Consider the following 221,826-nt stretch of genomic DNA (forward strand, 5'->3'; position numbering starts at 1 on the left):
TTCTTTTCCAGTGAAATTCACATGCTTGAAGGGGAGCTTCACATGCTTTTTACAGCTTTAATGCACTTCTTCATATAAAAAAAGTCTGCTAATTGCACAAATGTAAATACCCTTAGAGAAACTGTAAGGTTACTCACCCAGGGTGAGTAAATTGTGAGACAATTTGCATTATTGGATGGATTATCATATAAAGTTCACATGAACCAAAAGCTGTATAGACATTTATTTCTGTATGTTGATGTATTTTGTGTTATGAAGCAGACACTGACAACAGACTTGCGGATCCACATGCAGTTTATTGAAGGCAAGGTGGTGCAGGCAATGGTCAAAAACAAGAGCAAAACAGTATCATAAGAGTAATCCAATAAACATGGTCAAAATACAGACAAGAGGTCAGGCTAGGTGGCAAAGAATCAAACAAGAAAACAAACAGAGAAAAGACCCTTTGAAGAAACAAGACTCGGACCTATGAATGTGAAAGTAAAGTGGCTTTATAGTCCTACTAATCAGTCTATAATGAGCTACTGCTGTTGCAGGAGTTGGTGAGTGCAAAGAGTTCTGGGAGTTAAAGTTCGGTAGGAATACTGGAAGTAATCTCCAGCGAACATTACACTGCTGGTGATCACAACAACTTCCAACTGAAGCCTGAATATTGAGTAGAGGGCAGGGCTTTGTCTTTGCATATAATTATCTCTCATAGTGATCTACTGATAAGAAGGACGTGGTTAACAATGTTGTGGCAGAAGCTGTCAAACTGACATCAACAGAAAAAGATCACTACTCCAAGCACAGAAGCAAATGCTTAGACTTTGATTGAAGATTACCAACACTTTTTTTCCAGTTAATTACTCTGCATGCATTATTAATTGTTCACCTAAAGAGTAACAATGTGTACTCACAAAAAAATCACTACATTTTTATTTCACACGGACTTTAAAGAGCCCATATTATGGGTTTTTGAAAATTCCCCTCCATGTAGTGTGTAACACAGCTCTAAGTGAAGTGAAGTATCCAGCTAAGGCTTAAATCTGTTAGTGTACAGTGTTTAAAACTGTTGATTCATCTATAAAAGAGTCGACTCATAGTGCTTCAAACGAGTCGCCTTGATCACGATTCATTAGGTGTTTCGCCATGACGTACGAACGAAACCAAGTTATTCACGTGCACGCGCAAACCCGGGAGATTTCAAACCTGAGGCCCCGCCCTCTGACGCAGAAACCCAGACACACACATACACACACCCACAAACACACACACACAAACATGCCGGTTGATTGAAGTCACACTGCAGATGGATATATTGAGTCTCTACCCAAAGATGAAACCTCAGCATTATAACCAAGCAGTTGGAAACTTCTGGAAGCTACATGCTACAAAGAATACTTCATCTGAGTTTGTTAAAGGAAGGATCAGTAAAGAGTAACTGATGGACGTCAGGATGGGTTTCTTCCATTTCTCAAGTGTAAGGACGTGCGGTTAAAGTTGTTGCCTCGTTTACTCTAGCTTGCAAATGTATTTAGTTGTGATTTGTTACTTGTAACCGCGTGTACTGTATCAGGTTAACTGGATATATTATCTTATCGCGTGCAAAGTCACGTTAAAAACGCGACGCGTGCTGTTTGTTTATGGAGCTCCGTGCTAGAGTTCTGCTCCCGCGATTTATTCGGAAATTTATTCCCGCGCCGCAGAAATCTGGCGCGGGGACAGCCGCGGGAATAAATTTCCGAATAAATCGCTGGAGCGGTCGGTAACGGGTTTAATTTGGGATGGGAGCGGGCTGTCTAGCAATATCACGGATATTGCTATGTGAATTAGAAAGAGAGAGTCTGCTTGGTATGAGAGAGCGTATGAGAGAGAGCGAGAGAGAGCGAGAGAGAGAGAGAGAGAGCGAACGAACGAACGAGCTGTGTGTATGTGTTTATACAGACAGCTTGGCTGTCTGGACTGTATACTGGGTGATTTTTGGTTGTGTTCTCCGCTCTAGCGGGACCGGGCGCGGCGGGCAGAAAACGGAGCGGGTTCTCAGGCTAAAACCTGGCGGGTGCGGGCGGAAGCGGGAGCGTTGTCATCCGGAGGTGTGTGTGTGTTTTTGTGTGTGTGTGTGGTATGGCGAGTACACGACTGTCTCCTTCGTTCGGTTATCCGTAGCACTATCCACTCGCCATAGTGTGGCAGCTAAAATCCACGCATACACTATCGAGCGTGTATGAACTGTGATTACTTTTTAAATTGCTGATTAGCTATTGGCCATTTCCCTCTCTGACTGAAGGCAGTCGACCAATCGCGACAGACTGTCATCGGTCCAATCAGCGCAGATTAGCTCCGCGCTAAGGAGGGGTTTGGGAACAAATGAATCACTGGACGATTCATACAGGAGTCGCTGGGATAATTAGGTAAAAATAAATGCAGATTATAAGACCATGAAAGTGTTTTTTGACCTTGCATGCATATTAGACTGTTGTTGGAGACTCTTACAACCAAGATATGACCCTATTTCATGTATAATATGGGCTCTTTAAGCTGTTACATAACGTTTGGAAATTAATACTTTTTCTCAATCCACGGTCAACAGCATAATCTTTTCTATTAAAAAAAAAACAAAATTAAAATCCTAAAACCTATAAATGAAACAAAGTCTCAGCGGCTCCTTTTTACCCAAAGAATTTTGAGAGATTTACAGAAAAGTTACATTTCAGAGATTGACATTATTCAGCTGAAAAGGTAATGCACGTTTAAGAAATGTTTAATATTTAAAACCTTACCTCACATCTTAAAAAGAAGAATTAACTCCTCACCCTGTTTTGCTGGAAGATTTGTTTTCAGCAAAATGTCAGAGGTACTTAAGGCTTTAGTGGGTCATTTCTCCAACTTACCTCACCTCAAAACTGCAAGAAATACAACCCCTTGACATTTGAAATTTCAGCAAGAGCGGCAATGTCATGTTGCATCTTGGGTCTGGGAATTTTATAATAACATACCCTGGGATTTTCAAATGAAAAGAGCAATCAAGGATTCAGTTCTACACTCATGGATAAAAAATGGATTGCATTTGACAGGCTAAAAATATTAAGAGATTCAGAAATCTGAAATTCAAGAGCAAAAGCACTTTGTAGTGCAAATGTATGTCCCATTTTTTTATAAGGAGTGTTTTATGCTTTTTGATGTTTTTCACATATTATTCAAAACCAACTGTAGTAAAACTGCAGTTCTTAAATACCAGTCTCTATAAACAGTGTGTTGCTAGAAAATATCAGCATTCATATTTATTACATTTCCATACAGTATAGACCTCTAAACTATACTTTTGCATTTCTGACAGAAAAAATATCTCATTTTTATTTACTGTATATAAACCTGTTGAATTGTAAATTCTTCAGAAATGGATGATAGTGGTAATTGTTTTTTTTTTTAAATGTGTCCCTTAATTGCTTCAATCTTCTAGCTCAGCAAAAATATTTTAGGTGTCAGTCTCCAAATACTGCATGTTTTCATACTTTCTAAATCAAAGATGCTGCACAAGTAGGTCTTTTCCATATCCAGGATCATGAAAGACATCCAGATTTCACCTTTTACTAAACTGTGCTTATCCTATTTTTTTTTAATTATCCTGGATGCCCTGCTTTAGCAAAGAAGAATGTAAAGTTTTTCTGACATTTATATTAAGATGTGTAATGTGTGATGTTGTTCAATCATTAATACAACATCTGCTCTAAAAAATAATAATAATAAATTGAAATAAAAAAATGTACTGTATATGCTCTACTAATGTCTACCAACTATATACATTTGCTTATTTATGTTTTTTTTTTCATTAAAATACAGCGCACACTATAGACTAAATGCAATTTATTATTCATGGATTTGCATTGTGTCTGTATAAATGATGCTGTCTTTACATGCTTTCAGGATTATTATTGTTATTAAAAGATTCCAAGATGGAAATTAGACACAAAGAGCATCTACTGGAAAACCCGGTCTAACTGAAATCAAATGTCACAGTAGGCAACACTGTGTTTTATATATAGTATGAGTGGATAATATGAACAAAGTTTGATGTAGGCCTACAATATGGCATATGCCATGTTAATATTATGATGAGGGTTCTCCCTGTGTTCGCGTGGGTTTCCTCCGGGTGCTCTGGTTTTCCACACATTCCAAAAACATGCGGTACAGGTGAATTGGGTTAGCTAAATTATCCGTAGTGTGTGTGTGTGTGTGTGTGTGTAAGTTTCCCAGAGATGGGTTGTGGCTGAAAGGGCATCTGCTGCGTAAAAATGTGCTGGATAAGTTGGCGGTTCATTCCTCTGTGACGACCCCGGATTAATAAAGGGACTAAACTGACAAGAAAATGAATGAATAAATGAATGAATGATCAGTAGACCCATGCGGAATCTGCATGCACAGAGATTGGCAGATTTCCACAATTGTTTTTTTTTTTTTTTAATAATTGAGTATATTTATTTGCTTGTGTAAATGTGTGCTTTATTTATTAAGTTATGACTTATTTATTCACTTTTTAAATTAATGTCAGTTAGATTTTTAACTGATATGAAAATGCTCATGTGATTTATATACAACACAATTTGTAAAGTTTTATTTTCTGTCTTTTAGTTGATGTATTATGTGTGACAGTTGCTTTGTTTGCCAAATAAGTGGATCTAATTGGATTTGCATTGTAAACATTAAGCAAAAGTTTAACAGCTATTACTATTTTTATTTCATATATTAAGTTTGTTACGGTATACTCTCAAAATCATTCAACATAAATTCAAAGATTTTTTTTTTATTTTTTAACAAAATTGCGCGCAGATATAGCAATAAATGCCTGCAGATACTGTCTGCCCCTAATATCAGTCAGTTCATAAATCCTCTGTCTTGGTGTAATAGTATAGTAAAGTGTCCATCAAATTCACATTTGAATCATTTGTTATATTTGTAGTGAATGTGTGTGAATGCAAAAGTGGATGGGTGTTTCCCCAATAGTATCTCGATGCAGCCCTGATGATGAAAGCTGAGATTGCTTCACTCAGCGATGCAATGTCAGACACAATCCCAGTACTGAGTTGTGGTTAGAAGGGCATCTGCTGCGTAAAACATATGCTGAATAAGTTGGCGGTTCATTCCGCTGTGGTGCTCCCTGATAAAAAAAGGGACTAACTCGAAGGAAATTGAATAAATGAATGAAATTAGAAGTTCTGACCGTAATTTTAAAATCAAAGTGACTACATGGTGAATGTTCATGGTTTTCATTTACAGGGCAGCTTTAGTTCCACCTTTAATTGTTCCTTATAGAGCTGTAATTCGTGGTGCGCTCCTTGCACAGGTGCTAAGCATTAAATCGCGCATTGACAGAGGCTGAGGACGCTGCAAACTTACAAAATATGGGCTACATAATCTTAAAACTCAGCGTCACGTTATTAAAAATGTTTTTAAATCCATCCATGCCTAAAGCCACAGCTTAATATAACCAATCTGATTTGTTGCTGGTGGTTTTCAAAACATGTACAAAATAGCTTCTGGGGCACGTGGATGAATTTCTATAGCACGCCCCAAAATTCATATTTTTACTGTAAATAGCACTTTCACAGCAGATCTGACGTTTTATCTGTGAGTATAATTTGTTTTGAGTGAGTTTCTGACCTTGTCCACTTTATGATGTGCTGCAAAATGCTTTCTTTTTGGAAAATTATAAAAGCCCTTTTAAAATGGGAATGGGCTTTCATAATGCAAATACTTAAATAAGTCAGAGAACTGAGCTAAATTTGCAAGACGGACTGATTATATGAGTGGATAATATATCCATTTCACATATAGATAGATAGATAGATAGATAGATAGATAGATAGATAGATAGATAGATAGATAGATAGATAGATTCATTGATAGATTCATTGATAGGTTCATAGATAAATATTATATCAGCAATCCATCGAATGTTTTATTAAAATTAGTTAGTCATATGGATGACAGCAGCACACTCTCAGGACTGTCACGTGTGTTTCAAGACTCCACGGCGTCGATCCGAGGAGTAGCTTTTATTTGAATGAGAGTGAAAGAGCTCTGTATTATTCAGTACAGCGCTGAACCTTCCTTCTGCTGCACAGCTATAGCACAACATTAATGGACCTCTCCGTTGCTTTATTGTGTTATGATCTAAGCGCACAGTGTACTGTAGCGAGTGCGCACGGATAACTGGAGTCACATTGGCAATCGTTCGCAAAAGGAGAAGTGATCCAAAGAAGACAGAACAAGGTAAGCCGATATATATATTTTTAATTCTTTGCAGTGAAATAAAGCAGAGAAGTGCTGCTCATGAAGAGCGTGTTGTTCGTTTCACGCGTTATCATGATAAAGCTGCTGTACATAGTTTTGTTCGCGTGGCTTTGTTTAAGAATATAATAAGCTGCTTTTCTAGACGGTGTATCTTTAGTTATGTTTTAATTAGGGTGGGTTAACTGATTTGGGAACCAAACATGCTGCACGCACGCGTGAATGTGCGCACTCAAACATGCTGTTTATTATTAATATAGTACTCACTTGGTTCTTGCAACAGTCTAAATCGAAGTGCGTAGACTGTTTTGGATTGTTGCATATGTTTAATGAAAGCGCGTGACTATCTATGAAGGATACAAATGAATGAATATAAGGTTATAGTATTATTGTCTCATTTCAATCTCAAGGTTGAACGCCACCATGGTGTTTTTGAAGCACACTATAGTAAAGAGCTTGTGGTAATTTAGTTTATGGTACAAAACTACAGCAATATAAATAAATTACCCTAAGCTGTACTCATTTTTCTTTAAGTACTGTACAGGAAGGTTATATCATACTACAATTCACTACAATACTAATCTATAGTACATAATTTGTTCACAGTTCATCAGTCTGCTATAATTAATACAACAGTATGCTGTAGCATCTATTAACAAAGTTTTGTTAATAATATAATATATACAATATACATTTTACTATATAATTAATAAACATTATAGTATTTTACTATAGTATGTTTTTATTTTGGGCATGACATAAACACTGAGTTTCAAATGTGTGTGTCATTTAATTTGTGCAGTAGCATACTACTATATTTTCTCCAACAACTTGCATTTTGCTTTTGTGTGCTGTATTAGACTAAATTAACTAACCATGCCCCAAGACCTGAACCTCGTAAGAACACAATATGCAGCTAGACTGGACCTGACAACATTTTTTGTAAAATTTTTGACATTTCAGAATAGAGAGGACTTGTTTTTGAACATACAGTTGAAGTTAGAATTGTTAGCCCCTCATTTGAATTTTTCAATATTTCCCAAATGATGTTTAACAGAGCAAGGAAATTTTCCACAGTATGTCTGATAATATTTTTTCTTCTGGAGAAAGTCGTGTTTGTTTTATTTTGGCTTGAATAAAAGCAGTTTTAATTTTTTTTAAACACACGTTTTAAGATCAAAATTATTAGCCCCTTTAAGCAATTTTTCTTCGATATTCTAGAGAACAAACCATCGTTATACAATAACTTGTCTAATTACCCTAAATTACATTAAATGTCACTTTAAGCCGAACAGAAATGTCTTGAAAAATATCTAGTCAAATATTATTTATTGTCATCATGGCAAAGATAAAATAAATCAGTTATTATAGAGTTATTTTAACAACTATGTTTAGAAATGTGTTAAAAAAATCGTCTCTCTGTTAAACAGAAATTAGGGGGAAAAAACAGGGGGCGAGTGGCCATTAATTCAGGGGGGCAAATAATTCTAACTACGACTGTATATTTATTTAATGTTAATCAGCACAGCAGTGCAATAGCTCTTCACACTTTATTGCAATCAATGATATTATTGTAGTTATAAGTTTAAACACAGTATTTCTGTTAACCTAAAGTTTGCTGATTTTTAAAGAGTCCTGGGCTTTTCATGGAGAGATTGAGAATCTGGTGAGTGTTCGGTCCGTTCAGAGCTATTCTAATTGATGCTGTAATATCCTCATCCCAGTCACTAACATAGAGCAGACATGTCCCTTTGGTTGTACTGTCAGCGGTATTTCTTTGGAAAAAACCTTGCAAGCTCTTATATGTCTTTTTTCCATTCAAAAAACCATCCCAGCTAAAGGAATGAGGGAAAATTAGAGGGTCTGTGGGTTGCTTTCCATTTGCATGAACGTCAGAATGCATCCTAGTATATCAGTGGTCCTGCGTCTGTTGTTTTCATCAATACATACAGTTTTCCTTGTCTAATTAGTGGTTAGATATACTGACTTTTAGTGTGATTTAATTATAGTCAAATAAATAAATCAACAGCTGTGGTCACAAGGACACAAACTCTCTCTTTGATTGCTAAAGTAAAGCTTGCAAGATGCAGAATATTAGCAAACCAGCAGCCCTTGGAGATGTTACTTTGCGGTTGCTGGTTCTGTGCAGTACATTGGGAGTCTGTATGCAAATAGTGTTAAGATGAGGATACACAGACCAAGCTGTTGTGTGCAGCAGAGGATGTTTGATTGGAGGCTGTGGATTGAGGACAATGTCCTGCTCTCTTGCTCCGATGCTCCAGCTTTAGCCTTGAGGTTTTCTGGTCTTACGAAAGTCACACGAAAACAGCTGAGCAATGTGAGAGTGGCTATGCGGAGAGGAAAAATACTGTTTAAAGGAAGTGGTCACCAAAAGGTGCAAATCTATTGGATCTGTGTGTATCTAAATTAACAATCATTCATTAAATATGAATGTTTATATATAAAATCATATTTAATATTAGAATATAGTTGTCTTATTTCTTCTGCTGCTTCTTGTAATTATAATAATAAGGATATTAATAATAATAATAATAATTATTATTATCATTCATTCATTTTCTTTTCGGCGTAGTCCCTGTATTAATCCGGGGTTGCAACAGCGGAATAAATCGCCAACTTAGGCCGGGTTTATACTTCTGCGTCAAGTGATCGGCGTGACCCACGGCACACACAATGCGCGTAGCTCTGGATTTATACTTCTGCACGCTGTTTCTTCTGTTCTGCAATAACACTTTCGAAACTATAGTTGGCAGTGAGATGTTGATGTTCCTCTGTGTCGAGTTTCTTCACTGGTGTTTTGTTTTTTCTGAACGCTTCCTTAATGTACAAGTGGCTCAAACTCGCTCATTTTGAGGCAGGAACCAGCGGACGTGCTACAACTTTAATCATAAGGTAAACAACACAAAACAAAACTTTCCATCCGGAGCTCCTTCACGGGACTCCACACTTGTAAACAATCGCTCCATTGGGCTTGTGCAGCTCTTGGTCCCGGCGTAGGGCTATGCGCCAACGTGTTGGCTGTGCCGTAGCATACGAGTGCACTTGACGCAGAAGTATAAATCAGCCTTTATCCAGCTCATGTTTTTACACAGCAGGCCCTTCCAGCTGCAACCCATCTCTGGGAAACATCCATACACACTCATTAACACTCATACACTACGGACAATTTAGCCTATCCAATTCACCTGTACTGCATGTCTTTGGACTGTGGGGGGAAAAAAGAAAATGTATAAATGAACATGGAAACATTCCATATGAAAGAATATTCCATATGTATGCTTAAAAATGTACATGCCCAACATGATTTATTGCTAAATAAAATGCCATATGTTAATGTTGTACTTTCAACACAATTTGCAGCTTTCTCACCATGCTGTTGTTTATGTATCTCAGTGGAATGTTAGATTGCGCTCATTGAAATGATAAAAATTATTACTGTAAAGCATAGGTCTCAAACTCGATTCCTGGAGGGCTGCAGCTCTGCACAGTTTTGCTCCAACCCTAATCAAACACAGCCAATCCAACTAACCAAGGTGTTCAAGACTACTAGTGTCTTGTAGTCTTGAACACCTTGATTAAACATCTTGATTAGTTGAATCAGCTGTGTTTAATTAGGGTTAGAGCAAAACTGCGCAGAGCTGCGGCTCTCCAGGAATAGAGTTTGAAACCCATGCTTTAAATGGTGTATGAAATCATGAAATAAACTAGTATGATTTAAAACTATATATTTTTTATTTCACCATACAATAAATATAGTCATTGCTTTGTCCTATTTAGAATTGCATACTGTCCCTTAAACTTAGATCTTTTTTAGCCTAGTTCATATGGAGAAGAAAAGACTAGTAGTCTACTACTACTGTTACTACTACTTTGTAGTTTTACTACTAGGGATGTCCTGATCAGGTTTTTTGTCCTCAAGTCGGAGTCTGAGTCATTTGATTTTGAGTATCTACCGAAACCCGATCCAGTACTTCTATAATACATGAATAAAGAAGAGCGAAGAAACAGATCTAGGATGTTCCTTATTTTTTTTTTTTAAATCACCTTATTTTTAACATTCAACAACTCTTTTACAAGCAGAGCATTTGTGGTGTGGTAGCTTGAACATCAAGTAATTAGTAACATCAATTCTTCACTTTTGGGCCTTTGGCACAACAGTAAATATAAAAGAAATCTAAAATAAAAACAAGTAGTGCCTCAACTTAAAATAACTGGCAGGCAATCCCAAGTTTACATCTCTCAGAGTTTGCTATGCTAATTTTGTCGTCATCAACTTTTAGAATACCTCCAGACCACAGACCTACTCGCGCTTTCCACTTCAAGCTGCCTCCGTGTTCTACTTTGCCAGCATTTAACTAATAACGTCTCTGCAACAAAATGATGTATTGCCGCACACGTCGCTGTTTTTGTGTAAAGTCAAGAAGAGGTCTAACTCTGTGCCACAGAATAACTATAGATGTGTTAAAAAATAATGACAATATATATATTCCAATATATATATCCTGATCGTGAGGTAACGTCCGATTCCGATCAAGTCTGAAACCGCGTGATTGGGCCAGATTTCCAATCACGTGATCGGATCTGGACATCCCTAACTACTACTGCTACTAATAAAAAAAAGGCAGTTCATTCCACTGTGGTGACCTCCACAATGGAGACTAAGCTTAAGGAAAATTAATGAATGAATAATAGCAATAATAATTATTATAATAAGGTATATATTACATATAACTGAAATATATAAGGTATTTAAATATTTTGTGTGGAGTTTGCATTCAAAATTCTCTTTGTATTTGCAGATGATTTAAATATATCTTCCAGTAAAATGAAATTTAAAGTATGACTGCCTTGAATATGGCCATGCTGCAATCATCTCTTGCATTATTTATATTACTAAGCATAATTCGTTAGACTCTTGATTTAAATAGTCTCTTCTTCCCCCCCCCCCCCCCCCCCCCCCCCCCCCCCCCCCATGTCTGGCAGTTCAGAAATAACCACATATTTAATCAGCCAACTTTTAGAGAACCCCTAATTAGCTTCATTTATTCCACAATTCAATTTCACCCTGCAGGTCAGTGTAGCTTGGATCCTTCAGAAACTCACACAGCACACAATTATTGGCTTAGCATTCAGACATCCGTGTTTTTGGTTTATTCATCTCGTCTCTCAGTTATTAGAATGTCTATAGACCCTGTGATGGCTGGATTTGGACAAATGAATGAGCTGCTACTTTACAGGATAGTGTGATTCAGCGCAATGGACTGTCAGGCACACATTGAGAGGTTCACACTCTTTGTACACAAGATTAAAAATGGAGGCTGCGTCTTCAGTGACTATTTCTGTGAGAGTGGATATCACATGTTGTAGCACATCTGCTTCTCTGCCTGTTGCGTGCACAGCTTGGATTGTGAACAACAGTGTGGCTCATCAGCAGATAGTCTGATGTTTGACCTCATGCCAGCTTGGGTTTTCATGACACTCGCTCAAGAAAAAGAACTGAAACAATTATTTATTTATTTATTCCTTTGCTGCCTCTTTGATCTCTTTGGTTATGAAACTGCGGCTGTGAAATTCATTTGACTTGCATAACTGATATTACAGATTATTGTTTGCACTGTTGGGAAAAAAGTAATTTATTACAATCTCAAGTCACTTTTTAAAAAATAAAGTAACTAAATGTCTTACTTGGTTACTTTTTAAGGGAAATAATTGGAAATGTGTTTTGCTATTTATGTGTGTGTTTTTTAAAGATTAAGATTGGCTTAAAATCGTAATATATTAATTTTTTAAAGCCAACACTCGTTGATTATTTATTTAATAAAGGATTGAAGGAAATCTGAAATCATGAGAGCACAGTACTATTAAATAAGGCTGATGTTTAATTTTTTTTGCGATTTAAATTGTGGTTTTTTTCAAGACAGCTTAATGATATAGATTGACTGGGGTGATTAGAGGAGTGCATAAAATGTAATCAGCAAGTTACAAGCGGAGATAAATAGAGCATATATACAAATGATACAGAAATAAAACAATCCAATGTACAATATATTCTTCATTGTGTAATAAATCAATACAATTCATCTTTGTTAAAGCTACACGCAAATTTTTCCATGTGCCAAATGCTTTAAACTTACTTAATGTTTACACAGCGCTTAAAAACACAAGAAATTGATACACTTTCACTTCATATAATATGGTTAAACTAGAAATGACAAAATTCTCAAGTATTCTAGAATGTTTTACCTGCTCAACAATAATCTTGACTCCACATTGCACGTCCTGCGATGTGACTATTGCATATTCACACATTGTGACATCAATGCTGAAACGATTTATTGTGCAGCCTTACTATTAAATGAGTGTTTTAAAGTAGTTCTGCGCTATTTTTCAGTTTATCCAAAATTGTAAGTTGTTTAAATTGGTACTGGGTTGGCATGGTGGCTCAGTGGTTAGCACTGTGGCCTCACAGCAAGAAGTTTGCTCGAGTTCCGGCTGGGCCAGTTGACGTTTCTGTGTGGAGTTTGCCTCCCTGTGTTGGGGAGGGTTTCCTCCGGGTGCTCCGGTGGAAAGGGCATCCTCTGTGTAAAACATGCCAGAATAGTTGGTGGTTCATTCCGCTGTGGCGACCTCTGATAAATAAGGGACTAAAGGTTATTGCACACTGAATCTGAAATTTTCATCCATAATTTTTGCACGTTAATAAATAAATTCGACCTCACGTTGTGTCAGTCCTATTGACACACTGTTTCCAAAACTTTCGTCTGTCATAAAAAAAAAAGTAGAACCGGGTTCGCATCCGCATCACATTGCTCCAATATGCCATCTATTATAATGCCTGAATATTTTCCAGATTTGTTCACGTAGGTGAATGTGTGAAGTATCAAAAGCAATGTATCTAAATTCCACTGATTTCCTGAAATAAACTTTGCATTTGGGGATAATCCAGTGCAGCTCTTTGAAAAGGAGAACTCTTCTTTCTCTCGATGAACACAATATGCAAACAATTTTTCTTTCTTTTTCAACGTTGTAAGAGTGAGAACAACAATTAATCACTCCTTGGATTGACTCACAAATGTTTTGCGTTTTTTTTCAGAAATGATTAATTAATGCGCATTGGACTCAGTGTGCAAGGTTTGTTTACATGACAAATTTTTCGCATATGAATATGAAAAATATGCATATGAATATTTCGAGCTTCAATGTGCAAAGACCTTAAGCCGAAGGACAATGAACAAAATTTTTTAATTGGTATTGGCTATTATTGTTTTATAAAGTATTGTATAACTATTTTAAATTATATAAACAAATTATAATATGCAGTTTTAATCTAAATTTCAATATCTTTATTACATAGACGACAACATTATTGTCAAAAAAATAACCACTTTTACAGATCTACGAGAATCACTAAACACTGTATATTGTGCATGACGCAAAATGCATGTGCATGATGCCACTGTTTTCAGAAAAACATACATTGTTTTAGTTTACAGAAAAATTAAATCGCAGTAATTTTCAAAAACTTGCACAGTGAAACCTATATCCCAGTATTTGCACCCTTTTCAGGTGCAAATACTAGAAATGTCCTAAATGGTCTCAGGAGAGACCACTTGGGAAAGCTACAGTAGGTTGCTGCCAGAAGTGGTGTCAGTGAGACCTGCAGGGGGCGCTCAAACTGTGGTCTATGTATGTCTTAATACCCCAATATATTGATGGGGACTCTATACTGTCAGTGAGCGCTGTCTTTCAGATGAGACATAAAATCAAGGTCCTGACTCTCTGTGGTTGTTTAAAATCCCAGGATGTCCTTCGAAAAAGAGTAGAAGTTTATTCATTCATTCATTTTCTTGTCGGCTTAGTGCCTTTATTAATCCGGGGTCGCCACAGCGGAATGAACCACCAACTTATCCAGCAAGTTTTTACGTAGCGGATGCCCTTACAGCCGCAACCTATCTCTGGGAAACATCCACACACACATTTACACACACTCATAAACTACGGACAATTTAGCCTTCTCAATTCACCTGTACCGCATGTCTTTGGACTGTGGGGGAAACTGGAGCACCTGGAGGAAACCCACGCAATCGCAGGGAGAACATGCAAACTCCACACAGAAACGCCAACTGAGCCGAGGCTTGAACCAGCGACCTTCTTGCTGTGAGGCGACAGCACTACCTATTGCGCCACTGCTTTGCCCAGTAGGAGTTTAATCCTGGCCAAATTTGCCCACTGGCTTCTGTCCATCATGGCCTCTTAACCATCCCTATATCATAACTGGTTCATCACTCTGTCTCCTCTCCACCAATCAGCTGGCATGTGGGTGTGGTCTGGCATAATATGGCTGCTGTCACGTTATTCAGGTGGATGCTGCACACTGGTGGTGGATGACGAGATTCCCCCCAAAAATTGTAAAGCGCTATATAAATGCAAGGAATTATTATTATTATTATTATAATTGTTATTTTATTTGAAACGCAGTAAAAATTATACTGTAGCTGAGTTTTCAGCATCTTAACTCAAGTCTGTAGTGTCATTTGATGCCATTTTGGTCTTGGAAACATTTAAAACATTAGTTTAAACACTATAGTGACTTGAATCATCATTATTAGCTATCTTTTGTTGTTTAGTTTGAAGTAGGTGTCAGATGGCAAGAAAACAGTGTGCTGTTTTGGTGGGACAGTGTACTGTTGATGTGGGTATCCGTGTGAGGACACAGAGTGTGGACTAATCTGTTCTTATTATGCTTTACACCACTTTTATCCCTATTTCTCATGGTCCCAGAGGGAGAAGAAGATACCTCTTGGAAGCTGCTTGTGTTGTGTCTGCTTGTTTGCTGGATCATTGTGTTCATGCTGTGTTTTTCACCAGCAGTGGGGTTCTGATATGGATTACAGACTTAAAAGACAAGTTGGCGGTGGCTTTAATTGAATGTTGGAAAACAATTTTATGTAGTCTTTTTCTTTCTCCGTCTTCACACTGTGACTGCATTCATGCTGGGGTTAATGCAATATGGATCAAGGTACTGCCAGTGTCCTTAAAGAGATAGTTCACCCAAAACTGAAAATTCTGTCATCATTTACTCATCCTCCACTTGTTCCAAATCTGGCAGTTTCTTTCTCCTGTTGAACAAATAAGATGATATACTGACGAATGCTAGAAAAAGAGCCGTTCTTATGGATGTCAATGGCTGCTTTCCATCCAACAATTTTCTTGTGTCAGAATATCTTGTTCTGTGCTCGATAAATGAATGAAATGCAAAGACGTTTAAAGACTTTTTTTTTTTAAAGACCTTCAATGCAGTGTGCAACACAGCTCTAAGTGAATGAAAACATCCAATTGAGGTTTAAATCTAAAAATGCACCTTGTTTAAAACTATCAAGTTATTTAAATGATTCATCATTTGTTTGGGTCTTTTTCCTGTTGGTATCGACCTCGACACGTAACAATACCAAATATGAACTACCATATCCGGTAAAACGTGATTGTGCCTTTCCCTTCAGAAACTAGCGGAGTGCAAGGGATCACAAAATAGATCATGATATGAAGATTACTATAACTGAGAGATGGCCAGACATGTGACTGTGGGGAATAAAAGGTTGAATTTAATTTTGACAACAGCACCACAGTGTAGCCAACCATGTGCTGTGTTCCTGTCATTTTTTTTATGATTGATACAAAAACCTACCCTGCAATGCAGGATTCGCAGGCAATTTGTTATTAAAGGAAGGATCTGCAAAGACTACAAATGTGTGGGACTTGGTAAGTAACTGTTACACAGTTTGTATGGACCAGTTTCTTCTTCTACCAGATCCTGTAAGTGTTTCTCCTTCCTTTACAACATGCAGTGTGATTAAAATGGTTGCATTGTTTTCTGTAGTTTGCAAAATATGTATTTAATTGTGTGTTGTGTAACATGTAATTGCTCAGAGCGACTTGTAATTATGTATCTGTTATAGATCAGTGCTCGTAATGTATCTTTCAGATTAAATTTGTATGGGCTATTCGCATATCATGTCCAAAACCATGTTGAAAACACGTGTGCTACTTTTTTACCGGGTTAAATGAACGCAGTCAACCAATCACAACAGTCTGGGTCATTGGACTAATCATTGCAGATTAGCTACACGCAGAGGAGAGGGTTTGGAAACAAATGAATCACTAAACAAATCATACGGGAGTCATTAGGATAATTAGGGAAAAATAAATGCATATTATAAGACAATGAAAGTGTTTTTGACTTTACATGTATATCAGCCTGTTGTTGGAGACCCCAAAACCAAAATATGACCTTGTATAATGCATAGTAGGGGCTCTTTAAAGCTTAAGTGTGAGTAAATGGTGAAGAAATCCTGAGGACTATCTCTGATGCTTAAAAGAATGCAATTATCACACTGTACTGGGAGCAAGTATTTTTGTTCATTGTTGATGCAGGATTTGTAGCTTTCATTATTTTATTATCTGGCACCTTGTAGTGAAAATCCAAAGCTTTAGTTGAAGGAGCTGTTAGCCTGATCTAAAAATAATTGTAAAAAATCCTTTATAGTTAATATAAATGAATACAGAGTTGAAGAGTTTTTTTTTTTTTTTTTTTTGTCATTGAGGGATTGAGATTTTAGTGTTTTATTGATAAAAAATTAAAATGTTTCCTGATGATTTGGGAATGATTTGTCAATACCGAGCACACTCAGCCTCCACAGATTCCCAGATTGATATTTGCTCATGAAATATGCATGCACAATAGACTAGGTGTCCTTGTATATCTGCTCATAATTGCAAACCTGGTCAACCGAGAGTCATTTTTTTCCCGTCATAAAAAATCTATAGTTAAACTCTTCCTCAAAAAGCCATTAACAAGTCAGCGATTTACTACTAGATACCAAAACCATATACATCAATTATTTGTTTACTGTATTTTACAGTTCATAAAATTGCTGGTTTGGGTTGTATCATGGTTTTTAGTTTGATTTGGTATACTGATTCCCCTATTGTAACGAAATAGCATTAAGAAATACCATACATAAGCATAAAACACATAGCCGTGTATTCTGCCGTTAAAAAAAAAAGTTATTCTTAAGGTCAGTGTAATCAATAGGGGTGTCACGATTTCGTTTTTTAATCGAAATCGATCGAAATTTATGCTCAAATTCGATTATCGAATCAAAAAATAGAATTGTCGATGCTGCCACGCCCCCATGTCACGTCAGCTTGGCTTGCCAAGCAGGAAAATAACAGGCTTGTTGAAGTGCTTGTTAAACTGCAGAAGCAGGAGACCCGTCGACAGAACTTAAACCTTTTCCTCTTTCAATGAAGTCGCCAGTGTGTAAGCATTTTGGATTTCCAGTGAGTTATGTTGACAACGTTTGTGTTGTCGACAAAAAAAACACAGTTTTGCAAGCTCTGCTATGTACGTATTACGTACGGTTCGTCCGATAGACAACACCGGCATAGCGATCCTCCGCCCGCCCCCGTTACAAATCCGCTCGCGAAAAGTACACACTCAGGCCCTGTTTACACTGTCTTTGTTTTTAAATGGCATTTTAGAACAACAAGGATTTGACATCCACAGTGGCGTGTAGCATTTCTGAGCAGCCCTCCTTCCTCTCTACCTCTGAAAATGCACATCACGTGACCACACAGACACAGACGCACTCACAGCCATGCGCTCGTGACAGCAGGTCCAGGCAGTCAGAGGACTGCTTCAATCTTTCACTCACTTGTACTTAGTCATTTTAGCGAACACCTCAGATACTGTTGGCTGGTTCCTGTTGGTTGTGCGTCTTTTTTACCGACGCCATTATAACGACACAGATCACTGCCTATTTACGAGTCCCGCAGAAAAAGTGATTGACAGGTGGTAATTATTTGTGTATCTTGCCTTTATTAATTTACTGTATGATTTGTTTATAGGTAAAACAAAGACCATCCAGGTCAGGTAGTTTAAAAGGTAGGCTACAAATAATTAATTGGTCATTAATTAATTAATTATTCATAATCGAAAATCGAATTGAATCGTGCCTTTAGAATCGAAAATGTAATCGAATCGAGGATATGGAGGATCGTGACACCCTTAGTAATCAAAAGCTGAAAGAGTGAAGTAGCTTGATCTTAATAATAGATATTATTGTGATAAATGAAATCTGTTCGATTCTTCAAGAGGGGAGATATTATTAATTTTATTAGATTTCATTTCTTTATTAAATGTTATAACTGTTAGTCTGAAACAGATTGTAACTGAGAACAAAAAGCCTTATTGTCAAATATAAAATAAGCATAAGGCTGCATATCTCTTGCTATGAAAACAGACAATGTTCTTGTTACAGCTTTAGCCCGGGGCTCCGGGCTCATTCGTATATGATCACATTGCTGCCGCCAACTTTCTCAGTTGGTCGCACTAACAATTAAGTCACAATCTTTTATATAGTAATCATAATGATATTGAAGAATCAGTGAAGGAGTAAAATAAAGTAAACATATTTGTACAGTGTAACATTCTAATAAATTATGCATGTTCATTTAGGTTGCTGTCATGAAAAGAAAACTCGCTTTAACTTAAGACTCCGGTTTTTGTTGATGAGTTTAACAATGTTTGCATGCATTCAGCTGAAAAAAATGTATTGAGTTTTTGTCATCATAAATACTTTCAATTCTGCTTAGAAAGTTCTAAAAATATGTAATACAGGGCTTCTTTCCTTTCTTCTAATACTGTTTGTTGAAAATTATATGATAATCGATTAATCTATTACGTCACAAGTTTGTCATCAGTATGACTTCCAGGGTCAATCGTCTTTCAATAGGATCATTTTTCATTTGTTATTTTGTAACGGATAGAAGTAATTGCTTAAATAGTTTAAAAAGTTTTGTTTATATATATATTTTGTCTCTTCAATTTTATTACTTGTTTTTTATTGTGTTTTTTGTTTTTTTAATGTGTAAACAAATCCACTCTGTAAAGTTCTGATGATTCTTTAAATTTACTTTTATTTAAACCAAATTAAAGTTAGAAGTCTAGTTTTTTTTTGTAAGTTCATTCATTAATTTGAGTGAACATTTTTTCTTTAATTAACGATATTGTGGATAAATAAGTCTCTTCTGCTTTTTAAGTCTGTTAGGTGATCCAAAATGCATACATTTTGCTAACTGTTTTACAATAAATGTAAAATTAATGTAAAAACAGAGCTTTTTAAATATATTTTGAAATGCCATTTATTCCTTTGTTGACAGTTCTGCATTTTCAGCATCATTACTCCAGTATTTAGTGAAACATGGATCATGATGATGATCGTAATCAATGTTAAAAGTTGTACAGTTGAGCGCTATTTTTAAGGTATTTTTTTGATTAACAGAAAAATCAAGAGCAGTATTATCTCATATAGAATGTTTTTGTAACATTGTAAATATCTTTATTGTATAATTATTCCAGTTTGTATTAATAAATAGATAAATAAAAATTGCATTATTGTTGATAAAAGTATTAGATTTACAATACTTTATTAGTATTACATATACAATAATTTGAATAAAATATTACATTATAAATTGATGTATTATATTTATAATATTTTATTTTATAGAAAATCATGCTGACTTCAAACTTTTGTTTTGTAGCTTATAATGATCTTCGAATCCTGGTGAAAAAATAAAACTCTAAACCATTGTTTTCAGCATTGAGAACAATGATACATTTTAACATTGTAAATCTTTTATTTAACAAATATATCACTGCCACCATTCTTCTGTGGAATATGCCACATTTCCCAGAAAAGAGAGCTTACCCATGCCCCTGTCGACTGCTCTGCATGTCATCAGATAAAGGCCTGTCTGCCATCCAGTGCACTCAGCACTCTCTGCCATGTCTGCACACTCATCCAGAAGACAAGGGCTCCGTTTCGACAGCTGGATGAATAGTGCTGCTTTCGGTGAGCTATGAGTTCGCAGTCGCTTGCTCTTCATCAGAGTGGAGCTGTAAGTAGAAGCAGATCTGTCAGCCTGGATCCAGTCAGGACGCCTCAGGGCTCCAGTATAATTGGCTGCTGGCTCTCTCCTATGGGACCTGTAGTGGTAGTGTGGATCCTGGAAGAACTACTTTAGAACCGCGCACACATTACTTTAGCCTTAACTGACTCTTATTTATTATTTAAGGATGGGGAAGTTAATTCAAAACAACATCCCTGGCAATTTATATTGTAAAAAAAAATCTTCTTCTTTTTAAACTTTGAAAAGTTGAGTACACTGTCCAGTAGGATAATGGTTAAAAGCACAATATACAGGTGTAAGATTTTCTTTCAATAAACTATTCAAAACACATTTATGTATATATTATGACAATTATTATCTAAAATGATGTGTATAATTTTTAAATTTAGAGAAATAAGCAATTAATGAGATGGATCATGTCCATGCTATATTCAATTAAACTCAATTCATCTTTATTTCTATAACACTTTTACAATGTAGATTGTGTCAAAGCAGCTTAACATAGAAGTTCCAGTAAATTGAATCTGTGTCAGTCCAGTTTTCAGAGTTTAAGTTCAGTTTAGTTCAATTCAGTGTGGTTAAATTTTCACTGCTGAAAGTCCAAACACTTAAGGGCAAATCCATCGATGCTCAGCTCCACAAGTCTTAATCAAACAAGCCAGTGGTGACAGTGGTGAGGGACAAACTTGAGAAATAAAACCTTGAGAAAAACCAGGCTCAGTTGGGCATGACCGTGCTATTGACATTATACCGTCTCGATTTTTAGTTTGGCTTTATAGGAAAAAGTAAAACATCAAAGGCGCTTTAATTGTCACTTTTATAAAAACTGCACAGGGGTGTGTTTCCCAAACAACGGCATAACTCATGGTTGAAATATCATAGTAAGATGCATCGTTTGGTAAAAGAGCGGCAAAGTAAGGAGTGTTTCCTAAAACCGTAGATGCGTTATCGCAGATACATCATTTGAACTACATTAGTTCTGACGTAAAACATCCATAATGACACTCTAAGCGGGGTGGAGTAACAACTTCTTTAGAGAAAAAAAACATATATTTTTTTGTGCAATTTATATTGTTTTACAAGCACACGCATTAAAAAAATACAATATTAGTTTTGATAAAAACATGCACTCGTTTCCCATATTAATTGAAATATATGTAAACGTCACAAACAGGGCCAATGTTTCCTTTGAAAATATTATTGAGAATATGCCATATTCTATTCTAAAACATAAAACCACTCAGCTAACACGTATCATAATTTCATATAAATCATATAAATCGATAGGTTAACGGTTGTAATTTACAGTAGGCCATTATTATTATTATTATTATTATTATTATTATTATTATTAATATTATTATTAATAAGTAAAATACTGTTTATTTATTTTTTTAAAGTCTACTCTTTAACAACTTCGACACATTTAAACCACTGTATAAATGTTCTAACCAACAGGCCCAATACAGTATAAACCCATTTCTTAATAAATAACCTACTATTAATTAAAAGCCTTAATGTATGCTATATATATATATATATATATATATATATATATATATATATATATATATATATTAGGGTTGGGCATCTAAGCTATAATGCCGATCCGATACGCATCTCGATACAAAGAATACGATCCGATATATTAGCGATACATTTGTGACATATTGCGATGCAACACGATACGATTCACACCAATATCACGATACGATGCGATATTTCAGCACTAACTAATTAGATCAAGTTTATGAGATGATGTGAAAGAGGATGCTGTGCCATTGAATGAGTTTGATTATTTATAAACCAAGCAAAACCAAGACTTTTTTACATACTGGCTCTTCTCTCAGAGCCAGAGTGTCAGTTTACAGTAGAGGGCCATTTTAGATAATATAGCACATATTATTTAAGTATTTTCAAGATAAACAGAATGTATAAGTGCAATATATATTAAAAAAATATATATATATTTGCACTCTTTCAACATAAATAAATTTAGCATTGCACAACAAGAATTGTGATTTAACTTTTCAACTATGAAAACAAGTTTTACAAAGATATATTTTGCCACTGATTATTCAAAACTTAAGGTTGTGAACTAGCAGTGTTATGCTGCTTTGAAACATCACTGTCACTGTAAACAACAGGCTGATAAAAATATAACAAACCAGCAATCTTCTTGCTGTGAGGTGGTCAAACTACCCACTGTGCCACCGTGACACCCAATTATTTTTATCATTATTATTAATAATATTATTATTATTATTATTAAATAAAAATTAACAGGAGGCGGTGTTTAAAACCTTCGTTCTCCGTGACACTAGGCTGAATATCTTTGCAGATGAACAATGCAATAGCATTCGTTATTGGCGTAGAGCGAGCAGAACTGTTGCGCATGGAAAAAAAAACTTTCAATGCTTTTCTCACCACTTTTGGAGCTGGTTGAAGCAGTGCGAAAGCCGGGGATGCAGAAACACTGGAAGATGCTTTCACAACAACACCGTGGCGCCGCTTCAAGTGAGATATCAGATTAGTCGTACTGCCCGCGTATTTTACAGATGCGCGGCACATTTTGCAAATTGCATCTGTCCTGTCATGTCATCCATCCTTAAATCCATAATGTTGCCATACTTTAGATTTAAAACTCAGTGGGGAATAAAATGTTTGTTTTGCTTCTCGCGCTTTCTGAGGGCGCACCACTAGCTTCATCCGCACACCTGATACACTGAGTTGTAGTGTGTGCACATCCGCAAATCCGTTGCTGAGGCTTACTTTATGTAGGTCGATTAAATTATGCGCCAAAAACAGGTTGACAACACTTGTTAATAAATAAAAAATACATTCTATATTAAAAATATAAGCTGTATCTCGGAAAAATCGATGCATCTCGCAAAAACCGATGCATCTCGATTTGCTTCCAAAATTTCATTCATCCTCTGCTGCTCAACCGATGCACTCGCATCGTGCACGCGCATGACCGCGTATCGATACATATCGGTTAATCTTCCCATCCCTAATATATATATATATATATATATATATATATATATATTTTTTTTTTTTCGTAAATATACATTTTTTAGCTTTTCTGTGTTTTTCTTTTTTGTGTTGCAGTGATTGATTGTGCTTTCTAAGAACGCTGGGTCTCTTTTTGATAAATGTTGTGTTTGTGGTCATGGCAACTTGCCAGCACTCACTCAGTGCTTAACATCTGGAATGAGCTCCATAACTCAGTTTCTGATAAGACTTGCTGTTGTTATAGACGAGTATTTTTTGCAGTTTTTGTTATAAAAGACTATTTAAATCCATTCACAAATGACTTATTGTTTATTCTGATTTTAAATTGACATGTCTTTATGTTTTCTTCTGATTATCAGTGCGTTTCCATTTTAAAGGGAAGAACAGTTGATTTGTTATGAATTGGCAATATGAGCTGTGATGCAACAATCAGGGTTATTTTTTAGCACTTAAGAGTTTTCAACTATAAATCAGGGGTGCCCAAACTTGGTCCTGGAGTGCCGGTGTCCTGCAAAGTTTAGTTTCATCCCTAATCAGACACACCTGGGCTAGCTAATCAAGCTCGTTTTAGGCTTTCTAGAAACATCATGCAGGTGTGTTGAGGCAAGCTGGACCTAAACTCAGCAGGACAACGGCCCTCCAGGATCAAGTTTGGACACCCCTATTATAAATGCTAGGCAAGGCAAGTTTATTTATTTTGCACATTTCAAACACCATGGTAATTTAAAGTGCGTTACATAATGTTTGAAAGGAGTGGATGTAGTCATTCAGTAAAGTCACAGCTAATGATCCCAATGATCTGAGTGATCTGTTGGTTGGTATTCAGTGAGCATGTGTATGAATTGAGGCCTAAGGCCATTTAGTGATAGATAAGTATATAATAACCAATAATAATAGTGCTAAACTGTTCTTGTTAGAGTTTGGTAGTGTTATAAATGTTAAATGCTGTAAGTGTTACAAATATAAGTGTTACAAATACCATTGACAAATTTTTATATATATACAATATCAAATGTAGTGTATTTTTTTCTTTAACAGTCCAAAACAAGTCTACAATCAATAAAATACAACCATACAAAATAAAATAAGCCTCACACAGATGTGGGGATAAATAAAGGTCACCTGTAGCAAATTTATGTGCTTCTGTAGCAAAACAGATTTGCGCTTAAATTTTATAAACCATTTCATTTAACTTCCGCTAATTGTTTTAACTGTCTTTCCGGCAGATGAAGTAGTAGGAGATATTGAATATATAACATGTGCCATTGAGTACAAACAACAGGGATATAGTACAGTAAAAGGAAAAATTCAACATAAAGTTTGCCTTTTGCCCATGAGCACTAAGCATGTATGAGTCTGCAGAGCGAACAGGAAGTGGCTCAACAGCAAGATTAACTCGCTGTTGGTTGATAGAGAATTGATTTTGTGGAAGTGTTTGTAATAGATGTTTTAAAGCTCACCAGCTCATTCAAGCTCGGAATGTAATACTGCAGCCCAATCATCTTTGAACAGGCTGTCATTTTGATCGATGTTAGTAATTCTGATCCTTCTGTATACTGTATATATGCTACAATTCAAAGGTTTAGGGTCTGTAAGAAATGTTCCCTAAACTCCAAATCAGTAAACTGGAATTATTTTGTAAAGGATCATGTAACACTACAGACTAGGGCTGCAAGATATTGGAAAAAACTGACATTGCAATATTTTTGTTCACTGCAATATACAGTTGAGGTCAGAATTATTGGCCCCCTATTAATTTTTTTTTTCTCTTTTAAATATTTCCTAAATTATGTTTAACAGAGCAAGGGAATTTTCACAGTATGTCCGATAATACCTTTTCTTCTGGAGAAAGTCTTGTTTTATTTCAGCTAGAATAAAAGCATTTTTTAACAAAAAAAAAAAAATGTTTTAAGGTCAAAATTATTAGCCTCTTTAAGATATATTTTTATTTAATGGTCTACAGAACAAACCATCAGTATACAAAATCCACATCACATTACAATAACTTGCCTAACTGACCTGCCTAGTTACCCTAATTAACCTAGTTGAGCCTTTAAATTTTACTTTAAGCTGTATTGAAAAATATCTAGTAAAGTATTATTTACTGTCATCATGGCAAAGATAAAATAAATCAGTTATTAGAGATGAGTTATCTAAAGTATTATGTTTAGAAATGTGTTGAAAAAAAATCTTCTCTCCGTAAAACAGAAATTGGGGTAAAAAATAAACAGGTGGGCTAATAATTCTAAATCAGCTGTATGTTGAAATATAAATGCAATTTCAGCAGATGACTTGAATAGCTTATAAAAAAATGCATCATTTTAGATGAACTGGAATGAATTTGTAAGGGAGTGTTTCTGCATTAAAATTTTAAAAATGACAAGTAAAGTTAAATGCAACAGAAAAGATGCAAATAAAAATGGTTTAGGATTTTCTGGCGAGTCAAACAGTATTCAGAAGCAGAAATTAAATAATCACCATATAATTATAATAATAACATTGTATTGATTTAATTGAGTAAATAATTATATAATGTTAATTATATAATCTTTTATTGTACCCAAATGGCTTAAATTTGCTTCAAATTCTTACAGCCAGGTCTTAAAAACACATACAAATAAAACATTTATATTTAAAATATAAAATTACTGTACTGTGTTGTTAACTGTAGTGTCTGATCAAGTACAGTATAATCTCAACTACATTGCGGATGCCTGCGATGTGATTATTGCAGAATCGCACATTGCGATATCGCTGAAACGATATATTGTGCAGCCCTACTCTAGACTAAAGTTGTGATGCTGAAATTCAGCTTAATTATTTTACTTTAAACCAATTTTATCCAATATAAATGAAATTATAAAATATAAATGAAGTTCTGGACGCATCTAGTTTGCAACACGTTTTTATAGCCTCATAATAATAACTAAATAGTGTCCGGATTCATCACATTTCCCCCACAGATAAATGTAATATGATATGCAGTGTATTTTATTACATTTATCTGTTTCAGAAAGATGCCCACAAAGATTGTTTTGTGAACATTAAGAATAGTAATAATCTGAAAATTTTTCACATTTTAGAAAGGTTTCTAAAGTTTTTTTTTAATCAATAATTCATTCCTGTGATTTAAAGCTATCATTGAGAAGTCTTTAAAAAATGAGCCAGAGTCATTTACTGTGTTGATTTGCATACCGACACAATCCATCAGAGCATGTTTATTATGTTTTTGATTATGAAGTGTGGGGTCTTCATCTGTATTCAGTGACATGCTGCCAATCTCAGTTAGCAGCTCGGCTCATTGCGGATCCCCACCGTAATGTCATTAGTGTAAGCTCTGCCATTTGCTCTTCATTTCTTCAGCTCTTTCGGAGTTGGCATTAGTATCGTCTCCGTCTGCCGCATCATTTGAGATTGGGGTCTATTATCACGGGTAGTGTTTAATTTTCAATATTTAGTTTGCAGAGCACATGTGCTCTACATTCTGATTTAAGTCTGGTTTTATCCAGCTGCATAAATGACTTGGCTGTTGTGATTTTTAAATGAGGCAAGGAGGTTTGAATCAGACTCACAGGAGCAAAGGTCTTTGTCCTTCACCCTCAGAGATGTTCACTTTTGCTTAAGTGGAAGATTTAGGTTTTTTTTTAACTCTGCAGGCTGGCATACAGACAGGCGGCTTTATGTAGTGTTGGCATTTTAAAAAATTAAATCGGCAATCTAATTGCCAGCAAAGCACTTTACTGTTTGGGATGTGCTGCTGTTCTAGTGGTTAAAAATGCCAAGGGCTTCATTAATGGAATGGGTTTGTTGGCTGCTGAAAGCCTGTTGACATATGCTCAATCCAAAGAATTGTGGGAAAAGCTTATTCTGTTTATTCGCTGAAGTGACTGTTGGAACTACTTGTTCAGCACTGATGTCATCCTCGCTTTTGTGCATGATGGGACAATCTGCTTGTCCATTGTGAGGAATATTCACACATTTTGTTTTCACTGCTTGCCTGCTGTCTTCTGTTATATTTAAAGCCAGCAGGAAACTATTTCACTTGAATTATTTGCTGTTTTTTTCTCAGAGAAGCAGGTGTTGGAGAGGATGAAAAGATGTGAAACATATGCTAAACTAATAACTTTAAACATATGCACCATATTTATGAGGAATAACAAAAGATTTACCTGCATGTAATCTTCACCTACTACAGGGGCAGATGTATGACTAATAGAAACATGAATATCAGCAGGTTTTTTTTACTGTTTCACTGATGTCATTAAAAGTTAAAAACACCATAAAATATAGCTTTGAAACCAGATTTATGTGCAATATCCAGTGTTTTTCTGGGTGAAAATGAAATGGAATTATTGTGCACCAGAGAACCTATAACCACTAAGACCCAAAACAAAAATGTGTAACACATACATCATATTCATGATAGGTAACCAAATTTGTGCACTTTTTGAAGATTATTTCCCAGCAATAAAGTCACTCTGTTTATCTCCACAGTTAGTTTATACAGTTTCCAAAGAAAAAGTCAAACTTATTTCACTGAGTTGGCAAAAAGTTAAGTACTTGATGAATTCCTAACGAAATATTGTTAGATCAGTGTGTTTAATGATTGATGTGTCCTTTGCAGCAGCTTAGACATGAAATGTCAAGCAGTATGATCTTTGTTTGCTAACCATCTGAATTGTATTGACAAATTATAATTCATCAATAAAAAAAAAATAAAGAAAGCAGTATTTGCATATTTTATGCTTTATGCTTTCTGTTATCTGATGTGAATTAAAAATAAAATTAATAAACAGCATTGCAACCCATTTAATTTGTGTTATTTGGTGTTGTTTTGGATGCTTAAATGGGGAAATAGGGTATATGGATGAGTTAAGTATGCCTTAACTCATGAAAAATTAAAGGACTTTTAATTTTTCAGTAACCTGGGCCGACACTTAGGTGACCTGTATGCTGTTACAAAATCTGCATGTTTAAGGTCTGTTTTCTTAAAAAATCAGCGATCTCCACTGCTTGATTGACATACAATATAAAGTGGGTCACCGACTATACAAGAAGCACTGCATTCAATTACATTTTTTCTGCGCCATGTCTTTAAAATATAAACATTTATTTTACTCCAGTATTTTGTAGTGTTTCTGCGCTCGCCTGCTGATCCTGAGGGGTGCATCCATGTAAACAGCTTTTCATCTTGGTTTATGCTTTAACAACTAAATAAATGCTAAAGTCTATTTGATATAATTAAAATATAATTACAACATCGATGCTGTAAAAGGAACTGTATACAATTGAAAAAAGTTGCATTGATCATTCACCGGATGTTTATTGTATGAGAAGAAACACTAGCTCTGCATATACCCTATAAAGAACTTGAATTACTTTTTAAACACTCTGCACCAAAGAACAAGTAAAACATGCTGAAAAATAATGTTAAACTCTGTGTAGAATTTATAAACCCTTCTTTACTTCATGACATGATTTGAGATTAATTTGCATAATCATTTGTGACCCTGAACCTCAAAACCTTTTGTAGGGTAAAAATGATATTTTTTTATGCCAAAAATCTTTAAAATATTAAATTAAAGTTATGTTTCATGAATGTATTTAGTTAATTTACTACTGTGAATATATCAAAATATTTTTTTAATTAGTAGTGTGCATTCTATGCATTTCAATTGGACAACTTTAAAGGCAATTTTCTCAATGTTTAGATTTGTTTTGAGCTCTCAGAAGCAATATTTATAGATAATTCTATTAGCCAAATGTTATCCTATCCAAACCATGCATCAATAAAAACATCATTTTTTTCAGCTTCCATGTGATACATTCATTTCAATATCAAAAAATGACACTTATGACTGATTTTGGGTCACATTTAGTGCTTTCTAATTCATTTGAGTGAAGTATTTTCTCGAAGCGAAGAGTCCCTGACCCAGCCACAGTGCATTATCTGCACCAATGTTCTTGCTAACGAATGCACAATGCCAAATTTATAAGACATTTGGAGATGACTTATCCCCAATACCTCAACAAGCCCAGAGCATTTTTTTAGCGCAAGACATTGAATTGACACACAACCAAAATTAAATGAGTAAGTATCAATTAATTGGCTACTAATATAGGGCCAATTTAAAGGCCAAAGGCTTACGTTTTTCAGTTACAAAACATAAACATAGATATAGTAATAAACATATCGTCAGCTTGAAAACAGCATTTGTTTTGTCATCCTTACTGCACACTTCATTCATTCATTCATTTTCTTGTTGGCTTAGTCCCTTTATTAATCCTGGGTCGCCACAGCGGAATGAACCGCCAACTTATCCAGCAAGTTTTTACGCAGCGGATGCCCTTCCAGCCGCTACCCATCTCTGGGAAATATCCACACACATTCACACACACACTCATACCCTACAGCAAGTTTTTACGCAGCGGATGCCCTTTCAGCCGCTACCCATCTCTGGGAAACATCCACACACACATTCACACACACACTCATACACTACGGACTATTTAGCCTACCCAATTCACCTGTACCACATGTCTTTAGACTGTGGGAGAAACCGGAGCACCCGGAGGCAACCCACGCGAAGGAAGGGAGAACATGCAAACTCCACACAGAAACGCCAACTGAGCCGAGGTTCGAACCAGTGACCCATCGACTTTCTTGCTGTGAGGCAACAGCACTACCTACTGCACCACTGCCTCGCCTACTGCAAACTTATATGAACGATAATATCACTAAATGTTGAGGGGGGCCTTACAATATTTTCCAGGGGAAAAGGGGGTTTCAGGCAATAAAAGGTTGGAAACCACTGGGTTAGAGCAATATTACAGCTTCATATCACACTAATCCACAGTAAAATTTACACTGGTAGCAAAATCTGATGAAAAGCACATTGCATTATCAAAGTGTGCTACCTACTTTTTGAATGGGAGGTAGGACAATCTGACAAGGTAGGACAAATCGACGGAAGATTGCCCTAAAGTCATAAGATGAACAGAATGTTGCTTTTATCTTCATGACATTATGAAAATGCAGCAGGAGAACAGTCCTCCAAGTCTTCTGTGAGAAATGTTGTCAATTTATGCTGGCAAATTTCCCAGACAAGAGAAGTCGCAGTAGGTGAAGAGAAAGCTAGGAAACTGGATGGCCTTCAGAGAGTGGCGGCCTGACTGAAACTCAGATGGACAGGCAGTGTCTGCGGATGACAGATACTCCTACTTAATGCCCTGTCCTCTTGCTGAGCTGAAGAGCTTGCTTTTACTGCAGCATTCAGTAGGATGACACTTACAACAGAGCCAAAAACCTACTGCCAACGATGGACAGTCCAGTTTTATGAGTCTTTTCTGATTATTCAACTGCTCTGGCTCTTTACCCTCGTCTGTATCCTGAGCCTCACACAGTTATTTATTTTCTGTCTTTTTTTTTTTTTTTTTTAAAGATATGCACTTTTAAAGAGCCAGTAGAGGTTTAGATCCTTCAAAGCAGAGCATAAAAATAATGAATTTATTGAGTACAAATTAGGATAGGCTTTCAGACTGAGGGAGAAGTACATGCAGGCTTTTCTGTTTTGAGAGTTGGTGGTATACATTTTCTAAGGAGATTCTCCTTGATGTTTGTTTGCTTTCCTACAGTACCTGTCATTTAACATTACAATGCTTATTTTCAAATACTGTACTTTGCCGTACTGTATCATATTGGGCACAGACAAGCAGTTTCAATTTAATATTGTTATTTTTTATTTATTTATTTATTTTTAGATATACAATGGTTTATATATGTTAAATCTTTTTTTAATCTTGATTGCTTTGTTATTATGGCAGTTCTATGTGCTTTTGCCATAGAACATTATTGACAAAGACATAGAACAACTGAACAATTTTGAAATTAATTTCAAAATTAATATTAGTTATATTATAACATGCATATTTAATGTTATGATTCTTTAATTTGTATTTAAATGTATAGTCTTTAATTGTAGAGCATAGCTTTAATCTATATAAAAAAATATGAAAATATAAAATCATATTGTAGGTTGTCAGACATAACATGCCATTGGCTTATTATTGGACATAATTGGAGTAATGCTGACCTAAATTTGGGTCAGTTCCACACACAAATCTATCCTCTGACTTGCATCTTTCTAGTTATACATCAAAGCAGTAGCATTATTACCATTAATCACATTTTATTTTTGACATGCTCTCAAGACTGAATGTTCTTCTGTTATTAAACTGTTTGGCTCCTACTGTATATATCTGAAAACACATGCTTTTTGTCCATGCACAAACAGTGTAGTGTTTGTCAGTCATCGCAGGGTGAGTCTGCACAGTGAGCTGTGAATGAATGTGTGCTGAAATGTTGAGTTATATAGGGCACTCCTGTAAGCACCAGGTGTATTGCTGCATCACACAGATAAGAAAGTCATTTAGCTCTGCTGTGATGCAGAAGTACCTCACTCTCTCTGAAATACTGCACACACAACTGTCTGAATGGCCTCACTGGACAGGAAAGATGCTATTTTTGCTGTTTGCTCGCTATCATCCAGCTGTGTACACCATGCCAATATCAATGATGGCAGGTTATAAAGACATGAAACCTTTTTTGCCTTTTTGTCGGGGGTTAGGTTAATCAATCAAACTCTTGATAATGTGCAATTATTATACACAAAAGTACACTCTGTATAGATTTACATTTATACATACTATTTTAAGTTCTTTCCACTGTTCTAGATGGCTCTGAATTGATTTTGGTCACCAGGTGGTGCGGTAATTCAGTTTTACTGCATGAGTTATAGGCTAAAACCATAGACTGTAAAAAATATGGATGTAGTATCCATGACGTCACCCATAGGTTTCTGAAGAGTGCAAATGAAGCTAGAAGTGGGTGTGGCCAATCGTCGCCATTTTGTTCTCGTGTCATCGCACCGATAACCAAAGCCAAAAAAGGGCAAAGAGGCATGCAGAGCTACAGATGCCTGCAAGCATTTTGCTAAGATGGGCTTTTCTTTAGGAGAAACGCTTAATACTTCATTAACCGTGATTCGTTCGTGATCTGACTACATGTGCTTGGTTGTATACCGTGTCAATAAAGTGTTTAGTCTTTTAAAAACACTATTGTAATACATTGTAACCTAAATAAATCTTACAACAATTGTTGGAAATAATTCTAAAAGGCAATTGCCTCTGTAAAGCCACATTAAACAACACAAAAATATGATGTATATGCAGAGTTCAGCGGCTAATCAGCCAGAATGACGTGATGATGACCTGCAAGACCTGGCTGTCACACAAGTGGCCACACTCTTATTTATGCAGACTTAATATATTTATGCAGACTTAATATAACTTTATATTAATTAAATAGATGAGTTAAAAAAAAATTATCATCATCAAAGTTGTCATAAAATGTCATATTAGCTATTTACACCAAAACCATTTTTTGTACCATGCTGTAAAAAACTTTTTTTTCTGCTGTAAAGTTGGGCATTTTAACATTAGGGTAAATAGAAATGTGCTCTATAATGGAGCCAGGAATAGTGGAATTTCGATGAATTGCAGTTTCAGTTACTTTCATATTAGCTAATGCAACTTACAAATGAGGACAATAAAGCAACAAAAGAACAACAACATCTAAATAAAACTTCCAGCTGTATTCTGGATGAAATTGGCATTTTAAACTTCACGTAATGATTAATATTTTTATTGGATTTTTATTTATTTATAGGCATGGGACGATAACCGCCTTTAAGGTATACCGCAGTTTGGAAAAGTCAAGGTTTTAAAACCGTCAAAATCTTCTGCTATACCGTTCCAAAGGTATGTGTAAGATTTTTTTATTTACATTTTTAATTCTTTTTTTTTCAGGAAAACAGTATCTCCAACAGAAAAGATATACAAATTTTTTAATCATAAATAAATCTGAGTTTTGAAACTAATGAAGAAGCAGAAGTCAGTGATTCATTTGAATTGTGTAGCCTGACATGTTTACTGTTCCAAAATATTTTAAATGTTTCTCAAAATAAAATATATTGTGTTCAAGGGGAAAAACTTGTAGTTTTTTACTTGGACATTTAAAAGGAATATATTTTAGAGCAGTAATCACAATACCATCAAACCGTGAAACTGTGATAGTTTTATCCAAGGTTATCATACCCTCAGAACCTTTTATCCGCTTTTGCCTATTTATTTATTTGTTCTTTTTATCAATGGTTTTAAGCCCTTGTTTTTCACACATATGTTCAATCATCTCACACATTTTCCCAACCCTATTTTATTATTGTTATTATTTATTTCCATTTAAGCCTAATCTTAAATTAAAAGCCTTATAGACATTGCATTTGTCCTCAAAAGTGCTTTTTGGAAGCCAGACAAATTAGTTAGATTACTGTATAAGTACAGATTGAGAAAGTGCTTGTGTGTAAAATTCATCAGATGGTCAGGGAACAGACTGTAGACAGTTCATGGATGTGTTAAAGCTCAGTCTGAGACTACACTTCAGCTCACACACACCCACAACACTTTTGCAGTTTCATGAACTTCCTTTAGGTGTCAGTGTTGTTATCAAAAGAGCCTGCAGCCATTTCTTCAGGATGTTTACAAGCGCAAATGCATTGATATAGAAAGCACACATTTGTGAAAAAGAGAGATTGAGCGCTCAGCTTCAGTAGAAAGAGATGAACTTCTCCCTGTGGCAGTAGGTATCTTGTGTAGTACTTTGCACAGGTTATTATGGCACCATGCATCCATTATTACTATAATAGATCTTCTCTATGTGGCACTGAGATCGATGGGCAAAGAAGATGCCCATAAACAGTCACTTAGTCAGCTCATTGATCCAGCACAGAGTTTTCTGAAAGGGGAGAAATCTACTCTCTGCTGAGAAAGTGAATTTGATCTTCAGTTAATTTACTGTAATGAATCGATTTTAGCCGGGTTTTCAGCATTTTTCTTACAGTAAATTTGAAACTGAACAATTAAAGATAACTTAATTGTGGTAAAGTGTAGGCTATGCTTAAAGTGTGAAGATATTTTGTGTGTATTCTGGTGGCTTGTTTACCTCTTGCAAAGAACAGACTGGAGTGTGTTCAGTTTTCAGTCAGCGTTTCTGTTGTTGTTTTGCAGACATGTTTTTAAAGATACACAGATATTGTATGTGCATTTCTCCAATATTTATTGTTTTTTAAAATCATGTTCAAACCGTCAATTTATTGGATATAGCACAGAAAATATAACTAAGATTTAGCAATTAATTTTTTTTAAATTATAAAACTTGACATTGCAATTTTGTTTGCTATATATTGTAATATTAGTACAGATTCAGTTGAACAGCTTTGTTAGAATTTTTTAAGACAAGTTTATATGGGAGTGAGTCTGCATAAAATATAATAAAAACATTACAAGTATATATAAATACAATAGGGCAAAAATGCCGACATAAACAGTCTTAACAGTGTTCAGGTACAGTATAATAATCACATTTTAGAATTTCTCATTGGGAATTCTTACCCCGGCGTTAAAACAGATGCAAATGATAAACTTTCTATTATGGTTAATCTTTGCAATGACTCCACAAATCACGTGTTGTGAACTGTTGTGCTTGGTCAGTTATAATCCCAACTTGATATTGCAGGTCTTGCATTGTGACTACTGGAGATGTCCACATTGTAGTGTCGATGCTGAAACCATATACTGTGCAGCCCTAATTGTTAATCATGGTTTTTACATGGCTCTCTGGAATACTTGATTCTGATTGGTCCATCGTCACATTCTAAGGTATGTTATTCCAAGATAACAACTGCTAAAACTAATAACATAGGCTCATTTAGGTACTTTAAATCATCTTGACTGTCAACGTTTGAAGTGGCTCATCACCTTTCATTAAAGTATTCCTAAAACTATTGAATAGCCCCCATTCTTGTCCTTGGACAGTTTTGAAATACATTTGATTTACTTTGAATGTTGACTACTGTATTTATCTATATTTCTCTCACACTCTATGCTGTTTTTGACTGCTTGATGCTTGTGATTGAATAAGTCAGTGTATGCTACATTCAGCCATTTCCGTCTCTGTCAGTTTTTCTTTTGATTAAAAAAAATAGTCAACTAGTATGTGGCGGCATGGTTGCCTCACAGCATGAAGGTCGCCGGTTGTAGTCCCTGCTGAGCCAGTTGGCATTTCTTTGTGGAGTTTCCATGTCCTTCCTGTGGTTGGGATTTTTCTCTGGGTGCTCCAGTTTTCCCTACAGTACAAAAACATGTGGCGATTTAAAGTGTATGGATGTTGGAAGGGCATCTGCTGCTTAAAACATATGCTGGAATAGTTGCCGGTTCATTCTACTGTGGCAACCTCTGATAAATGAGGGACTAAGTTGAAGGAAATGGATAAACTAGCATGTCTTAGAACAATGTTTTGTGTCGAATCTTTGTTTTATGGCAAGTATTCATGCAATAATCAGGATAACGTACATCCAGGCAGTTATATTTTTACAGAATAAAGCCCTTCAGGCTTATTGTGTATAACAGATAAGCCTGTTGGGGTTTATTCTTTAATAACAAACACCTCAACGCCTTTATCAATTACTTTGTTTTTGTGCAGCACGATTTCTCTTATCATTCACAAAGTGTATGAGCTCCTTGGACAGTGCTTTGAATTGTTTGTGCACTTTGATATAACAATGAAAAATAAATATATACGTATATGTAGTAGTAATAATAATAATAATAATAACAATAATATATTTGTTTTTACATATATATCAACCAGAATATGGCTGTGGCAGAATATTTCATGATGTATGTACAGTAAGTATGCAAGTGGGCTTGTGTTTTCAGTGTCAGCGTGTTTGCAGCAGTAAACTGAGCTCCAGTGAAAGAGCACTGTGTGCATTAGGCTGTGTCTGCTTTTCTGACCGGGACATGAGGCTCATGTGAGCTTCTAAACATCCTCCAGTCAAACATCCACAGCCTCTTTAAACATCACAAACTCATGACTCCCTGTGAAAAGCACTTCTGTCGATTCTCACCCCTCCTCTGAAACAAGATCCAGCCACATAAAAAACTGTTTTTTTAATAAGTATTAAAGGAGGTAATCTTGTTTTAGCATGACTTATGCAGAGTGTGGAAGTCTGATAAAAAATTAATGCAGGCAAAGATAAGCTGTAGTTTACGTCCTGCGCAATTAACCTTTAAATACCATCCTTCTTGAAATCAATTCTTTACCAGTTAAAGTACAATCTTCATCTAAGCTGAAGTGCTTTCATATGCCGTGGCCATAAGCAAGGTGTTTATCATAAGAGAGTAAATGTTATGGTGTAATTAACCCTCCCGTCTGAGGGGAAGCTAGCTCAACCTTTTCACGCCCGCAGGATCAACAGCTCATAAACAACTACACCACTGTCTCCACTTTTTTATGTTTTCATTTCAGCTGAAAGAAGATCTTTGATGGAGCTGCACTTTTCAGAGTCTCTGCTATTACAGGAGTTTTCAGGCTGGAGCCTATGAATTTTCAGCCTCGACTCTTTTGTAGGTTATAAGTTCAAAGCTCGTATTTGCCTCTTGGTCTCACTGTTGAAAATCTCATTTGCTGTAAAGGATGTAAGGGTTTATTGGCTTGTAAAAATGGGACCTGCCACGATTGCTTGTTGGAGATGTGACTGATACGGCTTCAGTTTGTCCCTCAACAATAAGCATTCTCTGTGGAGCCTCTGGGTGTGTGTCGAGCTTTGAAAATGATGAACAGCGTGGTCTAAAGGAAAAAAAAAAAAGAAAGTTAGAGTTGCGTAAACAGTATTCTGGTCTGATCAATGTCTACCTGGCAGTTTATTCCCTTAGAGCAAATGTCTTTGAGCTGAGATCAGCTTTCTGACTCAATAGAGGACTGCCTGTCCGGTCTGCAAAATGACTGAAAATGTTTCATCATGGCACACTGCAGGGCTTTCATGTTTCATGCGTGTTACATATTTATTTAGTATCTCCATTTTATTTTGTTGACCAGTCAGTCAGTTGAGCCAACTGAAGTCAGCATGAAATCAAAATGTATTCAAGTCAAGTCCAGTTAGTTTTATTGTCATTTCAACAATGCACAATGCAGTACACAGTGAAACGGAACAATGTTCCTCCAGGACCAAGGTGCTACAAACCACATAAATTGACAACATAACACAGGACTGTGCACTACTATAAAAATGTAAAGAATGAAATAAATAATATATAAACTAAAATTAAAAATAAATAAAATAAGAATGAGACTGCAAAATGCAGTTTGTGTAACATTCTTTATATTTTATATGTATATTGTTATAAACGTTGTGTCTGTGCACTTTATTATTTTGTACAAATAATATTTGCAACATCATTTTTAATTTTTTAATTCCTCCCTCTTGCAATGACTTTACTTCTGGTGCCATAGAACGCCTTTTTAGAGGGGTTACCAATGCGTGTCTCGTTTCTGCTCTGCCTTCATACTGTAACGACTGGGAGTAACACTACAACAGAAGGTAAGATCCACATGCAGGTTTATTCAGAATAGTCAGGCAAGCGATGGTCAACACAGGTGTAAACAGGTATTTGGAGACAGTCCAGAATCACAGTCGAATACAGGCTAGAGGTCAGAAAGGCAGGCGGCAGGCAAAGACAAAGAGGCTAACAAGGCTAACGGTCGATACACAAGATAACAAGACTGGGAAAACGTGTTGTAATGCTACTTAACAGTGAACAAGACTCTGCAAACTGAAGGAGTGAATGTGTGGCTTAAATAGTGTGTGTTAATCAGTCTCTGAAAGTCCTCAGGTGTGCGAATATAATCAAGCTAAATAAGGAAGCAGGTGTGTGGCCGAAGAGCATGTATGAAGTTGAAGTCCATAACAAACACATTTGTAGTTTCATGAGTGAGTGTTTACCAGCAACATCTGGTGGTTGTTCGCTGGTGAACATGACACATACATTCATCAATTTTCTTTTATTTTGTTAGCAATTCCCACCTTCCAACAATCCAGTCGGTTACCAATAATAAAACACAATAATTGGAAAAAATAGATAATCTTTACTTTTGTACATAAGCGTCATGTATTAACTACAGTTTTTAATTAATTTATTTATTAGATTTTGCAATTAAACAAATAAATGTATAAATAAATAAAACTTTTTCATGTAAATATATGGACTTGTATATGAATATATCTGTATTTGTTTACTGATGCATTCAAAATATTATATGTAAATATTATATATCTTGTTTTGAAAAATCTAGGAGAGAATATTAAAATGTTCACCCTCTTAACTTAATACGTAATTGAAAAAAAAATTATATGGCATTATAATAATAACAATAATAATTAGGGCTGTCAAAATTAACACATGTGATTCATTTGGAATATTTAACCGTTATAAATTCATTAACGCAGTTGCAGTTTTTTATTTCCTGTTGTGGCCGATGTGGTTTTAACGTGCAAAGAAATATTGATAAGACCAAGGAAGCACTTTTAGAAGTAAAGTTTCAGTATAAAACAATTAATGTTGCATCACCAGGCTATCCAGCGTTTCCTCCAGAGTTTCATTTTCAATTTCGGTTGTTTCATTTTGAGCTGGAGGAAGTTTCTGGGGAGAGGGAGGTCTGAATGAATGAATAAATCTGTAGACTTTACCTGCAGTTCAGCAGTTCACTTTCATTCAGCAACGTACTGTTCATGCCTCATGACAATTATTGGATGAAAATATGAAGTAAGGACTGCTAGAAGAGTGCTGTTTTAATAGAATTTGATACCACATGGCGAACGGAAAGAAAAACCTCTGCATTTCGGGACTTGGTGGTCCTTTAAGAAATTGCTGCTTACAGTAATATCTTAATCATAAAATCTAAGTATTGGTGTCCATGTAAATGTACTCAGTGAAAGTGCCAGATGATGTCTTAAGCTATCAAAGACAGCCCATACCTGATTCCATGCACCCTCAAATGTTTGATTAAGTTTGACGTGTGTCCCCTCCTACATGCAACTGCTTCGCGTATTTCTGCTTGTAAAATACAACCATACTTTAGAACGCTTAGTTTTACCAAATTTGATGAACTCGATCGTGCGTGTTGATCAGGGGCGGACTGGGACTAAAAATCAGCCCTGGCACTGTAGCCACACTAGCCCACATTACCATCCACCGACACGCACATTCACTACTTATATTGGTGTACAGATGGTGAAATATTATAAGCAGTACCATATTTTACGCAGCGGATGTCCTCCAAGCTGCTACCCATCATTGGGATACCCCTATACACACAGATTCAAATACATGCACTACAGACAATTAGGCCTACCCAATTCACCTAGAGCACATGTGTTTGGACTTGTGAGGGAAACCGGGAGGAAACCCACGTGAACATCCAAACTCCACACAGAAACACCAACTGACCCAGCCGAGGTTCGAACCATCGACCTTCTTGCTGTCGACATTGTACTTTCGAGACTATTTCAGTTAATTTTATGCATTTGGCAGCGTCTGAAAGCAATTTTTGGCTTTCTCTGGGGTCTTCGGCACCGCCTTTCCTTTTTGTACGGTCCATCTCTGACAATTAGCTTGTGTTGCACTTACTGTTTGTTTGAATTTCTTGCCAGATTTTGATTACCTCCATGTAACCTCTGATTGGGTCGGCCCATCTCGAAACCAGTCGGCCATTGCAGATTGGGCCAATGCTTAACATTTATTATTATTATTATTATTATTATTACTATCATCATCATCATCATCATCATCATAATATTCACATCTTGTAAGAGATTAAAGCTTCCTGCATGTAAAAACAATACATATAAAAAAATGTTATTTAAAAAAATAGCATACTGGCCCACTTTAAAAAATGGTCCGGCCCTTCTGACATTTGCCAGAATTTTCAGATGGCCAGTCCGCCCCTGGTGTTGATGTATCGCTGAGGAGGTTGAGGAGTCGCTCACTGGGTGTGCTGTACTGCGCGCGTTGTGTGTTTGTGCGTGTGTGCATTTCCTAGCAACAAGAGCAAACGCCTGACATCGATGACTGTGCCCAAAGTCTCTTCAAGGCATTCTATATGTATTCTATAGTCTTTTCGGTGTCCGTATTCCTCAAAGCTGTTTAGAATTAAATGTTTAAAGATGGTCTGATCAAAGTCCCTGTAAGAAGTCTATAGTCTTTGGTATGTGACTTTGATGTACCCCTTGGCCACATTGTCCCCCGATAATGTCAATAGACTGGACTGTCTTAGAAACTGGCTAAATGTTAAGGAGGACCAAGCTAAATTGTTTCTACTTTATAATTAATGTTCTCAACTCTCAATACAACTTTACAATGAATACAATTGTTTGTATTCAATAATTTTATTATTATTACAATTTTCCATTTTCCATATTTTGCAATGCCTGTATTTTGGATTTTTTTGTAGTTCACTTAGAATCCAACATGGAAATCATTTTTAGTTGTTATTGTCATTGATTTGTTTTGAAATTCAAATGGCACTTGAAATGCCTGTGTTTTTATTTTTGTAATAACAGAAAAGTGTGATATATTAATAAATTGTTTTAATCAATTGACAGCTCTAATAAAATGCATAATAACAAATAATAATAATACTAATAACAACAACAATAAGTATTATTATTATGATCACAACAACAATAATGATAAAAATAATAGTAATTAATAATAATAAATATTATATTACAACAACAATAATAGTAATAATAATAATAACAATAATAATAATACTGATGATAATAATAACAATAATTACTATAATGCATAATAAATAATAACAACAATAATGAGTATTATCATTATTATTATTATTATTATTATTACAATACTACTACTACTACTACTACTACTAATAATAATATTAATAATAATAAAAATAATAATAATAAATGCATATCAACTAAGTGAAAAAACACTTAAAAGATTTTATTTTAGCAATTAACATTCTGTTTTGCATGAAATTGTTAGTATTTTTATGGTGCATGTTTTCTATGGCTGATTACATTGTGCCACAGTACATGCAGTCAAAAATAATACAAACAGACAACATCTGTTGGGTCCGGTGACATGGTCTTATGACACATGGGCATAAATATGTGCTGTTTACAGCTTTTTTTGGTGTAAAGCAAGCCGTTTGCTGAATGTCTTTGCATACGTAAGATTTGCCCTATAGATTATTTGAATCAATGAAAAAATGCCAAGCAACTATTTCATTGAACGCGCTGTCGTAAAGCAGGGTTTCAGCCATGAATCAGCAATTTTACACTCTTGTCATTGTGGTTTGGATGTGTCAGACCGTCTGGCTTTGAGAGCAGCACATCAGGGCCGATAAGCACGATCTCAGAGCAGATCTAAGCTTTCACCTTCTTTTGGCAGCCTATTTGTCTTCCTCTCCGGATAAAAGACAAAAACAAGCAGTAGTGAAGAAGACTCTACTGATTAAAACAGTCCCGATAATCCTGAAAGTGTGTCCTGCTCAGTAAACAGAGAGCATTACTGTCAGACTCAGAGTTCACTGTCACTTAATGACTGAGCTACACATTCACTCCTGCTTTGACTGTGTCTCATTCATTATACATGCTCACGACAGAGGAGCAGTTATGCACTGTTAGGTAAATAGTTAAATGACTTTGAAAAGGAACACAACTCTGTGTCAACAGTGGACAAAAGCCTTTGTTTGGGCAGCTGTTATTCGGACAGACATGATCCCTGAAGTGTGCATGCTGTTTTTCATTATAGCGTCACTAATAATACGTTAATAGATAGATTGGGACATAAATCTGTTATTAGTTGATATTGTTATAGTTTTTCCATCACTGATCTTCTTATTATTCATTATTTAGATTTTATTACATTTATTTAAATTTAATTAATAACTTTTTTGTTTTGGTTGTTATATTATTAATTTAGTTAATAATCAGATAATAATAATAATAATAATAATAATAATAATAATATTTAAAAAATTAGGTAATCTTGTGCTTTTTAATGTAAGGTACATATGGCTGCATTTCATTTTTCTAAGCTAACGCTTTTTTCTCGCTTACCGGCTGACCACTTACCTCTGTGTGGAGGGCTTTCCCGCCGCAGTCAGTTTGTCCAGTTAGCTCGTCGTGTACGTCGATGGACTTAAGACGGAGAGAGGAGCTGACTACGACGACCGGGTTCAAGTCCGGGGAAAAGTGGTTCCAGAAATCAGTTAAGACAATAACGGAATCCAAGTAATAATCGTGTCATAATCGGGTGACAATATGGTAAAGTCTGAAAACATGGTAAAAATCAGACTAAGGCTTTTCTTTTTCTGGATGGGTTTTGTAAATTGTTGGCTGGGTTTAGGGAAGTAAGCGGGTGGGTCAATCGGTAAAATTGGTTAGATTTAGGGAAGGAGGAGGAGGGTGGGTCAGCCAATTGGTCGGTCGCCCAGTCAATCATTCAGTCAGTCAGATAGTCGTTTGACAGCTGCTTCTGGCGGGTTTACACGAGAACAGCACGGGCACGAACGGCACCCATAAGAGACATTTGAGCACCCCCTGCTGGTCTCACTGACACCATCTCCAACAGCAGCCTGGTTTTCGCCTTGTGTACTCCCATCCAGGTACTGACCAGGCTCAGCCCTGCTTAGCTTCAGTTACCAGTCTTGGGCTGCAGGGTGATATGGCTGTGGCTATGTTTGCTATTTGGAACTGGTTTCCTAAGCACACCGCACATCTGCAATTTGTTAGTCAAACTGATAGTCCCACCTCTAGCCTTTGGTCTTAGATAAGAATAAGAATTAATCAAATAAAATATAAATAGCTTATAAAATCTAGCTTCAATTTTTTAATTACTCCATGGAATAATCTAAATGTTTTATATACCATATTTCTTTTTAATTCATAATTAGGGCCAGACAGAATCTGTGGACATTTTTTTGCTATTTCTGCACAGAATTTATTTTAAAAATCTATGGTTTTATGCTGAATGATTTCAGGAGTATTGTAACTAAAAACTTAATATGTAAAATAAAAAAGAATACCTTTTAAACTTTTATTTAATGTTGAGAATGCAATTTTTTGGTGCTTTTGGTGAACAAAGCATGTATCATATATATTTACTAAAAAACAGAAAATATTACTTTACAAACTGTATTGTAAACAAATTATATGAGCATTTCCAAATTGGTCAACAATATTACTAAAACTATTTTAATAACCGAATAAATATAAATGTACACACGTTTACACAAGTAAACAAATAGAATCAATAATGGGCTAAAAATCTGTCGATTTCTGCGTGCGCAGATTTTGTGCGGGCCTACTCAGAATTTAGAGATTTTCTCTCACAATTCAGATATTTAGTTAGACCTGCTCAATATAAGGCTATAAAAAAAATCTAGATTTTGAGACTTTTTTCCTATGTAAATACTGGCTTCAATATTTATAGTTTTATATATAAAAAATATATATGGTAAAATTTATAACTAAACATGTGGTTTTCTCTATTTTGTCCATCCAAATTTGAGTTAAAACACATTTTTTTATTTATTTTTATGTAAAAAAAATTATTAAATAAAATACTATTCATTTAAACCTAAGATGCCCAAACTAGGGGCCCTGTCCCCCATCCCCATTCATTTAGGATTGCTTTGGCAATATTATTGGTAGTATATTAGACCTACACCTCTTAGAGTGCATTATGAACACACTCAATTCTGCTCCAGTTCTGCCTGTTTACAGTAGCAATAACAGTATATATGAATGACAAGTAGGGGCCAGTTACCAGAGAGACTGAAAGTGGACATATCCAGCCTTGCTCAGTCCTTATTTAATAAGGAGGTGTAAGGGAGAGAGAGAAAGAGAGAGAGAGAGAGAGAGAGAGAGAGAGAGAGAGCTAGGGGAGTGGAAAGAAGGACAGCGTGCTGCATGTGTACAGTTACACACCAAAACACACACACTCTCTCACACACACATACACAGACACACAGAGGCAGTCAGTCCAGGGAGACTGAGGCAGTGCTGGAGCCTCTAGAGTTTGTCTCTGTTTTCCTCTCCACCATCCAAGATGCCGCAGAGAAAGAGGAGTTTCACTTTTGGAGCGTACGGCGGGTAAGACACACGCTGTTTGCCAATAATATTTCACATTCCTCATTGTGTGCCTTGAAGTGTGATTGTAAATAATGTGTGGGGATATCAGCCACTGTGGAAGGGTGATATGGTAACACTGTGTTGGAAAGGTAATGCATAGTAAAGGCGGTGTTATCACATACGAGCAGACCTGATTTCATCGCTGGGTTGTATTTTTGAATAACAGGACTGTGGCTCGGGCGAACTGCTTCTCCTGCAAGTAAGCCCTGTAATTAAAGGCCATTACAGCGGAGAAGGTAATTGAGATTGGATTGAATTAGACACTGCGGTTGACTGAAGCAGACACACATGTGAAGCTCTGAGTCTGTAAAGCGGGCCAGAGAGGTTAACAGAATCACAAGCTGTTTACTCTGAGGATTCGATTAAGCCCTTTTAAAGTGATCTGTTGATTCAGGATTTTTTGCTGGGGTTGTGTTTGTCTGAATGGCTACCGGCTCCAGCGAGGGAGATTCCTCTGCGTGTTAAAGGATCTGGTCTGCTCAACAGGTGCAAGGCTGCCATATTTCACTTGTGTGTTGTGAAGGACGGGTGTTATCTGTGCATGCATGGCTGATTTGATCACTGGAATGCTGAAGAGGACACTTTACCTGTCTTGCAAGATCTGGATTTAAACACTGTAGATGCATTTCTGGGTTTGGATACATCTGACTGAGTTTTTTTTCATAAGTGATTAAGGTGTGCTTAAATGCTTGAACATTGTTTTGTGAAGAAATGTAAATTGTGTGGTCAGGTCCCATTTTTTTCCAAATAATTTAATCTGGATCAGATTGGTCCTGATTTGGAAATCCCATGTTTCGCTATCCAGGATTAACTAATCTATTTTACGTTTATAACAGTTTTTTTTAAAGGAACATTGGGTTGGATTACTGTGATCCAAATACCAAATTTTTGGATTACCAAATGTACTTGCAAAGCTTCTTATAGTCAGTTAAATGTTCATTAAAGGAGCAGCATGAACAAATATTAAGCAGACAGTCTACTAATACTCAAATGGACCATCAAAATGAGGTGTTACCAACATTTTTTAGATTGATCTAATACAATACTGCTTTGATATTGTGTTGTTATAGTTGTTTACCAAATCTCATTAGATATGACATGCTTCATATAGGCTTCAATTATTACAAATTTTTATATATCATCAGTAACTATGAGGTTTGTGAACATTCATTTAAAAAATAAAATCTTAATCCACCCTTCTGATGTGATCAGGATAGTTTTTGATCGAATGGATCCCAATCTGAGTTCAACATTTTGAATAACCCAAAGGGAAGGTTTGATCCAAATCAAATGTAAGATTGGATTTCATGATTTGATCTTAATACAAAAAGAAAAAACACTTTTCTAAGATTTGTTCCAACCCGTAATGCAAAATCCCACTGGATTACTTTGAAAAAACTGGGCCCAGGTGACATTCTTTGTCAAAATAAAAGTTTAAAAAGACTTTCAAAGTCTAAAAGAGACTATCCCTTTAAGATTTTGAAAGTCTTTTTAAACTTTTTTTTTGGCAAAGAATATTGTTCATAATTAAAGTGATAGTTCACCCAAAATGAAAAAAAAAAAAAAATTATTTACTTAACTGTTCCAAACCTATTTGAGTTTCTTTCTTCTGTTAGACACAACTGTTATTTTGAGGAAAGCTTAAAACCTGTAACCATTGACGTCCATAGTATTTTTGTTAATGGTTGCAAGTTTTCAGCTTTCGTCAAAATAATTACTATTTTTTTTGTTCAACAGCAAAATAAACTTACAAAAGTTTGAAACCATTTGAGAGTGTGTAAGCAGTAAGTAAATGTTCATTTTTGAGTGAACTATCCTTTTACTTCACCCTTCACATTCAAAAGCCTTAAAATGTCTTAAATCAAAGCAGAACATTTTAAATTCATAACGTTTAACTTGAAAATTAAAAAAAGACAATAAATTAGGATTTTAGGGCTGTGTTGCGATCTTTTTATGGAGTCTTTTATGCCATTGAATTCTTCTTGTTCAAAATATGTCCCTCGTAAATAAAATATTGATGCACTATGTTACAATTGGTAGGTGTTGTTTCATGGTAAAAAAATATAAATATTTTTGTGCAGAAAATAAAATAAAGTTGAATATGTTGATAATTTGTGATATGTTCAGCATTTTGTAAAAATAATAAAGAGTGGTGACTGGTGATGTATGCAGTGCAATAAAGGGCAGTGTGTACTTTTAAGAGCTTGCTTCACTGACTTTGTTGATAGAAGGAAATTATCCATATCGATCCGGTTTCTCATTACACTCTGTATAATGTCTCAGGATGCGTTTTGACATTTGCTTGGTCTTGAAGATTGTGAAATCTAAAAGCCATTATCAAAAATTGCTTCAGGTGTATGTAACAAGTCAACAGATTTGCTTGCGTGTGATTGGTGTTTACATGACCTTGTGAAAATTCACCTGTTTACAAGTCTAACACAGTATGATGTAGCTTTGAGATCTTAATGCGTTTGTCATTAAGGGCAGTAACATTTACAGCTACTTTTTGGAAGATGCTTTTATCCAAATTACACTTCTCTGTCCTTTATCAATTCTTAGGGACATCATTAATAGTGACTTAGGTTTCCAGCCCAGATATTTAAGCCATAGTCATCTCTATTCCAAACCCTTTCCTCTGATTTCCAAATTGTAGTCACTTCAAAATGAACAGAATAATGGCTACTATATAGACAACTTGTTCCTGTTTAAAGATATCAAAAAATGTTACTTTAAAGGGCCTTTTCTATTGAAGGATTTCAAAGAGTAAATGCATGGACAATGTTTGTTTTAATATTTGCACAATAAAAATCCTATTATTATAACACAAGGTGCAGATTGTCCCCTACTTCCATCCCTTTGTAGCTTTCACTTTGGAGGGTAGGGCTTGAACGATTAACTGCAGGTCATTTTCATGCGCATTTTGTTAGTAAAACAAGTTCTAGTAAAACTTTAGCATGTGTATTCAGATAGAGCAGCAGTTACTGCTCATAGTACACTGACAAGCTATAAAAGTCTTTATTGTGAGATCTTTTTTATTCTGTGGAGAAAACATAGTAGTAATAGTGCAAATAGGTAGTAGCCTTTGCAGGACATTTATTACTGATCACACAGCCGTGATTTTTTGACAAGATGTGCATGACAATTGCAGCTTTGCTCAATCATATCGATTAATTGCTCAACCCTACTGGAGGGCAAACCCTTTTAAGAGATTAGGGCTTACTGGTGAGCCCTTAAAAATGAAACACAGCCAGAGAAGGTTGCAGAACTGGATTATTTTGCCTCTAGAGGATGGCTGTTATTGCCCATATTCGTGATGTGGATCTGCATGTGGACGATGCCTTCAGGTGATCTCAGAATGACAAATCAAGAGTGATTTTCTAAATAAAGCTACTCCATGTAAGCCCTTTTCTCTGGCCTCATGAACTCTTAATGGAGCCTAATAAAATAAACAACAGATGCAGACTTTGTCCCAGATCTTAAAGTGCTTTTTTCGTTCTGCCTCTCTTTGGCTCCTGGGTTGAGACATAGGGTTTGACTTCAGACTTCTGAAAAAACACCAGACAAGTGGATCCTGTTTAGAAACAGCAATGTGGAAAAGCTACTTGTTTAGCAACCACTGGTGCTGATCACTGGTTCTTGATGTCATCAGATTCTTTAGGCACAACTTCAGTGTTCTAGTGGGCAAAAATGGGAGCAATGGGGGAATGACTTGAGGGCATTGGAGTAAAAAGAAATTGGGGGGAAATTACATAAATTTTCTTTTGTTTTTCTTTGAGTTGCTTTTCTGATTTCACAGGATTAATTATGTAGCTTTATTATAAAATAAAAAATTAATTTCTTATGATACATTACGTTACATTATGTTATGTTACGTTACGTTATGTTATGTAATGTTGTTTCTAATGATAATGGTGTTATTTTGTTGGGTCATGCATGTGCATACATTAAAACAAACAAATTAAAAGCATATATAGTAAATACAAAAAGAACAGAAAAAAAAATTTATTTATGTTTTTTGGGGAATCTAACATCACAAAAATGAAGGAATGTTTCTGTAAAATAACATTGCATAGTCTTTGTTGAATACTTTTTATACAATCAGTCTTTAAGTTATTATTTTTTTATTTCTTATGCCTACATGTATTACTCTAACTTAGAATGTGTACACAATATCTAAAATTGTCCGTAGTGTATGTGTGTGAATGAGAGTGTATGAATGTTTCCCAGTGATCGGTTGCAGCAGGAAGGACATCCTCTGCGTAAAATATATGCTGGATAAGTTGCCGGTTCATTCCGCTGTGGCGACCCCAGATTATTGCCGAAAAGAAAATGAATGAATGCATAAGTAAGTCACGTTCCATTTTTTAAAATGTAGTTGATTTACCGTGAAATTAAAAACTCTGAGTTTTCAGTTTCAGAATAGCTGATCTGAGTTGGGTCAATCAACTTTGAGTAGACCAGCTCAGAATTAAGCGTGCACACCGTGACTATAAAATGGCATTATCAATGTAGTGCAGATATTACGAGTGACTAGGCAACATCTTAAAAAAGAGATCACCATTTGTTTCCCCTGCTGAATTTGATGTGCTCATGCAAAGTTATAGCAAATATGACCGTATATTTTCAAAAGCAACACCACTGCATCAGTGAAACAGACAGTTTGTGTGGGAAGACATAGCTACTTAGGTTAATGCGTAATTTTACATCTAAAGTATTTAAATTTTTATGCATAATAAAATAAGTAATGTAATGTGTGACGTTTATAAAATCTTTACACGTTCCAACTTTTATACATGTTGTTCAGTTTTAATAGATTTAAAAGTGCACTTGTTTGTGTGCGTTTTTTATTGATCAAGTGATAGAGGTTGATATGACATTTAAAATGTAAGCAGTACTAAAAATAGTTTTTAGAAAGAATTTGTCATTCATTCAATTTCTTGTCGGCTTAGTCCCTTTATTAATGAACCACCAACTTATCCAGCAAGTTTTTACGCAGGGGATGCCCTTCCAGCCGCAACCCATCTCTGGGAAACATCCACACACACACAATCATACACTACGGGCAATTTAGCCTACCCAATTCACCTGTACCACATGTCTTTGGACTGTGAGGGAAACCAGAGCACCCGGAGGAAACCCACACAAATGCAGGGAGAACATGCAAACTCCACACAGAAGTCAACAGCACTACCTACTGCGCCACTGCTTCGCCTAGAAAGAATTTTAATCCTAATTAATCTACTTGTCCCTGTTGAAGATCAGTGAATTTAAGCTTTATTTATCAAAAAAGGAGAAGCCAGTAATAACAGTAATACTGAAACGGTTAAGTCTTTTTAGAATGAATGAGCAAAACAACATTTAAGATGTGGTATAGTGTGCTCAGCCTGCTGGTTTGTCTATGCACACACATTTTTATCATCATATAATCTCTTATAACGAACCTTTTTTTAATGCACATACTGTAATTTGTTCAGTAAAAGTGTTTTCATCGTAGTTTAGGCACATCTTTTATATCAAACAAAAGATTATCCTACTCAGTTATGCGTGTGGTTTTTATTCGTATTTTCAAAAGTTATGTGCATTATGACGTTTCCATCAATTATTTTTATGCGCATCTCCAAAATGAGCATTAAATAGGTGGGGGGAAACGTAAGGCTAAGGCGAGAAATACCGCTTCGTGATTAAAAAAGGGAAGGAGATTGACAGAAACTCAGAGTTTGGAGAATAAAACCTGCTCCACAGTTACCACAGTAACTGACTCTGAGTTAAAGTTACCTCTCTTTCAGAAACAGGCTTGACTCACCCTGCTACTCGAGTGTAACAAACCTGCCATTTTGAACGGAAAACCCAGAGTTTCTCTCATGTCATGTTTAAAATACTCTGAGTTTTCATTTAACCTCCTTTCTGAATAGGCCCCAGATCCAGGAACAATATATAATAAAATGTTCACAAAAATAAAATAAAAAATAAAAGATGAATTGAAAATATGACATGAAAATTTGACACTAGTTCCTTTTTTTCTTACATTGTAATATTGTGTGCGTCCATTTCCATCACGAGTTTAAAAAGGTTGGCAGACCTTATAAAATGTCTCGATAGACCCTCATATAGTATGCTCTATTTTGTCTAACTTAAAATGTGACATGACTTTTCTTATCCAGTAATTATGCTGGTGGAATAGGGTCTTTCTATTTAAACAAACGCAGTCTTCTAGCTACAGTAGAAGAGAACCAAAGTTTTACATGTTAATTTTACTTATGTTGAGAGGAGCGTTCTCAGGAGCCACCCCAAACAATGCAAAAAATGGTGGTGGCTCTACAGCCACGCCAAATGTCTCAGAAAAGGTTAAAAAAAAAACAAAAAAAAAACGAATCCAATACATTTAAAGCTTTGAACCTGTCCAGAACATGTGCATCAGAGTAGCAGGAGCCTGCCTACACCGATCGCAAATGGGATCTTTGTCAGCATGATCTTAGAGAGTCTGACCTTAGACCAGTGCAAACAATTTTGAATTTGTAATATAGCATGTCTGAGGCATATGGATGATGAGAAAATTCCTTGTCTTATTTTGTGCCAAATTACATCTAAGATTAGTACTTAACTTTTAAGACAAACATTTTTTTTTTAAGTCTACTAATAGTAGTAATAATGTTAAAAATATTTAGAATTTAGTTGAAAACATCGTAGTATACACTGTTGTTTTGTATTTAGAGTTTTATTGTTCATGATATAAAGTGCACACCTAAATGAAAAAGATTAAAGGTGCTTGTCATCTTTAGATTAATTAATTAATTAATTAATTCTTTATTTGTTTACTGAGTGTCATTTTAAAGAGGCAGCTCATCCGCTTTCATTAGGTTTTTATTTTGCATTACAAAGGCTTTGTTCACCTCTCGAGAGCCGATGACCACTCATCCACCTCTCGCTAAACCAACACTAACCTGTCTGTCCTTCATCTGGTCTTCATCTGAATTTACAGTCACGTTCACATTCGGCGGCTGTACTGAAGACGTGACTGAAGAAGCTGGATTAATTTTAGTGTTATTTGAAGAGACAAACACTGTTGATTAGTTCTGAAGGGCAGCTGTTAGACACTTCCTGTACTCACACAGAACAGCCTGTAATGACACATAACTCATTCGCAGCAGGGGCCAATTTATGAAAACTGCACCCTGTAATAACATGGCTTTTTTATTTCACACTCTGGCTTGTTTCAATGCTCCGTTTACAAAAATAATAATAATTGGTTGATAGATATTTTAGTTTTTTTTCAGGGCCCTAAGAAATCAGCTTTGCTTTTGTTTTGTTTGTTATGAATTAAACTAATAGTTAAATTCTGTAAAAAAATAAAATAAATAAACTAAATAATAATAAGTATAATTACTTTAATTCCTGATACATAGATTACTTGATACTTTATGCTGTTAAACTTTTTTTAATACATGGAAAAGGTCCATGTAAAATCATTTTATTTTTTCCACAGGACCTAATTATAAAGATATTCTTCTTAATGTTTATGGAATGCTCTTTATTTGATCATAGCTATTGGTAGTTTTTTGAATACGTTAAACAAGTACTGAAAAATCATGTATAATTTAAAAGGTTTTAAAGGCCTTAATAAATGAGTTAGAAATTTTCCACGGGTGGCACGGTGGCTCACTTTCACTTCACAGCAAGAAGGCGACTTGTTCCAGTCCCACAGTCTAAAGACATGCGCTATAGGTGAACTGAATAAACTATTGGCTGTAGTGTATGAGTGTGTGTGTGTGTGTGTGTTTTCTCCGATACTGGGTTGCGGCTGGAAGGGCGTCTGCTGCATAAAACATATGCCAGAACAGTTGGTGGTTCTTTCTGCTGTGGTGACCTCTGAAATAAAGACAGCCGAAATAAATTGAATGAATAAATTTTTCCAATTGACTTTTTTCTTTGCCAATTTTCACTTTTTATTTTTTATTTGGCAACACTTTAATTTAGGTCTAAGTTCATGCTATCAACTACTGACTTAAAACCTGCTTATTATTATTAATATTCATTAGTAGTTATAAAGTATGATTTTTTCCTGCATCTCTAATACTAAAATCCAATAACTCAAATGGTTTGTTGCAATCGGTTTTCTCAAATTATTTGAGTTCACAAACTAATCTAAATGAGCACTGTGAACTTAATCCATTTGAGGAAAAGAAGCAATTTGAGCACAGTAAAACCAAACAAATGAAGAGAACTCAAACTAACTGAGTACAGTAAAACCCAATAAGTTAAGTCAACTTAAACCGTTTGAGGAAACAGATTGCAACAAACCATATTAGTTAAAAAACTAATCTATATGAGTACTGTGAACTTACTCCATTTAAGTTATTAAGGTATTTAAAGAACTCATTACCTTCAACACTTGAGTTCAAAACTCATTTCAAATGAGTAGAATTAACTTTCAGTCAATTTTGAGTTAACTACTCTCATTTAATTTGATGAAAGTTTACTGTTGGGTTTTACAGTGTACGCAAAACCTAAACCCAACTTCTACCTTACTAACTATTAATAAACTGCCAGTGTTCGTGTTAGTTAATTTGTTAATACTGTGAATTGTGACCTAAACTAGAGTGTTGCCTTTTATTTTTATATACATGTTTTTGCTTGTTTGTTTGTATTTTTTTATATTAACATTATTGACAACTGGATTTAACTGACAAAAGGTGTAAATAAAATATTTGTACTACTAAAGACAGCAGAGCACAAGAGATCAATTGTCATTAAAGGATTAATTACATTTAAAATATATACAAATTAAAAACATTATTTTAAGGATTTGACTGTATTATAATATTTGATTGTATTTTGTTGTTTTGTTGATCAAATAATTGCAGTTTTGCACAGCATTATTTAAAAAGTATATCATTTGACAAAACTGTGTAAAATTTAGAATCAGTCATGTATCAATTTTCTGCCACAACTTGATTAAAATTGTCTGTATTTTAAGCATATTATATTTGCTGCTTTCTTAGTCAGTATACGGAGTGTAGTTAACATTATTTAGTGAATTCAGCCCTGAGACCCGAGGTCAGATTTACTGCTGTCCTGCTCAGACTGTGACCCATACAATGCAGACCAGCACTCAGTCTCACATGACAGCTGCTGCTACTGCTGTTTTTAAGGCTGTCTGCACCTGTGCTGTTGTGTAACAACAAATGTGGACATTACAGCTAAGAGAATCACTCTGCTGAAACCTGAAGAGCTGAGAATCGCTCTAAATGTGTTCATTCAGCTGCCTGACACTCAGTAAACTCTCACTGCACTGCATCCACTGTCCCAGCTAACAGGGAATGTTCTATTAACGTTGTGTAAATGTTAGCATGAAACATTATTATAAGGTTTTTGAGACATCTTTAGGACGCTATAGTTATTCTTTGTGAATGTTCTCATAATGTTAATAAAAAACATTCTAAGAACATTCATTCATTCATTTTCTTTTTGGCTTAGTCCTTTTCTTAGAACATTAAGTCATGAAATCAAAACTAACCATATTCATTTTATTAGTGCACATTGTTAATTTTGTGGTAAACAATTCATCGTGAATGTCATTAAGAATGAAAAAAAAGTTCTCCCTTGTAATCTAAAATTAAAATCTGAAAAATGCACTTCCTGTTTGTTTTCAGTTCAATTCTCAAATTACATCTGTCTGAGGTAATGGGCGTGGGCTTAACATACTTGACCACGCCCCTCCAAATGTCAGTTTGGACAGCGCTTTAACAACAAACATAAATAGTGAGGAGGAGGTGTCTGTTAGGTTGTAATAACCCTGAAACCCTTTTCCTGATTCCCGTCTGCTTTACTAAATCCACTCAGCTCACAGTAAAACTAGCCATGGCCATGGTTTTCTCATTCATAATTCAGTTTCGCTAGGAAATGTCACAAAATGAAAAAAAAAAACAAAAAAAAAAACGTTGCAGCTTCCGGTTCATGCAGACTTTAATATAATATGAATGGAATGTGTTATGTAACATTTTGAATAATAACAACCTGGGACCATAATATAACATGAAGCTGATAAAAAAAGTTGTTCTATTTAATAGATTTCTATTTAACCCCAGAGGTCAAGGACCGCGTATACGTATGCGGTTTAATGTGTCTTCTCCTTATAACGCCGAAAAGAACTTAAATAACACTTTAAGTTTTAATCGTGCAGATAAGAGCAATACATTAATCAAATCTGTTATCTGTCTACTTTTTTGTAAACACTCAAAATAATAACATAAGTGTGTGCTTTTGCAAAACAAGGAAAACAGTTGAAATTTTGTAGGTTGTAATTTTTATTAGCAATATTTAGTGAAGTTTATTCATAAACTAATTTCGAGAGGATCACGTGCTCATGGCTGGCCCTGAGTCAAGCTAATGAATGAACCACCAATCAGGCTATTCCTAACCCAGTATAAATAACCAAACACCCTACCTTTAGTCATCTTCGTCTTGAAGAATCCCCCCTTCCACTCCTTCTCCTCCTCTTTTCTACAGGGCAGCACGGCGGCCCAGTGGCTAGAACTGCGGCCTCACAGCAAAAAATGCCTCCGACTCGGGTATCCACCCAACCGGTCAGCATTTTCTTGCGGAGTTCATGTTCTCCCCGTGCTTGCGTGGGTTTCCCCCGGGTCCTCCGGTTTCCTCCCACACCCCCAAAAATATGAGACTAAGTAAATTGACTAAACCAAATTAGCACCAAATTCAATTCTGTCTGCAACACATCACCTTAGCAATCCTTACGCAGCAGGAGGGGGGGGGTCCTCGAGATCTACCCGAGTCAAACTCCCCTCTCGCCCTGCAACGGAAGGGAGCTCCGGGCTCGAGGATCTTTTGAGCTCGGGGCACTCTCCCGGGACAGCATGCCAAACTAGCTTATTACCAATCATCAGCTAAGTATGAACTCTTGAAGCTTGAATTTAATTGTATTATCTTTCAATTTCTACATATGTTTGGTGACTAAAATATTATTTTAATAAATATATCTGTTTAATAAATCTATTTTGTTTAAATGCTTCAAAATACATTGCCTATATTCACTGAGAAATGGATACAAATATTCATTTTCAAAATGGAATGTACTCTATTATGCTGAGCACTTTATGTGTACCTCTTTTAGCTAAATACTGCATAATATTTTAAAAAATTATAATAAAAAACATGGTTTCTGGTAAAATATTTAACACTTTGCATTTTCTGCCAGGTGTTTGAAACTTTTGACTTCAACTGTATACCACTTCAACAGTATTCATTATTTAACAAGAAGACTAACACTTGAAACGAGCACTGTTTGCACATGCTTTTGTGTCACTGAAGTCATGAAAAATGGATGTGTGTTTATGTAAGGCTCTTGTTATGGCACACAGTGTATTGGCAGTGACTGGAGGGCTGTTCTCTCCATTATGTCCTGTTCCCCAGACAGCAGGTGTAACTCCATCCTCCTTAAACACTCACACTCCAAGACATTAAAGCATCTGTCAACACTGACGCACTGTTTCCCCCACAAGATGCTTGCATCATTTCTAAAACCGAACAACTACAGTATGTGTTGTCTGATGGATCTCCCAAATCTGTTGTTTACAATATTGAGGGATTCCTGAGTGTTATGTGTTTCTCCTAAACTCCAGGTGAAATTTTCTGTAGTTTGTTTGTTCGTTCGTTCATTCGTTCCTTTTTTCTTTCCTTTGTTCCTTCCTTTGTTCCTGTCTTCCTTCCTTCGTTTCGTCGTTCCTTCCTTCCTTCCTTCCTTGATTCGAATGATTTCTGAGATACAGTATCACATTAGAAAACGCCACATACTGGAAGGACGGAAAAAACGTTCCCTTCGTCCTTCCTTCCTTCCTTCCTTCCTTCCTCTCTTCCTTCCTACCTTCCTCTTTCTTCCTTCCTTACTTTCTTCCTTTCTTTCTTTAAATTTTTGTATTTGCAATAATAGGTTGCATAAAACTGATAAAGAGTGACATCAAATGAAAAATGTATATATACGTGTATTTTTTTAATTATATGTTGCATTCTGCTATTGAAAATCATTTTGCATTTCATGCTCTTCTCTTTCAAAAATTGTATTAATTTGATAGGCATAAAAATGCTTCTACTAAAAACTGAAGTATATTTTTAACATGTGAAATGTTTCTTACGTTCTAAATCAGCTTATACATTTCTGAATCATCATATGATGCCATTCTGCAGTAACTGTTCTTGAAAATTCATCTTTGTTGAACATAAATAAATTTATATTATATACATTTACATTTTAAAATGTATACTAATAGAAATGAAAGTTTTTTTAATGGTCACAGTATTTCACAATATTGTAATTTTTAGTAATGTGGACCAATGCTAAATCAAAGATTTTAAAGGTATTTGAGGTGGATAAGGAGATTCCCCCAATGTGTAAAGCACTTTAAGTGTCTAGAAAAGCGCTATATAAATGTAAGAAATTATTATTATTATTATTATTATTATTATTATTATTATTATTATTATTATAACAACAAAAAATCATGTATGTATATATCTCCTTCAACATATATTTATAGCACATAAAAATTTACAACACATTTGTGGTCTATATTTGTTTAGATTACACTCCAAAATGTTTCAAAGTGAAGCCATAGTAGAACCATTTTTGGTTCCTCAAAGAATCATTCAGTGAACAATTCTTAAAATAGCAATTATATATATATATATATATATATATATATATATATATATATATATATATATATATATATATATTTTTTTTTTTTTTTTTTTTAGCATTTTAATAAAGTAAAGAATTGTTTTCAGATTGAATTCACCTTTTGTTATATAAATAACTGAGTTGACTAAATTTAGGGAAGCATACTGAACCTGTCCCGAGTTTAGTTTGCTAGTTTTTTGTTAATTTAGTCAGGTTTTAAGCAGTTAAGTGTGCATCAAGCATTGTGTTTCTGTGCACAAGGCCACTGATCCATGACCCACAGAAGAGGTCAGGGTCAGGAAATCACTCAAGTGGGTAAGGCCAAAATAACACTTATGAAAACATCAGTGTGAAAGAGAAGTGTCAAGAAAATAGAAAGGCACTAACGTTTGATCATACTATCAAAGTGTGTTCATATTACAGAGATCCCTGTGATGAAATAGTAAGTAAGTAAACAAGCGAGTGAGTGAGTGAGTGAGCAAGTTAGTTATTAGTTAGTTACAGTAGTCAGTTACAGTAGTTAGTTAGTTAGTTAGTTAGTTAGTTAGTTAGTTAGTTAGTCAGTTGGTTATTTAGCTAGCTAGCAAGCAAGCAAGCAAGCGCACAGTTACACTGGAAGATGTGATACCCATCCTGATTTTTTGGCAATATCCAGTTATTTTTTGGATGACCAGCTTACAGATTCTATTAAAAGTGACTACTGTACATTTACACTTTGCTCAACTCAAACTGATCCTGAATAGCTTAGATTGTACGTTAAAATAAAAAGGCATGATTTACAATGGAAGCTATTTGTTTTCTGCCAGATCCCTAAATGTCAGGGAAATATTGGTCTTATAATGCAGAAAAAAGCCTTTATTCTTTTCTACGCCACTGAAACGAGCAGTGATTGTGGGTTATGTTGACTCAATCACTTTTTCAATGACATACAGCTAAATTTGACTGGACTATCTTATTTTTCACAAGGTACATGCAAATGCACATGTCTGATTCATATCAGTTTATTTCCACGTATGAATGAGACTGATTCCTGACTTTTTTATTTAGTGGCTAATTTGAGTGAATCTGTAGAATCTCATTTGTACAGTGTAGTATGATTTGTTCATCCTCCAATGATGGGTGGGTTTTGGAGTGAGATTTGGAGAACTCTTATGAATTCGTATAATTTAGCCACTAAACTGACAAAACAGTTACATTTCCTTGTGCACTCAAAAACATGATGTTATTTAAAATTGGCTAAAACAACACTTGAGTTCTTGAGTTTTTTTGGACAACTCAATTGTTTTACAGTATGTTCAATCAACTTAAATTTGTAAAAACTAGTGAACTGAATTCCCTCATGTTGTCCCAACACAAATCGAATTTGTGATCCAATCTGATATGAGTCGCTTAAACCATGTGGTGTTATTTAAATGTGACATTAATTTACAGTATTTAATTATCCAACCATTCTCAAACATGATCAAAGCTACTCTGCCTTTTCTAGTTGCAGATTGTTTATTTATTTAGTTGGTTTAAAAGTTAGTTCATTTTTATTTTTCCTGTTTATCCATATTCTGCAAAACCAAAGTGACTTTACTTTTTTCCAGTCACTCAGATGTATTTGTATTTATTTATTTAGTCTATTGGTTAGTTTAGATTGATTAAAATAATACATTAAATAATTAGTTTATATTATTTATTTATTCGTTAAATTATCCATCCATTTATTCATATGTTATCCAAAACAAGTAATTTTGCAATGCTGACAGAATTTAAATTAGTTATTTATTTTTTTTAGTTAAGTTGAATTATTTTAGTTTCAATTTGAAGTTATTATGCAAGTATTTATGCATGTATTTATTTTATTTATTTCAAAAATATTCAAAGTGAGTAGCATTTTTTCAATTAATTTTTTTTATAATAGTATTTTAATTGTAATTTATTTGCACTTAATTTCTCCAAAACGATCAGTCAGACACGAGTCAGACACCTTTTCTTTCTTTCTTTCTTTCTTGTTTTCTTTCTTTCTTTCTTTCTTTCTTTCTTTCTTTCTTTCTTTCTTTCTTTCTTTCTTTCTTTCTTTCTTTCTTTCTTTCTTTCTTTTAATTAAAGTAGTTTATTTGTTTATCTATTTAATAAACCATCTCTTCTCCCTTGCCATTAGTAGAATTGTGATGATAAATCTCTGCCGTGATCTTGGTCCACGGATGGGAGAAATAATACTCATTATATTTTCATTTATTGATTATTTTTTTGAAGATTCTCATTTCTTTTGAGATGAATTGAAGCATAAGCGGAGGATGCTTGTGAATGTACATTTCTAAATTATAAATGACATCCAGCAGGATTGTTGTGCTCTGCATGAGACATGATTTATGACGCCCTACCAGAGGGATCAGATGCTTAGACAGGCTTGTGTTAGAGCCAAGTCAGCTTTGACATCTGATTCTCAAAGTCGTTTTCAATAAAGCATCCTCTCTAGTCTCAAATATTGACAGTCTTCTCTGTATCTCAGACTGTGCCCATTTTATTGCAGTGTGATAAATCTAAGCTAACACAACCTGTGCGTTTCATATTGTATGTGCCTGCAGATGTTTGAGGGCAGCAATAGTACATTATCACATTAAATCAGAGGACACTGACAGTAAAGGCCACAGGCTCTCCATCAAGCTCCGAAAACCCTCTGGTTTATGCTCTGAATCTAAATGATGAATAATACATTCTTACTCTAGGGCCCTATGAAATTGTAATGCTTTGTTTATGTCAATTCGTACTGTCATACACACATCTTTTAACAATTTGAGCCAAAAATAAACAAAATATTAATTTATTATTAATTATTTTCTTAATTAAATTGAATTTCCCAGAGATGGGTTGCGGCTGGAAGGGCATCCGCTGTGTAAAAAACTTGCTGGATAAGCGGTTCATTCCACTGTGGTGACCACGGATTAATAAAGGGACTAAGCCGACAAGAAAATGAATGACTGAATTAAATTGAAATCAAATTTTGTGTTAACTAATTGATTTATGTCAGGTTAATATTCATATATTTTTATGATAGTCTTTATTGAAATTTGGAGAGGTACACCACAGCTTTTAATTTCCCATATTATAATAAAAATATATTAGATATAGACCTTTTTGTTTGAACGCAAAATTACCCATTATGTTTGCGTGTATGCATAAGGAGGATGCTAAAAACTTCCATTTGGCAGCTTGATGCATATAAACTGTCACATTAGGATAACTTTAAAACAATAATTTTAATCTGTTTACTTGCTTTTAAAGTCTTTGAACTATAACTGCGGTTGATCAGCACCACCCCCTGTTTATTTAAGACTGTTTATTTAAATAATGTGATCTAATAGGTTTCAAAATAATCATTTTAATTTTACCATTAAACGGAATCTTCTGCCATTTAATTGGAGCCTCGTCATCGCTAAAGTGATCAATGTATCTTTTTTTTTTTTTTTTACATATACAGTATAGAACCCACCCAAACAAATGTAATTCACCAAAATGTTTGATACACACACGTACTGCCCCACTAACACATTGATTGAAATATTGGCACAAAGTAAAAATAAGGCCATTTTGAAATGACGGAAAGAGACATACCATGGTAAATACTACACAATACAAACTAAATGAAACATAAACTGCTTCCAATTAGAATTAACATGCAAATCAGCCAGCAGAGTATCGGTACCATACTTTTATTTTTTGGAAATTGCATGGCTTCGTTACATACCTGTTAAGTTTCATGCTAGTAATATGGGTTACTCTATAATGCAGTGATCTTTTGCGTCTGTGTGTGCTGAGTACAATATAACAGCTGACAGGTCGGGAACACTGACGCTGTATTTCAGCATCTGACGGCAGACACTAAACTAGGAGAAAGTTTTTCTCTTGTGCTTACACCTCATCTGACAGAAGTGTAACTGCTTCAATGCACACCTTTCAAAATTAAAGTTGTGGATCACAAAAACTCTCCGTAAGCCACTCAAAGCAATATTGACAACCATTTTCAGATCAAGATTGACCAGTTGTGAGCCCTGTAAACGGAAGTTCTAAGCATCCTACCGGAAGACGCTGGTCACTATGGCGCCCTCTATGCATCAATGAAGAAAAAGGTCTATAATCAGGGCTTAATATTAACTTTTTTTGATCACCAGCCGCTGTGGCTTGTAGTTTTCCAATGTTACTAGCCACTTGCCATTTTCACTTGCCACAATTCTGTTGTTGGGAAAATATATTTTATATGTATACAATTGACTTTGACATGCTAAAATTACTTTATTTAGATTTTGTGTTATGTCCACAAAATTGTGTAGTTTCAAAGTGTCGCATTGCAATCAGTTTTATTTAACATGACTTTTCAGGGCTCAATATTAAGGATGTACCTTTTTATACTATGCCAACACCAAACAAAATATTACCTTGACTCACATTTTAAATAATGTGTCAAAACAAGCAGAATATAGCTGTATACAAATACTTTTTATTAAACAAAAATGTTCTTAAAATTATTGACATTTAAAAAAATTATTGTCATGTATCTAAAATGCACAGTAGTCTGTCCTGGCTGGATTTCCCAGATCTCCAGTTACAGTAACTAAACATACATGTAGAGTTAATCTTATAATAAAGCAATGTTATTGTTAAGGGTGATAATTAAACCATTATCAAAAATAACTGTAAGCAAGAAATTCACAAGAAAAGCATTTCATGTGCGATAATAAAAGTATGATCACCATTAACGTTAGGCTCATTAATAATCTGTTCAAAGAATGGTTAAAGTGAAAGCGGCAACCACTGCTGCTTACAAAGAATCTCAAGCTCTGGAAAGTAGCAGGACTGTAGATGCACGAGCATCTAATTTTGTCCAGTCTATTTCAAAGAGAACCAATTGCACCAGTTGCGAGTGTGCAAGCAAAAAATAAATTAAAAATACACTGACGCACATCACATCAGCTGTACGCTAACACTAAAGCTCTTGTCAGTGAGCGAGAATTGCCTGTGCCTCTTCATGCGCCTGATCCTCTCATTTGTTATTCACCTGCTTTCTTTTACTCACGTAAACAGTTATTTTTGTCAGTCGCGCTGCTTCTTGATTCACATTTTGCACACATATTGGCACACATTCTCAAACTAAAGTTCTAATCTTTAGTGATGAGCCAGCAGTGGCAATATAAAAACTATTTTCAACCAGCCAAAATGGCTAGTGGGAATGGCTATCGAACCCACCACAGTCTACAGTCTGAATCTACAATCTAAACAGATTTGGCGAGTTGGCGGGTGCTAATGTCAAGCCCTGGACATTAACACATATATAAGCATCATATATAAATTATGTTAATTTATAAACACATAGCTTAAATATATTTGTGTACATATTTGTAATTTCATCGATTGAAAAAATATATGTAAACAAAAATATTTGCATTATTTTGAAATGTATGTTGCATATGACGTACATTTTATATATGTAAAATCCAAATATTAACTTCTATGTCATATTTAATATTCATAATATATTTCCATAAATCAGATTCCCTTATGTGTTACTTATACAAAATTAGCTCAATTATTTAGCATTCTGCTTTAATAAATTAAATAATAAAAAAAAAATACGACTTGATTCTGCATTTTTCTGCATTATGGACTCACAGGGCCTCTTACTCCAGTTCTGTATGGCTACCTACTAATATAACATCCAGTATGGATGTTTTTTGCTGTTCTTGGTGTGCATGCAATTTAAAAGCAATCTTATTAACCTCCATAACCTACAATAATGAAAAACATACATTTATTAAATTCAGTACAAACTGTTGACTCACATTTTAATTAAATAATATACACAGATAACTCATTTTGATTATTGGCATTAATTTAAATGACTGCACTGTCAAAAAATCATTCACACATTCAGGCCAACATTTGGCCTAGAGTGCCTTTAATACACCTCAGTTAATTTTAGCCAGCTAATTACTTAAGTCTATCATTCATGCTGGTAAACCGTAGTCTCCTGTGGCTAATTTTGTTCAGTCGAGGCTGTGCTTTTGAGTTTTACCACACCTAGCTTCAATTTCTCCTTTGTAAGGAATAACAAAGGAGGTGAATGTAAGTCCAAGGATGAAAAATATAAATTTTTATGATTCTCCTGTGGGCCATTCTGATATATCATCATTCCTTTATTGTCAGCCATGGTTTGATGTTTACAGTGAATATTGCACACAGTCAAATGTATGGATCTGTCATGGCATTGTTTACATACAGGTTGATGGCACAAGTTTTTCCCTGCAGGATTGGGTAGTTTGAATCTCTTGTGTCTGTTTGAGTGATGTGCCGTTTATTTGTTTGAGCAACTGGGGCTTTTACTGTTTATTTGCGGATATGAGGCGAAGCTAATTAAACTGGAGAGACTACGAGTCCCCGTAGCACAAACGTCAGGACTGACAGTAATTATGTTTGGTAATCTACAACATAGGACGTCTGTGTCCTTTGTCAGACAGATTGTTTGGATTTGTTTGAGGTTTGTGGATAAAAGCAAAAATAAAAAGCTAGCAGCAAGATAATAAAATCAATAGAACACTTAGTGGGTTCATTAGTTGCTCAAGGGCAGTGGAGAATACTTGTGTGCGCTTGAAATAACTTAATACACCCAGTAATGAAGACATAAAAACTAAAATAAGAGTCATGTTTTGGTTCTCATTCTTGACTGTAGGTTTTCAGTTAATGATTTGTCAGAAATCATTCCTAATTATACAATATGATATTTTCACAAATAAATATGAATACATTTTCTGAACGCAGTCGTCAACAGCAGTCAAAAATGAGTAGAATGTGTACAGGCCCTTGCCTTGAATGAAATACAGGTAGGGCTGGACCGATAAACGATATTATATCGAATCGTTATAAACTTTGTTAATAACAATAATAAGCTCTGGTCTTTTTGACTGTATACTGATTTAAAAGCCAATCACACAGCAGAAATGTGCAGCAATGGGAATCTAAACGTGTTAATATTAATTCAGCCACCGAAAATGTATCTGCAGAAAATATGTTATGCCATTTAACGGACTCTCTTATTATTGTTGCTTTAATCATTGTTGGGATACTCTTTTAAATCTGGAAGCGTTAACAACTAATATTGAAATGTATATCGTTATCATTCTATTTATAAAACAGCTATTGAGATTGTGCTTTTACCATATCGCCCAGCCCTACTCACAGGACTTAACTAGTCTCTCACAGACATCCACTAGTCTCTCACAGGATGTCACAAGTCTCTGATAAGATGTCACTACATTTACATTTACATTTAGTCATTTAGCAGACGCTTTTATCCAAAGCGACTTACAAATGAGGACAAGGAAGCAATTTACACAACTAAGAGCAACAATGAATAAGTACTAAAGGCAAGTTTCAGGTCTGTAAAGTCTAAGAAGGGAAGTGTTAGTAGTTTTTTTTTTTTTTTTTTTTTGTACAATTAGTGTGATATTCAGAGAGGCAATTGCAGCTTAGGAAGTGAAGTGGAGACTAAATAGTTGAGTTTTTAGTCGTTTCTTGAAAATAGCGAGTGACTCTGCTGTTCTGATGCAGTTAGGGAGTTCATTCCACCAACTGGGCAGATTGAGCGTGAGCGTTCGCGAAAGTGATTTTTTCCCTCTTTGGGATGGAACCACGAGGCGACGTTCATTCACAGAACGCAAGTTTCTGGAGGGCACATAGATCTGCAGAAGTGAGTGCAGATAAGAAGGTGCTAGGCCAGAAGTCACTTTGTAGGCAAACATCAGAGTTTTGAATTTGATGCGAGCAGCAACTGGCAGCCAGTGCAAACGGACTAGCAGCGGAGTGACATGTGCTCGTTTAGGTTCATTGAAGACAACTCGTGCTGCTGCATTCTGGAGCAGTTGAAGAGGCTTGATAGAGTTAGCTGGAAGCCCAGCTAGTAGAGAGTTGCACTAGTCTCTTGCTACTTCATTAGTCTCTCAAAGGGCATTTAGTCACTCACAGGACACGACTACTCTCTCATTCTGTTTTCTTAATTTATTCTTTTGCAGTCTCTTTCACAGTTCACTGATTGTACTGGATTTTCTAGCCATAACCAGCATGGATTTTCAATCAGGTTTAGACCAGGATTCTAGGCTAGCCGTTTCAATATTTAGGTGTTTCAGCTTTAAGGAACAGTTTAATCTGTTTTCTTCTTCATGTAAATTGCTTGCTTATTGGGTAATGAATACCATCTTATGATAAACATTTGCATAAACTTGCATACATACAGTATAGAATAGTATGGTATATAATGTATAGTATGTAACAGACCCAGCTCCTGCTTCACTTTCTTTAGTACAGCTTCCTATCCTGCAAAGTCAGTGGAAACTGGAGACATTTATAGTTCACAGTTAAGTATGGTCTGTCAAATAAGAAAGAAATCTGTAGCCGTGATTAACACCATTAATTGAGTAGAATCTGAAATTGTTCTTTAAATATGATTAGTGGTCTTTTCAGATATCTCATTTGGGTTTTTTAGATTGTGTTTATATTCAGAATATATACTACTGTAACCCATGAAATATGCTGTTTTGAAGATTTCAAATAGGACTAAGCAGTGACCTCTAAAATTTAGGACATTTAGGTTGTTCTCTAATTTTGATCTAGACTGTAAATGCAGACTATTGCATGAAAGTTTTCCATATTGCTGGTTTTTAATATAGCCTCATCTTTGATGTTGATCAACAGTAAAGAAAAAATATGATAGATTAACTAGCTTTAATGAGGTGTGAATTGAAGGTGCATGCTGCTTACCTTAGGCTTGATGCCTAAAGGCAACAGATTTGAGTCAAGGTCTTTGCTGTACTCTGGGTCACCTACATTCAGTAGAGAAAAAAAAAAATGGTTTCAGTGGGTTAATTACTGAACCTACTGAACTGTTATCAGCCTTCACTTTTGTTCTAATAACGAAGCTGTTAAACAAAGCTTCTCTTTAACTGAGTGATGGATCTTTTATAAGACTTTGCAAATGACTTGGATTAAGAAAGCTGCCTTTTGTCTCTCTTTGTAATACACAAAGAATACCAGACAAAAAAATAAAACAAGCTATGAGTCAGAATGAAGCTGTGAATGAATTGAAGCTGTGAGACATTATTGGTGCGAGACTCTTTCTCATGAACAAAACACTGCTGTTTTTAGACCGCCTGGCATCATGAAAACTGCAACTACTATCTTGTGACTGATTATTATTCATTTTAAATGGGAAATCACGAGTGTTATCAAGTACAGATGTGTGACACCTCGTACAATAGAATAACTAAATGTATTAAATGAACTATTTGTGAACCAGCTTTAAACTGTATTTTCATGTATGGCTAAATTATAACTTAAAGTAAACTTATTCTGAGAAAAAAGGCCCAATTTTGCCCTATACATCTACTTAGAATTTCAATTGACATATATTTGGCTTATAGTTTTGTTTACTTTTTTAATTTAGTAGCTGTTTTAATAGTAAATAAAAAAGAAACGAAATGGAACGGGGAACGAAAACTGTTTTTTTTTTTTTTTTTTTTTTAGGAAATGTTTATAGCATAGTCGTAGTACACATGAATAATGTTGCACTTAAAGTTAGCTACTTTTCCTGAAAATACTTTTATAGTATATTTTAGATAATAATAATTCCTTAAATTTATATAGTGCTTTTCTGGACACTCAAAATGCTTCACACAGCTTTGAAGCTCAATATCTCAGAATCATTCAGAATGCAGATAGAAACTTATAATTCCAAGGTGATGAAATACCTGATGTGTGCTTTCATGGCTTCCAAAAAAAAGCAATCACACACACAAATGGCTACAGCAGGAGCAACCAACCTTAAATAATTGAATAGATGCAACTATCGAGACACAATGTAAAAATTCACTTCTAATTTAAAGAAGGATTTAGAATGTAGGACATGTGTTGACTATATTTCAGTTAGAAGCCTGATTTTGTTGCTATAAACAAATAGAATAGCTTAACTGGTAGATAACTATATGCTAATGTTGTTTGATACGTATTAGGGCTTGGTTATTAATTTTTTTTATCAATTGTTTTCCCTGCTGTGTGTGGAGTCATGTGACCCTGCTCTGCTATGGATGATTTATACTTCTGCATTGAGCTCGCGTATGATGCAGGCTTTGTGCGGTTGCATACCTGTGCATCTTAAAAAAAAAAACTGCATGTTTGCACTACATTGACAATGATTGGAAGCTGTGTCAGAAATACCCTGAGATGGCATATTTTCCATTACAATAAAATTATTATTTACAATAAAATTGTTTGCAAAGCATTCAAGAAATACACTGTTTAAAATATTATTTACAGGATATGCATGAGTTGCATTATTTAGAAGAGATACTGCTGATTTTCCATTTTTAATAAAAAAAAAAACATTAAACATTTTTTTAATTATAATAAAATAAATAATAATAATAATAATAAATGAATAATAATAAATAAATAATTTTGTTTCCAAAAGTGCAAGTTCGTTATTTTCATTATATTTTTATAGGAAAAAAGTGAGTTTCTTGTAGGAAATGTGTTTTAATTTCAGTTGTTCAGCATTAATGTTCACCCTTCATTCAAAAATCACTGACTTGTAATATGAAAATTAAAGTAAATATTTACTGTATAGTATTGCGTGTTATGTATAATAAAGATGGTCATTTGAGATTATTCTGCAAGTAATTATATTATGGCATGCATTCTCACCCTGGATGTAAAGTCTTTTCATTTTTATTATTTTTTTTAGTTTAATTCTTTTTAGTTTAATGCTACTTTTCTTTTTATAATTTAACAAAATTTGAGTACCATGTATAATTAGTACATCTGACAATAGAGTATGTAAATTATATGTCACTTAAGGTCATAACTAAGATTCAAATGTGTCTTGAAATATTGTATGATTGTGCTCATTTGAGTGTTCGCAGTAAACATGCATTTAAAAAAAAATACTTAAACTTTAGTCAAATACATTTCTTTTATTTAGTTCATCAAAGTCAGACAAAATAATACCAAAAGCAAACTAGAGATGTGCTTAATAGTTTGGAATTAGAATTAAGTATACAACGTTAATAGAATTAAAGTAAATGAAGTTTAATTAAAATGATACTATAAAGCTGCCGTAAATACATTAAGAATTATTTGATGTTTTTTATCCCTACAATATAAATAAAAAGAGTTTTTGCAGTTAGTATCGTATTTAATTTTAGTGCTAGTGCAGCGATGTTTAAAGACTATCAAGCCACACATTCACAAAGAACAAAATACTTTGAAACAATGACCCCTCCTTTTGAAACCCAACATTGCCTCTGCTTTCTCAGTAACATCAAACATGTATGGACCTGAGGTGAGGTTATACTATAAATAACCTGGTAATGTAGTTTATTTTAGCACTGTACCTTTGTGGAAATATGTACTTGACTCTGGGGTGGCGCATTTAACATCAGCTGTCTTATTTGAAACGAAAGGCTGTCAAAGAAAAATCAACATCCGTGACACCAATTGTCCTCTATGAGGAGGTGAAGCGGGATAGTGAATTTAAAGTCCAGCTGCCAGCAAGGCACACACACACACACACACACACACACACACACACACACACACACACACACACACACACACACACACACACACACACAGGAGTGATGCTTTCAGTCCATTTACATTCTGTTAGTGCTTTAGTGTCGAAGAGGAACATCTCTGCGTCTATTTCTGGCTCTAGGTCAGGAATACCACAGATGTTAGTCTGTAGTTTGAATCCTGATAGTATGCCGCTTGATCCATGACAGGATGTTCCTGGAAAGATGGATTGCCATAAAGCTGCAGACTGTCTGACTGAACTTAAACCGCTCTGGAAATATGAGAGTATCTAAACAGCAGCAGGGGAAACATGTAGAGAATAACTGAGAGGAGTAATAACTAAGATGTTTGAGATTGTTTTGATTAAACAACAGTTTTCTTCAGCTTTCTGTTGTACAATATTACACACCAAGTTGTGTAATCATGTGTGTATCTGCAAGAATTGCAGTTTTACTGTAAAATTCTTAGGTTGACAAGTGAGTGTTGAATCACAACTCCATCTGCTGGTGGCCAGGATTATTTCTAAATCAACATTTTCCACATGCAGATTTCATTCATTCATTCATTCATTCATTCATTCATTCATTCATTCATTCATTCATTCATTCATTTTCCTTCAGCTTAGTTCCTTTATTTATCAGGGATTGCTACAGCGGAATAAACTGCCAACTTATCCAGCATATGTTTTACGCAGCGGGTGACCTTCCAGCCGCAGCCCATCACTGGGAAACACCTAAACACTCTCATTCACACACATACACTACAGACAATTTAGCTTACCCAATTTACCTATATAGCATGTCTTTGGACTTGTGTGGGAAACTGGAGCACCCAGAGGAAACCCACACGAACACTTGGAGCCACACAAATTTGTGTTGCCATATTTGCTACATAGTGTAAGGCAAAACTGAATTTATTTAAATATTAATATATTTTGTCTGTCACTGCTCGCTGTTTTAATAGGATTTTCACAGCATTTAATGTTGGTGTCAAATGTTGAAAAATTGCCCACTTCAGAAACAAATCACTTACATCATTTATTTATTCATGTGAAAAAGGAAATCAATAAATGCCATTTTACTCTACATGGAAATGGTGGACAGAAATGAATAAAACATCAGTAATAAATATCATTCTGAGTAGGCTATTGCTAATGGGAAATCTAAAACACTTCTATATGGAGATTTCTTTCTTTCTTTCTGTTTTGCAACATATTCACAATGCAGAACTGTGTTGTTAACTATTTTTTAGGTTTGTTATATACAATTTTTTTATGATTACTTTCTCTACTGTCAAAATAATGATTCAAAGATTCCTTGGATTTACTTTTTTTTAAGTTAAGTGGTTGTAAACAATTTATTTGGGCTGAATTTAAACAAGCAAATAAAGTTAAACATTAATAAAGTGTATGTTTAAATTCAACACATAAATTGTTTTAAAAAAATTTTGCCGACAACATTTTTTTCAGTGATGTGGAATCACGTGACCCTGCTCTCTGTTAAACATTTTTTAAAGGCTGGTTAATACTTCTGCAGCCACTTTGCCGCCACATCTGATCTCTGGTCAAGTAGGACCTTGGACCAATACCTGAGTCTTACTTTGCAGTACATTGATGCTGATTTGAAGCTGCGCCTTGAATATTTTTTCCAGGATATACAAGAGTTATTTTATTTAGAAAAGATTCTGCTTCTTTTCTACTTTTAATATGAACAATTATTTATTTTGTTTCCAAAAGTGAAGTGCAAGTTATTTATTTTCACTTTTTGTATAAAAAAAATGTGATTATTCGTTTTAGGTAGCGTGTGTCTTAATTTCAGTTGTTCAACGTTGATGTTCAATGAATAATCATAGATAGATGTGTTTCCTTCAATTATTTTAAAGTCAAGTAATGCACCCTTCATTCAGAAATCTCTTGTAGTATTTGGGCATATTTACTGTACAAAACTTGTCCGTGAACTATGAGGGCAGATACATAAAATAAATAAATAAAATAATCATTCATTAATTGTAATCGAGTTAAAATGTTCAATTAATCGAGATTTTGATTTTAGGCCAAATCGCTCAGCCCTAGTGTATATTTTTAGTAACCTATTCACAATGCCGTGTTGTTAAATCTTTAACAATTTTCAACTTAACACAAACCAGATACACCGTAAGTGATGTGTACCACCAGCTGTTCTATGTAATGAGAAGACAGGTGCAAGATATTGTCTTTAACTAAAACTGTATTTTTGTTCTTTCAGAGTTGACAAGACATTTTCCAGAGCCAGGAGTTTGTGGTAAGCACTGTCTTTTTCATTTAACTTAGCCACAGCCTGAAAGAGCTGTTCCAGAAACCACAAGCTTTTATGCTGTTTTGCTCAAGGGTATCAACCTGGACACAGCTACAGAGGAAAGACAATTTTCTGTCTGCTGTAAGTGACTTAGAAGGAAACCATTCAAAGGCACTTTAGTGTTGCAGCTGCGTTTTCCTTCGTAGCACATATCTAGCTCATTGGCAATTTTATGCTGCTGATTTAAATAACTCTTCTGTTCACTGCTGCAGGGTTGCAGCATTCAGAGTTAAATTACGATGAACTTTAAATTGGTCTGATTACTGAGTTTGAACCAGTATTATATAGTATTGATATACAAAATAAATGAATAAATTTATAAAAATCATTAAAATAACTTTTATTTGCAACATGTAAATATACTTTTAAAATACGCTGTCGTCTCACAGCAAGACGGTTTGGTTTTCCCCACAGTCCAAACACAAGCGCTGTAGGTGAATTGAGTAAGCTAAATTGTCCGTAGTGTATGTGTGTGAATGAGAGAGTATGGGTGTTTCCCAGTGATGGGTTGCAACTGGAAGGACTTTCACTGTGTAAAACATATGCTGGATAAATTGGCTGTTCATTCTGCTTAGGCAACCCCTGGTTACAGTTTTTCTCAGTGGCTTTGGTGCATTTCTCACAACACTATCTACATTTGCACAACAGTTAATGTATTTCTTAAAACAATTACAAACTGCAAAACATAGTTGATAACTTGCAAAAGCATGGCACATGCTTAAAATGGATAGCTCATTCCTCAAAAGCAAGTATTCATGTAAATCAAAGTGTCAGTGTCATCAAGATGAAAACTCCTGATACCATTGTTTATGAACAAGATAGTCAAATGGCTTTGTCATGTTTTCATTATGACAGTTTACTTCAGTCAGATTTTGGTGACACTTCCTGAAAATGCTGAAGACAGCACTACACACTATTTACACATCCATTTGAAAACTACAGTAAAGTTATATATTACTGTATTTAGTGAGGTATCTGAGTACAAGACACTGAATATATATGTTTCACATGTTTACTGCATTTGCTCTTTGCAATTCTAATTTATTCACAGCATTGTGCAAACTAATACATACACCCTTATTTAAAACAAACAGAAACTTCCTTTGGGTAGAGCTGTGCACAACTGTAAACAATATTGCAGTACATATTGGAACTGAACCTACAGCATACACAGATCTTTAAATCATTTATGAAATTGTTTAATTTAGAAGACATTTTCAAAAAAAAAAAAAGAATAAAATTAGCTTGACATTTTGACAACTAGTTCAACATTTTTGGATGTACTGTAATGACTCAAGTTATAAAATGAGGACTATTAGTTTTATATGGAATGACAATTCAGCAAGTTAAGTTAATTTTGCCTGTCATGACATAAGCAAATGATAATGTTATAAAACAACACAGTTTTATGAAAGCAATTGATGCATGTCCAAAGCATTTGCAATGTGTTGGAAGGAATGAGAAACTGCCACTATGATGTGCACAAATGGCTGTTTTGAGAAATACATTAACTGTTGTGCAAATTTAAATAGTGTTGTGAGAAATGCACCAAAGCAACTGAGAAAAACTGTATTTAAGGGACTAAGCCAAAAAGAAAATTAATGAATGAATGAGTGAGTGAGTTTCTAAATTAAAATATAAAGATTTCAGCACAGAAAGATTAATAGACTGACTTGTAGATGGATAAACAGACATTTTTAAATGTAGATGAATCGATAGATCAACTATATGGTTGATAGGCAAAATTATTAAAATTATTAAAAATAGCTCTCCTGTTCATTTTGATTAATGTATTCCCAATAGATGTTTAACACAGCAAGGATAAGATCCTATCGATTAATTTCCTTTTTTTATCCTTGAGAACTTTTATTTCCTTAGCCTTATTAGAATAAAAGCTTTGGAATGTGGAAATATACAAATAATTATATATTTTGGGCGATGCAGTAGCGCAGTAGGTAGTGCTGTCGCCTCACAGCAAGAAGGTTCTGTGTGGAGTGTGGAATCTCTCCATTAAACAGCACAGCAAAACATTGCAGGAGCAATAATAATATAGTTTAGTATATAGTAAAATAATACAATATATAGTAATAAATAATATAGTATAACTTTATTTTATGGATTACCAGAGTCATGGGAAGACAGCAGGGAGATGTAGAATATGAGATAAAGTGATGGATAGACAACTTGATAGACTGACATAGACAGACACAGACAGACTGATAGAGTTGGTTTGTTTGACTCTGTTGTTGCACGGAGTGTCACAAAGCAGTCTGGAGTTTGGACAGACAGATGAAATGTTTTGGATCTGGTCAGTGGTTTTGGGATGAGAGCAGTCCGGATCACAGAGGACACGCCGCAGACCTGCTGCCTTGTTGCCACAGCGACAGCAGACAGCTCTGCAGTGCTGGCAGGACAGAGAGGGTGAGGTGCACATGCGACACTCTCACGCCCCGGTCTGTGAGGCTGAGTCTGTGTGTGTGTGTTGTAAAGGCCTGCTCGGGATGCCAGGCACAGATGGACAGCAGCCTGAAGGTCAGTCCTAACCAACCCACAGGATAATCCAGATTCCCTGCTCCGACGGCATCCGTCCCTCAATGTGTAACCTCAGGACCTGCCTCCATCAGTCTATGCCTCTTCAGCAAACTGCCTGCTGAAACAGAGACCTACTACGTCCATCCTTCTTCACCGCAAGGCACAGAGCAATCAAGGAGAGATTTTCAGATTCATGGAACAGTGTTTTGATGGCAATTGAAGAATTTAACATCACGCTTTGGCCACATTTTTATGATGGTACTCGGACAGTCACTGCATTGCTGGAGTTACAGTTTGTGTATGTTTTTCTGACTTTGATTCAAAACATGTTGTCTTTCAACATCTGGACTCATAAGTCTAGAAAAATTGTGAGGATATGGTGATAATTATTCAAAAAGATATGCAAGATAGGAGTGTATAATTTTTATTTGGATTCTTTGATTGAGTCTGAGAAAAAGAAGATACTTCAGGATTGAAGACTCATTAGCTTGTCAGAGAAAAACAGGACCTACACTGTGATCCAGAATTAGGCCGTGTCTGTAGGCCTTTGCCAAGTGGCTGTCTGAAGCCTTCTGTAAGGAAGACGGATCTCAATTAGTCTGGCAGATCCACAATGCCTTGCTCTCCCTTTCGAATCAGGAGGCCGAAGAAGTTCTGGTGAGTTTGAATTCGCGATGGTCTTTCAATAGCTGATCTGAATATGAAAAGAATGTAAATTTTGCGGTAGCGGTGCTGCGAGTGTTTGTTTAGTGGTCATTACGTGTGGATTGTGCTCTTGGACATGGCATACATTAGCATGAAAGGATTTAGATTGGTTTGCTTTAATGAAGGCACCTTGCTTAGCGTCGCAAGGTAATCTGTGAGCAATCCAGCAGAAAGGCTTCAATATTCTACAATGATGCTGCATTAGAGGAATGGTGCTGCCTGCTGAGTGTGAATCAAGACACTTTTATCTGTTGATAAGGCATCTTTATCTCTCTGTCTCTTTTACTCGTGCTTTCGCCTATCTCTCTCACATTCTCACATTTCTCTCTCTTTGGATCATAAGAGCAATCTAGGTCACTGTCATTACGTGCAGCATTAGCTTAAAGATGGAATCAAATTGTCTGGCTGGCATCGTTTTCATTGATGTATTTTCTAAGTCTGGACCGGGTGGACATATTAAAGAAATTCTCTTTTCTTCAAAGCCAGATATCTTAATTTGTTCACAGTCTTGATAATTGCTACTGTAGGTGCTACGCATGTGGTATTGTGTCAGGGGCATTTGTACTAAAAAGAGGATCTGATTGGATGAATAGCTGAATAGTGCAGGATGAGTCATCAATGTTTTATATTCCCAGAAGAGACCATGTACATTTTAGATGTGCATTTTTTGTGGTTTCCTCTGACTAGCAATCAGTGTTACAACTGAAACAACTGAAAATCAGTCCAGTTGAAACTTATTTTAACTGAAGTAAAGCTAAAATACAATATACCCATTAGATTAGATTTGCACTATTGACCTTATTCTCCACAGACGAGCGGGCGCTGCCATTTGAATATTTTTAGCACGAGACTTCCGGTCTCATTCACTTCCATTCATTTTTAGACATTAAAAAACTGCTCGTTTCGCTGTTTGATGTTGTAAACTGATAATTCCTTGTTATATTTTTCTACTTGGTCTGTATAGTCATGCAAACATTTGTTTGTAGAGCAAGTAGTTTGACCGTTTTTTGCCGTTTATTATTCCTTGTCATTTCTCCCATCGGCGACTGAAACGGAAGTTCTAAGACAATCGCGAAAACAGGCGCACTTCCGCATTTTAGAATAAGGTCAATATGAAGGAAACAAAACTGTAACATGTAAATACCCATCTAACTTAATCAATTTTAAGCTAAAATGCAAATTATGATAACAAAAACTGAAAAGAATTAAAGCTAGAATTCATTCAGAGTAATAATACATGAAATACAGTAAATAAGGCTAAAGTACACTGTTATTAAACTGTTAATAACACATAACACATAATAAATATCTAAAGAACTTGCATTTTCATTAAAATTGGGAATTGTTTACTCAAAAACCAAAATTGTCACGTACTTACCCTGATCTGCACAACTTCACTGAGAATTTGATCCATTGAAATTTTCGTCCAGTTGTTTTTGACACCTTGAGCCCTATCATACACCCGGCACAATAAGGAGCAAGACTTGTTTGGCTTGATTTGTTGCTACTTTCAGACCAGTGGGACCCTAATTTTAATGTTTTGTGCCACCCTGTTTAAATAGCAAATCCATTTGCGACACTTTGTGGACTCATGGGTATTCCGTTCCAAAAAGGAGGTGTGTTAAGGCGCATTCTTGGCACGTTGCTGAAATAACTGAAATAAACCGTGACATTGACAAGTAAAAGCTGGTCTAAAGTGCAGCGCAGAGTGCTTTAGTTTTGTGCCTATGCAGGTTTAAACGCTTAATATACACAGGATGTTCAGCAATACACAAATATCTTTACATATATAAAAAAGGATTAAAATGTTACAAAAATAGTTATTTACTACATAAATATAAAAACCACTACCTTAACCATTTCATGTCCAGGGGGGCTTGCTATTAGCATTTTTATAAATGTATTATTATTAGTAGTATTATGTATTATGCATATTTATATTAGTTATAAAAAAAAGAAGAAGTTTAGATTTGTCCAACTCTTGGGTTTTGGAGACTTATCCGTCACTATATCGGACATATGGATAGGACATGTGTTTGGATATAACTTTTGACCAGACTTCATTATTATTGTTCATTTATTTATTGGAAAGTGGAGCAGTCTTTAGAAATAGTTTTGAAACAAATCTTTGCGCTTAACAAACATAATTAAATATGTAGGCAACGTATGTCAGTGGAGTATGTTTCCATTGTTTCCTCATCCACAAAGGTAAAGAAGGTAAAAGTAAAGAGAAAGTAAGGAGGCTAAATGGAAGAGGCTTGTTCTTTATTCTTGCGCTGCAGATGGTCTGATTCAGTTTTTCCACTTACAAAGTTCGCTTAAGAGTTTGTAAATAATGACAGAACTTTAATTTTTGAGTGAACTATACCTTTAAGATTGATTTCAGGTTTCATCCTCTCCCAGCGGGAACAAAAACATGTCAAAATTGCAAAACAATTTTATGTCAAAACCTTGATGTCCATTTGACATTAACTACAATAACGGCACAAAAAATGATCATAAAATAAGGAGTTTTATTTATTTGAAAGCTTCAATCACCAATGACAAATTTACACTTGATTTTGTATCCCTACATTGCATGTAATCTACCTTGATGTAAAAAACAACATCAAACTGACAAACCTGTAAGCAGTTTTTGACATGTTTTTTTGACACCAATGTTATATGTCAATTTGATGTCATTTTGACAAAGTAGTAAATTGACATCAATTGATTAGCATTTTTGTCTTTTTTTTTTTTTTTTTTTTTTTGACGATGTTTTGATATCAAGGTGCCCACTGGGATGGCTTCAGACTCCAAACCTTTCACAATCCAAGCCTTCCTTCTCTAAATAAATGCTCCAGCTGCATGTTTTGCAACTCTGTACAATATTGTCCTCCCCTTCTCAACAGTATCCTGGCCTAATACCTGACCAGCGCTAAATCCGGAAGCACTTAGCAAACAATACAGCACTCAGATTACAGGCTGCTGGTTACACACTATATCTAACCCCATCTCAGGTCAGCAAAACCCATTCAAGGTCCAGAGAGACTCTCTTCTCTTCCTGCAGCACAACTGATACACATGCTGTATATTTTCCCCATTAACTCAGTGGACTTTAGCTACTTGCTTTCATTAATCTCTGAATGACCTGGGGCTACGAGAAGGCGGCTGACATTCAGAGTAGATGTTTGAAAGCAATCAAATGTCTTTCCTGTTGGCCTTTTTTTTACTTCCCTAACATCAAAGAGACATCCCTGGCTTTGATAAAGTATCTCTGAAAAAAAGTGCAGAAATATGTCAGTACGGAGTGGCAACAGTTGTTCATTTTACTCCTCTTTCATCACAGAGTACAGGTGTTACGGTAAGGAGAGACATTTTCCACTGACTTTCCACTTTTAAGCACTAGTCAATCCTTTCCTTTGGAAGTGTGCGGTCCTCTCCTTCTGTTTTACTTCATGTAATTGAGCATGTTTGTCTACAAAAGTTAGCTCAATTCTGCCTGCTGTTGTTAAATGAGAGAGATAAATGGGGGTTGTTTTATAAATAAACACATTGCCTCACCATTGATAGTAGGTAATGTCTGATGAGACTGATTGAGTAAAAGCATGTCCACCAGTGCAAAGGGCCACACATATTCATATAGACACATGACCGGATTGTTATTAGTACACTGTAAAAAGCAATTAGTTGCCTTTGTTGTTGTTGACTTTACGTAGAAAAAATTGAGCAAACCTGTTTTAACTTTAAACTGTTAGATTAATTTGCTTTTATTTGGTATTAATTTACTTGAAGGGGTGTTTATAAATCTCTCACGACAATTTTTTTTTACGTTAAGCTGCTGTAAACAATTTAATTGTGTTGAATTTAAACAAACAAATTAAGTTGAACATTACTCAATTAAATTTGTTTGTTTAAATTCAACACAAATAAATTGTTTGCAACAGTTCTGCATGCAACACTTTTTTCAGTGTAAATTGTTTTCGTGAATCGAACGAATCGATTTTTACACAGATATATACATACTAACAAATTTTATGAATATTATAAAAAAATATTATTATATTATATGTACAGTTGAAATCAGAATTATTAAACCCTCTGAATTAATTGCTCCCCTGTTTATTTTTCCCCCAATTTCTGTTTAACGCAGAGAAAATATTATTCAACACATTTCTAAACATAATAGTTTTTTTTATGATAACTCATTTCTAATAATTGATTTATTTTATCTTTTCCATGATGACATTACATAATATTTTACTAGATATTTTTCAAGACACTTCTATACAGCTTAAAGTGACATTTAAAGGCCTAACTTGGTTAATTATGTTAACTTGGCAGGTTAGGGTAATTAGATCGGAAACAAAATAAAGCTGGAAGGGGCTAATAATTTTGACCCTAAAATGTTTTTTTTTTTAAATTAAAAACTGTCTTCATTCTAGCTGAAATAAAACAACTAAGACTTTCTCCAGAAAAAAAAAACATCATTTGGGAAATAATTAAAAAAGAAAAAAATTATATGGGGGCTAATAATTTTTATTTCAATTGTATTAATAATAATAAATCCCATGAATGTTGAAACGATGTGCACCTGGCATGGTGCTATTGCTCATTTTAACACATTTTAGTTTAGGTTCTTTTTGCAGACTGACATTACCAAAGCTTTTTTCATCACTATGCAACACACCCTAAGCAACATGAAAAATCAATATAGTGTCAATATTGTTCCATAGATTATGTATATTAGCAAACTGTTTATTATTTATGTATAATAATAAATAGTGCACTGTTCATTTTTAACTCGCACTCAACAAAACATAAAATCTCAGCAAAACAAAAACATAAAATCTATTGTGTCTGCGCCAGAACCAGGAACATGTGACTTAAAAATAAATAAATAAATAAATCAATTTCAGACAGGAACACACAATTAGTTTATAAGGAATACACTGCTCTTTGAACAAAACGATCACTGAGCAAATCACAAATCAAACAACATGCATAACCATTGATGTGAATTATAATAATAATTTAGCTTTAGAATGTGGATGCATGAAGTCATCTGCCCTCTAGTGCTGGTGTAGATTTCTCCAATAGTATTTAATCCTCTTTTTGTCCCTCATGTCAAAACTATTACTGAATAATACTGTGAAATAGTGTTATCTTTTAATTGTTTTTTTATTACACTTTGTAAAACCTGTAGTTTCTGCATACCTACATTCATACTGTGTATGGAAAACAGCAGCTCCTCTAAATCTGTTTAGTTAAACACAACTGCACATGTTTACGAGACAGAATAGACAGTATTTTCATTTTTGTTTGAACAATCCCTTTAGTTCATAAATGTCTCTCTCTTAAAAAAAAAATTAAAAAAAATTCTAAGTAAAGCTGCTTTAAACCTATTCTTCTATTGTGAAGCTCTTGTTTAGATGTTTAGAAACTTACAGTACCAGCCTGAATGATCTGTTTTCTCAGCCAGACTCTGTGAGCTGCCTCTGTTCATAGCTTTAAAGTAAAAGAACCAGCTTTGTGCTAGCTTGTGTCTATATTTGTTTTTCACAGTATGCAGTCATAAGAGCCACATACAGGTGAGATTGCTTGATCTCTCACACTCCTGAATCTCTCTCTCTCTGTGTGTGTGTGTGTGTGTGTGTGTGTGTGTGTGTGTGTGTGTGTGTGTGTGTGTGTGTGTGTATTTATGTGAATCTATTGGCTAGAATTTCAAGGAGAAGGGAGGAGAGAGCTGTCAAACTTAATCAGCCCAGACTGTCTCTGTGTGTCTCTTACATGCAACTGTCTGACTAAATATAGCTGCAATGTGACAAGCTAGTCCTTGATTCTCGGAGACAACATTTATAAATGGAAACCCATTGAAATCACACGACACAAAAATGCATATTAAAATGAACCTGCTGCTTGTATGGCAGGTCAAGAAGATTTGCAGAAATATGCACTCTTGAGATGTTCAAAAGCTTTTTGCAGATGAATACACCTCGATGATTCTTTATTAATCACATATTCTGGTTAGACGATTAATTGATCTCGCAAGCAAGCTTGTCTGCATGTTTAATCCATATCTCAGTCATGCATAATGAGAATCTGTGTGTAATGACTGTTATCAGATTGCCTGATAGCAGGGTCTTATCAGTCAAGCACCTTTTAGTGGTGTTTTTTTAATACCTTAGAGGCTAGAGAGGTTTGTAAAAAAAAAACTATCTGTGAGCTTTGAAAAATATGGGAAAATATAATCAATGAGGGATATTGTCCTTAAAAGCATGCTAACATTAACTGAAGCATGTGCATGCGTAAGAATGATGGAGAGCAGCAATAATCACGGGACGCATGAACATGCTCCCATGGGTTGTAAAAACATGCTTGTGTAATACTTTCACAGAGTGAGGTGCTGTAGAAGATTCTTTGACTCGCAATATATGTTTAAAAAAGGAATGGCCTTTCAATTTATTAAAAGCCTGGAAGATGTGTTGCTAGCATTTCTGCAAACTCAACTCCAAAACAAAAAAAAAAACACAGATCTAATAATAAACTCTTTCACTGCTAAGGTGTTATATCCCAAACCTGCCTTTGCAGAATTTTCTCTATTAGATTGACATATGGTGACTTTGTGGCCATTTAACTATAGTGATGTTTAATAAACCACTAATGTTATTTTTCCACTGCAGGGCTTTTTGGTATGGCTCATTTTTGCAGGGTTTTCTACTGAGAATAGCTGATACTTTACTTCCTTTTTAGTAACACCTCGGCCGAGGTTTCAAGTAAGCGTATCATTAAGAAATTATGATGTGTATATACTATAGTTCACTGATTGGCCCACACTCATCAGTTCTGCCAAGACAACCAATCACAGACCTTGTAAACATAGGCTCATTCTGAAAACGTATCCCTATATACATTTCTGGAAATCGCAAATTATGTAGCCAGGTGGTCAGTTGGTGCTTTTTTAAACATAATTGGTTGGGTTTAGGAAAGAAGGAGGATGGGTCAGTTGGTCGTTTAGTCTGTGAGTCAGTCGACAGTGGCCTCTGGTGGATTTACGTGAGAAGAGCAGGCGCGAACAACATTCACAAGAGAAATTTGAGATCTCAAAAAGCAATCTAATATTATTTTATGGCCTCTGGTGATTCACGAAAACAAAAGCTGCAAAAAAATTGCTCTTTGTACTTATTTGACGCTCTAGAAATGTACATAGTGGTACATGATCAGAATGAGCCTGGGTTGGACTTTGCAGTCTGCATTTTCACAAGTGATTGACCAATTTGTGATTGGTCAGCTTTGGGATGTTTGTGGGTGGGGTCGAGAGCTCTGTGGAAGATCTCTGAATTATGTTTTGTGCTTAACTCATGATTAAAGTTGTTGAACGTTCATTGGTTCCCATTTCTTTCTATCCTAAATGAGTTTGAGATTGAGCTATACACAGTGAAACATAAAACACCGCTAACTACTAGCATTTTGGAAGTGTTGCTACGAAGCAACAAACAGAATGCTGAAGTATAAATGCATCACAAATGCATCAGCTTAGTGCAGGGGATGTGCTTAGGGGTACAGAGATCACTCAGTGCTAAAGAATAAATCAGGTTTAAGAGGAATAAACTGTGCCAAGAAAATCTCCCCCATATCATTACATCACCAGCAGCAGCCTGAACTGTTGATACCAGGATACATGATTTCATTCTGTTTATTAGGGACCGAGCACCGAAACGGTGCGTAGGCCCTATTGGAATTGCTCCGTTTCTTCTTCTTCTTCTTCTTCTTCTTCTTCTTCTTCTTCTTCTTCTTCTTCTTCTTCTTCTTCTTCTTCTTCTTCTTCTTCTTCTTCTTCTTCTTCTTCTTCTTCTTCTTCTTCTTCTTCTTCTTCTTCTTCTTCTTCTTCTTCTTCTTCTTCTTCTTCTTCTTCTTCTTCTTCTTCTTCTTCTTCTTCTTCTTCTTCTTCTTCTTCTTCTTCTTCTTCTTCTTCCGCGGAATGAATCGCGGTTTTGAGGGGCTAAACATGCCCGAAAACTCACGCAACTTTGCACACGCCTCAGAAGTGGCAAAAATTTACGTTTGTTATGGGCTTCGGAAGTGGGCGTGGCAAAATGACTCGACAGCGCCACCTAGAAAAATTAAACGGACGAGCCCCCGATCCACGAATCACGCACATGCACGAAAATTAGCACACACCTCAAACATGCCAAAACATACGAAAAAGTCTCTTGGAGCCATATCTCAAACCCAACAGGAAGTCGGATTTTTTTAACTTCCTGCGGCGAAAAAGTGGCGTTTCCAGGCGTTGTATTTTAACGAACTCCTCCTAGCGATTTTATCCGATCGACACCAAAATTGGGTTTTGTCATCTAAAGGCCTTGGCGATGTTAAATTGCGAAGCTTTAGAGTTTTCATCGATGGGCGTGTCCGTGGCGGCCTCGCAAACTTTGACGATTCGCCACAAAAGAGGAAGTCGTTATAACTCAGGCATGCATTATCCGATCTGCCTCAAAATTCACACGCTTGATAAGCGTCCTGACCTGAACACGTTTACATGCCAATATCCAGATATAGTTATAGCACCACCTGCTGGCCACAGGAAATGACATGATTTACGGAGTTACAAACTCCTCCCACAAATTTTATCGTATCAACACCAAAATTGAGTGGTGTTATCTGAAAGCTCTAGCGATGATATATTGTGAAGATCTAGAGTTTTCGCAGAGGGGCGTGTCCATGGCGGTATGACAAACCTCAACGCTTCGCCATGGAACAGGAAGTCCTTATAACACAACCACACAAAGTCCGATCAGCCTGAAACTTCACATGGTTGATAAACGTCATCTCTAGAACACATCCACATAACAATATTGAAGTGGGCGTGGCAAAATGACTCGACAGCGCCACCTAGAAAAATTAAACGGACGAGCCCCCGATCTACGAATCACGCACATGCACAAAAATTGGCACACACCTCAAACATGGCAAAAAATATGAAAAAGTCTCTTGGAGCTATATCTCAAACCCAACAGGAAGTCGGATATTTTTAACTTCCTGTGGCGAAAAAGTGGCGCTTTTGCCATTTTCAGACGTTGTATTTTAACGAACTCCTCCTAGGGATTTTATCTGATAAACACCAAAATTAGGTTTTGTCATCTTAAAGCCTTGGTGATGTTAAATTGCGAAGCTTTAGAGTTTTCATCGATGGGCGTGTCCGTGGCAGCCTCGCAAACTTTGATTCGCCACAAAACAGGAAGTCTTTATAACTATGGCATGCAATATTCGATTTGCCTCAAAATTCACACATTTAATAACAGTCCTGACCTGATCAGGTTTACGTGCCGATATCTAGTTACAGTTATACCGCCACCTGCTGGCCACAGGAAATGACATGTTTGACACTGTAACAAACTCCTCCCACAAACTTTCCCGTATCAGCACCAAAATAGAGTGGTGTCATCTGAAAGCTCTAGCGATGATATATTGTAAAGATCTAGAGTTTTTGCAGAGGGGCGTGTCTGTGGTGGCATGACAAACCTCAACGCTTCGCCATGGAACAGGAATTTCTTATAACTCAACCACACAATGTCTGATCTGCCTGAAACTTCACATGATTGATAAAAGTCCTCTCCTAAACACATCTACATAACAATACTGAGTCAGTCATAGCGCCACCTGCTGGCAGAATGTAGTTTGTCTTAAAACACAATCTCCACACAATCTCTGATCTGCCTGAAACTTCACATGGTTGATAAAAGTCCGCTCCTGAACACATCCACATAACAATATTGAGTCAGTCATAACGCCACCTGCTGGCAGAAGGTAGTTTGGCTTATAAGTTAGCCACACAATGTCCCATGTGCCTGAAACTTCACATGGTTGATAAGATTCCTCTCCGGAAGACATCTACATGCCAATCTTAAGTCACAGTTATAGCGCCACCTGCTGACAGGAGGAAGTTTGGCATAAATCTGTGATTTTCTTAGATTTTTTTTTATATATCGGCTTAAATTATTATTGTTCGCTGTTCTCTGTCATCGTAAGGTCACCGGGCGGCGGTGAGCCCGGGTGCGAGGTCCCTTTCATCGCTGCTTGCAGCTTTAATTAATATTATTATTTGTTTACTATTATTTAAATGTCACAGTCAAAATAAAGACTGATCATTCCAGGGAACCTTTCCCCCAATCTTCTATCTTATTTTGTTGAGCACGGTCAAATCGTAGCCTTAGTTTTCTGTTTTTACCAGACAGCAATTTGATTGGATGGCTCTTTTTCTTCTTCTGTAGCTCATCTACTTCAAGGTTTGACACATAGTGTGTTCAGAGATGCTCTTCTGCAGGCCTTGGTTATAAAAAGTTGTTATTGAGTTAATGTAGTCCTTCTCATGCTGGATATTCTCCTCTGACCTCTGGCATCAACTACTCATTTTTCCCCACAGAGCTACTGTTCACTGGATATTTTTTTATTCATTCTCTGAAAACTAAGTTATGGTTATGCATGAAAGTTTAACATTTCTGAAATACTTGCACCACCCCATCTAGCATCAGCAAAATGGTGACCCCTATATTAATATTTTGTGTTCAGTCAGAATTTGTATATTTGAACATGCATATATTAGCAATAGACTTAACTGTTTTTTACTTTTTATTTTTTTGCAACTATCCCTATAGATCCTTATGTAGGAATAGTAAAATTCTTGTGAAATGATGAGGGCCTGTGCCTGGGGATGAGCAGCTAGTTTATCACTGTAGATAGCAACACTCGTAAAAGTATTACCCAAGCATGCTGTGATGTACATGTTTTCCTTTCTCAAGCTGAAGCTGGCCATTTGGGTTTATTCCATCAAAATACCTTCAGGGTCAAAGGCACCATGGGGTATTCTGATGGCAGAGACATGGGGAGATGAGAGGCTTGTCAGATTGATGTGCCATGCATCAAAGCTCAGTCCAGGCTCACTTCTGGAGGTTCTGGCAGGCAAACACACAGTCAGTCCACTCATCTGACCCATTACAGACGCGGTAGGCAGGCAGCTAGTGGAGGGCATTATCTGAATTCACAGAAAGAACATGTTGTGGTGGTATTGTTGGACGCCGATAATAAAAAAGAGGATTGTTTAGTGTTATAGTAAATGCTGGGATTTGTTTTGATATTATATTGATATTATGACATAAATATTCTAGTTGGTTATTTGGAAAAGTGGCTAGAGGTAGATTTTTCAATGAAGCTGAATTCCAATCATCACAAATACTGCAGAAGACCTGTTGGAGACAAAATTTTTACAGAAATCTGCCAATTTCGGCGAAGGAAAAATAATGGTTTGGGGTTACATTCAGTATGGGGTGTGTGAGAGATCTGCAGAGTGAATGGCAACATCAACAGCCTGAGTTACCAAGACATTTGTGCTGCCCATTACATTACAAACCACAGGAGAGGGCACATTCTTCAGCAGGATATCACTCCCTCTCATACTTCAGCCTCCACATCAAAGTTCCTGAAAGCAAAGAAGGTCAAGGTGCTCCTGGATTGGCCAGCCCAGTCACCAGACATGTACATTATAGAGCATGTATGGGGTAAGATAAAGGTGGAGGCATGGAAGATGAATCCAAAAAATCTTAATGAACTCTGGGAGTCCTGCAAAAACAGTTTCTTTACTATTCTCGATGACTTAAGTTATTTGAGTCATTGTAGAGAAGTCCATTATTTATGTTAAGTGACAAAACGCAAGCAAAATGTAAGCAAAGTCAGACCTCCTAATTAAATAATTAAAAATCAAGGGATGATCATTTTATTTTGTTAAATAAGCGTAATCTAGAGGCCTTTGCCTTTTATATAAGCCACTTCTGATACTAAATGATCAACAAGAAGTTATTATTTGTTGTTCCTAAAAATTAGGTAGGCAGCATGTCTTTTGTCAAGTCGTGTAGATATTTATCAAATCAAATCCCAGCATTTAATATAACACTAAACAACCCTTTTTAGCAACAAATTAGTTACTGTAATTAAATTACTTTTTTACTGACGAAAGTAAATATACATATATTCAACAGTTCTATATGAAGCAATTCTGAGAAGCAAAAGCAAAATATATTTAGCAGAATAATTCTATTTTCAACTAAATAACATTTGTCATTTATAAGACAACTGCATATATGGTTAATAAAAAAATAGAGAAATTCATTCATTCATTCATTCATTTTCTGCCGCTTTTCCGGGGCCAGGTCGCGGGGGCAGCAGTCTTAGGAGAGAACCCCAGACTTCCCTCTCCCCAGACACTTCCTTCAGCTCCTCCGGGGGGGTCCCGAGGCGTTCCCCAATGCACACTGCGATTTATGTTGATTACTATTTAGTGAAGAAATTTAAGTAATGTAACCAAGTGACTTTTCAGACTAAGTAACGCGAAAGGTCATTTAAATAGTTTAATGGTAATTTGCAATGCATCCAACACAGAGAGGACACAGTTTTCTTTAATTTCATATTATTCTTTAATATTATATACATCCAACTCTTCCAAGATTACATCCAAGTTTATACTCTGCTTGTCCGTAATATATTAACCACACAATTTTGTTTAAAATGCAAAAAATATCTCTTGCATCTCCTGTGGGTGCATCATAGGACATTGATGAAGGTCCCAAACATTAAGATCCCCAAAATGTTGTTGCTGTTTCTAGACTTGACAGGTTGAGGAATGTCAGTGTCAAAAGTAGCCAGCTTAATATCAGAGCAGCAACCAGAGTCTGTCTGAGACACCCTTCTTACTGTCATCCTCTTGGGCCTTCATTTCTGCTATTACAGGAGCCGTCTGCAGTAACCCGATAGGTTTATACTTCTTCTAGTTTTCTTCAGAATATGCCCACTTAGAGTAGATTTCCTCAGACAGTTTGCATCAAAAGAGATATTTGCAGAAGTCAGAATTTAAATCTCTAAATGAGTTGCGTAATGTATTTTTAAATGCTTGTTGTCAACTTAAAGGCATTACAGTAGGAGTTAATCTGAGATGCCGCTGCTTGAGTTTTTACAGGGCCAGCTGGAAGCAGGTGATGTACAGCCTTTCCCCATCTGTGTCCTCTTGGCACGGGTCATTCGGGTTCTCAGCCTGTGAGCCAGAGAGACAAGGAGAGATTTTAATTGCTGTAAATGGTGGTTTGGGTTCGTGGGTTCATCAGACACCTCATTCTCTCTCTTGCTCTCTCTCTTGCTCTCTCTCTCTCTCTCTCTCTCTCTCTCTCTCTCTCTCTCTCTCTCTCTCTCTCTCTCTCTCGCTCGCTCGCTCCAGCTGAGAGAGGCACTGAGTCATGCTACATGCTCTGGAGTTCATATTCTCTTTTTGCAAAAACAAAGATATTAATAACTGCACAGCAGTGGCAGGGGTCTGTTCAGTAATTATGTGAAAGGTTCATCAGGGAAAACAATGGAAGCCAAAGAATGCAGTGTAATTATGCACAGTTAGAATATGCATAACTCAGATTCAAATGACAACTGGACGAATTAGACAAATGCCATAGACAGGTAGCATGAGGTTTGTTGCTTGGTGAACATCAAATTGAACATTTCATTAATTTCCACAAACTTTGGCAGTGTTGGACTGAAATATGAACAAAGTATGGACGAAAGACATCTCAATGAAACCAACAACAAGACATGATATCACATGAGGTGATCACAAAACAACTGAATTCACAAGCATTATATTTACATTAATTTTGTTAAATAATAAATCTTGCAAAGCAGATTTGCCTTCGATTTACCATTATAGCTTTTATCAAGATGTTCATGAGGTCTAAAAAGTCAAAAGCAGAATTTTATGGCCTAAAAAGTCTTAAATTTACTGAAATGTTGTGTTGTAGGTCTTAAATATTTTTTAAACAGGTCTTAATTTTATGTACAGCATATGTACCCAATCTGGCTATTAACATCCATACATTCACCAAGAATCCATCTCAGTATACTTAACTTTTTACCACAATGCTTTAATTATTTACCTTACAGTAACATTCTCCCTGTATTTACTGCTGAGGACACAGACTTGGATAATTTATATTTTTGTGCATACATTGTTTATTATAAGTTTTTTTTTTTTTTAAGTTATGTTGATGGATGTTTACAACTACAGCTTGCTCGTTTTGGCACAATATTTAACATATTTTGCTAAGAAATATCTAAAATATTATTATTTTTTTTTTATTTCTGTATCATTAAATGTATTAAATTATAATAATAAAAATAAAAATCTTTTCCATCTGGGCCATTCGAAAAACTCCTTATCATTTGGCCCTGTATGAGTCTAAAATTTCTTTCTTAAAAAGTTTTTAAAAGTTTTAAATCTAACTTGTGAAACCTGCAGAAATCCTGTTTTATGCTTAGAGTATTTTTAAGTACGTTTAAATATTAATGTTAAAAAAAATGTAACAAAATAATAATAATAATGGTAATTATGATGATGTTGACGATGATTATTATTATCATTATGCCTTATTAGCTTTATTATCATTAGCATTAGCCTATGAGCAATCCCAAATTTCATTTCGCAAAAATATTGAACCCATTTCTGCGTTTTTTGTGCAAGCAAGTATTTTACAGTGCTTTAAAAATGCTCAAAAATGTCTCTGTCAGTGCTTTCAAACTATTGTATTTGATTTTCCAAAGTCACACAAGTGCCAATTTCACATCTGTCACATCCATAACGGAGAGATGTACGAAAATAGCGAAGCTTTCCCTCTTAAAAATAAAATAAAATCAATCGTTTTTGTTCTATAGTGAGCCAACTCTTATCCTTTTGATTAGCAACATTTCTTTTGGGTTGTGCAGTTTAATTCTCAGAATTTCTACAAAGTATTCTGTAAACTCGCTAACTTTTTTTTGGGTCACATCCATAACACTTTAAAATATATATAAAAAAAAAAAATGTTTACAGATTGATATTTTTCTGCTTCCATAACTCTTTGGTTAGTTATTGTGGAAAATATAAACAGATGTTTTAATATAAGTTAACGTACACTTACCGGCCACTTTATTTGGTACAGCTTACTAGTACTGGGTTTGATCCCCTTTTGCCTTCAGAACTGCCTTAATCCTTCGTGGCATAGATTCAACATGGTTCTGGAAATGTTTCTCAGAGATTTTGGTCCATATTGACATAACACAGTTGCAGATTTATTGGCTGCACATCCATGATGCAAATCTCCCGTTCAACTGTATCCTAAAGATTCTCTATGCATTGACATCCGATGATTATGGAGGCCATTTGACTACAGTGAACTTATTGTCATGTTCAAGAAGCCAGTCTGAGATGATTCTGAATCATTGTTGCAAGATAGGATGGATCCATGCTTTCATGTTTTTGATGCCAAATTATGAACCTACCATCCGAATGTCGCATCAGAAATCGAGACTCATCAGACCAGGCAAAGTTTTTCTCAATCTTCTATTGTTCAATTTTGGTGAGCCTGTGTGAATTGTATGCTCAGTTTCTTTTTCTTAGCTGAAATGAGTGGCACCTCGTGTGGTCTTCTGCTGCTGTAGCCCGTCTGCCTCAAGGCTTGACATGTTGTGTGTTCATAGATGCTCTTCTGCACACTTTGCTTGTAACGAGTGGATATTTGAGTTACTGTTGCCTTTCTATCAGCTTGAACCAGTCTGGCCATTCTTCTCCAACCTCTGGCATCAACAAAGCATTTGTGCCCAAAGAATTACTGCTGACTGGATATTTTCTGACCGTTTTCTGTAAGCCCTAGAGAGATGGTTATATAAAAATCACAGCAGTTTCAGAAATACCACGTTCAAAGTCACTTAAATCACTTTTCTTTCCAACTCTGATGCTTGGTTTGAACTGCAGCAGATCGTCTTGACCTTGTCTACATGCTTAAATGCATGAGATGTCATGTGATTGGCTGATTAGAAATTAGCATTAACAAGCAGTTGGACAGGTGTACTAAATAAAGTGTATGCTTTCTGTGTGAGTTTATGTTTAGAGATTTTACTGCAAATGTCACATCCATAACGCTACGTTTGCTCCTATATTACTTTATTTATGTGAAACCCATTCCCGAAACTGTATAGGAGATTGCTGAGATCAACTGAAAAAGATGAAAGGTGGCTTTTTATTTATTTATTCATCAGACATCCTAAGATTGCTGTGCTGCTCCTCCACTAGACTGAAATTGAGTACATTTGACCGACTAACAAGATACTAAACTACACTAGCTGCTTTGTTAAAAGAAAATCAGTGTTTACAGATAATGAAGTGCACGGTTTGGCTGCACCTGCTCATTTGAAGGGTGGAGTTCAACATAAATAGGTGTCATCTTCCCAAAGGGCGTTTCCATGTCAATGAAACCTTCAAATCCTAGTGTTTCTAGAGGTCGTTTCCTGGTCACAGCAACAGGCCTTCGTGAGTTACATCATTCTGCCCCTGAGAGGATGAAAACATGCCACTGCATCATGTGATGTACTTATCATCTGTCCCCTCCACAACCATACATTACTAGACTACAGTCGGGAGATGCGATAGTATGATTGCATTACGGCTAAAATGAAAACCCATCACAGGACTTATCCAACAACCGGATCATGCAAATTGTATAGAGGTGAGATGCGTTGTCTCTGTGGTGATGTTTTGTTTTTTTATTATTTTATTAAAGCTAACCTCCCACACAGGAGATGAGGTCAGTGGCAGCAGTTGTGATCCTGTTGTGTAAATGTTTTGAACATGACTCAGTTTGGCTAATCTGAGCAATGTTTTCTTCTCAAATGCATTAGGGAACTGGGAGGAGGGATGTGATGGAGAACAATGGGGGTCTGCTAATGTTGTGCTGCTTGAATTCGGTTTCAGATGAATTCAGATGAGTTTTTGTGGTCGTTGATTATGCTATTTGTTTCATATTGTTTTTCTGGACTTTATTTTTGCTTAGTTTTTTCCTATTGCTTGTTTTTTGTTGTTGCTATGGGCCTTGTTTTTGTTTTGCTTTTTATTTGACTTTTTCAGGGCTTTTTTTTGTAAAATGTTGTTATTTCTTTTTCTGGAGATTTATTTGTCGTTATTTTTGTTTTGTTCTTGTTATGTTTAAAATTTGTGTGATTGAGTTATCGTTGCTTAGTTTTTCTTTCATTTTGGTTTGCTTGGTTTGTTTAAATTGTTTTGTTTTTTCTGGATTGATGTTTTGTTATTCTGGGCTTTATTTTTTGTTAAGCTTTTACTTTATTTCATTGTTAAGAATTTTATATTTGTTTTGTTCATGTTTTGTTTTAATTTGTGTGATTGTTATGGTCTTTATTGTTTTGTAAGTTTTTGGTTAGTTTTTATTGTTGGTCTGGGCCTTGTTTTTGTTTTTCTTTGCTTCATGGTTTAGGGCAGCAGTTGCCAAGAGGGGAAGTTGGTCCGGGCCCACAAGGGGGCCTCAGCAAGCTCTGTGGGGGTTCGCGTCATATTTAAAAAATTTTTTAGCAGTGGACAATTAGGGGAACGATCCCATGTTACATTAGGTCATTTTATCTGCTGGCTGACCAAAAAAAATTAACAAAGTTTAAATTTGTCCTCCACAAAAAAGACTAATGCTAAAGACCCAGGTAAGGAAGTTCTAAACATTTTACGTCGCAGCGCTAGCAATACTGAAAGTATATAATAAATAATACAGTACTGCCACAGTATATTATATGCAACAAAGTTCTTGCTAACGAATGCATTAGGCTGTCCAAACTAATAAGACATTTGCAGATGACTCACTCCCAATACACAACAAGCCCAGAGCATTTTTTTGAGCCCAAGATTAAAAAAAATTGACACACACCCAAAATGAGATGAGGGACTTCACTGCTACTTCTAAGAAACGTTTAAAAAAGTGGCAACTAATTGGCAAATAATGTAGGGCCAATGTAAAGGCCAAAGGCTTATGATTTTCAGTTACAAATGGCCTGCTGATGCTTTGGTTTTATGTTTTACATTAGGCTATTATTCGTGCATAAACATAGATATAGTAATAAACTAACCGTTTGCTTGAAAACAAAAATTTTTTGTCATCTTTACTGCAAACTTAAATGAGCAATAATATCATTAACATTTTTTGGGAGGTGGCTTAGAATATTTTCTGGCGGGAAAGGGGGTCTTAGGCAAAAAAAAAAAGGTTGGGAACCACTGGTTTAGGGCTTTGTTTTAATTTTGTTCATGTCTGTTTCAATTTTAGTGCCTTTTCTGGGCTATTTTGTTCGGTTCAGGGTTTTTGTTTTGCTTTGCCTTATTTCATTGTTCAGGACAATTTCATTCTGCTGTTAGGGACATTAGATTTACTTTTTGTTTTGCTGTTGTCATTTAATGCAGAGTTCAGACTGCATGATTTTCAAAGTGGTCATGTCACAGATGTTTTCACACTCTATGACTATCTGGGGTAGCATTCTGTCTGTGCTGTGTTTACGCTGTAAGATGGATCGGCAACAGGGGCTTTCACACCGCATGACTTTAAAATATAAAGAATTGCCAAAAATGTTGTCTCGGTCCACAAACTACATCTCAACCAACACACATAAAAAGTGACATTAAAACAACGTGAGGTATCTTTTGTTATGAACTACATAATAAGAAAAAAAACTTATTTTACTCAACTGGGTTTTGAAGGGAATAAACATTTTCTCTTCAACTTTTTACTTTTTCAACCCAGTTGTGCTCCTGCCAAATTTTCACTTGTTTTCCCTCTATTTCTTGGGTCCAAATAGACAGAAAAGAAGTCCTTTTAACATCTTCCCATCCTCCCACTGGCCTGCAGATATCCAAAGTGGATCCTGCTCTCTTATTGGCTGTAGATTATTGCCAATGTTACTTTCAATCAGAACACATTCACATGGCATGATTTTGAATCACAGACAGCTCCAGATTTTTAGCGTGCCAAATATCTCACGGGTGTCGGCCACTCATCTGTGATTCTTTCAGATCATGTCTTTGATAGTGTACACTGTGTGATTGTTACTCACATGAACGACCACCGATTTGCCTGTGTTTTCAGGCATTTGTTGGCGATTTTTCAAAACCTGTCGGTGAGTCAAAATTGGGGCTAAAATTATGCAGTCTGAATTCGGCATAAGCTTTAGTGTAACAGTTAGCAATCTGTTTGGCAAAAGAGTGATTGATTTTATGAAATGATTTGATGAACTGATGCTTCAATGATTATTATAAACAATTCCTGTAATTTCAACATAGCTGAAAAAAATTACTGCAGAAAGATGTACTGCAACAACAACATTCAGCCACAAAGCCTAAATCAAGTTTTCAGGATAAAAGGATGTGACTATATGCAGTGTATGTATGGCAAAGTGCAGAACACATGATTTTTTTGAAAGTCTCTCACTCAAAGAGAGAAACAGAGCCAACTCCTTTGAGACTTTTCACCCCCTGCTTAAGTTTGGGTTGTCACATTATTATTCATATATTCTAAGACATTTTGGATTATCATTTGAATAGATTAATATTCTTATGCTATGCAGGCATGCGCTCCAGGAGGAAGAGTTTTTAGTAAGCCTTTATTAGTCAGAACGGCACAATGTATTAGTAATGCTGCTGTCAGAGATTGCACTTCCTTCAAAAGCACCTAAAAGCTCACCTACACACTAAATCCTCATATCGGTTTGAGATCTTGTGGTCTGTGTGATTCGATTTAAAATTTTTATGAGCCAAATATATTTTTAGCCAGAGTCATTTTGCTTTTGTGCTTTTGTCTTTTGTCTCCCTGAAGACAGATAGTGAGACAGGAACAGGATCTATTTTATGACAGAAAAACAACTTTTTCTCTGAGGCTGTTGTCGAGACTTACTAACCGATCTGTTTTAAGATTGTGTTTTGTCCTGTTCTCCACCTCTCGGAGGACAGATGGAGATGCAGAACACCTGCAAGGCTCTGCGGTCTTCATTAGAAGCGGTTTAAGATATCAGGGGGAGCTAAAGATCAGATATGAGCTGTTTGACAGCTTCTGGCCAGTCTGAAAGACAACACTCGGTGTGAGGTGACATGTTTAGCCAGGGTGTGTTTTGTAAAAGGATGTAGTGAGAGTAAGATGACCTTTCATTCAAATCATTGGTCTCCGTTAATCCTTTAAGCAATTTCTAACACAAAAATAACATTATTTTATTATTTTTTTGCATTGTTTTAATGTTCAGGGCATTGTTTTTGCTTTTTGTTTTGATGTTTAAAGCTCTTTATTGTTTTCATATCATTTTGTTGTCTTAATTTATTGTTTCATAAATTTATCTTTATTTAGGCTTTGTCTTTTATTGTGTTGTTTTTCTTGGCTTTTTTCACTTTGTTTTGTCCTCAATTTTTTTTACTTTTTGCCAGTTTAGTGGCTAATTCGTACGAATTCGTACGAGTACAGTCGTATGAAATGGTACGATTTTAAAAAGGAGGCGTGGCACCTGACCCCACCTCTAACCCCAACCGTCATTGGGGGATAAGCAAATCTTACTAAATTGTACGAATTAGATCGTACGAATTCATACAAATTAGCCACTAAATGAAAAAGTTACAAATTGCCTTGAGATTGTGTTGATAGTTTTATTAACTCATTTCTAATAACTGATTTATTTTATCTTTGCTATGATGACAGTAAATAATATTTTACTAACTATTTTTAAGACACTTCTATACAGATTATAGTGACATTTAAAGACTTAACTAGGTTAATAAGGTTAACTAGGCAGGTTAATTAAGTTATTGTATGCTGATGATTTGTTCTGTAGGCTATCGAAAAATATATAGCTTAAAGGGGCTAATAATTTTACCCTTAAAATATATATATATTTTTTTATTAAAAACTGCTTTTATTCTAGCCAAAATAAAACAAATAAGACTTTCTTCTTCAGAAGAAAAAAAATTAGACATACTGTGAAAATTTCCATGCTCTGTTAAACATCATTTGGGGAAAATATAAAATAATAATAATAAATAAATAAAAGGGGGCTAATAATTCAGATTTTAACTGTATAATTAGCTTTAATATTATTTCAATTTAAAATAATAGTACATATTAAATAAATTCAATTCTGTTTCTTAATTACATATTAGGATAACTTAATACAAAGTTAATAGAACTATGATTTGACCTGAGTTTTTTTTTTCATCTGCTACCTTTCAGGTCTTATGCAAATAGCAGCTCTTTTAGTGAGCTTTTGTATTCTCTGAATGACAAGCTGCACATGAGCCGTGTGTTTTCAGCTTTTTAAGGCCTGCAGATTATGCTCACTGATTACTACAAAACACATCTCTCAGTGGGGTTAGAGATTTTCTTCTAATCCTGCATTATCTCTTTGAGTTATGCTGTGGACAGCAGTATTTTGCTGTCATACGGTCCACATCTGTTTGCTGGGTTTGCAAGCGTCTGATTTGGGTAATATGCTGCCTGTGTGTTTACCTGAGCTTATTTGATTCATTACTTGTTTGTAGGAGAATCTTAAAGAAACCGTTCGACCAAAATGGGCATTTAGCCTCTTGTTTTAAGCCAGTATGAAATTTTTTATTTTTTTTTTCTGTAGAACATGAATGTTTTTTTGAAAATATCCTAGACGGTCTTGTAAACACAGTAGGGGTCCAGACTGCCAATTTTCAAATGTAAAGTAATAATCATAATTATCAAAGTGATTTAAGCATCTTTGTGGTGAATAAAGCTTTCCATTGATGTCTTTATTTTTGGTTTGTTAGGATTGGGCATAATTTGGCTGTGATACTATTTGAAAAAGGAGGATTTGAGAAATCTCATTTAAAGTTGTATAAACTCAATTGTTTATTTCTTTAGCACTTTTACTCAAAGCAGCTTAACATAGAAGTTCTAGTGAACTGAATCTGTGTCAGTCCAGTTTTCAGAGTTAAAGTTCAGTTTAGTTCAGTGGTTTAGTTTTTACTGCTGAAAGTCCAAACAGTGAAGAGCAAATCCATCAATACAGTGGCCACAGTAGCGAGGAACAAACTTCACCAATTGACGAAAGTGAAAGGAAAAAAATTCCATTCCTAGCAATACATTATTAATAAAAAACATTGATACATTTACTAAATGTCTTCATGGAACATGATCTTTAAAATTCTAATGCATTTTGGGATGAAATAAAATCTATGTTTTTGCCTCATGCAATGTATTTTTGGATATTCCCACAAATACCCTTGTGCACCATATTGATATTTTATTAAACTTAATTATATTAAATTGCTTTTTAAATGTTTAAATAATCATGTTCCAAAGCTTTTTTCTGATCTAATAGGAATCCTCTCTCAAAGTCACACAAGCAACTGCTAATGGTGACTGCCTTGTACCAAAGTGTAAGACCTCTTTTGGTCAATCTGTTTTCTCTGTTAAGGGAACCAAATTGTGGAATAATTTACCTGTTAGCGTAAAATTAGAAAGTAATATAAATATTTTTTATCAGTGTAAAGTGGTTAAAAACAAAACAGCAGTTTGCACAAATAGCCTACAATTAGTTTGTTTGATAATGCCACCTTTTGCCTTACAGAGATTTTATATAAAGTATTGTAATGCTGTGTATATGTATCTATTTTATTTTGAATTTTTGTCAAGCCTTCTGTGGACAGGTGTTGAGAATTAGCAAGTCTGCTAAAACACTTAAACAAATGCCTTTGATTTTTCAGTGTAATTGTGATGTCAAAGTCAAAAAACAAACAAACAAACAAATAAATAAGTAAGTAAGTAAGTAAGTGAGTAAATAAATAAGTTTTGTGGTCCAGGGTCTCATTTTTACATTTTAAAAGCTGGCATACCTCAATCTCAAGCTAAGCAGGGTTGACGCTGATTAGTACTTGTATGGGAGAAATATTAGGTTATCAGTAACCAATATACCCTTTTATTGCTGCTATATTTTTTCCTTTTAAAAGAAATTGGTCTTTAATGAATATATTCATACAGGTTGTCCGCGGGGTCTTAAAAAGCGTCATTAGTTGATTAATCAATTTAGAGGAATTTAAGGCCCTTTATTAAAGTCTTAAATGCTATTTTACAAAGTATTACGTTTTGTATCAGGATGCTAAAGTTTACCTGAATTTTTTCTTGGAATATTTGTATGTTGTGTAGTTTTCAAAAAATTGATTAACTCCTGATAGATTTTACATCAAGCTGCTTTGTTTACTGCAGTAAGCAGGGAAACACTGTTATTCCTGCTGTACTATAGGTGCTACCTGCTGGATTAGCATTTCTGTTCAGTATATAGATAATGTTTTAGTTTACAATCAGTATTTAGTAAATTTACTGCAATTAAAAATGTCGCAGATGAGGTCTTAAAATGTATAGAAAGAGTCTTAAAGAAGGACTTAAAATGTATTGATTTTCATATATGCTGAAGTTTGGCAATAGAATCATCACATTTCTAAGAAACCTACATTGCATGGAAGAAAGTCATGTTAATATTGTTAACATTGTAACATTTCCTATATGACACTAAATTATACTTGGAAAAAAAAATGACCACATTGTTTCCATGATTTCCCGCTCAATCATCTAATCCACTTTCTTTAAATTAAGAGCTTTTAGTCGATCATTAACTTAAAAAAAGAAAAGAAAATGAGCTTCTGAATATATAAACCCGCCTGAAGGCTCAATAGAGGATGTCAGGAGCAGACAAAGAGGAAATTGCTTAAAAGGCATGTTAAGGTGGGATTACAGCTTCCTAAATGGAATATATAGGGCATAATTTGTTAGTGAATTGGTTGCCTGAGCGACAGTCAGTGATGGGGAGGAGGAGTGTGTTTAATTAAGGCAAAGCACGATAAATGCAAATGCGAGCTCCATCAGACAGCTCAGATGGACAGCCCTCAGTGTTTGAGTGAGCGGGGGAGGGGACCGGGACGCAAGGACCGGGAGGGGAGGGCGAGAGACACATAAAGAAAGAAGAGAGAGGAAAAGAGCAGTAGAGTAAGAGCAAGAGAGCGATACGGACAACAAATGTTCTGCTAGTGGGAGGATCAATGCTTCAAGCAGGTGTGCGACTCACTTGAGGAGAGCTCCTACATCCGCTCACAGTGAGTAATCCTACTGTATCTGCGCACGGGAATATAAAGTGTGGCAGTTGTACTGGCTTTGGTGTGTCTGGTATCTGGTTTTTGAGATTGGCGGGACGATCAAAGCAGATGTCAGGTGTGTGGACGAACGGAGTCTTCATTAACACTAGTGATGCTGCATGGAAAATTTTCTATAGTAAGTGGCGTTCGTTCATGCCTCATCGTTTACAATTAACTTCTTAACGGGTGACCTACCAACCCCTTTAGTCGTGCTCTGAGCTTCAGCGCTCATGGGATCTACTGGCATTGACTTGTGAGCTTTTAGTGCTTTGTAGTTTTCTCCAGTGTCACATTTGAGATGGTGTTTCATTATAGCTGCTTCTTCGCATTTCATTCCGCATCTGCTGTGGTTGCTCAAATTTGCTGAAGATGGAGGTGAGATGGGAATGAAACATTTACTGCGAGCAGAATCCCAGGAGTCAATGACTTACGTAAAAAAACTGAGTTGTTAAATATGTGATTTACTCTACATCAAACTTCTCAGATATTCAAGGGGAAAGGAATCAAGGCTAGGTGGGTTTCATTTTAATCTTTAGGTATTTGTAGACTAGAGGAGAAAATCTGCCTGTCTTTATAAAATTGACAATTAGTATGCTCTCAGACGACGGTTAATTAAACACAAGTGGAACATTTAGAGGGGAGTGTCGTGAGTTCATCTCTCTGGACTTTTTCATTAATGTCAGCCTATTAATATTAACTCCATGAAGCATTACTATTACAATTTTGACTGATGCGATGGAACAATTATATGAAATAACTAGTCTGAATTAGTTTCATAATATAGTCTTTATTAAAATGTGAAACGGTTTTGTTTAAATAGAGTAAAATAAAAGACAAGAAAATGTATATTTAGTGCATAAAACTGAATTATTAGCCCACATTTGAATTTTTTTTTTTATATATTTCACAAATGATGTTTAACAGAGCAAATACATTTTCACAGTATGTCTGATAATATTTTTTCTTCTGAAGAAATTCTGAATTTGTTTTATTTTGGCTAGAATAAAAGCAGATTTATTTTTTAAGGTCAAAATTATTAGCCCCTCTAATTTTTTTGGATGGTCTAAATAACAAACCATCATTATAAAATAACTTGCCTAATTACCCTAAACTGCCTAGTTAACCTAATAACCTAGATAAGCCTTTAACATGTCACTTTAAGCTGAACACTAGTATCTTGAAAAATATCTAGTAAAATATTATTTACTGTCATCATTCATTCTTTCATCCATTTTCTTTTTGGCTTAGTCCCTTTATTATTCTGTGGTCGCCACAGTGGAATGAACTGCCAACTTATCCAGCACGTTTTACGCAGCAGATGCCCTTCCAGCTGCAACCCATCTCTGGGAAATTGCTGTCATCTTGTCAAAGATAAAAGAAATCAGTTATTTGCAATGTGTTGAAAAAAAAAAAAATCTTCTCTCCGTTAAACAGAATTTGGGAGGAAAAAAAATAAACAAACAGGGGGGTGAATAATTCTGACTTCAACTGTATGCAAATAATAATATATTTATATATTTGTAATTAATTGTAAAAAAAAAAAAGTGATGAAGTGCTTTGTAATGTGTAATATGATGATGTGCATTTGCCAGATAATTAAGATGTTTTGCTGCCATTGTTTTAAGAATGTTAAAAAAACTATAAATAAATAACTTGACCTAATAATTTTGTAAATATTTTTTTCATGATTTTCTACTTGTATAAAGTCTTTAGAATGTCGGATCTGACTGTATTTGAGCATTGAACTTCTATAATGTTATGCATAATTTGATGGCTGCACTCCAGTGGTGTGCTTTCACAGGGTTGTGAAGCCTGCAGACTTCAGTGAGGATTTTGCCTGCTTGGTGCATAGAATCGGTTTCTGGGCTGCTCAGCTGTAGGGAGTGAAATAATGATCCCGGTTGTGAATGCAGAGCGTTCCCTCAGCTGTCCATTGGGAATATCTTGCCTGTGTGGGAAAGAATTAGTACACAGGAATTCTAATCACTCCGTACTGTAATAAGCCAGTCGGATCTATATGTAAGTACAGTAAGCTAGTGGTGCATCATAGCAATTCACCACCACATGTGGAGACTTTAATATAAATTTTAATAAATAATATATTTAATATAATATTTTTTATAAAGTGAAAGTGGAATATTCACTTCCAAAAAGTATTGCTGTTGATATAAATGATGGTCAGTTAATAGAAAATGGTGTAATTTAGGATATGAGTACAAAACCGCATGATACCGCAGAGCTGTTTCTAGAAATTCTGTTTGTTCCAGCTCTCCCGCATTACGTCACATCTATTATCCACAACAGAAGTCTAATCTACAATACATATCATCATGACTTCAAGGCAAATTACACATAAACTCGCATTTATGGTGAATCTGGACATTTATTTAAGACCAGCTTCAAATGATGGGTTGTGGTAATGCAGCGTAAATGTAAATATTCAAAGGCAAATGGCCATGTCTTACAAATCTCATTTACCTATAAAGTTGCTGTCTGATTTTGATGGATGGCGTTGTTGGAGAGAAGAGGATTTGCAAGCAGTCGGGTGGCTGCTGCTGTTGAGCTCAGGCTGTGGGTTTATTCTCTACAATAGCCAGCGATGGGCATCACTGAGACTGATATACAGTTGAAGTCAGAATTATTAGCCCCCCTCTTTATTTTGTCCCCCAAATTTCTGTTTAACAGAAAGAATATTTTTCAAGACACTTTTATACTGTACAGTTTAACTGACATTTAAAGGCTTAACTAGGTTAATTAGGTTAACTAGGCAGGTTAGGGTAAATGTTATGATTTATGTTTTTTCTGTTTTTTCACCCTCCTCTCCGTTTGCTCAACCCTAGGTTTCTTATTGGTTTATTATTCTGTCCATCATCATTATGACGCTCTCCGGTTCCACCAATCCCAGGACGAGCCACAAGTATTTAAAGCCCTGTCAGTCCAGTGTGTGGTGTGCGCCCTGCCTCGGCGTACCCTTTGTGCTCCACGCAATTTGTTTGTGCAAATGCTTCGTCTATTTTGTGATCGCTCAGTTACTGTGATAATTCGAGTTGCTTGTTGAACTTTGTTGGCTTTAAGTAACATATGATGATGGTTGTGTGATTCTAAACTAAGATTTAGCGGACTTATCCGTTTTGTTTTGTTTTAGTTTAGATTGATGTTTTGTTAGATTAGTTTGAGTGTTTTGCCACCCGTGTATTTTTGAGTTTTGTAGTTTGATTAGTTTAGTTCGGGTGTCGTACACACTGAAGACCTCGGTTTTTATTTGTGTTTCTTTTTGACGCCTAGTTTAGACATTAGATTTAAGGATTGTTTTGTTTTGTTAATTTCTTTGATTTGGCTTACACTCGTTTTTCTTGTTTAAAGATAATAATTATACATGTTTGTTTGTTTTTTTTTCTCCCCCATTTATTATTGTTACATGTTTCAATACAATTATAGAGGAAAAGCTTTAAATGAGAGTTACTGAATCTTGCCTCATTATTGATCTGTCGCACACATTACACCTGTCTCACTTAAATGTTACAGCATCCCACTTTAGCATCATAAAACACGTAACAGTAAATAGGAAAGTTATTGTATAATGATGGTTTGTTCTGTAGCAAAAAAAAATAATAATAAAAAACAGCTTAAGAGGGCTAATAATTTTGGCCTTAAAATGTTTTTTGAAAAATTTAAAACTGCTTTTATTCTAGCCGAAATAAAACAAATAAGACTTTCTCCTGAAGAAAAAATATTAGAAGACATACTGTGAAAATTTATTTGCTCTGTTAAACATCATTTATAAAACATTTGAAAAAGAAAAAAACAAAAAAAAAAACAAAGGGTGGCTAATATTTCTGACTTCAGCTGTAGAGCTATAGAGAAGTGCTAACTGGAACGCAAACTTGTTTAAGAGAGTCATCACCTGTATGTTCTTTACTTTACGATTCTGGATAAATTGAGAATTGGTTTGATTCTCTCGGTTAATGATTTTGAAAAGTTATATAAATTTAGATGTACTTTATACTTATATACTTAAGATATACTTTAAAATGAGCATAAATTGTTGATGCAGATAGCCTAGTGGGCAGTGAACCAAATTTATGGCACCACTGCAATTCAGACGTCCCAAGTTTGAGTCCCGGTATGTGGACCTTTCTATGTACCCATTATTACAGTATATCAGTAGGGCTGTGCGATTTGGGTAAAATATCTAATTGCGATTTATTTTTTTATTTATTTATTTTTTACAAATATTGTGATTTTGATTTGCAATTAAATTTTATAGTCAAGCTTCAGCTCAATATTCTGTATTGTAGCTTCTTACTGCTAAAATGCAGTGAGTGCACGAGCCTGTGGTGCTTTTAAAGTGCTCGTGCTGTGGCAACAATTCGCCAACAGCTCTTATAAATTACATGTTTTTGTTCAGTGTCTGTGAGTTTGAAACCTAAATATTCCCATATTTACGACATGCTTTTTTTCATTGATATAAATTCATCTAATAATGCTTCTAAAGCAGCAGACACTATCATACCACGTGTCCGCACTTTCCTGTTTGTTTGTTTGTTTTATTGTGAGCTTTTCACATAGTTCGGTTGCACTATTCTGATTAGGCAGAACAAAAGTGTGTTCTGCTCACTTAATTGGCTGGTAAGACTGTCAAACACAGACAGCAGTCATGCATTTTTGGCTCATGAAACATCAATAAACTATATGATACTATACAGCTATAAAATATCAGTTCTACTTTTTTTTCTTTGAAAAAGCCAAATTAGTTCACTGAAGTATTTATTTTTTTGTTTCAAAACTTGATTTATGCTTTAATGTGAGTAAAAATAATTGTGCCATTCTCACAGACTGTGCAAAACATTTGTGGTTTTCATTTTAATTTCTCTTAATTAAGAGCAAGTTTTTCTTTTGTGTTGACTTGTGTGATTCATTGGCAAACAAAAATATCAAGATATGAATTTTACTGATAGCTTTGTTTATTTATTTTTTAGACTTCTGTAGATATCGCTATTGTGAATCTCTTTGGCCACAGTTATTGGCTTGTGAAAAAACTAATATTATAACATTCCTTAGTGTTATATACAATATCCCTATAATGAATGTTTCAATGCTCTAATCATGAAGAATTCTGAATGAATCAGTGTTTTTGAAAAAACAAGTCAATGATTTTATTTGTCACCACTTGTGTAAGAATATAATCTTAATTTAAATGTAAGGTCACTTTCAAAATGTGGTTTGCTCCTATTTAATTGGCACTGTATTGTTATATTACTGTATAAGAGTACTGTTATCTCAGAGCATTTGTGATAATCTGGCTTTTTGTACCATAGAAATAATGATACTGTGTGATTGAAAAGACTAAAGACTAAAGCTGTTTTATAATACATGACATCTGCTCTCTCTGGGTCAGCAGCAGCGTGAACACAGATATGAATGTGATCATATTTGTTAAAGGTTTAATAGACACAGCTTCAACTGAATCATTTAGAAACAAGATTGTGTGGGTGTTTGAATCAAGATTGTGATCTTTTAAGAATTAATCGTGCAGCTTTTGACCTTTCCTTACCAACTGGAGAGACTTTAATAACACAATTGCAACCACTACATGTCAGTAAGAAGGATTTTCCCAGATATAGATCTTCAGTCAAGTCTTTTTGCCGGAAGCATTACAAGCACTACATGCAGGTCTTAAGAAGCACATTCAGTCAAGAGATGTACCGTTTTACAAGACGATACCTTGAAACAGCATAAACGCTCCTAAAATCTATTCAAAACACATTCACAGGTTGCACCTCAGTCACACAGTCATTATTCTATTAATTATGTAAATGTATATAGTAACATTACTTTAACTTACTCTGCACAAATTGTATTCAGCTATTTTTGATTTGCATATGTGCTCAGTTATGTGATTTGCATAATTCCCTTAGTGGTTCTAGCAGATATTCTTATTCAAATCTTTCTTTAACTTTTTTTCTTTTTGCAAATGCAGCATTTTGGTAGTGTGCAAGCATACAAATGCATTTAAATTGATTCAAGATTTTAGAGCTTTCCATTTCCTAAATTACCATGGAGGATATGCATCAACGCAGTGGCAGTTATCTCTGATTTTCTGGTAGGGAATCGGTCAGGGTAAATTTTTATAAAAACATTTAGCAAAGAATAAATTCACCAGTTGCCTCATTACAGAGCATTCAGGGTCATTCTTTAGATCACTTACATTGCCCTGGACTGTTTTTAGCTCACAGTGTAATACAATCTGTTTCTCCTCAACTAAAGTATAATAGGAAATCTAATCATGCCCTCATGTCAAAACAATAGGACTCTGAAAAAAATGAGATTATACCAGCCCCCACATATCACACATCACCTCTTCAGCTCCACGGAGCTTTGAACGAATGGAGAAACCTGCTCATCTAAATGCAAAGCCTGCTCGCAGGTGCTGTACGGCTGTTTGGGGGTGATTCAATTGTCATTGTTCAGGCTATCACAAAGCTAAAGCGTCCTCTGCTGTGACCTGTGTGGCCTTTGGTCATTTAGAGTGCTATATCTCAACTGGTTTTGCTTTAGGTTCCATAATGGACATCAAGTTATCAATTGACACAATACAAACATTTTCGCCCCAAGGGTCAGGGGTCAGGACACACTTAGTCTGTGGAATAATTAAAAGGGTTAAACACTATCTGCATCTGAAATTCAATGTCTCAACAGCTGTGTTTGTAAAATCTGGAAAATTGCACTACCACAAGTTTTCTGTGAGTATGTACACTACCGGCCAAAAGTTTGGGGTCAGATTTTTTTTTTCATGTTTTTTTTTCATTTCTTATTTTTTTTATCATTATTCTGCTCATCAAGGCGACATTTATTAAATTAAAAAAATGTTAAATTGTTAACTATTTATTATTTTTTTTTAATAAATGCTAATTGTATTTAGTTTCAAATGAAGTTATTACTCCTGTCATTATTGCTTTTATTGCTAAATAATAATAATAATAATAATAATAATAATAATAATAATAATAATAATAATAATTATTATTATTATTATTATTATTATTAGAATGGTTTTTGAGGCATCATGTGACTCTGAAGACTGGAGTAATGAAGCTGAAATTTCATCATTAAAATCATTGGAATAAATGAGTAAATTAAATTATAAAACACTTCTGAACAGTTATTTTATAGTTAATTAAGTTACAATAATATTTTACAATTTGTACTGTATTTTTCATTAAATAAATGCAGCCTTGGTGAGCAGGAGAAGCCTATATTAAAACCTTTAAAAATCCTCAAACTTTTTACCGGTAGTGTATGAATAAATAAATAAATATGCAAATGCACACACACAGTTGAAGCCCCCCTTTATATTTTTCCCCAATTCTCCAAATGTTTTTCATAATAACATAATGACACATAACAGTTTGTTCTGTTGACAATTTAAAAAAGAAATGCTTAAGGGGGCTAGAAATATTGATTGTATTTTTTAAATTAAAAACTGCTTTTATTATAGGTGTAAAAAACAAAAAATAAATAAGACTTTATCTGAAAGAAAAACATTCTTGTAAATATTGTGAAAAATGTTCTTGCTCTGTTAATCCTTTGAGAAATATTTGAAAAAGAAAACTAAATTTACAGGAGGGCTAAAAACTTTGACTTTTTATATAAAATAACAACAAATACCATGTTTTTTAGACTTGCTTGTATTCATTTAAGCAGCACAAACTGTTTTAAAACTGAGTTTCAAAAATCAGTATTTGGTGGAATAGAGCTGATTTTTAACCACAGCATATAAAAATGTGCTAGCCAGTTGTCATTTTCTAAAAACAAATGCTGTAAATTATTTAAAATTTGGAAACAACATTATCAGACCTTAAAGCAATGATGTGAATTTATCATTTATTCTCCTCCAGGGTCTTAAACCATTATGAGTTTTTTTTCTTCTGACACGAAAGAAGATATTTTGAAAAAGGCTGGTTGCTAGAACCCTTCGATTTCTACAGTAGAAAAACAAAAAATACTATGGAAGTCAATGTGTCCCAGCAACCAGCATTCTTTAAAACAATATATTTTGTGTTCAGCAGAAGAAAGAAACTCTAAGGTTTTGAACAAGTATACTGTACGGTGGGTAAATGATGACAGAATTTTTGTTTTTGGGTGAACCATCTCTTTAAAAGAATCAAACAAACATTTTACTTAAACCCAATATTTCTCAACTATGTTCCTGGAGGCCCACCATCATTGCGCATTTTGGATGTCTTCTTTGTCTGTCACATCTACTACAGGTCTTTGAGTCTCTGCTAATGAGCTGATGATGTGAATCAGGTGTGGTTGGTTGTGGAAATGGAAAATGTGCAAAGCTGGTGGTCCTTCTGGAATGTGGTTGAGAAACACTGCAGTAACCCATACTTAATGAAAAAATCATAAAACAATTCAAATGGTCTCTTAATTTTTTCTCTTTAATTTTCCTCCCATATTTTCCTACTTTATAAGCCTAATTTTAAATAAGGCTGTCAAGTTAACATTAAATGATTGTGCATGTTAATTAAACAAAAAATAACAAGGTAAAGTGAAAGCCATTAATCACTCACTGACAAGCCTCGCTTATTTGCATTTTGCATTGTTTTCTGCACTTTGACTCTTTGAGAAGGTTGAGAATTGGTGGTGTAGAGTGTGTATTGTAGTGTAACTATGTATGTGTTTTGCTGGTCTGAAGTGTGCGTCTCATTTCAGGAAACAGGATGGAGGAGAGCCCTGCATCTCTAACACACTAGATCCATCACTCTTCCAGCCTTCTCTGCCCCACAGCGGCCCTGCGTTCCTCAAGGTACCACAAACCCCCTGCCCTCCAGCATGCTGAGCATCTTCCCGTCCTGCCAAAGCTTGACTTCTGCTTGCTGAGTCTCTCACCTCTGCTGACCCTCCTGCTCCAAATACTGTGAGCCCTGTGTTGAGCTAAAGCTGAAGCTGATCTGCATAAGGCCAGCGTTTGGTATTAATACACATGATTGACATGCCATGCAGCAAAATGAGAGTGATGTAATTAAAAGCCAGATGCTGTTAATGAGCAAATGTCAGGCCGGTTTCTCAGTCACACCCCTTATTCAGTAAGACAAATGCCTGTCAAAATAGCATTGATTAGGAATGGCCATTTAACCACTGACAGCTTGTCAATGAGTTATAACTCCAGGGATTCAGCTTTCAGAACTAAAACTGCTTTTGTGATGTTTAAAGGGACAGTTTAATACTGGAATTACAGAGATGGGCATTTTGGCATTTTTTAAATGTTGTCATTTAAAGGTTCAAGACACCATAAAGTACTTTTTTTATTTTAACAGATTTGTGTGTGTGTTGAGCATCAGGTAAGACAACGTAAGGACCTGTCAGCTTTAATTGTGCGGAAAACTGGATCATTTAGATTTTTTTGTTAGATAATTACATTACATTACATTACAATAATTTTAAGGGCGGGCTTAAAATCGGTGATGTAGTTCGAATCTGCTAGTGGAGTGATGATGCGTCAGCTTCTTCTTATTATTCATAGTTGAGTTTTCTTACCCTATGATAAGATTCTGCTTCTTAATTATTTATGAGATCACGTGCCAGACCTGCCAAGCTGTAAGACTCAATGAACGCATCCGCGCACATCAAGCGGTATTTAGCTGTCATAAAGGGTCATATGTGTTTGTTTCTATGATTCACAGGGCTTGTTGAATGTTTTTCCCATGCCATACTGTAAAGGCCAATACAGCAAAGCTGTTGCAGCAAGCATTTTTTTCGGGAGAGCTGTAAGAGAATTGGAGAATGGTGAACTTTGTCTTTTATCAGTTGAGTTTGTTACTATTCAGACACATCGACTTATCCGTGCTGTTGTGTTCGCCATATATTTAAAATCTCCAGATTACTGTCAGAGTTAATGGTTGAAATAGACAGGGAAAGAGACCTGCTGCACTGCTATCCACTGTGTCTGCATTCAGACCCGGGCTTTGAGGAGGAGAGAAGTCCTCCTCATTTATAGTGTTTATATACAGTAATTATCTTTATAATGATTAGGGTTGTAACGGTATGAATTTTTCACGGTATGATAATCGTCTAAAACAATACCACGGTTTGACGGTTTCGCAGTATACGGTATGTTACAAATGTTACAAAATAATAGAACAGTGAAGCAAATTTGACTTTTTCCAAATAATATATTTTTAGTTACTATAAACAACACTACTTACAATGAACAAATAAAAATAAGAAAATAATAAATAATGTGTCAAAGTCCAAATAAAGTCCAAATAAACATGGTGCAAATCCTCAGTAAAAAATAGATATAAATATGTACTATACTATAAATAGTTACATAACGAAACTAGATTCAATATGGAACATCCTTAGGTTTTATGTGCCAGCATGGATATGGTTGTCTATCGATACGGATTTGGATATGGTTGTCTGCAATGCAGACAAACAGCTGCACCTTCATTTGCGTCTTTTGAAAACAGCAAGAGCAGCAGTTCGTCTTTGCTGTGTCACTGTTTTGTCATGTTTCTGTGCTGCTGTGCATGCAAAAGTACTTAGTATGAGAATTATTTCATGCAAAACTTTTTTTTTTTTGCGTTTTATTTAGCCGCGCATAAATGTATGCCTATCTCTCATTCCGTGTTGTTCAAAAAGCTTGGTCCACAAACAAAAGCGAAACCTATGCTTATTGGTTGTGATATAGCGAGTTTGAACCAATCTGGGCATGGAGGAGGGACAATGCATCAATGTATCATGTCTGATTTGTCCGGAGACACAGTGACGAGCGTTTCTTTGTCAAATCAGCGTTGTCAAATGTTGATGACGTAACCGCACTGATTCCGGAGCCTCTGAAAGTCCGCGAATGTTATGTGATACATCACTGGAAAGAAGATTCTCTTCTTTATGCCAATCTTTGAATTGTATGAATCGGATCAGCGGATCAAAAGTTATTAAACATTTAAGAGCAATACTTATTTTTAGCCGCGGGCGGCTGTCTCGGTCTTTAAGGGTTAAAACCGTTGATATGCAATTGTTCATGGTATGATAATCGTGCACGTTCAAATCGTGGTAAACCGTCATACCGGTATATTGTTACAACCCTAGTGTACAGGCACTAAAATGTACTTTTTAATACATATTTCAACAGCAAATGAGTTGAGAGAAAATAGAATTAACCAACAGAACAAGCTCAGAATAAGCTTTATTCACTAAAAATCTACTTTGGACCATTTACAGTAGTTAAAAGTAGTTCATAAAAGTGAAGTTAAGCTTACAATATTGTGAAAATATGTTTAGCAGCCACAACAAAACCCAAAACTTAGAAAATTCTCACAAATGAGAGACACATAGTATTGATTAAAGTACATACTCTGCATAATAATCACAAATTGGTCACCAATAATCACCAATAAAATCCACAATCAAATTATTTATCACAAATGCTTGACAAATAACCACAAAACCCAAAATCAAAAGATTTATCACAAACAACTAAAATTCATGAAGAAAAAACAATAACCAAAGTATATATACAAATGATTGACAAAAAACAACAACAAATGCATATCCAACAGAATAAGCACAAATTAATTATTCATAATCTCAAATGTTATCCTAGACAGAGTGAAATGGAGAGCAAATAGAGATTTTGAGCTAGTCTCTTGAGAAATGACTCCTCTTCAGATGTGCCCTTTTCAGAGCTTCAGTGTCATTTTGTTTGGATTGACTAAAGATCTGCAAGTTAATAAAGCCTGCAGTGACATGCTAAAGATTACTATACTGTATGAATTCAAACATTTCTCAGCAGATTCTCAGACCCAATAATGAGCAAAATATTTTTACTCATGGCTAAAATTGTTTACTCACAGTATGCTGTTCTCGGCCTGTATGACTTTCTCCTGCTAAATACACACAAAGAGATTTGCTCAAAGAATGTGGGTAACCAAACAATTTGGTGATCACTGATTTCCATGATAATTTATAAGTATCTACCAGGCCATCTATTAGGACTTGTGTGAACTCCAACATGAAAAAGTACTATAGTAATGAATGAGTGAACATAGTAACATAGTAAACCCTATGTTCGTGTGGGTTTTCCCCAGGTACTCCAGTTTCCTCCCACAGTCTAAATACATGTAACACAAGTTAAAGTCACAAGCACCTCATACGTAAAGTACACACTGCACAGTTGGCAGTCTATTCTTGGGAAGCTATCGAGAACCTGATCTCGAATCCCTCCTTGGGCTCATCTGTCTCCGAGCTCAGGGTTCTCTCCCAAGACAGCATGCCAAACCTGCTAAAATAGTCAATCATTATCTAAGTGTGAACTCTTGTATATACGATAACAAATACTGTAGTATACTTTAGTTTAATACAGTTAACTGTGGTGTATTTTAGGGAGAGAGGGAGAGATGCTTCAATACAGAACATGCTTCAATAGGTGATTTTAGTATTATTAACTGGGGTTTAGGTGTTGGGTTTTAAGTTGTCATTTGAAGGATACCAGTGTATCTGCAATCAGAGTGGGAATGGGAAGATTTCACCAGCGTGGAACATTGAATACAAAGGTTTGAGAAAATGACAAATAGCCTATGCGTGCTTTAATTTAGTATAAAACAACATTTTATTCTAGAAAATAGAGCATTTGGGTAAATTGTTTATATGTTTTACCACATAAACAATAGCATTACCACAACAGTATTTTAGTATTTACTATACAGTAAATGACTATAGTATTATTTCATGTGGGTTCAGAAGGCATAATAGCGACTGACACAGGAGACTGGTTTGTTACATCCTTACCAGTGTACCCAACACCCATTCCAGAAACTTTTGGTTAAAATCCTACTCTTTAATTACCATAAGGCAAGCTAAATGGGTTATATGTTACTTTTGCTATGACGCAGATGGTACTGACGTTTGTGAGGATGGGTGTAACGAGGGAAAGCTAGTAGTCATTTTTTATTTTTTTTGTTTAAACTATACCTTTAAATTAAACATTCTCATAAGTAAAATGACCCAAAAATTTGCCTTCATGCAAATGACAGATTTCATACATTTAATTAAAAAAAATAGTTTGCCATAAATATTTCTTCTTTTCACATTCTTCTTCCCATTCTTCATACACATGAGATTAGCCTCTATTATGCTGTAGATAAGCTATTCTGCAATATTGTGGATGCAGTTAGAGCTCTCTGACATCACCCTAACTTTATCCTCTTAATCGCAGGCTCAGCTCGCCGAGTTTCAAAGCTTTAAAATCTCCAACACAGAGAGATCACTCAAACTACTTAAACACACTACACACAATACACAGAGGATCTTATTCTCGAGCTCAGCACATTCAGAACCTGACCCTGAGTTCTAACTTTGTTGGTCACAATCATCAACATCATCAACCGATTTAAAATAAAGTGTGCTTCAACAATGAAACTAATAAGATTTGACTTGGAGAGGGCTTTAAAGGGCCTGTGTGTTGTCTTTTGCAGGACCCTGTCATGAGTGTTACATGATCTGTGGATCAGAAGATATTAAAATGCAATACATTTGATTTGTGCAGTGATGTGATTTTTTTTTGTCATAAAAAAGATTTAAGCTTTTCATCAGCTTAAATTCAGCCATGCAGCTGAAATGCATGCATGAGTCACAAGTTTGTGTGTGCAAGTCATGAGCTTTAATGCTTAAATGTACAGCGCTCAGCATAATTGAGAACACTCCATTTTGAAAATAAATAATTTTATCAATTTCTCAGTGAATATAGGCAATGTATTTTGCAGCATTTAAACAAAACAGATTTATTAAACGGATATATTTTTTAAATAATATTTTAGTCACCAAACAACTTTAGAAATTGAAAGATAATACAATTAAAGTTAAGCAAAATATTGCAATAAAAATTACAACCTAAAAATTTTCAATTTTTTTTTTTTTTTTGTTGCTTCTCTTGATTTTTCCAATTTTTAAAATTTGCATTTAATATTTTCTATAACATAAATTTGGCTGTACTAGTTTTTTGGACCGTTATCATAAGTTATTTTGTTACACAAGCTTCAGATTTGGCTTCAGTACTGACTAATCTAATGTAATATGCACAAATATATTATTGTATAGCTTCCTTTTAAAAACATACATTTAAAAGATAGATTTGTGAGGGGTGTATATGCTGCGCACTGTATAGTTTTTAAGTATTTGCATGCTCTGTCTGGCATGAAAGAAGTTTGGCGAACTAATGATGCACTTTAGCATATGCAAAGGCATAGAGTAAGGGTTAGTTTACTTAAAACATTTAAATAGCATAATCATTTATACGCAGTCTGATGAATGTGGTGACATCTTGTAGACCAGATGCATTTATTTTAGAGCGGCTTGTGCACTTAAACTAACACTTATTCTAATTTCTGAGTTTTAAATAAATCTCCTACTTAACATACAGCTATTAGCCAGCTTGTGAAATTTTAATTACTTTCAAATATTTTTCGATATTTGAAAATATTTTACAGAACAAGGACACAGTATTTCCTACTGTATTTTCCTATGGAGAAGTTACTTTACTTTTTCTGGAAAAAGCAGTTTAACATTTAACATTTAACATTGACAAGGTCAATATTATTAGCCCCCTTAAGATTTTTTTCCCTGAATGACTGCAGCACTATTGTCTAATGACATGCCTAATTAATCAAACTTTCCTAGTTAACCTAATTAACCTAGTAATATGTTTAATTATGTTTACACATTAAGCTGAATAATGAGTATCTTACAAAAAAACAAAACATAAAAACTAATAAATATAATGTACTGTCATTATGGCAAAGACAAAGTAATTTGTTATTAGAAATTAGTTATTACAGCTATCAAAATGTTTAAAAATGTGTTGAAAAATATTATCTCCTTTAAACTGGGAATAATACAAATTTAAAAGAGGGTTAATCATTTTGTGAGAGTTTTTTTTTTACGAGAGATCCACATTCAGTGAGTGACTGAGTGCACATACAGTACAGTACATTCAACAAAACACCAGTGATTTTAGTGGTTACAAATATAAACACCTCTGATTGGATACAGTGTTCATAACTTAATTGGTCATTCTTTTCAGCACTGCAACAAGTACAAAGAAATCTGATGGAATGTGCACAGATCTAAATGCAATGCTGTGAAATAACCTTTTCACTCATTTTTACAATTTTTTTTTAATCTCGACTTTTATAATGGAGTTACTTTGAGTATTCCAAGACATTTTTGCCATTTATTTTTTTATTTATTTTTTTTTTGTGGCATTATTGCTTTCTCGTGAATGTGTACAAGAGAGATGTGTATCTGAAAAGTGCAACAAAACAAACACCACCCTCTGGAGTGGATTTGTCATCTTAAATGTGCAATGAATCATATCCTAAATAACCTATTTGCATATATATATATATATATATATATATATATATATATATATATATATATATATATATATATATATATATATATATATATATTAGTATATACACACGCACACACACGCACACACACACACACACATATACATATATATATATATATATATATATATATATATATATATATATATATATATATATATATAAAATATATATATAATACATACAGTACAAATCTAATGAATTTGTCATCTGAAATGTGCAATGAAATGTACCCAGAGTCTGAGTGCACTCTGAGGCACATATACTCAATGAGGCTGTGTTGGTAAAAGCTACTATAATCAACAGCACCAAATCAACAGCAATCTGTGAGCATCTCTTAAACTACTTTTGCCAGCGTGTTCAATACGCCAACATAGTTGGGCTCACACTTGCCAGAATCAACATGTTGAGTCACTACTAGGACTATTGGTGAGAGAGAAACCTCTGACTTGATATTCATTTTAGTGAATGAGTCAGTGCACAAAAACTAAAGCAAAAATATATCATCATTTTTCATACTCACACTTCTTATATATGTAAACCCAGACCAGAAACCCAGTCATATTGTAAGTCTACATTTTTGGAAATTGAGATGTATGCATTATTTAAAAGTCTAATAAATAAGCTTTAAAAAAAAAATTAATAAAAAATTCATACTGAATAAATTACCTTTAAAGGTTCTCCAAAATAGGCTCTCTCATTAATTTATTCACTCATTCATTTTCCTTCAGCTTAGTCCCTTATTTATCAGGGGGTCGCCACAGCGGAATAAGCCGCCAACTATTCTGGCATATGTTTCACGCAGTGGATGGCCTTCCAGCTGCAACCCAGTACTTGGAAACACCCATACACACTTAATCACAAACAAACACTCATACACAATGGCCAATTTAGTTCACCTAGACCATATGTCTTCTGAAATCTGAAATTCTGAAAAGATCATGTGTTTATGATGACCATGGATTCATAGAAATCTACTGTATATTCGATATTGCACTGTGAGTATCCACAATAGTCACATCACAGAATCTGCACTGTTGAGAAGGGTTTATAGTTGACCAACAATTGAGAATACATCAGATTTGTGGAGTCGTTGCAAAGTATAACCATAACAGAGTGAATCTTTATAATTTGCATGTGTTTTAAAGGCATTTCAAAAGAGTTTACAGCATTCAGGCACAAAAATGAACAACATTTGTGACTTTAATGAAGAATGGTTTTACTGCATTACTACACTGAATTTTATACAATGTTATTTTACATTACATTATTCAATAACTGTACATGAATACTGTTTGACTCATTGGAAACCATTTCATTTACTTTTTAAGTTGCTCAATTGTAATTATACTTGCTTGCAATTAGTTTATTATATTTATACATGATTCACACCATCACAAGATCACACCAATAAATCTAAATTCAAGAATTCTTTCCAAATTGGGCTAAACAAGCCATCTGGTGAAATTGTATTCATATCGCATTATATATTGGAGAAAACAAAATGTCACATAGTCAGATTTTTCCAATATCCTGCAGTCCTAATCAGAAAGTTATGTTTTTGTTAGCAGAAAATTGCTAGGCAACAGAGCCATGCATATTAAAAGGCAAGGGATTAAATAATAAACTCTGAAATACATGCAATTAATTTGATTTGCTATGATATTTAAAGTTAGAAAAACTAAAAACTTTTGTGTTTTGAAATTTTAATAAAATAACATTGTTAGAAATAAATATGCACATAACATTTAGGAAAGTTTAGCGTATTAGTTATGTGGTTTTTATTTTAACAAAGTTAATAAAAGGCCATGAAACCCCACTCTTTTGTCTACCTCAGAGTTTTTTTAAAAAGTGCTTCATAATGGGTGTGGAGCTCTGTGAGCAGAGGGAAGAATGGCCATGGCCAGCAGAGCAGGGGAGAAAGAGGGGAGCGAAAAACTGTTGTCAGTTGGTTCACAAAATAAGACACAAACCGTGAGGAGGCCCATGATTTTATAGTTTACAAAGTTAAAATACAAAGAAATAAACAGTAATTTTAAGGTCCTGCTACATTTGTTATTCATAATTTCAAATACACATAGCCACAATTTGTTATATCATTATTAGGGTTGTAACAATATACCGGTATGACGGTTTACCACGATTTGAACGTGCACGATTATCATACCATGAACAATTGCATATCAACGGTTTTAACCCTTAAAGACCGAGACAGCCGCCCGCGGCTAAAAATAAGTATTGCTCTTAAATGTTTAATAACTTTTGATCCGCTGATCCGATTCATACAATTCAAAGATTGGCATAAAGAAGAGAATCTTCTTTCCAGTGATGTATCACATAACATTCGCGGACTTTCAGAGGCTCCGGAATCAGTGCGGTTACGTCATCAACATTTGACAACGCTGATTTGACAAAGAAACGCTCGTCACTGTGTCTCCGGACAAATCAGACATGATACATTGATGTATTGTCCCTCCTCCATGCCCAGATTGGTTCAAACTCGCTATATCACAACCAATAAGCATAGGTTTCGCTTTTGTTTGTGGACCAAGCTTTTTGAACAACACGGAATGAGAGATAGGCATACATTTATGCGCGGCTAAATAAAACGCAAAAAAAAAAAGTTTTGCATGAAATAATTCTCATACTAAGTACTTTTGCATGCACAGCAGCACAGAAACATGACAAAACAGTGACACAGCAAAGACGAACTGCTGCTCTTGCTGTTTTCAAAAGACGCAAATGAAGGTGCAGCTGTTTGTCTGCATTGCAGACAACCATATCCAAATCCGTATCGATAGACAACCATATCCATGCTGGCACATAAAACCTAAGGATGTTCCATATTGAATCTAGTTTCGTTATGTAACTATTTATAGTATAGTACATATTTATATCTATTTTTTACTGAGGATTTGCACCATGTTTATTTGGACTTTATTTGGACTTTGACACATAATTTATTATTTTCTTATTTTTATTTGTTCATTGTAAGTAGTGTTGTTTATAGTAACTAAAAATATATTATTTGGAAAAAGTCAAATTTGCTTCACTGTTCTATTATTTTGTAACATTTGTAACATACCGTATACTGCGAAACCGTCAAACCGTGGTATTGTTTTAGACGATTATCATACCGTGAAAAATTCATACCGTTACAACCCTACTGTACACAAACATGTTGATTTGAATAATTTTAGAGAAGTCCACAAGGAGATCTGTTTGTTCAAATATACAGTTGCAGTTCTAGACAGTTAACTGCTGGATTGTGCTTTGAGCAGTTTGATGTCATTTACATTAGAGACTGACAAGTCATAGAGGATTTAAGTTTTACGCGCCGTCTAATTTTGACCCACTGAGTTTTTGTTTTTTTCACCTCTGACGAACATGCTGCAGGCTCGAGACGCCCTTCTGCGAGCCACTGCTGTTAGACGGCTAATGGGAATGTCACACCATTCTTTTTTAATTGTTTCAAAAGCACAAAAAGCCAAAGTTACACACAGTAGCAACAATGGCCTGCGGTGTTGACGTGTCAGACCAACTGGAAAAAAGGGAGCATATGGGGCTGCCTGCCTCCACATGAGTCCGCTGTGAAGAGAATGGACACCAGCAACTTGTATAACTGAGACAATGTGTAGCGTCTGCGAAGATCTAAATGAAAAGAAATGCAATGTCACAAGCTCATTATGAGTAAGAGCCAGGGGCACTCTGGCCTGTGTCACATTCCCTTTCTCTCCACAATAATTTCCTGTTGCTGTCCTTTATCTGATCTCATAAAAATGTCTAAAAGCCCCAATATTTATACATAAAAAATGTGTGATCCTATCTGTACAGACCTGCGACACCACTTGTTTTCAAGGACTGTGGGCTGCTCTGGGCCTCAAGGCCACGAGAAGGAGAAATACATTGCTTTTGCTAGTCTGATAGCAGCATCTTCTAAAGTTAGATTTGATTTAATTTGTGCTAAGCTGAGGATGTCATGGACAGGATGGGGAGAGTGAGAGAGACTGACTAGAGAATCACATGAAGGGGATCATTAATTAAGGATTGGCCTGATTTCACGGTGGAGATAATGCCTCTGACATCCATGTGCATCAGTTGTAAGCCCATCAGTATGCCTTTCCCTCTCTGAGCTCTGATGAAACACATGCAAGAGGTTTTTCCTGCTAAACTTTATTTTGTTGGTTTCATTTAAACCTAATGTTGACTTTAACCACTGTAACTATGTAGATACAATTTTCATTAGAGTATTGGTAGACTGCTTGGTTAGGGTTATTAGTTGAATAGGTTGACATGTACTTGTAGCATTGTTTATAATGAGTTCACACTTGTAGTATGTTCTGCTGGTTTGTTTAGTCTGGACCAAAAAAAATAAAAAATTGATTAAAGGTGCAGTAGGTGATCTGCCACAGTGCTAACCTGTTAGCAGCATTAATCTCTGAAACACTGTCCTTCCCCTGCCGTCCAAAGCCACACCTCCTGAAAATACAAGCGCGCGCACCTTAAAGATGACAGCACCCTCTCTCTTGTGTTGAGCTAAAGCTTGCCAGGTGACGTGCAGGAATTACACTAGATATTACACTCATTTCTAAGCCATACTTACAAGCTATTTCTGACCAAATATTCAGAGTAGCGGTAAACAATATAGGGAGCGCGTCACAGGTTGTCATTGTTCAAAAATGACCCAATGTGAATATAAAACCATCTTCAGCTCAGTAAAGCAGGCTAGGCGGAATAGCGCTATTTATTGACGTTCTGTTGTTAAACTAAATAAAATCTACATTATCGATGCTGTAAAAGGATCTTATGAAACTAAAAATACTCTCGTAAGCGCAGCACATGTATGCAAAAACAGCAGAGCTGCGTACAAACAGGTGCGCAGTAGCTAAAACATTTTTTAGTCATATGCCTTACCCAGAATATAAAAATACATAAAAATGCATTTAGATCATTTACTTTAATCATTACTATTGTAATGTAAAGAGACTTTTAACCAGCACAACAAAAAAAAATGCTTCTGAAGACAATCACCTACTGCACCTTTAACATCTGATTCATTTATTATTCACAATCATTTATAAGTCTGAACCTGAAGACGAGTTTAAAGACAAAACAAACAAGCAGGACAAAATTATAGGGTTAAATGCGCAGTTTGTAAGTTTGAAACCCAGTGGTTGAACTAGGTATTGTATTTCTGGATCAAAACAAATGCAAGTGCAGGTTGCCAGACTGATGACCAATAGGAGCAAGTCTGACTATCGAGCCTAAAGGCTGATTTAAACTGCGTTCTAAATAAAAGCAATGACATGCGATAGAAGGAATATTTTGCATATCAAAAGGAGTTTTTCTTTTAACTAACTCCTCGAATTGATATATTAGAAACGGCTTCTATTTTTCAACAACAGAACAACAGAAAACTGACAATGATCACCTCAGGTACACCTCATGTGCTTTATTCAGTGTTAAATGCTAACAAAGTGAGTTTGAATGTTATTATACGTGACATTTATTGCCATACTACTGAAAGCAGCAGCAGATTGTTCACCTCAGATCTTGACAATGAAATAAACAGTTTGAAATGGAACTTTAGACTCAAAACCAACACATATCAGTGATTCAGCGTGTACATTTAACAATGTTGAAGAGGTTTAATATATATTAATTAGATTATAAACCTTATCATTTCGTTTAAATGCAGTAAGTGCAGTTTTCTGTGCTTCTAAATGACTGTATTTAAATTTCTGCCATGTTGCATCTAGTGCAAGCAACCAAATTGCTTATCACTGCAAATCTCATCACATAGTGTGTTGTTACAATGTAACCTGCTCACCTAATGTTTACTTTCATAATATTAATTTTATTTGCTTATTAATAACCTCTTGTGGAACTCTGAATCGGCGTCTCATTTCAGAGTCTGCTACTGTCCATGCATACTGCGCATGCTTAAAGAGCCTTTCTGACTGACAGAATCCAATACATTGTTTTCCACCAAGGCAACCCGGGGTGCTGAAATATAATTGGCTAAAGTGGCATTGGGCAAGTTTAGTGAACCAAAACAAAAACAGCATTCCGGCATGTAACTCACATTTTCAAAGCAGAATATCTGACTTTAGCATTGTTTTTTATTTAAACATGAATGTTCACTTAGCATGTTTCTTAAATTTTTGCAAGCATATTATGGTGTTTTTATGTTTTAGAAGAGTCAAATACTTACATACAGCACATTTAATTCATACAAAAATGAAAATTCTGTTATTAATTACCCTTTAGCCATTCAAAAACCCTGAAATCTTTGTAAATTTTCGGAGAGCTGTAATCTGACAGCAACGGTCCAGATTGAACTCCTAAGAAATACCAATAACTTTCTCAAAATAGACTACATGCCTTCAGTGGTTCAATCAGAATATTATCAAGCTAGGAATACTTTTGTCTGCACATAAAACTAAAATAATGACTTTATTCAACAGTTTTTTTCCTCAGTATATAATAATCTTTCATGAAATTGTTGTGCTCTGCATAGGTGTCGGTCTGCTGATGTATAGCTAGAATGCACCTGTGCTTTTTTTTTTAAGCAGTGGAAGTGGCACACAGGCATCCAGGGTATACATCAGTGCATTAAGCTTGGGAATGTGTGCTCTATACTGATACAGAGGAGAAAAACTGTTGAATAAAGTATTGTGGTTTGATGTTGTTTTTTTGGGACCTTTCTGGACACTGGAGTCGGGACTAGGCCTGTCACGATAAGGAATTTTTGTTGTGCATTACATTGTCACAGAAATTGTTGCAATAAGCTATATAATTGTCATTTTTAGATCATTTTACCATGCCATATACGTTATCATTCTTAAGGTTTTTTAAGGTTCTATAATTTGATGTTAAAAAGTAAATGTCCTATTATATATACTATTAAATATCCTATTAGATAAATTTCCAATTACAAACTTTGACACCAGTGAGGTAGTGTAAGTATCATTGTAAAATGGCTTAAACGTTATTTGTGAAATTGTAAATGTACTGTATATTGATTGCAATGCCAAAAAATTATTGAGATCATCTCAAAGTATTGCACAATAAATTGATTATTTTGACAGGCCTAGTCAGGACCATTGTTGTCTATGGAGGATCAGAGAGCTCTCAGTATTTGACCAAAATTGTGACATGAAAGTGAAAAATTACTCGCATCATTTTATTTTTGCGTGAATTATTCATTTAAAGACATATATTTTGTCTGTGTACGCAAATGTATTTTTGTAATACACGTGTAAAGGTGCAGAAGAGAACTCATGAAGACCATTTAGTCAAAACAGTGGTAGAAATGTATCTGTCACGCTCTCACTCTTCTAAAGAGACACACTGGATTGCAGGAGTTATTAAAACATACACATATTTATTTACAAAGCACTCACTGGAGACACTTGAACATCGACACACAGGAATCAAGGGGTGATGACAAATCATAACACTTCAATACTGGACAAAGACTGACCTAAACATAGGGACTTAAATACACAGCACATATCAGTACTAATTAGACAAAGGGGTGAGGCACAGGTAGAAACACTGAAACATTCTCATGTAATTCCTTACTGAACTGAGTAAATGCAATCTTTTTTCACTTGTTGATGGTCTGTGTTGTATTTGTATTTCAGTAGAACCATACCACTGTTTATTTCATATTGGACAAAGACCCATTTTTTTCTGGTGGTTTGGAGCTGATGGCATCATTCATACTTATTTAAATGAACTGCAATGTCAGAGAAATTAAGTTTTTCCCAAGCAAGAAAGTTTAAACTTATACTTAAAGCCAGCCTCAAAATGAATTGCTACTGGTTTATCTAACAAAGTTTCAGTAAAGTCCAATCAACAGGTGTAATAAACCATTTAATTTATCTAAAAAAAACATTTGGACACTTCTGCTACATTGAAAGATATTTAAATGACTGTACTTGAAGTCAAATTTAGGTTTGGGCCTGTGCGTTTTTATACTAGAAGTAATCTAACATTTATAAACAGTATTTGATGACCAAAAACTTTATATCTTAATTTTGAACATTCAGTGATCTGTTGTTTTCTTTTGAAATGCCTTTTGCTTGGAAGTATGTTGTGCAATCGCTTTCTAAAAATAAATACATTAATATTTTGTTATGTAACATTGACATTCTCTTAAATGTATGTGTGACCAAAGTCTGGAACACTTTTGTCTGATTATTTGTCTTTCTATCAGGTAGGAATATTAATGATAATAAAACACTGTTATTCTGCTGAGGCTTAAACAATGATAGCTGTACAAGCTCTTTATCATTTCTTTTAAAACCTAGCCATATGTCTTTTTTTAGACAAGTTAAATACATTTGTTCATTTCTGCTGAGCCCTGGAGATATTTCCATTTCCAAATCCACTCGCCGACTTAAAGCTTTATTAGAATAGACTGCCAGTTCTGTCTGGCAGGTTGGCATGAATCATAGACAACTATGAAAAATAAAGTTCCTTAGAAAAGTTTAGAAAAACCCTCCATTCACTTTACTAAGCACTAATCTCAGTGGAGTCCAACACAAATGTGCTGATTCATCTCTTTACATAAAAGTCTAAAATAAGATTCTACTTTATAATACAGCTATTTATATCAGTCAGTTTGGTATACTGTATACAGATACTTTTTACTACAGTGTACTTTTTAATCATTCACCTATTATAAAAGAGGTCTTTTCAGTGAGCCCAAGTTATGTACTTGTTTGTTTACTGACACTTATTGTATAATTGATGCTGATATTACTATACATTTATATGGTAGCACCTATTAGTTGACTATTAGAGAAGATACCTTACAATACAGTTGATTTATTGAGATTGTCTTAGAATGTCAATACATGTAATTTGATATTTATTAGCCCTATCGTTTCTTAAACATGTTGTCCCAGTTCAACGTCACTGGCAGTTGATTGATCAAACAAGGTTTCTACATTTTCGACACTAAAAAATTCCTTAGTGTATCGAGGTTTTGTTGTGAATTCTTTAGTGTATCTTGGTTCTTAAAGTTGTGAATTGCTTTTCAGATGGAAATAATGACGTTTAGCCTGTGTAGTAAGAAGTTTGTTGATCACCACAGTTCTGTATCTTCCTTTTTCTGACATATCTTTTACATTTATTGCACACGTATTGACGGTATCCTTTAATTGAGATTTTGTTTCAAGTCTTAATGCCCAAACTAAAGCATTGTGCTGTTTCACTGCATTTTCATCCAACAACACTGTCACTGTACTGTAATTTCTCAGCAACAAATGTGGCATGAGGTAATCTGCCTGAAAATTAATTTCAACATGCTTTAAGAGTTCCATCAATTTGTCATCTTTTACTTACTCTTGACTTTCAAACTGTACTGTGTTTGAGTTTGTACTTATTCATTCAGTTTCTTGTCAGCTTAGTCCCTTTATTAATCCGGGGTCGCCACAGCAGAATGAACCGCCAACTTATCCAGCACATTTTTACGCAGCGGATGCTCTTCCATCCGCAACCCATCTCTGGGAAACATCCACACACACATTCCCAAACACACTCTATCTATCTATCTATCTATCTATCTATCTATCTATCTATCTATCTATCTATCTATCTATCTATCTATCTATCTATCTATCTATCTATCTATCTATCTATCTATCTATCTATCTATCTATCTATCTATCTATCTATCTATCTATCTATCTATCTATCTATCTATCTATCTATCTATCTATCTATCTATCTATCTATCTATCTATCTATCTATCTATCTATAAAACATCAATGAAATGCTGTCAGCATATTGAATTCAGCATATTGAAGTTTCTCCTCCATTTGACATCAATTTAAAAAGCCAACACAGCGTAAAATATTGGCTTAATTTCCTAATGCTCTTCTCAAGTTCAAAAAAGTCAAATCAGTCATTAGTATACAGATAAACATTCATTTGACAGTTTTTCCCAGTTGCTTTGGTGCATTTCTCACAATAATTTTTACATTTGGACAACAGCTAATGCAATTCTCAAAACAATTAGTGCAAACTGCAAAACCTTATTGATAACCTGTAAAAGTGTCCCACTTGCTCAAAATGGATGGCTCATTCCTCAAAAGCAAGTACTCAATGTCAATCAAAGTGTCTGTGTCATCAAGATGAAAACTCCTGATACCATTGTTTACGAATAAGATATTCAAATGGCTTTGTCATTTTTTTCATTCTGTCAGTTTACTCTGTACATTTTTTTTCCAATTCAAAAAAGTCAGATTTTGTTAACACTTTCTGAAAATGCTCAAGACAGCACTATATACTATTTACACATCCATTTGAAAACTACAGTAAAGATGGACATCACTGCATTTTATGAGGCATTTGAGTACAAGAAACTGAATATGTATGTGTCACTTTTTTACTGCATTTGCTCTTTGCAATTTGAATTTATTCACAGCGTTGTGCAAAAGAATAAATACACCCTTATTTACAACAAACAGAAACTTCCTTTGGGTAGAGCTGTGCACAACTGTAAACAATATTGCAGTACATATTGGAACTGAACATAAAACATATTTGGTCTGTAAATCATTCATGAAACTGTTCAATTTAGAAGACATTTTAATGTTTATATTTGTGTGTGTGTGTATATATATATATATATATATATATATATATATATATATATATATATATATATATATATATATAATATTAGCTTGTAATGTCATGACTCAAGTAATGAAATGAGGACTATTAGTTTTATGACTATTCAGCATTTACAAGTTTAGTTAATTTTGACTGATATGGCATAAGCAAATGAAAATGTTTTAAAACAACAGAGAGTTTTTTGAAAGCAATTGATGCATGTTCAAAAGTATTTGCAATTTGTTGGAAGGAATGAGAAACTGCAACTCTGATGTGCACAAATGACTAATTGTCTTAAGAAATGCATTACTGTTGTGCGAATGTAATAGTGTTGTGAAAAATGCACCAAAGCGACTGAGAAAAACTGTAAGTTGCATATATGAATTTAAATAAAAAATATGCTAATTGAAAGAGAAATTACTTTATTAAATATATAAATAAAGTCTCAAATGCCAATGAATGAATGAATGAGATTGTACCCCAAAATCGTGGGGACATTGCATTTTGTTTGGAAATATATAACACACCCTAAAATCAACCAAATGTCAATGTAATTTGACGTTGTTATTGGACGTCAAAATAATGTTGTTCTTAGATGCTGGTTAGACATTGAATTTTGGTCACCTGACGCCATGACCTAATTCTAACCTAATATTAATGTCTTATGACGTTGTGTGCCTAATGAATGAATGCCTAATGAATGAATGAACAGTGTCACAATGCAATTTTTTTCAATCCATAGTATCTTTAGGATAGCTTACTAGATAGAATTTAGGGCACTGCTGTGTGAACATTTATGTGTTTCTTGTCCAATATATGACCCTTTACATGCTTTATGCTTTGCTAATGTTTGAGGTTTTTGGTTAAACATAATTTATGAATCATATCTCTTCAAACTGGCTAGTGTGTAGATAAGTGTTTGCCACAGCGGTTTTAATTTCCCCCTACATTTGGCGGCCTGACGGGTATTCATTTCAAACCCTGGTTACGATGTTGCACCAAGTTTTGGAAGAGAGTTGACAAGTAATAAAGACTCTGCTCAGGCTTGTCTGATTGAAAAAGAGCAGATCCAGGCTCAAATCAGCTCAGTTTTATCATGAACGCCTGCCAGTGAGAAGCAGAAAAAGTGCAAGACGGAGAGAAAGTTAATTCTGTTGGAATGCAACGTCTCCTCCGCAACTCTCTGTGTTCCCTGAGAGAGGAGAGACTCCAGAGCACCTGGAGTTAAAGGATCTTAATGCTTAAATACACAATTAAACTTCAGGTTGCAGACATACACGCACCTCCCAGAGTACACACTGCAGTCTAGAGCTTGCCAGCTGGAGTTTTCTCACTTTTATTGATATGGAAGCTGCTGAAACACTCTGGATGTTGGCTAAGTGTTTCTTGTCACTTCTGAGGACTTTTGCTTGAAGATATTTTCATTTTGAGGCCTAATGTAAAGGACTTTTAAAGGACGTTTTGGATTTTACATTTTGAAAACATGGCTAAAAGTCAGTATGCGCACATCAGTCCACTGCAAGTGACGGTTGCTCATTGGAAAAGACCTGATGTAGTAAGTATGTGAAATGTGCAGTCTTGACAACAATATCGTATTGTATACAGCTAAAGTTTGAGGGGAAATAGGTGAACATTTTATGTGTTTGAGTAAAATGTTCATATGTTTATGCTATAAAGGGCTGTAGCATTTCTTTCAAGTTTCAAATAAAAATTCTGTCAAGTTTGTTTTCATTTGCTGTCATTGAAAATCAGTATTGCTTTTTGTTCACCAAGTATTTCATTTTATTACTCAAAACACACTGTTAATTACACTAAGTTAAGTTTAACTTAATTTTTCGGTCAGTTTGATTGTTGAGAAGTTGAGATAACTAGAAAAGGTCATTTGATTCCACTAAAAAATTTAAACAGCAACCTTTTTTTAGTGTGTTGTCTTATGGTATGAGCACATGCCATCTTTTATGTTATTTATGTTACTTTTATTCTATAAATTACACTTTTTTTTTTTAATTTGGAAGAAATATCATCAAAAATTGCTCAAACACACACAGTGACTATAAATTATAAATACATGGAAATTAAGAAATTCCAAGTGGTCTCTTGATAGTATTTTCCTTTTTTGTTCTCCATGATGTGAGATAAACGTCTGGTTTTGCAGTGAAGTTGGAGTTCAGCACACTTATGAGGTTATCCTGAGAGGAAAACAATTGCTGAGCTAACAGCACTTTATATGTGAAATCATTTTACTTATAACAGATGATCATTTTTATGTGGCAAGACAAGAATATGTTTGATTTCTGCATGCTCTGGCATCGTAGAATATATTTCATACTTACCTGATGCATTTCCATGTTCTCACAGCAAAATATCAAAGGTTTTAATTTTCCTTGCGCAGCAGTTTTTTTTAGTACAAGCAAGAAAAGAGGATATGGATTTTCTCCTGTCACCGACAGAACTGCTATCAATGTAGACTGACATGCACTGTAATTTTGCCGCAGATTCATTTTTTCAAGCTAATAACAGTCCGTCGTGTTCAATTACCTTTAGTTTTATCTCAAGATCAAATGGATTTTGCCTTCAAAACAGCCCTCACTTCCATTCATCTGTTATATTAGAAGCTTGTATAATTCAAAAGAACTCTTCTCTTTTTTGCAGTAGAGGTTATAAAATATAATGCATTATTGTCAGTATATTTACATTATTTATGCAATCTAATTGGGGGAGATTGTGGTTATTGTAAACCATACAGAGCATATAGTCCAGAGTTTAGTAGTGTTATTACACAATTTTACTGTCTTGAAGCTGTTTTTGTGTTGTAGAACAATTAGTCTGACTTTTCTGACCTGGTGTCAGTGACATTTTACCTGACGTGCTTCAGTTTGTTTAAATGGCACTAATAGGCATTGTTTGCCAATGGTGGAGGACTCACACAGTGTACTCAAACAATGTGCTATACAGTACACAAAGTATTTGTTCAAGACTGTGAGAAATTCATCCAGTCTTCGTTCTCCACTCATCAAAGATAATGGTTTCCACTTTCCTTCATGTTGTCTTTGGGTCTGACCCAAAGGCTGGACAGGACTCCTCAGTCTGTGTTTTGGAGGTTATCCACACTGAAATAACATTATTGGAGTCAAATAGAGTCAAATTAGCTGTTGGTAGATAAGAAGAATGTATGTGGGAATAGATTCTAATGAATAATGAGAAGTTTTAAGAAACAAATGCAACCTCTGAGCCATGAGTTTTAATAAATCACCTTCACAATCTTGTGAATGCTTTTGTGTTAAATTTCTAATTGGCATATGCTGCATACATGGGAAGTATGGGAAACTACTTCAGCAGCTAATTATAACAATTATAATCAATTGTAATTTCATCCATTTGTAAGCAACCTTATGGCTATACAAAGACATTCATTCATTCATTTTCTTTTCGGTTTAGTCCCTTTATTAATTTGGGGGTTAGCCACAGAGAAATGAACCACCAACTTATCCAGTATATGTTTTGCGCAGCAGATGCCCTTCCAGCTGCAACCTATCACTGGAAAACACCCATACATTCCCACTTACACTACGGACAATTTTTAGCTTACCTAATTCACCTGTACTGCATGTCTTTGGACTTGTGGGGGAAACCGGAGCACCCGGAGGAAACCCACGCGAACACAGGGAGTACATGCAAACTCCACACAGAAATGACAACTGACCCAGCCGAGGCTTGAACCAGCAACCTTCTTGCTGTGAGTCAAGAGCGTTACCCACTGCACCACTGCATCGCCTTAAACAAAGACAATTAGATACCAAAAAAAAAAAAAAATCAAAATATTAGAGCTGCTATTATGCTATCTCTGAACTCTTTCTCAATCCTTTTAGATTCACACACTTCACAGTGCCATCAGATCAGACTAGAGAGGAAATGGCAGTTCCACCGTATTCTGCATGTTAAGCCAACACTAACATTGCCACCAGCCAATACTGAGTGTACTTGGCTTTCTCAGCTTATGCATAGAGCCAAAAACCCTGTTACACCCCTGAGTTCTGCTGGTGTTAAAATCAGCATTATATGGAGGAGGAAAATTCCATTCATATAAATACCTATAAAAATCAAGGATTTGTTATAAATATATGACTCTGCCCATATTTCTACCAAATTTGTAATCTGTTGTTCCACTTTTCAGATGACGTATGCAATTGTTTAAAATGGTAATGTAATTGTTTACAAAGAATGCAGTATAGTAAAAGTGTTTTTGACATCATATCATAGTATAGTGCAAGGAACAATAAACCTTTATTTATTAATAATACGTCTCATAGAAGGGCTGGGGAATTAATCAAAATGAAAATGCAAAATGCAGTTGAGCAAAGATTGTCATGCACATCTTGTAAGGGATGCACAGTTATGTGGTCAGCTGTAAATCTCCTCCAAAAGCCAGAGGGCGCTTTTATGAAGAAACTCCAGACACCCAAGAAGAAGAAACCCAGGAAAATGCCAAAGTGTTACATTATAAACGGAAGACTTAACTGATTTCAATAGCTATTTTTCCATTCAAAGAATTGAATTAGACAAAACTGAAACATTGCATAAATCATTTGCAATCCATTTCCATTCAATGAGAAGAAAATGTTGCTTCCTGATTAACTGCCGGCAAATATAAAAAAGAAGTCTGGAAATGGCTGCAGTAGGAGAAACCAATGTTGGCCATTTTTGATATATAATAAATTACTTGTGCCTCAGAAGAAAAAACACAATGAACACACTGTGGCTTTTGGTAGCGTTAACCCCTCAAGACAATTCTGGGAGGTAATAATAATATGAAACCAAGTTGAAGACAGACTTTGGCTAAGGGATTTTAAATTGAACCAGACAACATTTGAAATGTTGTGTAATGTGACACTGGTTTGTCTATTAATGTCATTAGGACTCTCATTTTTGTTGTCAGATGATCTGTTAAAACAAAATCTTAATTGATGCACATGCTAGGATTTGTTTGATAATTGTGATGCCGTCATAGTTTATTAAAAGAAATTATCCTACGCAGTTATGTTCATACGTGTTTTTTTGTTTTGTTTTTTATTTTAACTGACTTTTCTGACAAAGTGCGCATGAAATTGCTTTTGATTAACTGGCAAACCCTACCCTTTGTCATAACAAAAGCAACTAAAGTTTTGGGTGTTTTTCTGTCTATATTGTTTATTACTGCTGGATACTGCAATGTAACATACAGTTGAAGTTAGAATTATTAGCCCCCCTTTAAATTTGTTTTCTTTTTTTAATATTTTCCAAATGATGTTTAACAGAGCAGGAAATTTTCACAGTATGTCTGATAATATTTTTTCTTCTGGAGAAAGTATTATTTGTTTTATTTCGGCAAGAATAAAAGCAGTTTTTTATTTAAAAAAAATATTTTTAGGTCAGAAGTATTTAAAAAGTATGTAAGCTCCTTTAAGCTATATATTTTTTCTGATAGTCTACAGAACAAACCATCATTATGCAATAACTCGCCTAATTACCCTAACCTGTCTAGTTAACCCAATTAACCCAGTTAAGCTTTTAAATTGCTATTTAAGCTGTATAGAAGTGTCTTGAAAAATATCTAGTAAAATATTATTTACTGTCATCTTGGCAAACATAAAACAAATCAGTTATTAACAATGAGTTATTAAAACTATTATGTTTAGAAATGTGTTGAAGAAATCTTCTCTCTGTTAAACATATATTGGAGAAAAAAATAAACAGAAGGCCTAATATTTCTTCAACTGTAAGTTATGGCTATGCAGAAACAGGCAGATTTGCAAAATATATGCACAAAAACTTGATTTTTTTCTCTGAGTTTGCTTGTTTAAGTTTGTTACAAGAGTGAAAGTATGGTTACAGTCTGAGTACTGTAAAGTCTGTGTTCTAAATATAGGAATAGTTTGATTGGGCGGCTGCAGTCTAATGTGCTTTCAGCCACACCCCCTCACATCTTGAGAATGTACTGTAGGGTCAATTCCAAACTCATCTCATCTCATTTCATCTCATCTCCTCTCCTTTCTTCCAGACTACTGATTTATTTGAAATGATTGAGAAAATGCAGGTAATGTGTCTCTTTTACTTTTCTCTTTTTCCCCTCTCCCCTATCCCTTTCATCTCTTATGTAGATTTTTTTTCCATTAACCCCAGATTTAGTATTAACTGGAAACATAGTGTAGATGCACTTGCATGTCTTTTTGCTGTAGTTGAATATTATGAATATTATCCTTATAAATAATGAAGATACTTATTCATTATAAACCTTATGGATGATATGGCAGTACACTAACTGTATTTATTTACATGTGAATACATTTGTTTATCTGGGCAGTAATTTTTTTTTTTTTGCAAAGCATTAAGCAAATAATTGTTTAGAAAAAGGTTTATAAATTATTTAATTTATGCATTGATATACAAATATATCTATTTTTGGCAAGTAACACACTGAATTACGCTTGATATTTTAATGTAAAATATATATATATAAAACATGTTTATTCAAAGTATATATATATATATATATATATATATATATATATATATATATATATATATATATATATATATATATATATATAATTGCAAAATAAACATTAACATTATAATTTGGGTACATTTTATATTTATTTATTTAAATATTTACATAACTTTTTGCAATTATTACAGATCGTATGAATGTAGATAGCTGTTTAATTAGCAATATTTACCAATCATTTAATAATAAATAATAATGATAATAATTACTTGAAGTTAAAATTTAAGATTACATTTGATTTCTAATGTAACACAAATGTAAAAAAAATCTTTTTATTTTAAATATTCAGTTTCCAAAAAGTACAATGAGAACATGATTTGTCTTGAAAACAAATGAATCATTATCTTTAGCACTCCATTACAAGAAGATCCTGTTGTTAGGTACACACAGACATATTGATCTAAGTCATTTGATATCACTTTTGTTATCTCTAACTTTGCAAAGACAGATGTCTAAGCAGAAGCTGCAATAAATGGAGCATAATGCCTGCGAGAGCAGCGTGACATTGATATTGGATCTGATTTACTATTGGGTTGCAGCTGGGGGACTTCTGCAAATGAAAAGCGCAGCTAGATGTATAGCATGTTTTAAATGACAAATGTGATGGTATGTAAATCACAGCTGATCTACCATGAAGATCCCTTGCTGGAATCCATCATCAAACTGATATTCAATCTTCATTTCTGTAGAATCATATATAGCCCGAAATAACTGTATTGGATTATATAGGAACTCTTTAGGTAATTTTTTTTTTGTTTGATTATTTTAGCTAGCAGCAGGATGCAATATCTGGTATAATGGCTTTAAATAGCCTTGTAAATATTTGAATGTTTTCTGCCTGGACGCTTTTAGTCGCTCTTTGATCTTATGTTCAACAGTCTGGCATATTCTTAAAACCTGATTAAAGAGAATACAAGAGAACAGCTTATTGTCTAAAACCCTTCTGAAGGCTGATGGCTCTGTCTGTCTAATAGAATTTGTTCTTTCTGTTATTGTTTGAGTGCATGTGAACTTTCTTTTAAAAAGATTTAATGTTCTCTCATAATCATTTTATGAATGTCCCATTATGCTGTTTAACTTCTTCATCCATTTTTCTTCTCTGGCTGAAGCCTGTTTACTTGCTATTGATGTTTAGTCTTGTAAAAGAATTTGTCTTTTTTCATTTTGACTAGAGTTTGGTGAAAAAAAATGTTTGGCTTTTAAAGTGAAATTAGTCAATTTGAAATGAATAACTACACACTTAAAATAACGGCATCAATGATCCCATGAGGAAATTTACCTTATAATCTTTTCATTTCACAAAATGTTCTTTGCAGTACAGAAATCTTTTTTCGATTATTAAATGATTCTTCACACTTTGAAAATAAAGTTCACTAAAATGTTTTACTGGGAAAACTCTTTTGGTACTTTGTGGTACCTTTGTTTTTAAGAGTGTAACTGTTCACAACATAATATATTAACTTTTGCTATGTTCAAGTATTTTAATATTTTCTAAAATCTGTTACATTACATTTATATATTAATTTAAATGTATTGGCGCCCATTGTCAAGCTGAATTGTGGATGTTAAGAAAGTAAGACTCATTTTTATGCTATAAATAAACAAATAAACTAAATATATCTAAATATCTATGTATAGAAAAATTTACTTTTAATGTGAGAACATTTCTTGTGAAAATTGTATTGACAATACACCCACTTTAAATATAAATTAGTTACAGTCATTTTAACACATTTACTGTGCTTTATTTTTTGACATTTGTTTTACTAAATAGAAGTTTGATACATTGTAAAAAAGATTTGTGCTGCCTTAAATGTTTTAGTTAAATCTAATTAACTTTTCTAGTCATCTCAACTCATCTCATCAGTCAAACTGAATAAAATTATTAGGTTATACTTTGTATAACTTTAAAAATGTTGTTGAAACCTTAAATATTTGTTGTCTTGACTTTTTGTCATCATTTTTTTACAGTGTATGTTTGATTTGTTACTCTGATTGTAGCTCATACACAGTTGAAGTCATAATTATTATTTTAAATAATTATTATTCCCAAATTTAACACAAATTTTCACAGTATGTCTGATATTTTTTCTTCTGGAGAAAGTCCTATTTGTTTTATTTCGGCTAGAATAAAAGCAGTTTTTATTTTTATTTTTAAACAATTTTAAGGTCAGAATTATTAGCTCCTTTAAGCTATATATGTTTTTTGATAGTCTAAAGAACAAACCATTATTATACAATAACTTTCCTAATTTCACTAACATGCCTAGTTAACCTAATTAACCATAGTTAAGCCTTTAAATGTCACTTATAGCTGTATAGAAGTGTCTTGAAAAATATCTAGTAAAATATTATTTACTGTCATCATGGCAAAGATAAAATAAATCAGTTATTAGAAATAAGTTATTAAAACTATTATGTTTAGAAATATGTTGAATAATTCTGACTTCAACTGTATCTACTTAATTTATATAGTAATAATGCATCTTAAAAATTACACTTCTCCATTAAGAATGATAAAACTGAATTACCATGATAATTGAAAGACTAAGCAACTCTACTTCTTAACAGTTATTTAAGCCACATGGCTGAATTATTAGAGCTTTAGAGAATAAGATTGAAATTCAGTGATTTCTTCAAGTAATGATATTTCCATTTATCCATCGTGTCTCATTTTCAAGATGTACCACTTTAAAGCAGAATTTCCTGCAACTGCATTTTTTCTTCCCTTAAAAGGCACACAAGTCTAATCAGATTCCTTTTTCCTCAATAGATCTAACCTAAGTGTTATTTTTGCTTTCACACGTGGTCTGACAGGCCTGACAGATCGTCTCTTTTTATCTTTCAGAGCAACAGAATGGACGAGCAGCGATGCACTCTTCCTCCTCCTCTCAAAGTAGGTTCACCTCATGGCTCCCTTTTGTCCCTTTACACTCACAAAAATACAAAACACGTATTGTCTGAGGGCCACGAACTGCTGTTTTTATCTGCCGGCAGACAGCTTCAAATAGAAGAGCTGGTTATCAGTCAAGCTGCTGCGTCTAGTTTTTCAAAGACATCCCTTGCCCACTTTCCTTCGCACTAATGGAACTGCAATCAAATAAGATTAGCCGGTGCTGAGCAATATTTTCTGGCCTGAAGCCACAAAGCCTATATAAAGAGTCAAACTTGCCACAATGCATACAGTTCCTGAGTTAGTTCTCTTAAATAAACCAGCAGATGAGCAAGCAGAATGTTTTTGTCTGTGTGTCAGTGAAGTTACACTGCAGGTAATTAGGGTAAAGTTTATTTATTAATGATCACCATATTTCCACAAATGGAGAACATTTTTGGGCACATTCTATAATAAGTATCCATTAGTTAATGTTAATGTTTGTACAAACTAAGAATGAAAAATAATTGTACAGTATGTATTAATCAAAGTTAATGTGAACTTTAAAATTAAAAGAAAATTGTGCTTGTTAAGATTTATGTTTGGGATACTCAATTCTCATTGATCAGTCACAAAGTTCCAAGGTATGTTATTCTGAGATAACAACTTTATTCATTCATTTATTTTCTTTTTGTTTTAGTGCCTTTTTTAATCTGGGGTCGCCACAGCGGTATGATCCACTAACTTATCCAACATATGTTTTACACAGCAGATGCCCTTCCAGCTGCAACCCATTACTGGGAAACATCTATACATTCTCATTCACACACATACACTACGGACAATTTAGCTTACCCAATTTACCTATACCACATGTCTTTGGACTTGTGGGGAAAACCAGAGCACCTGGCGGAAACCCACGCAAACATGGGGAAAACATATAAAACTCCACACACAAACGGCAAGTGACCCAGCCAGGGCACAAACCAGTGACCTTCTTGCTGTGAGGCGATTGTGCTACCCACTGCGCCACCATGCTGTCAGATAACAACTTATAAAAATCAATTATACTTAAAATTATGGTTATATATATATACACATTCAAATGTTTCTGGTTGTCTATCATGCCATTTTTGGACAGTTTTTGACTGATGCCATTTTGTAAACAAATGCTTTATAGGTTAATGTACGCTCCATGCCCTCCACATCACATCGGGCTGCCAATAAGCCTGTAAGGCTGTATCCTACAAGTAATCACCTCCTAGAGGCTTTGTTCCTAACTTAATGCACTGTGATTTAGCATGTGCTAATAATGAACTAATGTATTTTCATTCATTAACAAAAACAAAGATTAATAAATACTGTAAAAAATGTGTTGTTCAGTGTTCGTTCACTTTAGTAATTACATTAACATTAACTTATTGAACCTTATTGTAAAGTGTTACTTTTTTGCTTAGGTTTTCTAAAATGTTGTTTAAATATACAAAATATTGATTAAATATGCACAAATTTGCATATTTTTAGCAAAAAGATCTTTACACTTTAAATTTAAAGAAAGGGTAACATTTCTTGTTTTTTTTTTTTTTTTTTGCTTTTTCTGACATATTAGTCAAAGCTTTTTACTAAGGGTGTTATAAGTATGCACTGCAAAACCCCATAAGTTAAGGTAACTCACACCATTTGAGGAAAATGATTGCAACAAACTATTTAACGTAAGTTTAAAAACTAATCCTAATGAGTACTGTGAACTTGATTCATTTGAGTAAATGAAGCCATTTGAGCACAGTAAAACCCAATAAATAAAAAGAACTCAAACCAACTGAGTACTGTAAAACCGAATAAATTAAGTCAACTCAAACCGTTTGAGGAAACCGATTGCTACAAACCATTTAAGTTAAAAAACGAATCTATATGAGTTCTGTGAACATTTAAGTTGAAGTAATGATGTATTTAATTAACTTATTACCTTTAACACTGAGTTCTAAACTCTTTTAAAATGAGTAGAAATAACTTCAGTAAATTTTGAGTTAACTACACTCATTTAATTTAAAGTTGACTGTTGGGTTTTGCAGTGTATCTTTCATCACCCCATTATACAGAAAATGCTACAAAAAGCAACTGTAATTTAAATCTACAGATACAATTAGTACAGTACGATAACAGAAACGCTTAAAAGTGTATCTTTACATTAAATTTAAACCACACAAAATGCACATGAACACACATGTATAACCAAAGCATATTTTGCCTGCAGTGTCTCACCTTAATGTATTTTGCAACCAGATAAATCCACTGCATAATTCATATTTTCTTTGCAGACTGAGGAAGACTACATCCCATACCCCAGCGTCCATGAGGTAAACCAGTTCAGAATAAAGAGCTGTCAGAAACTGTTATTGCAATCAATATCTCACTGGAGTTTATTGTGCACAACCGTAATTGTTTTCCTTCATGTCTCTCTCAGGTTCTTGGCAGAAAGAGTCCATTTCCCTTGATTTTGCTGCCCCAGTTTGGGGGTTATTGGATTGAAGGGACCAATCATGAGCTGAGCAATGGGAATGACCCGGAGCAATTCGTGTCCCCCACCTCACGCTACAAATTGGAGTGCAACACCACCGCTAAGATCTACAGGAAACATTTTCTGGGCAAAGTAAGCATTTGCTTTAAGTAATAGATTGATTGGAATGGGTAGATTTGGTTTGTTTTTTTGGGTCACACTTTAGTTTATGGTGCAATTATTGCCATTAATAAACCATTAACTATGACTTTTGCCTTATACTCCTAATTTACTTCTTATTAGTAGGCATTAATGTAGAAGTTGGGTTTAGGTATTGGGTAGAATTAGGGCTGTAGAATAAGATCAGCTGCTCTTCAGTCGATCAGCCTTCAGCAGTGACATTTGTGTTAAGCTGAACTGAAATAAACCGTACTGAACTTCAAAAGTGACATTTATATTAAACTGAACTGAATCCATTTTAATTTAACTTGAACATTATTTTGCAGCTTAATATGCTGGAATGTTCCACCGTCTGAAATATTGTTTTAGCTTTTTTATTCTCTTTCCTTCAACTATGTCAAGCTGCTTTGGCACCATCACAGTCTTAAGTACCTAAAGAGCACTTCAAACAACCAGCTTTGTTATTATGACCCTTTGTCTTATATAATAACAACATTGTGGTCAGTCCTGGCTGTTTCCTGTAGCCCACAATCACACCAGTGTGGTTATAATGCTGATGCATTGTTAATCAGCTGCTAAATTCAAATCTGCCCTCCTGCAATAACTGCAACCAAGCCTTGTTAAAAAACACAACCACGTCACTTGTCAAACCTCACCACTTATTAGTACTTTCAATAAAATAATGTTTGCTTTGGTTGATTTTTTTAATACACAGCAAAAAAACATTGTACCTTGTAAAATGCATACTGATGACCATGAGAAACAGCAATAACAGTCATGTTACACATACTCTTAACATATATTATTAACAACAGATACACCCTGTTTAGGTAACTAAAATATTTACTGGAGTCTTCTTCCAGTTAAAAAGCCACCTACTTTTACAGTATGTGGTTAAGGAGAAGTTGAAGAATTAATGCGTTGTAAATCCAGCAGCTCTAATCTCCATTGCAGTGCATGGGGCTGCAGCATGTCATATCATAAACCAAACGCGTCACTTTAGAAATATAAAAGTGATGCATTCGAAATAACTCACAAGTTGGAGTTAGCTGAATAATTTAAAGTGTACATGTGAAAGGGTTAAATAAGCTATGACATTCTAAGCAAAGTATTGTTGTGGGGTGGTAGGCACGCTCTTTTGCTCACACTGGTCATGGACAGAACTGGAGAATTTATTATCACATGAAAGTAAGCTTTTTGTAAAAGATTTTTTACATTTTTATTTGACCCATCCCTGCAGGCACAGGACATCAAGATGATGTCATATTGACGCTGTACCCCAATGCACATTGGATTTTGTTTGAAAATTAAAATCGGGTTGACGTCAGAACCCAAAGTCAGGCCAACGTCAATGTCTAACGTTCAACCTAAAATCAACCAAATATCAACTGTCAATGTTACACCTTTATGGTACCACTATGACCTTGATCAAATGTTGGATTTTGGTAACTCTCCAACACGACCTAAAATCAGCCAAATATTAACATAATTTGACATCGTTATTGGACGTCAAAATAATGTTGCCCTTAGACGCTGGCTAGACATTGAATTTTGGTCACTGGACGTCATGACCTATATCTAACCTAATATTAACGTGTTTTGATGTGTGCCTGCTGGGATGCTTGAGCAGGAGTGTAAACAACTCTGAATGCATGAAATAGCGTTCAACCACCCCTTTAATTGGGATTTCTTGTTTGGCACAATTATTGCTGAGCAAGTGCAAAAGAGAGAAATTTCCCTAATGAATATATCAACAACAAGTTGTTGAGTTAATTTCCATACACAACATTTAATTGTCAGCAAACAAAGACTTAAATTTAGTTTTGCTCATTGCATGAATCATAACTACAGAAGGTCTCTCAAAACCAGCATGGAATAGCATTTAAAAAGCTAAACGTTCATAATGGATTCATCAGCCCATCCGTTTGAATAAGTTTTAATAATGCAATTGTTAACAAATGTAACCCAATTACAGACCAATGCGACACCACAGCAGCCAGACATAATGAAGATATATTAGGCTTTCGCTTCAATGGGCTTAATGTATTCACATCTAATAACCATTATAAATTAGACTAATGTGCATAAAGAAGTGGTCGGTTAGCCCTTAGATCTGTGGGGGAGTGTTGGGAATGAAAACTGAAATGAGTTTGCAAGTGTGAAGATGAATGTGCGCTCACAGCTTCGCCTTCTGCTCCTTCATTAGGAACACTTTAATTACTATACAGTGGACAGTGCCCTCGGCCACCTGGTGTTCTCCATGAAATATGATGTTATTGGGGACCAAGAGCATCTCCGGCTCATGCTCAGGTGTGACCTCCTCTCCTCTCTTTTTTCCTTTTTTTGTTCTCCATTCTTCCTAGATGACTTGTTGACTTCCCTCGAATCACTCATTTTCCCCCTGGCCTTGTGTTCTGCCAAAGTCTGTATTGTTCGGCTAATGACAGGCTTAGTATCTGGCACGGTTCCACTACTTTTTCAGCTTTGGCTTTTATTGTGGGCATTAGACAGAATGCACTGATATCTATTCCTTGACAACAACTGTCAATGTTTCCTGGGAACTACAATAAAACCCATTTTTTGATAGATTAAGCAGGCCAAATGTACACGCCACCCTCATTTCCGCATTAGGCACCAGATGGACAATATAGGGCAATGTGTGTGGGTGGAGGGAAGGCAGCAGGATGTTCCTGTTATCAAATCCATGTGACACATTTAACGATGCCACAATGACTATGAACTGAAGTCCGGAGCTGTTAATAAGTGTTACTGTGTTGTGTTGCACTATAATTTCATTAGAAACTGTGTTTGCAAGCTGCCAGGCATGAGGATTAATTCATATTTTGAATGCATCAATGAAATTGATTAATGAAAAAGCAAAGCAAAACTGAAGCAAGAGTAATGTTTTAAGAGAATATATATATATATATATATATATATATATATATATATATATATATATATATAGGTTGATGCAAGTTTATCAGAACATTTAATCATTCTTTTTCTTTTGCTTTATAAAACTTACAGTACTATATTATATTGCATGTCTAATAAAAAGACAAGCTATTTTTAATGGGACAGGAAGATTCATTCAAAGGTGCAGTTGGTGATCTGCATAAACGTTAGCATATCACTTTCAAACACAGTTCCTCCTCTGCGGTCCAAAGCTACGCTTACAGATATTATGAACGTGCACCTTAAAGATGACAGTTGACAACCCACTAGATCATGTCATTCACTAGTAAGAAAACTTTATAGTACTTTATAATACTACAATTCTAAACGAGAAACTGCATTATATCTAGCAGGCTGTCAGTTATGTAGCAAGCAAAACTTGTCATAATGTGCAATAATTCATGCATGCAAGGATCGCTAGTTTTAGTCTCTTACGCTGCTTAGTGCTTGACCAGCAGAATTCAGGAATTACATTTATTACTAAGCCATACTTGCATGCTATTACCAAATGAATATTCAAAGTAGCATGGTAAACAATATAGTGAGCACGTCACAGGTTGTCATTGTCGAAAAATGAGCCAATGTGATGTTAAAATAAAACCAACTTCACCTTAGTAAAGCAGACTAGGCGGAATAGAATCTACATTATTGATGCTGTAAAAGGCCCTTATGAAATTGAAAATAGTCACATTAATTATTCGCTGGAAGATTTCAGTGGCTGAACAACACTTCTGTGCATATAGCTCGTTCGTAAAACAAAAAAATCTACATATGATTTGTGTGACTAAAATAGTTTTAAAGCATAACATTATCAGTCTAAAAGAAATACTTCAGTCATGGTGTCATCCATCCTCCAGCATGCAAACGGAACTCCAATATCGATTCAGGATTTTAAAAAGTTTGATTCAGCATTTGATTTTCGTGATTGCGCGCACACATGCTCATGGAAGATCTGCATGAACGGCAGCACAGATGTACAAATCTGCATTTCGTCACCTTGGAATTATAAGGTTCTATCTCCGTTCTGAATGATTTTGAGAAATTGAGCTTCAAAGTTTTTGCATTCCATAGCAAACAGTATGTGTGTAACATTTGGTTTTTAAATAAAACGTTTTAAAATGTAAACAACTTAAAAAGTATCCCAAAATGTAAATAAGTTGTCAAATATTAAGAATATGTCAATAATTTGATTTTGACAGAAAAATGTCAGATCGAACCTTATAATTCTAAGGTGACAATTTGTTGACAGACAGTTTGGGTTACTTATGGGAATTATGGGAATTGTCGGCCCAACAAATTTTGACTGGATGAACATTTTTTGGTCTTATGCCTTACCCAGAAATTAAATTTGTTATTGCAGTAAGAAAAATACTTTGGTAATTTTTGGCACCTTTGTTTCTAAGAGGGTAATTGTTTACAATATAATATATTAACTTTAGCTATGTTCAATTATTTAAATATTTTTAAAACCATTACATCACATTTATATATGAATTTAAATTTATTGGAGCTCAATGTCAAGCTGAATTGTGGATGTTAAGAAAGTAATGTAATTCTTTTTTTACAATTGTTTATAGGTATGTTTTTGTGCCAATTATGTACTTAAAACATAATTGTTTTCCTAAAAAAGTTCTTCTGTACAGTTCTGTAGTCTGCCATTGATGTTTTAGTTGTCAAGTGCTTGCACAATGTGCATGACTCCATATTTACTAAACTATGCTTTTGTAGTTTTTATGGTATCATTTTCAACAAAATATTAAACATTGCCATGTAAAAAATGCCAAGATGCATACAAGCTTTGTTAGATTTAGCAATTAACTAGTAATTTCCAGTTTAAAATGTAATTTGAAAATACAAAGTCAGAAAGTCAGTTTTATGACACATGAATGTTTTTAAGACATAATTTATATTTTAAAAACACTGAGAATTGGGGGGGTTGGAGTGCTGAAAAAACGTTGAGATTTTTTTTTTTTTGGAAAAAGAACTGAGAGATTTAATCTGTGATTTAAAAAAATCAGAATTTTGAGATAAACTTTTATACACATTATTTGTTTTGATCAGTGTCTGTTTTGTGATTATTTACAGAACAAAAATGAAAACACATCATGACGTGATACCAATATCTTGTCTGACCGAATTCCCCAACATTGTCCAGATGGCCAAGGTGAGAGTGAATCATGCGTGGAGGGGGTGAAGGGGTCAGCATTATTGTTTTCGGGCCATCCAATTCATCACACTTCTCTATAAGTGACATGACTGATTGTCTCACTCTCCCCATGAGCCTGTTCTGTCCTGCCTGGACAGATGACCGTTGTGTTGCCTCACTTTTGTAAGATCAAATGAGAATGAAGAGCAAATCAATATGTGCTTTCTCTTTTCATTATTGTCAGCTTGTCTGTGAAGAGGTGAATGTGGACCGATTTTTCCCGGTGCTTTACCCAAAGGTATGTAACCCCTATACGACACAATACAGTATCAATCAATTTTGTCAATGTGTGACCCGTCTATTTCAAAGCGATAACGCTGAATGCACCAATGCATTACCCCTGATCATTTGTCCAAGTTAAAGTGTGGCACTGGGAAATAAGCTAGTTTGGGTGTATTTTAGTCTCTCAAGGGTTTGCAGTGTTGACAGAGCAGACATTTATCATGCTTTTAAATCTTCTAACCTTCCCCTAGGCTTCCAGGCTCATCGTCACTTTCGACGAACACGTCATTAGCAACAACTTCAAGTTTGGAGTCATTTATCAGAAGTTTGGACAGGTGAGTCGCATGGGAAGCCTTATCTCTGTTAGGTTCTTCACAACTGATTTGCACTCATTTAGCAGATGCACAGAGATAAATTGGTGCTGTTAAGCCACGGTCACACTAGAGTTTGAACATTCGAAATTCGATTGGACAGTGCTCCGAAAAGGGGCAGAATAAGATTACTCGACACTGTTAAAATGAAGGATTATTTTAAATTTCTGTACAGAGCGGTCAAGATTTGATCTTATATTGGTCTCACGATTCACATGATGCGAATTTGCAGGTCATAGCTCACCAAGCTTAAACTCTGACACTCATTGATGTGAAACTTGTTGCATGAGCAAGCTTTCCGGTCTGGCATGCTTGCATGTATATGATTTGAAGTCATTGTGGCGAACAGTGCATTGTTACCACACCTTAAAGCTTCACCTAAGCATTTTCAGCCACATGAATTTGACACACACATGCTGTTTCTCCACGATGGACATCCATCCTTCAGCCTCCGACACCTAGATTGCAGCTCTCTAGGTATTTTTTTCTCCTTTACTTTCATCAATTGTTGAAGTTTGTTCCTCGCCACTGTGGCAACTTGCTTGCTTGGTTTTGGACTTGTGGAGCTGCGCAATGATGGATTTTGCTCTTCTTGAACTACACTGAACTGAACTATATTAACTCTGAAAACTGGACTGACGCAGTTTCAATTTACTAGAATTTCTATGTTAAGCTACTTTGGCACATTCTACATTGTAAAAGTGCTATAGAAATAAATGAATTGAATTGAATGAAAATGCCAGTGTTCTCCTGAAAATGTCTATCTCTAGGAAATTTTAAGGGCGCTTCTGTGGTGCAAATCACCCAGCCATATCACCCTGTAGCCCAACATCGGTTTCTCCTTGAAGCTAGGTGAGGTTGGCACTGGATATGAGGCCTTTTGGGAGAACTAGATTGTTTGTGGAAAAGTATAAGGTACACTATGCTCAGTAAAAAAAGTGCCGTCTTTTAGATGAGCTGTTAAACTGAGGCTCCGTTTACACTAATACGTTTTAGGTTTAAAATGGTGTTTTAGAACAAAAACTATCCACGTCCACACTGGCATCTCATCTAGTGTTTCTGAAAAGATCTCTGTCCACACTACACCACTGAAAATGCACAGCTTGTGACCACATGCACACTCTGGCATGCGCTTAGCTCCAGGCAGTCAGTGGGTGCTTTGAGGACACCTCTCTAGGTGTGAGCAGTACACGTTGGATAGTTCATTAAGGTTATACCGCTGGATATAATCTCACTATTGTTGATAAACGTGATGTTTACTGTAACCAACCCAGGCTCATTGTGAAAATGTAGTCCCGCGGACGTTTCTGGAGACCGCGGAATACGTCCCGGCGGGTACGTAAGGCTGCAGTTTTTGTTTTTGCTAATTTTCACGCCCGCGCTGTTCTCGCGTGAACCCACCAGAGGCCGCTGTCCGACTGACCGGAGGATTGACTGCGCGACTGGCCAATCGGCTGACCCACCCTCCTCCTTCCCTAAACCCAACCAATTTTACCGACTGACCCGCTCGCTTCCCTAAACCCGAGCAACAGTTTACAAAAGCCGTCCAAAAAAGAAAAGCCCTGATTTTTTTTTTTTACCGCGTTTTCGGATTTCACAGTGTTCTCACCCTGTTACGAAACTAGTTCACTTAATTTTTGGGATTCTGTTTTTGTCTTACCTGATTGCTGGAACCGCTCTTCCCCGGACTCGAAACCGATCGCTGTGGTCAACTCCTCTCTGCATCTCAAGCCTGCCGACGTACACGGTGAGCTGAGTGGATAAACGGGTTGCAGCGGGAAAGCCCTCCACAAGGAGGTAAGCGGCCGGCCGGCCGGCCGGCAAGTGCAAAAGGGAACAGCGTCACACCGCCCTGTAGCGTTTGCTTGAAAAAATTAATGCAGCCATACGTACCTCCCGAGACGTATTCCGCTGCCTCCAGAAACATCCGCGGGACTACGTTTTCAGAATGAGCTTGGGTTGACTGTAACTCATCTTCTCTATCTAATGACTTTTTGGTCATTTAAATCTATTACTTTTTCTCAGGTAACGTGTTTTGGCTGAGCCCAAAGATAAGTTAATATATTAATTTATATAACCACGAACACTGATTCTGCATATTTGACTAATTGTATGTCTTTTGTTTCTTATATTGTATAAACTTATCGTATGTTATATTTTATAATGCCCTTTATTTACTATAAAAACTGATATTCAGCAAAAGAAATAGGGTAAGTTACTTGTTTTGCAGTGGAAATGAACAGAGGCAGTTATGTTACAGGCTTCGATTTGTTATAAATATGCATACAGTCAAGATGATGGTCATAAAAATATGTAGCTAAACGACGCCTCAACTTTTTTGGTGTTTACTAAGTTGTTAATATCAAAATGAAAATAGGCATTTCCTTATATCATGCTTTTATTTTATTGTTAAGATAATAAAACAACTTAGCCAGGGGGGTGTGAATGACGTTATAAAGTACACAGTTCCCTTTAAAGATTTACCCGATGTGTTCTCTGGAGTTTTTTTTTTTCCATATCAAACTTGCGAAGTCTGATCGAAAGTATGCAAGACTGAACTTAGTGCACTTAATATTGAGAAAAAGCCCCAGGTAGTCAGGTAGTCGAATGTCTGCAACTACACCTCTGTTTTCAGATGTCTTCGTTTTCCCTCATCCACACTTAAATGGAGCAGCAGCATATTAAAACAAATAAGGCCTTTTCAGCGTTTTTAAAACTTTCTGTTTTCGGGCCTGGAAAACTCCAGGCTAAGGATGGAGGCCGCAACTGTAGCAAAATGTGTGCGTTTAAAACGAAAAAGTATCACTGCAAACGGAGCCCGAATAAGAATGAAATTCTGGCTGCTCTTCATATCAGGAACTTCCATGTGTGTCTTAGAGAAAAATGGGAGACACATGTCTCCGTTCCCTCCTTTGGGGAACTTGGGTTACAGATGTAACCAGGACGTTTTGAAGTTCAAATCCAAAATAGTCTCCTAATAATCCCCATCTTTTCACCTTCTTCTTGCTTAAACACTTTGGTGGAAATGCAACTTAATTCATTTTTTTTTTTCAGAAAAACACTTTTAAAAATCTGTCTTTAGTTTCTAGCAGCTAATAAGTAGACCATCCTCCTCTTGAACGTACAATGGATCCTCTGCTTAGACAACAATCAAATCATTGTCTTCATTTGATCTACATTTTGTATTAAAATCATGAGGCTATTGTTCCCAAAAGAGAGCTTTGATTACATTAAAACAGCCACTTGGCCTTAAAGGCCACAGCGAGGAGCTAAACGGAGTGAGAGGGACCAGAGAGTTTTTTTTTTTTTTGAAGAGGCTTGCCAGCAACACCCTTAGCGTATTAGCATGAGAGCAGAGCAACCTCTTCATCTCACAGAGCGGTGTTTACACACTCAACCTTTCTAGTGTGGGCAGCAAGAACGCCAAAGCCCTTGATGGGACGCATTTAAAATACATCTTATGGATCAGCCCTCAAAACTTCCGCGTGTCCTACTTTACTCTAAATGGTAGACTATGTTTATTCAGAGGAACAATTAGCATTTGCATAAACCTAATTGACTCATGATGAGCCATTTAGGTTTGCTAATTTTAGAATTTGCTTTTGTTCTCATTAAGATGCTCTTGTTTTGTATGCGTGTGTATGTGTTAGGTTTGTTGAATGCTTGGGTGTCTTTATATGTTTTTATAATTTGGGAAATTTGAAAAGTCTGAACTACTCTGTTATTTTATTCAGTAATTAAATTAATGATAATGCACAAATCTTCTTTGTTATGTAGGCCTTGACAGGGCGCCTGTTGTACCTGGTGGGTTTCAATGTTTACAACCAAGGGCACTTGAATGCAAAATGTTAGCTTGAAACTTATCAACATTTTATGTGTGTTTATGTGTGTAGACCTCAGAGGAGGAGCTGTTTGGGAATAACGAGGAGGGTCCTGCTTTTGTGGAGTTTTTAGAGTTTCTGGGACAGAAAATCGAGCTTCATGACTTCAAAGGGTAACACTTATAAACAGAGCCTCTCTTACTTTCTCTCTGTACAGCACTAGACGAAATGTTAAACAGCCTGTATGAATTAAAATAGATGTTTTTGATGCTGCAGTTTTTGTAAGTGCGTATCTGAAGAGATATTTCACTTAGACAATGAATTGCACTCACTCAGAGTGTTGTTTATTTGCATTTGCATGCTGCATTGTTTGAACCTTCAAATGACATAAAACATGTTCCCAATTTGCAAAGTGTTAACTGTATTTGTTTATGCTTAAAAATTAGTCACTTCTAACTCTGTTTCATCAACATTTAATGCCTGTCATTTATTTAATTTAGTGCTTGTTCAAACGTGATTACTTTTGAAGGATCCTTTCAATTTAATTTTGCATTTGTTAATTGAATTTGAAATCAAATATAAAGACGTGCAAAACAAAAATGCTGAAAAGTTGCTTTGTTCAAAGTACTTAAATCAGAAATAAATGAAATATTAATGAAAATTACTTAAATATATTAGTGTATATACTCTGTAAATTTAATTTACAGAGTAAAAATAAAAGCTGTAATATGTGAATGTAATAAAAATAAATAGTGCATACAAATAGAACATACATGATACTAAAATAACACTGTAAAACAAGAAGACATTCATTAAAAGGTAGATTTTTTTAGCACTTATAATAAATATAAATATAAATAATGTAATTTTAAATAAATAGCCATATTGCATAATTAATGTTTAAAAGTTTAAATGTAACAATATATTATAAATAATCTGTCAAATGGACTAATAGACATTTTAAACCAGCATTTTTTATTTAATGTTTTACCTTTGAAGGTGTATACACTGTAAAACCCAACAGTCACATTTATCAAATTAAATAATAGTAGTTAACTCAAAATTTAGGCGAGGCAGTGGCGCAGTAGGTAGTGCTGTCGCCTCACAGCAAGATGGTCGCTGGGTCGCTGGTTTGAACCTCGGCTCAGTTGGTGTTTCTGTGTGGAGTTTGCATGTTTTCTCTGCCTTCGAGTGGGTTTTCTCCGGGTGCTCCGGTTTCCCCCACAGTCCAAAGACATGTGGTACAGGTGAATTGGGTAGGCTAAATTGTCCGTAGTGTATGAGTGTGTGTGTGAATGTGTGTGTGGATGATTCCCAGAGATGGGTTGCAGCTGGAAGGGCATTTCGAAAAAATTTGCTGAATAAGTTGGCGGTTCATTCCACTGTGGCGACCCCGGATTAATAAAGGGACTAAGCTGACAGGAAAATGAATGAATGAACTCAAAATTTACTGAAAGTTAATTCTACTCATTTGAAAAGAGTTTTGAACTCAGTGTTAAAGGTAATGAGTTAATTTAATGCTTCATCACTTCAACCTAAATGGAGTAAAAAATTTTTTTTTAACTCAAATGGTTTGTAGCAATGGGTTTCCTCAATCGGTTTGAGTTGCCTTCAATTATTGGAGTTTTACAGTACTCAGTTGGTTTTCTTCATTTATTGGGTTTTACTGCACTCAGATTGCTCTGTTTACTCAAATGGATTAAGTTCACAGTACTCATTAGGATTAGTTTTTGAACTTAAATGGTTTGTTGCAATCATTTTCCTCAAATGGTTTGAGTTACCGGAACTTTTTGGGTTTTATAGTGTACATACAAATTGTTAGTTAGATTTTCTCGAAATATTCTTATGTTTCCATATCTTAAAGACTTACGACAAATCTCAATTAATCTTGATTATGACTTTGAAGCTGCTGCTCATAAATTTTATAAAATTTGTCTGTAAATCCTTTGAATATGCTCTTTTGCTACAGGTTTCGTGGAGGGTTGGATGTAACACATGGACAGACCGGCTCTGAGTCTGTCTACCATAATTTCCACAACAAAGAGATCATGTTCCACGTGTCGACTAAGCTGCCTTACACAGAGGGTGATACACAGCAGGTACAAATGACCACAGGCAGGGAGAGGATCACTCACAGCACGTGTCCTTTCCATTTTACTGGTCCCTTCAGTCAATACAACTGTAATAAGCTTTAGTCTGAAAGAAATATATATATATATAATCAGCTGTCTGTGATAATCCATCTTTGTAGATCAGAGGTCAGTGGATTTGAAAACTATTGATCAGTGTTATAGCAGCACAACATGATTCATCAAATGCTGGTTAGCTAGCTAAAAGGAATTATTTTTTTGGATATTGTCCTGTAAATTATTTGCGCGCATTAGAATGGAGTCACTTTTAAATGCTTTCAAATTCACAGTAACACACAGTCTTTGATTGGGGATTGTCAGTACAGATTACACATTTTACAATTCCAAATTCTCTGCCAGGAATACGTAGAATATCTTGTCTTATTCTTGTTAATGAAGTAAAACAGACTTAACGGTGAGTAACAACCAAGTAGTTGTATCAGTTTTTCCAGAGCTACTCTGTCAACTATCAAAGATGAATACTCACATTTTAATAGTATTTTTTGCTACTGACAGAATAAAACAGACTACTGTATGTCATTTCTGGATTGTTATACATGCCAGCGATGGTCAAACATTTTTTAAAATCTTAGAAAATTATTTTAGTTTTATTATGATTTTGGTTTTGATTTTCATTTTTAACTGTAGTAATTCAAAATAAGATGTTTATAAACATGTATTTTAGTTAGACTCACTCAACAACAAATTACATATTAGTTAGGGTTACTATGTTTAAAAACAAAAACTAACACCGTTTTTATTACACTATACACACTCTCACAAACACACACTACACTACACTACCTGACTGTCTTGTCGTAGTCTTGACTTATACTTGATCATTTGGTAAAGTGGCAGAAGGTAGATTTTTCTGATGAATCATCTGCTGAACTGCATCCCGGTCATCACAAATACAGCAGAAGACGTATTGGAACCCCCATGGACCAAAGATTACCAAAGAAATCAGTCAATTTTGGTGAATAAAAAACCATGGTTTGGGGTTTCGTTCAGTATAGGGGCATGCTAGAGATCTGCAGAATGAATGGCAACATCAACAGCCATAGCCATCAAAACATTTGTGCCGCTCATTGCATTACAAACCACAGGAGGGGGCAAATTCTTCAGCAGGATAGTGCTCCTTCTAATACTTTAGCCTCCACATCAAAGTTCCGGAAAACAAAGAAGGTTTAGGTGCTCCAGAATTGGCCAGCCCAGTCACCAGATATGAAAATTATTAAGCATGTCTGGGGAAAGATGAAATAGCAGGCACTGATTATTATATATGTATATATATATATATATATATATATATATATATATATATATATATATATATATATATATATATAAGCACTAATTCCCACCATTAACTACTGGCTTATTACCTATTTATTATTAGGATGTTGGGTGCCTATTTGTACTTATAAAATAGAATGTTATTCTTCATCCCTAATACTACCCAATACCTAAACCCAACTTCTACCTACTATTAATAAGCATCTAATTAATGTTTATTGAGCTAAATATCTTAGTTAATGGTGCTTTAATACAAGAATTAGACCATAAAATAAAGTGCAACCCACCACTGTATAAATCTTGTGGATTGACAGGAGGGAGATCAATTCCCTTTGTACCAGGGCAGATGCTGTTTCCTTCAGCCACTCACTGTTGATGTGCTGGCAGATGATTGTTGACTCACAAAGTGACCTTTATTCTGCACCTTCACTGGCAGCGTTGCACCCTCAGAGAAACAGTGTTTTTAGAGCTCACTCCTCAGGGAATCATCCACATTTAGAACACTCTCTCTCTGTGTCATATGTGCACACATTCACTGGCCAGTGATCGGAGGCTGACAGCAGATCGAGTATGTGAGCTGATGTCCATGTTTATGAGTGGCTGCAACCTCTGTTTGTCCTTGCCAGCCATCTGTTCAGGCATGTTGTGAAAAACAGCTTCAGCACATGACAGAACTGACACACGATTTTGACCTCAAAAATTGATGCAATTTTTCATCAGATGTCACGCTGAAGAGTGTTTAATGGCAACTGGGGTTTCCAAAGCTTGTATTGGTTTGTTTCATTACTATGAAATGTATGATTAATTTAATGCAATCTCAGAATAATTTATAACTTTTCGATTTAGTGGATAATTGTTATTAATTTGTATGATTTCATTCATACATTTTATGTACAATTTACTTGTCCAGCAATGAAGGTAAAGTTAAGAGTGGGTTTTGGGCTCCTTTTAAAAATCATTATAGTTTACATGGGTTAGCTGTAAAATAGCTACATTTCCTTTTAAGATGAAGCTGGATTATTCAAGTATAAATGATGTTGATTGCAGTAAATAGAGCAGGTATTCAAATTGTTCATACATATTTATTTATGTTATTGGTTTTATAAAATGGGTAGTGTATAATAAAATATTTTATATTTTTTATATATAAATGAAGTAATTATTTTAAAAATTGTTTGAAATAATATATATATTTTAAGGGGTTTATCTGGAGTTTTTTATTAAAGACTTTTAACAAATGCTTATGACATTGATATACATTCAGGTTAATATAAAATACACATTCAAAAGTGACAGTAAAAATATTAGTTGCACTTAAAATTGAGGTCTAATTCAAACCTGAAAAACACTCCTGTTTTTTCCCGGGAGTCTTTCAGACCCATCTCCCGCCACCCTCCCGTTTTGTTATTTCTCTCGGAAACACCCTCCACCCTCCCCTCCCCCGGTCCTGAGCTTTGTGGTACAGTCTGTAATACCCCAAGGTCACCAACTTTGGTATAGTGTCCGATCGCAGCGAAAACCCACTCCATATGACAGTTACTAACACCACAGTATAGGTATTAACAGTATAGTTATTGTTAGTAACTATCCAAGGTCTATGTTTAAAAGATGTATACTTTACAATGAGGTCCCATTAGCTAATATTAATTGTAGAATATTACACTTTAGAACTTAACTGAACAGTTGAAAGATCAGTTTATACTGTATAAGGGCATAAGTACAATCCATTTCTTTCAATATTGCAGGTATTTGTCTGTTTGTAGTTTTAAAGAAAAACTCAACCTCTCCATATTTTGAACAATAATATCCAACCATTGTAATTTTATAGAGAGTTTGAGTTGTAGCCACTTTCGAGTTACAGTTTTCTTAAAAGTTGCTAGAAGTATTTTTAATAAATACTTGTCATTTACCATTAAGTTGACTGCAATATTTCCCAGGTAAAATGTTGTAAAAGAAAAGTCTATTCCATCACCAAACATGTTTCTTATTGCTTGCATTACATCCTCCCAGTGTGACTGAATGACTTTGCAACTCCAAAATATTTAAGAATGATTGGCTAAGTCTTCCCCACATTTGCTACAGCACTCTCCTCTATCTTTCTCTCATGTTTGCATGCATGTTAACTTGAGGGTTATAAAGTATCTGGTATGCAAAAACTTGTTCGTTTTAAATCAGTCCCATATCAAAATGTGTTCTCCCATGAAGCAAATACTAATTTTGCAATAAATCAAAAATGCCCTACTGTAATATTGTAAATAGTACTAGGTAAAACAGCTTTTACTTTGAAATCTCACTCCTGGATATGTAAATAAAAAATGTAAACATGTAAATTTAGGATGATTTAAATGGTAGGTTTGTGAAAGTAAACTCTTGTGTTCTGTTTTTACAGCTGCAGAGGAAGAGGCATATAGGAAATGACATTGTGGCCATCGTGTTTCAAGAGGAAAACACTCCATTTGTGCCAGACATGATTGCCTCCAACTTCTTGCATGCGTATGTGGTGGTGCAGGTGGAGAATGCCTGCTCTGATGATGTCCTCTACAAGGTTGATCATTACAGCATTACTGCTTCTGTTCTGTGACACTTCTCTGTGAGTCAGTAAATGAGACACCTATTTGTCAATCTGTAGGTTTCAGTAACAGCGAGAGATGACGTTCCCTTCTTTGGACCACCTCTTCCCAATCCAGCTGTTTTTAAGAAAGTGAGTCAAACTGTTATTGCAATTTTCAACAATTGTTTTCTGTTTTTAAATTTTTTGAAATGTTATTTATTTCTCGCACGGTAAAGCTGAATTTTCAGCACTGTTACTCCTGTAGTCAGAACACTGACTTGATGCTCCTGAATTATTTACTTTTATTTTTAACATTTGTGCTGCTTAATAATTTGTGCAATTTATAGTACATATATCATGTAGTAAGAAATTATTGATTTGATTTGAAATGTGAAAAAATGTCTTGAGGGTTACTTTTGATCTGTGTAATGCATCCCTGCTGAATAAAAATAAGATTTTTAAAAAACTTTTAAATGCATATACTGAAAGCACTCAAAAATGTTCATCTCTATCTAACTCTTCTCTCATTTGTCCTCTCTCTCTTCTTTCTACCCCTTCTAGGGTCCAGAGTTCCATGAATTCTTGCTTTCTAAGCTGATCAATGCTGAATATGCGTGTTACAAAGCTGAAAAATTTGCCAAATTAGAGGTGAGTGACTAATATTTTAAAAAAGTGCTCATATAAACGATACTATCATAGCAGAATAGCAGATACACCACATGGCACTTACAAATTTTTGCCATATCCTGGACTTTTTTATTATTATTATTAATGAATCATTTGGAATGTATAGATTTACTTCAGTTGCTGAATTATCCTGCACCATTTGATATATTTCTATTTATAATATGCTGTTTCTGTGACTGTCTGTGTCACATCAATCAATTATTAACCTGCACAGTGAACCCCTTACTTACATTCTTTAATAATTGCATAATTAGTTAGAACTTTGTATAGACCCTTAGTAAAATGCACCAAACAGTATAAAGAAAACGTAATGCATCATTATGTGCTGTATTATAGGCCTAATCCGTTATTAAATATTAAAATATAATTCATTATACATATAATATTACATTATAGTATTAACCTTAGCAGATATGTTGAGCATATACAGTCCTAATTAATTGTTGAATATTAAAACAGAATTCTTGCCTACAGTATGTTTATATGCTCAATATGTCTACTCAGAGATTAAAAATGGTGTTAATCGACCTTTCCCATTTATTTATTTTTTTATTATGTTCAGTTTTATTTTTTTAAATCGAACCAAGGACATGCCAGACTTAGGCTGTATCTGAAATCGCCTACTACTCAATAGGTACTGTATTTGAATTTAAACGTACTACTCGGCTGTTAGAAAAGTATCCATTCTATACAGTAAGAATGTCAACAGTAGCTGTGTCTTATTTCAGAGGCTGCATCCTTCGAAGGATGCAGACTTTAAAGGTGAGTCCTTCGAAGTCCACACAGGCTGAGTCGAGCGCTTTGAAATGAGACGATGTAGCCGACAGATCTCGTCACCTGGCAACCGTAACAGCTGCTGTTAATAATCACTAATAAAATTTGTCATGACTTTTTTTCAAAGTGGTTTTAAAACTTATTTTAAGCGATCTGAAGGAAAAACAAGGTTTAGAAAAGCTGAAAATATATTTCCTTTGATCCAAAGTCAGACATGTCATACTCTTTTTTTTTTTTTTTTTTTTTTTTTTTTTTTGTTATATCCAAGTAAAATAAACTTAATTCATACATTTAATCTGGAGTTTTCTTTTAAAAATGTCCTGCCTTTATCAGCACGCAATGAATCCTGGGATGTTCGAGGCTGCGAAGAATCTACCGGTTATGTGCTTCATTACTTGGGAAATGAAGGACACATTTGGAGGCTGCGTTTGAAGGAGCCTTCAATTTTTTTTTAAATAAAACACCCTTTGTCGCGATGCAATGCACACTTTGAATGCATCCCTCGGAGGATGCAGCCTCTGAAATAAGACACAGCTAGTATGAATGGAACTCGGATGTACTACATCCTCCATTTTGTCATCATCACATGACCTACCTAGTTTAGTTGCCTTGCTTTACTCCCATTTATGAATCATCTCACAGTCCATCATGGGAAAACATAGCATCCATCCGAGTAGGTCATCCGGGTACTTCTCACATACTGTTTTTTGAGTTCTATGAATTTGGACATACTACTCGGCTTGCATAATGTTTTAGCCAACTGTATAGTATGGAAGTATGTGATTTCAGATTCAGCGTTAGTATCAAACAAAAAAAAAATTAAATAAAAAATTTGATGTTGATTTTAATTGAAGCTCTTAGTGTTTTACGTGGTTAAAGATGGCCCCTTGGCCTCCATGATCTAGCCTCTCCATATGCACCAGACACTTTCTTATAAACACTCCATGTTCCTAGCAAAACATTGTACAATACTGAATGTGCTTCACACAGGTGAGTGAGCTGGACCTGTAGGAACACTCTTTTGTCTCTATATGTGCCAGACATTTTCCTTCTATTAAAAACTGCAAAAACAATTTATACTAATGGCATTTACATTGCATATTGCCGATCTCTTGTGATTTGATGTGCGTATTTTATCCCCATTTGTAATTAAAGCATCTGCAAAATGAATACATTTACAGACAATATCATATAAATCTAGCCATTACTTTATAAAACATCATATCTGATTTGTTTTATAATAATCAAACACCTATAGTTTATTTATGCATTTGTTGTCAGGAGCGCACCCGGTCTGCCTTGCTGGAGACGCTGTATGAGGAGCTGCACATCAACAGTCAGGCCATGATGGGACTGGGAGGAGAAGAGGACAAACTGGAAAATGGAGGAGGAGGAGGAGGAGGAGGCTTCTTTGAGTCCTTTAAGGTAAACCATATGGACACAGGGCTCTGAGCCTCTGTGAAGACAGGACAGGGATGTTTGGGATGCATTACTCTGGCTTCTGTGTGTGAATGGTGGATGTGGTGGTGCATTCTGGTTCTGTTGCTGAAACGCTGGCACTCGTGAATCTTTTAATCATGTCTTTTTTGATTTCGCTGCTGTTGTGATTTATGAACGTAGCTTGTTTTTCTCTCTTGGGTTTTAGATGGTGGCGTCTTTATGACTCCAGCTGCCAACCATGTTACCTAAATTAAATTACTTATTACCGTAATTAGCGCTAATTAGTCTTATTAGCACATTGTCAAGCATAGATGCACTCTTGAGAATTCCAAAAGTATTTTGCTTCCTAAAATTAATGAGTACTACATGATTAATCATAGTTGACATATTGTACAGAAATATTTCCTTGAGATATGCAGCACTAATGAGTGTGTTGCAGTGTTGTATTCGATATACAGGGCTAAGCATAATTGAGTACACCCCTTTTTGAAAATGAATATTTGTATCCATTTCTCAGTGAATATGGGCAATGTATTTTGGTGCATTTAAACAAAACAGATTTATTGAACATATGTATATATATATATATATATATATATATATATATATATATATATATATATATATATATTCTAAACATTGTTTTTAACAAGGCAAATTGTTGAATAACAGGTCTTTTTTTTCTCTAGAAAATCTGAAAAAAATCTCATATGTCTAATAATACAAAAAATTATAAATAATTTAATTAAATACAGAAATGTATGTTAAATAAAAAAACTGTTTTTATTTCAGCCAAATTAAAACACTTCAACTATATTTCAGAAATATTTGCACCTTTAGTAAAAAATTTAATAAATTAATTAATTCAAAGGATGACTAAAATTTCATCTTTACTGTTCACACTTTTGATCTTTCATATTTAAAGCAATTAAACACATTTTTTTCAGATATTATAGGCGAAAACTTAGAACTGTTATCTTGGCAAAAAAGGTTGCCAGAGTTATTGGATAAAAGGGTGTAAACATTTGTGGCCAATATAGAGTTGAAGTCAGAATTATTAGCCCCCCTTTGATTTTTATTTTATTTCCCAAATGATGTTTAACAGAGCAATGAATTTTCTGTTCATTTCAATTTTCTGTTCATCAATTTTCTGGAGTATGTCTGATAATATTTTTTTTTACTCTGAAGAAAGTCATATTTGTTTTAATTCAGCTGGAATAAAAGCAGTTTTTAATTTATTTAAAACCATATTAAGGTCAAAATTATTAGCCCTTTTAAGCTATATTTCATTCTCGATAGTCTACAGAACAAACCATCGTTATACAATAACTTGCCTAATTTCCCTAACCTGCCTAGTTAACCTAATTAACCTAGTTAAGCCTGTAAATGTTACTTTAAGCTGTATAGAAATGTCTTGAAAATATATATAGTCTAATATTATGTATTATCATCATGGCAAAGATAAAATAAATCAGTTATTAGAAATGAAAATTTAAACTATTATGTTTAGAAACGCTTGAAGAAATCTTCTTTCTGTTAAACAGAAATTGGGGAAAAAGTAAACAGGGGGGCTAATAATTCTGACTTCAGCTGTATATTTTATAACAACATTTATTCATTCATTCATTCTATAATGTGATTTCCCCTTAATTTCATTTGGTTTCATTTCTATGAAAGGTTAGAATATTTTTTAATGAAAGATCAAAAGGGCAACACTGTGGCACAGTGGGTAGTGTTGTCGCCTCACAGCAAGAAGGTTGCTGGTTCAAGCCTCGGCTGAGTCAGTTAGCATTTCTGTGTGGAGTTTGCATGTTCTCACCGTGTTGGCGTGGGTCTCCTCCAGGTGCTTCGGTTTCCCCCACTGTCCAAAGACATACGGTATAGGTGAATTGGGTAAGCTACAAATTTGTCCAAAGTCTGTGTATGGATGTTTCCCAGTGATGGGTTGCAGCTGAAAAGGGCATCCGCTGCGTAAAATATATGCTGGATAAGTTGTCGGTTCATCACACTGTGGCTACCCCAGATTAATAAAGGGACTAAGCAAAAAAAAAAAAGAATGAATGAATGAAAGAAAGATCAAAAGGCCCAACAATATTATACAATATTTATTTATTTATTCATTTATTTGAATTAAAAAACACTGCTCTGATGTTATAAAAATACAAAAACAATGTAATAAAAATTTTACTAAAATACACTGTTATGTACTTAAACATAATTTTGTATTTTACAGGGAAATATTTATGTACAATAAAATTAAACCAACACAGCTGCACACACACACACACACACACACACACACACACACACACACACACACACACACACACACACACACACACACACACACACAGCTATATTTAATCACAAACATACAGCTGTCTGTTTGTATGCCAAAAAAATCTGAAATGTATTTTCCGGCATGTAATTCATCATAGACAAGCTGTTTGTATGTGTTTGGCAGCCTTTCTCATAACTGAATGTGTTCAGTGTGTTCACGCATTGATTGTGGTCATCCAGACATAAAAATTGATCAGCCTTCTCATAAATCATTTTCATTATCTCTCCTTTTCACTTATTATGTTTGTTTCCGCAACTTCCCCAATCACTAACTGACACAGATTTCTTCAGCATCTGTCTATTGCCAAGCTCATTAGCATGGAGGACACTCTCTGGCTCATCTGTGGATGTGACTGACATTCTGGGAGTTTTCCCTTGAAATTGTTCAGCACTTTAGTGGGTGATGTTTAATCAATATCCATTAACACTCTCAGGCAGTTCTGCCCTCTAATGGTGGCTAGCTTTAATAGCACTCAGCCAATCTTTCAATAGCTGTGTCTGAAACCGCTCAATTTTTCACTCATTCACTAATAACTACAGTATGTATAGTGTATTTCAGTTGAATGGACTACATTAGGAGAGGGAAGGAAAATGTATGAGTGAATTTGTAAGTAGTGTAAGGCAGAGAGCAGTCTGACACAATTCAATTTCACCTTGAACAATACACCTGCCATCCTGTGAATTATAAAAAATTATCCTTTTTGGCTTTATGAATTGAATGTCACTGTTCATTTATCACATTTGTTGTATTAATTGATAACAAAGAGAGCAAAAACACAGGCTAGTCATTTTTATTATTTCTTTTTTTAGCTGTAGTTTAAAATAAACACTCTATTTCAAATGGATTTGTTTGAATGTTTTTGTTCATATTAGTATTTTTATTATTATTATTATTATTATTATTATTATTATTATTATTATTAAAATATAAACCCTCCTGTGTAACCCTCTTTATAACCCACTTTTTTAAGTGCTGTTTAACAACATAAGGACATTTCTCTGTGTGAAAAGAGAAAAAAAAATCTTTCTCCATATAAAATATTTTATAGGAAATCCTCTAAAAATGTCCTTACTTTGTTATCGCCTTATAATTAAAAAATAAAATTTATTTAAATTAAAATTAAAAACAACTAAACTTTCACTGAACATGGCTTATAATTTTAATATTAATATGTACACAGTATGGAACAGGAAGATAGATAGATAGATAGATAGATAGATAGATAGATAGATAGATAGATAGATAGATAGATAGATAGATAGATAGATAGATAGATAGATAGATAGATGGATGGATGGATGGATGGATGGATGGATGGATGGATGGATGGATGGATGGATGGATGGATGGATGGATGGATGGATGGATGGATGGATGGATGGATGGATGGATGGATGGATGGATGGATGGATGGATGGATGGATGGATGGTTAGAAAGATGTTTGATTTACGTTTGATTTTGGAAAATAACACTTCAGTGATGCTAAATTAAATTTCAACCACGTTCATTGAGGACCACCAGCACTGCATGTTTTGGATGTCTCTTTTGCCTTTCACACCAATTACAGGTCTTTCAGTCTCTGCTAATGAACTGATGATCTGAATTAGGTGTGTTTTGTTAAAGGTGCAGTATGTAAAATTGGACCCAATGATTTAACTAGGTATTGCGCACCTGGTTCAAAACACACACAAGCGCAGGTTGCCAGATTGACGGCATCAACAGAAGCCTGACTATCATTGTGTTATAAATGAAAGCAGCGGCACGCAACAGAAGGAATATTTTCCATATTAAAAAAAAGTTTTTGTTCTAACCAACACCTAAAATGTATATTTTAGAAACAACTTCTATTTCTTGCAGCTAAACAACAGAAAACTTACAAAGATCACCTCAGGTACACCTCATGGGCTTTATTTAGTGTTAAATGCTAATAATGTGATTTTGAATGACATTTTACAAGACATGTATTGCCGTATACTGAAAGCAGCAGCACATGGTTTACCTCAGATTTTGACAATAAAATTTATCACTGCAAATCTCCTCATGTAGCGTGTTGTTAGGACACGGAGTTACAATGTAACCTGCTCACCTAATGCTTATGTTTGTAATATTTATATTATTTGCTAATTAATAATCTCATGTAGATCTCTGAATCTGTGTCTTGTTTCGGAGTCTGCTACTGTCCACGGAAGGTTGCATTTCAGTCATGGACGCATGCTTTGAGAGCTTTTGTGACTGAATGAATGAAATATGTGGTCTCCCATGAAGGGAACGCAGGGTGCTGAACTGGCAATGGGCAGGTTAAATGACCAAAACAAAGACATTCGTTCCGGCACGTAACGCACATTTTCAAAGCAGAATATCTGATTGTAGCATTGCTTTTCAGATAAGCAAGAATGTTCACTTGACATGTTTTTTAAACATCTGCAAACATATTATGGTATTTTTATGCTTTAGAAGAGTCAAAAACTTACATACAGCACCTTTAAGGAGACATGAAAAAATGTCCAGAGCTGGTGATCCTCCTGGAACGTGGTTAAGAAACACTGCTTTAAAGCACTACAAAATGGCAAACACTTGATAAAATGCAGTATTTAGTAAATAGAGCTCGGTTTGGGACACAGCTATAGACTTCCTGCTAACTTCATATCGCCTGTCCTCCCTCTGGTCACATGCTTTATTTATTTTTTTATGGACAAAACCTCGCCAGTGGTTCGCTCAGGATGGTTAAAGCAGCCTGAGACACTCTGGATTATCCCGCTCCACTGACCCGGCGCCGCTCACTGTATCTCCTCCTCATCTCTCCCTGTGCTGTAGCGGGTGATCCGCAGCAGGAGCCAGTCTCTGGACACCATGGGCCTCAATATCAGGAAGTACACAGTCTCCAATAGTCACAGCGGCAGTTTCGCCCACAACAACAACAACCTCCACTCACCAGAGACCCCCAAACCCCCTGGGATAGTAAGTAACCCCCCCCCCCATATTGGCTTCCCAATGAGCCAAACTATGCTAGTCCCCTCACTACCCTCCACTTTGGGATCAAACCCGGTCCTGGTTACACGTATTTCACTAACTCCTGACTACACTGAAAGCACAGATTCGCAGAGCAGACAGAATAAATAAACACAACAAAAACAGAAAAATTAAGGATTAATCAACCAATTAATAATTTCTGTCATGTTCAGGTCCCTTAACATTTTCCCCCTCATTCCCATCATGCTTTCTGCCTTTCTTTTCTGCAGCTCAGTCTGTATTCGCTCACTGGAAACTGGAATGTTTCGTGAAAGAGTCACTTGAATGCGCTTGAGCAACAGCCTGGGTTAAAAGGGTCAATGACATTACACTTCTGTTACTATTATTTATATTATCATCATCATCATCATCATCATCTTCTTCTTCTTCTTCTTCTTGTTATTATTATTATTATTATTATTATTATTATTATTATAAGTAGTAGTATTAATATTATTGGTAACACTTTAAAAAATTGGTCCATTAGTTCATTCATTCATTCATTCATTTTCTTTTCGCTTTAGTCCCTTTATTAATCAGGGGACGCCACAGCGGAATGAAATGCCAACTTATCTGAGGCTCAAACCAGCGACCTTCTTGATGTGAGGCGATCGTGCTACTCACTGCGCCACCATGCAGCCCTTGGTTAATGTTAGTTAATGCATTTATTAACATCAACAAACAATTAGTAATAAATTTATTACAGTATTTATTGAACTTTGTAAACCTTGTCTTACTTTTGTTAACTCACTGTGCATGAACTACTTTTAACAAGCACAACTTTGGATGTTTTAAAGGGCCATAAAGCCCCCCTTTTTCAGTTCAAGTCTACCTCAGAATTTCTTCAAAAATACTCGGAGATGGGCATGGAGCTCTGTGAGCAAAGGGAGGAGTGGCCGTGGCCAGCAGAGCAGGGGGAAAAAGGGGAGTGAACAACTGATGTCAGTTAGCTCACAAAGTGTGGGGAAACACATGATTTTATAGTTTACGAAGTTAAAATGCAAAGAAATAAACAGTCAGTAATTTAATGCCGTTACATTTGTTATTCCAAATTTCATATACACATTAAAACAATTTGTTATATCATTATAAATATAATCGTGTTTATATATACACTATAAATGAGAAGGACTTCTCTCCTCCTCAATCCCCGGTTCTGAATGCAGATGCAGTGAATAGCATTGCAGCAGGTCTCTTGACCTGTCTATTGTGACCTGTCTAAACACATGGCGAACAGAAATAGGCAATGTGTCTGAATGGTAACAAACTCATTTGATAAAAGACAAAGTCCGCCATTCTTGTACAGCTTTCTTGTCAAAAATAATTGCTGCAAACCAGCTTTGCCGTATTGTCCTTGACAGTATTGCAGGGAAAAACATACAACAAACTCTGTGAATCATGGAAACAAACATTGGAACTGTGGCGTGCACGGATGCAGTCTCACCCAGTTATTGGGTCTCACAGCTTGGGAGGTCTGCCTTGCTTTCGGAAAGCACATGCTTTCTTGAATAATTAAGAAGGGTCTTCTCATAGGAAAAGAAAACACAGATGTGTCATAAATCAACTAGCAGATTCACGTTACGTCACCGATTTTGATCCCACCCCAAAAATTATTTTAAACCTGGAAGATGAAATCAGCTGACAAAAGCTCTAAATTATCCAGTTTTCCCCACAATTAAAGCTGACATGTGCTAACGTTGTTTTAACTGATGCTTAACACACACAAATCTGTTAAAATTTCAAAAAACAGTTCTTCAGGGTGCCTTTAATAATGCATTAGTAAATGTTGAACTATGATTAATAAATGCTTTACAAGATTATTCATATTTAGATAATACCGTTAACTAATGGACCTTTATTCTAAAGTATCACCTTATTATTATTATAAAACAGATGATGTTGAGCTAAATAATGTGCAATGTGTAAAACGAAATAATTATATGTTATTAATTAAACACTATATTATATTATTATTAATTTATTAAATTTGAGTGCAAAAAACAGTAACTTTCTAGAAAAAGGTTTTTGTTTTGTACTCAAATTGAATACAATTCAAATATTGCTAGTCACCTGCTGAATTCAATACTGTCTAGAACAGTCTAGCAGAAAGGCAAACAATTGTAATTAATGTCAAATGTTTTTCAAATCCTTCATAAACACAACAAAATAATGATTTCTCTTGACATATATATCTATTTAACTTGGCATGACTTGACATTTGAATTTCCTACATATTGTGAACTCATTTTCTATATAAATACTGTATGTCATTGACCCAGTAGCATGTCATATAAATGTGAACTTTCCCTTGATGAGACTGTTATTTATTACACCCCTCCATCATCACAGGAGATGTGTGTGCAATTGTGAAGAGGTCTTCTGAGGGGTGCATGATATCAAACAGTCTTGACTTTGTTGCATGTTGCTTGTGAGGAATGAAATACTGTCAGAGAGTCTACAAGAGGTCATACAGTATGAGGTGCTGTGTTCTTATTTTCCTTCCAGTGTCTCTGAGGAATGAATATAATCTGAAGGCAACCTGCCAGAGCTGTTAGGATGAAGGCTGTTGTGAATGTTTTAACCTTACAACATCCCCACAGGATCAGTCGCAAATCAGGACGGCTGGGAGAGTTTTATGTATCTCTATATACTGTATTTGTGTGTGCCGTGTGTTGAATGGATTTTGCTGTGCTAATAGTTTAATGCAAGTGCACTGTGGGTAAGTACAGTGTCCGCCACTAATATTAGCACTCTTAGAAAATATGAGTAAAAGAGACTGCAGAAAAATGTCTTCATTGCTTAACCCATTGAACTTTTTCTTATAGCATATATATTTTTACTGTACACAAAATATACATTTTATAATAATAATAAAAATAATAATAATAATTATTATTATTATTATTATTATTATTATTATTTATTTTATGGCCAAAAAGTCCCTCGAACAGTCAGGGTTGTTAATTTTGGTTATTGACAGCTAATGCTTGTCAACCAATAATTAACAATTAACTAAAAAAAATCATTTAAAATGAAAATTAAATTAAAATTCCACAAGAATAAAATTTCATATGTATAATAAATAATATAAATAGGCCTAAACATAGTTGTAACCCATTGTTTGATCAAATATGGATGGGCAAACCTAACTATTGGGTTAAAAAGTGTCATTTAAATTTAATTAAAAATAAAATCCAGCGTTGGGTCAAACGTGGACAAACCCAATGTGGGGGTAATTTTTTTAAAATAAATTTTAAATTTACAATTACAACCCAGCTTTTTTGTACATAAAATATGTTTCAGTTGTCTTAAAGGGCACCTCTTTTATCTCTTTTTCAAGATTTAAGACAAGTCTTTTGTGTCTCCAGAATGTGTCTGTTAAGTTTCACCTCAAAACACCCCTCAGATTATTAATTATACCCTTCAGAACATTAGAAGTTTCTTCTCTAAACACTCTGTAGCTGTTTTTGTTGCCTGTGCCTTTAATTTTGGTTCTCCCCGCCCACCGCTCCCATGTTCCTGACAGACTGTGCCTCAACCTCCACCTCTGCTGCTTCAGATAAACAGCACAGTGACAGACATGAAGGAAGCAGATCTCACGTAACGTTTGTGAGAAATCTTACAGTAAGAAATTTCCCAATGATTATTTGATCACACACAATGTTGTTACAAAGTTCACACACACCCAACAGATATGCACTCACACAAAGCACAAGCGTTTAACTTTGCTCTGTTTTTGCACGGCAAATGTGACAGGATACACGTTAATATACATTACACTGCTGTATGGATATCTGCTATGTTAATGTACAAAGTAAGCCTAATTTATTGAAGCATCTTCTTTTATAATTTTACTGACATGCAGCTGTGGTGATAAAGATGGTAAAATAACTGTAATTCATTACAAACATGCACTGTTTTGGAAACGTTTTGAACTTTTAAAACTCATTCTTGATCACATTTGATGATGATTGATGATCACAGAGAGCTAAACAGATCTTTTAATCCCAGTTGCTTTGCGCTCGTTCTGTTTTGTTGATTTGATTATATGTGTTACTATGGAGACATGTTAATATGCGTCTGTCAATCAATTCTTTAGGCGGGGAAAATTGCACTCCTATCTCACGTTGCGGTGGGCCTCAATATGGGAGGGATTTGTATCCTATTTTAAGAGACTTATTGTCTTTATATCACCCCTATATGACTGTAAACATACTATACCTACACACAGTTTTGTCCAAACAGCTTACAAAAGATGATTTTCATCATACAGTAGGTGCCCTTTAAACAATTCATACTTTAATAAAAACGTTTTTGTGTATTTTAAACTTTTTTGCTGTTAAGGACAAATCCTTCATTGTGCCAGTTTGACTAAATATAGCCTATGTTGTTTATAACAGATTCATTCATTCATTTTCTTTTCGGCTTAGTCCCCTTATCACTCTGGAGTCCCCACAGAGGAATGAACCGCCAATTTATCGAGCAAATGTTTTACGCAGGGGATGCACTTCCAGCGGGCGAAGCTGTGGCGCAGTAGGTAGTGCTGTTGCCTCACAGCAAGAAGGTCGCTGGGTCGCTGGTTCTATCCTCGGCTCAGTTGGCATTTCTGTGTGGAGTTTGCATGTTCCCTAAGTTTGCGTGGGTTTCCTCCGGGTGCTCCGGTTTCCCCCACAGTCCAAAGACATGCAGTACAGGTGAATTGTGTTGACTAAATTGTCCGTAGTATATGTGAATGTGTGAGTGTTTGTGGATGTTTCCCAGAGATGGGTTGTGGCTGGAAGGGCATCCGCTGCATAAAAACGTGCTGGATAAGTTGGCAGTTCATTCCGCTGTGGCCACTCCAGATTAATAAAGGGCTAAGGAATAAGCTGACAAGAAAATGAATGAATGAATGAATGAATGCACTTCCAGCTGCAACCCATCACTAAGAAATAAAGTTTTTAATAAAGTTAATATTTTAAACAAAAGACCAAATGAGTAAACAATGAAGACATTATCTCCACAGACTTGTTAACTTATATTGACCAAAGGTGCCGATATTAGTGATGAACACGATATATACTTGTATGTATAAATACTGCATCCTCAGGTCATGCAGCTCTTGCCCTGGGGACCATCACACATTCACAGCCATGCTAAATCATGCCAGAACTCATGTGAGCCTGGTGAACTCCCACTTTCCCCACAGCAACAGACTTACTGAGCCGTGTCTCTGTCACAGTTAATGTTTCTGTTATTTATAGCACTTTATCATATGCCATGTCAGTCAAATGGACATTCTGACCTTCACACAGGTTATTCAGTGGAGAATAAAGACCACAATGTTATTTCTGCTACCGGGACTTAGAAAGTGTGCAGATTATTCATCGCTTGGTGGTGTCAGTGTCATTTGGGAGGCAAAATAGGAGATATTCCATGTTAGATGGTGGATCTTAACTGGTTTCACTTCAGGACACATTATATAAGGTGTCAAATGGCAATGCAACACAAACATATCTAAGATAAGCAAATAAATAAAACATTTATTTTTTTAACACAAACTGCAAAACAATCAGTTGATAATAAAAAGCTAAATTAAAATGGACTCTTTTTAAAAACATTTTAAATATCTATTTTTTTATTTCAAATTTCCATTTCTATTTGATATTAGTACATCTTTACTTTACTGTAGATTTTATTTTTATTAAAGTTTGTGTATTATTAAAGTCACCTTTAAAAAATAACTATAAAACTGAAGTGCATCAACATACTGTACAAATATAAGTAATAGTGTATCACTGATGTATAATTAAATGGACTAGGGATGCTCAAAATAACCAAGCAAACGTTAACTGAAAGGGTGTGTTTTTAACCGAGTAATGGTATCAGTTAAACGTTTAAAATATATAATTTCATATATTTTTAAATTATGGCTGCATTAGAGGCCGATCAATGTGAACATTGAGAGGGGTATCTTATAAATGGTTTTCTAACCGCTGCGAGTGTTTTGCACAAGTGATTCCTGAGAGAGGAAATAAAAGCATACAAACTTTAAGGTAAAATCAGAAACTCAAAACATAATTTTTAATGGCTTTATTAAAAATGTTGACAGAGGCTTGTGATATAAGAATTAAAGTGGAGCATTAATTAAATGCATGGGTCTATTTTCCTTGGAGCGTTCGATTTAAGGTAGCCTGATATTTTTATTTGACTGTAGGTGCGTTAAGATGTTCTGTTGTTATGTTTTGTTGTTAATACGTTGCATGTTAAAATAAATCAGTATTTAAAATGCAATATTTAATGTGTCACACAATATAGACACATAAATTCTTTTTTTCTTAAGTATTAATTTTATATTAATCTGACCAGTTAACCATGCGGTTGTCAGTTGGCAAAATTAACCGAAATGAGCATCCCTAAAATGGACATATTGGTATTTTGTACATTTGTATATTTTTTTTTGTAGTTTTATTATTAGTTTTATTATATTTTTATTTGATTCATTATTTTTTTTAATTATCTGAAACTCCTTAATGAATTAAAAAAATCCCAAATTAATACATTTAAATAGATTTTTTTTCTTCAATAATTTATTTATTGATTATCAAAGTATAAGGATTCACACACACACACACACACACACACACACACACACACACACACACAAACACACACACACACACACACACACACAAAAACAGTTTGGTAAAGTCAAGGTTTTAAAATCCCCTTAATTTTCTGCTACACCGTTTCTATGGTGTGTGTTTTTTTTTTTTTTTACGATAAAATGTTTTTTATTTAGATTTTTTTTTTTAGTACAACAGTGTCTCTAGCAGAAAAAATATTCAAAGATGCCATTTTAAATCGTAAAGAAATCTGTGTTTTTGAAACAAATGATGACAACAGAAGTCGTAAGTAATTTATTTGAATTATTTAGCCTGACATGTTTACTGCTTTAAAATATAAAAAAAATATTTCTCAAAATGAAATATATTGTGTTCAACGGGGAAAAAAATTAAACATTTTTACCCAGACATTTAAAAAGAAAAAATTTTGTTGCAGTAATCACAATACTATGAAACCGTGATATTTTTATCCAAGGTTATCATACCATCAGAATCTTATACTGGCTCATGTCTACATCTCCTAAATGTTCATGTAACACCCTGATGCATATGAATTTCCTGTGTCTGATTAACCTGTCAAATGTTGTTAACCTGACTAACTGTTAAATGCTGTTGAAGTGTCCCGTTGTCTTCTGGCGATGTGCTGTTGTATATGCTCCTCCTTTAGCTTTTCTTGTCCCTCACAGCTCGCCATACCTGCTGTGGTTCCTCTGGCCTGTTTCTCCACCTGTTGGCTACTCGATCTGTGGTGTTTTGTTGTTGTTTTTTTTTCTTTCTGTTTGTGCTTTGATGACTGTTTGTAAAACGCATAACCTGCTGCATGGACTCATGACTTCTCTGGTTTTCTCTCTCTTTCTCTGTTGGGCTCTGTGCAGTCATTGCTTGTCCCAGGCAAAAGTCCCAGTAAATATGGACGGCGTGGCAGTGCCATAGGAATAGGAACCATAGAAGAGGTTCATGTATAACTCTCTCACTCCTCTCTCATCTGCATTACTTGTTTCTCACCGCATGAGCTGCACATTACTTATACAATATACAATAGCCATTACATTAACTAACGGCCCTTTAACTCTACTCACTATAATTCAAAACATTAATATTATAAATCATTGGATTATGAAATGTCATAGTTAACAAAGATTGCAGATTTAGTTAAATAAAAATTAAAACAAGGCTGTTAATGATAAACCTGCTTCTGTTTTAATTGGTTTTATTATTGTTACTATTATTATTATTGTTGTTGTTGTTGTATTAGAGTTTGTACACTGGAAATTGTTTGAAAATACAGAGATTTATAGCAGTGTGTGAACAAATATATTTCTAATCTGAACAGCCTTTTACAGCCGTAATTGTTTTTAATTCGATATTATCACAGACCTTCTGTTTGGCTGTCATTTTGAATAATGACATCTTTTTAATTTGTATATTTGTAATTACTTTTAAAACAATTGTGTTATTAAATAATACATAACTCAGTTAAAATACTTAGGTTAAAAATACCCCAACATATAACCCAACTGTAGCACCTTCCCAACTATGGGATATTTTAACACAATGCATTGTGTTATTTTGATTAAATATATATATATTTTCCATTCTGGTATTACTATTGCTACCATTAGTAGTAGTACTATTAATGTTATAATTATGGCTGTGTAAATACATAATAAAGCATTTTCAATATTTTTGAAAACCTTATGTTAAGTTCTAGACACTTAAGTGTTTTTATTGGTTTAATATAGATCGACTAGGAAGTGTGCGTTTGTATCATCAATTTATAGTGCTGGTGTACAGATTAAAAACATGACATGGAGAGGTAATTTGATAAAAAAAACAACAACAACATTATTGCGTTAGAGCTTAAATAAATTCTATAGGGCAAAAACAACACATTACGTACGCACTTTAATACAGCTGTTCTGTGTCAGTTAAATCAGTTCTAAATCAGACTGTTGAAACTCAAAAATTTTAACTGGTTGAATTATTAAATAAATGACCCAATAAAGGATAACAATAACCCAACAAAGCACCAACTCATTTTAACTTAATTATTGGGTTAAATAAATAACTATATTAAATTAAATATAAGAATTTAATAAATATTTATTAGAGATTATACTTAATAAGTAAGATTAGTGAGATTATTAAGATTTAAGTGATGCAAAGTTGATCTGGACAATCTCTCATTAATTGAGATTTACTATCATGTCAGATAACCAATAGATAATAAAAAAAAAAAAAAAAATATATATATATATATATATATATATATATATATATATATATATATATATATATATATATATATATATATATATAATAAATTTTGTGTTTTTGTAAGGGTAAATATTTTTAAACTAATGAACATAGTATTTTTAATCAATATTAGTATGTTAAAGATTTTAACTGAGCTTAACATAGCAGCAAAGTTAAATGTAAAAGTAGAGGAAATGAGTATTCAGAATATAACTTCTAAAAGCAGTTATTAATAATATATTACAAAAAAAATCATCAAATAAAATCAGCATTTTCATTAGCTAAAAGTGAATTTACATTGTCAAAATTAAATTATGAATGCATGTTTTCCCTTCTTTTACATCATAAATAAGCTGAATGATAATAATAATAACAATAATTAACACAATAATATAATTTTAACAATGTAAATTTAATGCTTGGTGAATCACAAAGGTAACATCCATTTTCACATAATTGTGTTATTGCCTACACTCTCAGAAATAAAGGTACTGAGAGCTGTCATTGGGGTGGTATCTTTTCAAAAGGAACACATTTGTACTGAAAGGGTCCATATTGGTGTAAAACTGAATTTACACTGTCAAAAATAATGGTACAAGAGCTGTTACTGGGGTGGTACCTTTTCAAAAGTAACTAAAGGGTCCTTATTAATATCTCAAGCGTCCTCTTGGAATTTTTAGCTACTAATATATATCTTTGGGGCACCAATATGGACCGTTTAAGTACAAATGTGTTCCTTTTGAAAAGGTACCACCCCAGTGACAGCTCTCATACTGCACTTTTATTTCTGAGACTGTCGACAATAACACAATTATATGAAAATGGATGTTGTGATTTACCAAGCATTAAATTTACAGTGTTAAAATGTTATTATTGTGTCTATTATTATTATTATTGTTCAATTTAATTATGAACAATTTAAATGTGTGTTTATGAAATGTAAAAGAAGGGGAAACATGCATTCATAATTGAATTTTGACCAATATGGATCATTAACAATATACTATTAAAAAATATATTAAATAAATTAAATACTACAGATAACCCAAAAGGAACCGTGCATCCATCATTTTAAGTTACCCCATGCCATATTATCCAGTCATAACCCGATCACGCTACATCTCTACTGTAAGCCACTGAAAGTAAGCATTTTGTCAGTCAGTATATTGCATATTTATTTGGCTTACATAATTTTGTTTAATGCATAATATTATGGGTTATATTTACATTCAAGCCCTTATGTGCATCTATATTCAGTATTTCAGTGTTTATTGTTTACCAATTTCATCATAGCTCCCCTCCAGCATAACTTCCTGCATTAAATGTATTCACCCCGCTCTGTTTTTTTAATGTCCTATGTCACTTCTTGTCATGTACTATGTATTTCTATCCCCTCGTCTGATAATTGTACACTCTTAGCAAGCTAAAAGCGTAGAAACACAAAAGAAAAAAAAAACTCAACAGAGTCTTTCCGAAGCCTTTGAAGCCGTTTTAGATAAAAGCCTTTTTTGAAGGCCTTTCATTTGAAGTCATAAAGCAGTGGTTGTAAAAGTCCCAGCGCTGAGCCTTGAAGAGAACAAAGTGTCCCCGGCGAGAGCACAGCCGGTCCGTGAAGCTCAGGAGATCCCGCGTCCATCTTTCATCTCTCTCTGTTCAGGCCCAAACCCTCAAACACACACTTCACATTCACCCTGACAGTCAAGTTACGAAACAACGTCTTTTGTTCTCCAAAACACTGGAGTGCAGCACAGATAGAAGAAATAACAGACTATGATTGCGAGTGCGGTAATATAGACCTGACCTATACAGGGTTTCTCTTTCGAGACCTCACAGTGACCCTCACAGTATCCATAAGTTTGTATCCTGAGCTCACTGACCTTCTTTTTTCCTCCTGCAGTCTTTGATTATTCCCGGAAAAAGCCCAACCAGGAAAAAGTCAGGACCTTTCAGTTCTCGGCGTAGCAGTGCTATCGGCATTGAGAACATCCAGGAGGTCCAGGAGAAGAGGTAAGAGGAGGAGGAAACTCAGGAGATGCAAATGCACTAAAATTCCACTGTCACTTAAGATCTAGAGCAATGGTCTCAAACGCAATTCCTGTAGGACCACAGCTCTGCAGATTTTAGCTCCAACCACCTGCAGCTGACACCTGCTTAATAGTCTCTAGTCTTGAACACCTTGATTAGTTGGATCAGCTGTGTTTGGTTAAAGTTGGAGTAAAACTGTGCAGAGCTGCGGCCCTCCAGGAATCGAATTTAAAACCCATAATCTAGAACAGGGATGCCCAAACTTGGTCCTGGAGGGCTGGTGTCCTGCAAAGTTTAGTTCCAGTTACAACCAAACACACCAGGGCTAGCCAATCAAGCTCTTGCTAGGCTTTGTAGATTCACCCTTGCAAGTGTGTTGAGGCAAGTTGGAGCTAAACTCAGCAGGACATCGGCCCTCCAGGACCGACTTTTGGACACCAGATCTAAAGACACTTAAAGGCCCCAATATACTCATAATAAAATAAACAGTAGTGGAAAAAAAGGCAATTAAAAAAAAATATATATATATATATAGCAATGTAGATGCTTGCACAGGCATTGCAATTCAGTGTAGTCATATTACTTTTATTTAAATACTGTATCACTTAGAAAAGTGGCCTGCTACAGGCCTAAATCAAGCAGATTTAATGGGAGAGTTCAGTCAAAATTGAAACAATTAATTGATCATCCTTTACTTGTTCTGAACTTGTTTCTTTTGTTACAAACAAAGGAAGATCTTTTGAAATAAGCTTGAATCAACCATTTAATTCCATAGTATTAGTATTTCATACTATGGAAGTTAATGGTTACAGGAATTTGGCTTTCCTCAAAATATCTCAAATGGTTCCAAAGTGGTTTGGAGTTAACATTAAGTAAAAAATATTTTTTGGCTAAACTATCCCTTTAGGGCCAGATTAAACTTCTCGTTGAGTGGCAAGATCTCAAGATCTATGACTGGTCAGTTTGGCAGCTGTGATAAGTGTGGGCAGGGATGAGAACTGTGGAAGTGGTGTAAGGCCAGGGGCAGGAGTTTAACAAATGTGGAGTCTTGCAGAAGAGCTCAGGATGAATAATTTGGGAATGCGAGGTATGCACCATGGGGTTCTGTGATTTATTTAATTTATGTTTATTTCTATAGCACTTTTACAATGTAGATTGTGTCAAAGCAGCTTAACAAAGTTTTAATATATATCTAAAAAATGTGTCAGTCCAGTTTTCAGAGTTGAAGTTCCATTCAGTTCAGTTCAGTTTGGGTAAATTTCACTGACTCAGGACATCGAATAATCTCAGATCTGAAAGACGGCACTTACTGAGCAGTATAATATAGCAGTATAGTCCCCAGTATAGCAGTGGGTTAGGACCCACAGATCGCAGGTTGAGCACCCCCTGCTGGCCTCACTAACGCTACTTCCAGCAGCAACCTAGGTTTCCCATGTGGTCTCCCATTCAGGTTCTGTCAGGCAACAGTAGTGAGAAACAAACTTCGCCAGAACAAACTTCAATACGATGATCAGAATTAACAGTATTAAACATAAAAAAAACATTGTCAGTTTTTCTTTCAATTAAAATTAGAACTTCAAAATTAGAACTTCGGCTATTTTGCAGCTCTTCTGTGTTTAAGGTTTTTTTTTTTTTTACATGTTGACGTCTCTTCTCAATGGACTAATAAAGAAATAGCTTTTCTGATCACAGAAGGCGGGGCCTCTGTGCCACACCCTAATTATTACATCATCACCACTAACTTATGGTAGTTTATAAATGTTTACTTTTTGAAATGGTTTCAAACTTCAAAAACAAACTCCAAACAAGCTACACTTTGGCCGGATTTGAGTTTAAAATGGCTTCACCTGTTCTAAATTAGTATATTGGGAAGTATATTGAAGTATATTATATATATTGAAGTATATTGGGGCCTTAATTCTTACAACTGTTTTCAATTCATAAACTGTTCATTCTGTGTCAGCTCAACCCGAGGTAATCTTTTTGTCAGAGAGATACATAAATTAAGCAAAGAAGACCAACTATTAAATTCCATACCTGAATATGAATTAGTAATTTATAATTTTTAACTGCCATTATTGGTATGTAATGTAACTAAAGATAGATGCAGATGCAACATTAACAAAATATTTATAACAAAATATTTATTTATTTATTTATTTGTTTGTTTGTTTGTTTGATCATTTGTTTATATTTTATTATAAAGTGCATCAGTGCAGCAGTGAAAAATGAATTAAAAATTTATATTATATATATTATATATTTTTATATTATAATATAAAATTAAGGAATTTTTCATTGTTATTTAACTTTTTTATGATGCAAAATTGACATTTATTAAAAAAATATTAAAGTTACAGGCAAACTACAGAGCATAATATTCTACTGTTTTGTGTGTGTTTGTGTTTGCTGAAGAATTGCTGCTCTGTTGTCAGAGGACAGGACAGTTCTCTGTCTCTCTCTGCCCAGCGTCACTCTCAGGAATGGGAGGCTCATCGTGGATCCCTCCAAGTATAAAAGCCACATAAAATGACACCTCTTTAACCGTAGACTATAGCTGCTTTCCTTACCTGGCCATAGAAATGCATCTGAAAACCTATGGCCTTCAGCACATTAAAAATGGCCTTTACACATGCAAAATCAACATGCTGATTGTTGGTCAGCCAATCAGCGTTTTTGTTTTTTGTTTTTTTTTTTTTGACTGATTTTGCATGAGCAGGCCTTTGTCAAATGTGCTTCAGTACTTACAGGCCCTTCGAATGATGTTACTGATGTGTTTCAGTGTAGTGATGTGAATCAGCATGTATTGTTGCATCAAGCCTAACCTGATTCTGAGTAGACTGCAGTTGAGCTTGGACTCTGTCACCTTACCTTTGACTTGTAGAGTTGTAATCACAATGCATCTGCCGCCCTCTGATGGTCAGTGTGTGTTTGTGTTCGTGTATGCAGCAGCAGAGAGTGTTCGCCAAGCACACAGAAGACCCCTGACAGTGGCCATGCCTCCCAGGACCCCAAGTCAGAGAATTCATCCAATCAGAGTTCTCCTGAGGTCCTCATCACAAAGAACAGGTCTAGTAAAAATACATTAACCTTCATCTGATTTAGTTATTTATATGTTTTATGGATTGAATTAAACTAGGGCTGCTTAATATGTCGTTTCAGCATCGATATTACAATGTCTGAATCTGCAATAGTCACATCGCAGGATCTGCAATGTCATTTTGGGATGAATACAGCATGACCGAATCTAATAGGTTCTATTAGTGTGAACGATTTTCATACTTATGTGTTTTTAAGGCCTGTGACTAAGATGTCAAGTGAACTTAAACCATTTGGGCTCATGAATTTAAGTTTACTACATAAACAAAGATTAATTGTGTTTAATTATTTACTCAATGTAGACTATACAGTGTTATTTTACATTTAATTTTTGCATTTCTGACACTCATTGCTGTTAGACTGTGTGGAAATCCATGACACACTGTTAATTTAGTTAATAGCGTTATTATATTGTACTTAATTATGTGTTAGTACTGTTTTGTATATTTTATGCAGATGCACTCCCCTAAAAATTACTCCACTCAATGTAAAATGATGAATTCTTTCCAAATAGAGTTACTCAACACATCTTCTGAAATGATATTCATATTACACTATATATCACGGAAAAACAATATTCACATTTTTTATAATATCGTGCAGCCTTAGTTTAAACCAGGTGTGCCCAAACTTTTTCTGATGAAGGGCCAAAAGCCCAACTTGATTGAGGCTAGAGGACTGAAAATAAATATAGTTGCCATGGATAATTTCCTAACCTATTCAATAAAATTTAAAAATGACTAGAAAACATTGCTTTATATTAACTAACACAGTCTTTTTACATTTATAATGAACTTATTATAGTAAAAACAGAACAATCTAGTTTGTAACAGAATTAAACTTATTTTTGCCTTGATTTGCTTGCCAAAGTCTTCTGCATAGTATTCCAGTATCCGTCAAATGACAGTATTTACATTTTTAAAAAATCAGATTTATTTACATCATTTAATTAAACCAATTTTTTTTAGTTTGCTTTTTTGTAGCTCAGCAATAAAACCAACAAAACAGGTTATGTCAAATTAGAAATGATGATCTCTGTGTTGAAGGTGTTTCCCCCAACCCTTTCCATTATTCTCACTTTCCTCTCAGATGGAATGGTGGGCCAATCATTGGTTGTGGTTGGGCCAACTTTGGCCCGCGGGCCCTATTTTGGGAATTCCTGGTTTAAACTTACAATTATAAAGTAGTGTTTAGTTTTTAGTTATATAGTCTTGTTCAGAGAAGAAATATTTTCACAATATTTGCTTAAAATTTCATATAAACCATGAACATTTGAGGAAAATCATGATATATTGGGAGGAGGAAAATCTACAAATTACTTGATTCGTCATAAAATTCAAACCACATATTCTCACAGAGTATGGGTTTTAATTTTAACTCAATTAAATATAAACATTGAAGAACATAAAGCTCGAAGGACATAAAGTATACACAAATGGTAATAATTATTAACGTTTCTTCAGCTCTTCTTTGTTTTTGATTAGCAGGCGACAAGTTTCTTAGTAGGCTTTTCTACATTATCTCAAGTAAAGAAATTGAAATGCAGAGCACAAGTTTTACACTCTCTAAGGACAGCTAAGCATTAATCCTATATAAAATTTGAGTCTACTTGCTTATCAAAAGCCATGTAAATTAAATACACATACACACAAAATGCTATTTAATTAGCTTTAGTAAGACAGTAAAGTAACATTCATTCATTTTCTTTTCAGCTTAGTCCCTTTATTAATCTGGGGTTGCCACAGCAGAATGAACCACCAGCTTATCCAGCATATGGATGCCCATTAAGTTTCAATCCATCACTGGAAAACATCCATACACACACAATCACACACATACATTACGGACAATTTAGCCTACTCAATTTACCTTTATCACATATTTTTGGACTTGGGGAAACCAGAACACCTGGAGGACACCCCCACGAAACACAGGGAGAACATGCTAACTCTACACATAATGCCAACTGACCCAGCCAAGGCTCGAACCAGCGACCTACCTGCTGTAAGGCAACATCAAATATCATTCAAATACCAATATTAATACCAATACTACATCCATAAATTGACGTGCAGGGGAAATTTCGCTGTGCTGAAAATGATAATTACTTAAAAGAAAAGAACATTGAAAAGAAAGATATCATTAAGATATTATTAACATTATTATTAGTAAGAAAGGTCAAGAGAGTTTTTTAAAAACAGTTCACTGGACCAAAATGGCGCACAGAATTTAATTAACTGAATTTAAAAGTTATTTAGTTTAATTAAACAGCCTCTGTTTTGGTGGATGCAAGCGATTACGCAAGAGTTGTGTGATTTCACACGTTACTCATTAAGAACAATGTTTTTGTACTGCATTTGTCTGTAGCTCGAACCTGTACTGTCGAGCTCCCTCCATCCCTGAGGCTCATGATCTGTCCCGCTCCTCCTCCAATGCCAGCAGCTTCGCCAGTGTGGTGGAGGAGAACGAAACAGAGGCCACAGAGGACTATGACACCGGCATGGTGAGAACAGCACCTTTAGCTTCTAGAAACCACACAAATTCAAAATAATCTCCTGGAGCACTTTGCTTTTATTAAATTCTTGTGTATTCGTCCCAATCAGGAGAGTCTGTCATCAGCAGATACTCCTCATAAACGAGACTCATTCACATACAGCACATGGCTGGAGGACAATATGAGCACGAACAGTACCACCAGCAGAGGGAGCTCTCCTGGTGAGCGAAACTAGCTAGATAACATAATACAAAGGAAACCATAGTACAGTTGCTGATTGCTGCAACCTATGGTTGTGTGTCTAATCTTTCAGGTCCAGGCAGAAATCAGCAAACGGATGGTGGAAAGAACCAAGATCAAAACCGTACAGACATCCGCATCAAACTTGAGCGACCACATGACCACAAATCCTCATCGGTGAGTCTTGGTAGCCTGGTCTAAAGGCGAATTTAGGCATCAGGAAGCTAACTCTAGAATTTTGAACTCTATATACAGTGAAAATCAAAGTCAGAGAAACCGTTTATAGGTTAGTTTGTAGATCTTGCATAATTTGGAATTTTAGTTGTGGCTATAGCGTGTTAAGAATTTTAGCAATGTTATCATTGTTTTACAAAAAAACTAAAATAAACATTTTTGTGAAGATTTAATCTTTTTTGTAACAATAGAACAACTTGCCATCATATAAATTCACTGACAATTGGAAAGTTTGGCTTTCAGTTAAATAGGAATTGTTAGATAATTAAGAAAATTACCCCCAGTTACGAGAGATTGAATTTTTTTCCAATTGTGATTCCCAAAATACCAAATTAAATTGTATACTTTGCTTCTGGATAATTGATCTCCACTGTACATTACCCTTACATAAGTCTTGTCGCAAGCTTTAGGAACAACAGATAATAACTTCTAGTTGATCATTTGGTATCAGAAGTGGCTTGAATGAAAGGCAAAGACCTCCAGATTATGCTTATTTTACCATAACCAAATATGGTAATGCCTTGATTTTTAATTATTAAATTAGGACAGTAAGGTCTGACCTTGCTTAGTCTTGTCACTTAACAGGAATAATGTACAGTATACAATATGAAGTCATGGAAAAATAATTAACATTGTGTATAACTCAAATGAGCTTGGAGGACTGCATCCATACATCTCTGCAGTGAATTAAATAACTTATTAATAAAGTCATCTGGAATGGCAAAGAAAGTGTTCTTGCGTGACTCCCAGAGTTCATCATGATTCTTTGGATTCATCTTCAATGCCTCCTCCATCATCTTACCCCAGACATTCAGGAGGCTGAAGTATGAGAAGGAGCACTATCCTGCTGAAAAATTTGCCCTCTCCTGTGGTTTGTAATGTTATGGGCTGCACAAATGTATTGATACATCAGGCTGTTGATGTTGCCATCCACTCTGCAGATCACTCACATGCCCCATACTGAGCGTAAACCCAAACCATGATTTTTCCTTGACTGATTTCTGTGAAATGTCCTGTGATTGGGATGCAATTCAACACATGATTCATCAGAAAATCTACCTTCTGCCACTTTTCCAAATGATCAAGGCAAATCATTATTTGTTGCTTTTATAACTGGTATCAACATTTTTGTCAGATAGTGTACACCTCAAAGGGTTAGTAAAGTGAGTTATAAAAAAGTGTCTTTCAAAAGCGATTGTACCAACCTTAAACTTCTTTAACAGTATTGTGCATGCATCTGGTCAATCATATAATGAGCAAATGCATGCTCTCTGCCACCCATTCTCACATTCGTTATGTTACTGTCTGTGCAGAACTGCTAGCCTTTCCTGTTCGACCACCTTATGGACACCCAACAACAGGTTAGATATGACTTAATGCATCTTCTTTTGTCATCTGGGGGTGTAATCTTATCTATAATTGTATAGCCTATATTAAAATAATAAAATGAGACCTGCACATATAAGACCAGTGCATAAAAGGAATAATGGTGCTAGAGGTCATTTACATATGAATGTTGCGGTTTCAAAGGCTGAATAAAAGAACACATTTTAGGGTGTTTTATTCCATAAACTTTTATTCCAAATTGATGGAAAGTATTTTAAGTTATTAGTCCATGTATTAGTCCAAGAGTTACCCCAATCACTATAATAATTACTTTAATCACCTTGTTATTAGCAATTAGGCTACTTGCTAGCACGTGTGGGCACATAACAATCAAGAGACTGAAAGCTGTTCACACAATATTGAAAAAGATACTTACATTTTTATATATTCAAAATCAAACAAAAAGTGCTTCAGAGGTAGTTAATGTGTCGTTGGGTTAGGGATTCATAAAGATAAACAGCAAAGTTATAAGTCCAAGGCACTCGAAAAAAGTGGAGAAAAAAAAATTTGGTCCCACTTTATTTTAAGTGGCCCTAACTAATATGTAGTTACACTGAAATTAATCATTTGTTACAATGTACTTATTATGCAAAGACATGTTTTTACATTGTACTTATGACTGATGAAACACCTGCGTGTAATTACATCTGTAATTCATTTCTGTAAATACGTCTTTTATAAAACTGTTGACCATCCCTTACTCCTTATCCCACCCTTAAACCTACCCATACCACCAAACACGCACTAAACCTACCAGCATAACACATCAAGAGCACCAGAAATGTTCTGCAACACATTATAAAGACAATAGGTATATTGTATTTATTTTTTCGATGGAATTACATAGTAGTTAAGGACACTTAACAAAAAGTGGGACCAAATATTTTAATAGCCTTTCTGCACCTACGAGTTTCAGCAAACACTTGCCTTCGTCAGATAAACTCAGTTGCTTTAAATTGATTGGTTGTTTAAATGTTGCTCATATTGTTTTGTATTTATTTTAAAGTCAGATGTACAGTATATCTGTATTTGACGTACACCACTATTCAAACATATATAAGGACAGTAACTTTCAGCAAATATGCATTCAAATGACTGTAAACCATTTATAATGTCTTCGGTTATAAAGTTATTACAAAGTCTTACATTTCAAACATCACAACACTGATTTCAGCATGGATAAGGAAAAGCCTTTCTTGGGAAACAAATCAGCATAATAAGTAGAATAGTAGCCATAAGTGATCCGTAGCTGATTAACCATGTGGATGAAAAACAGCCTTCTGAACCTACTAGTAGGCATTGAAGGTCCCTTCTGGCCCATATCTATCAGCTGATAACCCCTGATAACGGCCATTCAATTGAGTAATAACATTCAAATCGGCTCTCCCATCATAGGAATAAACTACATTTGAAAAATATGTTTGTATAGAAAAGCCAAATAATAATGTGAACATAAATGTATAGTATAATAAATGTAGTTTATCTGTGTTTGTCATGTCTTCTGCATATTGCTTAATACAGTGTCCATTAGCTGATTATTATCCACACCATATTGTCCAAACAGCATTTCCATTATAAAAACCAAGGAGAGCTTGAGATTGTGCCATTACTTGATGATGAAGAAGAGGATGACGACACCAGTCGTCAGCAGGAGCGACATATACATGACCCTGAAACGTGATCATGTGACCATTTGCCTTGTCAGCACATCACTACCCTCACAGGCCTGACCAGAACCGGTACGGTGTAAAGTACAGCCAAAACCTGGCCCTCCTTCAGGCTTGTCCTTTATTGTCCTCTTGTGTGAGTACATCAGTAAATGAATGAGAAGCTCCTCTTACGTCACTGAGCTCATGAAAGGTGAAACTAGCTGGTCCTAACACTGTGCTAAAATTTAATTATACAAAGTTTTCTCCTAAAGGACTTTTCTCCTGCTTGCACGATGAAAGCTTTTTTTCAGCTCTGTCCCAAATGGAAAAAAGGCTGCATAGAGCATCCTTCTGAAAACTGCAATGACAAATGGGATACTGTGAGGTTTTGAGGACATCACAAACATGCTGTCGTTGCACGTCTGCAAGAGACAGTATATGTGCCTGTTTGGGACAGGGCCATTTCTCATCTTCTGATATTGATGTTTTTTCATTAAGATTCCAGGTGTGAAAACCCTTGATCTGATTTATTGCAACCCATAAGTGCTGTGCAGATACATCGTTTGGCATTATTTAAGAGTAACTCCAATCCAAAGGTTTTCTTGCAGAGAAAAAAAATCATTAACGATGCTGAAATAATAACCACTGAATAAATAGAATGAATAAGATTCCAGCAATTCTTTAGTTTGTCACATAATTCTCATTATCAGAGACTCAGATTTTTCTTCAAATTCCAACTTTCTTTTTCTCTGTAAATAGCAAATTCATTTCACAATTTTATTTTGTGAAATTGTCAGTTGATAAAACTTCTTACTTCTCTCTGGTTTTCTCCTTAATGTTTTTTTCATAATTGCAAAATATGTGGAAAGAGTAGAAAAATCTGAATTGTAAGATAGACACCAGCAATTGCAAGAAAAAAAAAGGAAAATTAGTGAAAAAATGAAGGGTAACGATTTGCAGAAACAAGCTTCCATAAGTCTGATTCAAGGCTGATTTATACTCGATGCATCTGCTAGTTTGCTTGAGTGTGCGCGGCAAATGTAGCCTCTTTACGGTGGTTGCAGAGGTTCGCTTTAGGTGCATGTGACATGCTTTTGGCTGGCAGAGCACACAGACTATTTTTGAGACTCAATCGAACAATTCGCATGGCGCCGCGTTTCATTTGAGTTGAATATGAATCACTGTGAAGAGATTTTGGTACTCCTATACAGACATCATTATGATCTGTCCATGCATGATCATAGGGATAACCAGATGGCCAATAATTCTTGGATAGAAATTGCAAGTTTTTGTAAAAAGAAAAGTTTATAAAAAACTTCAGGGATAAGTTTGTTAATGCCAAAAAGAGAGGTGATAGCAAAGATGGTTTTAATACACAATTACAGATTTTCTTTTTCCAACACTCATAGGTTTTACATTGAGGTTTAAATTATAATTTTAAATTAAAATAGATTTAATAACAAAAAAAACTCAAATTAATTAACAAATTGTTTATTTGATAACTGGAATAAAAATAGTCTTTTCCAGTTATCAAAGAAATAATTTGTTAATTATTGAACCTATCAGTTTACATATACTGATGCCCTGTTTTTCTATGCTTTATTTGTGATCATGGCCAGGAATGTTGGACCATTATTGCCTTTTTAGCATATAAGTAGAGGACAGAAACTAGCCAGATAGTAATTTGTGAATTGCGGAGTGGACTAATTAAATAAATAAAAATAAATAAATAAAAAAGTCAGTATTTCTTTAGTAAGTGTAGTTTTTTCTTTTATTCTTGCCATAATAAAAATAATATATATTTATAGAGCATCCCATGTTCTGTTGTCATCAATATTTGATTAATAGGTAGAACTGTCCAAGATATGAACAAAAGCAAGAGATGCATCAAAGTTTGGTTTAAAAAAAATCTTGAATGGTTATAAAAAATCTTTATAATCATAAAATAATTTCTAAAAATTAGTTTAAAAAATCTTGAATGATATAATTAATATAATGTAGTTCTGGAACTTCCTACTTCTATGTTTATCTGTCTGATTTTATGGTCGATTTCTTTTGCCCGCCCCCTGTCGCTTTAAAAAATATTTCAACAGTGATCGTGTCAAGTATAAAAACATTGTTTGTTTCACGAGATGCGCGCTTACTCAGTGGACGTCTGCAACTCGGCGCTGGACGAAAGTATAAATCAGCCTAGATTTTAGTGGATGTATTATTATTAAAATATAATTATCCATTAGCTGCAAATTATAATTTAATTCTTTACTTCTACAAGACTACAAACGTCTGCTAACGTTTCATCCAAATGTCAAATTAAAATATTGTAATTTAATTTAGAGCATTTTTTATAACAATTTGAGCAATAAACGATATGGGCAGCAAAGGATCATTGGAAATACGTGTTTAAGATTTGTGAAACTTTTTGTGAAACCACAAAAACATGCCGTTTTCTAGAAAAAAAAAATACTCAAAACAAGAAAAAGAAGAAGAACAAGATTACGTGAATCTATGTTATTGCTGTACGCTTTTATGTTTGCTTTTGAATGACTATTGGTTGGGTTTAGGGAAAATTTCAGGTGAATGTTGACTGGTCTGGGTGATCTGTATGACAAGTCCCATCTTCTCCTGGACATGTAGAGGAAGAGAGTGTATCTAAAATATATAACAAAACATACATATTGTAGATTTTCCAAAATGTAGACAGCGCCCTCTTCTGGACTTACCATCTGAACTGTGCAAAAAGTAGGCTACAGCCGCTACAGCATGTATTTCCAACGAGCCTATGTTGATATGGTACTGACAATGCATCCTTAGCTCTTTTTATTTAATATAGCTTCTTTTAGAACATCTGATTTGGTGAGATTTTTTCAGCATAGAGAAAATAGAGGAAATAATGATGCAAGATGTCAGAAACTGGAGGATGCTGTTACTCTTAAATAACTTCTCCATCTGCCGTCATCAATGCATGGAGAAATGGGGCATTTTAATGAGTGCGAGTCAAAAAAAAAATAACCGTATTTTGATTAGCAGAAAAATGTGACAGTTTTGTGAAGTGTGACAGACATCCTCTGAATATATTAGATTAGAAATTGCAGATGCCTTACCTTCCCCCATTAAAAAATAAAAAATAAAAATACAAAATGTAGCCATATCAGTGTTACAGCAACAGTGAGTAAACGTACTAATTCAGCTCAGTTTCCTAACCAGCTAACCAAGCAGGACTAACCGTCAGTCATGGTTCATGCTCAGCTTTGATTGATCAGTTCGACATGTTGATTGTTGAAGTGATTGCCGCATAAGCAGCTCTTGATAAAAGCAAGAGGTGTTGAGATTCATCTATAGAGCACCGTTCATTCTCTTGCTTCTCTAGAAAAGAAGGAAATTTGCAAAATCTTGAAGTGGAGATGATTTCCTTATATTGATTTGATTCCAATGGCTCTTTGCTTTCTGTTTGAAAGTACGGATGGTTTAATGTGTGCCAAGGTGACAGTTCTTTAAAAGATAAAAACAAATTTGCTGTTGCGAATCAACCAATCATTAATGCCAAAAATCAGTCAATGTTTGCTCTTTCCATTAAAGGCAAAAGCATTGAATGGAGCTTAAATATGGCAGTAGTCTGGGGTTGCCTTACTATAAGTGTCAAAATGTATGAAGGGGGAAAGCTTTGCAGGATATTTTGTAATCTGTTTATGATACATTGAGATTAGCCTTACCGGCTTTCATTAAACTGCCTTTTTACTGCCCCTCGTCCTACGCCATTAAGATGTTATGTAGACCTCATTATTGATCCATGTTTGTTTTATATAGATTCTATAATTGATCCTTCCTGATGGCAGACTCTGGCAGTCTGAAACCTAAAATGCTTCACAGGCCACAAAAACTGTTAAAAAAACGCTGTTTTTTTTATGGTGCCACAACACAAATCTATTAACTTAACCTAATCGTTTCAAATTTAAGTGGATTGAACATAAAACAATTAAGTTGTCCCAAAAAAGAGCCTTAAGAGTTGTTATTTTAGATCATTAATTTGTTTGAACAAGCAATAAATCATTTTTAATACAGGGCTGCAAACAATTCATTCATGTTGTCCCAACACAAATCGATTAGTTTACTTAACTTAACAAATTAACTAAGTTAACTTAACAAATTTAAGTGGTATAAACACAAAGCAATTAAGTTGTCCCAAAGAAAAAAAATCTCAAGAATTGTGTTGTTTAAACACATTTAAAATTAGTTTGAACAAGCAGGTAAATCTTTTTTTTTTCAGTGTATGAAGGTAAAAAAGGCCATTACAGAACCCCATACAATATTTATGTAATGTTAAATCTAAGCTGCCTTCATCTGATAAATTCTTTAAAAAACAAAAAAAAAGTCATGAGCTAAGAAACCTAAATTCCTGTGATCTCCTAAGATATAAGAGCTCATAAACAGCTTAAATTTAAGATGGTCTGCTGAAATTACAAGTTTTGAAATGCTCTAACATATAGCAGGGTGGACAAGCTCCACCTGCATAGATGATTGACACCTGCTTTAACTTCATTGGCTGTTTAGCCCTGTTAATATGCAATACGGTTAGCTAATCATAGCAGTGGGTGTTTACCTGTTTGCCACGCCTACTCAACCTGATCATTCTGATGAGGAGTCAAAAACAGGACAGAAAATAGGCAGTTGCTTCTAAATTGTGATATTTATTTATTCAGAAATATCCAGATAACATTAAAAGTAGATGCTAGAGAACAGTACAAAAAATAAGACTGAGCTAGTCCATGACCCCTTTAAAGGCAGTGTAATGTGTCTTAATTTGTCTTATTTTTTTAAAATAATACTATAAAAATGGTTGTTTAAAATTCACCTTTGCCATCACAGGAACATATTACATTTTAAAATATGTTTGCAGCTATTTAAAATCATTATAACATCCCACAATAGTAAAGTTTCACACACAAGAATTGCAAAATAAAAAAATGCTAAACAAGTCCATAAAAAGAAAGCTGATGCAATGTGCTTAGATCTAAACGTAATGCCGCAAATTGACACTTTTCCTTTTGATATCTCACATCAATCGCAAAGACTACAATAGTTTAGGGGCATTTTTTGCCTCCTAATCTTTAATTTGTGTGGCATTTTTGATCATATTGGAAACATTTTCCAAGCATGCCCTGAAGCCTGTCTAAAAACAGTTTCATTTTGCCTGTGAAGTCTGAGGTTTCAGACAGTCATTGAGGGGTGCATTGCATTAAAAAAAATCTTTGTGTTTGGGCTTTATTTCCAATTTTGTTTTGTTTCATACTGGACTAAAAGACTGGATATAATTACAACTGGTACAAAGAATTTCTAACACCATGACTAGAACCCCTAAAGGTACTGGGATCGGTTGTAGATCAATAAAAATAGACTCAACAATGTTTGTTTTTAGTCTGCCTTTGTTTGCTCTGCGCAGGCCTGTTCTGCCCCCTTGTGGATGATTTTAGCACCATTTGTTTGCATTGTCCGTGTACATGACTGTAATTTGCTGTTCCTGTGCAGAAGTTAAATTTGTCTGGGGTAAAAAAGAGAGATGCAGCACAAAATCCATACAGATAACAGGGTATGAATTTTTAGACATTGTTATGCTTTCCTTTTAGCTGCTGCTTCTGTGACCTCTTCCTGTGCAATCATCATCACTGTAAATACTGCTTTTTTTGTACATACTGCCCGAAAATCTGAAACAAATAAACTTGAGTGTTGATATTTCATTGGATATGTTTGTGTGGTTTTCACTTTACACTTTACTGTGATTTAAGGTCAAACAAGGAACAAATAAAAAAGTTTTTTAATTATTATTATGTTTTTTTTTTGTTTTTTTTGTTTTGTGAGTCTGAAAAGATCTTTGGCTTTTTTCCCTCAGTCTAATGAAAATAAACACACAAATCTCCAATCCAGCAGCACTTATACACAACATCTGTTCAACTGCTGGTTATTGCAAATTTCTAATCAGCCAATCACATGGCAGCAACTCAATGCATTTAGGCATGTAGACATGGTCAAGACAATCTGCTGCAACATCCAAACCGAACATCTGAATGGGGAAGAAAGGTGATGTAAGTGACTTTTGATTGTTGTTGGTGCCAGACGGGCTGGTCAGAGTATTTCATAAACTGCTGATCTACATTTGATTTTTACACAACCATCTTTAGGGTTTACAGAGTAGGCTCAGAAAAAGAGAAAATATGCAGTGAGCGGCAGTTCTGTGGGCACAAATGCCTTGTTAATGCCAGAGGTCAGAGGAGAATGGCCAGACTGGTTCGAGTTGATAGAACGGCAACAATAACTCAAATAACGACTCTTACAACCTAGGTGTAGAGAAGAGCATCTCTGAATGCACAACACGTCCAACCTTGAGGCTGCTGGGCTACAGCAGCAGAAGACCACACCGGGTGCCACTGCTGTCAGCTAAGAACAGGAAACTGTGGCTACAATTCACACAGTCTCACCAAAATTGAACAACAGAAGATTAAAAAACATTGCCGTCAGATGTGTCTGGATTTCTGCTGCGACATTCAGATGTAAGGGTCAGACTTTTTTACATCAACAACATGAACGCATGGATCCATCCTACCATGTATCAATGGTTCAGGCTGGTGGTGGTGGTGTAATGTTGTGGGGATATTTTCTTGACACACTTTGGGCCCATTAGTACCAACTAAGCATTGTGTAAATGCCACAGCTACCTGATTATTGTTGCTGTCCATCCCTTTATGACCACAGGGTACCCATCTTCTGATTGCTACCTCCAGTAGGAAAAGTTGCCATGTCTTAAATTGCCAATCATCTCAGACAGTTTTTTTTTTTTATGACAATGAGTTCATTGTACTCAAATGGCCTCCACTGACACCAGACTCAATCCAATAGAGCACCTTTGGGATGTGGTGGAAGGAGAGATTGGCATCATGGATGTGCAGCCAGCAAATCTGTTGCAACTGCATGATGCTATCATGTCAATTTGTACAAAATCTCTGAGGATTATTTCCAGTACCTTGTTGAATCTATGCCATGAAGGATTAAGGCAGTACTGAAGAAAAAATCGGGTCCAACCCGGTATTAGGTACCTAATAAAGTGGCCAGTGAATGTATATTTAGCATTTTATTTTAAATTGTGAAAGTTTTTTATTTAAAAAATGATACCCAATTTCTTATCTGTTAAATTCTCTCGCTCCGACTAATGTAAAAAAAAAAAAAAAGTGAAACACGCATATTAAATCTGATTTCATTCAATGTTGTAATTTAGTAAATATTTAATTCAATAATGAATTATTTGCATATTTAAAAACATTTTAGAACACCTGTAATACAGAAATGGATGCAATTCTTTATGCAGTCAATCAATTGGGGATGTATGTGATAATGTGGTTTTGTTTTGTTTTTCTGCAGTGTCTTGCATAAAGTAATTTATGCCAAATTACATAGAATGGATGAATAGCATGAATAGGAAGTTTTAAGCCTTGTTCACAATAAAGATGATGCTTTAATGATACTAATGGAAGATAGATCTAAAAAAGTTTTTACATATAAAAGACCAGCAGCGTTATCATAATAACTTTACACATAATAACAGAGAGACTTTATCACTGGGATTAGTCAGAATGTTTGTTTGTTTGTTTGTTTATTTATTTTGTTTTGTTTTGTTTTGTTTTTTAAACTGGCGAATGATAAAAAGGTATAGCCAATCAGAATTGATCCTGCTTTAAAGATCTTGAACATTTAAAGGAGCAGATGACAAAACCACAGTGAGCAGAATATTACTGTGCATTAGTGTGGATTCTGTTTTAGTGTTTTAGTAATTCTTGGCGTGAACGGAGAATGATATGAATATGGATGTTATAGTTGGAGTTAGTTAAAATCATACAAATAAATTCTCCACACCAGCAGAGGGCGATATGTACAAAATTTCAGTTAGTAAATTGCACTTTAAATACAGATGCCAAAAACCAAGTGTGCCGCAAGCCTACGTTTGAGTGAAGGTCTCGGCCGTTAGATCGCCCCCTGGGGGCTGGCTGCAGTACAAGTCATAAAGCCCGCCTCCTCCGTGTTAATGAAGGAGACTTGAGCCCAAATAAAAAAATTAATTACACTTGCAATAAAATGTCCCGAAAGATGGTTCTGGTCGATTAAGGCACTGATTATTGTGCTGAAATAGGTGCAGATCCTCATTTTTGTAAACAGTTTGTTTTTAGCAGTAATTTAATGCTGGGCGTGTCATCGTGATTGACAGTTGTGATTGACAGTTTCTCAAAGCGCGGCGTCTGAGCTTCGGCAGAAGACTGAAGTGTTATTACTCGATTTCTGTGATATTTTACTATGATAAAATGAGTTCAGCAGTAAAGTTTCTGACATACATGATCTGGTGGAACACTGTTTATACGCTAAGGTCAGAGCTTTTTTCGGGCTTTATTAGTTTGCTAATACACACCTAGCCACCCAGATAGCAAAATACACTGGGGCCAGTTCTTGCCTGCCGGAGACTTACCCCTCAGACTGACTACCTCTGCTGGACCTACTCCGGATGCCTGGACTCACTGCCCGATTCCAGCCTGAGTCAATTGAGCCAGATGCAGCGGCCGAGCAAGCAGGCGCTGCCGCATGCGAGCCGGAATCAGCCCGCGAAGCCGCGAGTAGGTTATGTGCGCTGCTGCCCGGAGCTGGCGCGATTGAATCTTCATTTTATAAAACCCTCACATTTGTTAACGTTATTACATTCATTTTTGTTGATATAACAACAAACGCATGCTACTATGTGAACGCAAAGTGTAACACTGAGTTTAACCTTTGAATAAAGATGCAAACAGCAAACATAGCAATTATTTAAATAAAGGACAACATAAATAACAATAAACCTGTATCGATTGCACAAGCATTAAATAATAATACAATTGAATACATTTTGTAGTGCACAAGAATTAAGAAATACGAAAATGACAATAAAACTGCACAATAAAATAAACCCATTTAAGTACGGGGAAAATACAGGAGATCGTTAGCAGTAATTCTCTTTGTGTCTAAATAATCTCCACGTTGATCTCCTGTAAGGTAATTTGAACTTGCTTTACAGGACGTCTCTGCATTTTAAATTTTGGCATGTTATTAAGTAATCTACTGAATTTGCTGTTATAAATCATTATAAGGTTCTTGAAATCGAATCTTATATAACCTAATAGAGCTGTAAATGTTAGATATTATTTATCATTTACTGTTGGCGTTTTATTTGAACACTCCAGCTAACATTAAAATGAATGTAAATTCCTCGTTGCCAGATATAATAAGGCATCGAATAAACCAAATGAAAACGGAGGCAAAAAAATTAAATAAATAAACAATTCAAGCGAAAATGAATAAACATTATACTAGTGATGTTGCAGCAGATATACATTGTATTAATAGTGCAAAGTTTTTTTGCACAAATTGACAAATTGCAGGGTTGGGATGTGTAAATATCCTGTTGATATTTAGTAATCTTGCTGTATTTATCTTCTAAACGCACGATTGTTCCCGCATGGTCGTTATGGTGTGTAGGCTATATTTTGGGTTCTGTTGATGGCTAATTAAAAATAAAAACCTTTCTAAAAATGTATGTGTTGTTTATATGTTATTGTTCATATTTTACAAGTGTTATTTCTACCCCTATGAAGATAACAAATACCAACAACAAATATAACAATAAGAGAATATATTATTTGAGCTCATGTTCAGGCTAGAGTGTATAAAAGATCGTTTATTTATGCAGTCCACCATGTATTGCTTTTATTAAAGTTTAACAGCTTACATCACACCGTTTTTAAACCGTATAGTATTGTGTTTTTTTTAATGTAAGTGCTTCTGTTTACATCAGTGAGCGTTTGTTATAGTGCAGACACCGGCAGTCGAGTGAGAAGTTGGGGGGGCGTGGTTGATTTTACATAAAGCGTTTGGTTGGAAGCTCGACTCCGCTCATTTTCGCGGCTCCTCCTCTGGCTCCATCAGACAGTCCTTCTGCGCATGTCAAGGCTCCAATTTCAGCAGTCTTTTGCGACAGTTTGTGCCCGTCAAGCAGGCGTTTTGCCCTCAAGGCGTTCTGCCCTCAAGGCGTTCAATGGGAAAAGGGGCTGTCGCGTCGTCCATATTTTTTACAGTCATTGCCAAAAACGTGAATGAATTCCGTGATGGAAAAAGAATTGTTCTGTTGATAGACAAATAAAACATTAGATGTCCAACTCATTTATGCATGAAGTCTAGACGTTATTTAATAACAAAAACACATCAAAGACATTCCAGAAAGATTACTTTTAATCAGTGCCAGTCGAGATATGTGGACCGAGGTTGAAATTAGATAAAAGTTTTATTGAGCCTCTGTCTGCCATTATGCCAGTGTTGTAACTAAAAACATCGTTTTAAATAATTTTTGGTCTTTAAAATGTGGCTTAAATATATTTAAAAGATTACAGTTTGAAAACCTTTTAGCAACTACTATATGTATTAAGGTATGGTGACCTAAAACTAGGTACACTTGAGAAATAAAATGGGAAGTATGAAAATAAAAGCTGATAAATTTTTTTTCCAAATAAAATAATATGAATTTAAAACAAAATAATATTTGTAAACAAATAAACAAAAAATAAAAGCTGAAATGTAAGTAGACAGTAAAATTTTTGATATTTAAAAAAAATCTAAATTATTAAAACTGTACAAATATTAAAAATATATTTGAAAAGCAAAACAATTGCAAGTGTTGCTTTAGTAATAAACTGTAATACAGTTTTGAAGTATAAAATTTACTATTGCCCCTATTACTATAATTAATTTCCTTAATTACTTCCTTAAAAATTCAAATAAAATAATATTAATGAAAACAAAATGAATGATAAAAACCAAAAACAAAATAATATTTATAAAGAAATTATCATGCACTGAGGGAGGCATTGTGCTCCTAGGAATGTAAAATAAAGCCATACAAAGTATATATTTAATTAGCAAATCATGATCTTATAAATAAGATTACTGACTAAATTAACACACCAAAAAAATAATAAAAAAACACAAGCGCACAGTGCAAAACTTCATTACTAACAAAAAAATATAAACAAAAGCTGAATGTGAATAGAAATAATAAAAAATAGTATTATTTTTAAAACTACTGTAAATTGTCAAAACTGTGCAAATATTATATATTATAGAAAAATGATGATTTGACAACTGTTAAATATATACGCAAGTGTATTAAAATGAATTTTTTTTATTATTCTTTTCATTTATTATTAATTTTTAGTCAAACGGAAATTATAATATATTAAAATCTGTAAATTAGAAATAGAAGCCTGTCAGTGCCAATAGCCGTGGTTAAGTGTGCCAACATATACTGTAGCACCAAGTTGCTCACGGTGACCCGAGTTTGATTACCGCCTCAAGGTCCTTTGCCGACCCTCTCCCTCTCTCTGCTCCTCATGATTTCCTGTCAATACTCTAAAACTGTTCTATCCACTTAAGATTAAAAAAAGAAAAAGGAAAAAGAAGCCTATATGAAACATATAGAAAAACTACTAAAATCACAAAATGTAAATGATTAACATCATTACAATATCATTCATTTCATAGCGATATTGCTAATTTTAAGTGAAAACATTATAATGAAAGTAATAATGAATGAATATTGTAAGAAACTTGAAAACTAAGCAATTTAATAATTAAAAGTGACTTTTTTATTTCACTATATGACTTAAATCTTCTAAACAGTACTTTGGCTGTGATATACAGTATGCTGTATGGTAAGTCTCATAGTTAAGACTGCATGCTGCAGATGTGCAGTGAGTTTAGCCACAGCTGCTGAGGTGTGAGGCTGATCATGAATTAGAATTTGGAGGAGTCCCAGTCCCTCTTCCAGCTCCTCCAAAGCACTGCTGTTCTGCCAAAAACAATTTCCAGGGTCAAAGACTGTCAACAAGCCTCCAGTGACCAGAGCCGACGACACCAGACACCAGACCAATAAATGCAACACTAATTATTTTCACCCTCACGCACAGAACGCTGATTAACTTTTATAATGTACTTGTTTTTTTTTTACTTCTTTCCATAATATGGTCACCAGTCACCAGAATGTCACATGATATTTCAGTTCTGTACATTACTTAATTACATAACAATTCTGGTTGGCGTCACAGAAAGGCAAGACACTCATCTACATTACATGGATTACACTTGTTGACCTTCTGCTGGTAGGAGATCTCCTGCACAGAACATGAAGCCATGTCCTTTCCTCCACCAAACGCAGCTTTTCAGGTTCAATGAAAATATTAGTTTCACAATATTTGTTGCTTGAAAATAAAATTCTGTCATCATTTACTCAGTTTTTTTTTAAACCTGTTTGAGTTTCTTTTATTGAAGACAAAGGAAGGTTTGCTGGGGGAAAAAAGAGCCATTGGCTTTTATAGTACTTTTTGTTCCTATTGGACTGTTGTCTATGCTGTCAATGGCTAAAATATTCTTCAGAATATCTTGTTGTGCATTCAACAGAAGTTTAGCAGAAATTGATAAACATTTAGAATCACTTGAGTTTGTAAAAACTGTGAGGACATTTTTATTTTTGGGTGAACTATGCATGTTGTTGATTGTCACAACACATTGAACACTTTTAGAGGTAGCAATGGAAGCTGTTTAAGCAGAAATGTAAAGTTACCCAACATTTATCTTCTTTTTTTTCAAAACCTGCATATTCTTTGAGCTGGAATGGGTTTTAGGCAGTACTTGGTGATGATATAGTACAACGTACAATTGTGTGAAAAAGTTTTTGCCCCATAATGATTTCTTATTTTTGCATATTTGTCAAACTTCATCAAACAAATGTAAATATTAGTTAAAGATAACACAGGTAAACACATCATTGTTTTAAAATAATGGACAAACATGCAAAGAAATAAAAATAATAAATCCGTAAGGGGCAAATACTTTTTCACACCTCTGAAGCTTTAGAAGGAAACATAAATTTCACGTTAAATCGCTTTAATATAGTACATCGAAGGTTGTTTTACACTTGAACAAGTTAATGTTGGGTCAAATACAGAGTAAACAAAATCCTGTCATCTTGCATCAGGTTTCATTGTGCTCATAATTTACATTTCACACACTCTCATCTCACACTCTACAAGTCTGCAGTGCTCACCCAGATCTGGGATGGATTTCATAAATTACAAATGTAAAACAGTGAAAACATCGCTTAACCACAGCCGATCTATGTTTTGAATGTCAGCAACCAGAAGGCCCTAAGAAAGTGCAGAAAGCCATTGGTAAGCCACAAGATTATGAAACCATGCTCTGGAGGGTTACAGTGGTATGGCATTTAGTCTATAAAACATTCATAAAATCCTTATCGATATTTGTGATTTTGGACATGTGTTACTTTTTGGAAATTCAGATTTCTACATCACCTGAAAGCTGTACAAGTAAACATTCTATGCATATCATTTGTTAGGACACATGTAGGACAACATTTGGTTTTAAAATCTTGTTTTTGAGGGTCAAAACACAGAGAAAATCACCCTAATGTTGTCCAAATTAAGTGCTTAGCAATGCACATTACTAATTTAATATTAAGCTTTGATACATTTACACTTGGAAATATCTTCATGGGACATGATTTGTTACTAATATTCGAATTACCTGTGGCATAAAAAAAATTCAGCAATTTTCAACCAATGTTTTTTGTATGTTGCCACAAATAGCCTATTTCCACTAAGTGGTACGCGCACGTTATTATCATAAGCTCAAAGAGTTCGAGTGCAGCGAGCGCACACGAGAAAGTGAAACCTTTCACTCTTTAGATGGCCTTGTAAACAACAATGGGGCCTCAAATAGATTGTCTATGAGTATAAAGATTGTCATTGTTTGCATCCAGTTTTGTTTGAACATGGATATTACAGAGTTGGATATCACATACATTTGTGCCTGTGTGTTTAGTCTCAGAACTGAAGGTTTGCGTCCACATGTTTAGAGTGTAGATGTATGAGTGTGAAGAGACTGTGCTGGATGGAGCTCATCATTTCACACTTTGTCCCATAATATGATGATTGATGAATAATTCGCACTGCTTTCATCAGTTTCTTGTTTGTCCCTCTCACACCCTCCGAATCTCACTCACACATTCAACAGCTCACCACGTCTGGAGGATGAGCAGGGCTAATTGGCACACTTTTGTAAGTTTTAAAACGGGTTTGGTTTTTATCAAGCTATCAATTTGCTTCTCACTTTGACGCTACTGAAGCATTTAGAGTGATTCAGCGCACATCTATTTAAAGCAGCTTCTAATCTATCACAACAAATAAAAACGTATTTTAACCAATAAATAATTAAACTTTACATTAAAAAAATCACAATTTTTGTTTGATTAGCAAATTACTGATGACACTTCTTCTTTGTTAAAAAAGCCATTTAGGGCAAAAAATAAAAAATCAGACACAGTATACATTTATTTTATTGCTACACTATGCCAATGTTTTAACTTCAAAAGACATGAACCAAGATTTTTAATCACAACAATCATAACAGTATTTGAGTTTTCTCTAATGTAGTTAATTGTTTATTGTCATTTATTTTGGCTTTCACCATCGTTATTTTGCTCCTTATATTATGTGCAAAAATACTTCTTGTTATTTCTTAGTGGTTTGTGTTTGTTTTTTGATACTTTAGGGAGAGAGCGTGGGAGCACCAGGGATTATGTTTTTAATCCCTGTTGTTTTATTATGTTTTGGGGATAATTTCTTTTTAGATTTAAATTTATTTCATAACAATATATGTTTTATGTACTATGTAAAACTAAATTCTGTGTTTTTTCGTATGATTTGTGGATCTTCAAGAATTTAAGGTGTATTGTTTTTTTTGTGTGAGTAAAAAATAATTCCTGTTTTGATATAACTAAAGACAATTCTTCTCTGCTAAAAAAAAGGGGGCAACAAAAATTTCAGACACATATATTTATTTTTACACTATATAATACCAATGTTTTAAAAGAGTCACAATAATTAATCACAGTAAATAAAAATTTTTTTTACCAATAAATAAATAAACTCTATACAGAAACGTCAACTGACCCAGCTGAGGCTAGAACCAGCGACCTTCTTGCTGTGAGGAGACAGCACAACCTACTGCGCCACCGTGTTAGCTATTTTTTATTTAATTCATAACAATTTATATGTACAGCTATGAAATTTTCAGGTCTCAAAAATTCTGTGTTTCTCCTTAAGATGTATGCATGTTTAAGAGTTTTAGATGTAGTATTCTTTGTGTGAGTAAAACACAGTTCTTGTATTTTACAATTACGGATGACATTTTTTCCCTGTTAAAAAACAAAGCTATTTAGAGCACAAAAAAAAGTAAAAAATTCAGACACACAGTAAACATTTATGGTTTAACTACACAATGCCAATGTTTTAACTTTTTACTGTTTTAATAATAGAGTAGAAAAAATAAAAACAAAAATAAAATCCATATTGAAAAAGCCCTGATTTTCAATTACAACAAATAAAAACATTGATTATTTTGATCAATAAATAAATAAACTTTAAATTACAGTATTTCTATTTGAAATAAACGATATCAGACCTGGAATAAACCAACATTATTAATAGAATAAATGATTAACAGTTTACAGTATGGTTGTATTAGTCAATGTTGATGCATTTAATGACATGAACAAACAATGAACAATACATTTATTACTGTATTTGCTACTTTATTACTGTATTTGTTACTAAACGTTATTCATATATAACTGCTTTTTATTGCATTATGTTTTTAGTTCATATTAACACACTTGCAATGAAATTATTGATATTTTAATGATAATATTTTATTTGTTAACGTTCATTAAGTTAATGAAAATGGATTTGTTCATTGTTAGTTCATATCAACTCATGGTGCTTTAACTAATGTTAACAAGCATGAATTTGGATGTTATAATGCATTACTAAACGTAAAGTATGATTATAAAATGCTGTACAAGTATTGTTTATAATTACTTCATGTTAGTAAATACATTATAATTAACCAATGAAAACTTATTGTAAAAGTGTGACCAATAAATTCAATACATCTTAGAGAATTTTTTTTTCCATTGCTGATTTAGTATTAAAGTGGAGCTGTCCATAAATATTGCACAAAGATTTGTTAAGACCTTAACAGTGTGGTGATATTTATTACTGCAATACTGGGAGACTTCAGTATTACTCTGATCATGCGATCAAGTTCCACAGAGTCACACTTGAGAGAGCTAATGTCATTCCTACAATTTAGTTTCCATTTATGTGAAGTAAAAAAATGTTTCCATGTGGTTTGTGCAGTAAAGCTTGAGCTGGACTCAACCGGACACGTAACTGAGCGAGCGGACATGGAAAGACATTCCTGGAACCACACGGACAAAATAGCATGCAACTTTACACAGCAGTCAGAGAGCCTTACTGATGGAAGGGTATAGTCTAGCAGTCAAAATATACATAAAAATAGCTTCAAGGCAACTGTGTGAGAGACAGAATCTGATGATGTGGGCAGAGTTTGCAGTTATAGAAATAGAGCAGTCTGATAAAATGATGTGCTTGAAATGCCAAGGTCCTTGCACAGACATTTCCTGACTGTCTGAATGCAGCGGTATAGACATGCAGTCTTAGGAGAACATGACGTATGAGGACAGTAGTGGAAGCAACAATAACTAAAGTTGCAGGAGGTCAAGGCTTGGCTGGTTAGATTAATCCTGTTAGCCAAAGTTTGATGTTTTCCTGATCAATAAGGCTATAAAAATTGAAGTTAAATGTTATTGTAACATTAAATAATGGTTTTCTATTTGAATATATTTTAAAATGTTTTTTTTTTCTGTGATGTAAATTTAAAGCTGAATTGTATATCAGTGATATCCTTCAGAAATCATCCTGATTTGCTTATTTTGGTGCTCAGTGAACAGTTGTTTTTATTACTAATGTTCAAAACAACTGAGCTTCATATTTTGCTTAAATCAATTAGTTTTTTTTTTTATGAAATGAAAGTTTACCTTTGATCTATTTAGTTAAATGCTGATGAACAGATGTAAGAATTTATTTTTGAAATTATTATTGTTACACCCTCTATAAGATGTCAAATAAATTTTCCAGCCTTAACTGTATTAGTTTCACATCATTGCAGCAAATTATTTCAACCGATTCAAATGTTATCACTCGATTGATTGGCCGTTATCAGTGGTTATCAGCTAATAGATATGGGCCAGTAAGAGCCTTCTGCGCCTACTGGTTGGCTCAGAAGGCTGTTATCCTTCATCCACATGGTTAATCAGCTATACAGTAGATAACATGCTCGACGTTAACCATAATTATTTTTATTATTTATTATATTTCCCATTAATTGTAATATGGCATTTCTGTGTGGAGTTTGCATGTTCTCCCTGCCTTCGCGTGGGTTTCCTCTAGGTGCTCCGGTTTCCCCCACAGTCTAAAGACATTTAATACAGGTGAATTGGGTAGGCTAAATTGTCCGTTGTGTGTGTGTGTGTGTGTGTGTGTGTGTGTGTGTGTGTGTGTGCGTGTGTGTGTGTGTGTGTGTGTGCGTGTGTGTGTGTGTGTGTGTGTGTGTGTGTGTGTGTGTGTGTGTGTGTGTGTGTGTGTGTGTGTGTGTGTGTGTGGATGTTTCCCAGATATGGATTGTGGCTGGAAGGGCATCAGCTGCGTAAAAACTTGCTGGATAAGTTGGCGGTTCATTCCGCTGTGGCGACCCCGGATTAATAAAGGGACTAAGCCGACAAGAAAATGAATGAATAAATGAATGAATGTATTTTTATTATTGTCTACTCCCACCCCAACTCCAAACCCAACCATCACAGTAATGTATTAGCAGATCTGGATCGGGAGTTCTCTCTATTAGCATAGCTGATTAACCTCGAGAATTATTTATATTATTTATAAAAATTTCCTTTTGTATTTTATTAAGTCAACCCCTACCCCAACCCTAAACACAAACCGTCACAGTAATGTAAAAACAGATCTGGATCTGGATCACCACTGCATTAACACAGTTTTTTTTTTACTGATGGTTGTAGCTCATGGTCACAGAGCAAAATAACCAATAGAATAAAAGTGAAACAATTCACCAGCCTGGACTTCGAATGTAACACTCAAAACTACTCTTTCACAAAAAAACACAAGTTCAAGATATTTTCAATTCAGTAAATACAGGTAAATTTAAGTAAAATGGTCTGTTATATCCAATTCCCTATATTTATAAGATAAATATTTAGTATGCTTGTGAGTACTAAAGTTAAGACTTAAGTTTAGTGCCAACCACAAACAACCGAAAAAAGTTTAAACTTAAAATTGTCAACTTGCTGCAGAGCTTTTGTCATTGACTCAACTTAAATCCAGTCACTTGGATTAAAATTTGAGTAAACTCACATAAGCTGTGCAGCAAGATGCAATATAATTTTAAGTTGAGTAACCGTTTAGTTTTACGGTGAGTAGAAAATACCAGTAAATCTAATAGGATAGACTTAAACACTTTTTAATGGGTATATGGTGTAATATTTATTTTGTACAGTTGCTGTGACAAGAAAGTATAGTCACGGCTGTGAGTTACCAAACATATTTCGTTGTATAACTAGAACGACAATTAAGGTTCTTTACTTTTTTACATCATCAAGATGGTGCCGAGCATGGCGCCGTGTTGCGAGCTCCCAGCAAACCTATAAGCTTTTCACTCAACATAGCACAAGTGCTGCTGATGATGTGACAATAAAAGTGATTTGATTTGATTCGAGGACAATCAACATTGCATAAACAAAGACATTTAGATTGTCTAAACAAAATGTTATTGATGTTAAGAACCATAAAACTCAACAATTGTTTTACTGAATCAAGTTACTTTGTTTTCAATGCCTTCTAAACCATTTTTTTTTTTTTTTACAGTGTGTTTATAGTTCAGGTCAATCGTTCTAAAATAATGTTTTGTAATTAGCAATGCAGGCTTGGAATGAAAAACACACAAAATTTGTCCTCAGCACAATAGTGTTTTATGTACAAAACCTGGACAATGTTTTTAAATAAAACGTCTGAACAATGCCTTTAGGTGTGATAACCATAGCGTGAAGCAGAATAATTGAGTCCAGGCCATGATTTATTAGGGAGGAAATATGTTTCACTATTGATGGTCAATAAAAAAAAAAAGAAAAACAAGATACAAAATCATATAAGATCAGGTCAAATAAAAAATAAATAAATAAAAAGGCCAGTTTCCCTTTTGATTTTTAATTTTTAAGATATTAAAAAGGTCAGTTTCACTACTGAATGTCAATAAAAAAAATTAAAAAAAGATTTTAAAAAGGCTAGTTTTACTATTGATGGTCTATTTTAAAAACAATATAAAAAGAGCCAGTTTCACTATCGTTGGTCAACAAAAACAAAACATGAAAAAATTACTACTGTGACAATTTAAAAAAAAACAAGAATCAGTTTAAATTAACACATAAATTGCTTCCAAAACATGCACAAAAGTTAAGAAGCAGCTTGCATGCCAACCATTCCCAGCCTGTTACTCTTTTCAAGTATTATAGACCTCTTCAAGTGTGGATCAAGATAATGTTCTTAGCATCAAGCGGCTTTGAATAAGTAATGAAGAGCCCACCCACACTGACTCATCATCACGGCTAACAGATTACAGACCCCTCTGACTGACCTTCACCTCTCTCACAAAACCCTTCTCATAACATCTGCTGTCGATTTTCTCCCTATTTCTTCCATTTGGGCGGCATTCAGAAATGTCTGCCTTACTTTAGCTCAGGCCCAGGCTTCCTTATTTGACACGTGCTCTAACTAAGGAACGTCTAGACTGCATCCATGCTGATCACATGGCAGGAAAAGCTTGCCATTGCACATGATGGCGTCAGGGAGAGTTGATGTGGTTTATGTGGCACTAAAGGCACAGGGAGCATCTGGAGGTTTAGACAAGTCTGTCAACACTTAACCTTCACAGAAAAAAGGCAGCGCAGTCCTGTTGCGGGTCACATTTTTCCTTGTCTTGTATTTGTCTCTGCATGCATATCAGTGTTGTCACTTGCTAGGAAATCTGAAAACCATTCTCTTCAACATACATACAGAACACGCTGCCAAAGTGTAAGTCTCTGACAGGAAAATATATCATATTTTTATAGAGACTGAGGTCACTTTGAAGTAAATAAACCCTCCATTACGGAGGAAGGGGAGAGAGGTTAAATGCACAACTTGTTAAACCTCCACACAGTATCTGGTGTAAAACCTCACACAAAGATGTGGTCCTGTCAGTTTAAACAAGTGTAAACTAACATTAATATATTGGGAAATATCAGGAGAACTATTGATTTTTGCTTTTGTTTTCTAATGGATTAAAGATAGCAAGCTAAAATAAACCTCTCTACCACTTCAGTTGAAAAGATTGAAGGTAATTTAGTTTGTTCAAATATATTTTACTTCACAGCAAAAAATCACTGGTTCAAGTCCCCACTGGACTAGTTGGAATTTCTATGTAGAGTTTGTTCTCCCCGTGTTGGCGTGAGTTTTCTCCTGGTGCTCCTGTTTCCCCCACAGTCCAAAGACATGCGATATGTGAATTGAATAAACTAAATTGGCCATAGTGTATGCATTTCCCATTACTGGGTTGCAGGTGGAAGGGCATCTGCTGTGTAAAACATATGCTGGAAAAGTTGACGGTTTATTCCACTGTGGTGACCCCTGATGAATGAAGGGATTAAGCTGAAGGAAAATGAAGAATGAATGAACTATGATTATTTTGCTGATGTTCATTTTAGAATACAACATGCTGTTTGTGTGTGTTAGTGCATGCGTGTGTTTGTAAGAGAGAGACAGAGAAGGCACTCTCTCATTAATATTCGCTCATTAATTTTCACAAACTACCAAATATGGTCAATAGAGCTTCTGATTTATAGGGGACATTTGTATACTTATAAATAAACATATAAAAACGTTTCTGGTGACATCTAGATCTTACCTAAGCCACATACCTACTATGCAGGTATTAGAGAAAAAAAAATATCAGATTGAAACAATTGACAATACTTTGCCATGACAAACTCATGTCTGAGAATAAATATACAATGTGCAGTATATGATGGTGTACATGCATTTAGACAACACATGATTCACTGGAAACTTTCCTTTTAATCATACTTTGTCTGTCAATCATGATTTTATATGGAAAATGTTGCGTGAAAAAGTTACTCATGCAATATAGAGACAGAAGTGAAACCAATAGAAAAAAAGAACAATAAAATTGCCATGAACAAATAAAGTTAATGCTTGCAAAGACTGAATAGATGGATGTGTTATTATAGTTAATAGGGTTAAACAATAATTAATAGCTATCATCATATTTTCCAGTTTGATTGATTGCATTAGTTATTGCAAAAAAAATTATATTACAGTCTTTATTAAGTCTTATGTTTTAACATGCAAATTACTTCATAATTTAGAATACATTTTTACAAAATGATTTATGTTTAAAATGCTTTATATAATTAAGAACTTATTTACGATCGTCTCCCTCTGTAAAAACCTTCAGAATACAGATATGCATAAACCCGGAAAGACATATTAAAATGCTGCTGGAGTGAAGATTTATGGCTCAGAAAAGGGAGAGAAACTTATTTTGAGAAAACAGCTTTTAACAGGGGCGATCCAGAGTGTGTTTTTAAGGCTTGGTTGTGTTTATAAGATGCAAAGCAATGTGCCAAGCAATGTTATTTTTTCATATATCTTACTTTAATTATATACATTCATCCATGTTCTTGTCGGCTTAGTCCCTTTAATAATCCAGGGTCGCCACAGCGGAATGAATCGCCAACTTATCCAGCATGTTTTTATGCAGCGGATGCCCTTCCAGCCGCAACCCATCTCTGGGAAACATCCACACACACACACATACACATACACACATACACACACACACATACACTATGGACAATTTAGCCAACCCAATTCACCTATACCGCACGTCTTTGGACTGTGGGGGAAACCGGAGAACCCAGAGGAAACCCACACGAACACAGGGAGAACATGCAAACTCCACACTTACTCAGCTAACATGAAAACGAGTAGTTCCTCTGCCCTCAAGAGTCTCTGATTGGTCAGCTGACATAATGTGCTGTAATTTGCGAATCAGCTCCACATCACCAGCAAAAGCATCATGCCTCTAAAAGCATGTGCTGTGCCTCTGCTGTGTAAATGCTGTCAGTCAAATTAGCTGTTGTCCACATCAGTTTGAGACTGAATCAGACAGAAAATGAAAAGGACACAGCTAAACCTCACGCCTGCTCTCTAAAATAAAACCTGACAAGTGTCTTTCACATATATTCGAATTATAAGCATGTGTATGTAATATGAAACGTTCACATATCTTTTGCGAGTTTGTTATTTGAGATGTAAAGCACATAAAGTGGCTGCATAGAGAGACGCAGTAGCACTGGTGATGAGTGATTGTGGGTGTTTACAGCGGTTTGACTGATTAATATGAATTTGTAGCTAACAATGTCAAGCTTAATTTCCCATTGTTTGCATCCCTGTTTATGTCCTTGCTACAACATACTGTTAACGTTAGACATACTATGCATGTAATAGATCAATTTTACTAATAAAAATACTAACAGGTTGTGACACAATCCACAGCTTCTTCTTTTATGGTTGGAGCTGCTCTTTCTTTTAGGAGTTTTAGCTGAATCCAGCACTGAACTGAGAAAGATTCTAGAAGCTATCCTTTGTAAAATGCTAGCCACATCTTTTTTTATAATTCCCTGGAACATCATTTAAATTAAATTGTAAGCACTTCTGTCTTTGTGTCGTGTACTTTGGAAGCCCAGAAACAGAACATGCTCTGTGGAAATAGTAGCATTTGGACGCAATTTTAGCTTTCTCTGCTATACATTACAACACCTCTGGCCACGCCCCTATGCTACGTGGGATATATGCGCATGGAGAATGCACGTAACCTGAAGCATTTGTGATCTCACTAATCCGGATTAGGCTTTGCTAAGTTAGCTCTATTAAAGCCAATGTCTGCATTGAACTTTGAGAATATTACATTCAGCTACATTACACAACAACTAAAGTTTAAAATATGATATTGTAGTGGACCACCCGTATTAAACACAAACACACACACACACACACACGCACACACACACACACACACACACCCACATGTTTGTTTTTGTGAAAAGTGGGTACATTACATAAGTTTCCATTCATTTTATACTGTCCAAACCATAAATTTTATTGCCCTCACCTCACCCTACCCCTAAACCCAACCATCACAGGAGACAGTGTGCAGCTTTACTCTCTGATTAGACTCATCCTGTGTGATTTATAAGCTTTTTGAGAAATGAGGACTTCACCAATATCCTCATATTTCACCTCCTTTTTGTAATACCCGTGTTATACCCATGTCATTGTACAGATTTGTGTCCTGATATGTCACAAAAACTTGTACACGCACATGCACACACAACATGTGCCCAGGTTCACTAATATTTTAAATTATATAATTATTTTTAAACATCACCATAGCTTCAGTTATTACAGAGAACAAACAGAAGCACACTAATGTTTTGTCTCTCTTTTTACGCAACTTCTTGTTTCAATTCTCATGACCCTCAACAATCATCAGAGTTCATGCAGGGAAAGCAGCAGAGGACATGAGAGCAGACATTCAAAGGAAATGTCTGTGGTCTCCCCTCAAAAACAGCAGCGAGTGAGTGAACTCTGTCTGAACGCTCCAACTATTAGATCATGAGAACCTGCAGCACCAGCACTGCCTCATTATACCCAAAGAAAACAAGAGCAACAGCTGCAGACTGAAAGAGAGAGAACCAAAGAAAGACAAAGACACAGCATTTGTCCTCTAACTGCCTCTTCTGTCAAGGTCACAATCCCATGATAGACAGACTCGCACTTTCTCTGTCTCTGCTAGAAGACAGGAGCCCATCTGAAAGCTAGTGGATTTTGGCACACTCGAAAAGTTATGATTGGACGTACAATCTGTGAGAACTGTGATGAAAAACACCAAGGGCTTAGTTCACTGCTGTAACTCGTGGCCTGTATTTAAGAACAACAGTTTCAAGCCTTTTATTCTTTCTGTGTTAGGATTTCACAAGTTGAGCAGCAATGTCAGAATTACTGAATGTCTAAAGCATTTTTACTCAATGGCTGATTTTACATCATCTTAACACTGTGGATTTACGTAGTCTATATTTTCAAAGAGAAATCATGGAGAAAATCAATCTGCTCTTTGAAGATGTCAAGTTAATAATCCCCGGTCATAGGATGCAACAATTGAAGTGATCATTGTGACCTTCAAATGAAGTCAGAAAAATTGTAGTTTTATATTGTGAGCTTATGAATGGTGAGTGTAGTTGTTTTTACAAGAGAGAAACTCTAGGGCAATGACAATAGAAAGAGTATGTCGATTTAAAACATGGGAGAAGCACTGATATATACTGTAGACAAAATCATATGTAAATGTAGAGTATTTGCACCACCCATTCAAAACAAAGGAACACATCCTAATATTTTGTTGGACCACATTTAGCTTAGATTACGGCTTTTTATTGGTTTCATTATACTTCTGCAATACTACAACATTAATTCCAATGCAGAATTGCATACATTTTTTTTCCAGAAAATATTGTCTTGATAATGGAAGAGACGGACCACTTTGCAAAATTTTCTCCAGCACATCCTAATCATTCTCAATCAGGTTATCATCTGGACTCTGTGGTGGCTAATCCATGTGTCCAAATTAGGTTTCATATTTCCTAAACTTTTCATAATTTGAACCTATGATTGCTGGCTTTGTCATTTTGGAATATACCCATGCCGTCAGGGAAGAAAATGCACTGATGGAATAACATAGTCATTCCATATATTCAGGTAGTCAGGTGACCTCATTCTTTGCACACACAACATTGCTGAAATTTGACCTGAGCAAGTGCAGCATCCCCAGATCATAATCCTCTAAGGCTTGTGTTGTAAGGTCTCCACTAGGCATGATAGGTGCATCACTTCATCCACCTTTCTTCTTACCCTGATGTGCCCATTAGTCTGGACAGGGTAAATCTGGTATTGTCAGAAAACATGACCTTTTTAAGGCACTTTTCCTCACTTTGCTTTACTGATATGTGGATTACTTAAGGCACAGCTGTTTAGCCTTAATCCCTTGAGTTTCCTTTGCACTGAGCATGTAAAAATGTTCTTCATTTCACTATTAAGCATAGCTGTGAGTTACACTGTTTTTTTTTTTTTACTTGATTTCACCAGATGTTTAAGTGATTGCTAATTTCTGTCAATTTCATTTTGAGTCCAACCAAAGTAATTCATTTTATTAATCATGGTCTATAAAAACAATATTTTACCTTTGAGTATTTTTTTCCTTGAGCACAATGCTTGAGAGAATGTCTGAGAGAGACTAGTGATGTATGTGAAAGGCTAGTGATTTATGTGAGAGACTTGTGGCATCCTGTGTGAGACAGAAAAAATGTGAAACTACTGTGTCTTTTATTCAACGTACATCTATATTGAAAATGAAAGATTAAATGAAAGTGAATTTTTTTTTGCCTTAAAGAAAAAAGACTAAGCCCCAAGGTAAACTTAAAAACATTATGTGCTTTCAGTTTTTATTTACTTACAACCTATGAGAGACTAATGATGTATGTGAGAGACTAGTAATGTATGTCAAAGACTTGTGACATCCTGTAAGAGACTAGTGACTTCCTGTGTGTGACTAGTGACATTCTGTGAGAGACTAGTGATGTTTGTGAGAGACTGGTGATGTGAAAGACTTGTGACATACAGTGAGAGACTAGTGGCATCCAGTGAGAGACTAGTGACTTCCAGTGAGAGACTAGTGGCATCCAGTGAGAGACTAGTGACGTCCAGTGAGAGACTAGTGGCGTCCTGTGAGAGACTAGTAATGTATGTGAGGGATTATTTATGTGAAAGACTTGTGACATCCAGTGAGAGACTAGTGATGTCCTGTGAGAGACTAATGATGTTTGTGAGAGACTAGTTTTATATGCGAGAGTCTAGTAATGGATGTGAGAGACTTGTGATGTTTGTGAGAGACTAGTGATGCATGTGAAAGATGTGTGACTTAAAGTTAGACACTAATGGCGTTCTGTGAGAGACTAGACAAGCATGTGAGAGACTAGTTACAGTATGTGAAAGACTTGGGAAAGATGGGAAAATCCGCTTTGCGCCATGGCGCATGGTCTAAAAGGGTTGAGTTTATTTTCTTATAGGTTATAGGTGTGTTTTGAGAATAAACCAATTAGAGCCTCATCTCCCATTCCCTTTAAGAGCCAGCTGCGTCGCCCAATAAGCACATTTTGACGTAAAGTAAGTTCACTTTCGCTTTTGCTCTCGTGGATAGGGAAACCTTTACGCACAGATATCAATTACCCTATAAATAATTAATTTCGTTTGTTAAGCGCAAAGATTTGTTTCAAAACTATTTCTAAATTCAGTTCTAATTTCTAGCAAACGAATAAATGAGCAATAATAACCAAGTGTGGTCAAAATACTTATTATTATTATTATTATTATTGGAGTTATTTCCAAATACACCTGCCATGCCCCATATGGTCTAAAATTTGACAGGTGGACAAATCTAAGCTTGTTTTTTATAAAACAAATATAAATATGGATATAATAAATAATACTGCTAATAATAATAACATTATACAAAAGCAAATTGAATGAACTGAAAAAGCCTCCCGAGATGAAGAAAGTAAGGCAGTGGTTTTTAAATCTTCATGTAGGCTAGAAATTAATATGTTTTGTAATATTTTAATAATTTATATTTATATCCTGCATATATCCTTATTATATATATATATATATATATATATATATATATATATATATATATATATATATATATATATATATATATCCTTAAGATATTATATATTTTTCATATGTAAAGATATTTGCGTATTGCTCTGCATCTTGTTTGTAGTGTGTAAGCCAGGTGCACTTTGCGCCAGACAATAGACCGACTTTGTTCTGGTCTATAGATCAGATTATTAACAGTTTCTCAAAATAGCAACGCGCCAAAACACGCCTGCTTTTTTAGACCAGAACGCCTATGGGCGCACATTTGAGCGCAAATGCATTTGCTATTTAAACAGCAACACCTCAAAATGACCCTTGCGCCGAGCTAAAAGTAGCAAAAGAGTTTTGCGCCGCGTCTTGCGCCAGATTGCGCTGGGTGTATGATAGGGCCCTATATGTGTAGTTATTCATTCGTTCATTCATTCATTCATTCTTCTGCGGCTTAGTCCCTTTATTAATCTGGGGACACCACCGTGGAATGAACCGCAAACTTATCTAGCACATGTTTTACACAGCGGATGAGGGAAACTGGAGCACCCGTAGGAAACCCACGCAGACATGGGAAGAACATGCAAACCCCACACAGAAACGCCAACTGACCCAGCCGAGGCTCAAACCAGCGACCTTCTTGCTGTGAGGTGACAGCACTACCTACTGCACTACATCGCGTCACCCAGTCATTCATTCTTGTTTATTTGATAACTAGTCTAGTTTAAAGCTATGCTTAGACACCCACATAGCAAAATTTCTCTGGCTCAGATCTGGCCCATACAATCAGGTTTTACTTGGCCCACATAATGCAGTGAATTGCGGTACATGACTGGACCAAGTTTGTCATCCGAACAAGGGACAAACATGGACCATATCTGGCCCAAGTCTCAGCCAAGTTAATAACTCATAACTGGGCTGAACTGGGCCAGATATTGTAGGTTGGTGTGTCACAATTGCAATAAAATTGATAAACCCATGAAAGCACACTATGGGCATCCTCTTGCTCAAAGCGACTTAAAAAAATAAATAATAATAATAATAATAATAAAAAACAAATATATATATATATATATATATATATATATATATATATATATATATATATATATATATATATATATATATAAAATATATAAATATTTTTTAACATCTGGGCCAAATACTACATTTTACATCTGGTCCAAATCTTGTGAGCCAATTTAAAGATGGTGCTACCTCAGCCAAACCATGTTTGAAATACTCTTCAGTGTTTGGACTCTCAGCAGTAAATATAAAAACACATTGAACTGAACTGAACAAATCTAAACTGAACTCAACTTAAACTCTGAATCTGAACTACACTGTTTTAATCACTATAATCTTCTATTTGAAGCTGCCTTGACACAATCTATATTGTAAAAGCTCTATACAAATAAAGATGAATAAAAAAAATTGAATGTTTGGCCCACATGCTGTATGCCAGTGCCGGATGAATGCCTGCTGTACCAGCTTTATGCCAAATCTGGGCCAGAATTTTCTAATACCTGGGCATTTTTCACTGAAAGACCAAATTTAGCCTTGTTTTAGCCAAGACGACTATGTTTAGAAGTCTTTTAAAAACAAAAAATGCTTGCTGGGTTGTGACATCCTGTGAGAGACTAGAGATGCCCTTTGAAAGACTAGTGATGTCCTGTGAGAGACTTGTGAAGTCTGTGAGAGACTAGAGACGTCCTGTGAGAGACATGTCCTGTGGCTTGCAGATGAGCTGAAGTCATTTAATGCAAAGGCCTGTTTTTTAAGTGCCTTAGTTATTTTGTAAAGCACTGTTCTTATTTTGTAAAGCACCTCTAATATTCCTTCCGATTTTGACCAATGAAGAGTTCATAAATTGTTTTCTCATCTCAATTGTGCATATCAACACATCATTTAGCATTGGCATCACCATGATCAACTCATGCCTCATATTGAATTCCCACAGCCTCTCTTTCCTCTGGGTCCTCGGTTCACTCCAGAAGTAGGAGGAGCTCAAAACATTAATAATCAGACATACTTAAGCACGACCGGTATTTCATTATGTAATTTTCTGGGCAAAGATGGGCATGGAATTGTTGAACATGTTGCTGTGTGCTTTTAAGTCCACTTACGGAGTGTCGCAGACTGTTTTCTAACTGTCGTAATTCCTTCACATAAATTAGGCTGCTTTCTTTTTATTTATTTTTTCAAGCATGCAGGACATGTTTTGGTGGCTGTAGTGCCGGGTTGCTGAGAGACGGTGAGTGGGACTGAGACCCAAACAGAATGAGGTTTAGGAGAGAAGGATCTCACCACCTGCTTGTTAAACAACCACTTTGACAAGCCTCTGGAGTTTGCTGTTACTGCAGACTAATGTTTCCAGTTAGCAACGGAGCATGTCATGATAATAGCGGCTCTAGCATGTGAGCTAGCTTCACCAGCATGCCCTGTTTTTTCAGTTGGGCCAGGGATAATAGTGTTGACCCTGCTTTGACACTTACTGTCAGATGACGACATGATGAAATGCTGTCATAATAGATAGCATGATAGGTTTGCTGCTATGTAAGCAAAGTACTCCTGAACACCTTTAGTGGGTCACTGGGCTTTGGTGCAAAGTGTCAGAGAAATTACTACATCAGCATTGTTTTGGAGTTACAAGAACAACTTAAGAATAATAGCACAGACATTAACAAAACGATGTTTCAGTACTTAATAGAGTGTTGCAAGAAGCAAGAAGGTCGCTGGTTCAAGTACAGTATGTTTGGACATGTTCTTTCCATGTTTACTTTGTCCAAAGTCAAAAGGTGTGCTATAAGTGAATTAAGTAAACAAAATTGGCCATAGTTTATGAGTGTGTGTGTGTGTATATGTGTGTGTGTGTGTGTGTGTGGGTGTGTGTGTGTGTGCGTGAGTGTGAAAGCGAGTGCATGGGTGTTTCCCAGTACTGGGTTGCAGCTAAGGGCATCCGCTACATAAAACAAATGGCAGAATAGTTTGAAGTTCATTCCGCTGTGGCAACTCCAAGCCAAAGAAGGGACTCCAAGGGTCTCCAAGGGACCAAGCCAAAGAAAAATGAATGAATGAATGAATGAATGAATGAATGAATGAATGAATGAATGAATGAATGAATAAAAGTATTTAATGAAATGTTTTTTCTTTTTTTGGAAATCATAAATAATTTATGCTGATTCATGGAATTGGAAAAGGTCAGGCTAAAACATGCTTTGAGTGTACTTTCTTTTGCTGCGACTGGTCACTGTCCTATCTAATAAAGGCAAAAGGGCCAAACATCCAATCTTCGTTGTGATCTATTTTTTTTTTTTTTTTTCATAAGTTGTGTGTTGCGGACCTCTTGGCCAGGTCACCCTTGTAAATGAGATCTTGATCTCAATGGGTTTTTATCTGGTTAAATAAGAAACGAATAAAAAAACACATACATAAATGTATACATAATTTATGGGTAATTTACAGTAGTCTTTAATGATTAATTCTATATGGAGAAACTGAATGCTAAATGTTTTACCTCCAGAACCTTTCTGTATATTGTGTGATGTATAAATGTGTGTTTTAAAATATAACCACAAAGTTCTTCATTTGTTGTGTTGTTGTTTGCATCACTTTACCATTTCTTTTCCCGTGGCCTCGTATAGCATTAAAAATGCATCTGAGATATGCATTTGAAATATGATGTATCTCAAAGTATATATATATTCATTTCAGAGTATATATAACCTTAGATATAAGCTTAATTTTTGAGATAATATTAACTTAAAAAGATAGAGGTTGTTTATGCTACATACAGTAGGTATTTTAGCTAGTACTGCCAAATTTTACATATAAGATGAGTGATTTTAACACCTGAACATATATATTTTTTTATTTAAACGAATCGTGGAGTGTGACTTACTGCAGTGTTCAGTTTACTGGCATTTGCACCATTATTTAAGGCCCAATAAAAACATGTCATAACATATTATGTGTCTTTGTTAATAGTAGATTACACACACCTCAAAACCGGCTCTGTTTGTTTGTGACCTAATTTGCACAGTTTTATGCTGTGTTAGACATTATGAAAATGAGCTGCTGCAGCAGTATTCTTTAATTTGCTTATTGTCAGCAGATCCAACAAAACTTTTCACTCCCATCTGTGCTTTCTCGGGATTGTATTCTCACACTAATTTACCATGTTTAGGAAATCTGGCCCACAGATTTCTAAGTCTGTTTCTCAGCTGCAGCTACTGCTTTGTTGTTGATGTTGGCACACAAGAAAAAAGTATGGCAAGTAAACAAAATGAAAGCAATCTGGTTGAATGCGTTTATAATAACCTCTGGATGTCATAAAAAGTGGACATGATGCTCAAATGTTGTGGACCCCATTTAGACCTGTATTTAATGTTGTTAACCTTTAATCAGATCAACAAAAATGTATCCTAATACCAGGTGTAAGCAGGGCCGAGTTCAAGATGAATCCATTTTAGTAAAAGATCAAACTGTTTTCATAAAGATCACACTGACACAGTCCCAGCAGGAGGGTTTTTCGGAGTGTAGTTCAGTGTGAGCTTAGAGAAGGGAAAGCCCATTTTATTCGCAGCAAGCCGCCAAACCACAGCAGGCCTTCTGGGAAACAATGCTCCTAAAAGAAACCTCTTGTTTCTCGTAAAAACGTCCATAACATTCTACTCCTTAACATAATGAATTAGTCTATCATTTTACTAAGTCTGTCTGCAAAGTTTTATTAAAGACATAATGGTGGGACAATGTGACTATGCTTATTGTTCATACATCCAATAGCAACAGCTGAAGTATTGTTAAGGCTTAGATTTTGGTCTATTCCTGACAAAATATACTGTAACACATAAGTCGTTTAAAATACTTTACTCAAACTCAATTCCTGAGGGCTGCAGCTCGGAACAATTTTGCTCTAACCCTAATCAAACACAGCTGATCCAACTAATCAAGGTGTTCAAGACTACAAGAGACTATTAAGCAGGTGTGAGTTGGAAATGGTTGGAGCTAAAGTATGCAGAGCTGTGGCCCTTGAGGAACTAATTTTGAGACCACTGCTTTAGGATAAGGTTCCTTTAGTTAATAGCTAATGTAGTCTTTGTTAACATAGTTAATATAGTCATTCATTGTTAGTTAATTCATGACATGTTACTTACATTGTATTCATGTTAACAAGCATAGTTTTTGCCAACATAGGCTCATTCTGAATACGTAGCCCTATATACATTCCTGGAGACCGTGAATTATGTAGCCAGAAGTGCAAATGACTGCATTTAGTTTTTAAAACAAATGCTATGGTATAATGCCATTCCTTTCCCTGCTTACCAGCTGACTGCTTACCTCCACATGGATGGCTTTTCCTCTGTTACCAGTTTGTTCGGTAGCTAGACATGTATGTTGGTGGACTTGAGATGCAGATCGGAGTTGACCAATGCAGGTGAACAATGCAGGTAAGACAAAAAAGCAGGTAAGACAAAAACAAAAATTTAAATAAACAAGTAAATAGCCGCTTTCACACATGCAAACCTTTTTGGAAAATTACCGGCAATTTTCCAGAAAGAGATCATATGCCCCTTTTTGAAAATACTAGTAAATTTGCCAGAATGCTGCTCTGTGTGAAGGCAGGAGGAAAATTGCCAGAAAGAGCGCGTTCTAATCATAATCATGATGTGACATGTTTACTCCAGCCAATCAGAAGATTCAGACACATTCACATCCATGCTGTTTATGAAAATAAAAGCCTTTGAATATTTTTTCTGACACTTTTAGCTGCTAGATGTTAGTCAGATAACCTTCATATGTTCCTTCTTAATGCCAAATGTGTAATAAATTATCGATATAATGCTTATAATTAACCGCTGTTTGTTTACCTTCAAGCTCTTCTTCAGTTGCTTGACGCATATGCACGTGAAGTGAAGGAGTGCTCCGGTGAGTGCCAGCACACACACGCACACACACACACACACACACACACACACACATATATATTATTTACATCTCGACATGTGAAAGTGTTGCTCCATATATTTTCATCAAAGTTGCTCACATTACTTATCCAGCCACAGAATTTTAAATGTAGTCAAATGTGTAAACATTTAGTTGCGGCTTCTGCCTTTGGATGTCTCTGGGACAAAGCAGCTGCATAAATGCTAAAGCTTTTATGCTTTCTACCCTGTCTATGTATACATATACAAGAGCAGCCTTTTATAAGTCATTTCTGGTTAACAATGTCAGAATTTACCAGTATTTTGAAATGAATGTGTGAATGGTCTTCTCCTTACCAGTGTGAACAGCACTTTTTTTAATTTACCAACAGCTCATTCCATTGTGGCAACCCCAGATTCATAAAGGGACTAAGTTGAAAAGAAAATGAATGAATGAATAAATTAATGAGTCGTTCTGGTTATTTTACGAATATTTACTGGTATTGCTGTGTAAAAGGGGTTAGTAACATGGTGAGAATGTGGTCAAATCTGAAAACGTAGTAAAAATTAGGCTGCCGTTTTCTGAATTGCTTTTGAAAACACTCCGATTGAGTTTAGGGAAATGGTGGAAGCGGGTGGATGAGGGGTTGAGGGTGAGGCATTCGGTCGCTTGGTCAGTCAGTAAGTTGACAGTGGCCTTTGGGGAACTTACGTGAGAACAGCAGGCGCAAATGGCTTTCGCAAGAAAAATTTGAGATCTAAAAAAACGTACACAGCGGCCTCTGATGGATTCCTGCAAACAAAAACTGCAAAAAAAACATATAGCTGAGATGTATTTGGTGCTCTATAATGTATATAAAGGTACGCATCAGAATGAGCCTGGGTTGTTTTTGCATTATAATAATGAATTAATTAATGTTGTACAAGAATTATTCATTTTTAGTTCATGATAGTAAGCATGTTAAATAATGGAATCTGGTAAATTCTGACTTTTGTTGTTATGTTGGAACTAAACAGCCTTGATCCTATTTCAGTTTTATAATTATAAAGGATGAGTCAGGAAGTTCTTTAAAGATGAATGTTTTTTTTTTTGTTTCTTTCCACAAAAGAAAGATTCGGGACTACATTGATGTGATGACAGAGTTTTCATTTCTCATTATTCCTTTAATGCCATTCCTCCACATCCAAAGTTGACCAGCAGCGAACCGTGATCGCATTTGCAGTGACATGCCCTCTATTCTCTCTCAGAAATATGATCCCACCTTGGCCTCTTATACTCTTGAATGAATTACCATCACAATAGCCTCTATTCACAAACATTTACAGTCATCCTGTAAATAATGTGCTGATCTCTGTTTTCCTCTTCACTTGAATAAAATAGCTTTGTGCTTGAACTCATGGTTTTGTTCATGGTTCCATGTGGCCATATTACCAACAAAAAACGCTATTGTGCTATGCTCATCCCGTAAGAGAAAACAACTGTATCCTGTGTGCATTCTGGAGTCATCGTTTCGAAATTGCTCGCAGAAAATGCCCTTGAAGTTTGAGAACATCCAGTCTAAAAACCTCCATGCCTGCGTGTTTGTCTAAAAGCGTACAAATGTGTTTTTCTACCCTTAGCCAATAATTGCTTGTTAAATGAAATGAAATTAGGCTGTTTACACTAATGCCTATTAAATGCAGCAGAAAGAACTTCTTCTTCTCAGTTCCTTTTTCCTGAGATCATTATTTGTTTACCATCTCCTGCCGGACAACTTGTCAGCTCTAAAAATCCCCCCTGACCATATGACATCCTATCACTTGTTTATGAATACAGAAACGGGTCATTTTTAAACAAATCACTGAATTGAAGAGTATAGCTAAAAAATGTGTGTGTCAAAGCAACTGCAGGAATATGTTTTAACATGGCAGGTTCAAATATCTTATATAAATAAATATTTTGGTATTTAAAGGACATAATAGTTATTCAAACATTGACATCTTGGCTAAAACAATGCTAAATTTGGCCTGTCAATAAAAACTGAAAGTAGTCGTTGATCAATAGTCAAATAGCCAGATATTACAGAATTACTTCGCAAGTGAACTCTGTTTATCCTCACAATTTAATAACTAACTTGTTTTTGGAATATTTGTAGACATGTATTCGATTTTCACTGAAACATTTCCACTTATGCCCAAGACGTCAATGTTAGCAGGTTTATTAGATGTCTTTTAAAGTCAAAATTGCTTGATTGGATCCACAAGTCATAACCTGGAACACTGGAGAAGTGAATGTAAAGCATAAATGAATTAATTTAATAAAGCACTCTTGACTTTTTGAGAGGCCCACAAATGTGTATGAGAGACTTAATTCATGAAGTCTTGTTCACTTGTAGCCGGGGTTCAACTAAAAGTACATAAACATGACAGATGCAGCTGTTATTGGGAAAGCCAACCACTTCCAAGAATCCTGTACAGCCTGCCTTGTTTTTGGTACCGTAGTCTTGATAGACGATGGTAATGCATATTATCTTAATTAAATTAAACCAAATTGTTCTGGTCTTAGTGTTTACTGTTTGTGATCCGAGCAGACCTAAAAACCGACTGTATTTAATTTAATTTGTAATCATTTCAGGAACAGCGAGGTCAAGCATGAAACTAGACCAGTGCTATCCAGTCAAATGAGCTGACTTTTTATTCTTATTTTAATGGTATTTCTTTTATAGTCATTTTGCATCAGTTTGCATCAGTGATGTTAAGAGATACATTTTGGAGGCTCTGAGGCATGTCCTATATTATTTAAAATCCTCTGTTTGTAACCAATCTATCTAATCAAATAAGTGTGCCAGTGGTCCACTCGTAAAAGGATTAAGTTCAATGAACCAAGGAAACCTACAACAGTCAGAGTGATATAACAGTTTCACAGCCTTAACTGCAGACTGACACTGTGACCAAATTTTATAGGCAGTCACATCAAGATTAAATAACTGTACCTAGCAAAAATAGACACAACATAGACACAACAAGTTGTTATACAAAACGTTCAAGCTATGAACTCGAAGCCGCGAAATCATAAAAACAATAAATTGACTTTTATGATGGTAATGTTCTGCCGTCAGCTGCTGTTTTTATAGACAAAAATCTCTTGGAGTGTACAGATCAGTGTGTTCCCCTTAGAAATCTTGTTTACAATGATATGTCTGTACCTAATGGGTGACCTAAAACAACAATTACTGTCATCCTGTAAATAATGTGCTTAAATTCTAAAGCCTATGAGTTCCAGATATACAAATATGCACAGAGTACAGGTGTGCACACAATAGCCCAAATTATACTGCTTTTATACTTAATTTGACTTTGATTTGGTCTTTAATTCTCCTTGTGCAGAACTCAAACTTCAGCATTGAATGCACAGTAATTGTATACTGTAGACATGCAGATATTCGGTAATTCAATACATCATGATAATGAACATGCACAATATTGATATTGTGCACATTTCACAATGCTTTGAATAATAATTTACTTTAACTTACGAAATATCTTTTAAGAACATAGAGATTGTTGTAGTTGCAGCAGTTGTTCATCACAACACCTATTGCTTAAAGACCTAATAGGCTGTTTATTATCTTTTATAGCATTTTTCATATGTTAATCTGACTTATGGCATTGAAAATTCTGACTATATATATATAGGCATTTTGTTCATTAACTCTGTAAAAAGTTAAATGTGTTAACATCAGTTAATTTAACTAAAATCAATGTAATGACATGCACTTATTAATCTTAGATTGTGTTAATTTCTTAGGTAATGCCTAAAGGAGAGACTTCACCTGATTTAGTGGATCGACCATCAATGAAAGAGCGCTCCGATTGGCTGTTCAGCGATGAATCAAAGATTCAAATTTGAAAGACAAAACTAAGCAAACTATGCCAAATTTAATCCCTCTATTTCATATAGAAGTCCTGCTAAAATGCTTCGTAAACAAATGCTTTGTTTATGGCTTGTGTGTGTGCAGTTCTAGTTTCCCTTTGTGGAATAAAAATACAGTCCGCAAATCTACTGCAAATATCAACATGAGCTCACAACAATTAGAAACTGTTTGATTTGGTGGCTAGTTTATATAAATTTGTAAGATCTCACTCATTCAATTTAGTACGATTTGCTTATCCAATGACGATTGGGTTTAGGGGTGGAGTTGAGTGCCACACTTCCTATTTAGAATCGTACATTTCACATGACTAAACTTGTTATTAATTCTTACAAATTAGGCACTGAACTGACAAAACCAACGCAATCTGTGACTTTTTGATTTACTGGCTAATTTGAATGAACTCGTACGATCTAATTTGTACAATTTAGTACTATTTGCTCAACACCCAGTGATGGTTGGTGTTAGGGGTAGAGTTGGGTGCCACGCCTCCTTTTTTTAAATCGTACATTTTCGTATGACTGAACTCGTACGAATTTGTTCGAATTAGCCACTAAACTGACAAAACGTAAAATACTTACATTTCCTTGTGAGATCTGGCTGGTCCAGACCTATATTTGCAATTTCTGAAAACTGAACATTCCTGGTTATATCACTGCTGTTGAGAACACAAAAAGTACACATTATTTATAAATAATTCCCTTTATACATGCTATTTGTAAATGCAATAAGTTGGCTATATTTGATTTCTCATGCTGACTATTTATTTTTCAAGTTCAAGTGAGTTTGATGAAAACCATGTGATTAGAAAAAACATCTGAAATCTATATTTAGTCTGATCATATGACAGAATTATTATGGACTGTAAGATAAATAACTGTGACAGTAATGGTTCTGTTAGATAATGTCTGTACAGCTCAAATTGAATGACGCAGAACACCCTAGATGTGTGATAAACTGATCTTTGCCCCACTGTAAAATTCACTTCCCCATATCTGCTATCTACCATCTTCTGGGTTCCTAAATATTGCTATCAAGATTAAGGCATTTCACTTTGCTGAGACTGAGAAAGAGGAATTAGGCTTTTTTTAAATATTCCTGTCTGTTTATATCACTTGTGTCCTTAAATAAACGTAAGTTTAGTTTCAATAAAACACCCTAATTTGTTTCTATTAATCAATGGAAATTATGAATAAACCCTGACCACTTATGATGACACAGTCCACCCAGGCTATGCAATAGCTAAACTTTGCCCTACAAACCTATAAATGTCTTCTGCAAATATATTTGTCATCAGATTTCAGTGTCAGATCATAAATGTTAAATTATGGAATTAATGCCAAAGGTCAGGGACTGAACTTTATGTCTACACAGTAGCAGCTTACTCAACAATTTCATTTCATTTTCTTGTCAGCTTAGTCCCTTTATTAATCCGGGGTCGCCACAGCGGAATGAACCGCCAACTTATCCAGCACGTTTTCACACAATTTAATTTAATTTAACTTGTAACATACATCCACGTGAAATCAAAAAATGTAGAAAACAAGTGAAAATCCTCAGATTCTCTGAATGTATGGTTTATAGGTAGTTTTATATTGTAAACTACTCGTGACATTTCCTCCTAATAAATAATATATTGTCAATTTCTCTCTCCCCCCACCCCCCCCCCCCTTTTTTTTTGAATGTTCAAAATTTTTAGAAATGTTTCAATTTGATTTATAGGCACAACAATACCAGTGTTTTAACTTAATATATAAATATACACTCACCGGCCACTTTATTAGGTACACCTTACTAGAATCGGGTTAGACCCCCTGTTGCCTTCAGAACTGCTTTTGTGGCAAAGATTCAAAGGGGTGCTGGAAATATTCCTCATATAATTTGCTCCATACTGACATGATAGCATCATGCAGTTGCTGCAGATTTGTTGGCTGCACATCCATGATGCGAATCTCCCATTTTACCACATCCCAAATGTGCTCTATTGGATTGAGATCTGGTGACTGTGGATGTCATTTGAGTACAGTGAACTCATTGTCATGTTTAAGAAACCAGTCTGAGATGATTTACACTTTATGACATAGTGCATAATCCTGCTAGAAGTAAACCATCAGAAGATGGGTACACTGTGGTCATAAAAGGATGGTCATGGTCAGCAACAATACTCAGGTAGGCTGTGGCTTTGACACAATGCTCAGTTGGTAGTAATAGGCCCAAAGTGTGCCAAAAAATCTCCCCTGCACCATTACACAACCACCAGCAGCCTGAACCAGAATGGATTCAGGCTTTCATGTTGTTAAAGCCAAATTCTGACCCTACCATCCGAATGTCGCAGCAGAAATCGAGACCCATCAGACCAGGCAACAATTTTCCAATCTTCTGTTGTCCAATTTTGATAAGCCTATGCAAATTGTAGCCTGGTAGTCCGGCACCGGGTGTGGTCTTCTGCTGCTGTAGCCCATCCCGCCTCTAGGTTAAACGTGGTGTGCATTCAGATATGCTCTTCAGCATACCTCGGTTATAACAAGTGCTTATTTAAGATACTGTTGCCTTTAAATATCAGCTCAAACCAGTCTGGGCATTTTCCTTTTACCTCTGGTATCAACAAAGCATTTACGCTCACAGAACTGCCACTCACTGGATATTTTCTCTTTTTCTTTCTCTGTAAACCCAAGAGATGGTTGTCCGTGAAAACCCAGTCGATCAACAGTTTCTGAAATTCTTAGACCAGCCCGTCTGGCACCAACAACCATGCCACGTTCAAAGTCACTTAAAGCACTTTTCTTGCCCATTTTGATGCTCCGTTTGAACTGCAGCAAATCGTCTTGACCATGTCTACATGCCTAAATGCATTGAGTTGCTGTCATGTGATTGGCTGATTAGAAACTTGCGCTAACAAGCAGTTGGACAGGTGTACCTAATAAAGTGACCAGTGAGTGTATATACAGTATAGTTTTTTGCTTTGTTTTTCCCCAGATTTGGAAGAAATATTATCAGACCTTTATAGAGTAAAACAATTATAAAAATTTAACTGAAACTCATACGATAAAAAAAATAAATACATAAAATCCAGAGAAGTGGTGTCTTATTTTTTCCCTATGCTTCATACATGCTATATACAATATGTATTAATTTTTTTTTTTTTGAGATTGCAGAACAAGCCCTTAAGATGACAGCAATTAGAAAACTAGTCTAAGTGAGTCTTAAAAATCAAAAGCCCAATTCAGGAGTACTAATCTGAACCATCTCTGATATGACCAAGCTTTGGCTATACGCCAAGCCCATTAAGAGGCCTTACAGGCACCCACCTGCATGCGTATCATGTTACACCCATATCTGTCCACACCTTTGACTGCAAAACACAGTCCTTCTGTCTAGAGTTACTTTCATTGCCCCTCAGTGAAATGTGAGGAACACCAGATCACGATTCTCAAAATCAAACGCTTGCGAGCAGAGACTAAGGCAAAATTACACTCTGATTACATCTAGGGGAAGGTCTGTATTGCAGAAGATAAAACTAAACAATCCCGAGGCATTGATCAGAAATCTGATAAACCACATCTTTGCTTCCGATCTGGAGGAAAGTAATACCTGGAGAATGCTAGCTGTTAGCTTTCACATTTGTCTTTGTTTTACAACTCAGCTTAGGTATACAGTAATTAATCCCTAAATTGCACACTGAATATTATGACACTAAATAAATGTGACTAAATATTGAGCATTTCAACAATAAATTTACTCTAAAAGTATACAAACTTAAAATATATGTTTACACATACAAACATGAGTAACAGCTAGTATAAAACAGAAGTTTGGTTGTTTATCAAAATATGTTTACATTTTTATGCCAAGTGTATATTACCTTTTTGACATTTGTTAGAAACTAATGATGAATTAGTCATCATAAAATTTTACATCATTAATTGTAACACATTTATTTTGTCATCATGTGCTGTTCAGCAAATTGACGAATTGTTCTCACAAAACTGCTTTATGTACAATTTTGTGAGCTTTATTATACAAAAAAGAATACCTTAATACTCAAAACAATACATAGACAAAACAATTTAAATCTACCTAATTCATAACTTTATCTGCACACAAGCACATATTAAAAATTCGACATTACAGAAATGTGTAAAACTTATACGATAAATTGGTGATAATATAGTATAATGAGTATGGTATAGTTTAATATAGGATAATATAATAGTATAAAATTAATATGCAATTCTTTGAAGGCTGGAAAATTCTGACTAGCAACTTAAATATCTATTTGTCATTTTGTACAAAAAATGTATAAAAAAAAATAAAGTACAATAGTACTAACATATATGAGCAATATCACACCAGTAGCAGCATGATATGGCTGTAAAGCGGCACTGGTGAGAAGTGTGCTTTGGCATGAGGCCACAGGCAGAGTGACTTAGTGTCCCACCAGTGATGCTACACTGCTACATGTGTGATATTGTATTCATAAAACAATTCGACGGCATAATCGTGTATGTAAAAAAAAAGAAAATTGGAAACACTGAGAGTCTCAAAAATCTTTTTGTACAAGGAACTAGTTTCTTACGCCATTCATTCCCATCTGCAGTTGACGTCAGAACGGCAGTGTAGCTGCCGTCAGAAGCAATGCTTATATATTATACTCTATAAACATACACTTTACATTAAAAGGTCAATAAATAGTTAAAATGTTCAAATTAATCATTAGAATAAATAAGTAATGTACATTTGTTGTTAATGCATGTTAATTCATTTAAAGTTATTTAACTAAAACTATAAGGGGGAGGGGGGAACCTTTTCTTGTTATGTTTAGCTTGGGAATTATTTCATTGTTGCAATGAAGATATTCTTCCGATCCACTACAAGTAGTTCAGCCACAAG

General features: G+C 35.0%; 2 protein-coding genes and 3 long non-coding RNA genes across 55 annotated transcripts in view; 4 read left to right on the plus strand and 1 right to left on the minus strand.

The window, feature by feature from the left end:
- Positions 1 to 1,224: 1,224 nt before the first annotated feature.
- Positions 1,225 to 54,312, minus strand: LOC147838200 (uncharacterized). The gene is made up of 3 exons (XR_015523577.1): positions 52,700 to 54,312; positions 51,003 to 52,492; positions 1,225 to 2,520 (listed from the first exon to the last, which is right to left on the minus strand). It is a non-coding gene; the product is annotated as an uncharacterized LOC147838200 (long non-coding RNA).
- Positions 5,985 to 185,942, plus strand: rap1gapa (RAP1 GTPase activating protein a). Of its 50 annotated transcripts, XM_087304897.2 has the most exons (29): positions 5,985 to 6,252; positions 33,011 to 33,102; positions 34,916 to 35,058; positions 70,941 to 70,976; positions 106,987 to 107,080; positions 130,361 to 130,396; positions 133,716 to 133,763; positions 136,058 to 136,096; positions 136,204 to 136,389; positions 138,623 to 138,726; positions 141,460 to 141,538; positions 141,765 to 141,818; positions 142,054 to 142,137; positions 146,067 to 146,167; positions 147,964 to 148,093; positions 151,809 to 151,964; positions 152,049 to 152,120; positions 152,532 to 152,618; positions 154,713 to 154,856; positions 160,028 to 160,171; positions 167,703 to 167,780; positions 170,981 to 171,090; positions 173,524 to 173,619; positions 174,058 to 174,177; positions 176,575 to 176,710; positions 176,811 to 176,922; positions 177,015 to 177,118; positions 178,489 to 178,536; positions 180,126 to 185,942. In XM_087304897.2, the coding sequence occupies exons 6-28, from the start codon at positions 130,379 to 130,381 to the stop codon at positions 178,495 to 178,497; spliced, it is 2,211 nt and encodes a 736-aa protein (XP_087161023.1). In that variant the 5' UTR covers positions 5,985 to 6,252; positions 33,011 to 33,102; positions 34,916 to 35,058; positions 70,941 to 70,976; positions 106,987 to 107,080; positions 130,361 to 130,378; the 3' UTR covers positions 178,498 to 178,536; positions 180,126 to 185,942.
- Positions 100,069 to 102,089, plus strand: LOC147838201 (uncharacterized). Its single transcript, XR_015523556.1, has 2 exons — positions 100,069 to 101,045; positions 101,827 to 102,089. It is a non-coding gene; the product is annotated as an uncharacterized LOC147838201 (long non-coding RNA).
- Positions 109,368 to 113,667, plus strand: LOC147838202 (uncharacterized). The gene is made up of 3 exons (XR_015523557.1): positions 109,368 to 109,787; positions 109,908 to 111,272; positions 111,312 to 113,667. It is a non-coding gene; the product is annotated as an uncharacterized LOC147838202 (long non-coding RNA).
- Positions 185,943 to 221,779: 35,837 nt separating the features above from the next.
- LOC147838203 (uncharacterized) overlaps positions 221,780 to 221,826 on the plus strand; it is a 7,933-nt gene continuing 7,886 nt past the window's right edge. For both annotated transcript variants that reach the window (XR_015524210.1, XM_087307955.1), the window contains exon 1: positions 221,780 to 221,826. This exon is cut by the window's right edge. The gene's annotated coding sequence lies outside the window, so the exon portion shown is untranslated.

The sequence above is a fragment of the Danio rerio genome, chromosome 23 (assembly GCF_052040795.2).
Source record: "Danio rerio strain M-AB ecotype USA chromosome 23, GRCz13ab, whole genome shotgun sequence".
NCBI classification, from domain to species: Eukaryota; Metazoa; Chordata; class Actinopteri; order Cypriniformes; family Danionidae; genus Danio; species Danio rerio.

What these genes read in the sequence shown, in the direction of transcription:
- rap1gapa (XM_087304885.1), top strand. Translation starts at nt 44,323, where the DNA reads ATGCCGCAGAGAAAGAGGAGTTTCACTTTTGGAGCGTACGGCGG. An exon ending in AAAAATTTGCCAAATTAGAG is followed by an intron (nt 152,619 to 154,712) that starts GTGAGTGACTAA and finishes ATTTGTTGTCAG; the next exon opens with GAGCGCACCCGGTCTGCCTT. An exon ending in CAGGAGGTCCAGGAGAAGAG is followed by an intron (nt 171,091 to 173,523) that starts GTAAGAGGAGGA and finishes TGTTTGCTGAAG; the next exon opens with AATTGCTGCTCTGTTGTCAG.